The following is a 262891-nucleotide window of genomic DNA, read 5'->3' as shown; positions in this document are numbered from 1 at the left end:
AATGTGAACCTTTGATGATTTTAAGTGCCCCAAGAAAGGTCCTGAGTGACCTATTATCTGGAAGAACTATATAACTTACCAGTTTCCACATTCCTAATATATAGTATATTCTAAATTCTCAACTGTGCTAACTTCGGCAGTACATATACTAAATTCTCAATAAATATTACTAAGTTCTAGGAACTGTTCTATTTGCTTGAGCCATATTAGTGAGCACAACAGACAAAGATCTTTGCCCTAGTAAGCATCTATTATAGTGGAAAAAAAGGCAATGAAAATAATAAATTATATGTTATGCTAATGATAAGTGAAAAAAGAGAAGGTACACAGTAGAATGGGTTATCTGTAATGTTGGGGTGGAGGAGGGGACTCATTGCAGGGTTAAATATTTATTGAATAAATGAATGAATGAATGAACAAGTCATGGGCCTGCTTCTGGGAGAGAGAACTTCAAGTTTTATATACACCGAGAAAAAGTTACTTAGAACATTATTGGACTATATCAAACTTAAAAGCTTCTGCACAGCAAAAGAAACCATCGACAAAATAAAGAGGCAACCAAATGAATGGCAGAAGATTTTTGCAAACAGTGCCTCCAATAAAGGGCTAATATCCAAAATATACAAGGAACTCATGCAGCTCAACAAAAAAAATAAAAACAATCCAATTGAAAAATGGGCAGAGGACCTGAAGAGACATTTCTCAAAAGAGGACATACAAATGGCAAATAGACATACGAAAAAATGCTCAACATCACTAATCATCAGAGAAATGCAAATAAAAACCACAATGAGATATCACCTTACCCCAGTCAGAATGGCTATCATCAACAAGACAAATAGTAACAAGTGTTGGAGAGGCTGTGGAGAAAAAGGAACCCTCATGCATTGTTGGTGGGAATGCAGATTGGTGCAGCCATTATGGAAGGCAGTGTGGAGGTTCCTCAAAAAATTACGAATAGAATTACCATATGACCCAGCAATCCCTCTCCTGGGTACCTACCAAAAAAATCTGAAAACATTTATACATAAAGATACTTGTGCTCCAATGTTCATTGCAGCTTTATTTACCATGGCCAATACATGGAAATAACTAAAATGTCCTTTGATAAATGAATGGATAAAGAAATTGTGGTATATATACACGATGGAATATTATTTGGCGGTAAGAAAAGATGAAATAGGAGCATTTGTGACAACGTGGATGGATCTTGAGAGTATAATGCTAAGCGAAATAAGTCAGACAGAAAAAGCAGAGACCCATATGATTTCACTGATATGTGGTATATAAACCAAAAACAACAAAAGAACAAGACAAACAAATGAGAAACAAAAACTCATAGACACAGACAATAGTTTAGTGGTTACCAGAGGGTAAGGGGGTAGGGGGTGGGAGATGAGGGTAAGGGGGATCAAATATATGGTGATGGAAGGAGAACTGACTCTGGGTGGTGAACACACAATGGGATTTATAGATGATGTAATACAGAATTGTACACCTGAAATCTATGTAATTTTACTAACAATTATCATCCCAGTAAACTTAAAAAAAAAAAAAAAACACTATTGGAAGCAGTAGTTTATAGGACCTGAAACACATATACTCCATGAGTTGCTGGACCGCAGAACACCAATGAGGGTGGCTGTTATCTGGACACAGTAAGAATAGCACAACAGCACACGGTGCAGAACACTGTGTGTGGCAACAAGCAATTATCCAGGGCAGCAGGATCACTGTGAATGAGGCCCAGCCGAGAGAAAGGGAGAGGGACTAGGAAGTGTCTACTACCCGGATGTCTCCAACTTGTAGGCCAGGCATTAACCTTGAAGATACTGTTAGCATCTACATTCACAGAAGAGAAAAACAACTATTCTGAAGCCGAATGGCTTATTAGGCATCTGACTCATTTCATAGACTGTGTGCTTCCCATCATGCATATCTCTTCTTCCAAAATCTTCTTGGGCGTGTGATGGGTAAATAATAGTGTTGGTAAGGGACCTGACTACACAAAGGCATTATTTGTGATTCTAAATGTGGGACTCAGGAAGGGACCTCAAACTTAAAATTTATAAGTGCAATAGGGCCTGCTGTGTCTGTTCTGATCTCCTCTTATCATCTCAAACAAGACTTCTTAAGCTTCACGAAGCACTGACACAGAATCTCCTGTTTCTGTTCTCTACCAATGGCTCTGCAAGTAACAGAACACAGAGATTGCCTTGAGCACTTGGAACTTCAAGAATTCCCTTCATGCATTTGTGGGAAAGGGAGGGTCACACTCCCCAGAGCAGCCTGAATTCAACACGACAGCAGTGGCTAGTGTAACGGAGAAAAAAATGTTTCCTCAACCCTGTCAGCATCCCTGGCTGGGCCTGAAAATTAAACTTACAAAGAAAGATGAACAGGAGAAAAATCATACAAATGTATTTCATGTAAGTTTTACATGACATGGAAACCTTCTTACAGAAACGAAGACCCAAACAAATGATTAAGCCGGAGGGTTTTTAGGCTATGAAGACCAGAAACACACAGGAAAATGTGATAAGACGAAAGGATATGAGCTAAGGGTGGTAAACTGAGGGAAACAGCGATACTGTTCCTTCAGATTCTTCTCCGAGACCCTCTGGAGATAAGGATCCTTACTTCTGGGTAGAGGGAGTGCACCTGCCACATAAAGTTCTTAGGACCTGCTTGGTGGAGAAGAGGTAGGTCAGAGAGTCCTTCCTATACCTGTGGGTTCTCAAATTCCTGTAACTTAACATACTCAAATGCCAAGGTCTACATTTGGGGGTAGCATGTGCAGAATCCCATGACTATGAATTTGGAACAAATAAATGGTTTGTACTTAATCAGCTCTGTTGACAAGTAAGTAGAATAAAATGAGTCCTGATACCCCATTGGAAAGTTTCATATGTGATCATATTCATGATTATTACTTAGTAAAGATGGACTAGGCAATTTATAATTGGGATGTTTGATGCACAAATAGCTTAATGGCTAGAACAGCTGGCTAAACTGGAGAGAGAGATAAGGAGAACATGGATATGTATGTCCAAAGACTTGCAAAAGGCTACTGGTTCTTACATCAATTTTCCACTTGCCAGAGGTAAAGACCACTCTATGTAGCATTAGTAGACAAGAGGGTGAGACAGAGACGACAGCTAAAGCATTCATGCTTTTAGGAACAAAATGAATGGTCTAGAATATCCATCACAATGTGGAGAGGCTGCTCTCATGCCACAGAATTCTTGGCAGACTTCCTGCAGTGTCGGCCGGCAGTGAGCCTCTGCCCTCGTTTCGGGGCTATGTAGGTGTCCTCGCTGCATGGTAATAAATAAGTGTACGTGACATACAAAATGTATGCCAATGGTTTAAAAGTAAAAGAAGTCAGCATTAACTTGACAAATAAATAGAATTTCAACCTCATCTTGCTCTTTGTCAAAAAAAAATCATGTATTCCTACGCATAAATCATAAACCCACTGAGCACAGCCTCATGATTTAACACCAATCTTTTCTCTTGAGAGTCATTACTCAGGTTCTCATCTTTGAAAAAGAACAGCGGCATTTTTGCTAAAAAAGAACTCATTTTAATTTTAACTCTGACCCACCCCGCATTTTAAATCAGGCAGTGTGAGCTGTGAAATGGTTGCCTCTTCCCGACAGGCCCAGAGAAGACAGTCCAGGGGAAGAAGGGAAACAGCTGCCAAGCCCTTGAGAGCTGAGGACACACAGGGAGGGCAAGAGGCCTCACTGACCACCACGAGGTTTCGACAGCTGTTGCATCTCTATTATCATATCACCTTTGCCAGTTTTTAGCTCTGACCATATTCAAGAATTAAATTCTCAACTTTGAGGCAGGGCGGGGGTCAAAGAACAGAGACAATGTTCCCCATACTCTTAGCTCTGGTTTGCCAAGCTGATTTCTGAATACATAAATACTCTGCACATGGAGATGTAAAAGACTGTCTTCTTAGTCTTGTTAAAGATAGGAATTAAGGGACTGATGGCTCAGTTGGTTGGAGCGAGTCCTATCAACCACAAGCTTGCTGGTTGGACTCCCGCAAGGGATGGTGGGCTGCGCCCCTTGCAACTAACAACAGCAACTGGACCAGGAGCTGAGCTGCGCCCTCCACAACTAAGATTGAAAGGTCAACAACTTGACTTGGAAAAGTCCCAGAAGTACACACTGTTCCCCAATAAAGTCCGGTTCCCCTTCCCCAATAAAATCTTTAAAAAAGAAAAAGAAAAAGATAGGAATTAAGCCAGAATGTTCTCAGGGTAGGCTGACACAGAAGCCAGGGCGGTATATTTCCACAAGTGTAGCTATTGAAGTTGGTTTATCTAGAAATCTTGACAAAATAACCAGGTACTTTGTAATAGCTGTTTTTGAAAAACAGGTTTACATAGATGGGGGTGAGGGGATAGGGGCAAATAAAGAGCTTTAAGGAGAAAGAGTGTTCCACAGTTGACAGCCTTTTGTTCCGAGGTACTCACCAGTGAGGCAGGTAGCCTAATGCATTTCTCCCTGAGCAGAGCAGGCGCATTTGCTTAGCAATATCGGGCTTCTGGCGAGACACTAGGGAGTCATTAGGCCTTTGAGGTATTTTAATCTGGCAGTGCTAGAAATCTGTGATATTAGGTGCTTTGAGTTGAGAGCACATCACACTGAGGAAAGAAAAATATCTTCTTACAGTGCAGAGTAAAATGTATGATTAGTACTTTGCACATTTCTTGAAATCAAGCATATCTGTGCACTGAATTTGAAAAAGTGGTTAAGCCGTTTTCAACAGAGACCTTCCAAAAAAGGCTGGACTTTCTGGTACATCGTTTTGCCCTCTAGGCTGCATTTCAGAAGAGACAGAAAGCCCAAAAGGAGACTGAATAACTAAGAAATGTATGACCAGAATATTAGATGGCCAGGATAAATGCATTCCTCCACCACCCCAATGACCTCCTTTCCAAGTCCCAAATATTTATTAAAGGTTAGTGACACGCACAGAAGTAAAATCTGTTAACAACAATTCTGAGGGACAGTTCAGATTTGTTTCTTTGACTTAGAGCTACTATCATATTTACAAATATGCTGAGGGCTATTTCTATTGGAATTGAGTCAGAAAAACAAACACTGGCTAGGTGAAGCTTGGGCCAAATATCTTTTCTCACCACTGTTTCTTAATGAGGTTTACTGAACATTGCATTCATTCCTTCTTTCCTTCATTCCTTCCTTCCTTCATTCATTCAACAAGCATTTATTGAACGCCTACTATGTTCCAGACATTGTTCTAGGGTTCCAGAGATAAAAGGTAAACTAAAATCCCCGCACAGGAACTCACTACCCTGTGGTGCTCCTCTCAAGCTGTTTGGATTCTGCAAATTATAGAGATTAAGTCTGAGAAAAAATGAAACTACTGAAAGAGTTTATGGATAGGGCAGCTGATCCTCCGTAATGGATATTGATACAAAGTAGCAATTCATCGGCTCACTGAAAGTTAAAATATATGAATGTGTAATATTTTCAATTCCCCATGAAATACCAATTGTATGAGAGACAAGTTAGTGTGAAAAAAATGCTTTGTAATAAAAACACCAGCATATATGATATACATTATACATATAGAGAGATTATAGATATAGATATAGAGGTAGAGATATAGATATAGACATAGATACACACACACACATATATATATATATATATATATATATATATATATATATATATATATAATAGGTTGCTGCAAAAGTAATTGAGGTTTTTGCAATTATTTTTAACCTTTTAAACTGCCGTTCCTTTTCACCAACCTATTGCCTTTTTCTATATGAGCTGGGTGGTACAGGAGTACTTGCTTCTGTACAAAGGGGGCTGCAGGAACATCTAAAGGCATCATTCAAACAGTACCCTTAGGTGAGTCTCCTGCTTGGACATTTAAGGCACAGCAGACACAGCATTCTACTGGAAGTCTCCGTACTCACGTTCTAGTCTTCATTTGCCACTAATTCACCATTAACAGAATCTTAACTACTTCAGAGATATGCTTAACTGCATCCTTAACTGCAATGCAAGAGTCGTAAAATATTGATCAGATTTAGCTATGAAATTCTATGATTCTTTGAATCTTGTGTCCCGGGATCAATCAGCAATGGGCATAATCAAAGAGTAATAAAATCTATATAGGCCATTTCCATTCTCCCCTTAAATCCTCAAGGCTCCTGTTCTCACCTCTCTGCTAGCAGCTCAGCCTACACAGTCACTATGTTGAACCTCAGAATTACCAAATCCAATCTGTTTGTTGTTACTGTTCTTTTCCATGACCTCTCCGTAGCCCTTGACTCTGGTGATCAACTGCTCCTTCTTAAAATTAGTACTTTCCTTGGTGCTCTGGAACTATCCTGCTTCTTTTCCATCTCAGACTATTCCTACTGACTCAGCTTCCATTCAGACTAGGCATCTGCACTGATAGCTTTTCGTCAGGGCTTTCCATCACTCACACTGCACGCATACTCCGCTTCAGTAATCTCCTCACTGTTTTTTTCCCCTTCCCCAAAGTCTTTCCAAGAGATTCCATTCCTACTCCTGGTTTATAGCTTCACTTATAGATGTCTCTCATTCATTTGCCTAAAATTCCAGTCGAGTATCTTCAATTTCCTGGAAAACAGTGTCACTTGGATATGAAAAGCCACCTCAAACCCAACATATCTAAAATGAACACTTTGTCCCCTAAGAGTGGCTCTATATTTCTTTTCCATCAACAGTAGTGCAGTTTCATACCCTATATCCTCTATTCCAAACCTTTGAGCTGTATACAATTTGAAATTAAATATTTTCAAATATTAGAAAAATAATATATTTTACATACCATATATATATTTTTAACACTCCCAGGAATATCTCAGTCAGTATCCAAATTTGTTCCTTTGTTTGAGCTAGATAAGAAGATGGGGGCTGCTGTTATATTTACAAATATGCTAAGGAGTTGAGTCAGGGAAACAAGCAAAGCTAGGTCATGAGGTTAAACCAATTCTCTTTCCTCACTCTAAATATATTAATATTTAGGGAGCAAACCATAGTTATTTACAAAATAAATAAAAATTCAAATAACTGCTCAGTTCAGGTAACTTTTTGGTACTAAAAGACCTCAGGTTAGGTTACTAAATATATTATCAAAACATTTTTAAAAAAGGGGTTTTTAGAGAGCTTCCAGGTTGTTGGACACATAGAGATTTAGGGAGAGTGGTGCTCAGAGACAGCACAGAAGCTCCACACCCTTTCCCAATACCTTACCGCATGCATCACCTGAGCTGGGTGCTCCAGGTGTGTCCCTTGTGTGTGTTGTATGTACCCACCTATTGTAGTTGAGCCTTGGTTGCTGTTTGCATGTCAATGGGAGGCATTGACCCTCAGGCTCACTGGTTGTGAGGGCTGGCTGTGACTACAGGGGAGGAGTTGTTTTGCAGGGCCTGATCCTACGGAGCAGAATTTGCTTTAGTGGGTCCCTGGTGCCTGCCTAGTCTGCCTTTTGGGTGTGTCATTTGTGGAGGTGGTTGGGTGGTGCTCTTTTGTGGTCTGAAGCTGGCCACCCAGTGTGTTGGTTCTGGGGCCTCTTGGGAGGGGCTGTGTTCCAGGCCAAGGTCAGCTGCTGCCTGTGCCTAATGCAGAGACATATTTATATGTGCACTTCAAATGAGACTATATTTATGGGAGTTTCCTGGTTCCATAAAACTGGGAAATAAAGGAATCCTTCACTAATAGTATATATGCTTCTAAAATTTTAGATGGTACCATTAGCTTCATTTATTGTCCCCTTACTGTAGGTTAAATACTGTTGTAAGTACTTAAAAGCATTTTCATTTAGCTTTCACAAAAACCTATGTTATATATATATATTATGATGATGATTACTATTATTGTTATTATCATTATTATTATTTTACTGATAAGGAAACTAAGATACAAAGACGTTAAGTAACTTATCTAACACCACAAACTCAGCTGTTTGACTCTGGTGCATATACCCTTGTCCAGTATATCTTCCGCAACATGACTATTTCATTTATAAAGAAGGATAAAGGGAGAATAAAAGCCATGTGGAGAATGGGGTAGGTGAAGCAAGACAAGTAAAGATGTTTGCTGCAATTGATCATAGAATTTAGCTGTTTCTCAGCACCCAAGGCAAAATGAGGAAAAACTAGATTTATATAGGCTTCCTAATCTAAAAACATTTACTGAAATCTAACAGAAACTTATAATTAGGGTCCTTATATGGGGAGAACTTTGAAGGACATAATACACAATGTTATATATAAATTTTTTTTAATGTTTTGAAATTGACTATTACTTAAATCAAGAACAAACTAGTAAATTGAAGTTCTGTGAAGACATGTGGAAATGAATAAACATAGCACAGTTATACCCTTTGACTTAATTTCAGACAGAAGGAAATGGTTGGGTAACAGTGCTTCCAAACTTCAGCTTATAAACCATTAGTGGATCATGAAATCAACTGAGTGAGTCACAACTAGATTTTTAAAAAGTATATAGATATACACATAAATGTAGGGTGGGGTACATTTCAAGTTTAAGGATAAATATTATGTAAAAAAACTGTTGTGTTCCATCGGTTTATATGTGTATCATTTTATAACTTTTTCAAAAGTTTGAAAGCCATCGCCTTAGTCTAGACTATTTATCTTGACGGTTATCCCACCTTGATTATCTCAGCTGGGATCTCGTCAAAGCTCCATAAAAAATAACATTGGATTGGAGTCATTAGAGAGTGTTTGGAGTGTAGCATTTGAGTTGTTGATTAAAAGGAGACCCTCATGCTTCAGGCAGAGAAGTGGAAAGGAAGTCATTTTGTAACTAAAGAGGTTTTTATTTGTGCTGAGATGGAGAAGCATGGCATTTCTGTAGAGAGGCAGGACTGCAAGAAAATGTGCAAGAAGGATAAAAACACTTTTCATGAAGCATGATATCTATTTGATCTATTCAAATGTGTGAGTGCCCACCCTCACACTTAGGGTGACACATGACCTGTATGCCCCATAATAGTCCTAGTTACATTGGTTGTCCTGGTGTAATTAATAGCTTGCCTTTCCACTCTCAAAAATATCCTGATTGGATGATAAATTATATGACCACCCTTCCCCTAAGAAAGGAAAAAAAAAATGTTCCTGGCCTGGAAAAAAAGATTTGTAGGGAAGGGCTCTGTACCAAAAATGTTGTATCTTTGTATTAAAATTATGATTTCACTGTGTTTCTCTTTCTCCTGGCAAACCTGAGACATACTCGTCAGAGGAAACACCACATTTTCTTACTCAGGAGTGTCAATAAAGACCAGAGAAGTGTTTCTCAAACCAAATCTCATGGACTTGGGGATTCTTAGATGATTCTCAGTTTACTGAGCTCCCTATGAGAATTTAGATAATTTTATATTCCATTTGATGCTATTCTAAAAAAAAACAAAAAATGTAGCCATACTCTGCATCATCTAGATGAGTACTAGAATAAGATTCCAGTCCTTAAGATGTTTCTGGTGTTATCTAGTTAAAATCAAACAGTACTATTTTAATATTTGTGACATAATTTAAAAACCTCAAATGTGTACTTAATATATAAATTCTGTATTCATTACAAGTTGGAGACAAAATGGCATGAAAGGACACCAAAAAGACGAAGGTTTTTCTGTAGTCCAAATAGAAAAAATTGGTGAAAGAATTCAGAAATTATGGTATATGGTAACTGAGAGAGGCTGAACTTCAAAGCCCTATGTCTAAATAGTAAGTACCATGCTCAGATTTCAAGTGGCAATCTAGTTTCAACAGAATGGCATTATCTAAAATGTTAAATTAATGCTATTTATGTCAACTTTATTTTTCAATTTTTAAAATATTTATAGGGTTTTTGGACTTTAGAGTTGTATAAAACTATATGTATATAGAACTTTATACGCCAGTCTATTTTTACGTAAATACTTCATGAAACGTGGAGGCCTCGGAGAATGTTTTTGCTCTTTATAAAGGGTACTTATAGTACCAAAATTTGCGATACAAAAGAATGAAAAACATCATACTTGGAAACAAAGACTGTTTTTCTGCAAAAAAAGGAACAGAAGCAACCAGCCTTTCTGGCATGTTGGCTTAACAGGAATGCCAGTTTAGCAAAATGCTAATTGCCAAGCCTGTGAGCTAATATGGGCATTGGACCTCTTCAACTAAGCTCTTCTGCCTGCTTCTGCCTTCTCAGTCCCATTGCCTACTCAGACCTTACTGTTCTATTTATCAACTCTTTTTAGACCTTTTTGGTTGTCCACTACTGTCTATTTTCCTTCTTGACTTTTGTAAACATTATTAGCCCTTCGCCTCAATCTTAGTTATAAGTCAGAAAACTTTTAGAAAGAAAAAAGATTGGATTAAATAAAATAACAAGTATATAAATACTCAGAACAATACCTGCAATATAGTAATGGCTCAAAACATATTCACTTCCCTTATAGATAGTCTATTTTGCCTTAAAAATTAGGCAACCAAGATTTAGAAAGTCTGAGAATAGTTTAGTAGTTACCAGAGGGTAAGGGGGCGGGGGAATAGTAGAAGAGGGTAAACAGAGTCAAATATGTGATGATGGAAGGAGAACTGTCTCTGGGTAGTGAACACACAATGTGATATATAGATGATGTATCACAGAATTGTGTGTTTGAAACCTATATAATTTTACTAACCATTGTCACCCCAATTAATTTAATTTAAAAAAAAAATTTAGAAAGTCTGAGACCTATTTAATGTAACAGATGAAGTTAAAGGTAGAAATAGATCCAAATCACACTAATTTTCTCATTAAAAAAAAAAAAAACACAAGAAAAACTCTGGAGTAACAGATAAATTTATATAGAATAAGATTTTTCTATAATTTCTGCAAGTGCTACTTTAATAATCTATTTTTGACTATCCTTGATGTGCTGAAGTGCAATGTCTTTTTCTATTTTAAGACATTCTCATCTGCTGTTCTGCCTTTTGATATTCCTTGTAGGTTTGAAGTATCCTTCAGAAGACAATTATGGATTTATCCATTGGCATTCCAACCTTTATTATTGAACCCATTTCATTTTGAAATTTTCCCACACTGTATGCATGTCTAAGCATGCCCATAATACAGTGGATTCTCTTTTTAATTTACAACTCAGTCCAATGAACAAGCATTTGAAAATAGTTTGACTGTTCTTTCAATTCACTGTGGAAAAACTAAGTAGTACAGCCTAAAATATACCTAGGTTTTTTTCAAATGAAAGTATAAGAACAAAAAGACTATACTTTTAAATATCTAGAACACATAAAAAAAAAAAAAGAAAGAAACATCAGATCCTCTAGTAGAACTCTAGTTAATTTTAGAGGGGGAAATGTGGCAAATTACTCAGATGGTATCCCAACCAATAAGTTGGGACCCTTTATACATTGTTTCCTCAGTATTCAGTATTCAGTTTCCTCAGTAGGGTTATTCAAATTTTGATTAAGTTAAAGAGGATGAAATTTTGTGTGTGTGTATGTGTGTGTGTGTGTGTGTGTGTTTGTGTGAAACAAAGTGAAAGAGAGAAAGTTACAAATCTTAAAGCAAGAGGACATAGTATGAAATGTTAAGGGTTGGGATTTGACCCTGAAGGTAGGTAACAGGAAGACATTGAATGAAGACTTTTAAGCAGGGTAATAACATGTTGAGATTTTGTAGGAAGAGCCCTTCAGTAACAATACAGAGTGTGGATTGTGAGATGTGAGGCAGTGTCATGCGGGGTGTCATGCAGGGTCTCTAGTCCCGCTCCCCACATAAGAACGCAGGACATGGTGAGGCCAAAAAGGAACACCCACGGAACCATAGATAGGGGAGTCATACCGCTATATTCTCGCTGGCGGCTGGGTTGGAGACACAGGGAGCAGGAGCCACACGATCAGCAATCTGCCGTCCGCTTCTCTGCCAACCAACCCCACTTGCTAACTGCAATCCGCCATTGCTAGCTTAGCCACAGCAGTTATATAAGTGGCTAATGACTAACCGGTAACAGCTGATGGCCATTTACTACCTGAGCTAGCACTTTTCCACATGAGGCCTAGAACCTAGAAACTGCTCTCTGGGAATCTGACCCCACAGGCAAAATGTGGGAAGAAGAATTGGGAAGAAAATTTAATAGCCCAGATGACCTTAACTAAAGAAATGCCAATGGCACTAGGTTAAGCGAGAACAATTTTTGAAAGTTAAAATTTGGTTATTAGTGATAATGAAGAAGAAGATTGAGAAAAACTGAACATGAGGACCCAATCAAGATGGTTGAGTAGGTAAACACTGTACTTACCTTCTCTCATGACCACATCAAAATTACAGCTGAACTACACAATAACCATGTGGGGACAGAGCCCCAGAGAGCAGTTTCCAGGCTCTCGGCCTCACATAGAAAGGTGCTGGCTCAGGAAGTAAATGGCCATCAACTGTGATTGGATGGCCATCAGCTGTGGCTAGTTGGCCGTCAGCTGTAACCAGTGAGCCATTGGGCACTAATATAACTGTCATGGCTACGCTAGCAGAAAATGAGGGCTAGCAAGAAGATGCTGGCTGAGATAGCAAGAACAGATTGCAGTTAGCACGGCAGGTTGCAGATAGTGTGGCTCCTGCTTCCTGTGTCTCCATCCCAGCTGCCAGCAAGACTATAGCAGTATGACTCCCCCACCTATGGCTCCGTGGGTGTTCCTTTTTGGCCTCACCATATCCTGCGTTCTTATGTGGGGAGTGGGACCAGAGACCCCGCAGGCCGTCCCACATGACAAACCATCATTGAGAATTATGTGAAATCTTGCTGAACCGAAGCCCTGCAACTAAGGACATACAGATGAGGCCTCCTTGAGACTGCAATGAGGGGCAGAGATGCCCAATGGGCTGGTCTCACACTTGCATGTGACCATTAAAAATCGGGAGGGATATCTTGGCTGCAGAGGTCCCCCCCAGAGGAGTATGGAGATCCAGCCACCAAAAACCAGACTCCCCAGCCCAAGGTTTCAGTGCCTGGGGAAAAAGTCGCCTTAATTTCTAGTTGTGAAAACCAGCAGAGATTTTCACTGAGATAGACGGGTGGCTACACTTCCAGGTACTTCTCTTAAAGGGACTGTGCACAGACTTACTCGGCTACAGAATCATGAGCTCTGAGCTCCAGCACTGGGGTAGCACCTGGAGAGGCGACAGGGACATATGGAGGTAGGGGATGTAAGTGAGTTGTCTGGCTGCATAATGAGGGCAGGAGGGGCAGCTTTCTACCCAGAGGAGGAGCCAGCAGAAGCCATTGTTTCTTTGGTAAGTCCTCCCTGTTCCGGGCATGTAGAACCAGGTGGGAATGATATCTGAGTCTCCATCAAGCTAGCTGACACCATTCTTTTGCCACGTCCTGGTGATTCTGAGACTCCACCCCATCCAACTTTTGGGCATACCCAAGCTGCTTCCAGTGGCTTTTTCATACAAACCACCTGCCTTGGCTTATGCTGAAGACTTTCCTAGGGTCTCTCAAAGGTTCTCAGAACCTGGACAAGTAGCACCTGGCTTGAGCATCTCCCATACCTCTGGCTGAGCAGCTCTAAGCCCAGCACTAGCAGCAGCCAACCTGGCGGGTTGGCCTCTCAAGGCACCTCCAAGCACAGAATGGATGGCAGCCATCTCCAGATTGCTTTGTGGCTCCTGCTGGGTGGCTCCTGGTGGGGCACGGGCTTCTGTTGAACTTGACTAGCAGCGAGTCCCCTTCCAGGTGACCCTGGGGCTGGCATGCCCAGTGGCCAGCTTGGAAATGAGAGGGAGCATCACCCAGCCACCTCCAAGGATGACACACCCAAAGGACAGATGAGGCAGACATCAGAACCCTGCTGAGCAGATCCTGCTCTGTAGGGTCAACCCCTATACCACAGCCCTCCACAGTAGTCATGACCAGTCCTCACAACCAGTGAGCCTGAGGGCTAATCCCTCTCATTGATATACAAACAGCAACCAAGGTTGAACTATAAGAGGAGGGCACACACAACACACAAAAGACACACCTGGAATACATGGCTGAGGTGACCAGGAAGACTGCACCACTGAGCCCCACATCACACTTACCACCTAAGGCCACCCTACTAAGACTAGGAGACACTTTACTGAGACTAATACATAAAAACAAACACACGGAAGCAGCCAAAATGGGGAGACAAAGAAACATGTCCCAAATGAAAGAACAGAAAAAAAATGTCCAGAAAAAGAACTAAACAAACTGGAGAGAAACAATCTGCCAAATGCAGAGTTCCAAACACTGGTTATAAGGATGCTCAATAATCTCAGGGAGAACTTTCAACGAAGAGACAGGAAACATAAAAATGGAGAGAAAGAACATAAAAAATGACCAGTCAGAAATGAAGACTGCAATAACAGAAATAAAGACTACATTACAGGGAATCAACAGATTAGATAAAATCTAATCAAATCACCAATTTAGATGATAAGGTAGCAGAAAACACCCAAACAGAAGAGCAAAAAGAAAAAATGATTTTAAAAAATGAGAATTTAAGGGGCCTCTGGGACAACATCAAGCATACCAACATTTGCGTTATACGGATACCAGAAGGGGAAGAGAGAGAGCAAGAAATTGAAAATCTATTTGAAGAAATAATGATGGAAAACTTCCTGAACCTGGCAAAGGAAATATACAAGCCAAGAAAGTGCAGAGAGACCCAAAGATGAACCCAAACAGGCCCACTGCGAGACACATCATAATTAAAATGCCAAAAGTTAAAGACAAAGAAAGAATCTTTAAAAGCAGCAGGAGAAAAGCAGTTATCTAGAAAGGAGCTCTCATAAGACTATCAGCTGATTTCTCTATAAACTTTGCAGGCCAGTAGGGATTGGCAGGAAATATTCAAAGTGATAAAAAGTAAAGACCTACAACTAAGATTACACTACCCACAGCCATCATTTAGCATCAAAAGATAAAGAGCTTCCCAGATAAGAAAAAGCTAATAGAGTTTATCACCACCAAACCAGTATTACAAGAAATCTTAGAGGGATATTTTTAAGATGAAAAAGATAAAAAATATGAATAACAAAATGGCAATACTTATCTACATACTTATCAACAATTACTTTCAATGTAAATGGATTAAATGCTCCAATCAAAAGATAGTGGAGTTGAATGGATAAGAAAACAAAACACTTACATATGTTGCCTACAAAAGACCCACTTCAGATTGAAAGACACACACTGACTGAAAGTAAAGGATGGGAAAAGATATTTCATGAAAATAGAAACAAACAAACAAAGAAAAAACTGGGGTAGCAATACTTATACCAGACAAAATAGACTTTAAAACAAAGACTATTACAAGAGACAAAGAATGACCCAGTAATCCCAATTCTGGGTATTTATTTGAAGAAACCCAAAACACTACTTCAAGAGGACAAGCTCATCCATATGTTCATTGAAGCTTTACTTACAATAGAGAAGATATGAAGGCAACCTGGGTGTCCCTGAATGGATGAATGAATAAAGAAGAGGTGGTACATATATACAAAGAATGTTACTCAGCTGTAAAACAACGAAATCTTGCCGTCTGCATCGGCATGGATATATGTACCTAGAGAAAATTATGCTGGGTGGAGTAAGTCAGAGAAAGACAAATGCCATGATTTCATTTATATGTGGAATCTAAAGAAGAAAGCAAACAAATAAAACAAACTCATGGATACAGAGAACATTTTGCTGGTTGACAGATGAGAGTTGATTTGTGGGTGGGTGAAAAAGGGGGAGGGATTAAAAAGTACAAATTTGTTGTTATAAAGTAGTCATGGGGATGTAGGATATAGCATAAGAAATATAGTCAATAATCTTGTGCTAACTGTGTAGTGTCAGATGGGTACTAGATTTGTTGGGGTGATAGATGGGAGGTGGGTTGGGGTCAAGGTGAAAAAGGTGAAGAGATTTGGAAACACAAATTGGTATTTATGAAATAGTCATGGGGATGTAATGTATAGCATAGGGAATATAATCGATAATATGGTAGTAACTATGTATAGTGCCAGGTGGGTATAACTTTTGAATAACTACAATGTACACCTGAAGTAATATAATATTGTATGTCAACTATGTTTTAATAAACATCTTTGAAAAAAAATAAACTGAACATGACTCCCAGGTTTCTAACTTGTGAGGCCAGATGGACAGTGGTGCTTCTAAATAAAATGAGGAATATGTACCAGGAAAGATTTAGGACATTTACTCTTGTGGCCACAGCTTTCTCAAGAAACTAGGAAGCATGGGCATCTTTTGAGAAAAGAGGCACGTGTTTATATAGGAGAGTTGTAGAGAATAGTGGAAGTCTGGAAATGTCACTAAAAGGTATGGAAAAAAGAAACTGGCCAAAGAAGAGCTAAAGTCATGAGCAGTGTAAGTCCCAGGAGAGGTAGGTGAGCATGAATTAGTAGTGCAATCAACATACACATGTGTGTAAATTTGTAGTGACAGCGATCTTCACTGCTGTATGATTTTCTTTTTCTCCAAACAATGCTCATCCACCGAGGTATACAGCTGGAGGCATGGACTGTTGAGCTGACCTAGAGTTGAAAGTTGAAATATCAGATGCAGTGGAATGCAAGATCATAAAAGAGATGAAAACACTATGAAAACAAGTTTTGAGGTGTCAATCACAGGCTTTGGGATCAAGAAGGAAAGGAGACCAGAAGAGGAAAGGATAGTCTTAGGGGATGAAGGTTTAAAAAGATGTCAAGGAAAAGGGACTGTAGATTTAATGAGAATAAGAAATCTGGAAGAACAGAAGGTACTGAAATTTTCCTACGAGGAGAAATTCCAGCTCTTTGCTGTCCAGTATGTTAGTCGCGAGCCATATGAGGCTACTTATATTTAAATTAGTTAAAATTATGTTCGCCAGACACACTAGCCACACTTCAAGGGCTCAACAGCCACACATGGCTACAATATTGTCCATATCGGACAGGGTAGATAAAGCTTTTCCATCATATAGAGAGGTCCATTGTATAGTTCTAGATAATGACAAGTTCTAGGAAACTCCCAGGAGTTTGAGTTGCTGAGGACCTTTGAGGCAAAGGCCTTTGAGGCAGAGGCAGTAAATAAATCAGGAAGGTAGGATACTGGATGGTTTTTCCATAGAGATGTTGAACTCGGCCTGCGACAGAAGTTCCAATGGAGGAGATATGAGCAGATGCTAACGACCTCAGTAAATATAGGGGGTGTGACCCGATAGATGAACATAGTAACATTGTTGTAAGTTACAATGTGCTTCCTGACAATGTATCCCAAACCCTTCAAATTTATCAGTGTCCTTTTCTTCTGTACATGCTTGAATGACTCAATCTGGACCCTACCCCAGAGTGATGTTCCAGCTCCCACTTAAACCTCTCCTGAACCACGCTCCTCCTTCAAAAATCACGTCTTCTGAAACTGTTTCAAGTTGCTTCAGCCAACTCTGTACTGTGGGATGGGAAAGGAACCCGTTAACTCTATATGGTCAAGTTAACTACGTAGTTGAAAATAGTGCACCCATGGGCATTCTTGCAGCTTCATATGGAAGATTTAACATAGATTATCTGTCCTAGGATATATGACAAAAACAATTTGTTTAAACTAAAGAACATAGTTTTTGTATGTTTGTGGTATTTATTGACTCCTCCATAGCAACATGCCGCAGAAAATCCCTTTGACAAGCCATAGCAAGTTTGAGTCATGACGTATTCCACCAAACAGCTTCCAGTAAGGCAAGCAGTCCTCTTCCTAAGGTAGCATATGCTTCCACACATTTTAAACATGACTATATGGTTTCACATAACTAAGGAAATTACTTTCTTCATTTGTAAAAAGGTACAGAAAGGTATGGAGATATTTAATTGAGCTAATTAAATTTTTAAAAGGTATACACTCTACTAGGCTTTCTTCCTCACATTTAGTAAAATCTAGTTCTTATAAAACAGCACTGAATTACAGGTCAATTTTTAATTTTTTTTTCTTTTTTACTCTATTGTTTAAGTATTCCCTAATGAGATTCCCAAATCAATTCTTTTTCATTTTATTCTAAATGTCACACAGTAAGTAATATTAACAAAAACTATTCTGTCAAGATAGTATTTTTTAAAAAATTAATTGAGGTAACATTGGTTAATAACATTATATATGGAAGTTTCTTTAAAAATTAACAGTATAACTACCTTATGATCCAGCGATTCCTCTTCTGGGCATTTACCCAAAAAATGTAACAACATTCATTCATTCATTTATAAAAATAGTATTTCTGATTCACTCTCATTGACTTTGTAGCCTGAAGCCATTTCAAATTACGATATTACTTCTAATGTTACCAGAACAGATGTTGTTAGGGTTTTCAGCACAAGTGGTGGATTATTAGTAGACATTCGTTAACTTATGAAACTTCATCTGAATATCCTTCAGACACCCATGGGACCTGGGAGGTGTTGTAGCTCAAGTCAGCCTGAAGAGTAACATCAGTAACGAGCATCATCCTTACTTCCCTCCCCAATGCAGCAATAAGGCAAGGAAAGGGAGACTATAAACCATTGATTTAAACCATATAAATCGGTTGAAAATAAAATGTGCTGTTATATTTGTCCCCAAAGCCAAATTTACCTAACACATAATACAAGTAGTTCCATTCAACTGCATCAAAGGACTTCCTGGCATCTAATAAAATCATTCCTATTGGTTCCAATTTTCTTTGTATTCCAGATGAGTTGCATTAGCCTATGACGATTATCTGATGTTTATCTCCCAGGATAAATCCTAGTAGGATAAGGGTCTATTGGATTTGTGATTACTTTATTTAGTCACGTAGCAAGTCATCTGGCATCTATTATTTTATGCCTACTCACATTGTATAAAAGGATATTTTTCACAATACTGCTGAGATGGTAACATGCAATCTTGAGTATAAGGTTATACAGACATATGTAATAGGATCAAGGACTGTAGACAGCCTGATTCCAAAGTACAGATATCTGATGCTTTAAAAATTTAGTATAAACCATTTAAATGCATTACATTTATTCACAGTCTATTTCTGGAACCAGTGGCTGCTCATGGTGTTGATGGCAGAGAGAAGTTAATGTGTTGGTAAGCAACCTACATTTTTATAGAGCTATTGTGAAAGTAACTCAATGCCACAGAAAGTAATACCAATTACTCCTTTCCAATTGACATTGCAAGGCTGCTCCAAATTTCTATTCTTCAGTTCAGCATCTGCAAAGAAAAGGAAGGCACAGAATACCTCCTTGGGAGATTTCTGGGTATTACAATCACAAGTATTTCCTTAGAACACACTCTGAAATATTTCAAAGGTTTTTTAGCCCATGTATTGATTAACCCAGTGATGCCCTGGGTATAGGGAATTTTGCACAAGTAGAAAACTGAGCAATGGAGAACAAGGGTAAAGCCAGTTGATAATCTTGAGGGCTCCTATAAGCTGTATCCTGTGAGACAGGATAGCGTAGGGAGAAAGGCCTGGCCTTTGGAGCCAGTTTTAGTCTTGAAGCCGCCCTTTACTTATCAGTGTAAGCTTGGCAAGCTTATAAATAGCACTAAGCTTGGGTTTTCCCATTCACAAAAGATAGTTACAATACTCACTTCTGAAGTTGTTTTACAGATCAAAAAAGATAACATACATAAAAAATTTAATCAAATATTTAATGTTTAATAAATGTCAGCTACTTCATAATTATTTTTAATAAAGTGAGCTATATATCTATAGCTATATATTTATACACATACATATATACATAACCATACACACACTGGAGATGTCAAAAAATGTACACTATTTTTTTAAATTAAAGTTTATTGCAGTGACAATGGTTAGTAAAGTTACATAAATTTCAGGTGTACAATTCTGTAATACACCATCTATATATCACATTGTACACATCTTAAAAGATATTATCTATGTATTACTTTTAGAAGTTGAATTATGGTAGCAATGTGTAGTAGTATGACGTTCGCTCAAAAGACGGTGTTTATCAAATGAATGCTAGCGTCATTCATTGTATTATGATTTTAATCCAGTTTTTTCCTTTCTTAAAATGTGCATACATTTCTTTGGCCATATATATATATATATGTGTGTGTTTATGTATGTATGTATGTTTGTATTCTTCAGTAATGAAGGTCTAACCCAGTGGCACACTGAGTGTTCAGAATAGGCTTCACGGCATGATATTGGGAAAAGAATGCCATTCAACACAGTGCACTGTGTGAAAATTTACTTTGTGATTAACCTACACCAAATAAATGTACTTTTTAAACCTATGGTATCTAAACACAGGATTTCAAATTGAAAACACACACCAATAAGCACACATACAAAAAAACTCACAAAAATTAAAAATCTTTTTCATTATTATTAATCTTCTGTATTAATCCAGTACATTTGATTGAATCTAAGAGATACAGCTTTTCTGCAAACATATTGGTTAGGTATAAAGGAAAAAAAATGATTAATGAAATGAAGGTACAGAAAACACATTCCTCCTAGGACTTCCCCGTTACAGGAACCCAGTTATATATGCTTATAAAACAAACAACAGTTAATAAGCAAATAGTCTCTAGTTTAAGTGCACAGAATGTAATAACCAGTTCATTAGAATTCAACTTCGGCAGAATTTCGCATTTATACAGAGTTGTGTGTTTTTTTTTAAAAAAAGCTTAATTTCCAAACAGAGATAATCTTTTGAAGTATGCTGTCTACTTTTTTCTAATAGTTGGAAAAATATTTTTGGACTCTAAGTGAAGCAATTTCTAGGGAAAACACACGATCCAAACCTGAAGCTGAAACCCTGAGTAGAGATACCGAAATGTGCACAATATTCCCAGGATATACGTAAACAGGGAGAGCCACTTAGTAAATGGTATTGGGTTTTGGTAATAGTATAATCCACTCTCATCAGGCATCTCCCTCTTGTGCATTAATATGTGACATCATACTCTCATATAACATTTCACAACAGAGTGAAATAAAAAGCCCCTCCAGACTGCAACTGTAAGATAATCAGATTCTAGTGTTCATTATGACTGCAATTATGTAACAAAACTCTCTGAATATAGTTCAGTTATTGCAGTTATTAATCATTCTGGTTTTGTTTCAAGTACTTGCTTTATAGCCTGCTGGATAGACTCCATTATTCTACAAGCTGAATGTAGAAAGTCAAACATGTGCATGTGAGTCTGCTGCTCTAATGGCCTTTCGACATAATTTACCCTTTCAATTTGTATTTGTGAATACAAAAACGTGGAGAAATAAAGCTGGTGTCAATAGAGTCACTGACCTTTGCAGTAAACAGAAGATGGTCCTTAACAAAAAACAACTTAGCAAAACTTATTTTGCTAGAACTAGAAATAGTGCTGCTGAAGAAGTTTGTCTCAGAATACTAATCAGTTCTTACTAAAAGGTGGGAAAAACTCTAAAAGAATCTGTATATGTGATAAGGAGAAAAATGATACGAGGGCCAGCAAATGTGCATTTTTAATGGTTCAAAGTACCAACACCATGAATAGAATGTATTTCTAAACATCTTATGTATAAAACCATATAGATTAATTTTAGTACAAAATGCCAAGAAGAAGATTTATTATAAAGAACGAACACCATCTGCACCACCTTAAATCACTGCTATAGATACAGTTCTAAGAAACATACACACGTGGAAAATTCTCAAGCCTAAATTCTGAGATGCTCAAATACTTTATTAACTAAAAAGGATTACAAACAGACCCAATATTTAAACAGACTCCATATTTAAATGTTAACATGTAGAGAGGCCAGAAAAATAAATACTATAATACATTAACACATTTCACAAAATGCGCACCATCAATTTCACATAGTCCGTGATTTTTTCAATTTGGCTACATACATTGGGCCCCAGGCTTTGCCCTTATCAGGAATCACCAAGAGCCCACATTCCTGGCCAGTGGGAACAAATGTGAAGTCTTGGGAGCAAGTCCTTGCCATTTCCTTAATGTTCACAGGCATCATGTTACTGCAGGAGTTTAAAATTTCACTGATCACATCTTGATTTTCTGCCTTGGAAAGTGTGCATGTAGAGTACACAAGTAACCCTCCTGGACGTAAGGCTTTAACTGCAGACCTGTGTGTAATTAGGAAAACAAATTAGATTGGTTAGGAACACTAAAAGCACACACGGGGTCTGAAGGCAAGGAAGCTTATGTATCGACACTAACCTTACTCTGACTCAGACGGGAATGACTTTGGAGGGTTCTAGCTTCATAACTGTTTCTTTCTAAAGTATCCCTGGGTGACTTGGAAAATGATAACCAGATCAATCAACATCAAGACAGAGAGTGTGTTTGACTGGTTCACTGTTCAACCACTGTTTCACAGGTTCACTGTTTTGTTCTTTTAAGAATAGGAGAATGGGGGTAGAACATGGGATAATGAGTTTGTATTTGAATACATTGAGTGGTTCAAATGGGTAGGTGGAAGGAAAATCTGAACTTTAGGAAGGGGTTTGGGGCTCAGTGATACTTGAAGTCATGGGAATAAATAGGATTACCCAGGAAAAGAGTAAGGAAAAATGTAGATGGACTAAAAACAGACCCTCAGAGAATGCCTACATTTAAAGGAAAGGAGAATTTAGGAAATTAGGAAGGCTTCACCGGATGAAAGTGTAGATTCTGGGAAAAGATGGGAAAAAAGGTTTTGTCTTTGTTTTTTTTAAGGGTAAGACTTGCACATATTTATAAATGCAAATCCAGGAGAAGAACAGTTCCAGGCTTCAGACTGCAAACGAAGGAATTAACTTTAAAAGATGGGGTTCAGCTCTTCATCTGAACCAACTTGGGAGCATGAACAGGGAACCAGGATGTTTTAAGGTAAATGCAAGTTCACGATAGATAGCCTTGATAAGAAGAGTGGAGTGGGTGGTAAGTCATCTACTAATACATAAAACCAGAAAAGTTTTAGTCCTGCTGATGTGATAACTCCAGAGCAATTACTAATCAAAAACTTTTTAAAAAGAAAAAGAAATCATGTTCCAGAACCTCTGCTGGATTTCAGAGTACCGTCAGCTCATGCCTCACATCTATATTTAAACAAGTGAGCACATCCCAATAACTGAGGTTTATAATGAAAATCTACCTGGCGAAAGGGTATTTGTGATTAAATTAAGGCTTTTGGATGGGAAGATTATCCTGGATTATACGAGTGGGCCCAACATAATCACAAAGATCCTTATAAATGGAAAAAGGAAGCAGGAGAGCCAGAAAGAGAAAGGTGATGACTGAAGCTGAAACTGGAATAACAGGATTGCTGGCCAAAGGCCACGAGCCAAGGAATGTAGGCTGATTCTGGAAGCTGGAGCAGGTAAGGAAATTATTCTCCCTTTCTTAGTCCTTTCAGGCTTCTATAACAAAAATACCTCAGTCTGAGTGACTTAAATAATAAATGTGTATTTCTCTCAGTTCTGGACGTTGGGAAATCCAGCATTAAGGTTCTAGCAGGTTCGGCATCTGGTGAGGACCTACTTCCTAGTTCACAGATGGCTGTTGTGTCCTCACATGGCAAAAGGGGCAAGGGAGTCCTCTGGAATCTCTCTTCTAAGGGCACTAGTCCCATTCATGAAGGCTCCACCTTCATAACCGAATCACCTCCCAAAGTCCCCACTACCTAATACCTGAGGAGTTCAACATGTGAATTGGATGTGGGAGGGGGCACAAACATTCAGTTTATAGCATTCCCCGAGGGCCTCCAGAGTAATTATAACTCTGCCAGCACCACTCTGATTTTGAACTTATGACCCCCAGGAGTATAAATTTGTGTTATTTTACGCCACTAAGTTTGTGATAATATGTTACAGCAGCAATAAGAAACTCATATGCCCTTGGTGATGGCATTTTATTTTATTTTTTTCATTGACATACTAAGACATTAGATTTTGCTAAAATTGTAAGTTACAATAATAGTCATTTTGGATCATTTTCTACTGACTATAGCAATCGATATAAGATTTTCTTTTAAAAAAGTTAAATTACTGTGTAATGGATATATGTAGATTTGGATGCAGATATCTTTAAACTCCCATTAAAAGGAACTTTTTTTTAATCCACATTCCACAATTAGCAAAGCCAATACCTAATGAAGAAATTCTTTCTCATTACAGTTGTACAAAAGTCCATAGAAACCTCATCATTTACAAACATGTTCCTGGCTTGATGCAAATTTAAATTAATTTCTATAATGTTGCCAATGTTGGCTGATTCTTCTGCTTTATTTTCATTCCAACATTTATAATTTATCTTTCTAAAACGAGGCTGGTATAACTTAACTGGTCATATTTTCTAAACAAGAAAATGGTATATGGTAACACAAAGGCTTTTTTACAACCTGTGTTCATCTCAACACCCCTCGGCAAAATGTTAGAGATGTCTGTGGAATTGTTGTAGCATTTCTTTGTTGATGACTGTCCTTTAAATACCATTTTTTGTCCTTTTGCTTATATTAGTTATGAATTTCAAAAATAACACAATTTTATATTCCAGTATCAAGGAAAATAGGCAATGTGAAAAAAACTCACCCAGGTTTCATATAGCCAAGACTTTTTCACACAGTATTATTTTATGCCACAGAAGGCATTTTCCTCATGAACTGAACCAGTCTGTATTGAGGCCCACCACTGGTTTTGCAGAAAGTACAAATCTATCTCTATAATTAACATTTATCAATACACATAAGAGTTTCTTCACTTTGACACATAAATGGCAATAGGTACTCAATTTTAGTTAAGGCTAGAGTATTTAAAAATTCTATAATCAAATTAGTCCAATGATTTAAAAACCAATGCTTCTGATATTGGTATTCTAATAAAAATTAAAAGGTATTTAGTATGTTTTACAATAAGCTACATGAAAAATTAACATATGCCAAACATATAAGTACCTAAACATGAGGTACTCTGCCCACTACAGTAGTATCTAGAGTAAACCATCTGCGTCCATAACAATTCACACATATTTTGAAAGAGTCCATGAGAACCAAGCTATTATTATGATAAATTTCATCCAAACCACAAAAAGAAGACTATATACGTATTTGGAGGATGGTTAGACAGGAAGGTGTGAGAAGGGTTGTGTTGTTTCAGGAGAGAAATTATAAGAATGGAAGAAAGATACTGCTTAGTAGTTCTTAACAAGCCCAGTAAGAAATTTAAAATTCTGGATGGTGAAAAAATACAAAACATTTAGAAGTTAGAGAGACATGAATAATACTAATAAACTGGCAAAGCTGTGGTAATCACCATTTGAAAAGATAAGTCAGGATTGGAGAAGAAAAACAAAACATGTTGGTCTGGGTTCTAATAGAAGGCAAAAGGGATCTCTATGCTTGTACAAATTTCTGTGCTATGCAACGGTATTTTCTCTCTCTCTCTAATAAGAGGAAGGGAAACCAAACATTAACTAAGCAACATGCATTTGACAAAATGGTATTCTCTGCTAATCTTCTCCAAAAGAGCTGAGCCCCCCTTGGCTTCTCAATGATTTTAAGTTTCATGGCTTAACAAGATCATGAGTAAGGGGTTATTTTTCACCTATTCTATACCACTAACTATATTGCATGAAATTACTAAAAATCAAGTTGTATTATACTTGGCATTATTTACATTGAACTATAAACTGATGGTAGAGAGAGGGTTAGTAGAGCTTTCTAATCATACTTACCAGCAGAAGGCAGAAAAAGATATGACTAACTACAGGAGATGAAGCAAAAGTATTATTTTGATCAGGTTAGGTAGAAGGCAAACCTAATACTTTAAAATGAAATGGAAACTCGCAGACATTATCTTGGGTTTAATGTATTATTCAACATACAATGTCCAATTGTAATGCAGAGTGGGGGAAGTACTTCTAGAGGAAGCAGAATTGCCACATAATACAATCCTTCCATCATTTCCTTGAAACATATAGTATATTCCCTTCAGAAGCCTCCTACATCAGGCTTAACCCTACTTAAGGTACGAAATGAGATTCTACCTCACCACACTGCTATAGGAAATAAAGTTGATTTTGATTATTAACATAGCATAAAATAGAATGGAAAATGCTTTTACCCCAAGTACTCCTAACAGAAAAAGGAGGATGGCTTTCTTGCCACAGAATGTATGCCAGATACCCTGTTGCTTTATAGCAGATACTGGCTGTATAAATTTCTCCAAATCTTTGGTTGTCTTTCAGTGTATTATGGGAAAGGCTGGAATGCATTCTGTGTCCAAACTACCTAGTTAATAAAGCAGCTAAAACTAGAACAAAACATATTCTTAAAAAAGAAACCATTAAACAGAATGTTAAATTAAAATTTCCCCTTTTACAAACAAAACTGTAATTGATTTTTGGCAGTTCACAAAGTAGACCTCAATGGTACATCGGGTCCACTATCTCTTACACACCACTGTGAAACTGAACAAGCTCTGCAACCTACAGTTTTTTCTTAAGTGTGTGGCAAACTCATTTGGCCTCAAAATCTGACCTAAATTGATGTAAAGCTATTTATGGTCAAGACTTAGCCCCTGTGGTGTAACTATTCGTAAGTTTTGCTGAAACCATATTAATATTTGATTACAAGGTGCTGCCCCAGACACTACTGGGGGAAGTGAGTGATGTGATATACCAAATATATACTTTATTACCTTTTAAAATCCACCCCTTCAAAAAAAGTTGAAATTCTGAAATACATCTGGCTTCAAAGATTTTAAATAAGATTTTGGACTTGTATTTTAGATTCAAATGAGTTACAACGCCAAGCTATATAAAGTATCTTCTGTACTACATCTACGTGGTACGAGGTCCGACAATTACGCTTGCGAACTCATTCTAGAAAAAGTGCTGCATACCTCATTGCTGAATATCATTACAGTCACTTTTGAAGCACTCCCCTTGGGAAGCTATGCACCGATGTCAGTGCTTAGTCCACCTTTCAAACCAATTTTGGAACTCTTTTTCTGGAATGGCCATCAGAGCTGTTGTCGTATTACCCTTGATGTTCTGAATGTCACCAAAATGTCTTCAATATTTCCTTTATCTTCAGGTAAAGAAAGAAGTCACTGGGGGCCAGATCAGGCGAGTAGGGAGGGTGTTCCAATACAGTTATTTGTTTACTGGCTAAAAACTCCCTCACAGACAGTGCCCTGTGAGCTGGCATCTTGCTGTGATGCAAAAGCCATGAACTATTGGTGAAAAGTTCAGGTCCTCTAACTTTTTCACGCAGGATTTTCAGCACTTCCAAATAGTAAATTTGGTTAACTGTTTGTCCAGTTGGTACAAATTCATAATGAATAATCCCTCTGATATCAAAAAATGTTAGCAACATCGTTGCAACAAGTTCGCGAACTTAATTGTCAGACCTGGTAAACTAGCCATATCTGATGAAAGCTTAATTTAATTACTTTTTAAAAGTAAACCATTTAAATACTAACTTTAAAAAGTATCAGATAGCCAAATCTGCAGTCTATATGCAGGAGTCCATGAGTGTTTTCTTATTTCAATATAAAGTACACAGGAAAACTGGATTGTTCTGTATTCTCTCAATACATCAAGGCTTTCTCTCCACCTCCCCCCCCAAAAGTATTTTAACTTGTATGTTTGTATTTTTTAAAGAACATTTTGTACAATCAATAATAAAGTGACTTTTTCATGAATTCAGTGCTTTTCATGAATTTTGTTCAGTGCTTTTCACTGAATTTTTCCATCCTTGAAAGATCTGCTAGAAAAAAACAGAATCAAGTCCCAAGAGTCATTTAAGATACTGGCTTAGAAACACGATGAAAAAGTTGCTTTCCCAGCACAAGAAGCGACCACATTTTCATTTTCAGACTAGTCCATTCAGCTTTCCAACTATCAGTAAGTAAAATATAATGACCCAAGAAAAGTAAGAATAATCACCTGACTTTAATACCTTGAAAAAAAAAGTATTACCTTAATGAAAGCATAAATTCAATGACCTTGAAAAACCAAACAAACAGATGAAAAACGAAACCATCCTGGAAACCTGACAGCTATCAAAGTTCCAAAGGGAGTGTATTTCAAACTTGAGGAAACTGGAAACTGAAAACAATGCAGGGTGTCCTGTTGTTCCTGTGGCAAATCTCTGAGTCTCAGAGAATGTTAGTTTTATAAATGGCTGTAAAAACAACCCAACACATTTTAAAAATATAAATTTCACTTTTCTGGTCTATTCTTCTGGCCCTTGATTAGAAAGCTGGCATTCTGTCGGGAGGGTCAGAGTTAATTATATCATTAAATTTAACTGTTTTCTCCAGTTAAAAAGACTGAGCCCAAACTGCAGAAGAAAACAATCAGCACAGCAACAGTGCCATCTTTTGACCAAAGCAGAAAGTGATTTTTCTCCCCTTTTCATTAATTCCTCATGATTTAGCATCAGGAGACATAAAACTTCTTTTTATTTCTTCCATGTTTGAAGTTACATTACTATCTCTCCTACAACAATTTCTGTTGTGGAAGTAGAGCAATCATAGATATCTGTACTCTTGAAAAATTAAGATGTATTCCTCATTTTTCTTCCTGTCCCTTCTTTCACCATTAAAGCATCAAGGCAATAGTTACCATTCTTTCAGATGTAAATATAAGGAAGCAATCTAAAGAAACAGACTTAAAGATTCCTTTATCGCCACAATATTAGCAAGCCCTTTCCCCTCATCTTAGAAACTCAAGCATTAAACATTTTTTTAAACCAAGTTAAGACTGTAGTGATTTCAAAAATGTAAAATGAGCCTTGGAGCATCAATCCTACAATTGTTTCCTTGTAACCATTTAATATTCAATTAATATTTCAGAGATTCTATATAAGGCTCCTTTATAAGGTCACTTGTATGAAACCTACTGGCAGCCTTTGTAACATTCTGCCCAAAAGAGAATTAAACTAAATCCCAAATTGAAACGGTGAAATGCTTCCAGAGGACCTTGCACACACGGCACATATTCCTCCATGAGGAAATGCTTACTTTCTTTAGAGTAGAATAGAATATTCCTGATCAATGGGAATGTGATTTGGTTCAGGAATCAAATAAGATGCTGTTCTTATGCTAAGCGAGTGAAGGACAAGTGATCAGCCTAATTAATAATAATATTACCTTATGTTTATTTGGTGCTTAAAGAGCACTTCACACATGAGTCTTAATAAAACCTTACGAGATATACAGGGTAAATAGTCTGACCCAATTTATCAAACGGAGGGTCAACAAGATTCAGTGATTTGCCTGAAGTTACACAGTTAATTATTGCAGCAAAGACTGCCAGCCTCATCTAATACCAGGAAAAGGACCGTAGCTTTACCAGGGCTATCTACCCTGAAGCAAATATTACCAGGGCTAAAATAAGTATGGAATCTGCGGCAGTAAAACAGAGAATGCAGCATGCATACATTTTATCATCCCAACTATCCCAAATACTCACTGAAGGTAAATAGTAACTGTACTTTTAGGCACTTGTAACATAAAGAACTAAGAATTAATAGGTCTGACACTATGACCTGAGAATCTTGGCTACTGGCTCCTTTTATAGAACATACGACCTTCACCTATTAAAGTGCCATTGCACAGAATTTATGAGGAGGCAAGTGAAAGCAAATAACTCTTGTTAGGACATAATTTGAACCTCTTCATCACAGACTAACATCTAAACCATACTTTTAAAGAATTTTAACAAATTAGACTCAACGGTTAGAAAATCAAAGGTGGTTACTCCATTAAAATTCCAAATAATTTGGTAATTATTCCAAATAAGCTGGTAATTCATTTAACCAAATTTTATTTCCACAACTCTAAAAGGTAGATAAAAATATGATTTTTGATAATGTGAGTACAAAAACAGCTTAAGTTAAAAGGCTTCCTTTCAGCCCTCATCTCACTATACTATTTGATTTTGTCATTCATCCTCAACTTCCCAAAACTTTCTCCCACTGTGGATTCCTGGACATGACTCTTTCTTTGTTCATGTCCGACTTTTCTGAAGTTCCCTTCTGGCCTCCTTATATACCTTTCTTTTCTTTCTATACCTTAAATATCAGTCGTCCCTAGAACTTTATTCTTGGTTTACCTTTATTCCCAAAGTTTAATGTTTTGTATATGTTATTTCATTCAATTTTAAGTTTTAAGATACAAATTATTATTCTCACTTTGCAGATGAGAAAATCAAGGCAAAAGAGTTACGGACCTTGTACAAGTCCACTCAGTTACTAAGTGTCCAAACCAGGATTCAAATACCGGCCCTAGAGCTGTATACCGCGTGGATCCCTGACAACTGGAATCTGGCAATCAGCTGATTGCCAGAACCACCCTGGGAAGCCTATCAGACTTTTACTTAGGTCACTATTGTTTTGAGTCTGTCTTTGTCTCTCTCTATTTCTTTCTTCTCCGTTATGTTAAAAGAAAAAAATGTCTTAACTGATACTCAATTTCGTACCAGATGTGCTGTTTAGCAGAATCTAAAATGCAGAACTGGCTTAATAAGCAGGCAATAGGAGGCAAAGTCAAACAAATACGACAGTCTAGAAAGCCAGGGATTACTATATTTTTGTGTCAACATGGCTGAGCCACGGTGCTGAGATATCTAGGTAAACATTATTCTGGATGTTTCTATGAGGGTATTGTTGGATAAAAATTGACATTGAAATTGGTGGACTTTGAGTAAAAGTAGGCTGCCTTTGATAATGTGGGTGGGCCTCACCCAGTCAGCTAAAGGCCTGAAAAGAACAAAATACTGACCTCCCTTGAACAGGAAGGGATTCTGCCAGCGGACGGCCTTCAGACCTGACCCACACATCAACTCTTCTAGGGATCCTCAGCCTGCTGGCCCACTCTGCAGATTTTGAATGTGCCATCCTCCATAATCATGTGAGCCAATGCCTTAAAAAAAAATAAATCCCTTCATACACACACACACACACACACACACACACACACACACACATCCTTTTGGTTCTGTTTCTCTAGAGAACCCTAATATAGCCAGTAAGCCTTATTAGGCCACGGAATAACATTTAATAAAAACACTGTTTATGATATCTTGGAAGACAGATCGCATGCTAAAACAAAGCTTATATAATGCTGGGGTGACTAGAAAAAAAATCTCACAATGTTAGTGTGTGTTAATGAGAGGATAGATCAGGATAGATCTTGGGAATTGGAAGCAGAGATGCAAGGAAAACAGCTCTGCTAAGGAACCTCTATGCCTGTGGATTACAATCTAAATTGACTAAGAATTCAGTAACTTGGGCCTTGTAGATTGGGAAAAGCCAACAGATACTGTGCCCCAACATGAAGCAGTGGTGAAAGGTATCCCTGAAGAGGCAGCTCCTACAGAGATAAGACCGGGCCTCAAGTCTCCCTCAAGCAATTCTGAATAAACGCTCTTATCTGGGCAATAGGAGTCAGTCCAAATGCAAAGATGTTGCTTTCATACCTCACCTAATAAAATGGAACAAACTTCTGATACACACAATATATGAATAAACTTCAAAAACATTATGCTGAGGGAAAAAAATCCCAGATAAAAAACAGTACATGTTGTTTGATTGCAGTTTTATGTAGTTTGAGAATAGGCAAAGCTAACCTACAGTAAAATAAATCAGAACAATGGTTGCCTTTGTGAGTGAATGGATTCTGAAGGAGCCCTAGGAATCCCTTTGGGGTGATAAAAACATTCTGTATCTTGGCAGGGTTGTGGGTCACACATGCCTGTGTAACTATCAACATTTCTTGAAACAAACATGCAGTTTAGTGTACCTACATGTTGACACAGACCCGCTGGTTCAACTTGTTGGTGGGGTGGGAGCAGCTCCTCCAGCAATCCAGGGAACTTTATACAGCTTCTCTGAATTCTAAACCGAGCTCCACAACAAAATGCACCAGCTCTTCTGCAGATCACTAAAGCTGGATGCCTAGTAGTGGTAAGAGACCTATGCAGGTTCTGGTGACAGAAAGATGGGGTTCCTCTTTCGCCTTCTGGGTTCTAGTGTGCCTTTTTCCCTCCCTCTTCTTGTGCTGGCTACAGACCCGGCTAACTTCACAACCCGTAACAAGCAGGGGCGCGATTATACAGACGGCTTACCCACCTCCTACGATTAAGATCTGATTTCTATAAGAATCCCTTATATCCCTCTGAACAAACTGCAACTGTGATACCTCTGCCCTTGGAGAGTAGGACAAACACTGCTGTGCAATTAACTGTCAAGTCAAGGAGTTCACGTTCATTCTTTGCCTCATCTATCTAGACGCATAGCACGTTGTAAAACTTACAGAATTCTTGTTCAGTTTCCTTTCAATGAGGACAACTTTTATTCATCCTTCTAGACCCTTCAAAACTCACATAATCTCTGAAACCTTCACTAATCCCCCACAGAATTCCTCCCTCTTCTGTTTTTCCCAAGCAATAAATTTTCAGCTCCTTGGAAACAGGGTATTTATTAGATTTGTTTTGTATTTTTATACTGGGGGTGCCAAAAAGTGTATACACATTTTAAGAGATGTTATCTATGCTCAAGCAGTAATTCGCTGTAATCAGAAGTGTTTGGATGTTGATGGTAACCACTTTAAGCACCTCTTTAAATGCAGAAGTCAAACGTGACTTGTATTCATCTTTTGTTATCGGTATATGTTAAGTATTACAAATAATACAGTGTTTTCCTTTCTTAAAACGTGTATACATTTTTGGTACCCTCTGTATATAGCATAACTGGAAAGTATGTTCTCAAAATATATTTATTAAACAAGTGAATGAATGTGTTACCTAAATTAAGTGGTTCAGGCAGATAATTTTTCAGTGTAAAACAAAGGAATATGTATATTAATTGCAACTAACACTCAAAAATTCGGAATAGGGAACAACTCAAACAACCTTCAACTCTTAAGTTATAGAACAGATGAAATTTATAGAGGCCAGAAACTTTATTTGGAAAAAATAATTAAACTTTTGCCAACAATTAATTTATAAAATGAGAAAAAAGGGTTTTTTTTCCCTGTCTTGTCAACAGGGGTCACGGATAAATCACTACAGAAAGTAAAACAATCCTGTTAATGAAGATTGCTATTTAATCATTGTGGTCTCCTTTCTGACTGAGTTGAAAAGTTGGGTACCTTTTAGTAAGTGAACTTGACCCTGGAAAACCTGGCCACTACTTTCAAAATGAGATTATGCGGTTCTGTGGTAGGTACTGTGATTTATAATTAAAAATATATATTTGGTCTTCATCCCCTTTTCTGGCTTAAAGCTCCTAAATCTTGGGATTTCCTAAGTGATGAGAGCAACAAATGTGTCTTTTGTTATGCTAATGAGGCGACACTGGGACTGCACCAAAGGATGGGGGCTGATTGCCAGGGGAACCAGCCCTGTGACTAGAGGTTTGGAACTTTCAGTCCCACCCCTTGACCTCTGGGGAGGGGAGAGGGGCTGGAAGTTGAATCAACTGCCAATGGCCAATGAGTTAATCAATCAAGCCTACGTAATGAAGCTTTCATAAGAAACAAAAAAGGACAGGGTTCTGAGAGCTTCTGGGTTGGTGAACACGTGGAGGTGTTGGGAGAGTGACCTGCCCAAAGAGAGCATGGAAGCTCGGTTCCCTTTCCCATGTACTTTGCCCCATGCATCTCTTCCGTCTGGCTGTTCATCTGTATCCATTATCATATCCTTTAGTAGACTGGTAAATGTAGGTAAACTGTTTTCCTGAGCTCTGTGAATCACTCTAGCAAATCAACCAAACCCAAGAAAGGGGAACTTCTGATTTATAGCTGACTGGCCAGAAGCAAAGGTGACCATCCAGACTTGCAATTGGCATCTGAAGTGGGGTGGCGGCAATCTTGTGGGACTGACCTCTTAACCTATGGGATCTGACACTATCTCAAGGCAGACAGTGTCAGAGTTGAGTTAAACTGTGAGACACCCAGGTGGTGTTGCAGAGAATTGCTTGGTGGTGTGGGGGGAAACTCCCAGCACCACACTGGAGTTGGTACCAAAACCCTTTTGGTACCCAAAATGCTATTAAGTCATATTTAAAAACAAATGTGATCCCTAACACCGCCTTTTTGGAAACAGAAAGGTAATCTAACATAGTAGGTTAGTCTGGCAGGCAGGCAGTCTGCTTTAAAAGAAAGAAAATAAAACTAGTTTTTTAAAAAAAAAAAATTAACCTAATCTGTTGTACCAATAGAAATATTTAATTACTACAAGGTAATGTAACAAACGGTAAAACTACAGCTTTAACCAACTGTTATCAGCTCCACAAAGTTTTTATCTCTAAGTTGTTCCTTTTATGCCTTACCTCACCCTAAATGTTTATTATTCTGAATTTCATGTATTTATTTTCCTCTAAGCATTTCAGAGATTTTTTTTTAACTTTTTCCTTACCATCCATATTTTTGTCTATGTTACATTGCTAGGTTCTAGTATTCCCTTCCAATTTTTCCATTTTTGTTCCTTTTCAGCAGTTCCCATTTTCCCACTGCCTGTTTCTCATCATTTCACTCATTGGGTACATTTGTATTGGTTTACTATTTCTGCTGGTAAACAGGAGTCTGGGCAAGAAAGCAAATAAACAATTCCTACCACTATTGTGTAATACAAACAAAGAAAACATTAAGGTGAAAAGTTGAAGCTCGTATACAATCTATCAAATAAATGCAGATTTAAAATTAAGTTTCACATACTATAAGCATCTGAAGCACAGACATTTCTGGGTTTATAGTTACCCAGTGTTATCCTCAGTTTCAAAAGTATTATTTTACAAGCCTTGAGGGTACGCTTTACTGTGCTCACAGTAAGTAATCAAATTTCTAGATATCAAACTGTTTATTACCAAAGAAGTTCTGTAAATTCAAGATAGAGACGCATGACCCAGTTTGATATTTTCAGAGACGCCATACCCAGCAGCTGCTTTTGTCAACCTAAGAAACAAAAACAACGCTGATGATTATCTTCTGTCCACTGGCAGCAAATTTTTCCCTTAAAGAAAGGATGTTTTTTATATAGTGCTGGTAGAGCAGAGTAATGACAATAAATACTGCTGAAATAGATTACAAATGACAAGTCTTAACATTTATTATCGGTTTCTATACTTGGATCTCAAGTTTAATACATCTTTTCACCAGTTAATTACCTCATTAAGATGGGTATAGGGAATGCTTAGGGATTAAAATTCTGCTGAGATTAAACATAAGGAATCCAGTTTTGGGTTACTTAAATCAGAAAAGAGTGACAATAGACACATTAAGGCCTAACTTTAAGATAGGGTCTTTGATCTACCTAACTATCTAACTATCAAATATAGTTTCTTCACTCACACAAAGAACTAAAAAGCTTTCAAGAAAACCACCAGAGTTCACTTGATTTGGGCCCATAGAAAATGTGCTTATAAATGAATAGCAATTACTAATCACTGCTTTAAATGATTTTTTAAAAGGTTTTTCAAACTTTTTTTTTTAAACAAGAAACTTTCTCCATATGAAATCCGACAAGTGTAACCAGATAAAGTCCTCATGCCTCTCAATGGTTGGATTTGGTGTGGTGAATTAAGAGGCCCTGCTGGTCATCCTCCTCCCGTCCCTCCAGATGGCTCCTGAAACAATGCTACAGAATCCCTATGTCTTTCCAAAGCAAAGCTTAAAAACCACTATCCTACTAAATTCTTTGGAAAAAAACAACAGCTGTCTCCTGTTAAAGAACAAAGTCATTTGATTCCTGCAGTGGCCAGGTTATAAAATAATTAAAAGTCCATAAAATTTACAAAAGGCATTTTAGTGATTCTATTTAGGTCATAGCATGGCAAGTTCAGATACCTGTGGCGAGTGGCAGAATGAGGCCAAGTGCCAAGAAAACCGTTCTGATGGAAGAAGCAAGGTTTTCATTTTGTTTGATATCCACTAGAGGCGTTTCAAGTTATTAAGAAAAAAATAATTTAAACTCTTATTAACATCAATGATATTTTACAAGTTGAATATAACTATGATGAGTTAATGAAATACATATCATCTTATTTTGAATATCTTTGTTTTTTAACTTTAACCTACTGGTAATCATAATTTACCTTGAAAATTTCAGTAACTTCCTAATTAGCTTTCCTTTCTCTATTTGCTCCCTTGTGTCCACCCTCTATGTGAAATAAATTAATCTATCTAAAATAAATGTAATCATGTTACTCTGTTATCAATAATACTTAAGCAGCTCCCCACTAGATGTGAGTGTGTGTGTGTGTGTGTGTGTACAAAACAGTTGTATTGTTATGGAATAACCTACCAAATTAAATATTACCGAAAAGCACAGGCAATTAAAACAAATAGAAGCAGCACTGTCTAGCCCAAGACTACCTAGGGACAGTAGAGCCCCGCCTTTTAACAGCCAAAATAAGGTGACTCTTAAGGGTTCTGGAGATAGCATGAAAACCACTAACAAAATAAAGTTTGTATGTTTCTAATGATATGAGCACAACTTGACAGAACTACAAAGAGCAAAGTACGAATCCAAACCATACTTGGAGATTTTTACACACCTCTTTCAGTAATTAACTGGAGATCAGTTTTTGTTTTTTCAGGTAGTAATACAGATGATTTGAGTAACAGAATTAAAAATGCTACCTAATAAACATATAACGAATTCTGTACTAATAAAACAAATGTAAAATTCACATTCTTCTTAAGCACAAATAAATATTTATAAAAATTGACCTAATAAAAGGCTATGAAGCAAGTCAAAATAAATTTTAGAGTTGATATAGTATAGTTCATGTTCTTTAATCACAACTAAAAAAAGAAAATAATAAGAAAGATAACCAGCAAATCCCTGTATGACTGGAAATAGAAAACAAACCTACAATTTAAAAGATAAACAAAGATAAATGTTGGATCTTGAGAGGATACAAAAATTTGATAAATCTCAGGCAAGACTAATTAACAAAAATAAAAAATAACACATCATTATAAGTTCTGAAGACATTAAAAAAGATAACAAAGAGAAATTGTAAACAACTTTATATCAACATATTTGTAGACTTGAATAAAATGGGAAAATTACTTTAAAAAACACACACACAAAAAAACCTAGAATTTATAGAACTGATTCAAGACAGAAAGAACATTTAAGAGTCCTGTAACCATTAAAGAAACTGAATGAATGGTAAAAAAATTTTCCTACAAAGAAACCTCCAGGCCCACAAGGTTTTAGCAGGTTCTAGCAAATAGTAAAAAAAGAATAAAAATTGTAATGTTACACAAACCGTTTCAGAGAATATAAATAAATGAAAGTCCACTCCTAGATTCATTTTATGAGACTAGTAGAACCTTGATTCCAAATTATAATAAGAATATTTCAAGAATGAAAAATTACAGGCCAGTCTCACAATGGAAAAATCCTAAGTAAAATGTTATACAGAATCCAGAAAAAAATTCACACACACACACACACACACACACACACACACACACACATTTCTAAATATTAAAAAATTATGAAAGTTTTGAAAACAATCTATATAGACAAATTTTGAGACTTAATAAACTTATCAATATTATGAAATACTGGAAAATGTCAAAACTCTCAAAATTAATACATTTAATGTAATTCTAATCAAAATCCCAACAAGTTTTTCATGAAACTTGACAAGCTGATTCTAAAATATACATAGAAATGCAAAGGGGTCAAAAAGAGCCAAGATACTCTTAACAAACAAAACAATCAAACAAAGGAAGATTTGCAACTACATACTATGATATTAATACCATGGTAATTAAGTTTGTGTTTGAGAATCAATAAATTAGCGGTTAAATGGACTAGAAATCAGATCTATGTTAATGTGGACATTTGACTTATAACAGAAGCAGTACTTACAGAGTACTGGAAAAAGGACAGACTTTTCAATAAATGCTATTCCGACAACAATATCAACATGCAAGAAAAAAAGGAGAAAGTTAGGAACGGAGGGAGGGAAAGAAACTAGATTCCTACCCCATGCTAATAAGCAAAAATCAACTTGAGATGGATTTTAGACCTAAATGTGGGTGTTGAAAAATAAAGCCTACAGAAAATAAAACGAGATTACTTGGCTATGGAAAGATTTCTTAAACAGGGCACAGAAAAACATTAATCATAAATGAAAATATAGATATAATAAATTACATAAAAAGTAATAACCTCTCTTTGTAAACCCTTTCTCCAAAAAAAAAAAAAAAAAAAAAAAACCACCAGAGAGTAAAGGGTAAGGCACCAAGCCATCATATGGAAGAAGATATTTGCACCCCAATGTCAAAAACTTTGAAGGGACTGTTATTTTATCCTGCTTGCAAGCTAAAAAGTTATCCTGTCAGCTTCATGGATGTTGGCAGAGAACATGAGACTCCTGAATCAGAAATGATGGACAGTTCATTACACACAACAAAATAGCAGCCAAGTCAAACAAGGTTTGAATCTGCCCTGTTGACTACTGGTGCCTGGAACATAAAAGACACTCAACAGATACTTAAGAAAGAATAAATGGTTGGAGGAGAACCATCACTATCCTTGCCTCACGTTTCTATAAGGGAGATTTCTTCTCTCCTACCCACAAGGCAGAAGGTAGGCATTTTGCTGGAGTGCACAATACAAGACTCTCTCTACCTATTTACTTGAGCCTCTACAAATAAGGACAGAAGGAGAAGTAGCTAATATAGTCAATGAATGGCATCGATTGTTATTGTTTGACTGGTTGATGGCGCCAGAGTGGATAAAGTCATGAGTTAGGAGCACCACAACCTCTCATGTTCTCTTAGACCCGCCTGAGCTTTGGCACAACAGGTCCTATCCCTTCATCCTCTTCGTCATGTTTCCATGCAGAGGATATACGGAGACAGCTCTTACTTTCTATCTAATAGCTGGCTGGACGAGATGATTGAGTTCCAAGATTTAGATATGGGGATGGAATAAGAGGCTTGTACTTGGGACTCAGATCCAAATCATGTTTCTCAATTTAGTTTCAGCAGAGGTGCCTCGCTGGGGTTTAGGGGTGAGTTAACACAAAGGATGGATTGTCAAATCAGATTCTCATGAACCAGAGATCTTAGCAATTCTCGGGCTTTACTAATAATTTTGAGTGGCACCAAGAGAAGCAGGGACATCCAATGTGGCTTTCTAAGTCTTGCTTCTAGCTCAGCATGTTTTCTAGCTCAGAATAACAGATGAGCTCTCTAAGCAAAGTTCACAGGTCACCTCACACAATGGGGAGCATTTAGGTTGTCACATCTCCCCTGTACCTTAGGGAGCTGAACAGCTTCTATGACATCTCTAGGATGTCATACCTCACAAATCTATAGAGTCTAAGTTGTGTTTATCGTAGGCAACTCTAACCAGGGACATTCTCCTCAAAACATGCCATAAGTAAGAGTTCTCCTCTTAGCAAAATTCAGTAGTCTATTTACCAAGGAGGTCAGTTATCACCATGCTTAACTGGGTCACCTGCTTTCATTCTTTCTGTGGGAGTATCTCTCAAGAAATCAAAAGGAAAATGGATCACAGGCCAGCTGCTAACTCTTTCCCCAAAGAGCCATCAAGCTCTTGCCTGGATCATTAAAAAAGCTGATGTTTTAATCTCCATTAAGGTATGTTTTTGTATCTACTTCTCGCATTAATGGGATTCTACCACTAGAAAGAACAGTCTTTGATACTCCTAACTACATGAATGAATGAATGATTTAGTATGTAGCCATTTCATATTTTCAAAGACTAATATTTAATAATTAAAATGTTCATAATAAATTAAGTGGAAAAAGGGTATCAAACTGTATATCACTTATTTCTTTTATTGTAAATACTACATGTAGTCAAAGGAAATAAGTCAGTATAATAACCATTTCTTTCAATAGAGGGCTTAATTTCTTTACATTTCTTTGTATATATACTACTTTCACGATTAGGAAAAATATCTTCCCTTTAAATATTTATCTGATGCTTATTTAGTAAAATGCACTTTATGACACCCGCACCACATCCCCAACCTCGGCAAAGTGAGCCATGCCTCCTCTTGCTCCCTCTACACCCTACCTGTTCCTGCCATTATTACGTTGTCACCGCATTTTTTAGGATAACTGCCTTGAAGTCCTTGAGAGCACAGATCATTTCCTGTATATTTTAGCATCTGCAGTCCTTAGCAGAGTTCCTGATACAAAGTAGATACTTAATACATGTTGGATAAATTCATAAGTGCTTATAAATATCTTATTTTCAACATTGTATTTCACACCATGAATCGACACTTGAGATATAATTTTATGACTCAAAATACAATAGCTACAAACTATAGCTATAGATGTCTCTTCAACCTTTCACAATTTCATTTAATGTGGAATATTTTCATCTGTAAACTCTTACTAAAAAGAAGCATGTAGGGGGCCGGACCGGTGGCTCAGGCGGTTGGAGCTCCGTGCTCCTAACTCTGAAGGCTGCCGGTTCGATTCCCACATGGGCCAGTGGGCTCTCAACCACAAGGTTGCCAGTTGGATTCCTCGAGTCCCACAAGGGATGGTGGGCTCCGCCCCCTGCAACTACCAACGGCAACTGGACCTGGAGCTGAGCTGCACCCTCCACAACTAAGACTGAAAGGACAACAACTTGACTTTGAAAAAAAAAGTCCTGGAAATAAATACACTGTTCCCCAATAAAGTCCTGTTCCCCTTCCCCAATAAAATCTTAGGAAAAAAAAAAAAAGTATGTACTTTGCCCAAATGACAGATTTCCAATCTTAGAACCTCTGACTCCTGCCACCTAACTTAAAAAAGAAGAAAAAGGAGGAGGAAAAGGATTAGCAGTAGTAGTAGCAACAGTAATAGTAGCTGTAATAGTAATAATTGTTGGCTTTAGTCTTCTAGATTCCAAACATAAGACTAAGCATATGATGATAACATGCAAAGTTAACTGAGTTAGTTGAACCTTAAAAAGAAAATAAGTATATAGTTGAATAGTGGTGGAAATACTCCGTTCTAATAGAACCATATGTCCAAAGATTATTTTTCCAATAGGAACACATCAACGTTTTGGTCACTAGGTATCGCTTATTTCAAGAGCATGACAGACAGAGGTGGGTGATTTTTTTTTTTTAATGTTTCTTTTAAAATACAATTTTTACTGTCAGAGTACCACTTTTTAAGAGTTGTTATCTGGATGATTTATACAAATTTCAAAAATGTTACAAAATAATCTAAGCTTCCTTTTTCAATGAGTTCACAAATTGGATTTTACTTGTCAAGTGGCGAGAAAAGAAAACCAGAAGGGGTCAGTATTTTAAACATGATTGATTTCCTCCGAGGAAATGGATGACATGATACATTACTGCAATAAGATACCTATATTTTTGTTATAAATCATACTCTTCAGTTTGTGCTTTCCCACCTAAAAATCATGTAAACTTATCTTGCACAAACATTACAGCCACTTTCTAAAAAGACTACATATATATCATTTCTAGCATATTTTCCCAGTGTTTTTCTTAATATATTTAAATAAAAATGAGGCCAGATAATCTGATGATGTAGTGTGTACATACACAGCATGTAATAGAAATGACTGGTCTCAGAAATTATTTTGAGAAATGGTAAAGCTTTACTTTTAAAAGGCACTCTATTAATAGAATTGGCTTATGTTCAATTATTCCTTATATCTCTCCCTGCATTCTCATCTTCTGAAAATGGTTGGGGGGGACACATGTGTAAGAGAGTTGACTATATCTCCTTTTCATGTTTTATAAATTTAATAAAAGATTCTAACTTTTCCACTTCTATAGGATAAATCAAAGAGTGAGTCCTCAATAAGTGTACAATGAACTCGTATGCTTTGTAGTCTTTCTCCTGTCATTACTGTATCTTCCAGTAAGATTTTCACACTAAAAAAAACCTCAGGTTAGATTACTATTTTCATGAAAATATGTTATATATTTTCTTTATGAACACTAATTTTTTAAAGAATTAGAAAAAGATTATTACATACCTGTTGACTACCCCATATCTACTAACATTACTTCTTTAAAAAAATTTAACATCAAGAAACTTCTATTAGTGGGGGCCGGATCGCTCAGTTGGTTAAAGCGTGAGCTCTTGAACAACAGGGTTGCCAGTTCGATTCCAACATGGGCCAATGAGCAGTGCCCTCCACAACTAGTAGATTGAAAACAACAAGCTGCCGCTGAGCTTCTGGCAGGGCAGATGGATGGCTTAGTTGGTTAGAGCACGAGCTCTCTCAACAACAAGGTTGCCGGTTCAATTCCCGCATGGGATGGTGGGCTGTGCCCCCTGCAACTAAAGATTGAAAACGGAAACTGGACTTGGAGCTGAGCTGCGCCCTCCACAACTAGACTGAAGGACAATGACTTGGAGCTGATGGGCCCTGGAGAAACACACTGTTTCCCAATATTCCCCAATTAAAAAAAAAAGAAAGAAATATCTATTAAATAAAGTATCAATTTTCATAAAAATGTGTATAAGATTAATATTTGGTTGTAGAACATAGTGTTTTAAAAAGCTAAAATTCTGAACAGTTTGCAGGCTGCCTATTTAATGTAAATATGAATAATTCCTGGTAAGGTAAATATACAGCCATGAAAGGCATAAGGCACCTTTAAGCATCTGTCCAGCAAATAAGTGAAGATACAAATCTAGTCTTTGATAAAATAGCACAATTCAAAAAATTCTGCTTATTTGCTCTCAACTATCCTTTCCACTCCCATTTTCCCTTTTGAGTGCCATCTTCTGTCCACAGTATCAGGATAGGCAATGCTTGCTTGCTTTCCGACTGTTCTTTGCAGATGCCAATAAGGATCTACCATCAAGCCTTTACACTTTTGACTAAAGCTCACACACATCAGTGTATTTACTCTCCTACATGTTTGCATTTAAAATCTTTTATTTATTATTGTGGGGAAACAAAGATTGGCTTTTTTTAAAGGAAGGTAACACAATAACTGGGTGAGGAAGATCTAAAGAAAGAGAAACTTCTTTGTTTCTCTTTCTTTTTCTTTTCACAGTGATAGGGCTATCCCTGATGAGAAAATTACTACAGACATTTTTTTCCTTCATTTTTTGGAGTCAGAAGATAGAGCTTACGGCTAGAATTATCATTTTTTTCGTTTATCTTTTTAACCCCCGACTTGTAGATGTTAGAGAGTAGAAGCATTATCTGTGCCTATAGCTTGAGTACCTGCTCTTTCCCCTTTTTCATTATAATTACACAGCTAAGGGACTCAGAGTTTCAGCTGCTTTGAGTGGCTCCAAAACCTCTCACACAGACCAGGCAGCAGAGGTAGAGAATACAGATTAGCTGCTCAAGGAAAAGAATGGAAGATTTCTGGTATGACGGTCTTTCCCAATCCCACGATTACATGAACACCTACACTCATAGTGACTGAGACATCAGGGGTGGGCCCTGTCAATATGCTACTAAAGTGAGGCATTCCTCTTGGTGGAGCAAGATGATGGGAAAGAGGAGGAGCTACTAAAGGAGAGCCTCAGTTGTTAGGGCGTGAGGATATGCCTACGTGAGCTTTACATAGAGGCATGACCTTCATGATGATGACTGGGAAATGTATTACACGGGGGGGAAAACTAAACTAAAACTAAAACCACACTTTGTTTATGCAAAAGCAACACTAATCAAATTATGGGAATTGCTTTATATTTATGCCTAATTACCATGCAGCACAATAACGATCCTATCATTATTTTTGTCAGATTAACTTTGCTATTAATTTAATTACAGATGTAAATTATAAATACTTAGCCCTTACAATTTAGTATTTTTAAGCAATTATTGACTGAAAGCATTCTACACGCCAGACGACAAGTCATATAATGGGAATAAGAACCGTCAGACAGCCCCTGCTCCCACAGGACTTAGAGTCTTGTTGAGGTGAGAGACTGGGCAAATGTCAAGCAGATGAACTGAGAATCATATTTTTAAGTAAAAATAAAGACATGAGGGGAATATCAATCTCAGTCCTAGGGAGTCAGGTAAGGCTTCAACAAGGAGGTATCAGAGCTGATTTCTGAAGAACCAGCAGAGTTAACCAAGAGAAAGGGGAGAATGAGTTAGAAGAACTCTTGAAGCAAAAGGAACAGGAAATGCACTGGCCTCAGAAGTGAGAACACTTGGAAGGAGAGTCTGAGGAGCTGCTCAGATGGAACACAACGCATCCGTTACAAGTAAGACGTAAAGCATGTTGTCAGCAATCACAGAACTGTCACTCATTTTCATGCCACATGTAAGAACTAAGGAGTGATAAGGCATCATTTTAACTGTATTTTAAAGATTCCAGAGGATTTGTGTTCACCATTAAACAACAGGGATTACTTGGGAGCAGGGTGGAAGTAGAAGTATTTTTTGAAACGAGGACAGGACATCCCAAAATGCCTCTGCTATGAAGGAAACCAAGTATCTCTTGGTGGTCGTGCTCTTCTGGAAAATTCTTAGAGGGGAGATAAGTGCTAACAATGAACTACCACTTCGTAGGAGGCTGACTCATCCAAAACAATGTGTCCATCATACACAAAAAAGCATCCTGGTCCGAAGCTACTCTTGGAGGCCTCTCAAATTCTGGTGAAATAATAGGGTGATGAACCCTAGGCTTGGAATGGTCCTCATAAGCAAACAATTTTAAACCACAGTAAAATCGTATGTGCCCTTTAAAAGACAATGCACAGCAATACTGTATTTCATTGACAGGGACAGGGGTGGGGACAGAGGGGACATTACAGCATGAGAGCTGAAAGGGAAGAGGTGAAGAATTTTCTGGGTGCAGCCTTAGGAGGAATAAGTACTGACACGTACACAGGGAAACCACTGGGGGGGCCTTCCCTGTATCATGTTTTGTCAGGGCTATTTAAATTACATTAGAAAGCAAAATAGACATTTGTATTAATAGCCCTCACCTTAAAAGTTCTATCTGTAGTACAGGTAACTTCCTCCTTTGGCTTATCCTACAAGCTGCCTTCTGAGAATCAGAAGAGAACAACCAACTTCGATCATTGGAACACGGAGCATCAACTAACACCTAGAGGGGAAAAAGAGCACATAATGCAAATATGTGCTAAAAATATATCCTCAGACACAAAGTACATGGGAAGCTATGCAAGACATGAGAAAAAAATAGCAAATAAATACATTTCTTTTAAAACCCAAAACACAGCATAGTAAGTTCTTTGTGACATTTCTTTACTAATATGTTTCAGAAAAATTTCCTCTGCACTTTTAGTGTTTGTTTTTTTGGGGGGCTGAGGGGAATGAGAGGACTAAAAGTTTATTAATGCCTACTAACAGTTCATATTCTTGACAACTACACAAAAACTTTTTTGAAAGTTACTCATTTTAAACAGACATTACTGTATTTCTGAATTCTCAGCATTTATTTTTAGGAACTAACATTTCAATTTCAGTTTACTGAAATGTTCTCTTTTTCTTCAACTGCCAGACTCTGATATTAAAGCAATACAGTGCACATCTCTGTGTACTGACCCAAATAATATCTGATCTTCTCCTAAGTATCTTTGAGGTACACGGAAATAAAAAACATTCTATAATCACCGATCCCAATGTTACCGCTTCCTATGAACCATGCTGACCATCAAATGAAAACTGCTTCTATGTTCACTTTATCAAAATTTCCCAGGGCACTGGAAAATTGTATCTGGCTCTGTCTGGAAGAAGATGGAAAACAATAACAAAGCCACATAACGGTGGTATCACGGGGAGCCCATCAGTTAGTCACAATGTAATAAAAGTACCTTGTCAAACGTTTCAGGCTGGACGTCTCCCATTTCTCTGCCATCCAATTCAGACACTTTAATTACATTTATGAAAGGCTGTGGGATGAAAGATTCTAATGTCTGCCTCAGCCACTTCAATCTCAGACTATCGTATTCATTACAATGAAGATAACCTAAAGATAAAGGATTAAAACATTTTAATATGAAAGTTAAATTTCTACTTTTGATCAAATAAATTTCAAAAATAAATCAATTTATCATAATTATGCAGAAATAGGGCTCAGAGGTAAATATTACGATTATCATCCTGAAAAAGCAGAAAAGAAACACACACTATATAAAACATTAATAATTATGCCTACACAGCCTCTCAGAAGTTCTCATCACTTACTCATTCAAATTTAATTTTGGAGGTGAAAACCTTTAGAGAATTATAGATTCCTAAAAATATGCTATACAACTGGTACCTCAGACACAGTTCTCCCCTAAAACTCTTGAGAGCAGAATTCTATGACAGACTCCTGTCCTTCCTTTATTTTGAATAAAGGAAAGTATGTAGTATGTAAAATGCTATTGGCTCTATGGTTAGAAAGACATGGGCTCAAATTATGAGCTGAGAGACTTCGGTGGGTAGCGCATACAGCTTGGATATGCTAAACAAAGGAATGATTCACATCTGGGGCAAGACAGAGCAGAACAGTGCAAGATTTCATCACGCTACTCAGAACGACACACAATTTAGAGCTCATGGTTTATTTCTAGAATTTTCCATTTAATATTTTCAGACCATGGTTAACCATGGGTAACTGAAACCACAGAAACTGTGGATAACGGGAAACTATAGAAGGTAGTTAGCAAATAATTGATCCCTAATGAAACAGTTGTTCTGTTATTTTCTTTATTTAAATATATACGTACATATTTATAAATATTTTGTTTATTATGTAATATAAATTATATGATGTATATATTTAAATACAAGCATCTTTAAAAATTCATAGAAGTATACATGAAAAACATCAAAAATTACCTGAAATTCATAGTCTTCAGATAAATGCCATTTAACATTTTGAAAAATAACCATACCATATCTCTTTATGCATATACCCACATATAAAATTCACATAAATGGAATTATATAATATTTTTGTTGTGTCATTTTTTTCACCTCATCCTTCATCTACGCCCTCCCAACTGCCAAACTCCTCCATCAAAAACAACTTGTGTGTGTGTGTGTGTGTGTGTGTGTGTGTGTGTGTGTGAGTGTACCGAGGGTGCCAAAAAATTGTATACAAGTGGACACTTTGGTCAGCGTTACTCAAGCAGTAGTTCGCCGTAATCAGAAGAGTCTGGACGCTGATGGTAACCACTTTGCGCACCTCTTGTAATTGCAGAAGTCAAATGTGACTTGTATTCATCTTTTGTTATTGGTATATATTGAGTATTACAATTTTAATAGTGTTTTTCCTTTCTTAATGTGTATACCTTTTTTTGGCACTATACATATAGATAGATATATAGATACATAGATATCTTACATAATTATGTACATACTCAGGATTCTATTTACACACTTCTCTGCCCCCTTACTCTCCACATATGCCAATACTTCAAAGGAAATACCACCAAGTCTATTTGTAGAGATAATTTTTAAAGGCTGCTAAGTAGTGCATAGAATAGATGTGTCACCCTTTATTCAACCATTCCCAATTTCTGGACATTCACACTGTTGTCACTAATAACAGCATTCAGTAAACATCTTTATACGACTCTTTTCATAACGTGATTTTACTATTAGAGGACAGTGCCAGAGGAATGGATAGGTGTGGGTAGGGGAAGTTTTAGTTTTATTAAATACTACCATGTCCCAGTACCAAATTCCCTTAAGTATTATTAGTTGTAGTATAATCCTTGATTTCTAACACAGTTCAGCATCTGTTCATTTGTTTATTCACCATTCGGTTTTGCTTTTATGTCAAGTGCCTATTCTTATCTGTTGCCCTTTTTTTCCATTGCTGTATTTATTTTTCTTATTAACAGGTAAGGCATATCTAATATTATAGATATTAACCCTTTATCTGCCATCTGATTTCTCAATATGTTTCCTAAATTGTCCTCTGAATTTGTGGTATCTTTTTAAAAGAAAAGTATATTCTTTTCTTTTTCTTTTTAGAAAAAAAAAGTTTCACAATATTTTATAGCCAGTCATATCACTTTCATAATTTCTAGGTTTTGGGTCTTATTTACAACCACTAGATTTTCATCAGATTCAACTAAACATTCAAGTAGGCCACATTTGTCATCTTCCTACACGGGACAGGAACCTCAGCTTGCGAAAAGAGCTGGGTAAGACAGGCATCTTTCATGGAAGGCCTTGTGGTGGTCCACACAGGTGGTAATTCAGGATCAAGAAGGTAAGGCTCATATTGGGCAGGTGAAGGAGCTGTCCTGTCGAAAAACCTCATGTCCCACAGGTGCCAACACCTCTTCTAATAACTCCACAGACACAGCTTCCAGGATCCCCACCACAGACATGTTCAATTACAAAAATCACTGCACTCAGGGAGGCTCAAAGCATGGCATTCCCATCTTGTTGCTAGTGTTGATTTATTCTTTCTCCCTGTGCACTGTACAGTCGGGGTCATTTTTACCATAAACAATGTTCCCTGGAAATAGTGATGAGCTCTGTCAGGTCCAGGGAAACAGAGAGATCTAACTGAAGGTGAAATTCTAACGTAGAGGCGGAGACATTTTTTGTAAACCCTTTGCTCAAATACATATATGTATATACAACTATATGTGTGTATATATCTATATACCTACGTATGTATACACGTTTTTTTCTGATTGTTACTCCACTGTTAAAAACTTTTAGTAACTTCCCATCATCCACTAAACAAAGTTCAGACACTTAGTCTTTAATTCAAGGTCTATAATACTGAGATCTCAAGACAACCTTTCGATTTTAACCTCCCACTATTTCACAAGCATACTCTGTGCTCCACCAAACCCAACTGACTAGTCCATTTCTAAAACATACTTTTTCCTCTCCTATAGAACTTACCATATTTTATCTCATATGAGAGGTGTTCATGTGTATTATTAACCTTTTCTACTAGCAGGGCTTCAAATTTCTATATGGAAAGAGCTCAGAAGATGGCATCAATTTGTCAGAAATGGGGGAAGCAGTAGAAAATCACCTTAAAGCTGCATTTGCACAGGTAGTACACTTTTTACTATTTAATTACATCTTTATTTTGGGTGGTTTTTGGAGGATTCGCTAATGCAGCTTATGAATAGGTGTCTGAAAGTTCTTGTGTTAGCCAGAGATCACTAGAAAACAGTCTAAGACAAAAGTTTCTAAGACAAAAGTTTATGTTATGGCAGGGGCGGAAACCCAGGGAAGCAAAAGCGAGAGAGAAAAAAAGTAAATCATTCAAGGAGCACAAATATAAGAGAGTTTGTAATCAAGTTGACGGCAGCTTTGCTTAGTCTGTCAGGATAGGTCCAGAGTTTGACATTACTGAGCCTTGGAAGACATTGTGAGATTTAGTGGAATCGGGAGAAAGAACAAATAATCTGGGGGCTTCTTCCCGTCTCCTGTCTCTCATTGGTTCAAGTCCATTCCAAGAGCTGAAAACTCCTACCTGCTTTGGGTTTGTGTTACCTGGCCCCTCCAGGCAAGTGCTAAGGAAGCCAGAGAGTCCCAAGGCCAGGTTCAGCAAGGACCCAGGTGAGATAACCTCTGCTTGTCAGCTGGCACCCATTCGGAGGCTCCTCAATTTGTGGCATTGGTAGGAGGCATTAGCAGCAGAGGCCTGTAGGAATGGCATAAGCCTCTGCCAGGCTTTGTCCAGTCTGGAAACAATTCAAAGCTGCTCAGGCCTTGAGGTGAGGGGTGGGAGGAAAGGTGAAACTAAATGCATCTGTGGTGGTTCGTAAACTGGGGGCAAGGGAGCCCCCCCCAAAGTCACCCCTTGTCTCCACCACTGTTTACCAGATACTAAGAGCCTCAGAGAAAACAAAATGTCTTAATTATCTGTCATTGCATTTCTCCCTTTTTTGGTTTAAATATTTTACATTCTATTTCTATTCTTTTAGTAGTAACCCTAAAGGTTTTAACATGGATATGTAAAAGAAAATCTAAATTAAGTCCATCTTCACCATTTTTCCTAAAAGATAACAAGAAGCTTATAAGACTCCTTCCCAAATTAGATGCCATTTTTATTATACATTTGGGTTTTATTTGGGCTTACATTTTTTAACTGCACAAAACATTATCATCATCTTCTATAGTGAATGACTATTAGATTTTTCCATGTATTTCCCACCTTCTTCGCTCTTCATATTTTTTTGTATCTTCTATCTTCCAACTAGAATGACTTTCCTTTTTCCAGAAGCACATCCTTCAGAATTGTTGGTGACAAGCTCTTACACTCTCTCTGTCTAAAAAAATGTCCATTTCACTTTGGCTCTTCTGAGATACTCAGGTGAATATATTTCGGGATTTGTAGTCATCTTTTCTCAGCACAAGGAAAACATCATTCCTCTGTTACTCTCCAAGGTCAACCCCGTCTAACGCCTGTCCCTCTGCAGGTAAACTGTCTGTCCTCTCAGGCTTCCATAACATCTTCTCTTTATTATCAGTGTTCTGCAATCTTGCTAGAATGGTGGACATTGACTTAACTATGGCTACAGAATTTCAGAGGGTGTTTCCAATCCTCCCCCCTCCCACCAAGATTGAAGACAGTTTTCCTTTCAGTCCCTTGGAAAGGACAATTTCTTCCTAGTTTACCTTCCATGGAAGGAATAGCACTATGGTGTCTCAGCTCTATGTAACTTAGTCTCCTAGTAGATGCACTACTTGGGCAGGCTCAAGCTTTCTTCTGTATTCCCGCATTTTCATGAAATCAACATGCATGTTTTTCAGGGTAAGCAAATGCACTCAAGCCAAAAGCTGGCTTTGATGCTCTATTTACCTTCCAGGTCCCTTCCCTCTGTCTCTTAGATTTTGGCCAGTGAATATTTGGAGATGATTAATACATTTTAAAAAGATTTTGTTTTCCTTAAACATTATATCCTACATTTTCTAGGTTGTTTGCAGCAGGAGTGCTGGTTAGGAGACTGTTATACTGCAGTCGGTCACACTGCCGGCAACAGAAGTCTTAGTCATTTCTACATCCCTCACAGCTCTACACCTACCATCCAATGCCAAGCACATAGTATGTGCTCACTAAATGGGGCTGACTTGATTTGAAACATGCTATTGTAATAAAAAATACTAAAATTGCTACAACTGAAAATCAGGCAGCTTTTCAATAAATTATAGCTTTAGTAAAGATTCTCAATTCAGCATTTTAAAATAGGTTCCAGTTGAAATATAACTTTATGATACACTGTTTTGCTTAGATATGGATTTTATTTGAAATAGTCTTACATTGGTTAAACTTTTTAGCACATGCACTATAAGTCATCCACATTTCACATAGACACTAAGACTTGCCACATTGACATAAAATTAATTTTATGCTTAGACTGTCAAAAATAAAGAAAATCTTGGTATTTTTTTTCATCTAAGTATGAAATGGGGTGAATTTACCAAATTCCTGAATAAATCATTGAGGCTTTATGTGTGGCAGCCTTTGGTCCAAGGAAAGGAACTGAAACTAGACGTTCCATTCATTTATTTATTTTGATATACCTAACTTAGACAACAATTCTGCTTGTTTTCAGTTCTGCTAACTATTCCTTGGAGCATAAGCCATAACACAATTGTTTTATATGTTCCTTTCAATGTAAAAATTGGAATGATACTTTCCATATACTAAAAGTGCTGTAAAGGCTAATAAGATTCTTTGAGCTACTTGGAAAAATGTTAACAAATTCACAAAAAAATTCAAAATGGTAATAATGAACTTGTTAAAACGTGGTAGACGACAGATTAATACACACTTGAGAGTATAACCATTATAGGGTTCTGGTTTATTAAGCACCTGTTATGGACTGGGCAGTGTTAGCTGCTACAGACACAAAAATAAGCCTGAACAAGCTGTGCAATAGAGGATGCTGGATAAGGCAGCAGCTGAGTTCCACTGTCAGAACGCAGAATGCGTCAAGCAGTTATATATTAGTGAAAACTGGAGTTCAGATCCCAGCTCTGCCACTCACCTAGGGCCATTCAGTTCACTTCTCTTTGTCTGTTTTATTTTTAAAATGAAGATAATAATGCCCAAATCATGGGTTGCAGAGTTCAATGAGATCATGTACACCAGTGACAGTCACACTGTGTTCCTCAGAGCCCTACCATGTCAGAGAGATGCAACCTAAGAGGCTGGAAGCAGAGACTACTACAAATGTCTGAACAACAGATTTATGCAATGTGATTAACACAGTCCGCGGCACATGCGGAGTGTTCCAAAATGCTTACTACTTTTCTCATTACCACAAAGAAGGTGCACCTAATGCAGGGAATTCAGGAAAGGCTTTCCAGGAAAGTTGATTCCTGAGCGAAAACCTAAAGAATGAAAAGAAATGGGCAGGAGAGAAGGGCAAGGAAAATGGTACCTACATATACATGTGAGAAAGGCCTGGAGGTAATGAGGTCCCTGGAAGGAGGGCTAAGGAATTCAGTAAAGAAAGGAGTGCTTCTGATCTTCTCTGTCAAAAAGTTATCACTGACAGCAGAGAGATTTCATGCCCAGAGGGATACAGCTCTCAGCAAGAAAGTTAAGCCACTCCACCAAGCTAGGTCATTCTTCGTATATTAATGTTTTCCTCCTTAGAATCTGAATTGTTTGCTCTTTTTCTGTTAAGACCAGGACATATCAAAGGCTGTGCTGACAAAAACCCAAACAAATGAATAAAAACAATGGACAGTCTGCCACTGCTCTAACAGGTAGAAGCAGCTGGACCAACAGAGAAGTGGAATGATTTTTTAAATCATCTTAGAACATGAGGTTTTTAATCATTCAGAGCTGTGAGCCTCCTGGCCCAGAATGAAGGCTAATACTGATCTAAGGAAATCTGGTGTATAAATGCTCATTTACTGTAGCCATCATTTTAAGTTTTGCTTATGAAAGGTTTGATTCGCATTGCTTCGGCATTCCAAATCCTAGCACTGCAGCTAACCTAATTTGGTCTTTGAGCATCAGCATGAAGACATCTATATTTCTTAGTAAACCATTATCATTAGTCCTACTTAGATGAAAAGCTACTTTACTTGGAACACTGCCTGTAGCTCATTGCCCTTGAGTAGGACAGGAAGGTTCTTTCCACTTAAAAATCCTACAATGTATCAGTTTGCCTTTGGATTCCTGATCAAATCACCTTCCCTACCTAAGCATATAAGATATTTATAGTCTACTAATAAGGACAATTTAGATTAAAACGCCCTCTCTTCAAAGCAGTACCAAAAAATTGACATTTCTCTCCCATCTTTCATGATACTAAAAATTCTATTTTCAAAACTGATTTAACAACCAAAAAAATACTGACAAAGAACACAGAAAGAGTGAAAGTAAAGATAAATACTCCTTATGAGTTCATAAAACTTAATTTCAAATTATAAAAATGATAAAATACCTTTTTCAAAACAATCTCTTTTATTGTGATTTCTTACGTAAAAAATACAGCAAGTTTGAATAACAGAGTGTTAACCATAATTCTGAAACACACAGGACGTTTTCTCCTAAATATACAGTTAACTGACACATTTATTTGCACCACTGCTTAGTCCACCTGAATTCACAGTTCTCATAAAACGATTTTGTAATCTCTTTCAACAGGGAGTGCTCTCCAATGGAAATATAAATCAGCAGTCTTCAAACTGGGGTATGCATGCCCTGGGGATACATAACAACTTTCTAAGGAATATGGGGGCGTGGACAGTTTCAAAAGAATCCATTTTCAGATCCACTTCCTACAGGAGGAGAAGCCTTGAGTCAGAGCATCTCCTTTCACAAGGGCCCTTCACCAAATGTACAAATGAGGAGCAAGTTTCTCACCCATCCAGACTCGTACAAGGGCAAACTGTGCCAGGGTGTGGAAACCTCCAAAGCACCAAAGTTCAACACTGGTGCCTTGTGAGAACAGGAATGAGTCTGACAACTAGGGGACAGACACAGCCTTTTGTCATTGAGATGATTCCAATCTTTTGCCTCCGACAAAATAAAAACTGACCTAAAGAGCGCTCACCTAGTAGTAGATCATTAAAATAAGGCTGGATGAAAAGTATGTGATGTGGGGTTAGAATTCAGAAGTTTAAGGAACTAGTGAAACTACTATGACACAACTCCCACCATTTCCGTATTTTCCAGCATTTGCTTTATAAAAACGAAACCATGAAACAAACAAAAACCAGACAAAATTGAAGCTGAATTCTGTCTCATTTAGCCTTAAGTAATATTCATCCAGGGAAACCTGAATTTAAAAAAAAAGCCCCATAGTCTCATTAAGAAAATAATTTAAGATGAATGCTGACTAATTACTTTTAACAAATATTTATGAAAGTGTATATTACATACATGTCATCATTTTTGTACTAATAATAATGGTAATGACACGTCATTTCAAAACAACTTTTAAAATCTTTCAGAATTGCATTGTCCAGTACTACACCCACTTGCCGCATGGGGCTCTGAGCTTGCAGTGTGGCCAGTTAAAAGTGAAATGCACTGGAAGTGTAAAATACACACCCATTGTGAGGACTCTGCAATAAAGTGAGAATGCAAAATATCTCATTAATAATTTTTTATTCTGATTACATGTTGAAACGATATTTGGGATGTACTGGGTTATAATGTATAATATAATACCAATTATTAATTTCATCTGTTTCTTTCTACCTTTCTAAGGAGATGAATGGAACCAAATTTTTGCCACCCTAAAACCGCCTTTGGGGATACTGATTTTAAGCTGGTTATTAAGAAACAGGACCCAGAAAGATCATTTGACCCTCCCCCTTTCCTGCCCAAGAGATCCACATGGAAAGACCTGCTCCAGAAAAGAAATCTTACCCTATGCGCCTTAGCCTAATGTGAATCAAGTATGATAGATAGGAAGGCTCCAAGCGGGGGGCCTGCTCACTAGACCGCCTCCCCGGTCCCGCTGTTTCTGGGTTGTCTAGGAAGAATTTTCCTGCCTTGTGTGTTCTGCTCTCAACTACCTAGCAATCACATATTTCCTTTGAAATCTCAGGCCCCTTTTCTCCTTTGTCCATAACGACATATAAACCTCAACTGCCCAATGCGTTTTGGGGTCTCACATCTTATGACACCCCCTTGCATGTACACACTAATAAACTTTGGACATTTTCTCCTATTAATCTGTCTCTGTTAATTTGATAATTAGCAAGGAAAAAATATTTTTTTTAGCTCCCACAGAGACTACTCTAAATTTTTAAATGATATATAAACATCACATGATATTTCTATTGGACCAAACTACCTTAGAACGTTATGGGCCAATGATTCAAAAAATGATTTTAAATGTATATGTTTCTATTGCATAGAAGTATGACAAGGATATCAATATAAGACTCTCTAGTATAAAAGTAATAAAATTAAAAAATATTTGTCACTAACCTATGAGGATTCATATTATCTGATAGATTTTCAATCCCAAAATGTTATTGTAATTGTGTTCCCAATTACCTGCTAGGATTTAGTACCTGGAAAAAAAAGGTTATTTACACTGATTTCCTTAGCTAAAATTTCCAATCGCTCCACACTGTCCTGGTTTTCAGGTTTTCAAAGTCTGCAAACTAAAGCTTACATTTCTCCCCATATACTTTCAAAGCACTTTACACCAGATGGAGAGTGGCCGATTACTGAAAGCAGTGCACACCTACCTGGATGAGCGCACTGCAGCAGAGCCACTGACTTGCCTCCAGGAGCAGCACACAGATCCAGAACCTTCTCTCCATCCCTTAATTCCAGAGCCAGGACTGGGAGAAGAGAGGCAGCATTCAGGAGATAGTATTTTTTTAGGTTTCCAATTTGGTGTCTTTCTGAAGGCATCCTGCTGGGAATTCTGCTCAGGTAACACTTCATTGATTTAGGATAATATGGTAAAGATCCTTGGAAGAGTGTGTGATAGCCCTTCAAATGTAAATCCTTTTCCAGTTCAAAAGGGTAATTGAATCGGTTAAGGAGGACAGCATGTTGCCAGCATGATGGGGATGTGAGTACATACCTAGAAATAGGAAAACAAGGGAACATTATTATACACACCAATACAATTTCTATTACTTATCAAGCAAATGGGCCCTAGCTTCACACTTTACTTCCCTGAGATTTTCAGAGCCAGGATCAATATTACTGACTTTTTCTTCTGCCTCAGGCTCTGATAGGACTCAACCCAGCACTTATGATCCCATCTTTATTTAAATGTTTGATATTTTGTTCATCATGGATTTTTTTTTTTCTTTTGTGCCAGTGTTGGCTATTAGAATCTTACTTATCTTGATCATCAGGTTTTAGGTACCCCTCAAATGCTGTACCATTGAGGAATGCCCCACTTGCCTCAGCCAAGTCCCTGCCAGCAAAATATCTTGCCAAAAAACATCATGGTCTGCCTTTACATATCTCTACCTCCATCAAAATAGATTTGAGCCTATCACTCTGCACAACAAAGTGTTTTTCTTAGAGACATTTAAAACCTGAGACTATTAATATTGGAAGGAAAAGTTCTATCATTAAAGGGTGTTTGAATTAGGGAGTGCTCAACTTTTCCTAATGAAGATAAAAGTATGAAAAGCTAACTACAGTGAACTCTACAGTGCCAGAGTTAATGAGGGGCTCAGTGGCTCAGATGATACAAAAACTAAGGATGGTTGAAAAATCCCTTATGGATGGATACTGCACGTTCTCCCCCCGTCCCATGCAGATTTACCTTCCTAATTTTTCATTCGGTCCAACAGTTAGATCTCTTGACAATCACAGGATCACATCAACTGACAGATTATACAGCAGGAAATATTTAATTTATTTACGAGCTGACCTTTCTAGCTGAGTTATTTGGGAGCCTCATTAACCATGGTCAATTAAATAAACTGCAGCTGCTGCTCACCCTGGAGTTGCCTATGTTAGGCTCGGCTGGATTGAAATGTAACAAGCCTATGACTTGAAGTGTGCCCTGTGAATTTTAATCAGGGCCTAGTAGTACGTGAAACTGCTTTCTCCTTGTACTGCCTCTTACTATGATGATGCGTCCTATTAGCCCGGTGTATCTGTTTCAGCCATTCTGGAAGATGGCCACCTCTTTCTTTGAAAATGTGCCTCACAAACTTTAGCATGCATCAAGTGTCTGTAAAAGACTGCTGGGCCCTAACCCCAGGGTTTCTGATGCAGTAGGGCTGAGGAGGGCCTGAGAATTTGCATTTATAGCAAGTCTTCAAGTGATACTGATATACTGCTGACCCCCAGGACCACCCTTTTGGAACCACTGCATTAAAATGGACCCCAAAGAAAAACCTGTGAATGCTACTGTTGTAAATCTTATGTCAATCCATCCTAATCTTACCCTCTAAACTGAGTGAAAATCTACCCAGTGTTTTCAGTCCTGTAGCAACAGAAATGATGGTCAGGAACATAATTAACATAAATTGGAGTGACTTGGCTTACCTCATGCGTCCACCCCTTAGCTAACAAAGGGTAGGGCACTTTCAATTGGTTACTATCTGACAGGGCAAATCTCCATTCTTTTTTTTTCTTCAAATTTCTAAAACTATTTTAGAATGCTTATTCTTTCAGGTGAACTTTAGAATTAGTTGGTCAATTAAAATAATTATAAAATATCTGAGTCGAGAGATAGACAGTAACCTGACTAGGATTACAGTACACGTACTAAATTTGGAGAGAATTAACATCTTGATTATATTCAGTCTTTCCAACCCTGACTCTAATATGTTCTCCATTTATCCACCTTTTCTTTCAGATTCCTTAGTAAAGGTTATTATTCTTACATATTTCCTTTTAACCTTATTGTATAAAAGCATTATCATTACTTTAGGAACACTACTGATTTTTGTGCATTATCCACTATCGTGAAGGATGAGTAAGAATTAGCCACAGGATGCCCTGAGAAAGAGGTTCCAGGGTGAAGGCAATAATAGCACATGCGCAGGCATAGAGGTGTGAGGAAGGGCAGTGCGTTTGGGAACTAAAAGTACTGTGGTGTGTCTCGTGGCAGACGATTATAAGGGTCAAGTATAATATGATCAAGTTTTTTAGTTTTATCTTATAAGTGATGAGAAACCATTGAAAGACTCTAGTGGAGAGAGCCTCATTAGATTTAAAAACAAGTACAGTGGTACCTCGGTTTTCAAACGTCTCCATTGATGAACATTGCGGTTTACGAACACCGTGAATTTTATGGGTCTATGGTATCATTAGATAGTAATATTCATGCTAAATGTCCAGTGTTAGGGGTTGATTTTAAAGGTCTGGAACGGATTAATCCATTTTTGCATTACTTTCTATGGCGAAACCGTGCCTTGGTTTTCGAACGTTTCAGAACTCGAATGGTCTTCTGGAAGAACTCAGAAGACCTGTTTATGTTCGAAAACTGAGACACCACTGTACTTACGGCAAAGTGAGGAAGAGTCTTCTGAAATTATTCTATCTCACTCTTTAACAGGAGAAAAATAAGGCCTTATTTAGAACAAATAAATTTTCTGACCCCTCTTAACTTATACCCAGCCCTGCTAACATTCTTGAATTCCCTGGACCAAGTTTTCTTTAGCCTTTACTAGGCTCACCATAAACTGCTCCCTCTCCCCAACCTGTGGCTGACTCTCCTACTCTCTGCTCAGCGGCAGTTTAGGCTTTATCTTCCCAGGGAGGCCTTTCTGTCTAACACCCAATTCTTACCCTGATAACATTAATAAAATTTACTGATCGGATGTTTACAATGTGCATTTTGTATGCTTACCTCTCTTAACCATCACAACAACCGTGAGGGGCAGCTATTACCCAGTTTTAGAGGTTAGGTAACTGAGGCTTTCAGAGATTTAGTACTGTACCCAAGGTCACATCGTTATTAAGCAGAAGTACCTGATTTAAAATCCGGCTGGCTTTGAAGCCTAGCAGGAGTGTGAGACCCTGACACTGGAGCACTAATGGTACAACAGGGAGGAGCAGAGAATTTCTACCCCAACCCTCACATAGTGCCAGTGACCCTGGCCTTCCTGCTATTGTCTATAACAATGTCTCTAACTAAGGGAATAGCTTGACACACTCTGCCCTGAGGACCAGCTTCAGCACGGCAAACTCAGTGAAGGGACAGGCTGGTGCTTCCTAGTCCTGAGAAAGCAAAGAGGTGTATTACTGTGGGGCTTAACTCCCTCTGCATCCACTTTCTAGTGACCTACGTTTCCCCTCAACAGACACACACACCCTCCAGTGCTAGCGTTGGGGGGATGACAACCTGGCGCTGGCAGGCCAGTGGCTACTCAAGTCCAAAGCACTGAGGAGCCCAGCAGCTACCGTTTCCCCGAAAATAAGACCTAGCCGGACAATCAGCTCTAATGCATCTTTTGGAGCAAAAATTGGTATTATCTTATTATATCACATACCGGTCTTATTTTACTATAATAATAAAAATGAATATAAGACCCGGTCTTATTTTACTACTACTTATAGTAAAATTTTACTACTACTTATAGGAAAATAAGACTGAGTCTTAAATTAATTTTTGCTCCAAAAGATGCATTAGAGCTGACTGTCCAGCTAGGTCTTATTTTCGGGAAAACATGCTAGTAGTGAGGTAGACATTAGAAGACTCAAGAAGACACTGACCAGGTACCACACTCCAGGCTTCCTCCCAAAATTCATGAGGAGTCTGAAGCTATTCCACATACTGGTCTCAAAGCCAGAAGTTCAAGTACACTAGGAGCTAGCAGAACTGGGACCCAAAAGGTTAGCAACCTGCAAATGTTTTCCTAGGATATTCACTGATATAATTGAGAAAAAAACTATGTACCCTCTGGCACATTTTCAGTTGACATCAAAGTCTTCACCATATATTTAAGAATGATTTCCAGCATACCGTAAATATTGACATTTTAAAATATAAATTATACCACTTTTTACAATGTATCCAGTGGAACTGAAATGCCAGAGTGATTTTGAAACTCATCATTTGTCCACTTAAAAATTCATGGACTATTCTTGAACAGATGGAAATTTTACACTGTTTCTTTTCTCTTGTATTTACGTTCTATCTTCCTACATAATTTTATCCTATGATATTACTGTGCTTGAAATACTTTTTTATTACCATTATATTGGCCACACATACATGTATTTATTAAATTTGCTTTCACTGTGGCCTTAAATTTCTAAATGTTAACATGGTATTTAATAACTTGTGGATTCAATTATCAATAAAATTATTAGTACAAATTGATCAAAATAAACTATACATTTGATAATTAAACATGTAAAGGAAAAATTGATAAAAAATGGACTTTTAATGAAATTAGTGTGTGTGTGTGTGTGTGTGTGTGTGTGTCTGTGTAGCTCTAGGGAAGAATATTACCTTGTACTATAATGAGTTGGGGTTCAACATTAATTTTATTCCTATTTTGTGTTTTTATAAGCGCTGATAAAAACCTTCACTTACACAAATGGGTGAGAACTAAATACATTTTGTTATAGCAATGTCTCCCTTTTGTTAAAATTCTTACTGAGTTATATTCCCAAGTAACTTAATACCTAACTTCAAAAATATTTTAAATGAGTTGTTAGCTGATAATTCAACTGGGGCTCCTTTACTTTTGTTGAAAGCAACAAAATTCTCTGACCTGTCAAAGAATTTTACTCATTGGTCACTTACTTTCCTAACACTTACCATAACATTCCAAGTCTCTGTCATGTGGAGGTTCTGACACCTGGAGTAACGCAGTGTGGAAGAGTCGGGTTGGTGCAGCGTGCCTTTTTCTGTAAAGTGGGGCAAAGACAACTACCGTGTTTCCCTGAAAATAAGACCTAGCCAGATCATCAGCTCTAAAGTGTCTTTTGGAGCAAAAATTAATATAAGACCCGGCCTTATATTATATTACATTGTATAAGATCCGGTCTTATATTACAGTGAAATAAGACCGGGTCTTATATTAATTTTTTGGCTAGTTCTTATTTTCGGGGAAACACAGCATATAGGACAGGTTGGAAAAGGAGAATGCGCACCCCCTTAGGCACGTAGTGGAGCTGAGTAATTTTCTGAAAGAGCTTATAAGAAGTTGAGAATCTAAAAGTTGATTGCTCTAACTTGCCTGTGCCTATATATCCCTTGAAAAATTGCATAATGTATTGTCTGGACAATGTTATTTAATTATGATTTTCATTCAATTTTTCTGTGATTTTAGTCTTTTCTCTTACTATGCTAATCTCCATCCTACCTTCCTGTATAATCATTTTATCTAGATATTGCTATATTCCTGCTGATTGGTATAAATAACCCTGCTGATTACAAAACCAATTAAATTTTTCATGGTTAAAAAAATAGCCCTTTTGTTTTCTTGCTATTATGGTCCACTAGAGGGCGCTCATTCAATCATTTTTAAAGTCTGTTTTAGAAATGAATAAATCAATTCATGGAAGTGCACCAAAGTATGTTTTCCAGCCATTTTATTTTTATTCTTCGAAAATTCTAATGATGAACCAATTGCTTCCTACTTTTTTTTGGCATTGTTTCCTCCTTGTCTCTCATAGAAGAGCAATCTATGTCCATATTTGTTATTCACAGTACCTCAGATAAGAAGTCATGAGTGAAGGTTGGTGTTTCTGGTGGAGACAACAAAACACTAAAAACACTGCATACAAGGAGTCTCTTATATGAGATGTGTGCAGGCAATCATGAGGCTGGGACTACAGACCTTCACACAGCACACTTGCTAGATGAAAAGGCACGGACTCGCAAGTCACAGGTTTGGACGGGCCACAAATAGACAATTTTTCTAACCTCTGACTTTAAAAGGGCTATAGTTACTATTTTGCAGGGATTTGCACAGATTAAGGTCGAAAATGTGTGTAAAAACAACAGAAGGTCAAAATGAAAACCTAGTTACTAGTTCATTTCTGTTTTCTCCAACTACCTCACACCACCCCCTTCACAGATTCTTGTAATGCAATCTGGTGATATAGTATTTTCCCCTCTATATGTGAACTATGTGAACTCTGGGTCAGTGAAGACAGTGTCCAAATTAAAAAAAAAAAAAAAAAGTATGTACAGACAGGCCAGACTTAACAGGGTTTTTTTTTTCTTTGCTTTCTAGAAAGTGCACACAAAATTTTCAAAGTTCATAAAGATTTCCAATTAGTCCTCCTCTCATATGTATTTGAGGGTAGAATGTACATAATCCATCTTTGTATCCCCAGTGCTTAGCACAATGCCTAACTTGTGAACGAGGAGGTGACTTGCCCAAGTCTTAAGGTGTTAGTTTTTCAAGACCCTTCCTTGGCAGGAAAGAGACAAGTCAGTCACTAAATTATGACAATACAACCTTGAAAGAAATACAATAGCTGTATCAACAAAATGCAATGGAAACACAAAGGGCAGAGCTAATTTTGCCAAGGGTATAAGGACAGCTTGATGGAGATTTGGTAAATAACAGTAACAGTTAATAAAAATAACGCTAACATGTATCAGGGACTTACCATATGTCAAACAGTATTCTAAGCTCTTTACATATATAAAATTCATTTCACCCTCCCAAATAACTATGCTAAATACACACTGTTTTTCCCGTTTCAAAACTAAGAGTAGTGAGGCCCAGAGATGTTAAGATGGTAAGGTATTTAGCATCAAGCACTGTAAGATGCAGAGGTGAAATCTGAATCCATACTTTAACCATTGTGCAGAGGAAGAAGGGAGGGTCATTCCTGGCAGACAGAACAGCATCTCCAGTCCCAAAGGATTGATGGAGCCTGTCTAGTTGTGATGAGATATTTAATCCCAACATAATACTGAAGATGGCAGGGGAGCAAAGGTGGTTTGTACTCCAGAAGTGACACAATGGAATGTGGCAGCATTAAGCAGCCACATGACAGAGTGGATAAAACATACTCCCAAGGCTATTCCAAATGTGAGCTGTATATCACTGGGCAAGTTACTTAACCGCTATATGCCTCACTTTGCCTGTCTGTAAAATGGAAATAATAACTACCCCAGAGGGTAGAACCGAGGATTATAAAGTGATTAGGATTATGTAAAGTGATTAGGACATTGCCTGGCATACAGTGTCATAAAAGTGGTTGCTAAAATAAGCAAACAAATTAATACTAAAGGTAGGAGACTATGGAAAGGGCCTGTTGCAATATGCCAGGGAAGAAGTGATGAGGACTAACTAAAAGTAATAGTGGGGATACAAAGGAGATCCCAATTAAGAAATTTCTCAGGTAGAACAAAATTCGGTGAGCACTTAGATTTTGATGGGGGCAGGTAGTGGTGTGTGGTAGTGCATAGGGAACCCCCGAGACCACCCTCACTTCTGACGCAGACTGTAAGTTCAGGGTCCCCAAGACCACTCTCAGGTTTAGTAATTAGCTAGGAGGACACACAGAACTCACTGTTATACTCATGGCTATGGTTACATTTTATAACAGCAAAAAGATACAGATTAAAAACAGTCAAGGTAAGAGATACATGGCGCAGAGTGCAGGAAAGTTCAAAGCATGAAGCTTCCAGTTGTCTTCTCCAGTGGAATCATGGACAAGGATAACTTTTCCCTGCAGCAATGTGTGACAACACCCACAGGAGTACTGCCAAGCATGAGGCTCACCAGAGCCTTGGTGTCTACATTTTAGTGGGGCTCAGTCACTCAAACGTGATTAACAGCCCATTTGGCTGATATCCAGTCTCCAGCCCCTAGAGGTCATAGGTCAAAGGCCAGAGGCCAAGCTGATATCATTTGCCCTCACCATAAACCATGTTAGAAGACTTTCCCATGTGGCCCAAGCCCCCAGATAAACAAAGACACTCTTAGGTAAGTCATGCCAGGGGCTTAGAGATCACCTCCAAGGACCTAAGGACAAATGCAAGACCCATTTTTGAGTAAGGTTCATTCTTTACTACAAAAGTAGTAAAGGTGTGGAACAGGAGAGGGGAAACTGGATTGGTGGTGATGCCTTCAATTGAGATAAAGTATGCAAGTAGCTAAATGACAATACAGGTTTGGAAGGAAAAAAATGAAAATATGCTTTTGAGTTAGCCTGGTATGAAGCTAAGTGAAATTGCCAGAAAACACTTAGAAGTATGGGACTGAAGCTTGGGAAGGACTGCACAGCTTGAGATAACAGCATATTGAGGGAAGTTTAAAGTCCTGTCAATAATGAGCTCATCTGAAGCACAATATGTAGAGCAAAAACTGAACCAGGGTAAACTCCAACTTTAAAAGGCTGCTCAGAGGGTGACTCAGTAAGAAGGGTTATTACAAAAAAATAGAATTAAAATAAATACTGAATCTTACCCTTTACTATAGGAAACCTAAAATATTGAGTAAATTATTTTCTAGGTAGGACAAAAACACACTCGCCTGTCCCTGGAAGTAGACTCTGCAAACTGGATTGCGAACACAATATTATGTCTTGCAAATAAAGAGTTAAAAAACAAAACTATTTCTGTTCTTAGTTCACTGTGCCATCTTGCATGCTCAGGCTGCTTTCTAAGCTGAGAAAGCCTTTATTTTGCCTGTGGCAAATTTAGCACATGTTTATGCAAAACTTAAATTACCATGAAAACCCAACAAAAAGGTAGATGAAGCAGAAGGCACAGTTAATTAAATGGATATGAGGTTCACTGGTCATTTTGTTTAGGGTCAAATAATAATTTATAAATCTGTCTGAGCACATTAAATAAAAAATAACTCATTACAGGGCATGGGCAGCCAGATTACTATAAAGTCTGAAGACAATATACCTCTTGAAATCTGTTTTTTGTGTTGTTTTAAAAAACAATTCATGTATGTCTAATTACATCACAGGTATGAGAGGCATATAGAATAGGGGTGAGCAAAGGGAGTTCTTGAACCAGAGAGCTTGGGCACAAATCCCAATTCTGCCACTTACTAGCTGAGTGAACTTGGGAAAGTTACTTAAACTCTGCAGTTTCCTCAGGTAAAAAATGGGAAACAAATCTAATAAGTTTGTTCTGATGATCACACAAATTTAGTATTGCTTGGCACATACCATGTTTCCCTGATAAGACCTCGCCGGACAAGCAGCTTTAATGCGTCTTTTGGAGCAAAAATTAATACAAGACCCAGTCTCATTTTACTATAAAACGGGATTATAATATGATAATGTAAGTGTAATATATATAAAATATCATATATCATATCATATCAAGACCAGGTCTTATATACAAACAAATGAGAAACAAAAACTCATAGACACAGACAATAGTTTAGTGGTTATCAGAGGGTAAGGGGGGGTGAGGGGAGGGAGATGAGGGTAAGGGGGATCAAATATATGGTGATAGAAGGAGAACTGACTCTGGGTGGTGAACACACAATGGGATTTATAGATGATGTAATACAGAATTGTACACCTGAAATTATGTAATTTCATTAACAATTGTCACCCCAAAAAATAAATTAAAAATAAAACAGGTCTTATATTAATTTTTGCTCCAAAAGAAGCATTAGAGCTGATTGTTCGGCTAGGTCTTATATTTGGGGAAATGCAGTAACAAGCATGTAATAGGGTATTTTATTTGAGTACCTTTGCACTGAAAAACTCATGAATTTATTGCACACTTTACTACTGATTCTTTACCCTTTCTTCTCTGTGATAGAAGACACTCATTTTAAAATGTAGTTTTGAAATAAAAACCGCAACTATAAACTACACATTTTCATATTACAGTATCTACAAGTACTAAAAAGAGCCTTCATTTTTTCTAAAATTATCTCAGAACTACCTCAGACTTTATTAGTCAAGACTTAATTTCTGTTTTTAAAAAAAATGCTTAAACCTGTGTTTTGTAAAAAAAGAAATTCTTGTGTTGACCCCAAAAAGAGATGAATAAAACAACCATCTGACCAAGTTCCAACTAGTCTATAGCCATGTAACTTTTTGTCCCTGAGCAAAATGTACTGGGTTTTTGCCCCTAACTTCACAACCAAATGCCTGGTACTTTTGCCAAGGTAACTCCCGTAAGTCACCAAGACCTGGCTTCTCTTTGGGCCTTTGCTGGTACCAGCAGGCTTTGTTAGGTAAGATCAGGTACTCCTGCCCAGCCTACTTCTACCAGGATGCTGATGGAATTAGAGCTTTAGATAGTTTTCACCATGCTCCTCCTCTCCCATGAACACCGGACTGAAAGCAAACTGAACATGGATACTGTCGTGCTCTTTGTATCCCACAGGCCACAGTTATGCTGTATCAGGAACTCAAAGGAAAGAATCCAGAGTGACATTCTGATAAAAGGCAAAACTCACTAAACGTTCAAATCAAACTTCTCTCCCTTCTATGGACTGAATGTTCCATATTTCTGTTTTATGTAATATATTTAAAGGATTTGTGTGTGTGTGTGTGTGTGTGTGTGCACATGTGTTCAAAACATGGCCAGCCAGACACAGAGAAGAAATATTGTTACCAAATAAAGTGACTTTAGCTAAGATATAGCAGTGTTGCCTTTAGAGATCTGTTGTAGTATCTTCTGAATTTCAGAAACTAGTGGAATACTCTCAAAAGTGTTAAGATTGTTCTGTTACAGCGTAATTAATTTTGTCAAACTGGTGGGCCTTCTTGTTGGAAAGATCATAGCAATTGTTCAAGGCAAGGTGTGACAATTTTTGCTTGTCATCACTACAGTTTTCCCTCCCGTCAATCTCCCTATGATTAAATCTGCTTCGTCCTAGTTCTTCCCTTCTGTAGTGAGGGCAGGAAATGGAAGCCAGGATTCGATTCCTTTATCTTTTACCCTCACGGCACTCCTCCCCCCAAAGGGTTTATTTCTTATACTATCATAAAGCATCAAGAGATGAGTTATACTAACCTTACTGTATTCCAGGCATCTCCAAGTTCTTTGGAATATTGCTTTTCAAAATGATCCAATACAACTTTGCAAATCTGCTTTGTAAGCTTCCTCTCTGATTGTGCTTTCAGCTATGATGATAAGAAAACATCGCTGACACGCCCTGATATTACACATTTACTGAACTTCAACATTAGCAGTCTTTTTTCTTAAAAACACATTGTTAGATAATTACTAGTCCTTGAAGGGGAGCAGGACCTCACACATAAGCAAACTGCATTTACCATACACTATCTTATGAAAAAACAGGCTTTCTCCAGATGATTCTTGCTCCCACATAAAGCAGTGGCACAGCAGAATCTAGTGGTGTTAACACACAAAGCTGTGTCAAAGTATCAACATTAATTTAAGTAAGTCACTCTAGACCCTAACAGTAGGGGGAACTAGGGGAAAATCACAGGGGGAGTTCGTGTTATCTTGGTAACTTTTGTTGTAAATGCAGAATTATTCCAAAATAAAGTTCATTGAGAAGAAAACTCACTCTCGTGTCCTTGGAAACTCCCTTGCCATTCTATTTACTCGTCCAAGAGCAGCTTATGGAGGGCCACCGACGGACGCCACAGGCGTCTTCTAAGCGCCCAGGATGGGGCAGTGACAGTCCCAGCCCTGAGGAGCTGGCATTTCTGCTCCAAGCTGAAGGGAACAGGTTACAGCCTTCACTACACTGCAAAGCTGAAGTCTGCGGGCTGGCCTGCAGCTATCTTGGAAGGAGGTGGCAGAGCAAGCTCACGAGCTCGGGCGGAGGTCCGTGAGACCAGACAACCCCCGAGATGCCCAAGGTCCCACGTCCCAGCCCCCGCCCTCGCCACCTCGACCCTTAAAGAATTATGTGTCTGGTTCAGTCAGAGACGCCCGGCTGGGACCCAACCCTCACCCGGGTCAACATCATCCCGCCAGGAGATGCCAAACAAGAGGTCGACATCGCCCGACAGCCAAAGCCGCCGGGGAACCAGGACAACAGCCTGACTTCAGAATCTCGTTGGAATTCGCTTCCTTCCAGCACTTTTCCGGTTCAACTTCTCGCGAGATACTGCTTTGCTTCAGTTACCGAAGTCTCGTCAAGGAGGACTAGATCTCGCGAGAGGCACTCGCGAAGTTACTTCTGCTCTGGGCTGGAGGAGGTGGTGCCTGCTTCTGGGGGCGTGGCCGGGGACCTCAGACGGAACCTGGGGCGGGGCGGCCATAGAAAGCCCCGCCCTCGTGCAGAACACGCTCCGACGCGGCGTGCCTGGGGCCAGTGAGAGGATGCCTTTGTCACTGTTAGGTTTTGACCATTGTTTTAAAGTGTTCTCAGAGGTGAAGCTAGTTACTGAATTAATCTACCAAATCTGATGACCTCCGTTAGCCCAGATATTCAGAACTCAGGATAAAATGATGGATATGATAAAAAAGAAATTAAATCATACGTTTCATAGAGATAGCCCATTGGGATAATCTCTCTCTTTTACTGGGGAGGGTTAAATGATTAAACTGAAATACTCAAGTAAAGCGCTTAGTTTAGGTCAGACTAGGAAACAGTAAACGCCCAAATGTTAGCTGCAGCTGTATTTTCACTGTCGTGATCTTCCTGATTATCAAGTTCTGATACCAAATCCCTGAAGTCCAGAATTACCCCATTCACTAACTCACCCACCTTTACTAGTGGCGGTATTACTGGTTCTCAGGAAGATGAGAGTATTAACACCCATTCTGATATTAAGAGCAGTTTATTTGCTCTCTTAGTGTTAATCTTTTGTTGCTCCTTTGTAACGGCAATTAGCAATTTATCAGAGAAAATCAGTGCTTAACGTGATCCTTAATATTTAATAAGCATCATCATTTGAGACCCACGATGTTCAAAATATCGGTATAGGTGTATACTATGGGTGCAAAACTTAGGGTCATGTAAAAAGATACATATCATTACCATTAATGTGATTTGAACTTTAATATATTTATTTTTCAAACAAGTTCCCTAGTAATCTAAAAACTTAGCCCAAAAGAAAATAGAGTATTAAGGAATGAAATGGTTAAACGCATAGTTTGTTGGATGTTTAGGAAATATTAGTCTACCTTTCAGCCTCTATATGTAGAGGTTTTATATAATTTATTTTTTCTGCGGTTATTACATATGCATAATGTTGCATTTAATGAATTAACATGGTAGATATTTGCAATATAGACATATAAAAGACTTTTAAGGAGGTGTTAGAAATCATATATTTCTACTAGGGAAAGGAGATGTGCTATGCTTGGAAAGAGGTGATATTAGTTCTATTATATTGTATGACTTTTAAAGCATATTTCTATTTTCTGATTTTAAATAATGTTCATTGAAGAAAAGTATTTCTAAAGCCCATGAGGATGAAAATTAGTCATAATACCACTAGAGATAATAATTAACATTTCAGTATATTTCTCTAGTATTATGCATTTTCAAGGTTAATCAAACAGTATGTATAATATATCCCGTTTTTATAAGCATTTTCTTAAAAAATTCTTCATATACGTTATTTCTAGAAGTTGCATAGTATTTGAAGGTATGGAGGTTATACTTACCAGCTGTCTCCTTATTCATAAACACTTTGGCTCATGAATTTTTGCACATCTGATAATCTTGTAATTTTTGATTATGTCCTTAGTTTGTTAGGTTTTCAAATCTTAGTTATTATATCTTTTGTAAATTATTTACCTTCTCGTGTCCACTCATCAATAGATCTTAGTGCTATTTTTATTTACATTAGAGATGTTAACTATATCATATTTTTCAAGTAGTTTCCCAATATTTCCTAGACCTACTTTAAGTGTGAAAATATTTTAAATTTGTATGCAATCAAGTTTTTAATTGATTCCACTGCTGTCAGACTTGAAAATTTCTTCGCACAAAGGGGAGCTACTTGTTTCTTCCCCCCCTTTTACATTTTAATCTTTAATTCATTAATCTATCTAGAATTAATACTAATGTATCATGAGAAGGTTAATATATTTCCCCTATCCCATACCAAATAACTACTGAAGAATAAACACAATTCCCCATTGAGTTTTAAGAATAAAAACTGTTAAAAGCAGATTTGTTTAAATCACTGCAGACATGAAAAATTGAGCTGACACAAAAGCCAGAAATTGTTTTTTTTCATAGTGTTAAAGAAAAAAGGGATGAAGAATTAAGAAAGAAGCAGCATGATAAGGACTTAGTGTTAAATGGGAATTTTTACATATCTAAGCATTTTTATTGTGAAGTCATTTGATCTAAGAAATGTTTCAGACTACATACACTTTTATAGACTATCTCTTATACAGTTTTATGCATTTTCATATTTACATAAAACATCTTTCAAAAACCTTCATGAGGTTTATGTGTCAAAAGGTAAAGATAGGCTTTGTAGTAAAACAATCTGTCTGACATTAAGAGGGAATGTTTAGTGGTGGCCAGTTGCTTAAGTGGTTAGAGCGCAATGCTCATAGTAACACCAAGGTTGCCGGTTTCATTCCCACATGGGCCAGTGAGCTGCGCCCTCCACAACTAGAGTGAAACAAAACAAAACAAAACAAAAAAACCAACTTGACATGGAGCTGATGGGTCCTGGAAAAACACACTGTTCCCAATAAAAAATTGAAAAAATAAAGAGAGAACGTTAGTGCCTTAAAATGGATGTCAGAAAAACACAAGAAACCTGCCATCAAAGCAAGAGAACAAAGCATAGCTAGTTACAGGCAGTCTTGGACTTTGACTTCAGTTTAGTAACTAGTTAGCTGGGGCTCTCATTTTATTATTTTAGGCCTCCATAGTGGTGTGTACAAACTCAAGCCTACAATCCACTGAGACTGGGAAGTAAACATAATAACTTGCATTTTAATTTAATTGTACCTAATCCTTTAAAAATGTTTAGGGGGACATGTGTACAAAGTGCAACAGAACATGTATATAAAAGGCTGAAAGTTGTCCCATCAAAATTCCTTGTATTGTAGCCCTAATCCCCCCAGTACCTCTGAATGTTACATACGTGTTTGGAAATAAGGTATTTACAGAGGTGATTAAATTAAAAGGATGGCTTCAGGGTCGATCCTAATCCAATCTGATTGGTATCCTTATAAAAAGAGGAAATTTGAACACACTGAGACACTAGGAGAGAACATACACACAGAAAAGACCATGTGAGGACACAGAGAAGGAGGCCATCTGTAGGCCAAGGAAAAGAGGTTTCAGAGGAAACCACCCCTTACCAACACCTTGATCTGGATTTTCAGACTACAGAACCATGAGAAAATAAATTTCTGTCATTTAAAGCTACAGTCTGTGGTAATTTGTTGTGGCAGCCCTAGCAAACTAATACAACAACTTAAATGTATATTAAAAATGTTTACTGAAAAGGATGTATTATAAAAATTTGAAAACCATGGATTCATTTTCCTAGGTCATAGTCTGTTTCTAATCAGTACTCAGAAAAGAATTTACAAGTCAAACTTTAAACAAATGATTTTTCTTCCTGTTTTTCCTTTAATTATAAGCTGATCCGCTCATTAAAGGAAATTCATCTCTGATTTTCTTTCTCTCAAAAAAACAGGTTTCTGTAATTCTGTTTCCACAAGTCTAATGGATTATTGCTACTTTGATAATTTATACCACACTTTAATATGTTTTGAAATATCTGAATTTGGTATTTGGATCAGCTGGAATATATTCCTGATAAATTAAACAGTATTAGCAGCATCTAAGTCGCAACGTATACTCCACTTAGAGAAAACTTCGATATTAAAGCCAAGGATAATAAACTTTGTAAGTTATAGCTTTATTTGTGTAAGCGGTTTCTTGTTTGATAATCTTTTGCCATTTGGAAGAATTGGATGGGAGAAACTGAACATAAATCGGTATAGCATATAGAACTGAGTAACAAATAAAATAGTCATAGTAAAAGAACACTTAGTAGGAGATCAGCTGCAAATATACCGGCATATTCTACAGTTGAATATCTCTGGGCTATTCACAGGAAGTTTTACATATTAAGTGAATTATAGTCCTTCATATGGCACTTAAAAGAGCTCTTAATTTCAAACTTGCAGAAAACATGGCACTTACAAAATTACAAATCTGCTTCCCTCATTATAAAAGTCAAATTACAAAAATTAGTTTGAAAAATTGAGAGAAACATACAAACAATAACCCTAAAAAACTCACTATTAGCATTTTACAACACTTCTTTCTAGTGTTGCTTCCATGCAGTTTTATATTTAAATTCAATTATGTACAATGTTGTATATATGTTATATGTGCATTTGACACATAACGGCATATAGAATTATCTTTTAAATAAGTAAAAATACGTATTTTGATAAGTAGCTTTAACTTAAGACAGATAATGAATCACCTAGAATCATAAGATGATATGATCTTATTTTTAACTGCCTTTAAAATGACAACATTCTTTCCCATATATATGAAAACTTGTGCAAAGAAAAACCTTTCTCATGGGAAAATAACAAAAATTATTATTTTAATCTATCGACTTAAAATGTCATTTAACAATCATATTTTAAAAACCGTTTCCTATTTTATTACCCCCAAAATCATTTAAATTTATCAAATGAATAGAAAACAGCACGATATAAATTATTTTTATTGTGTGAAAATGTCATAATTCACGATGATTAAGAATAAAAATGCAGCATATAACAAAATAGGCATTTAATTGTTAAAAGCCACCAGGATTTACAAAACTTGTAAAATATTGTTAGAATGCTTTAAGAATACAAATTAACTTTTGAAATATATAAAACATTAATTCCACTTTATAATATATTTAATTTCAAAAACCACCTTTATTTTCTTAAATGGACTCAGTAATTATTGTACAGTACAGTAATCACTGGTACGAAACAAAAATTTAAAAAACATACATATTCTCAAACTAGATGAATATTAAAAAGATGGCAAAATATGACTTTAGTGTTTTTAAAAATAAATAAATGTAAAGGTTTTGGTTTCTTCACAAAAGAAACCAAAAATATGTGCAAACACGTTTGTTTTTTCCCTCTAAAATCCAGTTCAAAATCTACATCTGTTTCCTTGTGTTGATTTTTCTTACATTTCAGCCACCTATCAAATTAGGTTGTTATGAATTTATATCTGAAGTAAAATGCTTTTTATTCAGTGTGCTAAGTAGGTCCCCGTACAAAACTCAAAAAAACTACATATGATTCTGACTAGAATAAGTGACCTGATTAATGAAAGTTCAGTGAATTAAAAAATGTGAATAAAATGTGATGCACTGAAGAAAAAAATTAAAAGTAAACAAGCATATTAAACGGCCTCAGACATACTTAATCATGTTATTGTCAGATATCAGTATATGTCTGTTGTCAGTACAAGTTACCAAACTGATCAACTTCAACAAGGTGATATAGGAATCATACCGTTTATAGTATTTCCAACTTGACATAAATGTATGCTTTCAAATAAATGCAACATTCTGAATGCATTACTCAAAATATACCTCTATTACTCAAAATAGACAAATATAAAAGTTTGTCTAAATGCCAGATGATTAGAGACTCTTACAAATGCCTGCCATTCTGCAGTGCAAGAGAAATGCTATTATTTTAAATTGAGAAGTTATTTTGGAATTATTTTGTTATAAAAGTAATTTTAAACCTCCATTTTTGTTCTTATTGCTTTAGTACTCAAACATTTCCCTGTTATAAAACATAAGTCTCTGGACCTACAGTAGCTTTTCCAGTCTTCTTGCCTTTAGTATCCAGGCACTAAAGAATTACAATAACCTAAGAGTCCCTGCAGCTGCTGGTAGAACCAGGGAATGATAAGGAGCACCATGATCTCTGAACGGGTTTAAACTTTAAAAGAGGTGTTTATTAGGACTTTTAATAATATCTCACCTAACATTTTTATGAGTTTAGAAAGCATTTTGGTCAAGAAGGTATTCCAAGTATCATTCATTTACTAGGATCATCACCAAAGAAATCAAACAGCAGAAAAAAGTTGAACTCTCTCCTTGGGTAGTGCTGTCAAATAATGTCATTTGTTAGAATTAAGATGTTAAATCTATTTTTTAAAAGTATTATTTTATAATTAGATCAAATTAGGATGTACACTTCATGAACAATAGTATTACAAAACATACCTCAAGCCATATAAATATATCCTGTTTGTATAGTTTAAAATTAGGTCAAATTAGGATACACATTTCAAGAACAATACTATTATAAAATATACCTCAAACCATATAAATATGTCCTATTTGTACAGTTAATGTTTGTCCAGTAAATCAACTCCATTTTCCAGACACAATTAAAACAAAGCATCTATAGAAAAGTATAGAGTCAATATCATAGTAATCAAAATTCTTAAACAAAAGCTTTAGAAAAATATAAAATGTTAAAAATTTAAGTTATAAATTCCCAAGAGTTCCCCTTCCATGCATATGTATCTTACAAAAAACTGTTTAAGATACAGAAATAAAGACTATTAAATAGTAATGAAAGTGTGCAGAGTCCATTGGCTCTTTTTCTGAAAGGTTTTCCTTCTGGAGTATGCCCATAAGTGAGGATGTATAAACCAGAGCCAATACTAACTCTTACTAACTTGGTTCAAATGCTCATCCCATCTTCTGGTAGTTTTGCTCCCTTTTTAAAAAAACAAAAACAAAAACAAAACAAAAAAAAAACACACACACAAGAAGAACATGGATAAGTAATCAGTCAGATTAATTTTTGGCTATTAATTTTTTTCACTGAAATCCCTATGGTTATCTTGCCCCAGTTATCAAAGGTCAGGGTTTTAGTTCTTTGCGAAAGATGGTCCTCCCTCCAGTTCATCTTGCCATTAAGAGAGCTCATCCACGTGATTTGGTTATGAGATCATGTCATGAACATCACTGTTAGGTCTCTGTTGCACAGCCAGGGGAGGCAGCGGCTTCCCATAGAAATCTACATAAAGAAGGGATGCCAAAAATACAAAACAGTTATGGTAAATAGAGATTTTTGACACAATTCATCATTTGCCAACCAATACTTTAAATAAATAAAAAACAAAAAAGCAACAAAAAAAGCTCTGACTTGACAGATGAAGCAATGGATGGGAAGAATAGGAAAAAAATCATAATCCAAGTAAACTTGAATAGATTCAAAACACAACCAGTCGGGTAAATTCCTAGCCCTAGATTATGCATTAATCTCTACTTGATTTGATAAAAAGATGGACCTAATATATAGATGTTTATATTATAGATGATTATAGATGTATTATATATATATAATATATAATAAAGATGGACCTATATATTATTATTATTTTTGTTGCCAATTACACATTCACATAAGAAGAGAACAAAATAACAAATACTCAAAATCTATGGAACCTCTTGTCAAAGCCCTGATAAGTCAGTATTTGTACAATCTAGGTTCTTATCCAATGGCTATTACTTCTAGGTATTTTGGGAGAAGAATTAATTAATTACCTTAGAGTTCTAGTAAGTAGGAATCTTTTATAATGAAGCTTCAAAACAGTTCAGTGATTTAGGGCATATTTGATACAAAAAATTGAATTTTGTATTTCATATTAAGTTCTCATCCCTTCATTACCATAAGTTGGCTAATAAATTTAATAGCATATGTGAACTTTCAGTAAGTAATTATTTCCTGGCCTATTCCCTTAAAATTGTTCTAGAAGCACAGGTGTTCAGAATCACTTGAAATAAATATATTGAAAATGTATTAGGGGCTCATTTCCAGTTCCGCATGTATGCAGAGTTTAGCTAAGCTACTCCATGATATTGTTGCCTCAACATCCATTTTGTTTGGCCAAGTGGCCTGTGAGGGCCTTAAATAGATACAATATCCCTCATGAAAGCACGTGCCCTACATAGTAACATGCCTACAGACTCATAAGTAAATGTAAATTTTTGATATGACTTCCCCAGTGGCCCTTGGGATCAACAGTCTCCCTTACCTTCCAGAGCCTCCTTAGATAAGACTCAATGGAACTTACCAAAACTCCACTCCTTTTGGTTTGAATTGACCAATCTGGCCTTAGTCTGAGAACATTAAAGCACTCCATGCACAGACCTTAATAAAGGCATGTGCCCCAGGTCCTATAGCTCTCTCTGCCTGCAGCCTGCTTTGAGCACCCCTTGTGGAACTCTCAAGACATACCATGTACTTCCTCCAAGACATGTGAGTAATAAATTTCTCTATTTCAATTTCTCTTTTGGTCTTTTAGAACCCAATCTTACCATCCAGTACCCAGGGGTCTACATAACAATTGTTGATTTAACAAAATCATAATAGCACTCAAGGTGCTTGGAAGTCGCCACTCCATCCTAACAAGAAGTAAAAAGCTGTAACAGACTGAAAAATCAATAGCTCATCTCGGATCCCTAAGAGAGAGGAGGTCACAGGACAAACCACTGCCCCCAGTATTGGAGGCACAGACAGGCAAACACAAGAAGTCTCCATTTAGTAGAGCAGACAGTCACGAACAGAAACTACCCAGGGAACCAGTGCCCGGGTAGGAAAACCTGGCAAGAAGTATCTTTTTCCCTCCCAATAAATTATTTTATTTTTGCAGTTGATTTTGTATTATTTCTTTGCCAGAAAATTAAATCATTATATACAGAGTAGGTTTCTTGCTGCCTTAACTGTAGGGGATATAAGTTGATCTTGGTGCCCAACTGATATGACCAACTTAATTAAACCCATTTTTATAAAGGGCTTCAAATATTTTAACATGAAAATTGGACAGTAGAATACTACATATTAAATTTTATCTTTGTTCACATCTTAAGATTTGAAAATATTCTTTACTGTGTGCATTTGGTGTTTTTATCTAAGAGAATCTTTTATTTGTTTTTCAAAATGTATACTACATTACATGTCAATGAAGTACAGATTGAGAGTGTTTACAAAATGAAAACAGATTCTCTTTTTCACTCTCTTTTCTGAACGCATCTGTCTTACCTGTTACACTGAGCGAGCTTTACAGACGATAAAAGCAATTAGAAAAGTAGAATCAAATTGCTATCATGGTAAATGTCTATAATCAAATAATTAAGAATCTGCCTTAAAAATTCCCAATCTGACTATAATAAATTGTTTTACATTTCAGTAAATTTTAAGTGCCAAAACAATTCCAATTAACTTTTAATTATCTACTCTAGTTCATCACGTATCTGTTGTCTACTTGCCATCAACCAAACGCAAAGAAATGTATACAAAGTTAGGGAAAAAAAGATGTAATTATAATATTGGCATCTATCAGCATCTCAGATGAAGATCTCATTATAAGCCCTGAAAGTTAATTTATTAAATTATTTTTTATTAAAATTTTTGTTAAAGTTTTTAATTTATCATACCTGCTTCTTTCCCCATTAATATAAGCAGATGATCATACACTAGTTTTTAACCCAGCTTAGGTATACTTTGACTTAAAATTTATGGGCAAAAAAATAATAAAAATATTTCAAAAACTTGTGAAGCTATAGTGTTTTCTTCTCTGCTATGGAAAGCTAAATTTATTGATACAAACTGAAAATTAACTGAAATACAGAAATACGGTGGTCTTAAATTAATTTATTATAATTCTTTCCCAGGAGTTCTAATTTAAAAACAAACACAAGAAAGTGAGGAAAAACAAAACAAAACAAAAACAACCTTCTCAGCTCATTTTCAACTCGCCCTTAATTGTAATGTTCCCCTTTGATGCTACCATTAGTTATTGTCTCCTCATTCTATATACTTTCCCTCAGGAACAGGAAACTATGATTCCCTCAACGCATTCATTCAGTAAACAATTACAGAACATCCATTATAGCTAAATCACTCACATTGTGTGATAACAACTGAAACAAAAAATCTTCCTACATACCATTACATCCACCCAGGTCCCTTCTTTTCTCCTGAGCTCCAAAATCTTATTTATACTGGACTACAGACATTTCCAAATAGATGAGCGTACAGATACCCACTTCTTCCTCATGTATTTTTCTTTTCCTTCTCATGTATTTTCAAGCTTAGAGATAGCACCAACCTTCCAGTCCCTTGAGCCAAATAATCTATTCCTCTCTCCCTCAGCCCACACATCCATTCATCAAATATTACTTACCATCATTGTTAAAATATTCCATGCATACATTTTTTATTCTCCATTTCAATTTCCATTCCTCATTTCTCACTTTGACTACTCCAATAGCCTTCTAACTGGGACCCTTCCTTACCTCAGGTGTGGCCACATCAAGTCTGTACTTCACACAGTGTCAAAAATTGTTTTCCTAAACAAGTCTAGTAACACTACTTCCTTGCTAAAAATGTATAGTGTCTCTTGTAAAATTATAGCAAATCCAGCCATCTTAACATATACTCCTATGTGAGACCCTTCCCAACCCGGCCCTAAACCATAACTCCAGTTTCAATGCTTCCTATACAACTTTAAATCTCCTCTTTCTTACCCACATGAACATAAGCTCCAGTCACAAGTAACTTCACACTATTTTCCAAATATGCAATGTCCTTTTCCATCTCTCTACCTTTGTATAGTCTGTTTCTCCTGCTTATTGACTTTACTCATTCTTCGGAGGCCCAGTTCTAATACCATTTGCACTAACTGTCCCTGCAATTTGTGCACAGTACTCCAATTCTGCACCATATAATGTTTAACTGTATATTGTGAATTGTCACATATAATATGGTAAGCTGAAGTATTGTCTTCTCTATTAGACTAGCATCCCCAGAAAGGCAGAATTTCTGTTTTATTCATCTGGGTATCACCAATATTTTCGGTGTTCTCAAATTCAAAATAGTTATTTGTTGGATGCCTGATTCAGTAAGAGAAAAAATATCTGTCATAGGAAAAATTAACATTTTCTCTATATACGTATACATACATAAACACATATTAACATTATCTAATTTTTCTAACAACACAATAAATATTTAAACTGACAATGTATTCTAACCTATACAATTTCAGAGTATAATAAAACAGGAACTAACCTATCACAGTCAATAAAAATATTGTGATGTAAAACAGTCAACCAAGCATAGATGTGCTTTCAGTGCAATTCTGGTATAGTCTAAGGACAAAGTTTTCTGTCTTTAGAAATGAAAGCAAATCCTTTAATTTTTACTAAGGATTATGAGAAAATATTTCATTACTGACCTATGGTATTCTGAAAAAGAAAGCAAATAGCACATTTATATTTATATACTTTTTGAATGAAAACATTTTATACAGTTTGATATAATTTCAAATTATATGGTAAAGCTTTTCTAAAGATTAAACTTCTGATTTTTTTTTCTAATACATGGGAAAACAAGTTCTAGATTAGGTGAACAGGGTCATCAAAAAGAGAACTGGATTTTCTTGATGGAGAAGTTTATTGAGCTCTGTATATATAAGTATCATTTTGCATTCTGGAAATATTTATTGAAAGAATCTAGGCTGATGGTCTGAAATCAGAACTTCTGCCTGTTGCATAAGGCGGTCCCCTCCTCCCAATAGTCCTTTCTCTAGTTTGCTAGCGGTGGAGTTCTACTGCCATGTTCTGGCTGGACTACCCCTTAGGTTAATTTCATCCAAAAAAATTATCTTCTTGAGGCAATAAAGTTTTCAGTAACTTTCTATTTAGGTGAACTTTACTGGGTATACTTGATTGATCTCTGATTCTGCAATTGTGTTGGTCTTCATTTGAATATTCAGCAGCTGGGTGTCTTATTAGAATCAGAGAAAGAACAATTACGTGGCATCATTGAGTACATTGAGCATATATAGGACTATGCCGTTTTTTTTAGCTCTAAAATTGTAATGTCTATTTAATTTAAATTGCTTTAACACCTTTCCCTTTCCATCACTATTTACATAAATATATAATGGATACACAAAAGGTATGATTATTTTTTACCTCTGTATTCTAAGGTAAACATCAAATCAAATTATATAGAGCCAAAGGGACTTAAGAATAAAAATAAATAAGTTAAATGAAAAAAGCAAAGTATAATGAATGAAAAAATATGGCTGTGGATTTGAAAGGATTCCAAAAATAAACGTTTGTTGAAGTGCTGAGGTAAAGAAAAGTGAATGTGATGTACAGATATTTGAAAACTGATCCTTTTTGCATTACCATTATGACGTGTTTCACCAAGAAGCTCAAGTTTTGGAAGTCTAGTGACTTTGGGGGTTCCCCAGCCAACTAAAGAAAAAGAAAAACATTTAAAACACTGTTAAACAATGTCTCTTTGGATCTGTTGGGAGGATCCCTCCCTCGACAAGAATGTATATAACATATGACGTCGGTTCATATGTAAGAGTGACACAATACTGAACAGCCATAAATCCATTTAAAATCGCTTCTATTTAAAAATGTAATTGTAGGTGGATAACTTTTGTTTTAAAATTTTATTTACCTGTAGTTAAAAATATAAGCATCTTCACCACTATCATAAATAACCTTAGGCTATTGTCACTCCTAGCAGAGGCTAAAAGAAATGTTTACTTATCAAATGGAATACTAGAAATGAGTCTTCAAATAATTCTCAAAGAAAATGTTATCATTTAAAGCCTTCTAGCAGAACTAAAAGGACACTAAAAACATACACATTTAGATATTTATTTACCACTTACACTATAAGTGGTATTATGCCTCATGCTAAAAAATTACAATTATTACGCAGTTAGTATATCCCAGTGCTTTACATGCAGTATTCCATTTAATCCTCATAACAACTTAGAAGGTCGGTATGTATGTTGGAAATATAATGGAAAAATCCACACATTTTGGTTTCAAATGTTAACTTTCAGGATGAAAGACACAAATTTTTTTAAAGCTCCTATTAGCCATCCATTCATTAAACTTAAATTCCTTTCAGCAATCTGGGTCCTGATAGTTCAAATAGGAATTGAAATTGAATCCATTCTAGGAAGTACCTGGGTAATGTTTTCTTTTTAATGTTTACTTTTTTTAAAACTTTAATATAATATTTTTTCTGGTTATAAAAAGCAATAGATATTCATGTTGACAAATTTTGAACAAAGCAGACAGAGCAAAGAATTTTACCTTTTTTCACAAATTCGCAAGTTAATGAATCTACTGAATAAAAACTGCACAATTTCTTTTTCTTCATTGCTTAAAGAAGCATTTCTAAATTCATTATCAATATCAAAAAAAAAAATAAATAAATTCATTATCAATATCAATTTACTCACCAGGAGGAGGAGGTGGGGGTGGTGTTGGGCTCTTAGGAGCAGGGTCATCTGTATTGACAGGTTCTACACGGTGACTCCTTTTTATTCTTAATTTCTTAGTTTTCTTTTTACTGTTATCTACAAGAACATAAATATGGAAATTTATTTATGCCTTTGGGGAAAGGTAAACTTCTATAATAAAAATTAAGACTAGAACTAGAATGTTGATGTTATAATTACCACAGAAATACATCTTCAATTCAACTTTGCAATTATTACCAATAACAAAATGTGAACTTGCTTTTACTACGAATGAATTTTTTGAAATGATTGCTTATTGAATGAGTTAACAAATACGATACAAACAACAAAAAGGTTATTTTCTAAATTCGATGATTATACAGAATACAAAAAAAGTTCACATTTCCAAAAGTAACTTATATTTTTCCAAATACATATTAAATAAATTGTGTAATTGCAGAGATTTCCATAAAACTCAAAATGGCCCAGGGAAATAGGAGAGGTGTTAATTTATCTCAGTAGGATATATATAATGATTCTAGGTATAAGTAGTCCAAAAATAATTATTTAAAATGTGAAAAAAAATCCCAATCAAATCTAAGCACATTACCCATTAAAATAACCCCCAAACAAGGTATACCCAATATAAATATATACAACCAAAATCACATTATTAGACCCTGCAGAATTGAATTTTTGTTCTTCCTAATGATAACTTTTTACAGATTCTCACTTAAGCACATATAAACATTTTAAAGACATCTATGTTGTTAACATGTAAACTTAAACAATGTAAAGCAGGATATCATGTAGATAAAATAACCAAATGTCATAGTTACTGAAATATTTTCACTAACAATTCCAAACTGCTAAATTTTTAGATATATAATGTAGTTTTGAAAATGGGTATTCTGTTACACAAGAAATGTTCAATCCATGAAACCTACAAAGCAATGAGAAATATAAACATACATATTTAGAAACATGTTATTTTTCTAAATAGATTAGTATCATTTGAGACATTTTACTCCAAATAGAAACAAAGACATTATTTTACAATTAAAGCTGGGAGCTTTACAGCTGGAGAAAGGAAAGACAGCCTCCTGAACGATCTGGTACTTTATAGCCTGGGCAAGTAGCTCAAGGTCTTGGAAGAGCATAAGATAGAGAACACCTGACCTGAAGTGGGGTCTCAGCTCAGTCACAGATGAGACATGATCTTAAATAAGGTACTCAGTCTCTCCAAATCCCTGGTTTCTTATTCTATATAATGGGAATAATATGCCCTAGGATTTCTTTGTTAAATAATATATATGTATATATATGGCATCTGAAACCATGTTCTAAATTATAAAATGCTAATTATAATAATACTAATCATTATAGTTATATGATTCACTATCTCAGATCTTTTTACGCTTTATTTTCAAGTCATCTGCCAAATCATTTTGCTCTTTAACAATGTATTAGTGTAAAAAAGAGTTCTTTCAATATATTGAGAGGTCACTTTAGGTTTACTTTCTGTTAACTCCACTGTATAGCTACCCAAATTTCCCAACTTACAAAAAGTATAACTTTCAAATTTAATTATTTTTATATAGCAAAACATTCAAGTTAGCTAATCTCCACTTCAGGGATTGAGATCTTATTTTCACCAACTCTTTGATACTGTACAAAAATTCTTATATACTGTACAACAGAACCATATTGCTAACTAGGAATGGCAAGGAAGTCATGGTTATTGGGTATCTCCCACGTGTCAGGCCCTGTGCTAAGAACATAGGGTTATAAGAAACCCTAAAAGTCCTGTGATAAAAGATGATGCTTATTTCCCTTTTGGACATGAAAAAAAAAAAAAAAAGACTAAAGAACGTTATATAACGTAAGATATATCTAGTAGATGGAAAAGTCAGGATTCTATGTCAGGTTGTCTGATTCCAAACACAGGCTGTCTCTCTGAGACCTTCCTGTTAAATAACATAGCCACTTAGAAAAAGAAAAGTAATTATGATTTGAACATATTATAAGAGGAAAATGGCTGTTTGATAAGACTTTTAAAATGTTCAAGTAATTATGTCTGCATGCTACAGAAATAGCAAGTTAATAAAGGAAATGATGTTGATTGTTGCATCATGAGGCTTGAAGAGAAACACACAAACAAAAAACACAAATAGGCCTTAAAGGTATTAAATACACTCCAAGGATTCCTGGGGCTATGCTATTAGGTTGGTGCAAAAGTAACTGCGGTTTTTACAATTATTTTTAACCTTTTAAACCACAATTACTTTTGTACCAACCTAATATACGCCAAATTTATGAAACTAAAATTAAAATTTCTGTTGAAATTCTTTTAAGTTACAAAAGACTACATTTTAAAGCATAGTGAATAAAAACACAATTTAGCAAATTGACTAATGATAACTAAAAACCATGATAAATACTGCACTTGGAGACCAAAAATATGACAGTACATTTTTTTGTGAAAATAATCATGACAAATGAAAGAAGCATAATTAATATGTATATCTTTTTATTTAATAACTAGTTTTATCACCTGATTCTGATGATGGCTGGTCTGTCTCATCTTCATTCTCCAACTGCTGTGTTAATGCCTCCTTATAATTTTCTACTATTCCAAACTCATTGTTTTTTTGGCTACTGTCACTGATCTGGCTCTTGGTCTCTATGTGCTCATGCTCCATTTTATGTTTCAGGGGGTAGTCATCACTGTCTTTCTCCATATTTTGCCTCTTTTTCTCTTTTTCAAGTTTTTTTTCATTCTAACAAAAATGAAACATATCATCTTTAGTATAACAGTTGCATCTAAGATAGTTTTAAGGGAGAAATCAAATAATCCAAGAGCATTCTGTAGTTTCGGGGAACTGTGATATTACTATTAAAAAATTATTTGTTGAAGATATCATTAAAACATGCTAATTGGCAAACATTCAGAAACCAGATTGCATAAAGAAAGAACATAAATATTACTGGTAATTCCACAATCTAGAGATGAGCACTATTTGGAATATAATCAAGAGGTGCTTTTCTTTACCACACATACAGACACGCATCACCCACAAACATACATAAATGTGCTGGATTATTCTTCTCTACATAACCATATTTGCATTTGTTTTTTAAACAAAAAAGAATTGAAGTTTTTATTTAAGAATATATATTTCTTTCCTTGTCAATGAATATATGAAGCGCTCAGAATAGTGACTGATTGGGGCGGCCGGATGGCTCAGATGGTTAGAGCACGAGCTCTGAACAACGGGGTTGCTGGTTCGATTCCCACATGGGCTGGTAGGCTACACCCTCCACAACTAGACTGAAGGACAATGATTTGGAGCTGATGGGCCCTGGAGAAACACACTATTCCCCAATAAAATGTATATATATATATATAAAAAAAGAATAGTGCATGACACCTAGTAAAGTGTTACATAATGAATGCTGTATGTGGCAGCTATTATTACTTTCTTCAATTACATTATCATTTTGAATGGTTATATCATAGGTAATTTATTTTACCAATTCCCAATCAATGGACAAAGAAATTACTTTCAATTTTTTGCTACTAAAAGAAATACTAAGATTGAATTAGTTCTTTAGAATAAATTCCTAACAACAGAATTGTTGGATCAATGGGTAAGCACATTTTCAAATGTGACACACTACCAACTTCCATTCAGAAAAACTAAAGTCAATTTATACCCCAGGTAAAAGGTCAGGAGAGTAATATTTCCCCATATATTTTTCAATGCTGTGTCTCATTATCAGTCTTTTATATCTGTCAAAGTAATAAATAAATGTTTTACCTCAGTTTTGGTTTGATTTAGCTTATTGTTTTTATTACTAGTGAAGATGAATTATTAAATACCCTATGGCCATTTTTATTTTTTTGTTAGGGAACTACCATGGTAACCCAATATCTACTTTTCTATTAGATTCTCATTATTTTCATAGTAATTTTTAAGGGTTCTTTTTTTGGCCTATGTGTCTCAAATATTTTTAATTAGGGTTTGCTTGGGTTTTTTTGCCTTAAACTTTGTAGAACAGCTCTTAAAAATTTGACTGTAATAAGATCTATCTATTTTTACTTTGTGATTTGTGGTTTAATTACCTTGTTTTGAAAGTTTTTCCTCCTCCATACATATACAAATGTTTATAATATGTGCTAGTATTTTTAAGGCTTCTTTTTTTATACATTTAAGTCTTCTGGAATTTAATTTGTTATTAGTGTTTAATAATTTTACTTTTTTCCAAATAATTGTTCAGTTGTTCCAACCTCCTTTTCTCCCACATTTGAAATGTCACCTTTAACTTTCACAAAATGCTCATGCATAATTAGATACATTCAGTGTTTATCAGTGTTCCATTGTTCTGTCTGTCTGTTCTGGAACCAACACCTCACCATTTTTATTATCTGTGGTAAAAAATCAAAGGAATGTAGGTGCTTCTCTAAACTGCAAACATTTTAAAGGAGGAGTTTTCTGGGGGATAAAAAAGGAAACCTGCTTGGTATAAAAGAGACTATAAGTAATTAGCTTTTATTTGTTTCATTTCTTTAATGATCATCTTCTTAAAATTACTGTAGCTTAAAAAGCACAATGACTACTTTCCCCATGCCATTGATTAATTCAGAGACTTTCAATAGAAGGTACACTATTCTGTATTGTGCACATCTTTATGCTGTGAAAAATATATTGGTGGTAGAAGCGCTAAGATCTTCTAAGTAACCATGGTACTACAAAATAATTGGTCATTATTTACAAGGTAAGCTTTATTATACATGTAGAGAATATAACGTTTGAAAGTAAAAAAATCAAACTTGATTTACCTCTTCTCTATCAACGTGTTTAAAGAGCATAAAATAAAACTTGACAAACATAGTTATTTTGTAGGATGGAGACAAAACAATCACTCAAGTTATTACGATGGCATTACTGTACTTAGAAAAGCACCTGCTTAAGCTAAATACCAACGGGGCTAATAAAATTATTAAATACAATTAACCTTCTGGTGCCTAAACAACTTGAGACCAACTATTTCACATTACCATTATTTTGCAAAATAAAACAATACCAATCGTCTTCAATAAAAAATAAAAAAACAATACCAATCCAATCGTCTTACCTGCGGAGCTGCCTCCCTCAGCAGCAGCCCCAAGGAGAAACAAGCATCCACCTTTCCAGATGAGCACCTGTGTGGAAGGAGGCAGTGACAGGGGAAGAGGAATGGAGAACCACAGGCAGTGGGACCAGTGAGCCAGCTGCCACTTTGCGCTCCCAATAAATGGTTTAGGAAGCTCTGCCTCTGGGAAGGTATGGCTGCTGAGGGCCAAATATGGACACCAGTAGAAAACGGAAACAAAGACACAGGTACACAGACACGTACACACGCACACACACAACCCCTCAACTTTGTTATGATTAAAAATGTACAAATGAATTTTGGTAAAACTTCTGACAATTAAAATAAATAATATTTACAGAGAGAATAATTTATTATAGTTTCAAACATTCTTAAGTGTCCCGGGTAAATAATTAGGAAATCGTTTGTATACTCTAATACATCATAAGCATCTAAACATGATTGTAAAGAAACAGTAACAGCAATACAGGGACAAAGACAATGTAAATATATTACTACCATATGAAATAAATGACAAAAAAAAACCCAGATATACTAGAACAGTAACTATTATAGTTGCTACATTCAATCTTAATTTTCATTCTCAGTTAATTCTGAAGTCCTTTCCTTTTTATACTAGTTCAGAAAGAAAATTTGAAAAGGAAGCAAAAGCAGCAGAATTTTAACCCATTTAATTCTTTTAAAAACAATCAGCTTCCAGTGAACATTTCTTTCTATCTCCCTGCCTCCTTTCTCAACTCCCCACTTTTCTTAACTTCCATCTTTATAACTTAAGAGATAAAAGTTACATTTGCCACTATCCATACCTCGAGGATTACAGTTGCTATCGGCTGGAAAGGATTAACAATAATTGGTTCTGGGTCCACTTCAGCCAGACCACTGGTTCCATCGAGTTCAGCCTGCTCTCGCTCTCTTTGTTCTCTATTATTTGAGGAAAAAAATTTGGAATTCCTGAGAAAATGCTAAACCATGTTTAAGAACACTTACAATAGGTTTAAGGGTTATTAAATGCAGTAATTTAAACAGCAAGACATGGCTTTGAATTACTGAGAGATTTTTCAGAAATCCCTATGCAGGTAGCAGGTCTCTGCCCCCATGTAAAGATCAATCATTTGAATTTTAAAATAAAGAAATGTTGACAAAAATGACATTCCCTATGACTGATGCCTTAATGTCAATTGTGCATATTAATTATTTTTCTATGTGTCAAGCGTTTATATTTATCAATTTATTAATTACCCTCCTAAACCAATGCTGTCCTCTTCACTGATGTTCACAGATAACTAAGTCCTCTTGTTAACCCTCTTCTTAAGGGCTGTGTCAAGTTTCATATGTGAACAAAATAACAACTGTTGTTTTACATAATAGAAGAGGCTATAAAAATAAGCTGTACTTATCACTCATATTAAATAAGTATTTCCATATTCGTTAGTACTGGAACATTTACTATCTCTGATTTATAATTAATGTTGCCCCATATATGAAGGGTAATAAGTTATAAAACAAGTAGCTGAAGACAGAACAATGAGTAGTATAGATCTGAAGTAGGCTGTAAGTATAGTATAGCAATTTTTTTGTTTGTTTGTTTTCTTAATGGAGGAAAAGCAAAGGGGTCGTCTGGAAAGTGTGCCTATGTATTTTATTTTTATAAATATATAAAAGGTACACTTACATGAGTGATTGGTTGTACTGAGCTTTATGTCATGAAAATATACAGTAAGATAGAAACCACAAGATTCTCCCAGGAATTAAAACTTCTTATCTATGTTAAGAGAGATCTAGATGAATGACCTTCTCACAATATTGAGCACTTGGTGATGGAGTGTTATCTCTAGAAACACTTCTCTCCTTTAAGTCCTATCTCTGAGTTAAATGAAAGATACCGTGTTTCCCCGAAAATAAGACCTAGCTGGATCATCAGCTCTAAAATGTCTTTTGGAGCAAAAATTAATATAAGACTTGGTATTATTTTACTGTAATATAAGACTGGGTCTTATATAATATATATAGTATATATATATGGTATAGTACACTGTAATATAATATAATATAATATGATATAATATAATATAGAAAACATAATATCTCATATTATCTCATATTATATAATACAAGACCAGGTCTTATATTAATTTTTGCTCCAAAAGACGCATTAGAGTTGATTGTCCAGCTAGGTCTTATTTTTGAGGAAACACGGTACCAGTAATCAGAGGATTTCCTGGACAGTGTAAGAGAACTCCTCACAAAGTCATCACCAACGGTAGTTTAGTAGGTTCATGTCTTCCGGGCTGCAACTCTATTAAAGCGTATGGAAGCCAAGTTATTACTTAGATGGAAGACAACTTTGGATCTTATAGGAGCTCACTTAAACATCTTTTCAATTCTCCCCTCCCCTACGGTGTAACAATCCAGAGGAGAAAAGAAAGAAAAATTTTTGGATTAAGCACTAAATTCAACTTCTAATCAAATCTGAGTACTTTCTTGCAGCATTAAAATTATTACAAGTGATTCTGTAATAGAATTTATACAATCATTTTTTATTATTATTTTTAAAATTCAGAGCTTGCTAAGTTTAGTTTAAAAGTTTCCTTTGAGGGAATATAGTTTTTAAATTATTGAAAAACAGATTTAAAGAAACTGAGATGGTACAATTTAGCCTGTTTTCTGACAAAACTAGTGTTGAAGATCAGGTTTTGCTTCAGTTGATTGATCCACTAACAGCTTACCTTCTATATTTGTTGAGTTAGGTACCCATAAGAAATAGGAGGTGCTTTTTTCCAACTCTGAGAGATAATGAATACCGAAGGAATAAATTTAACTACCATAACACTACCAGGAAATTAGAACTCTATCTCCCAAACTGGTATAGCAAAAGATCCTTAGAAATAGCTGTCTTCCTTCACACAGAAAGAGGAAATTGAACAGATAAAACTGAAAAATTATTTATAAGGCTTTGGTATTTTTGACTTTTCAAATGCACTGTAGCACAAAATTAATCTACTTACCTTTCTTCCCGTAATTTTCGCACTCGTTCAGCCCTTTCTCGTTTCTCTTGTTCCTCAAGAGCACGTTGTTCTGTTGTGTCTTTTTGGATGCGTTCATTTAAGGCATCAAAGTCTCTTGCAATGATATGTAGCAGCCAATAAAGGCCTTTTTTAATGGATTTGTCTATTTTCTTTCCAGATCCCAAGATTGCTGAACAAGGTTCCTAAAAAACAGCAATTAATTTGACTTAAAGATTAAGTTTTCCACAAAAAAAACTATTCATAAACCATAATTATCAGTAAATCAAAATTAACCCACTAAATTAATGATATGAAGCACCTGCTTATTTAACTTACAAAACACACCTCTGCAATGATCACTAACATTAGTACATAGGAGTTGGAATATTTTATGTATAATATCTATAAGCTATAAGAGATATTATGATATAAGAAGTCGACTGTGTCAGTTATAAAAGTTTTATATATATAGTTATATGTATAATGTAATATATAATGATATACACACACATATATATTATATATATCTATATACATATATAAAACAAACTCATTAAAAGAACAAAATATCACTATTTATAAAAAATAGCACAGAGTTTTAATTCCTTATATCAGGTAGTTTATAGAAGTAAATATCTTTTAAGATTGACAGTCTAATGACCATCTTCTGAAATCAGAATAAATTATTAAAATATCTGTCCAACTTTTTAAAGATTATATGATAGCTCTCCTGATGTGATTTTTGAAAAATGTAAACCTCTCCTATGTTCAAAGTTTGTATTTACATGTTTTCTTTACTGTTTACAAAATTTATAGCATGATGTGTTTGTATAGCTTATGGGTCCTGTCAGTAATATCTTAAACAAAAAGCAAATCTAGAGTCTTTGAAATCACAAAACACTGTTTATGAAAGAGAGTAACAACTAAATAGAAAACCAATATTACTGTATTAAGTAATATCAACAGAACAGTGGGTAAAAATAATTCTTTCAACCGCCGATAAGGGTCTAATATCCAAAATATACAAGAAACTCATGAAACTCAACAACAAAAAAACAAACAACCCAATTGAAAAATGGGCAGAGGACCTGAAGAGACATTTCTCCAAAGAGGACTTACAAATGGCAAAAGACATATGAAAAAATGCTCAACATCACTAATCATCAGAGAAATGCAAATAAAAACCACAATAAGATATAACCTCACCCCAGTCAGAATGGCTATCATCAACAAGACAAATAGCAACAAGTGTTGAAGAGGCTGTGGAGAAAAAGGAACCCTCATACACTGTTGGTGGAAATGCAGACTGGTGCAGCCGCTATGGAAGGCAGTGTGGAGGTTCCTCAAAAAATTACAAATAGAATTACCATATGACCCAGCAATCCCTCTCCTGGGTATCTACCCAAAGAATTTGAAATCATTTATACATAAAGACATGTGTGCTCCAATGTTCATTGCAGCTTTGTTTAAGGTGGCCAAGACATGGAAACAACCAAAATGTCCTTCGACAGATGAATGGATAAAGAAGTTGTGGTATATATACACAATGGAATGCTATTCGGCGTTAAGGAAAGATGATATAGGAACATTTTGTGACAACATGGATGGATCTTGAGAGTATAATGCTAAGCGAAATAAGTCAGACAGAAATAGCAGAGAACCCTATGATTTCACTGATATGTGGTATATAAACCAAAAACAACAAAAGAACAAGACAAACAAATGAGAAAGAAAAACTCATAGACATAGACAATAGTTTAGTGGTTACCAGAGGGTAAGGGGGTGGGGGGAGGGAGATGAGGGTAAGGGGGATCAAATATATGGTGATGAAAGGAGAACTGACTCTGGGTGGTGAACACACAATGGGATTTATAGATGATGTAATACAGAATTGTACACCTGAAATTATGTAATTTCATTAACAATTGTCACCCCAATAAATAAATTTAAAAAATAATAATAATAATAATTCTTTCAAAACACTAATGAATTATTGTTAGCTGCCTACCACCTAATTGCCTATCACCTTTACAAAAAACTGAGTTCTATTCAACATATTTTATAGGGAGTAAAAACAAAACAAAAACTTACTATTTGACACAGGCACTTGTGCTCATTGACCAATCTTTCCAGAGATAGACATTCAATCACATCAGCTTCTCCTAATGCCCCTTCCTTGTCTTGTTTATTTGCCAACCTAGAGAGGTATAAATGAAGTCATTTTATAGGAAATATATACACAGACAACCACTTAAATATTTTGACCACATTCTCAGTCCAAAATTTTAAACCTACTGATTCTAGAACACACTGGTTTTAGACAGCATTAGAGTATCTATTTCACCATTTTTATTTTACTGCTAAAATAAGTTTATAAGAATTGGCATAAAAAAGGAGAAATCAGGTAAAGTATCAAGAAAACAAGCAATAGACTAACAGGCCAACCAAAAAGCTGCAAGTAGAAAAAGAAGTAGACTAGTTTCTACAGCCCACAGCCATCAATTCCAATGTTCACATTAATTATGTCTTTATCTTCTTAAAAAACATTGCATCATGATGTAAATGCCTTATCTCAAGTCCTCATCTTCTTAAAATACAAACTGTATCATGATTTAAATACCCAAATATTCATTCTGAGCTTGTAATATTTGCAATCATGTGTATTTCCAGTATGTGAATGTGTCCACATAAACGTGCAATTTACCGGAAAGGTGGGGCCACTTCTATCTAGTTTACTTTGCATAGCACTAGACATAAAAAAAAAACACCCCACATTATATTCAATTAGCAACAAATTAGGGAAAAACAAATGAAAAACCAAAATAAGTTCTAAAAAAAGAGGAATTACGACAAAATATCACGATTTGCCTATCAGATGGCAGAGGTCAGAAGTTTAATAAAACACTATCTTGGTCGGGGTTTGGTAGACATTTTAGACAAATATACTGGGAGTGCCAAATAAATTGTATGCACATTTTAAAAGATGTTATCTATATATCACTTTTAGAAGCTGGATTGAATTATAGTAGCGATGTGTAGTATGACATTCGCTCAAAAGATGGCGTTAATCAAATGAATGGTAGTGTCACCATGTGACAGGCAGGACAGTCAAAGAAAATAGCAGACGCACAGTTGTCGTTCAAGGAGTGCAAGACCATTTTGAAGTGGTATTTGCAATTCGAGAACGTTCTCCAGACTTCACACCCCTTGACTTCTACCTATGGGGGCCTTAAAGGATGTGGTGTACCATAGAAAACCAGCTACACTGGCGGTACTTCAGGAAGAAACTGAAGCAGTATGCGCAATGATACAAGTGGACACTTTGGTCAACGTTGCAAGCAGTAATTCACTGTAATCAGAAGTGTCTGGACAATGATGGTAACCCTTTGAGCACTTCTTGTAATTGCAGAGGTCAAACGTGACTTGTATTCATCTTTTGTTATCAGTATATATTGAGTATTACAATTTTAATAGCTTTTTCCTTTCTTAAAATGTGTCTACATTGTTTTGGCACCCTTTGTATATTACTTAATAAATACACAGAACAAATCTAATGAACCCTTATCACCTGTCTTTAAAATTATCAACATTGTGCCATTCTTGCTCATTTACATATCTTCCACATTTACCCTAGTCATGTCACTTCACCCCAAAATTTAAAAATTAAAAACATTACCACAATACCATTACAACAAAGAATATTAATATTCCTCAATATCTTTTTACAAGTGTTACGTCTAAATTCAGATCCAAACTAAATATACATTACAATTTATTCTTTTAAATCGTTTTGAATCAATATCGCCTCCAGCCACAAAATCCCCAAACCCTGGAACACCACTACCACCTCCTCCTTTCCTCCGATAACATGTACTTGTAAAACAAGTCATTTTTCCCCCTGTATTTTTGTTCTGTTTGTTCGTTTATTAGGGAGACCACTTCATAGACTTTGTAGATGCCTGACCACTGCACCATACATACACCTGATGCTGAAGCTGAATATTGAATGTCAACTATAATTAAACATATATATTTAATTATGTATTAATTAAATGTGGAGTACAGCACAGGGAATATAGTCAACGGCATTGTAACAGCTATATGTGATGTCAGAGGGGTAGTATAATAGATTGGGGGGGTATCACTTTGTGAGGGGCATAAATGTCTAACTATTACATTGTTTTGTACACCTGAAACTAATTTAAAAAAAAATGTCGTATTTCTTTAGAATTTCTTGTGTTTAGCATTTGGTTGATTTGACACCTTCCGTATGAGGTCATTTAACATGCATACTCTGTATTTCGTATATCTGGTAGTTAGATGTACAGTCTGGATGAGTTTCAAGCTGAAATCTTTTGGCAAACATATTTCATAGATGGTGCTGGTACTTGGGAGGATTATAACACCATTTTTAGTGATGTTAAAATGGGTCAGTGAATTCTGCTGGAGTCAGCCTGATTCATCCAAAATAAAGCTCCCGTTAAACTTTATCTAACAATTTTAGCAACCAATGATGACCTTTGTTAAAATTCCATTATTTTATAAGAGCTTAGAAAATCATGACTTTTCTAGTTCTATATTCCTTCTGAATTTACTAGCTGGATTTTGCTAAAAAGCTTTCATCAATTACTTGCTTAATCTTACTTAAATACAATTCAGAGAAAAGTCAAGATAAATCTTTGATCCTTTGCCTTCATTTCCTAATTTTTACAACAATAAATTGATGCCCTGTCAGCCTCCAAAGGTGATCAAGTTGCTTTCTTTGGTTTGTGGGGGATATCATGAGGACTCGTGGATTTTTAAAATATACTTGATATGTTTCAATTTACTGTAGTTACTGTTCTTTTTGTGGCTCAAAGTTACCCATTTTTGGTCAGTGTGAGTCCCTTTTGTGTTGGCTCCTCCGTTCTTTTGGTACAACTCCAATGGTCTTTGATATCTTCTTGCTTTTTTGTTGAGATAATATTCCAGACCTCGGATCATCCATTTTCCTAAGGAGTCCTGGATCCTTTCAGTAGGAACTGGTATTTTAAAGACCACAATCTGGGTACTATGGACATTTACTGCAATTGACTTGCTATTGTTTTCTAGACTCTTTCAGTGGATAAAGCTAGGGGAAATGTAGTTTTTTTAAGAAAGAAAAATTAAATTATGAGCTTACATTGATTTTTTTTCCATTTTAAATCAAATATTACCCAGTTTTTACTTAGCTTCTTAAGTAAGACACTACACTAAGAAGGATAAAATCTCTTTGTGGTTATTCTTGTCTCTAAGATTTATCCCACAAGAGATGCATAGTCAAAATATTGGGTTTTAAAATTACTTGAAATAATCCTTCTCTGTGTGGTTATGCCACCATCTAGATATACAGAGAAGTTCATTTGTTTCAGGCTGTTTTTGCTTTTTAGAAATAGTTTTATTTTTAAGATTTAATTTTTAAAACATTCATGTGGTTCCAAATTCAAAGTTATAAAAACAAAGTACAATCAGAAAGAACTGTTTTCCATCTCCATCCCTTCTCCTCTCTCTATTCCATCCATTTTCCTACAAAGTAACCATTTTCATTAGTTTTTCTTCCCATTATTTCTTTTTGAAAATATAATTATTTATATGGATGAAATGGTATTTTAAAGACCCCAATTTGGGCACTATGGATATTCACTGCTATTGCCTGGGGGTGGGGGGTTCTTCTTCAAAAACTAGCTATACACACTCTAGTCCAATTTTTTTTTTTAACAGTAAATCCTAAAATTACCCTGAAGCCGTGTAAAGAAATCGCCTTTATTACTATATTCTCTATTAATGAGCAAAATGCTCTTTGTACGGATGTTTCATCATTTATTCAGCCAGGCCCACACTGCCCACTTCAGTGGTTGTTCCCAGTGTTTTGTTTTTACAAAGAGTGCTGTGAAGAGGAAGTGTGTAAAGGAGTTACTTCTTATTTTGGGAACACATTTCAGGAAGTGGGACTGCTAAATCAAAGAATAAATGCAAATGTTATTTTGATAGATATGCTAGCAGCAGCCCTCCTCTAACCTTTAAATCATAAAAATCAGGCAGACAAAAAGGGAGAGTAAGGAAATTTAGTGTTGTGAGAGACATTTCATGTCTAATTTTTCCCCAAAATAATTTATCTTTGGTAAAATTAATTTTGAATTATTATATTGATATAGTAAACAGCATAAGATATATTGCTGTACGACTTTAGTTTTTTTATATTGAAAACTATGGAAGAAACTTATTTTAAATAAAAAAAAATAGATATAGTAAAAAGAAAAGTGGTGTGAAAGGTTTAAAGACAGGAGCTCTTTCCTGGCGGTTGTAGTTCTGAAATTCAATGATTTTATGAGTTAAGCTCTTGGAATTTCCTAAAATAGCATAGAATTCAATCATAATAAAGTAAATGGAACAAATAGCCTTTACACCAAGTTTCTTTCCATTCCTATTTATTCCAAGTTCTGTATATTTAGCAAGTTTTGATACCTAAAGAAAACGAATGTCTATTTAAATACAAACCCTCCTTTTATATATATAATACAGGATCAGAATTACAGAGCCTGTGCCAAACACTCTATGTAGGCAGTTTAACAAGGACTTCCTGTTACCAGCTAGCTCCAATGAAAAGGAGCTTCCTTTAATCTAAAGAAAGGGCAGTTAACAGGCAGAACCGGATTCTCCAGGTGTGAAGTAAGCAATTTGTTCTTCTCATTTGATATTAACAGCAAAAGGACAACTTTATCTCTAACTTATTTGGCTTCATTATTTGGCTTTCAATTACATTAACTACATGAAAACCTTACAGAAATTGCCTGCGAAGTGTAAGAGACTTAAACAATTTGATCAAAACGTTAACAGATGAAACTCAGTTTTTCTCTCAAAGGCAGGACTCCAACACCGCAGGTGGAAAAGCAACAAAAGGAACAAGACAAAGGTAAATAAACCACATGCCTTTTTGTATTTTTAATGTGAGAGACATCAACAGCCTGAAATCCAGGATATTTAAAAATAGCTCAACAGAAAATTAAAATTGTTTTACTCAGATTTGAACCAGGCTACAGGCAGCTGATCCGCTCATCTATAGTACTGATAAGCTGACTGGGATTTGGGTTTAGAACACTATAATAAATATTAACTTTCTTTTAAGTCCTTTAAAAAATAGCTTCTCGTTTTGAAAATACTAGAAAGATCCTTTGAAAAGAACAACTTAAAATTCTTTCTTTTATAGACTGACTATAAATTAGTCATATCGTGCTTGCTTTAAAGAACACTTTAATATTTAATTCTGAAAAGAAGTTTATGCCCAAATTTGACACATACAACCTTTAAAAACTTAAGATAATTTTCTAGGAAGTCTTAATTTCTTCACTGTTGTTTCCCAGAATCATTTAAAATTAATTTGAGAAAATAAGAAAATAATCTTCTTGTAAAAGGACTACTGTAAAATATCAAAGTACTCACTTTTTCAATGTTTTAGCTAGTGTATTAAAAGTACATAATTATAAAATTTAATATATTTGACTTGATAGTTTTAAAAATTTAAGTCAGCATCATTTAAATGCAACATATGAGTAAACAGGTAGGTCTGATACTTTCAAAATTGAGCAATATATAGAGGCTTAACCAAAACATGTTTATTTTCTAATATTTCTTCAAAGTTATTTTATAATTGTTACCATGTTAGAATTTAATAAATAACCCATTTCAAATCGAAATAATAATAGCTTTCAATAAGTGTTTTAAGAGTGGACTTGAAAGAGTTAAGGGTGGACTTGAAAGTGAGCTATGTAATACCTATAACTCATTATCTTCATGGCTATGCAGTTGTAAATTTAATACAAAATTATGTATGTACAGTGTACTTTCATCAGGTGTGAGTTCAAAATGACAGCAGTCTTAATATTGAAAAAAAAATGATCTTATTGTTACATTAAACAAGTCAGTACACAATTAATTTATTTAAATTAAATACAACGTAGAAAAAAAAAGGTCCTGAAAGACTGCATTACAAAATCAGATAATTTAAACTTAGAAAAAATATATGCAACCTGCAGTATTTTTTTGTTTGTTTTCCTTAGTTAAGAGGTGACTATTCCAATAACAGCTCCTTTCACCTTGAACTAGGGAAATGTTGCAAGCTGTCGTCACACATAAAAGCAAAAGAATACTCCATTTTAAGTTGGATAAAAACTGGTTATATTTCTTGAAATATTTTAATCAGCATGTAACTATAGAAAGAATATACCTAACTTAAAAAAATTGAAAAAAAAAAACTTTAAATCTATAAAGTATTTATCACGGTGTATTTCTCAGAGCATAGGTGATTTTTATTCATGTTTCTGTTCCTGGGAATGTCCCGTTTGTAATAGGGTGGAGAAACTTTATTTGAGTCATACAAGTTTATTTTTCTATTTCCCAGAACAAATTGTCAAAGTCAGTTACTATATTTAAAAATCAGTGTTCTTTTTGTTTGCAAATATCATGTTCAACCTCAAAGATATAGTCAGTTATTGACAGTAGAATTCAAAACTGTATAGCAATGCAGTAAATTAAACTTGCTGAAAGATGATTCATATTTGAATAGAATTATTCCAAGATTAAGAAAATAAATTTAAGGCACAGAAAAGATTATGTAAAATGGTAGTCTCATCAATTTCATCTAGCCTAAGCAATTAAATGATTTAACAACTATGAACTTAATAACTTATGCCTTCATGAACTTCGTCTCTTACAACTTTTAAATTCTAATATGCTTACATGTCTCACTTTGCCTAATATTCTATTTATGAAGATATATGATTAAGCAAATAAATTGGAAAGAGTTATAACGTTATGAGTATGCAACTACTAGAAAATGCAATTCATATACAGCATGTAACTGCACCTGAGTACCTATATTAAGTCAATTTCTGCAGAGATGAACAAGAATTTGGGGAACACTATGAATAATGTTAACTCTGTAAAGATAAGCACCTATGACCTTCAGTCAAGATGCACAGAAGAGAAATTCCTCCCTGTTTTACATACAGAAAGAAGTGTTTGCTATAATCTTAAGAAAAAAGACAAATTCTAAAAACACATCATACATTTAAAGAAAGGGAAATTTCCCAGTGCCAGAAATGAAGAGAGAACACACTCATAGCCCAAGTAGAGAGTAGGAATGAAAACAACTCCATGAGCCACTAGAAGCTGGGGTTTAGGGTTTGTGCATAATAGGGAACTAAAACTGAGTTTCCTAGATGAAGAAGTGAACTAGAAAAAAACTGAACGTAGTCTGTACACAGAGACAGGAACATCTCTGTTGGCTTGACCAGGATTACAACAAGGAGTGAGGTATCCACTAAGACAATAAAAATCACTCCAGAAAAATCAGGCCCATGTTTATACTCCCTGGGCTACAATGGGCAAACTCCATGGGACCCTAGTAGTGACAACCACAAAGGTGGGGTAAGAATGTATCCGCAACACAGGACACGGCAGGCATTCTTGTATAATTTCCCATTGAAGATAAACTACTTTCAAAGTTCATGAAATCCACTTACTCACCACCAAGCAAAACAGCTGGTGGCTACAACCAGCACATACATTTATTTCTCAGAATCCAGAAATAACCTAATAATGTAAATGATCTTTAACATAAACATACTTTAAATATTCAAAAGAAATAAATGAATAGGATCCATAAACCAAGATGGACACAGTATAATATTTACAGTTGATGTTATATAAACACCATGCATGCCATGATGTATATAGCACTGAAAGGAAATCTGACTCTGTTTCCCCTGTAATATCAGTAACATACAAAAAAGATTCAGAATATTCATTTTTATTTCTAGTAAATTTATTAAGATTAATGAATGCAAAATATGTATCAATGTATTTTGAAATTCCTTAAAGTACCTTTTATTCAAATAGGAAAGTATGGTACTCCTTCAGGAAAGTGTTCTTCCACGGACAGGAACCCAGGAAAAGACAAACTTTACAAGGGTCAGAGTCAAATATCTTAGTTTCCAAAATCAGGGACAGTAAAATTCACCTTCCAGAAGCATTTTGCAAAGGTTTACCGTGCCACAGTATCAATTTGAAATATTCTATGTCTTAAAAGAAAAGAAAATTAAACTATGATGCTTCAGAAAAAAAAAAAAAAGGCTTTTGATGCTTTTGATAGAATTGATCATTTATTTATAATTTAAAAAAAAAAAAAAACCTATCCAGTCAAAAAACTGTTAGAGGGGATCGTTTCAGGATTTGTTCTAAGTCATGCTACCAAAGAGAAATTTGGAGACACTGCAGTTCTCGAAACCTGTGAGACTTAAAGTTTATTAAGCGTTTCTAACCATTATATATGAAGTGTGATCAAAACATAAGGTGAATGTTTAAATAAAAAAAAAATATTACAGTACAGGACACATTGTCATTAATCGCCCTTAAAATACTCCCCCTTACTTCAAACACTCTTATCCCATCATTCCTGCCACTTTCTGAAGCAGTTCTGGAAGTCCTCTTTCATGAGTGTCTTTAGTTGTGCTGTCATGGCTACCTCGATGTCCTAAATCATTCTGACTTTGGGGAAGAGCCAGAAGTCGCAAGGTGCCAGCTCCGGTAAATAAGGTGGATGAAGACACACCGTAATGTTTTTCTTTGACAGAAATTGCCATATACCAAAAGCAATGTGTGACATGGAGCCTTGTCATGATGGAGGATGATTTACTACACACTTTAACACACATATTTTCCAACCGTAGCTCACACCCAACTGACGGCACTGAACAAGTTGAAATTTGTCATTCATTTACTACGATTCAATACTCTGCTTCTGGTATTGAAGATCCCTCCTTTCCCTTGGATGGCACTCGGCAGCAGCATTCACAGTATTTATTGATCACAATGAAAAGGCTCCATGTCACACATTCCTTCTGGTACAGCAATTTCTGTCCAATAAAAACATTACGGTGTGCCCTCATTTACCTTATTCATCAGATCTGGCACCGTGCAACTTCTGGCTCTTTCCCAAAGTCAAAATGACCATGAAAAGTAAACGTTTTGAATTGATTCAGGACATCAAGGCAGCCATGACAGCACAACTAAAGACACCCAGGAAAGAGGACTTCCAGAACTGCTTCAGAATTGGCAAGAACAATGGGATGAGTGTGTCAGAAGCAAGGGGAATTATTTTGAGGGGGATTAATGGCAACGTGTTTTTTACTGTATTTTTTTTTATTATTTAAACATTCATCGTATTGTTTAATCACACCTCACAAATATTAGAAAAGACTTAATTCTCATGAATTAAAAAAAAATAAAAGTTTTGTTTTGATCCCTCCCATTTCTCATCTGAATCTCCAATACTATTGCTCTTTTCCTTCTCCCAAATTATCAGGAACGCAAATCAGTTAAAATAAAATAGTGCAACAGCCTATCTGTTATATATACTTTGTAGCTATAAGAATTCATAGTAACATGTTAGTACAAGAATGGGAAACAAATCTTTGTACATAAATAGGAATAAAGTATACCTCACTTTATCTTACCTCAGCCTATGACTATGAGCTAAGGCGGAAGAAAATATAAGAATCCCAATCTTTACATGGTGCCAAGGATAGGATTCAAAATTTCTTAGAGACTTTCTGTGACATGGGTCTATGAGATCAGAACTAATTCCTTTTTTTCTTCTCGACTGTAAAGTGCTCAATTTGGTCTGATTATATTAAAGATCCTAATATAGCTGCAAACAACATAATCATTTTAGATCTGATATGCTATATTACTTCCTGTAGGAATTTTTTTCTTTTAAACATAGTATTTATAATAATAACATAATACAATATTTGATACAGATCAACTTCTTTGGTAGTCTGTTTCACTAGGATAGTCTCCTTTAATCACTATGGAATAGAGAAAAATGAATAATTCTACATCAGATAGATTTATAGCTGAATGTAGGCTCTGCCACTTTTTAGTTGTGTGGTCTCTGACAAGTCACTTTATCTTTCAGACACTAGGAAAATTAGGGAGTAATTAAGAAAGTCACCATCCCAATAAGGGGAATTTCAAAAAAAATGGAGATGAAGTTCTTTAAAAAATTAGACTCCTCTACCCTCACGCCGCCGAAAAAATCCTAAATAGATGAATTTTCAGATTGAAAAGAGCTACTAAATGTTTAGCAAATAATGCAAAAAGACTTACCCCAAGTATATAAGTGTGAGATTTCAGAACACCAGGAATAAACAGAAAACACCAAGAGTTTCATGAAATAAAATTAAAAAAAAAAATCTTACACAAAACATCAGGAATTAGATGGCAGTTTTCTCAAGGACAACAAAGACAGTTAGAAGCAAATACAGCAAAATTTTCAAAATTCTAAGGGAATATATAATAATGTTAAAGTAAGAATTAAATCCACAGAAAATACATCATTTAGATGTAAGGATAGAATAGACACATTTTCAGAAATGAACGTTTTTACCACATTTATATTTTGAAAGGAAGCTATGGTATGCCCCCAAATCAAGGAGCTAAACCAGGAATAGATATGAGGCACCAGGACTCAGGAGAAGATAATACACAAGAAAGGAGAAAAAAAATCCCAACAGCTATTTGGTAAATCAGATCACACACTAAAGGTTCTAGGAAAGAAGCCTCAAAAGATAAATAAAATGAAATAGAAGAAACAGAGTACCTATTATATTTAAATATATTAAGATGATATTTTCAGTTACGTTTAAGAATTTAGAATGAATTAGTGATGCACATGTATAAAATGAAGCAACTAAAAAACTTAGGTAATTAATAATTTCAAGAAAAATTAAAAAGTTAAATGATTCTTCATGTTTGGTAATTATACGGGTGTGCTCACTTGTGAAAGATCATCAAATTATACACTTATGTTTTGGGTACTTTCTCTATATGTGTAAATACATCAATGAAAAGCTTTCTTAGGGGCCGTCCCGGTGGCTCAGGTGGATAGAGCTCCATGCTCCTAAATCCGAAGGCTGAGTTCGATTCCCACATGGGCCAGTGGGCTCTCAACCACAAGGTTGCTGGTTCAACTCCTCAAGTCCCACAAGGGATGATGGGTTCCACCTCCTGCAACCAAGATTGAACACGGCACCTTGAGCTGAGCTGCCTCACGGATGGCTCAGTTGGTTGGAGCGCATCCTCTCAACCACAAGGTTGCCAGTTCAATTCCTTGAGTCCCACAAGGGATGGTGGGCAGTGGCCTCTGCAACTAAGAGTGAACAGGGCACATTGAGCTGAGCTGCCGCTGAACTCCCAGATGGCTCAGTTGGTTGGAATGCGTCCTCTCAACCACAAGGTTGCCGGTTCGGTTCGACTCCCGCAAGGGAAGGTGGGCTCTGCCTCCTGCAACTAGCAACAGCAACTTGGACCTGGAGCTGAGCTGCGCCCTCCACAACTAAGATTGAAAGGACAACAACTTGACTTGGAAAAAAGGCCTGGAAGTACACACTGTTCCCCAATAAAGTCCTGTTCCCCTTCCCCAATAAAATCTTTAAAAAAACACAACACTTTTAAAAAAAAAGCTTTCTTAAAATAAAAATATTAAAAAAAAATAAAAGTATATATTTCCTAGCTTTATCCACTGAACTGGCTTAGAAACACTGAAAAAACTTATTTGAGGAAGGAAATATAACCATATTACCTTACGTGACTCTGGTATATATAATATTTGGGTAGTCATACTAATATAAACACAGAATATTGATTAACCAAAAATTATGATGTAACTACATGTATGTTGAGAGGTAAAAATTAAGGGAAGGATGATGGTGTAAGAAAAAGTTAAAGCCACATCTTTCATAGCAGAGATTCAATATATTTTTTAAAACTAAAAAAGCAAAAATAACTACATAAGCAAATTACCTAGAAATATAGAGTTTAAAAGCAACATATATATCTGAGGAACTGAAAATGACTCCCTTTGGGAAATGGACACTGAAAATGGTGTGTGATGGGGCAGGCAGGGGTTGGTTATCTTCATAAGCCTTGAAATGATATGACTTCTTAAATTGTGTAGATTATTAATTTGAGGAAAATAAAAAAAACAGTTAAAAAGAGCCAGTTGAAAAAAGAAAAAGCTTATGGCGATATCAAAAGTGACATGACACCTTAAACAGTTTTTGAAGAATTTTCAGCATCAATATAGTAATACCAGGGAGAGCATACAGGTAAGGAAGTGATAAATAACACTAAACCAAACAAAGAACAGTAGGGAGCTATTCAAGATAAATCATTAAGCTAACCTGACTAGCATCACCTCCCTCTACACTGGAAAAAAGGTGAGTCTTTATCAGAGGTATATAACAAATCATGGGTGGTAATTCTGCTTTCACAAAGTTGTCACATGAGAAAAAGTTGCTACGATCACTTCCCAACGATTTCAGGTGTCTCTAAATATGTCATCAGCATAATCATCAAATATGTAATAAAATAATAAATGCAAAAGAGCATATAGATGATTACAACTTTATGTAATACATATGTTCTAAGAAATTTATATATTTTACAGTGGAAAAATTACTGGTCTAGAAACCAGGAAGCTTGCATTATTATACCGGTACTACTACTAACAAGTTCTGAGTAAGACATTTAACCTTTCTGATTCTCAACTTCCCAATAAGAATGAGGAAATTGATTAGTTAACCTCTAAAGATTCTTTCTGGAATCAAATTAAAATATCCAATGGATGTGGAAGAAACCATGTTCACCTTTCCTTTGGGGAACAAGGGAGGACTACGTATTACTGCCACCCTCCTCCAGTTGGCCGTGGAGTTGTAAGGGGGAAAAAAAACAAACACAAAACTGCATCATTTCAGGGCTGCAGAATTTTAATGTCTATGAGAGACTCTCTAGTACTTCCAGGACCTTGGAGACTTACTGCATTCAGAAAGGTGGAGCTTAGGTCTCTGAGTGACCGAAACAGAACCCTTGCCAAACCAACATGGACATGAAGTGTGACCAAGAAATACATCTTTGTTGTTTTAATGCACCAAGCTTTTATGACTGGATATTACATAAATATTATGCTTGTGGCACAATCAAGCATATCTTGAGTGATAAAATGTGATCAGGCAGAATTTGTCATAAACTGAGTTATTTAAAACTCACAAAAAATTCAAAATTAAATTATTTTATAAAGCTAAAAATCTTTCCAACTTATCTCTTAAAATCTGGATTTTTATATTAAGGCTTATATTAGGTTAATTACAATTAACTGTAATTATAAATAACTTCATATGCACAATTATTTTTACTTATAAATTAACTTGTTTATTATAGTTTTAAAAAAGGGAAAAGGATATACAAAATAAGAATATCAAACTTTCCACACATTTATTTGATTGCTCTAGTACCGAAAACTTTCTCAATTAAAATCACTTTTTAGTGATTTAGTGGTAGTTTGCTCACATGCCCTTATACATATTTCCTCTATTTTGCTTATTTACTACTTGTAAATACACTCCTAGAAGTGTATTTACTTGTAAAAATTTACTTGTAAATACACTCCAAGAAGAAAATACACTCCTAGAAGACATGTCCAATATATTGATCAATAACTACTCTTTTATATTCATCTACTTTGCTATCTACATTGCCTGCTTATATTCCTCCTTAACTAAACTTCCCTTCATAAATTTTCTAGGCTTAATATTGTAACTTATTTTCCCCACAGATCTTAGTAAACCAGCAGCTTTGGTCAGTTCTATTCCTAAAGTACAGAAATTATTCCTTGCAAGTAAGGTGGAATACAGAAAATAAAATGGTGGGGAGAGATAGGTGATGTAATCCCTCCCAAACTTAGAAGTCTCTTATTTGAATAAATAGCACAGGCTGCGACTTTTTTAAAAAAACTTTTAATATAGCAAATCAATGGTGAAATAAAACAATTTAAGCTATTTAAATTAAGGTTTTTTAAAATATTTAAAATAAAGAACAGATAACTATAAGAGCATTATAGGCAACAAAAACTTGCTCTGAAATGTTTCCAGTCAGTACTTAAAATGCTCAGTAATACAGGTGCACAGGAAATGTTTCTGAATAAACTGATAATAGCTTTATAAAAACTTTTTCCATTAAAAACAGATTTCATGGTCTTACTCCTTGTGATCTGGCTTCTTTCCCAACTACTTCACTTACCTAATTGCCCCTTCTCACAACGCATCTGAGTGATCGCTACAGAGCACCTGACACCACTGAAAAAGGCTTTATTGCAGAGTCCTTCTAACTAGATTGCCTGGATTTGAATCCCAACTCTATCATGAGCTATGTCTTAGCTATATAAGATCAAGTCTTAATATCATTATTACAAAATAGAGATAATAACACTAATTCTGAGTTCTTAAAAGAACATACTTGTATAACACACTTAGAACAGTTCCTGGCACATACTAAATGCTCAAGAAATCATGAGATATCAAGAGTTCAGTATCAGAACTTGAATAAATATCAGACTCATCAAAGTGCTGGTAATCCCAGAATGAATAAATATTCTTGCCCTTATGGAGCTTATTTGTGGGCGGGGAGAAACAGCAGACAACAAATGGTTTAACATTCATGCAATGCAGACATTTTCTACAATATCCTTCACTGGGTCATCATTCAAGAACATCTCTAGTGATAGCAAGCTTATTACCTCCTGAAATACCTAGTTCATTCCATCTTGGGATAGTTCTACTTGTTTGAAGAGTCTTCTTTATACTAAATTAAACCTCTCTCCTTATAATTTCCACCCACTGCCCTTTGGAGTTAATTCCAAGTAAATCTAATTCCTTTCACATACCCAGACCTACACATCTTAGAAAACAGTTGTAGATATTCCCTACATCTTCTCTTTTGCAGGACAAATATTTCCACTTTTTTCAATAATTCTCCATATACTAATGGTCTCCTAATCTCATCCTTTCCATAAGTTTGGAAATTCCTAATTTATAAATTTTCATTCTCAAAATAGCACGCTTAGAATTTAACATAATCCCTTTCCCATTTGCTTTGACTGGCATAGAGTCCGTGGAACAAATACCTTTCTTATTCAATCTAGACATTACACTATTATTCATGAAAGCATGACTATTCTGATAGAAAGCTTGTGATTAACTAGAAACTCTCGTAATTTTCATAAGCATGGCTATGAATGCAACGGCCTTCCATTTTGTGGATGTGAAGGTGTTTTCTAAACAACTTGGTACAATATTTTACATCTACCCTGGTAAAACATATTTTTGTTACTTTTGTACAGTGTTCCATGTTATTTTAGTATTTGAATCCCAACTCTGTACTTTAACAAAATAAAGACCTCTCCAAATTTTGTGCCACCAACATATTTAATAAGCATGCCTTCTATGACAACATCCAAATCAGTGACAAGAATAGTTGCATAAAGTTATCAAACACTGGGTCCCATATATAACATTAGAGACATTTTTCTTTTATCGATACTGATATTATGTGTCAATGAGCTACTCGTAACTCCCTTAACAGCTTCTTCTTAGCTGCAAAAATTTCATGAAAAACATTAAATACCTTTCTAGAGTCAAGATGCTCTGTCAAAAATTATTTTATTAACAAAGATTTTTAGCCATTTCATCTTAGATTTAGATGCATATCATTATATATATATACACATCACTACATACAAATGATGTACATCGATTTGATTCTATGGCTAACTACCAACACAAGATGTGAAAATGTCAGTATTATCAGCATTCCCAAAATATGATTTTATATAAATATATTCTCATGTTTGTAAAAAATATCACTTAATATGAATTTTGTTCTAGTACAATCAAAATGTCTTGGCAGAGAAATGTTAAGAATCAGAAATTGGTATAATCAGATCAAGAATATGTTTTCATGTGTATGCAATAGATAAGAAAACAAAGCTACATCAAATAATGTGTTAATCTGGAAGACTCAGACATTTTAAGATAAATTCAACATTGTTGCTTAAAGCTCTCATGTGAAATCTGCCCTGTCACTATACAGGTTTTAACTAAATTTTGCACATTGCAAATAGCAATCATATAGCAAAATGAGTTTGTTTTTAACATTACATAGACCCAACTGACTGGGAACAGTATATTTGGTAACGGGATACTTTCGGAGTACCTTTTCTTTTGTTTTAAAGGAGGGCGCAGCTCACAGTGACCCATGCCGGAACCGAACTGGCAACCATGCTGCCACTAGCTCTACGCTCTAACCAACTGAGCTAACCGGATACCCCCTGAGTACCCTTTTAATTGTGAAAGTTAAAGATATGGGCAAGTCAAATCTTTCATTCTAAGATATATCTGTCTATACCAAGACAACTCTGTTGTTAGGCGGCAGTATCATGACACAAATATGTATTTGCGGGCAACTGTCTATCTACGTATCACTGCTTTCTCAGCTACTTCACTCAACCGAATGGGACTCAAAGTAGCCCTGCATTATGCACAGTGATTTACAAATTATTGTACATTACTTTCCCTATTTTCACCATCTTTATGAGGAAATCTTAATGATTTTTCTAATTTTTGTAACATCTTTACAGAAAACTAAGAGGATTTTTCCTGGGAGATAAATATATCTATATGAAGCCAACTGCTCTTGGGGGGAAATACCAAACTCTTCTTTGTTCAACACAATCATTTTTGCTTCTTAGGAGGAAAGGGAAGATGAAAGACCGACTTCAAGAACTAAAGCAACGAACAAAGGAAATCGAACTCTCTAGAAACAGGCATGTGTCAACTACAGAAGCAGAGGAAAAAGGAATGATTCTGCAGCAAGCCGTTATTTATGAAAGAGAGCCGGTAGCTGAGAGACACCTCCATGAGATCCAAAAACTACAGGAGAGCATTAATGATTTGACGGATGCTGTTCAAAAATTTGGGCAGCAACAGAAGAGTTTGGCGGCTTCAATGAGAAGGTTTAGTCTACTTAAGAGAGAATCCAGCATTACAAAGGAGATAAAAGCCCAAGCAGAACACATTAATAGAGGTTTGGATAATTTAGGAAAAGACATTACAAAATCAGAGGCTGAAAATGGTCCGTCATCAGTGGTTACCAGGATACTGAAGTCTCAGCATGCTGCGATGTTTCACCATTTCCAGCAAACCATGTTTGCGTACAATGACACAATAGCAGCAAAGCAAGAGAAGTGCAAGACATTCATTTTCCGTCAGCTTGAAGTTGCGGGAAAAGAAGTGCCTGAAGAAGAAGTGAATGATATGCTTCATCAAGGGAAATGGGAAGTTTTTAATGAAAGCTTGCTTATAGAAAGCAGTATTACTAAAGCACAACTCTCAGAGATAGAACAGAGGCACAAGGAACTTGTTAATTTGGAGAACCAAATCAACGATTTAAGGGTGCTTTTCGTTCAGATATCTCTTTTAGTAGAGGAACAAGGAGAAAGCATCAACAATATTGAAATGATAGTGAATGGTACAAAAGAATATGTTAACACTACTAAGGAAAAATTTGGACTAGCTGTAAAATACAAAAAAAGAAATCCTTGCAGGGTCCTGTGTTGTTGGTGTTGTCCATGCTGTGGCTCAAAATAAAGACGCTATTTTGGAAATTTTTCCAGCTTTAGAATGAAAGGTATCCTGTATTTCAGTATCTTGTTTTTCTTCATTTCACAGATCCATTCACATACCTTTTATCACTATTAAGTTATAATTTTACCAGTTAGCCCTTATCTGCTGGAATTACAGAAACTTCTGAAGCCAGTGACATAAAACAAGTCTTCATTTGCTAAACTAAAAAAATATATTTAGCTTTAAGCTCACAGGTTAACTACTAAAAATGAGATGAATGATCCTACATTTCTGATTAGGTATCAAGCTCTATTGTGATTTTGTAATTTCTTATGCCTTTATAAGATGAATGTCAATAAGTGACAAGTACTTAAACAATACTTTTGGCTCATTTGAAAGTATTTTCATAGTTAAGAATTGCATAAAACAAGACTTCAAAGGGTGCTATATTCAAGCAAAATTAAACCGGAAGCCATATCAAATCCTTTATGCGCATGCAGGTCAGGTAAGTCAGTGGTCAACAAATCCTGATAAAATTCAACTATGTACTTGATGAAGAGTCTGGTTGGTAACTGGGAGCTGAATCTAGTTTAAGACTTAAGAAGGCAAACTAAGGCACTGTTTTCCTGAACTTGGGTCCATTCAGGTCACAGTATTGCAGACCAGGAGGGTTGGCAAAAAAAGCAAAAGTAAAGGCAATATTGTATTCTCGAAAGTCTCTTCATCACTCTGTTATGAAGCCAGGTACTGAACTAACGATGGGCTAGGGACATAGTTTGAACACACAAAAACATAGAGATTTGTAACTCACATCTAGTGGAGAAAACAGATAACCAATACAAATATTAGGTCATGTTAAGTTCTTGGCAGAGACTTAAAAATCAGGGTCTGATGAGATAGAGACCATCAGCGTGGCTACTTTGGTTGGGTGGTCAGTGAAGGCCTCTCTGAAAGGTAATATTAAGTAAAGACCTGAATGCTGACACAGGAGGGTACATTCCAGGCACAGGATACAAATGGGAGGAAGATCCTGAAGAGGGTATAATTTACTCCATTCAAAGAAAAATGACCAGTATAGCTGTATCATAGTGATAAGAGCAATAAAGTAAGAGATGAAGTTAAGAAAGGTCAGCAGGGGTAGAGTTAAGGTTTTGTAAGCCATGTAAGTCTGAAGTTTACTGCAAATAACATCAATGCAAAGCCCTCAGACTGTTTTTGGTCTGGGGTTAATGTATACTTTATATTTGAGAAAAATCATTCTGTCTCCCGTATGGAAAGTGGATTAGAATGGATTGGAAGCAGCTGAGTACAGGATAAGGAAACAAGTATAGAAAACAATTAAAGGTTAATGCAGTAGTCTCAGTAGGAAATAATGGAGGCTTGGGCGAGGATGGTCATGAAGGTGGTAGCAGCAGTACTAATATCCAAATTAATAAAGTACTTGCTTTGTCCCAGCATTGTTCTAATGATTTTACAAATTTACCAAGAACACTAAGATACAGCAAGGTTAAGTAACCTGTCCCAGGTCACGGAAACTGTATATAAAGAATCAGGATTTGAATCCAGGCAGTAAGATTCCAGACCCAACTCTTAACTACTATATACTAAAGAGGGGTGATGAAAAAAAAAAAAAAGGGGACTAACTTGTGATAGATTTACGAGCTAGAAACTACTGGCTACTGATTGGGATATATTGCCATTTACCGAGATGGGAAAAGACAGAAAGGTCACCTGAAAAGTATGTAGATATAGTGAAACACTGGAAGACCAGAACAGAGCCTGGAGCATTCCAAAATTTAGACTTAAAGCAGTAGAGGAGTCAACAAAGGAGGCTGAGAAGGAACCATCAGTGACGTAGGAGGAAAACAAAAAAACGTGCTGCAATGTACAAGAAGTGTTTCAGAAGAACAAAGCTGAGAAAACTGTCAATTTAAGGTCGAATAAGAACGGCCAAGTGACAGTGGATTTGGCAACATGGAGATGATTTGTTGATTTCAACAAGAAGAGTTTCAAGGAATCGTATGTAGAGATGGAAGCCCAAGTGGAGTACACTGGGCAATGATGTGACAGGAAGAATTACAATAGCCACTAGAGATGATTCTTTCCAGTAGTCTGAATAGAGGACGATAAAAAGGAGTCAAAAGCTGGAGAGTTAATGCAGAGTCCAAGGATTCTGTAATATTTAAAGTTAAGAAACACAATAGCACAGTCTGCTGACGGAAATGATCCAGAGAGAGAGAAAGCCTTGATAGAGAAAAGGGATAACACGAAAAAGTAGAAAGGGGTGGGATCTGGAGTCCAAGTGGAGAAGCTGACCTTGGATAGAAGCAGAAATAATTCTTCCATATATAGGAAGGCAGGCAAGGTTTAGGGATAAAAGCAGATAGTTGAGCAAATTTGGTAGTGGGAAAATGAGAGAGTTGTTATGTGACAGTTTCTGTTTCCTCAAACTGAGGCAAAATTATTAACTGAAAGCACAGTGGGACTAAGAGAGAACAAAAATATACATACATATACCTCCTAACACTATAAAATAATTTTTAATGTATACAATATAAGGAAATTGAAAGCCTTCTACTGTGTCAGTTATCAAGCATTACTGAAAAACAAGATATTTCACATGTCGGCTTCAACTGTCTAAGAAACATTATAAAAAAAGATAAATTTAAAGCTGATGATAAACTCCCCAGCTAAACAGGTGGTGACATATTTCTTCTGTTCCTTCTAAAGTTGTGCTATATCTTTTTATCTATTACCTTACCAACACTTGTTTAAAATTGTTCCTAAATTGCTTATCATGAAAATTAAGAATATTAAGTAATATATTATACTCATTACCATAATTACATCCAGATGGATTTATAAAATAATAATTTTCTATTAGCATTTATATCTGTACATACGGCTTTTAAAGGAAGTCTTCAGCAAAGGAATTTTCAAAGCACTGTATCCCATACAATTTTCAGTTTTATATCTTAAAATCATAGCATCACCCAAAACTAAGCAACAAGAATATGATATATAACTAATTAGTTGCTGAACATTCTGTATATTTTATTCACACACTTAGTAGACACTAAAAGTAGTAATTTTTTCCTCAAAATTACCTCAATGTAAAAAAATGCATAAGCATTGGAAGCACAATATTAGTCATCTACTGGTTCTGAAAGTATGCAATATTAAAAATAATATAAAGTAATATGAGCACTTGGGCACATATTCTTACCCACTAAACAATCTTATTTTCTGCAACCAAAAACTCCATGTAGCCTGAATTCATATGAGACACTTTAAAACTGGATCTCCGAGTTCATCTCCATCTGGACACAACATATCATCAATAACCATTTACCCATTACCCACCATTGCATTTATATAACACTAGTAAAATACTGCACGAGATGCTTTAAACACATTATTTGGAATTTGCTTGCATTACAACATAGGCATTAAAATCCGTACGTACAAGTAGAGACATAGCAGCTCAGAAAGATTACGTGAGCTACCCACGGCCCGACTAAATGCCCACACTTTCCCCTATCAGCTCTCAAGTTTTTCTGTGCATCAGAATGATCGGGAACACCTGCGACTGAAGCCAGAGGCATCCCTGGCTCTACCCTCTCACAGTCAGGAGGCCTGGGGAGTCTAGATGACACCGTGCTAGCAACCAACAAGTTTTTGTCATTTTGTCTTTAAATAGAGTGTGTTGGGGTGGGAAGGGAAAGATGGGGACCCCTGCAGGCTCCTTGTGCATAAATTACCTAGGAAGCCAACCAGCTGCAAAGCTTTACTGTGAACTACAGCTGCTCTGAGTGATGCTGCATGCGCTGGAGACAAAAGGAAGCCCCTCAGCAGGAAGTTAGGAGGTGAGTCAATATGACTAAGTAAGGTTTATGAAGATGACAACTTGGCCAATTTCCATTGAAAGAAGAGGAATCTGAAGTCAACAAACGCTATAAATACAGTGAGTAGGGGATTCAGATGGTAAAAATAGTAAATTAAAGGACTCACCAATATGCCGAAGAATCAAGTGATTCAGTGACAGAGGTCATCCATACTTCCATATTTACGGGTTTCCAGCATTCTAAAAAGGACCCAGGTTCTCCTATTTATTATTTAAAGGTCTAACGTAGTAAAAATACATTTTACTCAAATTCTAATGAAAGTATTAGGAAAATCCATAATCTAGTTAACTTCTTCTGGGCACTTATACTAAAGAATATGATTTTAAAAAAGCTTGCAAACTAAATTTTCCTGTAATGTTGTGTAGATGGTGAGTCAAGTAAGCATATAAAGGTCAGCGACAAATATCCCATATTGAAAAAGTAATAAAAGCTTGGTTGTTGTTTCTCCTAATATGGAAACTCAGTGTCATGGTGTTTAACCTTTTTGGCCATGAAATGCTTTCAGAATTTGACGAGAGCTAGGATGTGGTCCCAAGAAAAATGCACATGCACTCAGAATTGTATGTGTGATTTCAGAGGGTTCTGGGAGGCCCCCCATAGTGCAGAGAACTCCAGGTCAAATCACTCTTTTATTGAAATGTTCATAACACCTAGTAAGGTCATATCAGAGATTGTTTTCTTCCTTGAGTGAAACTCCTCTATATTTACCAGTTTTGTTGTGAAGCATCCAATTTGTAAGGTTCAGCCAAAAGTTTAGTTAGGTCATATAACTCCACAAAAAAGCAGGCAGTCCGTAATGAGAAAGTGGCACCATTCCAAGAGTTCAAGTGTGCTAACACAAGCAGAATTGTTATTATTCTGGGAGGACATTTTAGCCTGTGGGTCTCCAGAATTATTCCAATGATACATATTAGGAGATTCAACCACAAAAAAAGGAGGGTAATATACTATTTCTCTAAGGCTAACTTTCAAGACAATACTGGAGAGAGGAGACGTAGAAAAAGCATGCGCCTTCTTACAGCAGTGTAACCTTGCGCTGCTGAAAATTTCAGTAGGTTCAAATGTTTAAAATACCTCCCAACTCAGTTCTTCCCGTAGGTAATCTGCTGATAGTGCCTAGTGTTATTAATAGAACATTTCTATGTGGATGTTGAGCTTTAAATTTGGGGTTACTGCTGATTTCAGTGCTATAAGTAACTGTGAAAGTTGTTACTTTTTCTCTTGGAAAGGCCTGTATCTGTCAACAGTATCTAGTTTTAGGTTTTACATTAAGCTATAAATGGTTAAAACAAGAGGGAGGGGCGCGTGAGGGTAGAAAACATAATTCATACCCTAGCTAATCAGAGTAAAGGTAATCTCTATAGCAGATATGAGAGAAAAAAAGACTTTCTAGGTAAATAAACAGGTGAACATGATTACAGATGGAGCAGAATGTTTGCATGGCATCTATTTTGCTCTTTAGAAGGAATACAAATCACTTCTACCTTTTTACCGAAATGGATTTGGGATAGCTACAGTATAGTTCACATTATTATATACAGCTGAAGACAAATACAGAATTCCAGTATCTGACAGCTACTTTTATTATAGCAGAGGCATTCAGTCACTAAGTCCAAAGAAGTAAACTGACTTGCCAAGATCATAAACAAATTCACACTAGCTTTTAGAATCTAGGTTCCAGAATCTTCGTCTTCTGTCTAAAGGCACAGTTTTTCAACTTTTCACCACTTATTTCAGAGATTTTAATTAAAATATTACACTGATTAAATGGTAAATGCTATAAAACTGCCAAATAGAGCTTCTGAGCTAATAAAACACAGAAAGCTAGTGATGTTCTACGACTCTGATCTTTCAAGAGAACACTAAAGTCTATGATATCAAGTGACATTTGGCTGGGGCTTCATTTGCAGTGACATACACTGTCAGGCTGGGGTGCTAGTATGCAGAAGCAAGTGAGGCAGGGGCAATGATGGTCCGGGGCCTGCTCCTGCGGCCATCCCCTCTGCTTCCCATAGCATGAATGACTCTGGCTCGACCGATCTGTGATTCTGTGATTATACACAAGGTTCTAATTCTTCAGGTTTATTTCCTCCTGTTGAATGACTGAATTTTCTCAGAGTTCTCTATTTGCTTATTAGAGAGTGGGCAAAGAAACTTATCTAGGTATTTAAGTGAATTCTGAGAGGCTTAGTAGGAGCTAAACCAATTAATTAGGCTCAGACAAGATGGGAATTGGATTTTGCAGTTGAGAAGTCCACGTCTGTGGGCAGGAAACAAGCAGCTGTGTGCAACAAGGAGGACTGCAGACTGTCTCTTGCTTCACGGACCCTCCCTGTACGTCACAACCCACCCGCCCCCAGTGCCAAGCTTAGTAGGGTTTTCCTGGAAGCGCTTCCCACTTACTGTACAGTGGACTTTTCCACGCCATATCTAATTAGGTGCTAGAGTTATGTCAGTTAAAATACAGAAATTCCCAGCTGCATGGAGCTATAAAGGCAACCTGAAGGACTTTAAGCAGAGAAGGAGTAAAATGATGCAATTTGCAGTTTAGAAAGAACGCTCATATTCTTTATATAGTCTTGCACTATTTCACTTGTTAAAGCATATATCTGCTTTGTAATTTGAAAACCATCAAAAAAAGAAAAAAGCTCCTGGTAGGAATGTAGAGGAGAGCTTGGGGGATAGGCAAGATGCTGGCAGGGAGGAAGACTCTTAGGAGACGTGTTTTCCCAAAAATAAGACCTAGCCAGAAAATCAGCTCTAACGCGTCTTTTGGAGCAAAAATTAATACTATAAGACCCGGTCTTATTTTACTATAAGACCAGGTATAATATATATATATATATATATATATATATATATATATATATATATATATATATATATATATAATATCATTAATGTAACTAAATATAATACTGGGTCTTACATTAATTTTTTGCTCCAAAAGACGCATTAGAGCAGATTGTCCGGGTAGGTCTTATTTTCGGGGGAACAGGGTATCAGTAAGACAGAGGGAGTTAAAAGGGGATGAAAGGAGGTAACACCAAAGGAAATAGAGAGTTGTAAAGAGATTCAAATGATATTCAGACAGTAACATCAATAAAAATTAATTGTAGGTCAGAAAGGAAAAGGTAAACAGGAGAACTTCCAAATATGGGACTTGGGTATATGTTCAAGAGGAATTTATAAACATAAAAAGGGTGGGCTACAAAGTCTTATGTATCATACGATCAATTCATGCATTACATGTTTTACAAAAATACGCACAGGAAATTCATCAAACTGTTAGAAGTGGTTTGCTCAGCATGGTAGGTCGATCAGTTTTTTAAAACTCATTCTTTGGTATATCTTCTTAATTTAATAAAAATATATTTTTTGTACATTTTGTATATTCTTGAAGCACATTCATTTCAAAAGGCAGTTTACCTTTATTAATAAAAATTCTATGCTGTAAAACTCCAACTCCCTTGAGAAAAACTGATCACATGGCAAACCTTTCTATACTTCATAAACATATACCATCCATAATTAATTCTCATGTCTTTGTGAGATCTGACTATGAAATTGTAATGGTGAAGCAATCACCCTAGTTGTGGGATTTTTGTTTTGTTTTGTTCTATTCTGGAAATTTACTAGCTGAAAAAGGCAAAAGAACTGAAAGCATCAGATAATCTTGCAGAAGTCATTTGATTACTCAGTAATCACTGGAGTCACTTATGAATTGCATGCCCTGGCCTTGCAATGTATGTGGAGGCTTTTCCACATACATCTGCATGACTAACTCACCCCCAGTATCATCTTCTCCATAACAACTACTATGTTTATCCTTATTGTAAAAGTAACATACATGCCCCTTTCACCACCATCATCATGGGATTCCCAATCTTCTTTTACCTGCTTTGTTTTTCAACATGCTTATCACCTAATGTCTGACATAATGTATTCATTACATTTATTGTGTGTCTCACCCCCTAGAATATGGGTTTCTGAGGTCATATGTGGATTTTTATTGTTTTTGTTCCTAAATGGATCCCCATCACCAGAACGATTCTTGGCACATAGTGGATGTTCAATAAATATTTGCTGAATTCACACATGCATAAATAAATTCATGAAATAAATTAAATGAATGACTATTAGGTTTAAAAGAAGCATACATAATTACTTTACAAAAGAATATCAGTCATTAACAGTTTTTACTTTAGAAGTCACTGGTTTTCTGTTTAAACATTTGTAGAGACTAATTTAGCCTATGGGCTTCAACAAAGTTCACTCTTTATATATGTCTATTAAATTTTCCTTCAGATTCAAAAAGGTGAGATTGATTATATAAATCAAGTAACTTCTCAACTGGTTATGTGTAAAAATTAAACAGTATAAGCTTTACCAATAAATGATGCAATGAAGTTTTACATTTTGTAATCAGAACTTCCAAACTTCCTCATTTTAAAATGTTTGTTTACTATTGTGGACCACTGAGAAACTGCTTACAATTTCTCATTTAACCACATTTGTTTGTTTTAATCCTTAGTAATGAATCACAAGAATGAGAGCAAATGGACAAGACGACAAGGACACACATTCAACTTACTCCGATTTTAACAGCAAAGTACTTTCACTTTACTATGTCACAGTTATAGCACCATCTGGTGTTTACTATGCAGAAATACAATGAGGGCTGGTAATGCAACAGTCCTTTGCCACTTGGTTTTCAAAAAAAGGTTTAGGCAGCTAGACAACATGATGTAAACACGTGACTAAGTAACAGATCACATGTTTAATTTGGAACTATAGAAGTAAATATCGAGAAATCAATATGGTATTAGAAGAATAAACCATTTAAATAACTTTTAAACAAGAATACTCTTCTAGCAAAAAAGGACAATGGCAAAACAAATTAGTTATTAAAGGAGGAAACATTTGAAAAACATTCTAGAACATTGTTTACAAACCATTTAAAATGCAAAATTTGATAAAAGATAAATTATCCAATAAAAAGTTTATATTTGAATACCCAGGAGATCTAGTTACAAGGCTTCCTCGTACCACAGCCCCAACCCTTAATCCCCATGGATAGCGTTATAACAGGCCTCAGTGTACTGACAACTCCTAGTTAATTACATACATTTTATTACACTAGAGTATGACTATTTTAGCTTAGTCAGTATTTTGTAACTTAGGTAAATTTCTTCACTGGCTAATGCCACTGCCTCTACGTTTACAATAACCCCAATGGTACTTACACCAATATAGGCTTCCCTGATATCCTAGGATGTCTTAGCACTTCTGACATTGTCTCTTTTGTCTCTTCCATTCTCTCTTCATCACTGGAATCCACAACAAATATTACCCCATAGGACTCAGCATAGTAATTCTTCCAGATTCCCCGAATTCTTTTTCCACCTCCCAAGTCAAAGATGGTGATTTCAAACTTTCCTTGTCTGAGGTCAATTTTGGAAAATCCAACAGTAGGAGCTACGTCTTCAGGATACTCTGTTTCAAATGATATAAAAGAAACAATGTTTAGACTCTAAATGAGTAATAATTTAACTTCACAATTTAAATGACATAAAAAGTATCAGACATTAATACTAAATGGAATATTTATTCTGTTCTTATACAATAAACATTACATCTAAGCAGAATGGATACTATAAAATATCAAACCACAATTTACACTCCATGCAGATAGGAATTTCTCTGTTTTTATTGCTATAACCCCAGCTCCTAGAATAATGCCTACCATATAACAACTTACTTAATAAGTGTCTGCAGAATGAATAAATAAATGAACTTTTGCCTTTAAGGCTATTGACTCACCAAGTTACAAACAAAAATTTCAACCCTTCAACAACACCACAGACATCCCTAGGGACCATTACATCCTCTGCAGAGTCATAAAGACAATCTGAATATCTAGAGAACAGCTTAAAAGAGCTGATGAATGGGAGAAGCTACAAAGAGTAGGACCACTGTTTTTTAATTAACTGAATTCAAGCTATAATTGGAATAAAGAGACGTGTGAGAGCAACTTACAAATATAAAGAGTAGATTTCATTACTTCCACAGGAACATGTTTTGGAAGTTCTTTTAAATTTATAATTGATTTTTTTGTTTGTTTTTACTTCTGTATATGACAACACAAATAAGGTACAGGGTATATCAGTATATGATTGTAACTGCCAAAAAGTGGTAATGACAATCAGAAATTAAAAAGATCACTAAGGTTCAAGAAAGACTTGAACTTGTCTAAAGCTAAACTGGCTTTAGACAGAAGAGTGATCTAAATAACATAAATTGCACAGGCAAGAAGTACACACAAGTTCAACACTGGTTGGAGCAAACCCTTGAGACTGTGAAAGCAAACTGAAGAGGGTTCTGAAAATACAGAATTGGGAGCCAGTCCTTTATGAAGGACTTCATAAAGGAGACTACACAACAAAAACATCTTTACAGATAAGATATTCTATCTTTAATGGTAAGTAGATATTCTCTCTAGAAAAACAAATGGGAACAGCATAAACAAAAATACAAACACATAAAAAGGCTCAGCTTGGAAAATTTCAAGTAGCTGTATATAACTAGAATCTTTAAAAAAAGAAAAAAGGTAAGAAAACAGTCACTAGAGTAAGCTAAAGAGTAAACAGGAGATGAAGAATAGCAACAACAACAACAAAATCAGAGCCAGAGAGAGGGGAGTACAAAGCACAAAGTTGAAGGCAGCTTTGACTATTTGTTCATGATGTGACACCTTGAGCATTTTCTAAACTCAGGTAAAGAAACATGGATAACTGGAGTGGCATTCAGAAGAGGAAGAGCCTAATGGAAAGAGGATATTCTAAATACACAATCTTATTAACAGATTCTTAGATTTCTGCTCCCTTGAATATAAGGCTCTGAAGTAATGGAAGAAGGGAAGGAGTCATGGCCTGCAGGCCAAATCTGGCTTGCCACCTGTTTTTATATAGCCCTAAGGCTAATAATAATGTGTTTTACATTATTATTATATTATTACATTATATTACTATATTATATTATATTATTATATTAAAATACTATAAAAATAAAAGAATAATATTTCATAACACATCAAATTTTAATGTCCATTAATAACGTTTCATTGAAACACGATCATGATCCTTTGTTTACACACTGTCTATGGTTGACCAGTATGTCAGAGTTATAGAGCTGGGAAAGAGAGCATATGGCCCTCAAAGAATTAAGTACTTAGAATGTGACTCTGTACAGAAGTTTGCCAACACTGGTTTAGATGAGGACAGTGAGTGCTCTGCAAGGATATAACCGAGGAGCATGACAGGTACCAAAAGGCTTTAGATGAATCCATAGACAATAATACATCATTTATATCTAATGTTACATAGTAAAATTTGGAGCGACAAAATGTTGTTTTCCAACAGAAAGTTTTGCAAGGTGTTAATTTTCTTTTATAAATTAAAGCCCCCTAACTATCTCTATGCATGGTATCTTGTTGCAAAATCCATTATTTAGAAACAAATATGTTAGGTTCCTTCCCTATTCTTACCTTAAGATGCTTGGCTGGTGCTAAATCTTCGAGGTATACAAAAAAGTCACTATCACAATTACTTCTATATTGTAATACAAAGCATTAAATTACAACTAAATAAAATCATCCAATGAGTTGTAAAACACATAACATAAAACCTTTTAATGTCACAGAGGCCCGATCCTTATTCCAAAAATTACTTATATTGAAAAAAAATCAAGACATACAAAGACAGCTGTGCCGGCTAACTGTATTTCGACCCCCCTTTCATTTAGGTATAGTCTTGTGACTATAATTGTATGTGTGAAGAAAATGTAGGTAGAAAATGGGTATCCTTAAAAGCAGAGGCATGTCCTCTTTTTTCACTTTTTCCTTCCTATGGGCTAGAAGACAGATGTGATCCCTATTAACCGATAAAAGACCTCAAGGAGCCTCTCCATCTTCGCATTTATTCACACCTCAAACATAGTAACAGGCTGGTATTTGTAAGCCAAAGTCTATTCACCACGTTTGCCACAAGCATGACAAAAATAAAAGCAATGGAGGTATGCACTGTCTGCACTCAATGAATATGTAATAAAGCAATGTAAATAAAATACTAATTGGGAATAATTTCATAACATATTTTCAGCTTACCTCCTTGGATTCCCTTTGCCGTTGCCGTTTTACCAGCATTATCAAGTCCCACCATCACAATAGTCACCTTTCTTAAAAAAATAAAAAATTAAAAATCACTTTCTGAGTTATTTCAATATTGGGAAAAAATAAAAGTAAATTCACTCATTCAAACAACACTGAAGAAGCACGTACAAAGCAATCTGTTAGATGCTCGGGGTAAAATGATGAATAAAATATAGATCAAAAAAGCAAAATTTATGAAGAATACCTTTAAAGTGTTATCCTTTTGTTCTCTAAGCAAAAAAAGGGAAATTGTACAACAGATAACCTTCCCCCCCCCAAAAAAAAAAAAAGCAGAGAAGAAACAAGGAAAGGGAAAAAAAGAGAAATGTAGGGAGGGAGGTGGAGACTAACATGAATTATTTATCATGGCTAAAGACTCAACTAATTTGCTAGTTCATTAAATTCTAAGGATCATCACAAATCTATTTTTTCTTGTGAAATTACAAAAGAAGAATTCTAAGAACCACTTGTGTGCTCAACTCTGTTTTTCTAAATATAGACACCACCTTACCGAGTAGAAATCTGAAACATGGTATAGTAACATAATTGTTAACTTGAGTGCTAACGTTTTGAAAGAGGACTACAGTTAAATGCATAAAATGTTTCTGATGAAATAAACTTCAGAGTCACAAAACAAAATACAGTCTAGTTCAACTTTACAACGGAAGAAACGTAAGCCCAAAGTCATAAACATAAGACAATGAGAACAAAGTCAGAACCAGAACCTAATTCACCTAAATCCTAGGGACTTCTTAAACCTGGGACAGGTATAAAGGAACAAACCTATTATACTGGTTCTAATAACTTGATGATTCCATCTGCTACTAAAGCTCATTTCTGTTCTAGGCTAAACCACTGCACAATATAAGAGGTGAAAACGTGCATTAAAACCATGGATTTGGGACTACAGAGAGAAAGCCACGGCATACCATGGCTGCCTTGTTAAAACCGCAGGGCCACACTCCTACCGGGTAGAATCAGGGTTTCTGCCAAGCACAGTCATTCATCACCGGCAATCATTCCAAGATGGGTTAAAAAACACAACTGAGAATGTAAGAAAGGGCTTTTCTTTTATTCCTTTATCTTTCTGAGCCTGGCTCTCTTGGATCTGGACATTTTTTTTAATTCCAGATGTGTTCTAACGGTCCATGTAACAAAGAGAAAGGACAGAGATGAGGGTGTGAGGCAGTCCAGTTACAGGTCGCAAGATGAGGAAGAAAAAACTCAGTCCTATAAAAACCAAATTGATCATTTATTTATTAAGCTAATAGTTACTGACCATCTTTTCTATACCAGGCACAAGTGTTTTAGGTGCTTGAGATACACCTGTTTAGTAAAATGACCAAAACAAAGAAAAACAAACAAAAACAGATTAAAAAACTCTTCCTTTATTAAACTTCCATTTTAGTGGCAGGAGACAAACAACAATAATAACTATGAAAAATATGTAAATTATAAGTTGGATAGTATATGTTGCAAGGGGATTAAGTACTATAGAAATAATAGAGCCCGGGTAGGGGAGCAGGAGCTGGGACAGGAGGGGGTTGCAGCTTCATGGAGAGGTGTCAGGGACGCCTCAGGAGCAGGTGAAGTCTGAGCAAGGCCCTGAAGGAGGGAGTCAGTCATGCAAACATCTCGGGCAAGAGAGAACACTGGGGCAAAGGCACGAAGGTGGGCGCATGCCGGAATGTTCCAGCAAGGAAGCCAGTGTGGTAAAACCCAGTGAGAAAGGGGCAGGGAAGAAGAACAAGAGATCAGATGCACTTCCTGTAGGAAGGCAATATCCTGTAGGGCCTTTAGTCCATGGTGAGGGCTTTGGCTTTTGTGAATGAAATTAATTTACTGCCCATGTTAATTTCCTTTGTTACCCAAGAGCCTAAGTCTTTTCTAAATGTTTCAAGCATCCCCCCCCCCCGCACCATGGGCAATAAATGGAAGTATGTCTACACTTGAGTCAGTGCAAGAATAAAGTAAGTCGCAATTAGCAGCACCCCCAGACCCCATCCCCAGTCAGCCAGTGGTGGGGTCAGTGAGAAAGCCAAAGAGATCAACAGGGTTATGAATTGAAGGAGCTGAGGTCGTATGTGAGGTCTAGGTACCTCTCTATCCCTGTGGAAATATTACCTGCATTATCAACTTTGAAAAATATGACCTTACTTCTTAAGGGAGCTGTTGAGATAATTAGAGTATACATTTATTATTTTGTTTGAAGAATTGAAATATCAAAGAACAAGATTAAAGTACAAAGTAATTTCCTAAACAAAATATAGTAAATGTCTACCCAAAATAAAGATGAAGGATGTAGCATTTTAAACACTATTTCAGAAAATTCAATATACTAGATAGACAATGAATTCGACTAAAATTATATTAAAGCTAAGTCAATTGCTCTTTAATAATTGACAATGCATTTCAGGATCTACAGTGCTTCAAACATCACCATGAACGAAAACAATTCCTTTTAGGAGCAAATCACCATTTTATGCTTGTTTGCATCATTTATTCTATGAATATTGATTAAGCACCTATTATACAGCAGCAAACAAACATCCACAATTCCTGGCCCTCGTAAACCTTAGAGCTGAACAAAAAAACAGGCATTGGGGAGGTAATTATGTACGCTGAGTGTTGTAGCACACAGGCAGCCACAGGCAGCCACAGCAGGCAGCTGTGCCTATTCTAGAAGCCACGGAAGACCACGCTACAAACATACAGCAACTGTGTCAGCAGTTCCTGGAAATATCATAAAACCTTTCCTATCCCTTATGAGCCAAAGTAAAAAATCTCAAACACACCTTTTCAAGGAAAATGGCCCCTTATCCTCTATTACACAGGCAGCGTCTTATATTTTCCCCTATTCTTGTCAAAATTTCACTTAATAAACAAACAAACAAAAAACTATCAAATTATTACTATTTCACATTGTTTTTAAAGCTAGTTAGCTACCAAGGAAAACACTGGTAAAAGATTTTTTAATAGGATATTAGGTTCACATAAAAGAGCCCTTCAAACACGATAATCACTTTGGAAAATGGTAATCATGCTGAGACTGGCACAAAAGAAGCCTCTCTGGATTTCTATTTTTACTTTGACTAACCTTGTAGTAGTTAATTTTTAAGATCATTAAGCCATATACTTGAAAACATGGCTTTAATTAAATTTTGAGGTAATTAAAGTCTTAATGAATAAATATAACATTAGCAAATAAAAATCACAGCATGATTACTGCAATGCCTAATAACATTACATTTACATGTTCATGATACAATGGGTTTAAAAGGTTAACATTTACCTAACACTCAAAATTCTACATAACTCTTTAAACAATGAAGAGGTGCAATCTACCGCGTTTCCCCGAAAATAAGACCTAACCGGAAAATAAGCCCTAGCATGATTTTTCAGGATGACATCCCCTGAACATAAGCCCTAATGCGTCTTTTGGAGCAAAAATTAATATAAGATCCATTCTTATTTTTAGGGAAACATGGCAACACATGCTAAAATGTACATGCCATTATAGCTTTTTAAAATATGGTATTATCACTGATTGGAAAGTCTGGCTATGGTACTGTATGACAACACTAAGATGAAAGATTGTCTATGTCTTTTACTTTTATGATTATTGATCAAATACATTAGCCCTTCGATTGAAAAAAAGAATATGCAGTGTTCTTAGGTTTATAGTGTCTAGAAAAGCTGACGCTAGTAATAAAATCAATCATTTAATTATTTGGTCAGACAGTAATTCAATAAAAGTACATTACGTATTAGGTATTACATATGATGGGAAAATGCCTGAGACATGTTTTCTATCCCAGAGTGCTCATCCTCTAATGAGAATGACTAAAACATAAACAAATATCAGTACACTGTGACACGATGGCAGTTTAAAATGCTCATCTATATACACTAGATGCTATAGGAAAACAGACCAAGGGGACTTTATCCAACCTAGAGATACAAAAGAAGGTCAGGGAAGCTTCTTACACAAGGTAATGCCTCAGCTAAGTTCTTAAAGTGGAGAAGTTTGCCAAGCAAGTGGAAGGTGAAAACAGAAAAAGGAAGAAGAGATTCCAGACTGAGAACTTGGCCTAAAAAGACACGACACCAACAAGGCAAGAACGGGCAGGGTGCTGAATTGCTAAACCGAGGGGTTAGGAGCACAGTTCAGTAGAGAAACCTTAAACAGAAGGAGAACATGCTTATTAGACTCAGACATAATCACAAGTCAATACAACTATTCATTGAATCTAAGGGTAACTCGACATAAACCTACCTAAGGAACCAGTATCATCACGTAGTTAATAATGTGACCTTTCCAGAAGTTGAAAGCGATCACTGTACTCTCATTACAGTTACCCCAGAGTCTTTAATTATATCCCAAACTAGAAAGGCTAAGATGGAAAGGACTGGTATTGTAAGATGTATAGTATGTTAGACTAGTAAGTAACATAATCGGGATTGTTGGCACTCACTGATATAAAGCCACAAACCTGGTGTTCGAGAGACCTGTGTTCAAGTCCCAGATTTGCCATGTCCAACTTATATGACCGGGACACGTTTCATTTCTCAGAATTTCATCAGGAAAATGGGATCAGAACAATATCCACTCCACAGGGATGAGGTGAAATTAAATGAGATAGTGAGACTAAGGTACACAACGTCTGTGGCACACAGTAAATGCTCGGCCAAGAGCTATTCTTGTTACAGCATAAACTCAAGACAGGGAGTCCACGAGATGGAACCAGAAAGATGCGCAGGGACCACATAATGGAGGAGAAATGGGTTCAGTTTTACACACGTCTCAAGCTGGGAGAGATGACTGGATTAGGAGACACATAGGCTAGGCGTATGTGGCAGTTAAAACCACGTGGACATCTGAAAGAATCCAGGGAGAGGCAGGAGGGACAGGAGCAGGGGACAGGGAGCACAGAACCCTGAGAACCTTGGAACAAACCCTTAAAATTAGGGTTAGAAAGAAATGTGGTGGACAGAGAAATCACAGCACTAGGACCAGTTTCCAGAAAGGTTAAGAAATGAACAACATCAAATACTGCAAAGTTTTGTAAAAATAAAAGTATCTTTTTGGTAATTGCCCCACATTAAGTGCCTCAGAAATAAATGCTCTCAGTTTTTCCAAACCCTGCATAATCAGTGCTTTGAAATTATACAGCATGTCTTGACAGCTCAAACCTATTTTACCCTGTCATCATTTATCCTCGTAGTGTCCCCACAAGTTACCCAAGGTTACAGGGCTAGCAAGAAGTTAGTTTGTAAAAACCATAATTATCATTTGAAAGGGTAACTTGAACCATTTTGTTCACTCTAAAATTTAATCACGTTTTTATAGCCAGGTAGTCTGGCTCGTTTTCCCCGAGATATCTTGCACTACTTCTGCCAGATTGAGGCCTCTCACAATGCTAACCTAGTGCCTGGACCTAATAGAAGGAAGATTACCTAGTAATAAACAGGTAGGTTAACTAATGTCATGAATTGCATTCTGTTAATAAAAGCCACCCATGATTTTGATGAAAATCAAACCATGACTTTTTTCTGCTTAAAACCCTTAAACAGAATCAAGTCCGAACTCTGCAGCCTCCTCTTCTGCCACTCCCCGCGGCCTCAAGGCCAGAGGTTCCCGTCCTTGCTGACCATCTGCGCGGACACAGTGAGCAGACCCTAACTTTCTCATGCAGCTTGTCATACAGTCTCCTCTACTATTCCAACTATCACAACTACTGTTACAATATGACAACTACGACAACTTCTCAGGATCAAATGGGCTATGCATTTATTAGGCATTTTTACTGAATGAAATGACATAAACATAATTTCTGAACCCCCATCTGCTGAGTAAACACTAATTAAAATATGTAACTTTAAATTGAGAAAGTACTATAATGAATTTAATTGGTAAAAACCTTTACATCAAGGTAAGAGTTCATATTAAAGAATGTAATTAAAGTCACCTATCTTCTAACATCAAACTGGCAAAAATTTTCTCAAAAAGTTTACATGCTCATGGTTTCAGGGTAACGATTAACAGTGTTAATTTCAATTAACAGAGAGATTTTTAAAACTGAAATAATTCTAAGTAAATAAATAAATAAATAAATAAATAAATAAATAAATAAATAAAAGTGGGGATTAAGAGACCAATGTCCTTTTATATATTTTTCTCAGTGCTCATTTTTATATTAAAAATATATGCAAATTAACATATCAGCAATATAAGCAACATAATATTGGAGTTTTGAACTGAGACTCAGAAAACATTTGAAATGTGAACCTTTTCTGAATCACATCACTGCAAACATGTGAACAGCTACAACTCTACACCTCTTCATCCGTCAACCCAGGAAGACAATACTTCAAATGAGGTAATTACATAAAAGCTATTTCTAAGGAAAATATTATGCAAGTCAAAATATTTCACTAAAAAAACAAAATTTGACACATCAAAACTGATATTTATTACCTGAAATATTTAAAACTACATTTAACTTCAAAAAGTAACATGAACACATATATGAAAGTGGACTTGGAAACAGTGTTTTATGACATATAGGTGAGAGAATGAAAAAAACCTACTACCAAAAAATTGATACAATAAAAAAAATTACCAAAAACAAATATGGTGTGGTTTTATTGTACAAGTGGATGATTTTCTGATATTTTAATTCAGATTGTACAGCTCAGAATATTATATCAAAATCACTAGTAAATTTATAGAGCACTGATAAATAGTGAGACGACCAAAAAACACAGGGTCATATGCTAGCTTTGAAGTCTTGATAAAGTCAAATTCTTAGTGTCAATTTGTTCGTTTCTAAAATATAAAGGAGTAGAATCAGGATATCTCTAGGTCTCTATCAATCCTAAAATCCCTACTATGAATAAACAAGAAGCTATAGGGTGATATAAAGAAATGTAAGACATTCCTGTTCTGCACACAGCACATCAAGTAATCTTTGCTAATCTGTAGGCACAGGTTAATTAAGAAATTAAGAACTCAGCGATTTCTATAAATGATCTAGATTTACAGATATATGTATTTAGACCAAGAAAGATGGCTATTAGGGTGCTGTCCTCCCCCTGAAAAACTTCACAGCAGAGATGACAGACCACATCACAGTATGCTTTACCAGACACCACGCTGGTGCACAGAAACCATCAATCCACATTGCTCACTGTGACATCTGAGGCTCTTCCTTTAGACTTGGCCACAATGAATAACAATTTATTAATAAATTTGAAGTCAAACTTTGATAGTCTAAAATAAGGTATCAAAAAACACAGATGGGCAAGGAAGTAGTTCCAGCTAGTAAGTGCTTCTAGGGAGGAACAGTAGATGAACAGGGTACAGTGAACTTCAAGGAATTTCTGTCTATTTCTTTAGGAAAAAAACTAAAATGTGATGAGCAAAGGTTAATATTTGTAAGACCTGGGTGGTGAGTACGTGAGTATTTATTATATATTTTTGTTTAAATAATAGTAAAAAACACTTTTTATTATTTTAAATTATAATAGTCTATAATTCTTGTTGCCAAAATTCTTTCATTTAATGTTAATTTTCTGCTTCTATTAAGTGGGCCATTTCTGAAATCGGGCTCATAAGCTTTGGGAGCACAAATTCTTCAAACCCAGGTAAAGTTAACCCCCTTCCAAAATCCTGCTTCCAAGTTTTGCTAAATATCTTGGAAACCATCTTTCAGCTCTTGCATATTCTATCATATATTATATGCACTATTTCATCAACTAGATGCTACTTGGTATAAGTAATAGGGGTTCAGATAATATGTAAGATAATATGTAAGGGAGAAGCCCTGCTTACAGATATTTACTGATCCAGATATTTACCGAGCACTACAACTTAACAGACCTTGTGTTGAGCCCAGGATGAAGGCTGCTCCCTATACACAAAATAAATCTCAATAGAGATTTAAATGTTAAAAATTAAAACATGAATATACTTTTAAAAAGTATAAGCGGATAGAATCTTGGAGAAGTATTTCCTAAATATTACACTGAAAGAGTGATATATTTGAATATTTTTAAACTGTTTATGCTTCAAAAACCACCAAAAAATTAAAAAACATAATTAAAAAAAATCTTCGATACATACTGCAGAGACAGAGTTACTACTATAAACACTTAAAATCTCTTTTAGAAAATTCAATAAGAAAATGTGGCTGCCCCAACAGAAAACCATCAAAGAAAATCGTTGGGAAATTCCCCAAAGAAGGAACATAAATATCAGAGAAAAAACTTTTAATCTTACCAGTAATCAAGAAAATAAAAACTAAAAGTAAAACCAAGGGTCCTTATGATTTTGATTAAATTTAGTTTTAAATCCTAGCTCTAAAATCATATCCCCCCCTCTCGCTACACCCCTCAGAGACCTAGCCTTTCTCTCTCTTCCCATTATCAGCAACCCCCTATCACCCCCAAGACAGCAGAAGACAGTAGCCAGGACCTGACTAACAGTCACAAGGGAGGCTAAAGGTAACATCTTGGTCTAAGTTATGTTTCAGCTCCTGAGCCCTAAGGTGGAATGCCCCCCCCCCAGCTACTTTTCCCTTTCCCCTGAGACTGGACACCACAAAAGACCTCAGAACTGTTCTCAAGACCTGAAGAAATAATTTATTACCCTCACCTCACTTCTGACCAATAAGCGCCCAACACAACCCTCAATCTCTAATCCATGGTGTCTTGACTGCTGGTAGGAGTAAAAACTGGTTAAAAATAAAAGCCTTTTGAAGAACTATTTGACAATATATATCAAATGCCTTAAACTTTTTCATATCATTTGATCTAGAATTTCATTTCCAAAGATATTTATATCTTTGCTTCCCAAAGTATTGTTGGTAAACAGTGAAAAATTTTAAACATTCTAAATATATAATAATGGGAATGATTAAACAAACTGGTGAATATATGCAACACAACACTGTTATTAAAAAGATGAAGAAAAATACATATAGATGCAAAAAAGATGTGTTATACATTAAAGCCAAAAATAGTATATAAAAAGCTGTGAAACAGCACTCTATTATCTCATTATTGTTTAAAAATTTACATGAATGTGAGAGATTCTACACCAAAATACTAAAGGGTAAACTCTGGGGGATGAGATTATGGGTAATTGAAATTTGCCACTTTTTGCTTACCTGTGCCTTCAATGTTCTACAATAAACAAGCATTACCTTTAAACAACAATAGTATACTCTATTTTAAAATGTTTTTAAATAACAAGCTTGTCTATAAAACATCTTGTAAGACTAATGAAAAGAGTTGAGTAAACATTTCATTCCATTACATAGGTAAGTAGAGACAAATACAAGGTACTAGACAAATACAATGAAAGGGTCAAGAATCTAGTAGCTGGATTTCAAAGACAGTTTCCTCAAGGAGAGAATCTCCCAGCTGAAATTGAACTATGATTAGGGATAGCTAAAGAAAAAAAGGGCACTTGGGAGGAAAGGAGAAGCTAGAGAAGTCAAGTATCCCAAATTTGGCATGATAGGAAGAGAAAGAATGGCTTACGAAGAGTCCATATAGCACGGCTCAGGTCAAATCATGAGTAACTCATAAGTGAGAAATTTAGATGGTATCCTGAAGGCAAGTAGGAAAGACTGAGGATTCAAAATATCTTGTATACTAAAGACCACTGACAGCAGTGGAGGATTGATCAGAAGGGAATAGTGTGGAAAGTCTGTCAAAGAAATCTGGGAGAGAATGGAATAATGGAAACAGAGCAGTAGGTATGGAAAGGCTGAAAGAGTGCAAGATGTTTAAGTGGTAATGAGCAGGCAGAAACCAAAGGACTTGATGATTTGAGATAACAAACCACAAAGGGGTGTCCAGGATTACTCTCGGCTTCCAGTTGGGATAACAGGAAGGTAGAAGCAATTTGGCATGGAAATGAGGGAGGATGTAAGTTCAATTTTGGATGTGCTGGGATTGATGATTCTGTGGCAACTGGATATGCATGTCTTCAACTTTGTGCTGGAAACAGACTTGGGACTAAATGTTGAGGTGGTAGCTGAAGTCCCAATATAAGGTGAGATTGACCACAACGGGAGACTATATAGAAGAAAAGAGAGTTGAAGACAGATCCTGGGACAAAGTTGGGAGTCAGATGAAGACAGGCTAACTGGCAAAAACAGATAGAAAAGGAAACAGGCAGAAAGGTAAAGATTTAAAAATCCAGGAAAAAGAAATCAGAGAATTTCAAAAAGGAAGTAGTCTTAAGTGTCAAATGATGCCAAGAGACTGAAAAGAATCCATTGGATTCAATAACCGGCAGCATCTGATAGAGTAAGAACAAATGAATTGAAGAGTCTGGGAAGAAGTCTTGTAATGAAGGAAGTTAAGGAATGCATGGGAAGGAAGGAAGTTGAGAAAGGGCCCGGAATCCATTGCCAATTGTTATGGATCGAAAGGTAGGGAAAGAGGGTTGTTCAGTAAGGCAGACACAGAATAATGGCATCCCAAAGATGTCCACATCCTAATTCCTGGAACCTGTGAATATGTTACCTTACGAGGCAAAAGGAATTTTGCTGACATGATTAAGTGAAGGAGCTTGGATGGAGAGTGTATCTGAGTATCCAGGCAATCACAAGATTCCTTTCAAGAGAGACGCAGATCAGAGGAGAAGATGCTATGCTGTTGGTTTTGAAAACAGAGGAAGGGGGCCATGGGCCAAAGAATGCAGGCAGCTTCTTTCTTTGCTGGAAAAGGCAAAGAAAAAGAGACTCTCCCCTAAACCCTCCAGAAAGTATACAACTCTGCTGACCCATTTTAGACTTCTGAGGTCAAAACAGTAGGACAAGAGATTTGTGCTGCTTGAAATCACTAATTTAATAGTAATGTGTTAGAGCAGCAACAGGAACCACTTAGTTTGGTTTGTTTTTTAGATAAGAAAGGCTTAAAGAAAAAATAGAAGCGAAGCTCTGAGAAATATTTTTTTTCTTTTTAATAATAAAATTGAACGATAAATTTGGGATAAAAGTTTAGATTTATTCTCATATCCTAGAAGTTCTCTCTGATCTGTGGTCAAATGCTGAACTACTGAAGTTCACCAGAAAGTGGAAAGAAATGGAATAAAGAGCACAGGCAAAAGAATTTGCCTTGGAAAAGAAAATGGACCCTTCTTCCGCTAACATAGAAAGGGAGTAAGGAAAGGGCATCTATATTGGTAAGTATAAAATGAATAGATGAGGGTAATTTACTAATCACCACTTATATCCTAGGATTAGAAGTGTTATTTAGCAAGTACTGCAAGTACTTACATAAATTTTACTTCTCAAAATGCTGCAAGCTAGTAATAACCCATATTTGACAGGGGGATAAATTGCCCAATCTCCTAGCATCCACACAGATGTGTTTGACTCAGAACACTATATTGAGAAATCTGGCAGACACCACCATAACCAAGTGATCAAGGTTAACACCACCACTAATAAGAAATCCACATCACACACCCCTTGATGTGATGTACCAAGAAGGGACACCTCACCTCTGTGGCATCCCTCTGCCCAATAATATGACAACACCTTTATCAAATCACAATAAACCAAATTGAAGTGTGTTCTACAAAAAAACTGACAAGTATTTTTCAAAGTCTCAAGGTTAGGAAAGACAAGGAAAGATTACTGCAGATTGAGGAAGATCAAAGATCAAGGCAGTGTGGAATCCTGCATTAGGTCTCGGAGAGAAAGAAAAAGGGCATTAGGTGTTAAAAATTAGGTGAACTCAGAATAAAGACTGTAATTTAGTTAATAGTATCGTACAGAAGTTAATTTCTTAGCTTTGATCATTATACTATGGTTTCAAAATAAAACGTTGAAAAAAAAAACCCACTATACTGCGCTGCGTCTACAGGAGCAAGACACTTAACTATGGGTCTAACTATTGGTCTGTTCATGACTAATTTACACAGCTTGAAAGAGTAGGTTCAGCGTCTGACAATACCATGCATTTTGTCCCTGAATTGCCAGGCATCCTGGTCCTGACTCCTGACATTGAGGCTTTAACTCTTTTTTTTTCTAACTTTAAATAGCTTTATTTAAAACATCACATTTACCACTTTACAATACAGCGCTTACAAAGTGCATCGTTATTTTCTTTCCCTGTGCACATATTCCATATTCAAGTATCAAGAATGCCCAGTATTTTTACAAGATAGCAGCTCAACTTTAAAACTGCCGTGGAATTTGTTACAAATTTGGGTCCTTCCGTATTTTGTGTGGAACAATGCTAATTCCATGCTCAAGGTTGGCTTAATCAACCTCTTCGATGGTGGGCCCAAAAGTAGCACCACCAGGAGGAGGGGCTCCACCACTGGGGAACGCCCAGGCATCCCTCCTGGCATGCCCCCCATGCTCTGGTACAGCTTGTTAATGATGGGATTACAGATTTTTCCCAGCTCTTTCTGCTGATGTTCAAATTCTTCCTCTCTGAAAGTCTGCTTCTCATGAAGCCAGTTGATGATTTCATTGCATTTGTCAATCTTCTGTTTGTCCCCATCATTGATCTTGCCTTGGAGTTATTTCATCTTCAACAGTTGCTTTCATGTTGAATGCACAGAATTCAAGTGAATTCTTGGAAGACACCTTGTCCGCCTACTTCTCATCTTCAGCTCTGTACCTCTCAGCTTCCTGGTCCATGTGCTCAATGTCTTCCTTCCTCAGAGGACACTGTCATTAGTGACGGTAATCTTGTTCTCTTTTCCTGTACTCTTACCCACAGCGGAGACAGTGAGGATGCCACTGGCATCAATATCAAAAGTGACTTCAATCTGAGGAACATCTCGAGGTGCAGGAGGTGCCTGTGAGGTCAAACTTGCCAAGCTGGTTGTTATTCTTGGTCGTGGCCCACTCACCTTCATAAACCTGAATGAGCAACCAGGCTGGTGGTCAGAGCAGGTAGTAAAGGCCTGTATCTGCTGGGTCGGGATGACAGCATTGTGCTCGATGAGGACTGTCATGACTCCACAGCAGTCTCAATGTTAAGGGATAGAGGACTGACATCCAACAGCCACAAATCTTGAACTTTCAGATTTGTCTCCGGATAGGCTGGCTGCCTGGGAATCTGCACCGTAAACAACAGCCTCATCAGGGTTCATGCTTTTATTGAACTCTTTTCCACTGAAGAAGTCCCGTTGGACTTTCTGAATCTTGCGGATAAGGGTAGAACCACCCACCAGGACAATATCATGGATCTGGAACTTGTCGAGCATGGCATCCCGAAGGGCTTTCTCTACAGGGCCAAGGGTGCCACAGAAAAGCTCAGCCCTCAATTCTTCAAATCAGGCACGAAGGATAGAGTTATAGAAGTCGATTCCTTCATAGAGCGAATCAATCTCAACACTGGCCTGGGTGCTGTTAGAGAGCACGCTTAGCACGTTCACAAGCAGTACGGAGGTGACTAACAGCCCTCTTGTTCTCACCGATGTCCTTCTTATGCTTGCACTTGAACTCTGCATTAATGGTTGTCAAAGTCCTCTCCACCTAAATGGGTATCCCTAGCTATAAATTTGACCTCAAAGAATCCTTATTCAGTTGTGAGAATGGACACATCAAAAGTGCCACCTCCCGAGTCAAAGACCAGCACATTTCTTCCAGCTCCAACCTTTTGTCTAAGCCAGTGAGACGCAGCAGCAGCAACTGGCTCACTGAGGATACTAAGTACATTGAGACCAGCAATAGTTCCAGCATCTTTGGTAGCCTGACGCTGAGAATCACTGAGGTAAGCAGGTACTGTGACAACAGCATTGGTAACAGTCTTCCCAAGGTAGGCTTCTGACATTTCCTTCATCTTTGTCAAAACCATAGATGACACTTCTTCTGATAGAAACTCTTTGTCTCTCCCTTGTATTCTACTTGGACCTTGGGCCTGTCAGCGCCATTCACCACCATGAAGGGCCAATGCTTCCTATCAGATTGGACAACAGCATCATCAAATCTATGTCCAATCAGGCATTTAACATCAACAACCGTGTTGGTGGGGTTCTTTGCAACTTGGTTCTTTGCGGCATTATCGATTGATCGTTAGGTATTAGTAAAGGTGACATAACTTGGGGAGGTTTGGTTTCCCTGGTCATTAGCAATTATTTTCATATAATCATGCTGGAAGACACCAACAGAGAGTAGGTGGTGCCAAGATCAATGCCAACTGCAAGTAGGTCCCTTAGACATGGTTGCTTCAGTGTAAGCGTGGCTTGCTAAGAAGATAGATCCCAACAGCTGTCCCGTGTTCAATGAGCTGGTGCCTTAACTCTTGATCTCTGACTCCAATCTTATTCTTATCACATATTGTGAAAACTGTATCTAATCCCAGATCCCAGTCTCTAGAATAATAGGCTCACTGGAAGAGCATTAAAGTGAGGACAGGTGGGCAAACCCAAAGAGTGCAAGATATATTAGATAAATTATCAAAGTCACCTAAGAACACAGAGCATTAATAAACATCATGTGCACTCTTACACTCTCGTCTCACATTTGCAAACGTATCTTCATAAAATACAAACATGAAGAAGAAACTCAATAAGGAGCAGCATAGCCGAAAACGTAAAAAATATACAATAGATCATAGAAGCACAACATTTTATATGTACTTTAAATCAGCTTGCTCACCGCTCATTCATTCCAGTAAATGGAACTACTTGCTAATAGTATTTACTTTCGGATGATTACTGCTAAGGAGTGATTAAACTACACACAATATTTTGCAAATATTGATTCAGCCACTAGTACACACTAGGCATTGAACAAGGATGCATAAAACATGGGTGCAACCCGACTTGGTTTTAAGTCCTTTAGGAGTTAAGTATCCAACGCTGAGAGATGTTTACCTATGCCCTCTATATTAAGGCATGATCTAGATCAGGGAGGGTCAACAGAAATTAACTATAGACCATAGATGTTTAAATTATCCCGTTTACATTTTCTAGTAAGTGTATTTTTTTAAAAAGTGAAAATAAAAGGTGAAAATAATTTTAATATTATATTTTATTTAAACCTATATTATATACACAAGTTATTTCCACATGTAATCACGTTAAAACATACTTATAAGATAGTTATTTATTTTTTGTAAATAATAAATCTCCTAACCCCATTTTGTATTATATGCTTACAGCATCTCAGTTCAGACTAGCCACATTTCAAATGCTCGATAGCCACAGGCGGCTGGTCACTACTGGACAGCACAGGTCTAGATGCTATTCGGACAGCAATACACTCTTCTTTTTTTCTGAACTCTGTCCTTTCTTCAAACACTCATAGTAGAGATTACCAGATTTTGCTGTGTATAATGCACACTTTTTTGTCCAGATTTGTGAGGGAAAAATAAGAATGAGCATTATACATGGGTAGTACTAATTCGCTGTCTATATAAATGTTTTTAATTCTTTTATTTATGCTTATGAGTTAAAAGTGTAATTCTAGAAATCAATAACGATATCCACATGCAAAATAATACCCTGGAATATGATAATTGGTTTTGTTGAACTTACAACAAACTTGCAATGACGAAGAGTTCTTGGCCTTCTATGATGCATAAATATCATAAATTTGTTACCAGTACATAACATTTCTTGTACCTCATATCTGTTCTTGTGTTTTATAATTATTTGCTACAAAATTTCTTGTACCATAATATGTTAAAAAAAATGCAAAAATTCCTTTATAATACAAAAAAACAAGCACATAAATGTAAACAAGTAAAAATTTGAATGAAAAAATTATAACGAAAGATTTTTTTTTCCCCTGAAAGTTTGGGCCAAAAACATGAGTGCGCGCATTATATATGGGAGCACATATACACAGCAAAACACGGTATATTATGTCCGCTAAGAGAAGCAAACATAAGGAATGATTAATTAAATTGAAAACCCCTTTGGAGTGTGAGCTTTTGGGGTGTTTTTAGTTAAAAGGACACATGGTATTGTGCCCTCTTCCAAAAACAAAACACATTTTTTAAACAGCAGACATCAGAAAAAACCATAATGAGCCATTTATTATGAATGACCCTCAAGTCTCAGTAGAGACTCTGCAATCAGAAGAGACTATAATTAAGACAAATAAATCAGAATCTATACACACAAACCTCTTTGACTCTAACAATCATATCACTTATATTTAAAACATTCAAATCTAGTTAGGAGATAACAAAGGGGAAAGAATTACAAAAATTTCATTTAGAGCAAATTTCTTTTCTAAATGTAGGCATTTTTTCCTTATACTTATAAGTATAATATAATATACTTACAATATAATATACTTATCATAATACTTATAGTATATATACTTATAATATAAGTAACATACTTATAATATAGGTATATAATATAATATACTTATATAATACTTATATACTTATAAGTATATATGTAATATACTTATAAGGAAAAATATTTTTCCTTATAATATAATTGATTCCTTATAAGCATAGCTTTACAGATTTATTCTTTAAAGGACAGTTCATCCTTACCACAAATATTAATACTATGTTTAAAATGTTAATGATTTAAAAACAAAAAACAAAAACTTTGCTACAATTTACCCTTGGCCTAATTCTAAAGTAGAAGTATACCACATTGGTATTATTTATAAAGAGTAACAACTTAAGCTTTCTTTATAGGTTGAGCCTCTCAATTTAAAACATTATTTTCCCTGATTCCTTCCAATGCCTGAAACATGATATTTTCTCAACAAGTGTTTGTTGAGAAATGAACGAATACCTAGTCACAGGCACTGCATATTAATATATCTAGCATTTTAAAATAAAAAGTTAAGCATTGGATTCTTTCAATTAAAAGGATTAACTAGATTTCGTAAGAAAACTGACGCTACATTACAGTTACCCAGGAAAACACTTTCCATCAATTATTCTCAACAATCCGAAGGCACAGATATTATCACCCTCGTTTAAAATGAGGAAGGTGGGGCCAAAAGTGTTTAAGTCAGACACTGTAATTATTAAGTGGAGCCAGAATCCAAGCCCAAGTAAAGTCCTCAAACAAAACGTGCGCGCGCCGCGTGGAACAGAGGTGTGATGTTATGAAAACTATACCCCATGCTTCTCTACTTTAAAAAAAAAAAAAAAAAAAAACTGTCCTTACAAAAGCTTCACAGGAAAAATGCACAACGGACAGTTTCCAATCCCACACACACACACAAAATCCACAACTTTTTAAGAACTTCGAACCCATTTGTAGGATAACAATAGGCATTGTTGATGAGAACTTGAATGCAACTGGCATAAAAGGCTGCCTCCTCTGAGCTCTCCCCCCCAAGGACAAGTCACACCGGGAGCGAAAGCATCCCCCGCGGCCTGGGAGAGGCTGCAGCAGGCTCAGCGCGGTGAGGCGGCTCCCCTCCGGCTGGCTCCTCGGGGCGCAGCTGTCCCCATCTCCTAGAAGGGCGCCGCACCGGCCGGCGCCCGCCTACCTGACAGGCTCCTGCCGCCGCTTGAACCAGCTGCAGCAACTGGCCATCAGACTGAACATCCCAGGCCGCTCCTCCCTCCGCCTCCCATCCGAGCCTGGAGCGGGGGTGGGCCCCTAGTTGCCACGGGCCAAGTCCCGAAGCCGCCGCCGCTCGGAGGAGCCTCGAAGGCGGTTAGCCCCAAAGGAGAGACCGGGAGATGAAGGCGGTCGGTCCCAGCACAAAGCAGGGACGATCGCGTCAGCGCGGGAGCGGAAAACGACCGCCCTCCTCGCCCAGCGACAGCCGACCCAACGCGCGGATTCACAGAACCCAGCAGCGTTACGGGGCCCGACGGAGAAAACCCCCGCGTCGACGTGCTGACGTTTCTCCTAAGCGCGGAAGGCCCTCCCCAAGGACCGCCCATGCACTTCTCCAATCATCGTTCGAGGACCTGCGCTGGCGGCCCCTGAATGGCTGAAGGGGTCCAGGGGGTGGTCTAGAAGAAGGAGGTGGAGCTCCGGAAAAGTGGTTCTCGTTACTAGGCAACGGAAGCGTCCAGAGATGAGCGGAGGGATCCTCAACGAATCTCGGTCAAAGTTTACCCGTGCGCCCATCCAAAAGTGTGTTGGCAGCCGCGGGTGCTGTTCCTCGTCTGTCTCCAACCACAGCTGAGATCCAAGGATCTCAGATCTTCTGCGTGCTTTGTTTTGTTTTGTGTTGGGCACAAGGGATGGAGATCCTCTGAGATTTCGGCTGACTCTGGATACACAACTATAGAAACAATACACAAAACAATTATTATAAAGACATGGAAAAAAAAACCTCATTTGCTAGTTATATCAATAGTTCAGACGAGTTTTAATCTATATGTCATTGCTGTTTGTTACGTAAAATGTGAAACAAAATTGTATGATATTTATTGTGTGTGTGTGTTGGGCGGGGGGGTAATGATCACTGAAGAAATATATGTCCGTTGTAGAAAATGTGAAAACACCAAAAAAGGAATAAGATAAAGAAAATAAGATCTCACATTCACTGCCCAAAGATAAACAGTGTTAACATTTTGATACATATTCTTTCCAGGATTTTTAGATATATAGATTATTAGCTATTTGGTTTCTGCAAGATGGAGCTGGTGATCTACTAGCCGTTTTGTAACATGTTTTATTTAAAGAGATATGTAATATCTTCATTTCTTTTTATATTCTTTGGAATATAAGTATATTCAAGTATATTCCTATTGAAAAAATGTATGCATAATACATTGGGACCTGTATGTCCATTCAGTTTCTACTAATATATTTTCAAATCCTGATAAAAGGAGAGAAGGCCCTGGGAAAAATAGTGGTTTGGAACTATGATAGATCTAGGTTTAAAATCATTTTTTTTTTACTTAAAATTATTACTAATTCATGTAATCCTAATTCAAACTCATATACGCATACATCTCTAGCAGCTTACTGTTTTGTAAATCAAAGAACCCCATCTGTAAAATAAGAATAATACCTACTTTGCAAGTTTATTAAGATGACAAAATGAGAGAAATAAAGCTCAAGCACAATTTCTAATAACAGACAACATATTTTGAAGTTGGTTTTGCTTTTCCCATAAACATTTATGGCACATATACTTGTAATTCTCTCCAGACTGGTAGGAATCTTGTTCACAATTCTCACTGTCCTCCCTTCATAACTTCAAGTTTTTTTCCAATTGCTCAAGGCTATGTGACCTCTACCAATTTTCCTAACAGAACTTGCCCTTCTTCAACAATGCTGGATGCTGCCTCTGCCCAGACTGTCCTATCAATATATTAATATACCTCTATTACTAATAGTACTAATACCTCTAGTACTAATGACGAAAGTTAAATGATACGTTCTTGAATCTTTTTCCCTCCATGCTATCCCTATTTCTTCTTATTTTCCAATATCTCAAGACATTCTCTTACCTCTTTTCCAAGACTAACCACTTTCCTGGGACTTGGACAAACATCATTTTTTCAACTTCTCTGAAATCCTTTTTCTTCAATTATTTCTTCTTGATCCAACATCTTAAATGTATCCCTCTCCATTTCTTTCCTAGGACTCAGCCTAGAGTCTCCAGAGTGGGTTGAGGGAAAGAGAGAAGTGTAGGATAAGGGAGCAATTCCTCCTTAAGTGTGAGCCAGGTAAATACTGTTCTGTTGACTCTTTAATTTCTCAACCCAACTTATTAAACCCTAAAGCATTATTTTTGCTGTTCAATTCACCATAATTGGTCCCGTCAAACTACTCAAAACACATTCTCTTCGATATAATTCATGTCTTCCTAATTACCAAATCAGTTCTCATTTTCTTTTTCATCATTTAGTAAATTTAATACAGTTCACTCCTTTAAAGCTCTTTCCTCCCTTGGCTTTTCACAATTATGCACTATTCTGGCTCTCTTCTGATCTTACTGGTCATTCCTCCTGTAGCTTCTTGTATATGTGTTCTCCCATATCTACCATTATCCTCTGCTTTCCTTTTTAAGAACAAGTTCTCTTAGATAATCCATTTATCACTTCTGTGCCCGAGGGCCTTACTATGGGGATGTTTCTTGAGCATTTCTGGAACCATACTCAGCACCCTTTCTTTCAAAAAATATACTGAACCCAGTCATGGCTTCCCTAGTTCTGCTAGTGATACATTACCCAACATGTCTGATGCAAACAGGCAGTCAGTCAGTTAGCTAACCAAATGGACTATTAGTTTTCAATATATTAAGTGATTGGTAAACATAAGTGTTGCTCACTCTTTGTAGCTCTCTTTTCCTTACAAGCACATGAAATAGTCATTCCCAGCCTCTTGAAGTCATTGGACTCGCTTTGTCCAGTGACAAGTGCGTGGTAGTGGTTGTGTCACTTCTTGGAGAAATCATTTAAAAGTTGGTACCCAATTCTCTATGTTCTCTCTTCCTTTGAAATGTTGATTCGGGAGCCCATGTTAACTTTGAAGTAATATAATATCAAAACAGCATGGAATGCTGAGCATGGAGGACAGCTGCTTGGACAGTCGTACAGTGAACTTCCTATGAGCAAGAGATAAGCCACTGTAATTTTGTGGCTGTTTATACATTATAATCTAGTTTAAACTGATGAAGAAAACAGTCTTGCTGCTATAATTTCCAGTCGAGTCTTATTTTATCTCCCAGGGATTGTTGAAATAGCATCCTAAATGTTACCTGGCTTTTTTCTTTCTTTCAGCTTTATTGAAGTACAATTGGCAAATAAAATTGTAATGTATGTGTACAATAGAATGATTTGATATAAATGCACATGGAGAAATGATTCCCACAATTGAGTTAATTAATACATTTATCACCTCACATACATTTTTTCTGGGAGGTGAGAACATCTGAGATCTGTCTTAGCAAATTTCAATATTCAATGCAGTATAAATAACTATAGTCATCATTCTGTACATCAGATCCTCAGAATTTATTAATCTTATAACAGAAAGTTTGTACCTTTTACCAACTTCTCCCCTTTCCCCCCCACCTCCTAGCCTCTGGCAACCACCACTCTACTTTCTGTTTCTACGATTTTGCCTCTTTTTTTTCAATTTTACATATAACATAAATTATACCATATAGTATTTGTATTTCTCTGTCTGGCTTATTTCACTAGCTTATTACACTCCAGGTTCATCCACATGTCGCAAACAGCAGGATTTTCTTTTCTTTCTTTCTTTTTTTGCGTGTAATGCTTAGTAATACTCTATGATATATATGTGACATATATACAAAATATGTGTAGTATATATGAGGTTGGACAATTAAGATCACAACTCATCCTAGAAAAAGTGCTACACACCTCATTGCTGAATATCAATCACTACAGTCACCTTCGAAGTACTCCCTTTGGGAAGCTATGCACTGACAACAGTGCCTAGTCCACCCTTCAAAGCAATTTTGGAACTCTTTTTCTGGAATGGCCATCAGAGCCGTTGTCGTATTACCCTTCAAGTCCTCAATGTCATCAAAATTTCTTCCTTTCAGTATTTCTTTCATCTTCGGGTAAAGAAAGAAGTCATTAGGGGCCAGATCAGGTGAGTAGGGAGGGTGTTCCAATACAGTTATTTGTTTGCTGGCTAAAAGCTCCCTCACAGACAGTGCCCTGTGAGCTGGTGAATTGTCGTGATGCAAGAGCCATGAATTGTTGGCTAAACTTCAGGTTGTCTAACTTTTCATGCAGCCTTTTCAGCACTTCCAAACAGTAAACTTGATTAACCATTTGTCCATTTGGTACAAATTTGTAATGAATAATTCCTCTGACATCAAAAAATGGTTAGCAACATTGTTGCAATAAGTTCGAGAACTTAATTGTCAGACCTTGTGCGTGATACATATAACATATATAAATATATAATATATTTCTATTAACAGTTGCTTTATTCATTCATCCATATGTGGACACTTAGGTCATCTCCATATCTTGGCCATTGTGAATAGTGCTGCAATGAACATGAGAGTACAGATATCTCTTCGAGCTGGTGATTTTGTCTTCTTTAGTTATATACTGAGAAGTGGGATTGTTGGATCATATAGCACTTCTGTATGTACTATAAATATAGTGTATATATATATTTCTATTTTTAGTAGAATTAAATATATAGTATATTTCTATTTTTACTAGTACTAAAATATATGTTTTCCATATGGCTGCACCAATTTACATTTCCACCAACAGTGTACAAAGGTTCCCTTTTCTCCACATCCTTGACAACATTTATTTGTTGTCTAAATGTTACTTGGTTTCTAACCTTTCCCAGCTCTGATCCATTTTGAAAACATTTCATAAGGTAACATTCTTAAATTACAACCACAAAAATCATTATCCTTTTTAAAACAAACATATAGAAAACAAACAAATAAAACAAGCTAGTCCTCCCTGCCTATAGTTTAAAAATTTTAGCCTGATTATTTGTTTTCACCAAGGACATGTTAAAAGTTTATTGTAGGAAAATAAAATGTATAGATAGGCAAGAGGAAAATGACCCATAATCCAAGTACTGTAAATGATCACTATGGATATTTTGGCATAAATATTCCCAGGCTTGCACCCTTCAATTGAATTTAGTTGAATGTTCCACTCACTGTTCTAGGCACTGGGAATATAGTTGGAAATAAAACAAAAAATTCCTACCCTCCAGGATCTTACTTTCTAGTGGTGGGAAGAATGAGGACGTAGATAATGATATAATTAAGAAGTGAATTAGATAATATATTAGAAGATCATATGAAGAAATGTAAAACTGGGTAAGGAAATGGAGCTAGGATTAGGACTGGGCCTGGGATTAGATTGGGAGTCAAATTTTGGATGAGATTTGGTTGCATAGTTAGAACTGTTCCGAAAACAAATTTTGGCCAAATAAAACTGGCCAAGTGTTATTTGATTTTCAACTAAAGCCAGATATCACCATTACAGAGTGAAGTTCTGAGATAAATTTAAATCCCAAGATTTTATCTGAAGATATATTATTGAATTTTCATGTTAAAAATTTCTATATATAATTTTTCAAAGTTTGACATTACAATATAGGTAGGATAAAAAAAAATTCAGCACTGACTACTCATGTTGGCATTGTGACACACTTTGCTTTACTAAAAAGACATTTACTTTCAGCTGAAGTCTTTGGGACTTCAAGAGGGACTTACAGTCCCTTTGGGAGTGTAAGATTTTTCTTTTAGGTACTCTCCTGTTTCTCTAACATTCCTTTCTTCATATTCATTTTTTATGTCTGTATTGGAGATGATTTGTTATGAATGTTATTGATTCACAATTTTGGAAGCTTTCCCTCCTTGTAAAATTTTGATATTTAAAAGTTGATATTCTACTCTTAATTCTCCCTCAAGATGAAGAGATTCTCAAATCGAGCTTTTGCTTGAAAGATTCATGGCCTAACTACATTTAACAACTAAATATAGTACTTAAAATTTATTTTGTCTAATGTTATGATTGCTAGCATACCTAATAAACCTACAGAGATTAGGATTACATTTATAATTAAATCATTTGGGGCTGGATATAAAGTGGTGAATAGATTGACATGGTAGAGTCCGACAGTAAAAAGGAAGACAACTGGAAAGAGAGAAAAAAACAAAAAATTCAATAATTCCGTTGCAAATATTCTTATCAAAAAAAATGACTAACATCAACTTCCATCCAGCTGAATCACAAAACCATAGAAAGCTACAAGTAGAGCTGGAAGAGACTCTTGAAAGATGATCAGCCTGTGGAATTTTGCTCACATACAAAGGAAATCAATTGATATGTTCATTTGGGCAGAAATACTAGAAGTGATAATAGTAAATATGCCAAAGTACTATTTAACACACACTAATTGCTTTACATGTGTTATCTCTTTGAATCCTTACATTATGAAACTCTATGAAAACATACGCTTACCCGATTTTACAGATGATACAACTGAGGCTTAGAGAGATTAATTGATTTCCTTAAAATTACATAACTAGTAAGTTGCAGAGTATTGCAATTTGAATCCAGGCAGCTTAACTGCACAGCAGCCTTAAACATTAGATAACATATTGTTACAGGGAACGATGTTTTCCTCCATTCTTGTCTTCTTAAAGGAAAGAATTCAGTCAAGAGAAAGAGTTTGTGCAGCATAGAACATCCAAAAGTCTGTTAGTAAAAGCAAGCACACTCCGAGATAATGTAGTGGGATGACCCATGAGAGGGAAGCAGCCTCTTCTCACACTGTGTGAGGGTTTTTATCTCTATGGGTGGAATGGTCTCCCCCTCTAGGTCTTGTTATCTCTCTCTTTCTTTGCTGAGGTGTACCGTCCTCCCTCTGGTTCTCAAGGTTGTTTTCTCAGGGCGTAAGCATGAACCTGTTAATTTTCCATGATTTATTTGAGAAGCTCATTAAAAGTGGTCCTGAGAAGCAGGGTGTATACCGTATCCTGATAAGAGGGAGGGCTTCTCTCCCTCTCTAGCATTTTTCTTTCTTCTAAGGACATTATCTTGTTCTCAATATCTTGCTGAGCAAGCAAGGTGTTTGTACCCCAAGTAGGAGCAGCTGCAAGGGGCCTGCTAACCGGGGCTAGCTGCCTCCTCCTGCTCATTTCTACCTTCCCTATCACTATTTCACTATGTATGTCCACTCACAAAAAAGCAGAGGGAATAGGTGAAAAAACCAAACCGAGATGCTCCAAGGGGATGGAATTTGATACATTCACTTTTTTTCTCGCTACAGTTTTTTATACACCGTACGTGCAAGTCCAAAATAAAAATGTTGACGATCAAAACTATTCCATTTGCTTCCGTTATCTCCGTTCTTTGCAGTCTTCCTAGAGTCCTCCCTCGCTTCTAGGTTTCGGTTACCGTTCTCGTCCCCAACGTCGATCTCTCACGAATTTTCCTTCTCAGTAGGGATACCCCTGACCTCTGTGTCCTCAAAGTGCTCTTGGCCACTCAGCCCCCCACCCTCGCTCGCTGGGGCTTTTTTTTTTTTTTTTTTACTGCAGTCGTTTCCCCTTCCCGCTGGGAAACTTCACATTCCGGAGACTTGGGACGAAACGCTGGAGTTCGGGAAGGGGCGCGGAAGGGTGTCTCCAGTGTGTACTAGGCCTCCGACACTCTCCCTGGGCCCTGCCCCCAGCTCCGAAAAGCTTCCTGGAAATGTCCTCTCTACCGCTTCCCCTCACGGGCTGGGGGCTGGGAGCGGGCGGTCCCCTCCGCCCCCGGCTCCCGCGGTGGCCCGGAGCGCTGGCTGGCTGGCGCCCTGCGCCGCAGACCGCACAGAGCCGCGCGGGGGCGCACAGCTGCACCGCACGCCGAGCGCTCGAGTCCCCCGCACCACGCGCCACGGTCCCCGCCCCGCGCCTTTGCCGACCTGGCCATGAGGGTCCTGGGTGGGCGCTGCGGGGCGCTGCTGGCGTGCCTCGCCCTAGTGCTGCTCTCCGTCTCAGAGGCAAACTGTGAGTAATCAGTAGCGTCGTCCTCTCCCAGCAATGCCCACTGAGCTACCAGCCTTGTGGATAGGATTTCCTTTTCTGGGGCTGCAGCCTCCTAGAAAGTTTCCGGCAAGTCTGGACAATCGGCCGGCTGATGGAAGCCGCCGTGGATCTAGCGGGCAGTGGAATGGTGGGGCAGGGGCGGGATTTGTGCCCTGTCTGGGAATCATGTGTTGCCTACAGGACAGAATCAAGAACCTGGGTAACACTAAATATCAGGGAAGGAATTAGATCGCCTATTCATTCGAGAACTTCCCAGTTAGAAGACGTCGATGAACACTTGCCAATGCAAAAGTAGGGAGGAAAAGGCAACCCGCTTTGCCTTCCCTTTGTACAGGCGCCTGTCCAACCAGCACCCCCTGCTGCAACCTACCACCGTTTTGCAATTGCTGAACTTTGAGCTCGGTTTACTTATCCCAACATTGACAAACGAATTGTTTTAGGATGATTACAGATTTGCCTACCAGTAAGCAGATGTCATTTTCTGACCTTGAAATCAAAAGGACTGTTTAATATGGTATTTCCCAGATCATTTTGTCCTGAGGCTTTTTGACACTGAGTGCCACTGATCTGTGGTTGGGGCACGAGCTTTTTGTCTTTATCTTTGTATTTCCAGTTCTTTATGTTCCTACGCAGGTCTGGATTCAAGAAACGATATTGAGTTTTCTCTGAAAAACATGAGGAGTGTCAAGACATTTAGAAGATTTTAGTTGTCAGTTAATACGTTTGTTTTCTGAAGCTTAAGTATGTTCATTGATTAAAAATGCTGACTTGTGCTATGTTTTATTCTCAGGAAATGGCCTGGGAGAGATAAACTCTGAATTACAAATAACTTTTAGGCTTTCTAAAGCTCCAACGTAAATTTTTTCAAAGAAGGTAATTTAAGGAGAATTAAATAGAAATTTACTAACATTCCATTAGTTCCTATTCATTACTGATCCAGATGAATGAGGTATTTTAAAATTCTAATTTAAAAGCTAAACTATTATTTGTTGATTTTAAAGAGCTACAATAGCAGAACGTCAACATTCAAAATCTTTCATTAAGCCTATGTGTAGACCATAAGCACTGCATCGTTATCTATGCAGGTCATTAGGACAATCACATATTTGCTTGTTAACCAGTGTTTTGGAGAGGAGAAACAGTCAGGCGAAAGTGGCTTGTCACATTTACAGCTTGTCATCACAGGAATTTGCTAGGCCCTTTGTTTTCATAGAGATTGTTACATTTTCATTGAATCTAGGCAGAGTTAAAAATTGTGTGTGTGTGTGTGTGTGTGTGTGTGTGTATTATATGCAGGAGGGAGGGAAGGAGAGAGAGAGAAAGAGAGACAGACAGAGACGAGAGAGAGAGAGAGAGAGAGAGAGAGAGAGAGAGAGAGAGAGAGAGAGAGAGAGAAGGAAGAAAGGCCATAAGATGCTGAGTGGATTTATTGGAAGGCTACTGAACCCTATGCTGAATAACCAGGCCTAGAGAAGCCAGAGACTTGGATGTTTAGGTGATCTATACAGTGGAAACTCATGTGCTCACTATATTAGAAGTTGCCACCAAATGACGCAGTTCTAACTGTCTTCTAGTCCTGTGTGTCTCTATTCATGATTGAAATTCCTAGAAAAGAGAGCCAGGTCATTTTGGCTTAGTTTGTTTCTGGAGTCCAGTGATTGACAGCTCACTAGAATCAGGTAGAGCACAGGACAACTCCCACAAAGGAATGGATGCTGGGAAGGAAGCAGAAACAAGAGAAGTCTACACATTCTAATTATTGGTTGTACCACATACACACATTCCCTTCTTTCCATAAATACCATTTGAAAATATTTCAAATATGTGCAGATATTTCTAACATAATGTAAATAAGGGAAGTACAACAGAAACAGCACCGACCCTAATTCTAACCTCCTCAGTAGGTTTTGTCACCACACCCAGAGAGGAAGGCTCAAGCCTATCATTTCCTAGTTCAGTGTCATCAGGTAATGTCCATGCCTCCTCTTGTTCTGTCATAATCCCATGTCAGTGGGCTATGCTTTAGGGATGAAATTACACATTTTAGTGTACCAACACATCCTATATGCCTAATAATAATAAAAATAATAATGAAAAGCAAGCCAAGAAATAAAGGTACTTGCTTTAAGGTTTGCCTATCTCTCTTGATTATAAGCTGGAGCTGGTTTTATGGAAGGCCTTCGTCTTTCACAACCTCATTTCATATTTCTCTGGCAGTTTCTGTGTTGGGTTTTTGTCTGCTCAATGAGATGAACCTACACTGTTATCCTGGAAGAATCGGAGCCCTATTGTTCTGACCTGTGGATGGTTGTATCCTTCTTTTACAATTTCAACTGTATACAGTAGTTACACTGGAGGAGAATAACCCTGATTTTTACGTGACAACAACACTATTTTGCCTTATCATTCCAGTATAACCTCTCTTATTATTATTATTTTTAAAAACCAAGAGTAAAGTACTTTAAATGGCTTTCAAGCAGCTTCAACTTCTGTTTCAGGGGAGAATATATTAGGTCCCCTAGTGAATCTATTCCCCCCCTGGTTTTCCAATTTCTAGATAAGCAGAACCCAGTGGTAAGGAAAGAAAGCTAAAAAATTGAGAATGAGTCTTTGAATTAGGTTCTTAGGGCTGCTGTAACAAAGTACTATAAACTGGGTGGCTTAAACAGTAGAATTTAGTCTCTCACGGTTCTGGAGGCTAGAAATCTGAGGTCAAGGTGTCAGCAGGATTGGTTGCTTTTGAGGGCTGTGAAGGGAGAATCTGTTCCAGGCTCCTCTCCCACCTTCTGGTTGCCTAAGACATTCCTTGGCTTTTAGAGGCATTCTTCCTATGTCTTCACATCATCTTTGCTCTGTACATGTATGTTTCTGTTCCAAATTTCCCTTTGATAAGGACACCAGACATATTGGATTAGGACCAACCCGTATGACCTTGTCTTAACTTGATAATCTCCAAAGTCCCTATTTACAAATAGATCATATTCACCAGTACTGGGAAATTAGGACGTCACTATCTCTATAGGAGACGCAGTTCAACCTGTAACAATCACTAAGCATCAAATCATGACAAGTACTTCTTCTCTTTCTACCTTCATTCCTGATGTGTGTATTTTGGCTTTAGGAAGAAGAGCACCATATATCGGACTTAGCCTTCAATAATTGGTCAGTCCATCGTTTTCTAAAGCTAAGTCCTTCCAGGCATTAGAGGATACGAAAAGACCAAGAAAACCATAATCATCCCATTGATTTATTTCCTTAATTGTAGACTTAATTCCTTAGATGTTATGTTCTGCGGCTTAGCTTAAAGCTAAGTCTACCTACCAACTGGTGCTGACATAAAAATTAAATCCTAATACAGAATAAATCTCTCTCTCTCTCTGAGTACAAATTTCTATTCCTCCATGATAGAAAAGCCCTAACTAATCAACCATCCACTATGTATCTGATTGAATTTTGCAATATGTACAATTTCAACAGCTGGAGGAATACCAATTCTGACAATTTTTTTTTTTTTTTTAGTAGTGAAAGCCTAGTGGACCTTAGTGAGGGAAAGTCAGTGTAGCTCAGTTGACCTGTAGTCTCCATCCTTGCCATCATGGCTGCTTTTTTATTTTATGAATATTGAATAAACATTAGACTGAATCACACAAAATAACAACCTGAGGGCCATATATACTCACAGAATTGTGTGTCCGGCCCTCATGGCATTTTAAGAAATTAGAAAATTTCATCTAAAATTTTGCTAGATTTTAACAAATCTAGGAAGATCTGGCAACACTGGGCCCACATTCCAACATGGTAAGATTCAGCTACAGCTGATTCAGAGCTGCCTTCTCTAGATAGAAATACTCTTTCCAGTTGGCCACAGTTCCAAGCATCTTCAATTGTCTTTTAATACATTCTCTTCCCTTGTTTATGGTACCATTCTGACAGTTAGAGGTTTTTGAGTCTGTGGCACTTGTCCTAGAGCCTTGGGAAGAAACATAACTAACCATCCTTAAGTTGGTCATTCTGCCCCCTTTTATTAAGAACTTCGCTGGCATGGGGCTATATTGTGAACATTACCTGGAACACAATATTCCCAGCTCTAGGCCAGTTCTTGCCCAGACTTCCTTGTCCCGAGACCTGAAATATAGCTCTTTACAGGTCGCTGAACATTGGACAGACCACTTGCAACAATTCAGAAAGTAATATAGAGTCTCATTTCAAATAATTTCTCATTCTAGGCAAAGTGGACAATGAAAAATACTGCTTAAATGTCTGCCCATTGTGAAGGTTTTGTTTCTCTGCTGCCTCTTAGGACTACCCTTGAGAGAGGCTGTCGTGTGTGTGGTTGTTTGTTTCCAGCTGTAGCAGGTTGGCTTCTGGCTGTAGCAGATTGGTACATCACAATATCTAATAATCACTAAAGTTTTTTAAATCTCTTTCCTTAGTGTACTTATCCAGTGCAGTTATTTTGCTTTGGAGAAAACTAGGAGAATGATTACAGTACTATATAAAGCTTTACAGTATTACTGATATATATATATATATATATATATATATATATATATATACACCCACACACACACATACATATACATACATACATACATACATACATACATACATACATATATATATATATATATATATATATATATATATGATTCTTTAAGGGCATCTCTCCTCTCCGTTTAAGAGGTTCTGGATCCATCAACTTATTCAAGTTTGGTAATTAAGGAGAAATGGTGATTTCTTTGTTTTGTAACTAAAATACAGTCTCTATTTGCTAACACCAGGGACATTTGGGGTGAAAAACTTCAGCGAAGAATTCTGTGAGTTGTCTTCCTATCCCATTCTTTGTTGTTGTTGTTAATCCTTTCTCCAAGATTTGATCAATATACTCAACCTGACTTTCATTCAGGTGAGTCCTGGCTGCTACCTAACCTCATCACACCCAGATTTCTCCCATTCCACCTGAGATCTGCAAGTCCATTTCAACTGCAGCCCCTCCACCAGCATTTCCAATATAGGGAGGATAGTCAGTAAAATGCTTTTTAAAAACTTCAGTGATTTCCTCAATAAGCTATTTCTATGATAATCATGGAAACATATCCTTTTCTTCTATATTGGGAGGTGGGATGAATGAGTGAAGAGGTGAATAAGTAAGAATCGCATGAACAATTCAAGCCAGAATTTCTGTCTCCTAGTCTTGTGTTATGCCAAGGAATGTCTGGCTTTTCAGTGTTAGTTTAGTGTGTTTATAGCTTTCATCTAGGATGGCATTAGCCATCCAAGTCAACTGTAAGAACTGAAACTGGTGACCCTAGCTAGCCCATGAAATGAAATTGGCAATATTAATACGTTTGGCTGGATTCAAAATTATATATGTCTTTTTGTATTAGTTTTTTATTGCTGAGTAACAATGAACACAAACTTAGCATCTTAAAACAAAACAATTTATTATCTCATGGTTTTGTACGTCAGAAGTCCAGGCGCAAGTCCAGGGACGTGCTCAGGGTCTCCCACGGCTAAATAAAATCAAGGGGTCCACCACGGCTGAGGTCTAATCTGAAGCTCTTCCAAGCTCATTGACTGTTGGCAGAATTCAGTTTCTGTTCCTGAGGCCTTCCACTAATCCCACCTTGTGGCTGTCTCCACAACATGGCAGTTTGCTTCTAAAAGGTCAACAAGAGGCACCTGTTGGCTGCTTCTTGTCTCTTCTATTTCTGATATCTGAACCTGGCTGCCCGAGTAGGTTGAGTCCCAAGGACAAGGTGTCTGAGCCTCGGGAAGCTGGAAGAAGATGCATGGAGCATCTTCTTTACAGGCTTCCTGGGATACAGCCAGAGTTTCTCACTATTGCTTCATACAGCTAGACGTTCTCAGGTTACAACCTGCAGCCAGCTGCAGCCTTATAACTCACAGCAGTACGTTTCTCAGTAGCCCACAGCTTCCACCCTTGGGCATGGGCCCCACAGCCCCGTGTCTCAGCAGCCCTCACACTCTGGGCATGGCCCACATAGCCAGTCCCGTATAGCACAGCCCACGGTCTCCACATGTCTCCACTCCAGCCGTGTTTCCACGTCAGCTGCCTCAACCCATCTCCGTCCTGTCCCCTAAAATGGCCGGACCCCTTTATACCATTCAGAGACAAAAGAGGCATACAGCCAAGGTGCTTACACAAGCATATATACAAACAGCATCTTCAGGATGGCTGGTGCTTGCATGACATTCCATCTTATCGGACCGGTGGACTGGTCAGGGTCAGCAGCTAACCAGGGGAGAGAGGCTGACCAATTTTATTGTCCCTACACTCCACCCCTTCAGGGTTCCTCACTGGCCAGTCTGTCTGGTTAGGCTGGGGCCTGCATCTCAGGCCTCTTGGACAGCGGGGCACTACTCTCCTTTGTGGTAGCTACTTGGCCACCCCCTCTGACATCACTGTAACTCATGGGTTAAACCAGCCCCCCCATGGGGCTACCAGGCCTAATCTAGGGATCCAATAAGATCCAGTTGCCTTTGAGTGGGGGTCACCCTCCCTCACATAACCTGTTGTATCTGCTAGGGAGCTTCCTCCTGAACTCAGATGGCAGAGTCGTGGCAGGTATCTGCAACCTCATGTCATTTCAAGGGCAGCTCCCTATTTTTGTTCACTTGTCACATGGTCCTGTTTTCAGTGTGCTGTAATTTTTTATGTAGCCAATGGGACACATCAGTGGCGGGCGCCTGTTCCAACCACCAGACCCGTACTAAGGTGTCTTCTTTAGCATTGTCTGGGGATGTTAAAGGGGAGTGAACTGACATGCATTAGGGTTACCTCTTTTTTCTGTCTTAGGTCCCAGAGATCTTGTCACATGGTTTGACCCCACGCAGTGTCCTATCAACCACACATGTGGGGAGCCACAACGTTAGGCTCTGGAACACCACCCAACTGTCTGTAAAAATAACCAGAGGTCTGGGCTCATGGCCGATTATCATCCCACTGGCTATTCTGGCCCACCCCAGTATCAAACCAAATGGTATCTGGTTTGAACTGTACACCAATAGCTGTCCAAATGGCAGCGGCTCCCTGGCTGGAGCCATCAGCATACCGGGCATCTTTAGGTACTGGGGGGGGCTGTCCCTCCCCAGAGGTTGAGAACTCCAAGTTCTCCCCACTAGGTAGAGCACTCGGCACAGCATGGGCTACAAGCTCCACAGGCCCTAGGACCTGTTGTAGCTTTGTGCTCAAAGGGCTTGAAGCTACGTTGAAGAGGATGGTGGTCTGTGCCACCCCCACTCTGGGTCTTTGGGTCCAAGCATGGACCCACCCCTGGATTGGATTGGGTGCATAAACCAACTCTCATGCCATCCCCGTGATGGCTTTTGTGGCCACTAAAGCTGCGTGTACAGCCAACTGTTTTTCTATCAAGGAGTAGCAGACTTGCGCCCCCTCCCACAATTGGGATCAAAACCCCACTGGCAGCCTGAGATGCTCTTGCCGTTGCCAGAGGCCCCAACTGTACCCCTCTCGGGTTATGTGAACATCAAGTTCAAACAGGCGACCAGGGTCTACTACTTGCCAAGCCTGTGCCTGCTGCAACTGTCCGTTTTGCGGCAACAAAGTCTTGTTCTATAGTCTCTGTCCAATCCCATGAGACACCTTTTGTTTTTACCGTGGAATACAAGAGCCTTGTTATCTGTGGTAGATGGGGTATAAACACCCGCCAATGCCCCAGCAGACCTAAATCTGTCTGCAGTTGGGAGACCTTGGTTGGCCGGGGAAATGTCTGTATCTTATCAATAACAGCTTTAGGTATGACCTTTGTTTTACCTGACCACACAACACCCAAAAACTTGATGGATAAGCCAGGGCCTTGGACCTTTTCCTTGTTCACTGCCCAGCTACATGACTTCAGGTGGCGGAGAAGAGAGGGAGCTGCTTGCTCTAAATCTGAAAGAGAATCAGATGTTAGTAAAACATCATTAACGCAGTGAAACAGGGCAACAGATCCGTTTGTACCAATTCCTGGGCTATAAGCCCATGGCAAACATCATCAGATCTACTGTATAGTAGTACAGTCCCAGGTGAACAGTCAAGCAGTCCATACATCATGGATTGCAGGCATGGCAGTGTATAAAGTCCACAGTCATTTGCCAGGTTCCATCTTGCTTCTTGACAGGCCATACCGGGGAATTAAAGGGCTGTGCGTTGGCCTCACAATATGTGCCTTCTCTAGTTCCAAAATCGTATGGCCAATCTCCTCCTGTCCCCCCGGCAGGCGGTACTGTTGCACTATAACCATGTACCAGGGCTGTGGCAACACTTGAGGAGGTCGATGAGCATGCCCACGTATCACCTCTTTTACCACCCAGATCCAGAGGCAGAACTCTCTGACCGATGTCCATAAGCTGAGACCCTGTAGCATGTCTACTCCTAGAATGTATTTCAGGATGGGGAAGACATATACCACATAGGTACAAGGTGGGGGGGAAGAGGGGTTGGGGGAAGCCTTCCTATACCCAGTGGTAAGAAAACAGCTTTTACCGTCACAGTCTTTTCCCCGTAGCCCCACCAAGGTAGATTGTTGGTCTGGGGAACAGTTTTGTGTTTTTATGAATAAGACTATAGTCTGTGTTGGTGTCTGTCAACTAGGGACAAAACCCTCTGTACATTAGAAGGGGACCAATGTATGGACAGTTTCATGTGGGTCCTCCAGTCCCCACTCGTCCCCTCCGACCAGGTACCTTGATCCCTGCCCCAGTCAAATTGGAAGGAGCCGGCCTCAGGGACAGATGTATTGTCACAGAGGCTAGCTTTTCCATTTCATGTGCCAGCTGCCTCAGCCCGTCTCTGTCCTGTCCCCTAAAATGGCTGGACCCCTTCATACCCTACAAAGACAAAAGAAGCACACAGCCAAGGTGCTTACATAAGCATATACACAAACATTTTCAGGATGGATGGTGCTTGCGTGACATTCCATCTTATGGGACTGGTGGGCTGGTCAGGGTTAGCAGCTGGCCGAGGGAGGGAGCCCGACCAATTGTATTGTCCCTACACTGGCATACCAGGCTCATGATCCGGAGGCTTCCAGATCTTTTCCTTTCCTTCTCAAAGAGTGTCATTCTCTGTCCTCTCTACCCTGTGGTCTTTTCACATGTGAGTCCTGATGTTTGGAAGACTCTTCCTTTGATTGTCGCCACCCCCCACAACCACCCTAGGTGATCTGACTCAAGGTTCCTCGAACTTTAGGATATTTTATGAGATTTTGTTTCTCTTTTTTAAAGAGTCATGGATTGGTGTGTGATAAAGTGTTCTAGGATCTTTTTTTCCCCCATTTATATTAAAGGATGATTTAGCACATTATTTTCTCAATTGTTATTTTCTAATATTTTAAATACATTTGGGGATTCTTTGTTTTTTGTTTTTGTTTTTTTACTCTTCTGCTTTATTGGTTAGTTTGTTCAAGGAATAAACTGAAATACCTTTTCTTATCCAGGCATACTTTTGCTTTCAATCAAGTCCTCTGGTTTTTAGAATGAGTGAAGGAGCAAATTAGCGGCACATAATTGAATGACCTGTTACAGGCATTGGTTTAAACTCTTCACAATCTCCTAATAGTTAGGATAAGTATGCTATCGAGTAATAAAACTTTAAGACACAAATCTTCAAATTAATCTCCAAATTACCAAATCTTCGTGGTTTAGCAAAATAAGAGTTTATTTCTCAATCATGTAAAGTCCAGTGTGGTTTGTGTAAATCTCTTTCATCTTTAGTTATACTACCTGGTACACATAGCTGCCAATGTCCCTGCAAGAAGAGAGAACAATAGAGGACATGTACTTGTTATTAACTGTCTTGACATGGAAGTGACCAGATTCATTTCTTTTTTTTTATTTTATTTTTACATCCCTCACACCGTGAACCCCCCTCCCCCCATCCACCACCACCCCGACCTCACACCGAGCCATCACATTATACACATAAAATTATAGTTGTCATTCATTAATGTCCAGCCTCTGGTATACAATACCATGACCAGGCATCCACAGCATCCCTGAGGTGGTCTCCCAAACAGGACATATGTCCATCGGACACCCAACAAAATCCCCAAACACTATTGAATAAGTTCCCCAAAGTAATTCTCAAAAAACCCTGAGGCCATCTTGTGGTCACCAGCCGCCCCCCAATCCCTTCACCCTTCCCCCCATCCCCAACCCCCTCCCCCCCGCCCATCTAACAACTCTCGGTTTTTTGTGTCCCCAAAACTGTTTCTGATTAGTTCATACACATATTCTTTTCTTTAGATTCCGCATATAAGTGAGATCATATGGTACTTGTCTTTCTCTTTCTGACTTATTTCACTTAACATAATGTTCTCTAGATCCATCCATGTTGTTGCAAATGATAAGATTTCTTTTTTCTTTATGGCTGCGTAATACTCCATTGTATAAATGTACCACAGCTTCTTAATCCAGTCATCGACCGATGGGCATTTCGGTTCATTTCTGCTTATAGTTCAAATAGCCTCATCTCAAGGAAGCACATGAATATTTGGTCAGCATTGTCTCTGTTACAAACATTTTTCTTCTAAGGTTAAGATTACAGTTTCTTCCTCTAAGAGAAGTGCAAATACTTATTGCCTACCATGTTTCCCCGAAAATAAAACCTAGCTGGACAATCAGCTCTAATGCGTCTTTTGGAGCAAAAAGTAATATAAGATCTGGTCTTATTTTACTATAAGACCATGTCTAATAAAACATGACATAACGTAACGTAACATAACATAACATAACATAACATAACATAACATAACATAATATAATAATACCGGGTCTTATATTAATTTTTGTTCCAAAAGATGCATTAGAGTTGATGGTCCGGCTAGGTCTTATTTTCGGGGAAACATGATATTTAAACGTTGGTAATATATATTACAAAGTGTGAGATTGTTAGCTACATGAATAAAATTTGTGATAGAGAGAGGGCATAATTAACTATGCCTATTAACATATCAGCTGGTGACGTAGTAGAATGCCATTGACTTGGCTGTTATTGTAGCAGGGTGAAAAAAATATGGTAATAGCTGGTACTGAAATTATTTCTATGGTAAGAACTGCTATTATTGTAGAAATTACCTTGAAAAATGGCTTTAGATTTAGAAAGTTAAGTTCTGAAAACGTGTTCTATAACTTTGCTATTCAAGTGTAGTGCATGGACCAGCTGCAGTAGTACCTGGGAGCTTACTAGAAATGAAGTATCTCTGGCCCCACCCCATGTATTTTAATAAGACTCTCAGGTAACTCCTGTGCACACTTGACGTTTGAATCATTGTGGTCTATAAGGAGATAGCAGGGAAGATAGATAAATGGTTCTAAGAAGTGAACAGATTGCATAGAAGGCAATAGGGGACAACCAGGCAGAGAGAAGAGGAAAGGATGTCAGAGAAGGGAGAAAGGAAGTGAACCACATGGCAGAGAACATAACTTGTGAGGAAGGTCTCCAAATAGAAATTATTAGATAAGAGATGGACAAAAGATTTTTAGGAGCTGGCATTTCTAGGATTCAACCTGCAATTTTAGAAGTTGCTTTAATATAAAGTGAAGCCATTCCAACCTTCTCCCCGCCGCTTGCCCCTAGTGTTTCTTCAGAAGGGGTTGATTTCCACATTTAAGTTGATTAAGAACAGAGAGAAGAGGATTGTGAGATGAAGAGTTCAGTGAAAGCTAACAGAGGAAGCCCATAGTGACCACAAAAACCACAGCTCCAAACGAACGCGGATTTGTCTTAAAATTTTATCAGATGTGGGTTTGGCATTTCAGGTCACCATTCAGTGACTCAAAAAGGCAGGATGACAACTGACATTAGCAAAACTATATTATCTTTAAATTGTTAAGTTTTGGTTGAGGGTGATGCTTTGCTAAGCTAAAAGAAAAAAACACCTTGGTGCAGCAAAAAAAAAAAAAAAATACATCTTAACTCTTGTCCTAGGGTGATACAAATTTTTTAATCAAAATATTTCTGTTTTATTTTACAATTGCTGGGAAATACATATAATTATAATAATTTGGGAGACTGGGCAATAATTCATTTTTATTAAATTGAAATTGAAATATATTGGTTATATAACTCTAAATTTAAGTTGTACATTAGTTAATTTGATACATTTATGTGTTGTAACATGGTTTCCATTAAGAATTCAATAATTTTAAATAAAAATATACTCTGTATAAAAGGTATAAGCTTTCAATTATAAAATAAATAAGTCCTGGAGATGCAATGTACAGCATGGTAACCATAGTTCATAATAATGGATTGTATATTTGAATGTTAAGAATGTAGAACTTAAAAGTTCTCATTCATTACACACAAAAATTTGTAACTATATGGGAGATGGATGTGAACTAGAATTATTGTGGTGGTCATTTCACGATATGTACATATAACAAATCATGTTGTACACCTGAAACAAATATAATGTTAAATGTCAATTATATCTCAGTAAAAAAAAAAAAATCCTTGCATAACAAAAAGGAGTCAAAGGAAATAAAATAACCTTTTAATAGCGTCTTTAGAAAGTAGAGTTATGATGCATTTTATTACTTGTTTACTTTTTTGGTTTTAAAAAAAATGTAATAAGTTTTTATTAACTCTAGTGTGGAGAAAACTTCTTCATTTAAGAGGTTTATTTATATATTACATTGTTCTAAATATTGAAATTTAGTCCTCCAAGCTTATTGGGAAGTAAAATACGTATAATTTATCTAAATAGATTCTGAGTATTTCTACAAATGAGTAAATGAATAGGAACCAGTTCTCACTAGTTCTAGGCCATCAGTATAAATGTTTATAGTCCTCGTCCATTTTTTTGGAATGAATTTTAAAAAGACGTGTTCAATAACAATGGCTTTTAACTTTTCATGAAAGTGGTAAAATTGTAACTTCCTTCATTTATATGATATTTTCCATCTTTCAAAATGGCACATTTGGCATTTTTCCATTGGGTTTCACAGCTATTCTGTGGTGTATCTTCCCAAGTTTAGGAAAATGTTATCTTGACTCTGCCTCCACCTAAAGTTATTACCCCCTCTTTTTCTTCCTTGTCTCAACTGAGCTTCTTGAAGAAATAGTTTATTCTGGAGGTCTCTATTTCCTCTCACTGGTATTGGTGACAGAATATGTATGGTCATCCTATTGTTAAACCAGCAGTGCAGATTTTAACTCTCATCCTACATACTAGTAATTATTATTAATAAATTATTTCCAACATTTGACACAGTTGAAATTTATCTTTTTGAAATATAATAAGCATTATAGTCTTTAATTTTTTTTTCTCTCTCTACGTATGTGTTACTGATTCTGCTTCTGTTGTTTTGATGACCTCTGCTTTTTCTTAAATATTAATGTTTCCTGAGTTTCCTTTTTGACATTCTATCTACATTGGTCAGCAGTTTAAACTACTAGCCACATTCTACTCATTCTCTAACATTTTTAAACCATTCAGGTAATCTGTGCTTAATATAATCTAATTTGGGAATACAGTCATACACTAAGAAGAAGAAAAAAAGGAAAGAAAAGGCATCTGAAGTCCCACTAGCCAGAGACCAATATAACATTTTGCTTTATATTCTTCTAAGCTCCTTTGTCTTCATATATACATTCTTAGAAATTAAAATATATAAATGAAAGAATGGAATTGTGCTCTATATTTTATTTTTAGCTTGTTATTTCACCCCAAAATATGATTGTTTTCATATCAATAAATTAAAATCTATGTCACACTTTAAAATACATTCATAATTTTCTTTATGTTCATCATAATATATGTCCAAACCATATTTTTGTACATTTAGATTATTTCTAGTGTTTTGCATATATTCATATATATTCCTTTGCATATATTCATGTTCATTTCCTCAGGCTAATTTCCTAGAAATAGGATTATTAGGTGAATGTCTAAATAGTGTGCCTATTTGGAAGCTTTAGATACATATTGTTAGATTTCTCCCTGAAGTCTGCTTTTAAAAGTAGATTTTAAGAGTGCCTAATTCTTCTCATCTTTGCCAACATTGGACATTAACTTCTTTTTAAATTTTTGTCAATGCAATGGGGGGGAAGGGTAACATTTTTGGAGTGGGGAGGATAATTCATTCTGTTTTTCAGTTCACCCATTAACTTTTTATTTCAAAATCATATTTTAGTTCTCTACTTTTCCTTTATCATAGCAGCCTGCTTTTGTTTTATGGATGCCAGATCCCCTTAATTTATTTAGGATATTAGTTATACATTTTTAAAAGTTATCTTCTATGTCTTCAATTACGTACCTTGATTACCTTTGGAGTCATGTTCTGTTTCTCTTGTTCTTTTCTTTCATGCTGTTAATTTTATGCAAATATCTGTTCATCTTTGGCTGTTAGCTCATATTTTTTAAATATAGCCCTAAGCTGATTAGATAGACTAGGTAGCTAGCTAGCATGTGGTTCTTCTGTGGTTGTTTAGGTTAGTTTCCCTAACAGGACGTTTTTTGGATTGGGAAACCTGCTATCAGTCCTACTTGAATGGGCAGGTGTGCCAGTAGCCAGGCTTCTCTTTAGGAGCTTATGTGGGAATTGGGCGGGATCAATTACCAAAGTAAGGAGGGCATTACTCTTTGATAATACTCTTTTGAGTTGCTCTACCAGCTCTCTCCCACACTGTACTGAGATGAGGCTTGGGGTGACTGGAAGTTCTGCTCTTCTTTGTCATCCCAAGTCCACACATGGATCCTTCCCAAGCAATATCTCTCCGATCTATAGGGAGCAGATTTCAGGTTTTATTTTAATGTCTAAACTCATGGTCTTTATCTTCTGTAAATGAATGGAGTTGTATAAATTAACCTGATACATATTCTTACTATTAGTTGATTCTGGAGCTTCTTTGGTGCTAGTTTTTTAAAAATTGCATCATACTATGTCTAAATTGGCTTTCTTTTCACTCATTTGGTTTGTCACTCAGTAGATCCTCTTTACGTGAAAACTGGTATTTCTCATCAGTTCTGGAAAATTGTCTGCCTTTACTTATATGATAATTCCGTCCTTCCATATGCTCTATTCTCTTTATAGAAATCTTCTGGAATTGATCCTTTATGACTTTGACTCTCATGTTTTCTGTCACTTTGAAATTTTGCTCTTGGTTCCAGGAAATGTCTTTAGCTTGGTTTCTTTCTTTCTTTCTTTCTTTCTTTCTTTCTTTCTTTCTTTCTTTCTTTCTTTCTTTCTTTCTTTCTTTCTTTCTTCCTTTCTTTCCTTTCTTTCCTTTCTTTCCTTTCTTTCCTTTCTTTCCTTTCTTTCCTTTCTTTCCTTTCTTTCCTTTCTTTCCTTTCTTTCCTTTCTTTCCTTTCTTTCCTTTCTTTCCTTTCTTTCCTTTCTTTCCTTTCTTTCCTTTCTTTCCTTTCTTTCCTTTCTTTCCTTTCTTTCCTTTCTTTCCTTTCTTTCCTTTCTTTCCTTTCTTTCCTTTCTTTCCTTTCTTTCCTTTCTTTCCTTTCTTTCCTTTCTTTCCTTTCTCTCTCTCTCTCTCTCTCTCTCTCTCTCTCTCTCTCTCTCTTTCTTTCTTTCTTTCTTCCTCTCTCTCTCTCTCTCTCTCACTCTCTCTCTCTCTCTCTTTCTTTTTTGCAACCCTTCTATTTTGACAATCATATTGTAAATTTCTCAAAGTATTTTTTCTTTGATTTTACTTTGTTTCACGGGTGCATTGTCCTCTTGAGTAGCTATTAGGATATTCATTAGATTTTTTAAAGTTTTGAAATTCTTTTCTGTGAATTACCTCTTTTATCATGTCAGTTTTCTTTGTCATGCTGCTGGTAGCTGTTAATTTTGTCTTCCATATTTCTGGTGATTCTTGGTTATCTCTTTTTATGTAAGCAATAACACCGGATTGATTTTAGGTGACTTGTGAGGGTTTCTTCTGCTGTTTTACATATTGAGCTGGATTCCTACTAGTCTTCTAAATGGGAGAGTTAGCAGGTAGCTCTGTGTGTACACATTGTTTGATTCATTTATACAATTAATGTTTATTGGACTCATTCTGAGTATACTGCCTCATGCACATTGGGATGCATTGGGAAAGCAGTGCTGTGTGTGTTTGCTGGACTTTCAAATTAATCCCCCTGCTTCTAATTGCCTTTCTCCCACTCTCCCACTAGCTGTATTACAACCTTTCTGAGGCTAATTTCCAAAAGGCACAAAAGTTCTCACTTTCATTGCATCTCTGTGTGTATATTTTGGATCAAGGCTTCCTCTCCTTTGTTTTATTCATCAACAGGTTTTTCACTAGCTTTTCAGCTTGGAGAATTGGCTGAAATCACTTATCTAACAAAAGTTTGCTTTCACTGATAGAACAAAATACCACAGACTACATGGATTAAAGAACATAAATTTATTTTCTCACAGTTCTGGAGGCTGGAAAGTCCAAGATCAAGGTTCTGGCAGATTCAGTTTCTAGTGAGGGTTCTCTTCCTAGCTTGTAGATGCTGCCTGTAGTCCTCTCGTCGCCTTTCCTGGGATTGTGCATGCATGTGTAGAGAGGGGTAGTCAGAGAGAGAGGGAGAACTCTCTGTCTTCTTATAAGAACACTAACCCAGTGGGATCGGGGCCTCACCCTTAATTATTTACTTAGAGTCCCATCTCCAAAATACAGTCACCCTGGGGTGACTTATAGCTTCCACTTATGAATTTGGGGGAGATACACACATTTAGCCCATAATGACTTGTCATGTAAAACACAAATGTTTATTTTATTATTTTCATTACTATGAAAGAGGACAAGTTGGTTTTATACTTTGTCTGTGGTTACTTCTTTTTTTCAAGTGGGCCTGAGTTTCTCTATGTTAAATGCACCATTCCTTATTACTTGTTTTATTTTCCTTCTTTTCCCTGACTCCTTATCCCAGTCATTTTCTTTCCTTTCCTTAATAAGTTATAATTTTTTTTCCATTGCTACTAAGATTGTGTCTTACAGAGTTTTGGAATGTCAACAGGGAGTTCTGAGAGGCTAGCAGAAATTGTATGGAATTAGAAACACCTACTCGATGATATACCAGTGTTCTACGTAATTTCATTTCCACATCAAAACTTAAAAAAAAAAAATAATATCCTAAAGTCAAAAGGGAAGCCACTGAGATCTAGAGTCTTTGTAAACCTCTAAGCACACTTCAGACTTGCTTATTGGGGAGATTTGGGAGATAATGCAGGAAATGGGATATTGCAGAATTAGGCCAGCCAGCTCTTTCATTGTTGCCTTTAAAAATGTCCAGGAACAGTTTGCCTGTTGCTTTTCCAAACATAAATACAGACACAGGCCAGTGAACTAATAATATTAATTGATGCCATCCTAAAAAAATAGGTCAAATAGAACAAAAAACAAAACATTTCCTGTGCTGTAACCTCTTGGTACTTGACGTCAAAATCAGATGGTATTTTGGTATCCTAGTGTGTAGGAGATAAAAAAAACACAAGGAAAGCTGTGTGTGAATATCTTCCTCACGTCACAAAAGAGACCACCCACTATAGTCTCAGGAAGTATAGCCAGTTGGCAATGTAGTAGTCCAGAGAAGAAAAGAGAGGACTATAGAAAATTCTTCATACCTCACCAAAACCTGAACTCTGATGAAGTATAGTATTTTATCAGTCACTGACAGCAAACAAGTGAAATACAAGAAGTGGTCAATTTTTTTTTTCTGGGTAATAAGCTTCCTGTTCTATCTTTTGGGTAGAAATATTTGTTGTTTTGGAAGGAATAAGTAAAATGGGCTGCTTTCTCTGTCTACGGTTAAATCAAAGTTTTAATCTTGCAGAGACAATGGCAGAGTCTTTGATTTCTTCTACTTTTTTTTTTCCCTAGAGGCTGTAAATTAGAGTTATAATTATATCTTGGAGTAAGAAGAGGCCCATTTCACTTCTGTTGTGGCTAAACACTTCGGGCATTGTTTACCTATTCATTCATTGATCTATTCCGGATCGGAGATCAATGGTCAGGGATTTTTTAATGTCACCAATAACTTTCCTATTTCTAAATCAACATGAGCCATCGGCCCTTCTAAGCCAAATGTTTTAGAACTCACTTTAATATGTGCAGTATATAATTCCCAGATGATTTCCTCTTTTTCTTTCCTGGATTTTAGTCCTTATGCAGACAGATCTCTTATGATCTTTGACTCTCTTAAAGTCAGCCTATTTATTGCTCACTCCTGAAGGACAGGCATAGTTCACCTTTAGAGAATACTTTTAACATTTTTGTAATCCTTAACATAATAATAAGAGACAAATCAGTTGTTTAGCAATGTAGTCATCAATATGAAACAAAATGTGAAATTTAGAGAAAAGCAAGGGTAATAGCTTTCTTTAAAAAAATCAACAACTTAAAAAATAATTTAAGGATAGCATACATACAGACAGCATTTCTTTCTGAAGGCTAATACAAACTTTTCTGAAAGTTCATAATAATTCTATAGGATGATGAATGCCTAATTAAAAATTAGTCTTTAGGTTTTTCTTAATCTTTGCAACCTTCACGGTTTTTAATATCCCTCCTCAACTGGAAATCTTCTATAATAGAAATAGTTATGAAAAAACTGAAAGATATTATAGTTAATGTGATAATTTAAAATAAAATTTGTAATATCTGGCCACATGTTTTCCTAGCATTATTAACTGAATTCGACTTTTTTTTCAGGCTTTGATTAAGGAGAACATACTGTTCAACAGTTGAGACATGAGACACAGTTATATCTCTAAGTATTATCTAATTGTTGTATTTGTATTTTGAAAGCCATTCTCCCTGACCTGGTCCCACACTGAAGCAGAAACAAAAATTCTAACTGTCGTGCGGGGTGTCTGGCGGGGCGGCCTGCGGGGTCTCTGCTCCCGCTCCCCACATAAGAACGCAGGACATGTTGAGGCCAAAAAGGAACACCCACGGAGCCATAAGTAGGGAAGTCATACCACTATGGTCTCACTGGAGGCTGGGTTTACACGACGTGCGACCTGCTGTCCGCTTTGCTGCCAACCGACAAACTCTCCTCGACTCTCCTTACTCTCCTTCAGTCTCCTCCTTCACTCTCCTCGGCTCCCCTCCGTAGCCAAGGCAGTTATATCAGTGGCCAATGGCTCAATGGCTACAGCTGATGGCCAACCAGCCACAGATGACGGCCATCCACTACCTGAGCCAGCACCTCTCCACATGAGGCCGAGAGCCTGGAAACTGCTTTCTGGGGCTCTGTCCCCACACTAACGCTCTGCCAACCCAAATGCTAGCCACAGATTCTCTCCTTAGACACATTTCTTTAGGGGCAGTGTTTCATTCTTGGGCTGCATCAGACGAGAAGGGCCTGGGGAAAGGAGAGACAGAAAACAAAATTTAAAAAGGCATGAGCTTTTGGAGGGAGGATTTTTTGAATCATCTTTGCAAAGGACAAGAGAGCAGAATGGAAGAGATTCAGAGGATGAGCTGTCCTAAAGCTTGGGCCTCCTCCATGTGCTACCTCATCGTCATCTGACTGATCAGTTTTGGGCAACCTGTAGATCAGTGGTTCTGACCTGCCAGAACAAAGCAAGACAACTAAGTGGGAAAGGGGCCTGAAGAAAGGATCTTGACTAAGGTTGAACTGAAGTGAACAGTGGAGGAATTTTCCTGTGAGTAGAAGCAATACTAACTCCACTATCCTTATTACAGGTGCTTAAGTGAAGTACCAATAATAATAAATTTCTTTTTTGGAGATAAGGCAATGGAATGTATGCTGAAAAATAACTCTTTGTCCCCACTGAAAATCTTGAAGGGGACACATGAAGGCTGTGAAGACTGCAAAAGAGAATTTCAGTTAGAATAATTGTTACGTGATTGACATAACTGTTCAACCTGCTGTGGTCACTGTTTTGAAGCGGGGATGACTGAGATGAATTAAAAAAACAAGCAGATTCAGTCATACTTCTAATCTTGAATGACTCATAACTAAACATTATAACCTAAAATTTTGAATCTGAATGTAACACTTTTCAAGCAACATAGTTGGGTTTTCACAAAGACTTTCTTGAAAAAGTTCTTAATCTAAAGAAGTGAAACAAATGACTAGAGACAGTGTGGTAATGCAAAAATAGAACAGGTTTTGGAGGCAGGCTTGGTCGGCTCTGTTCTCAGCTGTGTGAACTTGGTAAAATTGAGCTCAACTTCCCTGAGTTTTAGTTCATGTGTAAAATGGGAAAATTACTCTCTACTTAGAACAGCTGTCATTAGAATTAAAGGAGCTCATGCAAAAATAGCATTTACCTGCTAATGTGCCGTGGCTACTATTGTGATAAATAACGGAACTTATTAGACATTCCTGCAGGCCCATTAAGTGAATGTTTTGGGGCAGATAGATTTTGAGCCAGCTGTTCAAAGCACTTCTAACCACATATTCGTCTCATCCTACATTTCCTTAGTTCTTCCTAGTTTGGATCTGTGATGTTTTGTTTATATCTGTTTGACAAGGAATAGTAGACTCCTGCAAAAGCACACTCTGTTAAATGGATTGGTTTATTTTAAAAAGGACAGTGAATGTCTTATTTAAGATATCAAAGGTGTCCACTTCACAACTACATATATATATATATATATATATATATATATATATATATATATGTATGTATGTATGTATGTATGTATGTATGTATGTATATATATATATTTATTTAAATTAAGTACATTGTGAGCATTTGAGTGACAGACTACACAGAAGAAAGAGCAGAGGGCTAGGAGGATAGATACATGTAAATTCCTGTTGCATTAGCACTACTTTATAGCTCTATGACTTTGGGCAAATCATGTAACATCTTTCCACTCCAATTTCTTCAATAAGAAAATGGGGATGATAATTCTATGCTGTAATTTATTTCATTATTTATCTGAGAATCAAATGAAATAACTAACATACACTTTGAAAACTATGAAATACCATGCCAATTTGAAGCCTTATTGGGTTGAACCCAGAGGAAATAAAACATAAACATTCAAATTTAGACAAAATTAGTTTTTTTGTGTCGTTAGCTGCATGATCCGTTAGGTCAGAGGTGTAACAATTTTCCTTTTTAACATTCCTCACATCAGTCGACTCAGAAGCTTCTGCCTGTTTTCTGAGAAACATCAAATAGTAATAGATGGTGCAGGTCTGAACATTGGAATGTCTGTGATCTAAGTCATACTTTTGCTATTTTTAGCATTATAACATAGGGCAAATATCTTTCATGTTCTTTACCTGAGTTGCATCATCTCTGAAATAATGGAGGTTATTGTGTTTCCTTCTAGTTTTGTAAACTTATGTGGGCATTCCTTTAAACCACAACCATGGTTCTCCCTGTACATTTGAAAACTTCCTCTTTCACAAACACAAATATAATATGTGTTATTATACCTGGTCTGTGTCCTGCAGTGGGGTTGAGGGGGTCCTTGTAGGAAAAGAGATATTCTTTTTTTTAACTTTAAAAAAAATTAATATTACATTTAATAACTATCATTGATTAAAAGCTAATTCTGTGCCAGACTTCAGTTATATATATTTATGTATCTCACAGAATGAATATACATACATACATTTATTTATTTATTTATTTATTTATTTATTTATTTTTTATTAGTTTCAGTTATACAGAACAACATAGTGATCGATAATTACAGAACTTAGAAAGTGAGAACCCCAGTAAGTCAACTACCCTACCTGACACTGTACAGTTTGTTATTAGATTATTGACTACATTTCCCATGCTGCACTACACATCCCCGTGACCATTTATTAAAAAATATAGTTGACATTCAATGTTTTATATTAGTTTCAGATGCACAGCATAGTAGTTAGACTTTTATGTAATTTATGAGGTGATCCCCCAATAAATCTAGTACCCATCTGTAACTATACATAGTTCTTACAATACTACTGACTATATTCCTCAGACTGTACTTTACATCTCTGTGACTCTCCTGTAACTACGAATTTGTACTTCTTAATCCCTTCATCTTTCTCACCTAGCCCCCACCCTCCTTCCCATCTAGTAACCATCATTTTGTTCTGTGTATCTATGGGTCTGTTTCTGTTTTGTTTGTTTGTTTATTTTGTTCTTTAGATTCCATATGAAAGTAAGATCATACGATATTTTTCTTTCTCAGTCTGATTTATTTCAATAAGCATAATACCCTCTAGGTATATCCATGTTGTCGCAAATGGTAATATTTTTCTTTTTTATGGCAGAGTAGTATTCCATTGTTTATATGTACCACAATGTGTTTATCTAACTGCCTCCTGATGGGCATTTTAGTTGTTTCCATATCTTGGCTATTGTAAATAGCACTGCAGTGAACATAGGGCTGCATTATCTTTTTGAATTAGTGTTTTGGATTTCTTTGGATAAATACCCAGGAGTGTAATTCCTGGGTCATAAGGTAGCTCTATTTGTAATTTTTTGAGGAACCTCCATACTGTTTTCCATAGTGGCTTCACCAATTTGCAATCCCACCAACAGTGCACAAGGGTTCCCTTTTCTCCACATCCTTGCCAGCACTTGTTGTTTGTTGATTTATTGATGATGACCATCCTGACAGGTGTGAGATGATATCTCATTGTGGTTTTAATTTGCATTTCTCTGATGATTAGTAATGTTGAACATTTTTCATATGTTTATTAGCCATCTGTATGTCCTGGGAAATAGATATTCTTAAATGTCAATATTCTGTCAGGAAGAAATGCCAGAATTATGTTTATGGTTTGTTTCCTAAGTGCATTTGACCTTGATATTTTTTTTATTATTGAATTAGTGTATTCATCTTCAAAGAAAGTGTTATTGTTTTCCCCAGAAAGACTCATGTATTTGCTTTGAACCTCAGAAAGGCCGAGTTTTTGCTATATTTATTATAAAGTAGCATGCTTAAAACTACTTCAAATAAATGAGATAATTGCAAATGTCAAACTCTTTCATTGTTGATGGGGCTACCATTTATCAGTGAGTAATACACTTGGTAGGTAGCATGCTCATAGAAAGGCATCTTTAGATACACACAGCCTTGATTTAATCTTTATCTTAATGAGCATTGATAAAGGTGATAAAAAATAGAGTTAAAAATATAATCCAAGACTACTTATTTAGTTAGTTATCACTTTTAAACTTCTATTTGGCAACTAAGAGAGGTAAAGTAACATTACTTAGTTAACTCTTGAAAGATGTTTAATTATTCAACTAATAACTTTGGTGATTGTTGATTAAATAATCCTTTGCTTTTTTCTTCTTTCTATTGTAAACTTTCAGTATTTATTTCATATTAACAGTTAATAAGAGAAATAAAAGAAAAATAAATTTAGCTATTTATATTACTTTCTCATCTCAGTGAAAGAAGTCTTTGTGTTTAAAATCAGGATTTAAAAAGTTTTTTATAAATTTTCTTTGTGCTTTGAAAATTTTTCATTCAAAATTATGTTCTGTTCATATACTAAAATAAATACCTAAAACAAAACTTTATACTCTGTTTTTTTTTTTCCCCAAATATAATTGCAATTAGCAGTTTGAGTGTGTTTTCATTCTTTTCTGTATATTTGTCCACATAACATTTACATCTCTACAAATTTGGCTGATATGTATTGGATTATACTTTAGGTGTGGCAGTCCACAATTTCCATTTTTAAACTTAATATATCTTGGAGATCTTCAGTGCAAAAATTATCTTCCTTCTTTGTAATAGCTGCTTATCATTCTCTGGTACAGATATATTTTATAGCTTATGTTTCCATTCTCTTCTTGATATTTAGGTTGTTTTTAATTTTTTTTGATATTGCAATCTTTCAATAAACATTTTATGCATTGCATTTTCCAGCAGAAGTGTGTAACTGTAGCACATACTTAGGGGCAAAATTGTTAAGTTGAAGAGTGTATGCACATGATGTAAATTTTCAGGTACTACCAATATACCTTCCCATAATGTTTACCAGTTTATATTCCCACCACCGATGTACAAGAATACTTGTTTCCTTTTATCTTCACCAATACTTGACATTATTAGTCTTTCAAATTTTTGCAAATTGAATAGGTAAAAATAGAATTATTTTCTTAAATTTTTATTGAACTTCTTTTCATATGTTTATTGCCCATGTAATTTTTCTCTGTAGTGATGTGTATATGATTGTATTTATATTGTTTTGTTTATATTTTATTTATACTAGTTAAATTATTTTGTATTTAATCTTGTACATATTCTTGTACTGGTTGGCTTTTGTTGTTTTATTTTTTTTTAATTTGCAAATTTGCTTATAACTTCTGGATGTAATTTTTTCTATTCTATATGATACAGATATTTTCCTCCAACCTGTTGCTTTATGTTGAATTTTGTTATATAATTTTGTTATTGTTCAACTATTTAAAAATTGTTATATAGTTGAAGTTACCAATTTTTTAATTTGCCTTGTTTTTTCTTAGATATTCTATATAATGATTCCATTAAATATTTTTAAATAAGATAATAAAATAAATGTTATAGTAACAAAATCTGAAAAAGTAATGTATTAATCATTTTAAATTATATTAATAAATTTTTTGAGAAAAGTTGGCAAACTTATACATCCGTATTGATCTGTTACAATAATGAATAACATTAGTTAATTAGTTAAGTTTCACAAATTAACAATAATTTTGTCAAAACTGATCTTCTTCACATATTCAAATGCCATAGATAGTATTGCCTGATTTTTTAATCTTGGCTCATAGTTGGTGAAAGAACATGTTTTATTAATTTTAATTATGGAAGTTTTTAAATGAAAACAGATATACCAAAAATAACAGTTGAGGTGGTGAGAAGTGGTCATATTTTCTATAAATGTTGAAGAGAAAGCTGAGAGAATTTACGATGATGTAGAATTGGAATATGAAGGTGAAGAAGGAGGAATGGAGGATTATTTCAAGATTTTTTGCATACCTAGAAGTTATCATCAGCTGGGAGCCTTCAAATGGACCCATTCAGATGGAGTGGGGAAATTAAACGTTCCAACATGTGCGCCATGTTTGAGATTTTTATTGGTCATCCAGGTACAGTTGTCCAGTAGCCAATTGGACATACCATCTGAAGTGAGGAGGGAGGCTAGAGCTGGATGTATAATGTATTTTTACGATACGACCGTGAAAGAGGATGAGATCATCAAAGGAATGAATGTTGGTATAGAATAAGACCAAGAAATAAATAGCCAATATCCAGAGGTCAGCAAAAGGAGGAGATGAGTAGGGCTTGGCCCATGAGATGTAAAAATAATGAAAAAAGTCTGATGACTTGTAAATATTTAAACCAGGTTAAAATACTGTATCCAGGTTAAAATACTGTATCCAGGAAGCAATAATCAACACTGTCAAGTGTTATTGGTAGGTCATGTAAGATGAGGACTGATAATTAACCATTAGAATTAGTATTGTGACCTTGGTAAGAATAACATGATGGAGTCATGGATTGGTGTGAGTGTATGAAAGAGTGGGAGGAGAGGATGTGGGGACATAAATATAGACAACTGTACCATGGGGAGCAAAGAATTGGGTGCATTTCTGGTAGGATTGAAATGCCCTTCATCAGAGGATGAAGAAGGTCACAGAGGGCATGATAGGATAAGTCCCCTTGGATCCAAGAGCCTTCTCTATGGTCTTCCTTTTGCCATGAATTTTTATTTTACTGTTTGTATGAATAATTAAGTGTGTTAGCCTATCAAGTATCTTTTAAATAGATGATTGGACTATACTCCTGCATGTCTGTATGTCCTCAGAGATCATGTAAGTTTTCCATTAAAATTGAGAAAGTTTATTACTCTAGCTTTAAAGATGGTATGACTATGACTTTTGACATAGTTGTTTCAGCATGATGCTATTTCCAAACTAGTTATAAAGTAAACAGTAAATATTGTCTGGTATGTTTGACCTCAAGCAGGAACTTGATTAATTTGTGTAGATCATTATACAAGTGCTGTAGCTGCACACCAAACCTACTTTTTGAGTTGTTAACTAAAGTGCTGTTATCTACATTTTCTTCTCAGTTCAACCATACTGATTTCAAATGCCGTACAATTTACAAGCAGCAAATAGTTTTAATTCTCATTGCTTAACAAAATAATATATTGTAGGTGGAGATATGAAAGATTTATTCATATACACTTATATTTTTCTTCAGTTTTGTCAAAGCAACATGCTTCACAAGTCCTGGTTAGGAAACGTCGGGCAAACAGTCTGTTTGAAGAAACCAAAAAGGGCAATCTTGAAAGAGAATGCATCGAAGAACTGTGCAGTAAAGAAGAAGCTAGGGAGGTCTTTGAAAATAACCCTGAAACGGTAAGAATTCATGAAAATTCATGTTAGCACACCTAGACATACAGTTACAGATGGAACATTTCCAGCTTCAATCTTTGTTCCCTTGTGTTCCTTTTTAAAGTTAGTGATTGTGTATATCACGTTGCATATGGAACCACTGAAGCATTTCAGGAGGTAGTACCTTCAAAGGAAGGTGTGCTTGTTAGGAAGACACTATTGCCAAAAGCAATGTGCTTTGACCAAACTGTAATTCAATTATACCTCAGTATTATCAAGTAGCATAGACCTCATGGTTTGTAAATTGTTTCTCCCAACCAGAATTTGGTAGTATTGGGTGAGGGGGAAAGCCTTCTCACGTATAGAATGCTTGTGTGTGAGCATGCACACACCCACATGATTGCATTGTTATCACTGTACTTCATTAAATCTCTCCACTGGCATTTTTAAAGCTTTAATCCAGAGTTCGCACATAATGGTTAGTCAGGGAATGCTTACTGAAGAATTCATTCGTACTGTGTTCCCCAAGTATACTTTAATTTATTCCATACACCCTTGGGAAGTTTTCTGAGCCATTTTATATCTTCAGTCATCCCTGGGGTTAGAATTTATATATTTAGTGTATAAATGTTTCCAAGTTAATTTTAAAATTAAAATAAAGACCCCAAAATATCATAAAGACCCCAAAATATCATACAGAAATATGGGGCCTTAGACCTTATCTTTAGTCTTCTTATTTCCTAGGGGAGGATATTCTCTGACATGCTCTACAGGTAGCAGGAGAATAAACAATGCCTCTAAGAATTAGGGTTAGGGTGACATTGAGAAGTGAGGTTTGATAACCTTCGCTGTTACCTCAGATATTTTTTTCCTGAGATGAACAATATAACCAAAAGTTAAAAAGGGAGAAAACATATAAAAAGTATCTCCTTTACCACTGCTATGGCTTTAAGACCATGACACTAGGTAAGAGATAATGAGAAAACCATTTCTCTAGTTAGAGCACTTGTCGAAGACAGTAATAACTTGAGTTCCCTTGTGTTACCGCCACCAACTCTAATAGGTTCAAAGGGAATTTTTTCCAAGGTAACCTAAAGATTCATTTTTAATACTCTCTGGAATTGAATCAAAATATTTCTCTCAGTGTTGTTGCTTTTGTGGATAAGCAATAATTAGCAAGACTAGAATATTTTATTCCACGCAATATAGCAGAGTGTTCTTATTTTGTAGGAAATAGATACACACACACACACACACACACACACACACACATTTATTTTTATCATGGAAATTTAAATATATAATAGAGTAGAGAGAATAATATTATAAACTCTACTATACCTTCTTCCCACTTTGACAATGATCAACAATCTGCCATACTTCTTTTACCTATTCTTTACCTCACCCACTCTTTTTTTTTTTTTTTTTTTTTTTGCTGGAACATTTTAAAGCAGGTCTGCGTGCCTGAGGTATAATATTACTATGTCACCCATAAATACTTGACTATATATTTCTAACACTGTAGATACGTTCTTATAGCTTAGCCTCTGAGTAGCAAATTGAGAATGAGTTAGAAGACAATAAGGAAGAGAAAGGAAGATAGTGGAGAAGGAAAGTTCACTAATGTGCTTCCTCTCCTCTACTCATTCTGACATTGGTCATACTGGCATAAGAGAAAGACCTGATAGAGAGGGAAAGGAAGAAATGGGAGAAATGAAAGGAAAAAAACAACATTTAGTTCTTCTCACTTCTCTCCTTTCCCAACCACTCTCTATCCACATCCCTAACACCCTAGACCACATTCCCAATCTCTATTGTTTACCTCCCCATTGTCCTTAATATATTCCTTTCACCATCCCGTCATCTCTGTTTGAACCCATTCATTGTTGCTTATCCTCCTGGCTTTTGGTCTGTTGAAGACAACACTACTGTGTGAAATATTTGGTGGGAGATCCCATCCTTATAAATTAGTAGGTAAGTGTTGTGTAGGTTTATATTGAGAGGAGGAAGCGGTGAGGACTTTGACTCTGTACTGGATGAAGTTATGTTTTGTATAGGAATACCTTTTCCTGTAGAATACTGGTTATTCATGAGGTGTTTTTGTGCTGTTAATATTATACAGATATATTATGGCTTACGAGGGCATTTATGAACTAGCCTGGGAACCAACTGTACCATTAGAAATCATTTTTGACATTTCATTCCTTAGTCCAAATTCTGATTTACAGACTAGCTTTCGGTATATAACCAATTACCACATTTTGTCGTGTATAATATGCACTTTCTTGCCCAAATTTATGAGAGAAAAATAAGGATGTGCATAGGTAGTACTAATTCTGTATCTATATAAATATTTTTAATTCTTTTATTTATGCTTATGAGTTAAAAGTGTAGCTCTAGAAATCAATAATGATATTCGTATGCAAAATAATACACTGGAATTTGATAATCGGTTTTGTTGAACTAACAATGAACTTGCAATGACGAAGAGTTCTTGGCATTCTATTATGCGTAAATATCATAAATTTGTTACAAGTACACAAAATTTTTTGTACCTTGTATCTGTTCTTGTGTTTTGTAGTTTTTTGTTACATAAAATTTCTTGTACCATAAATGTTAAAAAATAAATGCAAAATTCCTTTATAATACAAAAAACAAGTACCGTAAGGTAAACAGATAAAATTTTGAATTAAAAAAATAAAACAAACGATTTTTTTCCCCTGAAAGTTTAGGCCCAAAATGTGGGTTCACATTATACACAGGAACACATTATACATGGCAAATTGCAGTAATAAGTAAGGTATTACGTGTACCTATGATGCTGAAAGATAGATGTCTACTTCAATTCATTTTATATGATGTCACTGTTATTCAACATTGAACCTGGTGTGTGTAATTAGCATGACATGAAATGTGTCAAATGGGTATGTAATCATTATGGAAAAATCAATGCATTTACAAAAAAGTGGCACATATTATTACATTGAATAGCTTCGATAGAACCTGTTTTTAGGTTGGAAGCTTTTGAAGCATGATTTAATTGATCAATTTAATTGACTTAAGCCTAAGCATCTTATTAATGTAACATTATTACTTATCGACTTCTGGTATATTTTATTATACCATGTTTCCCTGAAAATAAGACCTAGTTGGACCATCGGCTTTAATGTGTTTTTTGGAGCAAAAATTAATATAAGCCCCAGTCTTATTTTAATATAATATTAGACTGGGTATAATATAATATAATATAATATAATATAATATAATAATTAATATGATTAATATAATATAATATAACATAATATAATGTAAGACCAGGTCTTATATTAATTTTTGCTCCAAAAGATGCATCAGAACTGATGCTCCGGCTAGGTCTTATTTTCAGGGAAACAGGGTAGAAAAAAAGGTTATACTATAGAAATTACAGTTACATGGAATTTATTTGCATCTTTAAAAAAAATTAAAAATTGTTGTAACTCTATAGTGAAATATGGAATACTAAGATATTTTTTCTTTTCTTTCTTTCTAGGAATATTTTTATCCAAAATATTTAGGTAAGTTCAAAATATTTCAGTCATATAATCTTAGAAATGGAAGAAAGCATAGATATGATAAAGTGCAACGCTTCACCCATGTATTTCATCCAATAGAATTTCATTAGCCTTCAGAGTAAGATCTCATTCTAAATGCAGTATTGCTGGGGCTTTGGGGGGGCTTTTGTGTGTATGTGTTTTTTGTTTTTTTAAAGTTATGTAGAAAAATTTGGAATGGTTCTTTAATTACCATGTGGCATTCTAACATTTAGTCTTTTCATTTTTGTGTCTTTCTCATAGAGAGTCATTGCACTAACGCTTAAGTTAGATTTAAGTCATGGGTTATCTTTTTTAAATGTATTGGGGTGACAATTATTAGTAAAAATTACATAGATTTCAGGTGTACAATTCAGTATTACATCATCTATAAATCCCATTATGTGTTCACCACTCAGAGTCAGTTCTCCTCCCATCACCATATATTTGATCCCCCTTACCCTTATCTCCCACCCTCTTCCCTCCTTACCCTCTAATAACCACTAAACTATTATCTGTGTCTATGAGTCTTTGTTTCTCATTTGTTTGTCTTGTTCTTTTGTTGTTTTTGGTTTATATACCACATATCAGTGAAATCATATGATTCTCTGCCTTTTCTGTCTGACTTATTTTGCTTAGCATTATATTCTCAAGATCCATCCACGTTGTCACAAATGTTCCTATATCATCTTTTCTTACCGCAGGATAGTATTCCATTGTGTATATATACCACAACTTCTTTACCCATTCATCTATCGAAGGACATTTTGGTTGTTTCCGTGTCTTGGCCACCGTAAACAAAGCTGCAGTGAACATTGGAGCACACGTGTCTTTATGTATAAATGTTTTCAGATTTTTTGGGTAGAAACCCAGGAGAGGGATTGCTGGGTCATATGGTAATTCTATTTGTAATTTTTTGAGGAACCTCCACACTGCCTTCCATAGCGGCTGCACCAGTCTGCATTCCCACCAACAGTGTATGAGGGTTCCTTTTTCTCCACAGACTCTCCAACACTTGTTACTATTTGTCTTGTTGATGAAAGCCATTCTGACTGGGGTGAGGTGATATCTCATTGTGGTTTTTATTTGCATTTCTCTGATGATTAGTGATGTTGAGCATTTTTTCATATGTCTATTTGCCATTTGCATGTCCTCTTTGGAGAAATGTGTCTTCAGGTCCTCTGTCCATTTTTCAATTGGGTTGTTTGCTTTTTTGTTCTTGAGTTTCATGAGTTCCTTGTATATTTTGGAGATTAGCCCCTTATCAGAGGCACTGTTTGCAAAAATCTTCTCCCATTCAGTTGGTTGCCTCATTATTTTGTCAATAGTTTCTTTTGCTGTGCATAAGCTTTTAAGTTTCATATAGTCCCATTAATTTATTTTAGCTTTGACTTCCATTGCCTTTGGAGTCAAATTCATAAAATGCTCTTTGAACCCAAGGTCCATAAGTTTAGTACCTATGTTTTCTTCTATTCAGTTTATTGTGTCAGGTCTTATGCTTAAGTCTTTGATCCATTTTGAATTAATTTTGGTACATGGTGACAGATAGCAGTCCAGTTTCCTTCTTTTGCACATGGCTATCCAATTCTGCCAGCACCATTTATTGAAGAGGCTGTCTTTCCTCCATTGTATGTTTTTAGCTTCTTTGTCAAAAATTATCTGTCCATATTTATGTGGTTTTATTTCTAGGTTCTCAATTCTATTCCATGGGTCTATGTGTCTGTTTTTCTGCCAATACCATACTGTTTTTATTATTGTAGCCCTGTAGTATAAGCTAAAGTCAGGGAATGTGATACCTCCAGTATATATTTTTTTTTTTTCTTCTTCAGATTGCTTTTGCTATTTGGGGTCTTTTGTGGTTCCAAACAAATCTGATGATTTTTTTGTTCTATTTCTTTAAAAAATGCCTTTGGAATTTTGATGGGGATTGCATTAAATCTGTATATTGCTTTGGGTAATATGGCCAATTTATCTATGTTGATTCTTCCAATCCATGAACACGAAATGTCTTTCCATTTCTTTGTGTCTTCTTCAATTTCTTTCAAAAATGTCTTATAGTTTTCAGCATATAGGTCCTTCACATCCTTGGTTAAGTTTATTGCTAGGTATTTTATTCTTTTTGCTGCAATTGCAAACTGTTCTCTATTTAGTTCTGCTGTGACTTTTATTTTTTTTCTTCTACTGACCTTGGGTTTCACTTGTTCTTCTTTTTCTAGTTCTTTAAGGTGTAACATGATGTTATTTGTTTGGAATTTTTCTTGTTTCTTGAGATACGTCTGTAATGATATAAATTTCCCTCTTAAAACTGTTTTCGCTGCATCCCAAAAATTTTGGTAGGATGTATTTTCATTGTCATTTGTTTCTATGTATCTTTTGATCTCTCCTCTAATTTCTTCTTTGACCTAATCGTTCTTTTTGTTTTAATTTAATTGATCAATTCAATCATGCTTCTTTGACCTAGTCGTATGTTGTTTAATCTCCATGTATTTGTGTTTTTTCCTGCTTTCTTTTTGCAGTTGATATCCAATTTCAAATCCTTGTGATCAGAGAATATGCTTCGTATGATTTCAATCTTCTTAAATTTGCTGAGGCTGATCTTATGTCCTAATATATGGTCTATCCTTAAGAATGTTCCATGTACACTAGAAAAGAATGTAGAGTCTGATGTTTTAGGATGAAGTGCTCTACATATGTCAATTATGTCCATTTCATCGAATGTGTCATTTAGGACTGCTATTTTGTTATTATTTTGTTTGGATGATCTATCCATAGCTGTCAATGATGTATTTAAGTCCCCTAGTATAATTGTGTTTTGGTCAATTGGGAGTAATATGAGAATGGACTCATGAGCCAAGGAATGTAGGTGGTCTCTAGAAGCTGAAAAAAAACAAGGAAGTATATTTTCCCTTGAAGTCTCCAGAAGAAACACAACCCCGGTGACACCTTAATTTTAGGCTTCTAATCCCTACAACTGTAAGAGAATAAACTTGTGTTGTTTTAAGCCACTAAGATGGTGATAATTTATCACAGCAGCAATTGGAAACTAATACCCACACTGACTTCAAATGAGCCTTTGAATGCATCTGTGATAAATTTTATTTTTCAAAGATGGCTACAAAGATATCTCCCATCTCACGTACTTTTCCACAATTTCATCTTGCTGCTTCCCATTCAGTACATGGAGTCTGTGCTCACCACGTCTTCCTTGAATCTCGGTGGAACCTGGGACCACTTTGGTCAACAGAACATGGTGCAAGTGACAAAATGCCTCCTAACTGGCCTGGCAGCTTTTGCTTTCTTCCCCTTGGAAGCTAGCTGCCATGAAAGAAGTTCCACTTCAGTACCAGAATGCTAAGAGAAACTCAGCCACAGGGAGAAGCCCTGTAGCATGACTTACCAAGTGGGCAGAGAGATGCCAAGGAGCCCGAGCTGTTAGACATGTGAATGAAAAGCCACCTTGGAAGAGGGTCCTCCAGTATGTACAGCAGAGACTAACCACCCAACCCAACCCTTTCCAAATATTTGACCCACAAATCGTGAGCAAAATAGAATGAGTATTTTAAGCTATTAATTTTGGGGTTTGTTTGTTACTCAGCAAAAGGTAATCAAATCCACCTTTTTACTAAGTCAGTGACTCTCTGCACAGTGAAGTGATATATATAATGTTGTCTTCCGTGGCTATTAAAAAATGTTATGTTGTTGGCACTAAGTGACCCCTAGTTACTTTAAAGTCTATAAGTATTTTATTTCTATTATTTCAGCTGTTATTTCTGCCTGATTGCTATATCTAGTTTCGTAGCGTTGTATGTAGTGAGGAATAAAACAAATACGGTAAATATTTTTTGCTTTGTAATATTGAGGCATTATGCAAATATTATTATATTAGTCTCTATGCAACATTGGAAGAATTGGACGTTGTCTGCAGTAACCAGAAACATTAACTCATTCTGTTGACTTAATTATAGACACTTTTTAAAGCAGGTTCTTGTGTACAGATTAGAGGGTAACTTTAGGTCTCTGCTAAAGCACTAAGAACATAGACTTATGTGACAATAAATGCCTCTGCTAATCCAAGATCTTTTTCACTTCCGGCTTTAAAGTTCATTCTTCTCCAAAGAGAAGGTTCCATAAACCTGTTTTTCATGATTCTGTATTTTTATAATCTTGCTTTGAATGCTGAATCCTGTAAATCCACAGGAGCATAAATACTGTACCTCTCTGGATAATTTCTACCTTGATTTCAGATCAAGTAAGCATATCTATTCTAAAAAGATGACATTTGTTTGTATTTACAGGTTGTCTTAGCTCTTTCCGAATTGGCTTATTCACTCCTGCACGTCAGTCAACTGATGCTAGCCAAGACCTAAGGAGCTGCGTCAATGGTAAACACCTCTACAATTAGTTTAAAAACAAAAGAAAATGAAAACATGCAAGTAAAGTACACCCATGTAAATATAACTATTGTTTAAAAATCAACATATGAACCCTGGAAGGGTATGCCCAGCAATGGGGTATTCTCAAAACGCATTTGAAAGAATGTATTTCAGATGTAAATGCTGCTGTTTTACTCAAAATGAATTTTCCACCGAATGTTAAAATTGAACGTGTGCCTTGTTTGCTAAGCTTTAGGTCATTGACTTCAGCATTTTATTCTCCACAGCTTTATTTTGGCTGTGGTTGCATAATCATGTAGTATGACCAAATGTTACAGTTGATTAATAGGTCAAAGTGGAGACATGTTTATTCTTTTAACTTTTGTCATCAAAAGCTTAAATGCAGAAAATGTTATGATATCAAATTAGCCTTCTCCCTCTGAAGTTCATATAGGGTCTGGTAGATTTTGGGTCTCTGATTTACCAGTTTCCCAACTGAGAGTCAGAGAGAAGGTGAAATTGCAAGATATAAATTGGGATGTTGGTCCAGTGACTACTTTACATGCAGCATTGGTAGTATCTAGATATTTGTCTGGATTTTTCTAAAGTTGGTTATAATTACATAAGTTTGTCTGATCACGTATATTTAATTCATGCTTCATCTTTTTTAAAATTTATCAAAGAACAGAGAAATAATTTGATAAAAATTTCCTGATTAATCTTTCTATCACTTTAAGTAATACCTAATTTATTACTACTTTTCAAAAAAAACTTGACGCTTTTTTTTTTGAAAACTTGAGGACAATTTTTTTTTTTGAGAATTTTGGTTCTTAAGTTTCAGTTAGGTTTTAAAGTTTTGTTTTGTTTTGTTTTGTTTTCAAGTGACAGAAATTTTCTCTGGCTAACTTAAGCAGAGGAGAATGTAATGGAAAGATGAAAGGAACTTGCAGAGTTGACTAAAAAAACTTGAAAAGCAGGTGTGGAAATGTGTAGGAACTGCAGTGTCTAATGAAGAGGAAGAAACCACAAATGAGTGAAGAAACAAATGGGCGTATCATTTAAGATAGTGATAAAGAGCTGTGACGTTTTATGAAGAAAATGTTCCTCCCTTAAGAATCATAGTACTCTGCTACCTGTTGTCCAATGTCTGAAAACCATTGTTTCATGTATGTTGACAAGAGTTCTATGTCTTTAAGGCAGGAGGATAAATCTGGTCCCAGTTACTCCATATTAGCCCAAATTGGAAGACCCCAATTTTTTTCTGTTTTGATATTGAGAGTAGTTTTATTTGTTCTGCATATCTCATGGAATTGTTTTAAGGGTAAAATAAGGTAATATATATGAAAAAATATCTAAATTAGAGTATAAAATACTGTATATAGTTGCAGATATAAAAGTAGTTTCCTTTTGCAAAGTAATTGCAACGGTTTGTTTAATGGACTCACTTCTTCATGGAAAAATATTATTTCAAGGAAGGAGTTACAGTTTTTTAATTATAGGCTTCCTGCACTGGATTTCTATTAAAGGACATATAATTTTATTTTACCATGACATGTGGTAAAAATTAAATAGATGTCTATTTCCTTCAGCCATTCCAGACCAGTGTAATCCTCTGCCATGCAATGAAGATGGATATAGGACTTGCAAAGATGGCCAAGCTTCTTTCACATGCATTTGTAAATCAGGTTGGCGAGGAAACAAGTGTGAATTTGGTATGTATAATAAACCCACCTGGCTTATTTGGATTGACCTGAAAAGTTTTCTGAAGGCTTTATCACTTTTAAAAATAATTTATTTCCTCCTGTTTTAGATATAAATGAATGTGAAAATCCCTCAAATATCAATGGAGCTTGCAGTCAGATTTGTGTCAATACACTTGGAAGTTACCAATGTTCCTGTAAAAGTGGTTATGTTATGCTTTCAAATAAAAAGGACTGCAAAGGTAAGAGAGCAAGAAGGTAGAATAAAAACATATTTGCTGTGTGAGACCAAATTTAGTTAGAGAAATTTCCTTAGGAAATTCTTGGAAAACTCTTTGGTTGTAAGATGTTTTAATGAACATACATTATTATCCACTTTAAAGCCTTCTGATATTATGGGACTACCTTTTAGTTTATTGTTTATAGGGCATTTTATTATTTATAGAGTATTTCATTGTTTCTTATTGTGTGTATGTGTGTGTACACACATGAGCATGTTTTAATGAAGAATTTCATTATATGGTGATAAAGTAACGTTTCACTGCAAGTCCTTGTATACTACACTTCTTTTCAGACAGTATAATATAATTTCCTTTATTCCAATAATATAAACAATTATACAAAGAATGCCAGCACAATCCTGAATAATTTCTTTCATTTTACTTTATATTTCTTTGTCAGAAATACCTCTAATTTCCAATGTAAACCCTTCATCTTGCACCTTATTTCCTTTTGTGGTTTTGGGAAAATTGAAAATCTAGTTTTCTTTCTTTTTGTACATCTAAGATCACATCATTGGTCATAACTCTTTTTCTTTAAATTTCAGACCTAAATAATTCCTGTCAATTTAGCTTTCTAACAGTCACTTTACTAGTGTACTTCTTTTATTTTTCTTTCCCCTGAATTTTGACTTCTTTCTCTCTGCATAATGTTTTTTTTCATTAAATTGCTTTAACTACCATAACTGTATCTTTAAATATAAGTGCTAGGTTTGTGGATCACTAAAAATGAAATTTTCCAGCCAGTAGTTAAATTTTGCCTTTAGAAACTGGGAGTGAGTTTTTCTTTCTTCCCCTTCCTTCCTTTTTGATCCTTCCTTCTTCATTTCATTTTCTTCTTTACTTTGTCCTTTCCTCCTTCCTTCCCTCTATCTCTTTCTTTTTCTCCTCTTCCTCCTCCTCCTCACTTTCTTCTTGCTACAAGGTAAAAAAAAAAATTAGTAAGTTATAATGTAAACGTTTCTCATTCAACTCAATTCATATCTGCTTTGGTAAATCCCCAAATTCAATTCATAGTCAAGAAATGGTCTGCCCCTCACTGCTTTGTAGTGTTTTGTTAGTATAGCTTATTATTTAAAATGCAGCTAAATGACTAACGTGAACTATATTAACTAACAGTTTCTTCTAAACACATATCTAACACCCATTTGTACTTCTGCATTTAAATACTTGAATAGTCTGTCCGTCTAAAGAATTTATGACTTATACTTTTAATTAATATGTATTTAATACTTATCCATTGAATTTATACATATGTATATAAACTATTTTACAAAAAGTACTTTTATAAATAGGAACGTCCCAGATGACAGAAAACATGGTCTTGTATATTTCATTTACATAGCTTTTTATCCATGATACCTAAGTACAGAGTACAAAACTATTAGAAGAATATATATATATATAAAACTATTACAGCAGAGCTTTTGCCAAGATGAGGATATGCTTGGGATCAAGTTGCCAGTAAATGTCTAAAAATGCAAGAATAAAACTTTCCATCAGTCATTAGATGTCAGTATAGAGTCATAAATTCAAAAACAATGTGCTCTATAACCTGAGCTCATATGATTTAAATACTTCCTTGCCTCAGACCAGATAATTTAAGGCATATGTTTTTACTTTCGTTTAAAGGATTTTATAGCTCTTTTAAAAATATTGAATATTTTATTTTGAAGTAATTGTAGATTCACATGCTGTTTTAAGAAGTAATAAAAAGAGATCCCATGTACCCTTTACCGAATTTTCCCCATTGAGTAACATTTTACACAACTATAGTACATTATCACACCCAGGATACTGACACTGACACAATTAAGATACAGAAAAATTCCTTTACCACAGGGATTGATTCTGTTACTTTTGTCCATGTCATTTTAAATAAAACCATGTCTGAAATTTTGGCTATTAGTCTGGAAAAATTAAACTCTTAACTTTTTAGAGTAGAAAATATATTTTCCATTTTGAACTTGCCTTTCTCCAGAGAGTACAGATGAGAAACATCCACTAATAATTAAATCTCCATTGAACTATTTCTGTCGCTTGTTATGTTTTTTTCCACAAGTGCTTATCTAGTAACTAATAGCAATCAATACTTTGTCTCTTGCTCTACCATGCAATATAATAAATATATATCAAATTTCAGGAATATTAATTTAGCACTAAAATTTGTATAGTATTGCCTGCAATTTTATAAATACTTTGAGACCTTGCTCAATCTCATTTACATTTGAATCACTCCTGAACACTTTAGGCAACAATAGTGGTATGTAGTTTTAGCTATTGTCCATTTCCAAGGGAAAAATGTAAGACTGATGAGCCATCTCATTTTTATTTTTCATATTTGTGATAGTACAAAGTGAATATACTTTTAAGACTATAAATCAGAAACATGTATTTAGGAATACATAATAAGAATATGTTGAATCTCTTATCCCATTTATTTTCATGCTATAACCTGGTAGATAAAAAAACAGAACAAAACCTGAAGCTTTCTCTTTCTTTTACATAACTACAAAGGAACATGGTAAACATCAATCAAATTCTCTTTGTGTTTGTATAAAGAAATCATATTGAAGTGAATTAAAATATGATGATAGATTTAATATTTTGTTATTCCCAGGTATTCTGCTGTTTTATTTCATATATTAAATGAGATCCAGGAAACATAGGTTAAGTTTTCTTTGCTAGCATCTTCTGGTATGGGAAAAATGTTTTTTGTTTTGTTTTGTTTTTTGTTTTGTTTTTTTGTTGTTGTTGTTTTAACCACACTAGGAACAGGAAACTACTTTAATAAGTGAACTTTTGGAACTGTACATACACAGGGCTAACAATGTTAGGTAATACAGATTCTATGTTCTCATGATACACATAAAAGTTTCTCAATTATTGGATAATCTATTTCATATTATGGAAGCATATCTTTCTGTAAGACTCACTGATATATATTATACTGATGCAAATATTAACTAGGGCATAAAAATAAAATTTATCAAAGATAGATTTTTATGTACTCATATTTAGTCCTTTCGTAGACTCTCTTGTTTAGCAAAGAAAATGACAAAGCACGTAAGCCTTGTTTTTTAATATATTGGTTTCATTTATAGATGTGGATGAATGCTCTGTGATGCCAGACATTTGCGGCACAGCAGTGTGCAAGAACATCCCAGGAGACTTTGAATGTGAATGCCCTGAAGGCTACACATACAATCCCTCATCAAAGTCTTGTGAAGGTAGAGTTGTGTTGGTGTCGTTGCTAATGGTGGAGAAGGGTGGGTTTGAACTCTGATTTGATATTAGAAGCATTGGTTCTGTTTGACATCAACATTCAGATTTTCTAAGGTGGTAAAATCCATGATACAGTTTGGTCAATTGGGTAGTCATTGGCTTCCTTGGAGAACAAAAGTATAGAAGACACATGGTCTTTAGGTTTAGTATTATGCGCTATGATTGGCCGTCTAAGCTACATATAGATTGGAGATCTCACATGTCTGATAAAAACAAAATAAATTCATTTTCACACCATTTAGATAATATTCAAAGATAAAAGAATTTCAAGCTGGAAGGAAAAACACACACGTCACAAAAAGGAAGACGAGTTTAAAAACCACATGGGTGTTACAAGGGTGGTTAGAAACTGATTTTATACCAAGTTTATCAATGATTTTCTGGGCATGTATCAGTAATGTCATTTGTTGTAAAATATAAATGACATAGTTCTGTTATAATTAAATACATATAAAAGAAAAATTTCATCATAACCAAATGATAAGTAAGCTCCAGAAATTAGAGAAGTACTGATTAGTAATGTTAGTGCCTGTGGATTAGGGTGAGCTCTTGGACTTGTTTTTACTTCATTTGGATGCAGTAGTGTTGCCTTGTTTGCCTCAGGTAGCTTAGATGGATTAGGGGACTTTTTTTTAATCATGAATATACACAGATTATCTCACATTCCCCTGTAAAATTTTTTAAATTTCAAAATGAATTTCATATCATGACTAAAACTAGTCTAATCAATAGTAACTTTTGTATCATGGCAAACTATATATAAGCTACAATGTGCTCTTTTAACCATTTTTAAGTGTACAATTCAGTGGCATTAATTACATTTCATATAGTTGCTCCAGCCATTACCACTATCTGTTCCAAAACTTTTTCATTACCCCACACAAAACTCTGTAACCATTAGCAATAAATTGCCCTTCTTCCCTCTCCCCACCCCTGGTAACCTCTAATCTACTTTCTGTCTCTATGAATTTGCCTAAATCAATAATAATTTTAGAATAGGGTTTTTTTTTCAATTATATATACTCCTCTTGAGATTTTGATGCCTTACCTCCTTATTCACTCACCAAACCCCTCCCACACACATACCGTATCTACTTTCCCCCCACTCCAGATAGAAATTACTGTGGTAAGCCCTAAGTGTTTGTAGATTTATCACTAGCCAGACAACTTCATCATCTATATTGTAGTTTTATACAATGAATGACATATTTTTTTAAAAAAGATTTACATGACATATGTAATATTGTATTACTTTAATCATATAGCATTCAATTATAATGGTATTGAGGCATCACTAATTTGGGGGTTCTATTTCAAAGAATTTTTTTTTTTACAAATTAGGTGTGTGTGTGTGTGTGTGTGTGTGTGTGTGTGTGTGTGTGTTTAAGATTTATTGGAGAATATTGGAGAACAGCGTGTTTCTCCAGGGCCCATCAGCTCCAAGTTGTTGTCCTTCAATCTAGATGTGGAGGGCGCAGCTCAGCTCCAAGTCCACTTGCCATTTTCAATCTTTAGTCGCAGGGGGCGCAGCCCACCATCCCTTGTGGGAGTTGAGGAATCGAACTGGCAATCTTGTGGTTGAGAGGATGCACTCCAACCAACTGAGCCATTTGGGAGCTCAGCTTCAGCTCAGCTCAAGGTGCTGTGTTCAATTTTAGTTGCAGGGGGCGTTGCCCACCATCCTTTGTGGGACTCAAGGAATTGAACTGGCAACCTTGTGGTTGAGCCCACTGGCCCATGTGGGAATTGAACCGGCAGCCTTCAGAGTTAGGAGCATGGAGCTCTAACCACCTGAGCCACTGTGCCGGCCGTATTTTAAAGAATTTTAAATATTAAGGAATTTTTATGCTATAATAGCCCTTAGGACTTTGGGAATTTTCAAGTATCATGGTACATTCATTGAAAAGGTCAAGGATCTTAGTAGCTCTGAAGTGGACTTCAGCTGAAGTATATTATTACAGCTTTTAAAGAATGATATTCTCAAAATATGGAGTGGGGACAGACGATTTTACAATATGGGATATAATATAGCATAGTGAGGTTTTTGTTTGTTTGTTTTCTAAAGGTATGTCCAGAAAAAATAAAGATATATCCTTAAATTTATTGCCACCATTAATCATTGCATGATGAAAAGTCAGATGTTTTTGATATTGTCATTTAATCCTCAATTATATTGACCTTCAGTTAAAAGGGATCTTCCTTATCTTCCTATCCTCATCCCCACCCTTCCACTCCCGTCTCCTTTCCCTTCCCTTCCATTTCTTTTCTTCAAAGAATTGGGAGGTAGTCTCGATGGAAATATATAATCAGAAATGACTACGAACTTGAGACTCTCAGTTTGTTTTTCCTTCAAATTCAAAATCAGAAAATTAGCATACTTGTTATATTTTTATTAATTATAATTAATGAATTTATACATTAAATTTGTTGTTTCAGGTTTGTAAATAAATAGAAATTACACTGGTAAGTCATTTAAATTTTCATGCCAAGTGTTTAAATGTAAATTGATATCATAGAGATTTCTTTCACTAATGGTCTATTATCATTGGTGTCTCAAACTAAAATCAGAATACTCCTATTGGATTGAACATTTAAGAGATACTAAGATTTATCTTCTCTTTTACTCCAGATGTGGATGAATGCTCTGAGCACATGTGTGCTCAACTTTGTGTCAATTACCCTGGAGGATATTCTTGTTACTGTGATGGGAAGAAAGGATTCAAACTTTCCCAAGATCAGAAGAGTTGTGAGGTAACATTTTGCAATGTTAAACTTCCCATCTCTTTTCTAAAAAAGGAGATCTGGGTACTTATTTCCATATAGCTGAGATAAGTCAGGGAAATACAGATGTTCTACAATAATTGCTGTAGTTCTACCTAGGGTATGAGTCACCTTCTATTTACTAATTATGGTCATGGAAGTCATAAACATTGGGAGTGGCTGGGTAAAAAAGGCTGCAGGGTTACAGATCAGAGAGTGCTCACCTGTGTAGCATGTACATTTGCAAAATGTATATTTATTTAAGAAACTTAAGGAAAGCTGAGGTTTATACTCCCCTGTGAGAAAATAATCTTCCATAGAAACTTTAGTGAAAACATTTCAATAGTGTCTACTTTTTTTTATTGACCTTTCTGACAAGTTTGATCACGTCTTAAGCATGTCAGTACTTGCAAGAATGCTCATAAAATCTTATCAGAATAGAAGATGTAGTGGTGTTTAAACATATCAAATTTCAGAGAGTTTGGTTTTGTTCTTCTGTATCTCTCAACCTTGCTTTTAGTTACTACGAATTAACACATAATTAGCCCAGAAATTGAATGTTGGGGGTAGGTTCTAGTTTTTCCTTTATTGAAATAAATAGGTCAACCTCTGAAGCTATTTGTTTCCTAAATAAGCATCATGTGTTAGTGATTATTAGTGCAATTCTTGAATCTCTTTTATTTTTTACGAGTAAAGGTAAAATTTTATATGGTTATGAGTAAAAAGAAAAAAAAATCCTAAATAATAATGATTTAATCATGTGTATACATATACCTCTTTATTATTAAGACAAAGCTGTTAGATGGCCAAAAAAATGTAGCATTCAATATTATGCTACCTACGAGGTAAAGGGAGGTAAGGTAAGTTAGTTGGCATATGTAGTAACTTTGGTAGTAATTAACTGAAATGCCATGCTGTGTGAATACCTATTTTGTAATTGTCTCTTACTATTTCAGTATTTGTTGCAGTTACACATCACTATCTACCTTGCAATAGATTTATTAAAGTTCTAAGAGAAATGAGCTGTTATTTCCGGACCTTGATTTAACACAGATTTAACACGATTCCTTCCAAAATATCTATATATCTATCTACCATGTTTCCCTGAAAATAAGACCTAGCCGGATAATCAGCTCTCATGAGTCTTTTGGAGCAAAAATTAATATAAGACCTGGTATTATATTATATTATGTTATATTATGTTATGTTATGTTATGTTATGTTATGTTATGTTATGTTATGTTATGTTATATTATATTATATTATAAAGACCTGGTCTTATATTATAGTAAAATAAGACCTGGTCTTATATTAATTTTTGCTCCAAAAGTCGCATGAGAGCTGATTGTCCGGCTAGGTCTTATTTTCGGGGAAACACGGTATATATCTATATATCTATATCTATATCTATTTATGACCAAGAACTTATCCCTAACAGGATTTCCATTTTAAAGTTTATTTTTATTCTTAGGAAAAAGTGCTTGATATCAGATTTAATGACTCAAAAATCACTTTTTTGTAGCTTCCTTGGAAACAAAGATATCTTATTTATATTTATCCCATGTATGTTTTTCAATATTTCCTTTGCTATCTAGATAGCACAATTTTTGCTCAGAAAAATTTTGCTTAATAATGAATGAGTAAAATGAAAGAGGCACTGTTTATTGGTACATTAACTTTTCCACCTATTTCTGACTCCAAATGAAAATAATTTTCAGATACAATTTATAGAAAGTAACTACCCATACCAGTTAGTGAAGGGGATATATGTTGTTACTAGAAGACGAAGTTTGTATTTCGTACTGGGATTTACAAAGGAAACATTAAGGACAAAAATCTGAAGCCACACACATTGAACAAGATTTTAAAACACACATATTCTTGGAAGTTATATTGATAGATTATATACAAGGAAGTAAAAGATATTGCTTTATTATTACCAAGGTGGACTTAATTTATTTTAGTGTATCACAGAGGGTACATTTGACACTAAGAAGGAACCAAAGAAAGGATGCATAATCTGCCAAAAACTCCAAGCAGTAAACTGTGCAGTTTGTTTGTTTTCTTTTCTTTTCTCCAGGTTGTTCCAGTGTGCCTTCCCTTGAACCTTGACAAAAATTATGAACTACTTTACTTGGCAGAGCAATTTGTAGGGGTTGTCTTATTTCTAAAGTTTCGCCTGCCAGATGTCACCAGGTGAGATGACAATGTCAGAGATAATTTCTAGAAGTAAGCATGTTAGGACGGAAGAAGGAAGTGACTGAAAAGGTCTGAAATGTATGAACTTGCATTATAAATCAGATAAATTTGGTATATGATCAATCAGATGACATCGGGAACCCTAAAGTGAATTTGCTCCTTCACATGTGTACTTTTCATGTTAGAACCAATTTGGGTCACTCCAGGCTGACCTTTCCCAATGATCGTTTTGCCTTATCCCCTCATTCTTCCTTTTCTAGCGAGTACATATTTGTTAAGAAGCTGGGAAAGTAGATTTAATGTTTATGTGTAAAATGTTCATTCTTCTTTATACGTGTTTTAAAAACTAAGTAATGAGAACATACTCTAAGTGTTACTTTTAAATATGATTATATTCATAGTTATTAATCAAAATTCATAAGATTGCTTACATGCATTTAAAGAAATGTATCACGATTTTAGTAGACTATCTGAGTACATTCTCTGCTATTTTTGTAGTTAAGTTGACTTTCGGGAGGAAGTAGTTACTTATGTTTTTGAATCATGATTCTACTTTAATTATCAAATTTTCTCAGAGTCATACACTCTTTGAAAAAAGAAATTGGAGTTTTGTTGGAATAATGGAAAGGAAACATGTTTGAGAGTGATTCTAGACTGCAATTTTAAAATATATTAATTAAATAAACATGCATATTTAGAATTTCATTCATTAGATGTACTATTCGTTATTCATTAAATATAAATTCATAGAAATCTTAGCATTAAGGAACATTGAAATTTATACTAAGATTCAATGGTATAATTATGCTCCTTTAACATTCCATTCTCCACTAAGACCTGGTTTTCCCCTTTAACATCTCAGAGTAAATAATAGTAATTGGAGATAATGGTTCCTTGCAATGAGAATAAGAATGAGAGAGAAAAAAATAATTATTGCATACCTTTGGGTATGTTCAGACAATTCACAATAGCTTGGGTTCTAATGATGGCTCAAATATTTATTCTTCCCAGTGTTTATTTATTTAGATAGGTACTTAATTTAAGCTTTTTATTGAAGCGTAATACATACAGAAATTACACATCTTAAATGCACAGCTTGATGAATTTTTGTAAACTTCCACCTGTGTAACCAACACAAAGAACAGCTAGTGCTTTTTTGATTTTTTTCTTTTTCCTTTTTGCAAATTCCTTCAGCTCTGTTTCCCATGATCAAATACTTACCCTACCCAAAAGTTAACAATTCAATCTTTTTTTTTTCACTCTACAATTCTTCTGAAAAGAATGAATTGTTCCCCAGTATAATGAATCAGTATGTTGATGTATTCCAGAAAGAAAGTATGCAGAACACAATTCTTTGAATTACTGGTTTAGCATGATTTTACAAAGAGAAGGAAATTATCTCCATAATAAGATCAACTTCTGTGAGATTCTGAGCATACACAGCTTTGGATCTTGGCAAGATAACACGTTTCACAGGAGCAAAATGTGATGATTATGAAAGAGTGTATTATAAGACTGTATTCTAAGGAAATTTTTTTAAATAAAATAAGATGAGTACAGTAAGTTTCTACTACATTATTATCCATCCAATATACTTAACTCCAGATTTACCTCTTTAGAATATTTCCTTGGAATTCCAAGATTAAAAATTTATCCTATCACCTTTTCTTTGTTCCATTTGAGGTAGATCCATGCCCCATTGTAAATGGAACCTCTCTATTGCTATTTAAACTACTATATGTGTGGAAAAGGGTGTGGAATTCTTTGCCTTATTTAGCTATTATCCAAAGTTCTGACTTTTTAACTTAAATTATCTTTATTTTAACTCTGATGACTAATAGTTATACAACTACTTTTCCTATCGCTTGTTTGTCTTTTTTCAATCATTTTGACATTTTGGTCCCTTGGAAACTTTCAAGTGTCCTAAAGTCACTGAATCAATACATATTATCTAAAAATAACATCCCCAAGATTTTTCCTCCCTTGTAATATATATATATATGTATATATATATTTCCAGAATCTTAATAGCAATAGGCATTGCCAGAGCTCAGGTGCCTCCAAACACATGGCTAGTCTATGTCTTTTTTTTTTGGTATATAACATTATATAAGTTTCAGGTGTACACCATTATAATTCAACATAAGTATACACTACAAAGCGATCACCATCAAAAGTCTCGTTGCCATCATTCACCACACAATTGACCCTCTTCACTCCTTTCATTCAATCCCCAACCTCTTCCCTCTGGTACCACCCTGTTCTCTGTATTTATGAGTTTGTTTTGCATTCCACATATGATTGAAATCACGCAGTATTTGTCTTTCTCCGTCAGATTTATTTCACTTAACATAAGACCCTCGAGGTCCATCCATGGAAATAGAAAGATTTAGTTCTCTTTTTATGGCTGAGTAGAATTCCGTTGTGTATTTGTGTGCGAGTGCCACATCTTTATCCATTCATCTATCAATGAACACTGAAGTTGTTTTTATATTGTGGCTATTTTAAATAATGCTGCAGCGAACATTGGGGTGCATTTATCTTTTCAAATTAATGCTTTTGTATTCTCCTTATAAAATTTTTAATCAGTTTGTTTGTTTTTATTGTTGTTGAGTTCTATGAGTTCTTTGTGTATTTTGGATATTTATTCCTTGTCCGATTGTGGTTTGCAAATATTATCTCCCATTTAGTAAGTTGCCTTTTCATTTTAATGATGGTTTCCTTTGCTGTGTAGAAGCTTTTTAGTTTGATGTAGTCCCATTTGTTTATTTTGGCTTTCATTTCCTTTGCCTTTGGAGTCAGATCCACAAATACATTGCTAAGACCTGTATCAAGGAGTTTACCTCCTATGTTTTCTTTTATGTATTTTATAGTTTCAGGTCTTACATTCAAGTCTTTAATCACTTTTGAGTTAATTTTTGTGTATGGTGTGAGATAGTGCTGTAGTTTAATTCTTTTGCATGGGCTGTTCACTTTTTCCAACACTATTTTTTGGAGAGATTGTCTTTTTTCCATTGTTTGTCCTTGACTCCTTTTGTTATAAATTAGTTATCCCTATGTGTGGATTTATTTCTGGACTTTAAATTCTGTTCCATTGATCTATACATCTGTTTTTATGCTAATATACCATTTCGATTACTATAGCTTTGTAGTATAGTTTGAAATCAGACAGCATGATACCTTTAGCTTTGTTCTTCTTTCTCAAGATTGCTTTGGCTATTCGGGATCTTCTGTGGTTCCATACAAATTTTGGAATTGTTTGTTCTAGCTCTATGAAAAATGCTACTGGAATTTTGATAGGGATTGCTCTGAGTCTGTAGATTGTTTTGGGTAATATGGACATTTTAACAATATTAATTCTTCCAATCCACGCACCTCAAATTTTTTCCATTTATTAGCTTCTTCAATGTCTTATATCAGTGTCTTATAGTTTTCAATGTACAGATCTTTTCACCTCCTTGGTTAAATTTATTCTAGGTATTTTATTCTTTTTGATGCAATTGTACATAGGATTGTTTCTTAATTTCTCTTTCTGATTGTTTGTTATTAGTGTATAGAAACGCTACAGGTATGTGTATATTGATTTTGTATCCTGCAACTTTGCTGAATTTATTTATTAGTTCTAAAAGTTTTTTGGCGAAGTTTTGATAGTTTTCTCTATATATTATCATGTTATGTGCAAATAGTGAGAGTTTTACTTCTTCCTTTCCAATTTGGATGCCTTTTATATTTTTCTCTAGCCTAATTTATGTGGCTAGGGCTTCTAATACTTGATTGAATGAAAGTGGCGAAAGTGTACATCCTTGTATCGTTGCTGATCATAGAGGAAAAGCTTTCACATTTTCCCCATTGAATATGTTAGCTGTTGGTTTGTTATATATGGCCTTTATTACATTGAGGATGTTGAATTTTGTCAGATTTTTTTGCATTTATTGAGATGATCATATGATTTTTATCCTTCATTTTGTTAATGTGGTATATCACATTGATTTGTAGATGTTGGACCATCCTTGCTTTTTTGGAATAAATCCCACTTGATCATGGTGTATGATCCTTTCAACATAGTGCTGAATTTGGTTTGCTAATATTAGACTATATCTTTTAAGCTTTCCTACCATGTATTCTAGTATGGTGATTTATGTAGTTAGAGTTTGGAGAGCTTTTGAAATCAAACTAATGGAATACACTTTTAAGTTTTTGATTTTACCTTCCTTACCACACATGGAGACTTAATTATGTTTGCAATCATCCAGATGCTATCTTGTATATCCCTATGAGTGATTCCTTCCTGACATATATGAAATCATGGGGAAAATATGTTTTTTGATGGATAAACCAATTGTGAAATTGTAATATCTTTTACTAATCACTTACAGATACAGAAAAAACAATCTTAACGTCAGATTATATAGTGTATAAAAGGCTCCAGGAGAGATACAATATGCCTCATATTTGTACATGTGTATTAATTCCAACATTTGAAAGCATAGCTTCAAAACAAAGGCCAGAAAAAGATGAAAAATTACCAAAGCATCTGTTCACTGAGAAAAAGACTCCAAGAATAAGCAAGAAAATATAGTAAATTGATTTTAAACACACATGGAGCCAGAGATAATAAACACAGTCTAATTCTGTCCTTCTCTTTTATTAGTTCCAGGGACAGAAATAGTTGACTTTTTAAAACATATTCCTGTTTGCCAGTACAGATAAAAAAAAAGAATTATACATTGAGCCTTCCATATTCCTCAGTATTAAGGCTCTCTCTTTGTCCATTGTTTAGATTTTCAGCCAAATTTGATTTCCGGACATATGATTCAGAAGGTGTTATCCTGTATGCAGAATCTCTTGATCACTCAGCTTGGTTCCTGATTGCACTTCGTGATGGAAAGATTGAAATTCAGTTTAAGAATGAATATACAACCCAAATCACAACTGGAGGCAAAGTTATTAATAATGGTCTATGGAATATGGTATGTTGTGCAGATTTCATAAATAATTTTTCCACTTTGGTGCAGTTTGTGTAAAATCATTAGCAATTTATTTTTATAGAGATGCCAAACCTAAATGGGGTTTAATCTGATGTTATATGAAACATATTTTACATACCATAAATCCTTGAAACAGCCTGAGAAAGGATGACCTCACTTAATATATTTAGGATTTCTCCAAAGTTGTTTTCAGTTATTCATTTGAACTATTCTGTCTATAATTTCTAATACCCTTTTTAGTGGCAGTCTATGGGTGAACACTGGTTCTCTCCTATAGGTCAGGGATTATTACCTAATATAACAGTTTATGCAATGACACCATTGATGAAGGACGACTGTACTGAATAACTAATATATTTTAAAATGAAAGTAAAATACATATAGAAACAAAATTAAAGTTAATTCAATTTCAAATATTAGCATATAATCAATTTATATGAACAGTATATATTAGCCAGTAGCAATTTGAGTGCCTAGAAACAAACATTTTCAGATAATCCCTAAAAGTGAACCTTTATTGTAATAATCAAGAACAGCATTTTAATCAGTTGGATTAAAATGGAACTTTTCTTGGAGAAGGGATGACTGCCAGTCTACAGTGGAGAAAATTCTTTTCTGCAGTAGAGTCATTGCTACTTGCAGCAGAGGATAGCTGAGAGAAGATCAGTTTCACCTTAGAATGTGGTACTCAAAGGAGAAACTTTCTATGCCTGTGGGAGCTGATGAGAAGTCCGTGTGGAGAAGCCATGTGAAGTCATCACTGAATATTTCATTCCTTTATTTACCCACTCATGCACTCATATATTCAAGAAGCTTTTAGTAAGCACTTTAAAGTGCTAAGTTCTCAAGTTCAACTATAGACGAGGTTTTCCTTGCCCTTGAGTTTAGTACCTCACAGTTTAATAGCTGAGGCTGCCTTATGAACTAATACAATGTCATGTGAAATATGTTACAGTCAAGGTAGTACTAAAGAACAGTTGAGCACAGATGTGGTTCACCAAAAAGGGGGCTATCTGTCCTTTGGACTCCTAATTCTGAATGGATGATGTCTGCAGAAGATCAGATGCACCTGTCAGAGAAATCTCTGAAATTGTCTGGCTTCTGCTGATGCTCTCATTAGATGCTTTGCTACTATGTCTTTCCTAATACATCTATGTCTAGAATATTTGATGCATTCACCTGAAGAATGAATTTTACTGCCTAATGTCCCCAAATAATCTATCTAAAATCACTTTTTCAGGAAAAGAGAGTAAACAATCCCCCCACCCCAATAAGTCTATACAATTTGAACATCTCAGCTGTTTGAGGGAGAATTTAGATAAATGTCTTGGTAGTCTATAATGTGTATAATGAAGAGGGTAATGTTTACCTGTGAGGTTAATATCATGACTTGCAGATCATGTTTATTAAAGAATTGTTTCATATTAAAGAATTGTTTCATGAATGATGCTGTTAAAGGCAGGATTCTGGGCTGGATGGAAGACAGCTATTCAGTTCCATATTGTTTTATTCCCCTATGTTTAGCGTCCTTGTTAAGAAAAAACTATTATTTAATGATATGTCCATGTTTTAATTAAAATACTTTAATTAAGGTCTCCTTTTATAAGCCAAATGCAATTTTACATAAAAAACAAAATTTAAGAATGATAAACGAGTCAGAGTAAAACTTTAATCTAGTAATACATGTAGTGCTGGTGGTTTTTCTTAATTCTTAATTCAAATCTTAACAATTATGAATTTTTACCCTCTTCATGTAAGTAGGATTTCTTTTCTCACTTTTGTTTCAAAAATATTACCACATGATATTTACCAGTTTATAACGTTGATAGTTTATTAATAAATTATACTATTTCAAACAAATTTATGCAGCACAGAAATTAGTTCAAGTACATAAATATCTTAAGTAAGCATTTTAATCAACAAAGTTGTTAAGTGAAATTAATCTATGAACTGGACTATTTACTTGATAGTAATTGTTTCACTAATTTTAAATTATTTCAAAATTTCAAATGAAACACTTTAAAGATAAGAAATTAAAAATAAAATGTATACCTTAGAATTTGTTTTATAATGCAGATAAATTAAATAAAATGTGTTATTAAGTACTTAGAATGGCTATAACCCATAGAAATAAATATTGCTCCTTGATTATATCGCATTTGGGTTTAATACTAATATTGGGGGAAATCTGTAATTTATATCACAATTTCATTCATTCAAAATATATTTATTGAGCACTTTATGTGGTATTCCTTCTTCTAGGTGGTGAGGATACAGCAGTGAGTAAAATAAAGTCACTGCTCTTATGGAGCTTGCATTCTAGTGGTGAGATGAAAACCACAAATGAATGAACAAATAGATATATCAGATAGTGATCAATGCTATGAGGAATAAGAAAAGCAAGGCCAGGCAATAGAGAATTATGATGGTGAGTGTGCATATAGAATCAGGAAAGCCATTTCTGATGAATATCTGACCAAAGACTTGAGGCCACAAGTCATGAGAAATATGTGCGGGAAGATGATTCTGTGCCACATGAACAGCAAGTAAAGTCTTCGGCAAGAGGATATGTCTGCTGTTTTTGAGGAACGACACAAAGGTCAATGTAGGTGCAGTGGAGTGAGAGAGGGAGAGAGTAGTAGAAAATGAGTTCAGAAATGTGATCTGGAATAACCTAATGTAGGGCCTTCAGGAACATAGGATTTTATGCCAAATACAAAGATCTTGGATGATTTGGACATGTGACATTGTCTAATTTGCATTTTTACAGATAATTCTGTTCAGACTTCATGGCTATGTGAAAACTAGGTAGTAGTGAATAGCAACTTATGTTGGACTGTTGATGCTGGGAGTGGTGAGAAGTGATCAGATTCTAGATATATTTTTAAGGTCAACCCAACAAGGTAGATATACACTTTTGAATATTCAGCATAAAGAGATCTAAAGGCTGTAAGATTGGGTATGTCAACCTGTGGTTCTAAACTCTGTGTCATCCAATGCCCAAATATTTATAATGTTCCTTTACTGTCCTATAATGAAATACATCAATAAGGTAAACTACGTTCACATATCACTAATAGAAACCAATAAAATGCTCTAATTGTTATATAAATGAAGGAAGGTAACTTATAATAAAATAACACATATTTCAAAATGTAAATATTCAAGTGCAATACTTGTCAAATCTTTCTTCTGTACATATAATAACTACAAATGAAGATACGTGCTGGGTGTTATATTGGCAACTCAAATACCCTACATGCACGAAGGATGTTGTCATCAGTAATAGTAATTTTCCAAAATGGTGGGAAACTCTTGGTAAAGATCCAAACAAAACAAGCATCAATCTATCCTTGGTTTACAAGACTTAAATTCTTGAAAAATTCAATGAATACTAAAATGGTACAACAAATATTTTGTGTTTATGTATACACAAACTCAGATAATTATAAGCATGAGTATTCCTTACATGAATATCCAGTAGGGATGTTTAGAAGGTTGCAGGATATTGAGTATTTTATTATTTGTTTTGCAAATAATAAAATAATAAATAATTAATTAAATAAATAATAAATAAATAATAAAATAATAAATAATTTGTTTTGCACGACTATCCTGCATATTTCAGAGTGTCTAGCATCTTGCAATGTCAGCATACCCCCTACTCATGTGACAACTATAAGTGTCCCCCAAAGCCCATTTTCCAAATGCCTTAGAGTAGAACAATAGCATGCCCATTTAGAAATACTTGCGTGGCTAAAGGGAAAAGGTCTGGAGGCTAAGCTCTGGGGCATATTATAGAAATTAGGAAGAGGAGGATCGATCAAGAAGACTGAGAAAGAATGGTAAGAAAGTAGGAGAACCAAGGCAGACTGAGATCCTGGAGGCTATTAGGAACATCTTCCAAGGAAGGAATAGTCATTAGGGTAAAATGATGTGACTGGCTATATTAACGACAGAGTGTACACTGATTAAATCTATAAATGTTAACACATTTATTTTACTTTAGAGCATAATTTTTCTCTTCCTGCTATGGTGTTTAAATGTGCCTATTGTTTGCCTTCCATTAGGGGTTAGTTAATGAAGAGATTGCATTTTGAGTGCTACAGCTTTACATGGGGATTGCAACAATAGTTCTACGAATTGCCTCTATAGAAGGATTTTTTTTTTGTCGTTTGCCATTACTACCTACCTTTTTTAAAGAACCGAAACTACTTTTTGAAAAACAATAGCTTAATTTAATGTATTGTGCTTCCTCATGACCTCAATTACTTTTGAATTTTGAAGTAAAACATAATTTGTGTGTAATGAACAGAATACTGAATATACTGATTTCTCTTAATTTATATTAAGAATTTATTTACATTATTGATTCTATATGTGTACTATTAGATAATTGCCAAATAAGAATACTTAAAAGCTTTCTAAAATTTTTATAGAGTGACTCACTTTAAAAAAAAAATTGTTCGTTTTATGGCATACTGGATTGAAAGACCTATATTATAATTGGATGTTTAAATTTAACAGAATAACATTGATTTTTTTGACTTTAAAATATGGTCATTTGATTTTTCAGTCCTTTTGATCCCTTTAAAACACATTTTTATCACCTTTATAATCATTTGATATTTCAAATGGATTGGAACAAATTAATAATTACATTAAAATAATTACTTTGGAAATTATTTACTGGAAAACTAATAGGATTTTTCCAATCTTAGTGTTTCAGATGACATGTAATGATGCTTGGTTGTTTGATAATTTTTGTCTCTTTAATTATAGGTCTCTGTGGAAGAATTAGAACAGAGTATTAGTGTGAAAATAGCTAAAGAAGCAGTAATGAATATAAATAAACCCCAAAGCATTTTTAAGCCTACAAATGGATTTCTAGAAACCAAAGTATACTTTGCAGCATTACCTCGGAAAATGGAGAATGCACTCATTAGACCGGTAATGATCCAAGCTAATATTATTCATCATGGATGAATTCCTTTTGTCTGTAATAGAGTTGAAGATGTATTTTTCTGAGAGTCAAAAGAAGTTATTTTATTAACTTCTATGACAACCGATTGTGACATACCAACTGTGACAACTTGACAATTGAACATGTGAAAATAACATTAGCGACCCTCAATACTATATTAAGGAAATAAGAAAATGTGTGTAGCATTTTTGAGCTCATTTAAATCCCCAGGATTTCTCATGGAGAAGTAGATTTTTAAAAATACTCAATCACCAATTTAGTGTTGACATAATAGGCCATACTTAACCATTAAGCATATAAAAATACCTATATTTGAATCCAAAAATACATTATTTTGTAGAAGTCAGTCAAAGAACTTTCTTAGGTCTATTTTAGAACTTAAATTGGGCGATAAGAATAGTACATGAGGTGGAACTTTTTTTTTTTTTTTAAGAAATTTTTGCTGGGAATATAACAGTAGCCTGTCATAAATTGAAGTTAGATATAATAGATGATCTTCTAAATATGGTGTTTGTCCAATAACTTGGAATAGGTGTCATGAAGGAGACTCATCATTTTCCTTGAATAGTTTAAAAATTTTATCTGAAGTCATAGACCTGCCAATTATATTCATCTTTCACTAAGGACAATTCAGTTACCTTCACTGAAATGATTTCTGCAATGTAATATAAAACCTGAATTAGTTAACCCATGTCAGAGTGAATATACCTGTCCTTTGAAATTGATAAATCAAAACATTTTAACAGTAAAATAAATTATTCAAAAAGTATTTATGAAATGACTACTCCGTGTCTTCAGTCTGGCTGGATGCTTTCATCAGGCTCAAGAATATAAGCTCTTTAGTCGCTGAAGAGGCTTTGAGTCTGATGGTGAGACAAACCTATGTGGTAAATTTAACTAAGGGAAAAAAATGGAAAGCCATGTAGAGCCCAGGGTCACAGCTAGAAGCATATATAGAACTTGAGAGCAGAAAAGTTATCCCTGAATGACATAAAAGAGATAGGTAGGGCCTGAGGTGTTAAAAATTATTAGGATCTTAGGGGAGGCCTGTGATGGCATAAACTCAGTTTTACTGAAAAAGACTGTCTACCTGAAGGACACTTTGAAAAGAAAAATTTATATAAAATTCAAAATATTTTAAATATTTTAAAATGTCATAAAAATGCTTCTCCTCTAAACAAAAACATATATTAAGCCACTGTCAGTCTGACTTGTTTAAGTTAAAAATGCACTCTTGACCTATATTTTATTTTGTTAGATTAATCCTCGTCTAGATGGATGTATACGAGGCTGGAATTTGATGAACCAAGGAGCTTCAGGAGTAGAGGAAATAATTCAAGAGAAACAAAATAAGCATTGTTTTGTCTCTGTGGAGAAGGGTTCCTACTATCCTGGTTCTGGAGTGGCTCAATTTAGCATAGATTATAGTAAGTGATTTCCCATTTTATCTCTTCTCATTAATGACTAAATTTATTCATTGACAAACAGCAACAATTCCTATGTGTACCTACTTCGTGCCATGCATAGTTTTAGGCTTATTCATACTGTTATATGTTTTTTATAAAAATTTCCTCATATAGTGGAGGGAAAAAGTACTTGAATATACTTATGTTATTATTTAAAGATTATTGACATATAGCCTGATTAATTTGGGGTAAATTCTATTGACCTATTATAAGGTTCAACAATTTCTCAGTTGTATTGAGTCTACTGATTAAGCATCAAAAGAATTCATCGTCGTTTCTATCATTTCCATTTGATCCTTTCTTAAAATTTTCACCCCTTGAAATCTGTCATCTATTCATACGTGTTGTCCACCTTTTTTCCAACTAAGACTTCAACATATTACTCATAATTATTTTAAATCCCCTGATACTGTGTTTCCCCGAAAATAAGACGTAGCCAGACAGTCAGCTCTAATGCATCTTTTGGAGAAAAAATTAATATAAGACCCGGTCTTATTTTACTATAAGACCTCTTATGATATAATGTAATATGATATGATATGATATGATATGATATGATATAATATAACATAATATAATGCAATGTAATGTAGTATAGTACAATAAATATATAATATAATAATATAATGTAATGTAATACAATATAATATAATGTAATACGGGGTCTTATATTAATTTTTGCTCCAAAAAACGCATTAGAGCTGATTGTCCGGCTAGGTAGGTCTTATTTTTGGGGAAACATGGTAGTTCCAACAAGCCTGGTCATGTTGATTATTTGTCTCTTGACTATGCGTTTTTTTTCCTTTCTTCCTTCTGTATCACATAATTTTTGTTTTAAAGGTGGGCATCTTATGTAGAATAGTAAAGACTGAGATAAACAATATTTATTTTTAATTTTTTTTGATGTTACATCTTCTTTAATACTTCTAAGAATAAAATATTAAAGTCCCACTTATTTTATTTTATTTTATTTAAAAAATTTTTTTATTAGTTTCAGGTGCACAAGACAAGGTAATACTTAGACGTTCATCATTTATATCCCTCACACTGCAGACCCCCCTCCCCTCATCCCCCCATCCACTATCCCTCCGACATTGCACCGAGCCATCACATTATATATATAAAATTATAGTTAGCATTCATTATTGTTCAGGTTCAGGTGTACAGTACATTGACCAAGCATCTACATCTTCCCTGAGGTAGTCTCCCAAATGGGACACATGTCCATCAGATACCCTACAAAGTCTTTATAACATTATTGATTACATTCCCCAAATTATTTTTCAAAAACCCTGAGGCCATTTTGTGGTTACCCACTGTTTTCTAATCCCCTCACCTTTCCCCTTATCCCCACCCCCCTGCCCATCTAACAACCCTCAGTTTTTCCTCTTACCATTTGCAACAACATGGATGGATCTAGAGAACATTATGTTAAGCGAAATAAGTCAGAAAGAGAAAGACAAGTACCATATGATCTCACTTATATGCGGAATCTAAAGAAAAGAATAAGTGAATGAACTAATTAGAAACAGTTTTGGGGACAAAGATGAGATAAATAATATTTAGATCTGGAAACGAGCATACCTCTGCTTCTGCTGGGCCCTTAATGAGGGGGTATTGAATAAATCTTGTCAAGAACTGAGCAGCTTAGGTTTTGTTGTTTCTATAACTACTCTTTAAATTCCTTTAATATTACCTCATGCTTAGTTAGGGTAGCAGCTGGTTTGCCTGAGGGGTTTTTTATAGCTGATCCATCCTCAACTTTAGGTATTCCCTTTATGATATGCATTAAGAAAGTATTTCTCCATGGACTTGTCTCACCCAGCAGAGTGTTTTTACTTGTTCCTTAACATTTGCTAGCACATTAGAGGGGTCTGGGGGTTGACTGCAGGGGCAGGAGAGCATTGTCTATTGTTCTTGTATAGGTTCAGTCTTAGGTGAGTGTTATATTCCTGGGTCTCAGGATGTGAACTTTATATTGTCTCTCTTCCCCCGACACCAGTAGAGGAGATATCTAATGGTTAGGACTCAAGATGGGTCTTCACATGCATTCTAATGGTGACAGGTTTGCTACCTTTTCCACAAGGCTTTAAGTCTTTTGTTGCTAGAGGAGACAGAGAAGCGTCTGGATGAGACTTGGTCCCTTTCTTACATGTTGCTTCTCCTCTCCTCAGACCTGCACTAGGAAAGAGGTTTTCTCTAATCTCTTTCTCTGCCCCAGTTTTTCTCTTGAGTAGCCATAAGGTCCGAGAAGAAAAGCCTGTGAATAGGTATGAATTTCTCATGTGTCTTCAGTTCCCAGGAGTTCTATACTCTCACACCAGCTCCCACTGGGACTTTAGAAAGTTGTTCAAATTTTTACCTAAATTCTTCTTACCAAATTATATAGTGTCTGGTGGCTGCCTTGGGTAAGAGAGTACTGTCATCCTGTCTCTCCTTGGAAGCACCTGTTCTTTAGGTTTTTAGTTAGTTGCTCTGAAATCTCAGTTCTTGGATAGTCCAAGAAAAGTTGTGATTATGTAGATAATTGGGCTCTTGATGTTGTAAGGGTGGGAGCAGTGGTCTTTCTAGTTTTCTACAGCCTAAGTGGACTTACAAAACTGATCCCAGGTTTTTATCTTTACCAATAATATTTCCATGATATCCTTGGACATACATCCCTGTACCTTTATGTAATTGATTCTGTAGGACAGAATCTTAGATGATTTCTCTCAGAATTTATGCATGTATATAATTCTTAACTGTTTTCTCAGATTCTCTTCCAAAGATGTTTTATTAATTTATACTACCAACAGAATAAGTAAGTTAATGCTTGTGACTTGTTTCCAATCAGTTGAAAAAGTAAATCTTATATATAGTTTTAAATATTATTATTCCAGTTTCTACTGAAGTTGAATGTCTCTTCATATGGTATATCTTTCTTATTTTATTGGGTTCTTTGTCTTTTTTTTTCTTTCAGAAGTGGTTTTTGAACTATTAAAGGTTTGCCTTATAAATTTAGTGTGAATCTAATATCTCTGCTTTAAGAAAAAAATTACACTTTAAATGTGTGTATTTTCAGTCTAAAAAGGTATTACTACAGTTTTAAGAAAGAAACTTACACTAATACTTTCTGTTTTTCTAACATAAATTAACATAATATCTTTAACTTTAGCTCTGTTCTGTATATGAAGACTTTTTAAAAAATGTTTAAAATGGGTTGATGATGAAATACAGGCAAATAATTGACCCATGCTAATTTACTGAAAGGAAAAAAATCTCAGAAAAAAATAAAAGTAAGAATTATATTGTGTCTGAAAAATTAGTTTCATTAGTAATAGTTTTTCATGGATAATTTGAAAGGATCTGCTTTTAAATTTGTATTTAATATTACATTATAATTCCTGTTTATTTGCATATTTTTTAGCTTGACTTTGTTAATATATTGTAGTAAATTTACTTATTTCGAAATAATTATATGTAACATGTATTTTTATCTTGAGTGTGAATTAGAGAATTTTAATGGAAAATGCAGTAGCATTAGATATGGCTAAATGGGAGAACATCTTGCCAAAGGAAAATTATTTTCTCTGTTGACACCCTTTCAAAGCTTTTAAGTGGTATTTGAGCTATTGTTATATATTATTTTATATTAACTGAGGGAGACTTAATTGAGATTGTGAACTAATATTTTAAGGAATCAAACTATTTTTAGAAACATTAATTCAACAAATATTTGTTGAATGACTACTGTGGAAAAGTAATGGTAGAGAACAGTAGCTATGATAGATAGTAAACCTAGTGATTAAGAAAAAGAATGTTAGGAATTGTGACAAGAGAATCACAAAGAAGAGTTTCTATTCAAATGTCAGAGTTAACTGCTGACTTCAGAGTTTTTCTCTACTATCAAACTACCCAACTCCCTTATTATATAAATCATATTTTTCTTTCTCACTGCTCTAACCTGACCCCTTTGTGGATGAGGAGTGGTGGGGTGGTGGTGGCAGCTATACTCAAATTTTCCCTCAGAAATATTACAGTGAATTTGTTGAACTTCCTTCTAAATGTGTACTATAAAATATGACTACTCTGAGAGTTGATGAAAGGCAGAAGGAAAAGCTGTTAAAGAGCAAACATGGAAAACTTGTAATAATCCTAAGGAAGGACCACAATCCAGAATTCTATGCTAGGAAGAACGGAAGGACAGGGCTCCATTTAAGTGTTTCTCATGTTAAATTTTTTTCTTTTATTTTGTTTTGCCTAGGTTATATAGATCATTGAGAAAGGACAACTAAAATCTCTAGTATTACACGTATTACACAAAAATGGTTTAGAGTATTAATAAGAATGTAATAATTCCTTCGAGTACATTGATCTTGCTTCTGTTTATTGCTTAAACAGATAATATATCTAATCCTGAGGCTTGGCAAGTAAATGTGATCTTGAATATTCGCCCATCCACGGGCACTGGTGTTATATTTGCCTTGATTTCTAATAACACAGTGCCCTTTGCCTTGTCTTTGGTGGATTCCACTTCTGAAAAGCTTCAGGTAACTTTATTCTAAATCTTTATGATCCTCGGTTGTTGTTGTTGTATCTGTAAAATGGATATAATGTATTTACCTCAAAGTGCTATTTTGAAGATTGAATGAGATAACTGATGTAAAGTGTTTGACACAATCTCTAGTGTATCACTGAGGACTTAATAAATGTCTATTATTTTTACTTTTTTGCTGGCTTATTTCCATGGTCTGAACCAAGAGGTAAAGGGAGAAATTGAACAAACCTATTGCGCCTAGAACTAAAATGAAGCACTCACACACAGGCTGCTTGGCGCCTTCCCAGAGCACATAGGGATCCTTCCTTGTTCACAGTCCTTAAGGTATCATGGGAACTAGTCTGTATTAACACAATAGAAGTGAGTCTGTCTACAATCCATTCTCAGATATTCAGTGCTGAATTATAATATTGTATGCTTTCTGGCACACTGATTCTTTTCTCCCATTAGTAAATTAGGTAAGACGATAGAAAACGAAAACCAGTCCACTTGGCTTCTTGCTGGCAATTCTGATTTGAAATTAGGAGGAAGAACAGGGAAATAAACAAAACCCAAAAATACCTCTTGGATAAATGAAAACATGAGCTTTATCAGAAGATCTGTGTTTTTCAGGCTTCCATTAGAGACAGATAGTTCTGCCCATGTGTCATCAGCAGTGGATTCCAAGTTACAGCAAGAAACTTCTTTGTGCCAGGGCTGGCTTAGATGCTCTCTGCAGCTTTGGGAAAGAGATATATAATTGAATAATGCCTGTAGTAATAAAAAGGGGTGCTGTTTGCAACTTAAAGGGTGATTTGGAGGAGTTTTTGGTGGTTAATCATAAGCAACCTAAAAGATTCTGCTGAGTTTTTATTTCCAGTCTATACCACAGCAGGTTACTTCATTTGGATGTCAGCTTTTGGTTTGTTTGTTTTGTTTTCTAAAACAAAATGGTATTCCTATCTTTAACACTATGTTCATGGAGTGGAGATTAACACATGCCATGTCTTTGATATTTATTTTATCTTATTGTGTTCGTCTCCATGGCTCCCTTTTATTTGCATGTCAGATTGCTTTCTCCAGATTTGTATCCACTGTTGTGTAACATTATCCCACATACTACTGACCATTATGGAACATTTTCTCAGCGGACCATCTTTAAGTCTTAATGAGTTCAAGAATATGGAATATATAACAGAATAGCAGATTTCCTCAAATAGCCTGTATTTGTGAAGTACAGACTTTAATTAACGTAAATTTCTTAGTTATGATTTTATTTTCTCTCTTATGTTAAACACTTTCTCCACACACATACAGGTTGTATTCATAGATCATTCTCAAAAATTGAATAATTTTGTGTATCAGCTGTTTGAAAAGTTCACCCAAATGAATACATTTTATTTTTTGCTAATCTTCTCATAAATATTCTGTAATTCACTGCTGGTGATCCTTGTTTTTTCTCTCTCGGAGCTTCTTCATTCACTTTGTCTCAACTCTGTAGGATTGCGTGGGTGGCACAAAAGTCCTTTCAGTCTTGCTGGAATGTGCTTACTAAAGCACTTCAAAGTTTTTAAGTCTTTTCCCCAACAAAGAGTAATTCAACTCCTTCCTTTTTCATATACATATTTTGAAGTTAAGAAGGCTTATAAACAGAAAAATATTGTTTAAGACACTATTTTAGGTTGCCATTGTTGGTACAACTCTGTTGGTTATTGAATTTTCAGAAGCCACTCACCATACATTTATATCTTAGCTAAACCTGAAGCTTGTTAAACTAATGCATATCTTAAAATAATGATTATGATAATAATTAGTTTTTCTTTTTTTCATTTAAACTTGGAGGCTCTGTCATACATTATTCCCCTCATTGAAATTTAGTTTTTGAATTTGAAATACTCAAAGTCACTCCTACGTGGCATTATTAGTACCTGCTTGTATTGAGTCTTCGCTTAATCTTCAGGATATCCTGGTGTCTGTTCAAAGTACGGTGATATCTCGGATAGAGGCCGTAAACCTGTGTCTCGGTGAAAAATACCATGTGGAATTCAGAGTCAACAGAAAATACTTGGAGCTGTCAACTCCATTTAAAGAAGATACCATCTACTCTGAAGACCATCAAAGACAATTTGCCATCTTAGAGAAAGCAATGGAAGGAACAGTGGTCACTTACCTGGGTGGCCTTCCAGGTATCTTTATTTTTTTCTTCAATTTTAAAAAGTATATTTTTAGTAGAATTGATGTTATTTTAAATATGTAAGTTTAGTAAAAGGGCATCAGAGGGAAGATAACATTTCAGTATTCATTACTCTTTTCTCGAGGGCTTGTATTGACATTTTATTGGTTTATTTTTATTTTTAATTTTTTATGGTGAACTGAAACCAAATTTTGCTTCATTTGACTATCCTAACCAGAAAAAATGTACTATTTCATTTTATCCTTTTAGTAATTTTATGAATACAATATTGATTCTTCAATTCATCTATCAAACACCCAATATTTCTTATGAACCTACGTCCAGGCACTAGGGAAATAGTAATTAACAAGCAGAGGAGAGATCCCTGCTGTTATGGCTTTTACAATCTAGTGGCAGGGACAGACATTAAACAAAGGATTAGGAAAATATAAAAAAAATAATTGAAATTGTCATAACTTCTATGAAGGAAAAGTATGAGTTGCTTTTAAAGCCTGAAATTGGGGACTTGTTCCTGTCTAGTTATAGGGGCCAGAAGTAAGCTCTCTGAAGAAGAGGCTAGTTATAAATCTGATATTGGAAGGATTAAATGAATTTAACCCATCGGTGAGGGTGGGTATTGGCATTAGTATTCAAGTAAAATGGTTCGTGTGTGGGGAGAATGAGAAGGGGTTGACATACTTGAGGAATATACAGAAATCAGTGTGGTGAAAGCATATTGAGCAGCGGGGATGGCTGTTCAGGATGAGGCTGTGAACTGGGTGGGGTTGGGAGTAGGAGGTTTGCAGACCTGGTTCAGGGTCCTTTGTCTTATTTGAAGAGCCATGAAAATCATTTTAAAAGTTTTAGGCAAGGAAGTCGTGTATCAGTATTGCAGTTTAAAAAATCCATTGTGTATAATGGATGGAGATGGACCAGTGGGCGGAAAAAGTGGATGAGATGAGTTGGGGACTCCTGAAGTGGTCCAGATGGAGAAGCAGCATTAATAACAGCAGCAACACCTATAGTACCATCAATTGGTGCATAATAAATAGTCTGGGAAGTGTTCAGAGTGCTTCAAATATATCAACTCATTGAATTTTCAAAATAGTCCAGTGAAGTGGATGCTATTAGTGTCCCTATTTTACAGATGAGGGAGCTGCTGGCCTCACGTGATGGCAGTGGATTTGGTATATAGTAAACAGATTGGAAATGTATATGAGAAACAAAATTAATAGGATTTAACGATTAAAACGCAGGTATAGGATATCTTAAGGAATCTGTCATGGGCATTAGCATGGTGGAGATTTCATTTACCAAGATGGGGAAAACTGGAGGAAAAGCAGATTTATCTTTAACTTAATATTGGAAAATATGAAATTGGCATAAACATTTTACTTTAAATGACAGAAAATTGAGGGAGACATTTCTTTAAAAGAATTTTCCGGTTATTCACATGGGGAGAATTCTGAGTTTGATGTCTGAATTTGTTGTAACCTTCATTGTATCACTTTAACTGATCAGAGACTTCATTTCCTTTATACGGAATTTTTATCTGGGTTTTTGCGGAATAGTACTAAATAGGCTACAAAAATTTAGATAGGTAGATAGATAGGTAGACACACAAACATAGATAAGTTAGTATGATTTATTATTAGGGAGTTAGTTAAGTTAGCGTGAATTCATTAACTTAAATATTAGGAATTATAATTTTGTTTGAATGCAATTTTATGCAATCAAACAATGAAAGCGTTCAAAGAAGTGAAACTATGAAAATGTCAGTGGTTCCAGGACTTTGACCACCACACTAAGGACTGACTTCAGGTAAGATGTTTTTAGAAAAAGGGTGAGGAAAAAATAAGGGGAACTGAAAATTGAGACATTAAAACTATAAACTATGAGATGAATAAATTATAATTGACATGTAAAATAGGCATGCTATAAATGAAAAATCAGGGGAAATTGATGATTCTGAGGTTTTTAAATAATAGGGGCATAATGTATGATGCTCAGGCAGACTTGAAAGGGCTTCTTAAAAAATGCTGTCAGCCCACAGAAAAGTATGGACTTTATTCACTGTATTGTCAACTTGGAGAAAATTTAAAGTCTGTATAATTTTGCATAAGATACTGAGGAAGAATAAGGGCTGAAAAATATCCATTGGGAATTAAAATTCATGGAGAAGAGGTGACAAAAAAAGAGAAAGCAATAGAGAGATGGATGTTCTTAAGATGAACCATAGTTCTTAGGAATCTAAGGGTTTACCTAAGTATTAGCTTTGATAAAGAGAATCAAAGTGTAGAAAGGTCCAAAGGCCATGAACTATTCGCTGAAGCATTATTAAAATTGTTATTTTTAGAAACATTACATAAAAGTGAATTCCCCATCATGACCTGTCATTGTATGCTCAGCGGGAAACTATTTCTTTGGAAACATATAGAAATTCAATTTTATTCCAGTAATAATAAAAGTGATATTTATTATGGCATTTAAAAAAGATTTCCAAGTAGCTACAATTTAGAGTTGAAAAAAATTATTTAACAATGCTTTAACTGTTGGTTAAATTTAAAGAGACGATAATGAAGTAGAACACAATAAGTAAGAATATGCTTTTTTCTACTCTTCTTTACATGTGTTTACCTTAAGTTTGGATAGAAATGATTGTGTTTATGAAATCAGAGGAACTCATGGATGCTGAATTCAGTGCCAAGCACAATACCTTATATACATAGGCATATCTTAATATAAATTTATTAAATAGAATTCCATTATTAACTTTTCCTTTAGGACTAGAATTTGATTGGAACTGGGAGGTCTGAATAATTCCTCTAACTGTAAGCAAATGCAATGCTAAAAGTCTTGGGCTAATATTTTAATATTCTGTTTTTACAGATGTTCCATTCAGTGCAACACCAGTGAATGCCTTTTATAATGGCTGCATGGAAGTGAGCGTTAACGGCATAGACTTGGATCTGGATGAAGCTGTTTCTAAACATAATGACATTAGAGCTCACTCATGTCCATCAGTTTTGAAAAGCAACATGAATACTTAAGACATCTTTTCTTTGCTGATAACATTTTTTTTTCCTGGGTGTAATTATACTTGTGTTTCAATAATAGTTGAAGGGTTTTACTTACGATGTGCAGATCTTGATTATTTTATGGTACTTTGACCTAGGAATTTTAAAAAGGTCCTTTTTCAAGAAAACAAGATTCTCTGGTGATATAAATTTCATTAAAACATTTTTACTTCTGTTGCTGTTTAGAAATTAAATAATGAAACACAGAGAAAATTTTAATTTGAATTTTTTGCTACGAATGATATTTCTTCATTTTTATGTTTGTAAAAGTCAAATTCAATTTTATCATCATAAACTAGTGTTTAAATATCTGTTTTTCTCAGAAGGCAAGGCAGTAAACCCAAACAAAAGTTCATGTGACTAAGTACTATTGATCATAACAGGTACTATTTTATCTGTTTTTGTTTCTTTCTAACGAAGGCCGAAGAAGACAGTGGCTTATTAATTTGAATTAAGCAGAAGGCCTTAAAGCTTTATTCCAAAACAATTCCTCAGGGGCACCAGCGTTGGCTTCATCTTTTTTTCACATGGCTTCACATTTGAAATAGTAGTTGTACTGAATTAAGAAAAATAAGTGGTACACATTTTTATGACAGTAGCACAAGAAATCTTGTCGATTAGTAATTGGACTCCAAGAGGATGAGATACTAGATTGTGTTGGGTTGTGTGTGGAAAGTTGGGAAGGGGACATTCCTTAAATTTGGCTGTGTGGCTCACACAAGCTCTAGATTAGAAAAGGAGGAACCTAATGATGGAAAGAATGAATAAGGTGGAAGTTCATAATTTTCCCTGAACTCAAGTTTAATTTCCAGAGTAAGTTGTCAGAATGTGATTGTTGAAGGACAAAAGGAAGTATGAAAACTAGAACAGACTTTAATCAAAGGAGAACTACAGAGGGACATAGTTAATATTGTGTCTTTGTAATATTGTGTCTTTGATGTAGGAGGTAAGATTGCCACATACTTGCTGGTCATACATTTCAAGTGGCAGTTTTATCACTCTTCAGCCTACTGTTCACATTAGGCATGTATAAGATGCTTCACTGAGTTTTAGAAAATAATTTCTTTCCACTATAGATATTTTACATTATGTAAAACATAATAAATTGGTTTATATTTTAAAAATGTATATGACTAATGTCTATATTCTATCAAATCTTTTCATAGAACATAAAATTGCATAACATACATGTAACTCTACATGAAGCACGGTTGTTCTTTAGTTAAATATTTGATGAATTATTATGGCTGTTACACCCCAGCTCATAAAGAGAAGAAAAGCAAAAGTAACATGTATTGAGTATTTGACTCGTGCCAGAAATTGTGCTAGATCATGTTACTGGATGTAATTTATCTCCCAATCACCACTATGTACTGTGGGTGATGAATTTCAGCAAGAAACTACTGATAATTATGTGGATGTAAAAAAGCAAGGAAGTAGAAAAACTGGACATATATAAAGAGGAAAAATAAATAAATGAAGGATGGAAGGAAGGAAGGAAGGATATTTTAAGGAAATATCCTTAAGGATATTTTAAGGAAGGAAAGAAGGAAGGAAGGAAAAAATGAAGTTTTGATGGAGAGAAGCTCTCTGATTCTTATTTAGTAATATCCAAATAAACTCAGCTGTAGGGATCAATTCCTCATTTCTCATCAGAAATAAAATACCTTCCAACATGCAGTAGTCTTCATAGAGGCTCCGGCGACTCATTTATAAATTTCATCTATCTTCGAGATAAGCTCACATGCAGCTTAGAGGTGGTGGGGGTGGGGGAGGTGTCTAAACCTGAGGCTAAGAATCTTTCATTTGATCTTTGATCTTGATCTTTGCCAAGAAATATAGATTCCTACTTTTAAAGGGTTGTTAGAAAACAGTGATTTCTTGAAGGCCAAGAAACATATTTGGTGCTATTTGAGCTTTGTGTCATGAGAAAATCCAAGTGACAGTTTCATTACAGAGTCCCTTACAACTTACTGTTTTCAGAGATAGGTTATGGATCAGTAGAAATAATGGTTAATTTGTGAGAACAGTTATTTACCTCAGTTCCCCCGTCTGATATTGTAATTATAGTCTCAGTTCCCATGAATCTATAATTATAAAGTATTTCCAATTTTCTTCTCATTCTGGAACTGGCATTATTGCTGGAGACAGGACTATTTTTGTATATTTGTTTAACTATTGCCTTATTTCTTTTGGAAATCTCTTATGCCTTCAGTCTCTGTAGTTAGTACAGAAGACTGTGATATTTGAAATAATTTTATTTCAGATTTCTTGATATTGCTATTGATATAGTGTTGGGAGAAGACAGTGTCACTTAGATCCTCTAAGGACAAGTGTGAGAAATTTCTAATTCATTCATTCCACAACAGGTATTATGGAGAATCTCCTCTGTGTCTGTAGAGGCTCGTGTAGTAGAATGTCTGAAGAGCGAAGCCTCACTGAATAGGAAATGACACTAACGTCAGCCTATGGGAGGCCTCTGACTCCTGTCCTTGGAGTTACAAAGCAGGTGCTTTCAGGTTGTACTAAAAAATTAAAGCAATCCAACTTTTGATCATTGCTCCTGTAATAGCTTGTTCCCTGAAGACGGGACTGATTTGATAGTAATCTTACCCATGGGTTACTTGCTTACCAGGCTTCAAGCTTTCACGGAGAATTTATATTTGAAAAGTGGATCTTCTCCAAAGGAAAAGGCATTGGTCAGAGGTTCATCCAGTGATGCACTTGGGTCCAGTCCCAGCCCGTGGCTGTCTTGTGTTCATGTGTACAGAGTGTGAAGGTGAAGGGCAGTGACATAGATCAGCATCTATAAGGATTTTTGGGGGGTACATATTAATATAAACACCACAAGCCAGATTCCTAAATCAGATTAACACTGTCAAAAGACTGAACCAAGATATGTGAAGGTAAGAAAGTCAGAATTAGAGGGGAACTGAGCATGGGGAAGTTTGGAACAAGCAGGACACCATGAGGCTAAGAGGCATATTCTGAGCCACAATTACTTCTGCAATGCTTTGGATCTGCGTGGAATAGCATTTACGTTGTGCATAAGAATAGCCACCAGTGAACTCATTTCTGCCTCCTACAACTACTTCCCACAACAAGCCTGCTCCCAAGAAAACCCTAATTTAATGAGAGAAACAGTACAACAAAATCTGCAGTTTACTAGTGACAAATCCTCTTTCCTGCTAAAGTTTCAAATGGTGGAATCTGAAATCTCATTCCATAACTAGTCTCCAGATGGAAAAACAACTTGGTACATTTGATCCTTCTTCAAATATATTTGAAGAGAAGGACATTGGGCCAATATTTAACCGACATGGGAAGAATCTAACATTATTATCCGAAGTTCCCAAATAATAGCAAAATAAATATAAAATACTTTATTAATAATAATTTAATAATAAAGTATATAGATATAAATAATTCATATAAAATAATAAAACATGTACATAGAATAAATATCAAAGTGTAATTAAACAAAGCCATATTGAAACCTGGGGCTGAGGCTGGAGCCTCAAGGATGAGTATCTTCCTGAGCTAATGGCATGTACAAGGTAGCCCAGAGGACTAACAGTGGGCTGTTCTGGAAAATTGGCAGTCTTAGACTTCTTTGTATGTGCTGCTAGAAAGTTGCCAAGCTGGATTCCATCCCAGGACATCTGCCACAAGAGTTCATGCCCAAATTTGAAACTGTACCACCCCTATATTCTTACTAGTTATCCCACCACTTAGTAAATGCTATATTGGAGTGAACAAATTCTGTCTCCAGCTCTACCTACAACCTGCTGTGTTACTCTGTCTCGATTATCAGTGTAATGGTTTTGAAGACAAATGTGATATTATTTAATTCAATTAAGCAATTGCTGATAATGACTCTTACACAATGCTGATAATGAAACTTATACAATTAGAACTCTGGTACAGTCCTTGGAAAACAATGGAGAAAATTCCCTCGTCCTGCCATCAACAAATTTACAGTCTAGGGGATAGCAGACAAATGGACAAGTAATTGCAATATGAGCTCGAGTTTGGCAATGGAAGCAACAGAGACATAAACTTTTGCAGGGGGCTATGAGGAAGAATAAATGGATTTGAAATGGAAGCTTAGTGAGGTGCTGTTTGAATTAGGCCCAGTAAGATGGATAGGAATTTCCATTAGTTTCTCTGCTTCCAAGTCCTGTTGCCCACAGTGTTTTCAGATGATGTCTCACACAGGGATCGTATTTCACTATAATCCTCAAAACTTCCTTTGCTTATCTATTGTTTATTGCATGAAGTACATATGACTAATCCTGGTTTTCAAGGGCTTTCATCATTAAATTAGTGGATCTCAACCCAAGATGCTTATTAGATTCACTGGCCCCATCCCAGACAACTAAGTCAGAGATTACCACAGGTTACCAGAGGAACAAGCCACAGATCCAGCTTTTGGGTGTCTCTTGCTTTGTGCACTCCCCCACCCGTTTTGTTTCCTGTGTGCATGTGAGTGTACACACACACACACACACACACACACACACGCAACAGGAGAGACATAAAGCAAAAGAGTGAAAAATACAAATAAAAGTGTAGTGAGGAACGAGTGTGTGTGTGTGTGTGTATGTGTGTGTGTGTACAAAACTAGGAGAAAAAGACAATGAAGAAAAGAAAAAAACAGGGTATAAAAATAGATTCGGTGAAAGATTTTGGTGGGAGGTTGATGCTGGAATCAGAACTGTGAGAGCTTTTAAACCTACTGCCATACAAGGATCCCAAGCATCATTGGCTATTGTTGGCATATCAATAGCCATCTAGAAATATCAATGTGCAACTCCTGGGAGTGCAGGAGAGCACCCCCGGCAGCACATCAAATTCACTAGCTTATGAAAACTACTGAGTTAGAGAGAGTGCCGTTTCTCTCAGATTCCATAAAAAAAGGATCTTGCTTGAATTGCACCCTTTGGTAGACTCAATCATTGTGGTGCTGCTTTCGTGACCTTCCTGAATAAGAGCTCCTCTGAAGGGCTTCTCTCTATTTCAAACACTCTTCTGACTTTGACATAGCCCAAGAAATATGTAGAACGATTAGTCTGGAAAAATCAAATATTGTTTTTTATTCCCTGCAAGCACCAAAAAATTCCAGCATCTCCCCAAAGCTCAGAACTCGTTGCTGAACTTTCTCTTGAAAGGTTTTGTCAAGTGCCTACACAAAGAAAAGTAGTAGCTTTCAAAGAAATTTTTCTCTCATGCCAGGCCACTTTGAGCTGAACCCTCACACTCCCTGGTAACTGTACTTTCCCCTCTGTTGTGTAAAATACTCTCTGGAAATGTCTGAAAAGACAAAGGATCTGAAGATTCAAGCACTAACTGTTCTTTCACTCATCAGTTTGTCTAGCCTCACGAGTGCTGTGCATGGAGCATGACATCCAATCCTGTCTTCCTGCTTAGAAAGCAAGGATGTCTCCTTCCCTCCCACGTTTCCTCCTTCCCTGCCTCCCTTCCTTCCTCCCTTCCTCCTTTTTCTTTCCCTTCCTTCCTTCCTTTCTTCCTTCCTTCCTTCCTTCCTTCCTTCCTTCCTTCCTTCCTTCTTTCCTTCCTTCCTTCCTTTTTTCCTTGTTTCCTTCTTTTCTTCCTTCCTCTAATGAGGAAGACTGAGCTTTAATGGCCCTCATTAATGGAAAGCTACTGGTATAATAATGTAGACTCTTCCCAATGGTCAAATTGTCCAGCCCAGTGAAGAACTACCTGTGGTAGCCAAGGAAGGCTGCAATTGCACATCAATGTGGGAAGACTTCTGAGAAGACTCCTCATTACCTTCTATCTTCCAAGCAGAACTTTCTAGGATATGCAATAAAGGGGAAAAAATCGGCACACACACACGCGCACGCGCACACACACACACACACACACACACACACACACTGTTTTCAGATCTCCTGTTTGCTTCATAATCGTCACAATCTTCCAATTTACTTCCTAACACACAGAACCCAAGCACCTATTGTGTCCAGCAACTGTGGAGGTGTTGGGAGGGCAACAATAAATTCACTTGTTCAACAACTATTTGTGGAACATACAGTATATCAGACACTGTTCCAGGTACCTGGGTTACATAAGTGAGTAAAACAGACAAATATCTTTGTACTGATGTACTTGGGTCTGAAATTCAAATAGAAACCTAATCAGTCGGGCCAGATAATACCACTGAAATGTGATCTCTAAGGCTTTGTATGAATACCTCCACTGTTGCAGAGCTCACTGTTTGCCTGTCAGTCTGTTTTCTCTTTGTTCAGCAAATCAGTTTAGAAGCTAAGTTAAGTGGGGTCATAGGTGTAGGACTCTAACTCACTATGACTGGTGTCCTTGTGGGATGGCAGGGATGCATACACACAAAGGAATGGCCACGTGACACCATACTGAGAAGGCATTCATTGGCAAACCAAGGAGGGAGGCCTTAGGAAAAAACCAAACCTGCTGACGCCTTGGTCTTAGTCTTCCAGCCTCCTGAACTGTGAGAAAACAAATATCTATTGTTCAAGTCATCCATTCTGTATTATTTTATTATGGCAGCCCTAGCAGACTAATACAGCAGACAGTAGATTTATTGGGAGTAACACCCGTGAAGGGAAAAGGGGGAGAGAGCAGGAATGGGTAGAGGGAATCTTCAGATAGCCAGGTAAGGCTGACACCACTGAAAGGAGAAAAGGAAATAGGTTGAGAGAAGAATGACATAGCTCAGTGCATAGCTCAGTTTTAAGCTAGGTCGATGTGGATTTCTTCAAAAAGGTTGCCCATCAGAATAGTCCTTCATGAGACAGGAGTGGCCTGGCATAAGTACCCTCATCATGCTTAGTGTCTGGGAAGCAGCCCAGATGGATCCAGAAGGGGAACAACTGGGGCTGTCAATCAACTACACCTCCTGCAGCAATTTCTCTTGAAGGTGGTCTAAACAGCAACTTCCATGTCTCCCATAGTCAGCTCTATTGAAAAGGTCATCATATTAAACAAAACTAGGACTCTGCACACTGAACAGTAAATACTTCCCTATTGCTGACACAAATGAATTAGAACTCCATTAGTTGAAATAGCAGACATGCAGTTGAAACTAGCTCAAACAAAAGAAGAACTTTTGGAAAGGTATTTGGTTGAGGTATGGATTTCCAGGGCTTAACTGATGTATGGATTCCTGAGGCTTGGATTGCAGTGGTGAACTAAGGAAATTCCCTCACATTGTTTCTCATGGCTGTTTCTCTCTGAGCAACTGCAGTGTGGTCTAAAAATACATGCTGGTTTCCTTAATTCTTCAGCTGGAACATTATGGAACATGGCGGCCAACCATTTCTGAATTTACATGTTCATGTCATATACAGCTCGTACATAGCAGAGTAATAATCATGTTTATCTTTCAGTGCCAGTTCCAGAATTCCAAGGGAAAGATCTGATTGGCCCTCAATATTGAATCAATCAACAATAGTGTGAAGGTAAAGTGGTTAGACCAGTGGTTCTCAAACTTGGCTGCACAGTGAGCTCACCTGTGGCCATTTAAAAGTACTGACCATCACCTTCTTTCCATAAGAAAAATAACTTATTCTAGTAATAGATCTTTTATACCTTATACAAAATAATGGTTGTATAAATAAATGAGCTAAATATACTTTTCATACAGAAAATGAAAGTCTGAAAATTTGTATGCTTCTAAAATAAACCACATTTTTAGCATAAAACACTGACAGTGTGGGGACAGAGTCAGGAGTGCAGTTTCCAAGCTCTCCGCCTCACATGGAAAGGTGCTGACTCAGGTAGTAAATAGCCATCAACTGTGATTGGATGGCCATCAGCTGTGGCTAGTTTGCCGTCACCTGTAACCAGTGAGCTATTGGCCACTAATATAACTGCTCTGGCTACGCTAGCAGCAAATGGGGACTAGCAAGAAGTTGGTGGCTGGCAAGCACGTGGTGTGGAGGAGTGTGGATTGTGGATCCTGGGGCTCCTGCCTCCTGTGTCTCCAACCCAGCTGCCAGTGAGACTATAGTGGTATGACTCCCCTATCTATGGCTCCATGGGTGTTCTTTTTTGCTCTCACTATATCCTGCGTTCTTATGTTGGGAGTGGGAGCTGAGACCCAGCGTGATACCCTGCATGACAAAGGGCCCTGCAGGCTCCGGCTGAGCGATTGCTGGAGGAGGAGAAGGCTATAGCTGGCTGCGTGGGCTGGATGTTCCTCACTACCTTGAGTCTCAACAAGGACAGTACGCTTAATGAAATAGCCCAGATGCCGGACCAGGTGTCCCAGTTGGAAGCGCTGGAAGCCTGGGTCCACTTTTTAGAAGAGGGGCCCCACAGTGGAGACTCTGAGGCAGAGGCGGAGAAAGCGAGTGGAGACAATGTAGCTCCCAACCCCCAAGCCAGGCCAAACTTGAAGCAAAGGGTAAAACATGAGCAACCTTTGGGCCCCGGGGGCGTTGCTGCCGGAAACCCAGCTATGACTGAGTTCACAACCTATACCCCTTACACTCCCACTGAGTTGCAGGAGCTGGGGAGGCGGTACCCACAGCGCCCTGGAGAGCCAGTCTCGGCTTGGCTGCTACGTTTATGGAATGAGGGAGCAGACAACATTCTCTGCTCCCCAGGCGAGATGAAAAAGCTAGCCTTCGTGATAGTGCATCCGTCCCTGCGACAAAGGTTACAGAACTGCCATAGGTTGGCCCAAGACCAGGGCAACCACTATCTAATGGAGTGGCTCACTGCTGCGGTATGCACAGTATGGGGACAGGCTGGCGAGCTGCCAGACACTGTGAGTCAATGGCAGTCATATACGGAACTTACTCAAATCATCCTCAATATTGAAATGGGTATGAGACATGCTATTTTCAACCGTGGGTGTTAAAGGGGCGGAGGCAGGGGCCGGATGACGAGCTTTTTACAGCTAGCATGAGAGATCTGGTTTTGGATACTGCACCTGCGAGTGCTTTTGGATCCTTGGTTGCCATTCTTACGCCCTATGTGGGGCGACAGACCCATGAAGTTACAACTGCCATGGCCACCCTAGGGGATTTTGAAAGCCAGAGGCAGGAAGTCCACACAGTTGAGACCTGGAAGCCCAAATCAAAAGTAAAGGGGCGAGGTCGCGGGCCTCAGAGAGTAACACGCGCACAGATGTGGCGTGATCTCGTGGCAGCAGGGGTCGATCTGGAAAAAATAGACCGACAACCCAATGCACTGTTGTTGGAACTTTGGAAACAGTTGTGTCCAGAACAGAAATTCCAGAGAAGCATAAAGGAGAAGTCTGGGAAATTGCGACCCGTGTCCCTCCAGGACTTCACGTAGCCGCTTGAGGCCAACTCCTTTCAGCTGAATTAAGGGTGGGGCCAAGGTACCCGGTCAGAGGGGCCAAGCAGGGACCAGAGGCCCCACATGGAACTGTCCATACATTGGTCCCCTTCTAATGTGCAGAGGGTTTTAGCCCTAGTGGACAGTAGTGCAGACTGCAGTCTTGTTTATGGGAACCCAGAACTGTTCCCTGGACCAGCAATCTGCATTGATGGCTATGGGGGAAAGACTGTGACTATAGAAGCTGTTTCCTTACCACAGGGTATAGGAAGGCTTCCCCCTCTACCTACAAGGTTTATGTCTCCCCCTTTCCAGAGTATATTCTAGGGGTGGATGTGCTACATGGCCTCAGTTTACAGACGTCGGTAGGAGAGTTCTGTCTCCGGATCCAGGTGGTGAAAGCAGTGACACGTGGGCATGCTCACCACCCTCCTCAAGTGTTGCCACAGCCCCAGCACGTGGTTACAGTGTGACAGTACCACCTGCCAGGAGGGCAGGAGGAGATTGGTTGTACAATATTGGAATTGGAGAAGGCACATATTGTGAGGCCAACACACAGTCCCTTTAACTCCCCAGTATGGCCTGTCAAGAAGCCAGATGGGACCTGGCGAATGACTGTGGACTATAGGGAGTTGAATAAGGTGACACCACCTTTGCATGCTGCAGTGCCTTCAATTCATGATTTGATAGATCGTCTGACTGTCCGCCTGGGAATGTATCACTATGTAGTGGACTTGGCCAATGCTTTTATTCTCCATTGACATTGCACCCGAGTGTCAAGAGCAGTTTACTTTTACTTGGGATGGGCGGCAGTGGACTTTTCAAGTCCTTCTGCAAGGATACTTGAACAGCCCCACTATCTTTCACGGACTAGTGGCCCAGGATTTGGCACAGTGGGATCACCCGTCCTCTGTGGCCTTGTTTCATTATGTCGATGATATTCTATTAACATCAGATTCTCTTTCAGATTTAGAGCAAGGAGCTCCCTCTATTCTCCGCCACCTGAAGTCATGCGGCTGGGCGGTGAATGAGGAAAAGGTCCAAGGCCCTGGCTTATCCATCAAGTGTTTGGGTGTTGTGTGGTCAGGTGCCTGTAGGCTAATATGGCACAAGGACCCTCGCGGAAGACGCTTGTCGCGTAGATTGTGAGGCGAGACCCTGTACGGGTGGAGTATGGGGACAAAGCCCCCGAGAGCAGTTTCCAGGCTCTCAGCCTCACGTGGAAAGGTGCTGGCTCAGGTAGTAAATGGCCATCAACTGTGATTGGATGGCCATCAGCTGTGGCTAGTTGGCCGTCACCTATAACCAGTGAGCTATTCGCTACTAATAAAACTGCTGTGGCTACGCTAACAGAAAATGGGGGCTAGCAAGGGGATGGTGGCTGACAAGCACGTAGTGTGGCGCAGTGTGGATTGCAGATCCTGTGGCTCCTGCTTCCTGTGTCTCCAAGCCAGCTGCCAGTGAGACTACAGTGGTATGACTCCCCTATCTATGGCTCTGTGGGTGTTCCTTTTTGGCCTCACTATATCCTGCGTTCTTATGTGGGGAGCTGAGACCCCGCGTGACACCCTGCAAGACAGAGTAACACTTTTTCTAAAGAATTTTGCTCCATTTTAAAGAAAATACTATTTTGGCAGTGGGAGCTGCTGAGGCAGACACTTCTACAAGTTCATGCTGTGCCTGTTAAAGCTCTTAAAAAATGTTAAAAAAAAAAAAATCCCAACCCCTGTTGGACTAAAATATCACATTTTCTCTTGAATTTATCTTTATGTAGGTTTAGAGAGTCTTTGTAAAACTTGTTTAAATGATTGGTTCTTTGAGAATTATCACACTTTGTGATTTTTATTGCTCTATTTGGTCATATTAGAAGTTTGGAATATAAACAAGTGCTCTTTGTAATATTGCGTAGACATAGCTACATGGATTTCTAGACAGACAGGGCTATGTTGCTATTAAAATTGCCATGATTCTTTTTTAGCTTACTAGGAACTCAACAATGGGATTTTAAAGATTTTGGTATGTAGAAATAAACAAATAGCTCAAATCTCCTGTTGACAAAAGCTGCAACTAGAAAGAAATTACTTTAAATATTCTCCTAAAGACTAATGTTCTAAAATTAGAAAAAAAATATTAACAAATATCTGTATTTCTCCTACAAATTCTAAATACAATGTATGGTGACTTATGTGCTTTATACTAGCAGTAAGATTCCATTCTTATACTGTCTTGAATCTTATGATTTTTGTACTTTCAGACTGATAGATCTATGAGCCTTAGGTAAATGATTTATAAAGTGGGCACCAAAATATTTCAGAACTCACCAATTTTACTGAGCTAGAAACCTCGCATTTCAGACATTACTTAAAAAAATACCTTTGTTTTGCTTAAAATTGTAAATATTATACATGTTTTATGTAAAATAATTTAAAATATGTACATGTATAAATAAATAAGCATCGTTAACTGTATGGTGCTTTTCAGTTGAAATTGCAGGGTGAAAATAAATGTTAATTTAAAAATTTGAGAGAGATTGCAAATCCCCTCCAAATTTCTATACTAATTTCTATTTTCTCAAAATCCATATGAGTATCCTGTCCCCATTGCCTCACCAATAGTTGATATTGTTAATATTTTTAATGTTTTGTTAATCTGGCAAGAAAAAACTGGTAGCTTATTGTATTTATTTGCATTTTATAGATAACTAATAACATTGAGCAACTTTATATATATTTATTGGAATTTTATATTGTTTTGTTTTCGGAAAGAGATTTTCTTGTTTATTGCATATTTTGCTATTGGATGAATTGTCTTTCTCAATGAAGTCTAGGAGAATTTTATATATCATACATATTAAGTATCATCTGTCATCTATCTTACATGCCATCAACTCACTGAATGTTCTATTTGATTGGAATATCTTTCAGTGGATTTCTTTGTTGTTTTTTGTTTGTTTGTTTGTTTGTTTGTTTTACTGTTTTTACTATTACTAAAATAATAGTTTTCCTTCTCTGTATACTATACTTAATTCTTTTTTTTCTATTATATTAGCTAGGACTTCCCGAATATTATTATAAGGTTGGTGCAAAAGTAATTGCAGTTTAAAATATTTAAAATAATTGCAAAAACCAAGTTACTTTTGCACCAACCTAATATTTACAGTCACTTTTGTATTGTTCTTGATTTTAATGGGGTTACTTTTGGTATTTCACCATTATGTTGAAATTTACTTTTGATTTCTAAATATATTACTCATCAATTTACTTATTAATTACCAATAATACTTTATATTTTTCTAGTTTTTAAAAAAATTTTGCAGATTGCTTATTGAAGCTTATACATTTTGTCAGTGTCTATTGCCAGGATTATTTTTCTCCTTTAATATACTCTAGATAGTTACATCAACAGATTTCCTAATATTGAACTATCCTTGTATTCCTCCAATAAAATGTTCTTATTTATAGTGTAAGAGGTTGGACAATTAAGTTTGCAAACTCATCCTAGAAAAAGGGCTACATACTTCAATGCTGAATATCACTATGGTCACCTTCGAAGCACTCCCCTTGGGAAGCTATGCACTGATGTCCACCAGTGCCTAGTCCACCCTTCAATGCAATTTTGGAACTCTTTTTCTGGAATGGCCATCAGAGCTTTCATCGTATTACCCTGCATTTCCTGAATGTCATCAAAATGTCTTCCTTTCAATATTTCCTTTACCTTTGCATAAAGAAAGAAGTCACTGGGGGCCAGATCAGGTGAGTAGGGAGGGTGTTCCAATACAGTTATTTGTTTCCTGGCTAAAAACTCCCTCACAGACAGTGCCTTGTGAGCTGGTGCATTGTCATGATGCAAGAGCTATTAATTTTTGGTAAAAAGTTCAGGTCGTTTTTGTCTATTTCACGCAGCCTTTGCAGCACTTCCAAATAGTAAACTTGGTTAACTGTTTGTCCAGTTGGTACAAATTCATAATGAATAATGCCTCTGATATAAAAAAAAAAAAGGTTAGAAACATCATTGTAACAAGTTTGCAAACTTCATTGTCAGACTTTCTATTGTGACATTTCTATATTCAAAAGTAAAATAAGTATAGATCTTTTGTCTTGTTCTTTAGGTTATGCTAGTTTGAAGAATGGATCCAAATTCTTTAAGTATAAAGGCCTGGGAAGATGAAGAGACTAAGGACCATGATGAAAAAGATAGGGAGATGATCATATGTGTTTGTAAGGATTATGTATTAGTTTGCTTGGGATGCTAAACAGAATAGCAAATGCTTGCTGGTTTAAAAAAGAATGTATTGTCTCATAGATCTGGAGGCTACCTTCTCAGGGCTGTGGCGGAGGATCTGTTCCAGGAAAAGGGGAAAATTTGAAAACCTTGAAAAATGTATTTGTTCTATGTTTTCACCATTGCAATTTTCACCAACACCACTAGTACATACATTCAGATTTATTATGATGCAAAAACAGAAATGCTGTTCAACTAAGTACTCATGTCAATGTTCATTTAACAAAAGAAATAGATTCTCTGACTCTCATAAGTTATGTATAGCGAGGAACCTAGGATATTATCAACTAGCGTGATTCATTTAGATGCGCTTCCTCTGAAAGCATTAAAATATCTTAGTTGCTTCCTGCAGAAATTACTTCAAAGCATTGATATATTGTGATTCTCCTGTATAATTTTCAGATAGCTGATTGTGTGGTTTAGGAAGTTAAAAACACAAAACAAAACTAAAATTCCATATTCAACTTGAATCTCATTTGTTAACCATAAACTCATTCAAGTAAAAATTATTTTCCATAGTCTGGTCAATTATATAGGCAGTTATTATTTAATGCTTTGTTCTTCTGTTTTTTTTATTTTTAAAATCCATTTTATTAAAAACAAATATAATACTTCTTTGGGTGGGCAGAATGGGAGATACAAAATAACTCAAATATTAAGGAAAAATCAGTTTTAATTAATAAAGCTATGTTTCTGAAAGTAGTCTTATCTACTTTATTATTACTTACATTTAACATGCTTGAGTATAAACTGGAAAATGTTAGGCTATTAGATCTAGAAAAGCAGTCTTCATGACCATGTTGAGGTAAAGTCAGGAAAAGAACACATATTTCAAAATTATTCTAGGTATTCTCTATTACTCTGCATTCATAGAACTACTCAACAGTACTTCGAATATAAGAACTATTTAGCTCAATTAATTGCATAATAAAAAGTATACCATAATCAAGTATATCTTAGGCCTGAGGAAAGCAGCTCAAAATATTTATTATGAGTTGTTTCAAATTCAATAATATGATTAGATGGTTTTTATTTTTGGTGTTAACTTAGATTTTAAAGTAGCAATTTGCTTCCACTTTCTCTCTACTGTGCTTTCAGTTTAGTACATAAAACCCATGGTAACTAGGGACAAATGTGACAAATTGCTGTATGTCCTCAGTTCCTTTCCCTGACTCGTTTTTCATCACCTGCAAAATTCTACAGGCATAGTATGAAGAGTAAATCCTCACTATAGACAAAAGAGATGAGTCCTATTGCTAAATGCATTGTAAAAACAGACTACTTCCCTAGCCACTAATTGCTTTGTTTTACATTCAAGTTCTCTAGAGGGTTTCCAAGGTCCTTCATAATCTTTCGCCCTCCTACTGTCCCCAGATGTCATTTCCATCTCATTAAGTCAGTTACTTAGTGGAACTTCATAGGGGCCATGTAATCCATGTGTTTCCACCATTTTGCTTTGGTCTATGATGTTTTTCATTCCACTATCAGAGCCCTCCCCACCTTAATTCCCACTTTCCCAAATCAATGTATCCATTCTCCCTTGCAGCACTTAACCACATTTGTATATATTTGCATGTATCCTGTTTATTTACAATAAACAATTAATTACAACTTCCATAGACTGTAATTTTTATGAAGGGAGGGGCATTACCTGTACCCCAGTACCTGGCATTTGGTAAGCTGTACATATTTGTTGAATAAATAAATAAATTCTATTGTTTATATTGACTTGCTTTACTTCCTCTCCAACTAGATTGCAAACATTTTATGTACAGGGAAAATGCCAATTATTCTTTTTATCCACAGTTGTTTCCAGGTAACTTCACTGCCTTCGAAAATACCAATGATACTAAAATACCAAGTATCATGGGTACTTGAAAAATCCAGCTTCACTAAAATCATGAGGCATCACTGAAGGTCAAAGGGAGCACAGGGATAAGGTAAAAAAGAATGAGGCGTATGGGGGTTATCACTTTATGAAGGGTGTAAATGTCTAAATGTTGTTTTGTACACCTGAAACTAATATAAAAAAATAAAATTTTAAAAAAGAATGAGACGTGTAAATTTTAGTAAGCTTTTTTTTCTTTCTTTTTTTTCAGCATGCTCAGATGAGTATATTGGGCCTCACCATTATCTCGTCCAGAAGAGAGAATAACTCCACAGTGAAGTATTTTGGAGCTGAGTGTTTATAGCCGAACATTTGCAGAAGACAAAGGAATCATCGAAGCCTTCTGTGTTTGTATTCTGTCTGTAATGAAGCAAGAAAGAGCTGTCCCAACTTCAGTCCACAACAGGATGATTTAGGGGAAAAGGCCTTGCACTTTAAAGAGATATTACCATCTAAGGAAGACATTGACATGCAAAGATGCATCCTATTTTCCTCCTCATTCTTGGAATTTCATGTCCCAGGCAACACAGATGACTCTTATTACTACAGAGCAGCCCACTCCACAAATCTTGACAGAACTGTCTCAAAGGAAATCCTCAACTTTTATATCAACCTGGACACGTCATTTTCTGTTTCAGATACTTGTACAAAGAAGTGTTTCATCATGATTTTGACATCCTTGGGAATAATTCAAATGAATTCTACTCAGTCACAAAGAGAAAACCCCCCAGTTATTTACATTTAGCAGACCTGCTTTTCCCCTTCTGACTTAAAAGCCCAATACCCAACGATATTTTTCCCTTTTGTACATTTCATATTTTTGCCTGCAGTAGTGCTTTTTTTTCTCTGTCTGTTTTTGAAGATACACTCATGTTGCAGTCTTCATTTGTTTCATGTCAGTAAGGTCAAAATAAAACTGTAACACATCTGCCAAAACATGTCATAGTCTTCGAGCCTTCTATTCTCTTCCTTCTTATTGTCTCATACTAACCTTGATTACTTGCTTTCCAGGCTCTCACTTTTTTTTTTTTTAATTGAAGTAAAGTCAACATAACATATAATTAGCCATTTTAAACTTCATCTCTACTCAGCACATTTTTTTCCCCTTCATTAGGGGCTTACTAGGTCAATTTTTTTTTTGTTTGTTTCCTTTTCTCTCATTTACAGATACCCTTCTTTTCTACTAAAAGTCATCAGCACAAACTTATTTTATGTAAAACTGTCATAAACTTATGAACATATTGTAGAAAGTCACTATATTTAATAGAAGGAAGTTATAGAAGTGATGACAGCATAAGATCCAAAATTTAGATTTATAGTTATGTTCTTTCTGATTTTATATCTGTTGATAATTTTATATCTTTTTAATCCAATGAGCAACTTGTTGGTGTTCAATTGAGAAGAGAAAATAGAAAAGTAAATTAGAATTTTGTCCCACAAAGTTGATTTGTGTATTTAAAATTTATAATCCGAGATAATACGTTTGTAAGCACTTGGAATTTCTTAAAGCAGTATATGAAACAATAGAATTTAAATGATCACATTTCTCTCTATATCCTCAATTAAAGGCAAAAATCTCATCAGTTCATTTAATGCTTTCTAAAGTAAGAGAGGTCACTAACCAAATTGCAGTTCTCTGTAGTTTTTACTATATTTAAATTTTAGTAATGATTTATTTCTGGGGAAAAAAAACTAACATGGCTTTATAAGAAAAAACTTTTCATATTTAAATCCTGGATCAGTGCTTTACCAACTTGTGTTTTTGATTTTCATATTCTGAACTTGAAAAAAAAATTTTAACTGATAAAATAGAAATTCATTAAAATAATCTCTTTTTCACCATGATTTGAATGATTGTACCCATCCTGCAGTATGAGATGATATTGAAAATTAAGTAGAAAAGAGGTGGAACGTAAGTTTGATTTTGTACTTTTGAAAATAGATGCAAATCATCTAAGTGAGAAAGTACAGTGTCATGCTATGTGTTTAATATTTCCGATTTAAATTTCTCTGATTCACCCCACGTGTGTTCTTAAACTTGTCTACTCATGTACACAGCTTTTTTGAGTCGGATAAAAAAGGCACTATGTTTATAAAATATCATTTTGACTGTAACTTGTGATTTTGGAAATAATTATATAAGTAACACAACTTTGAACCGTTGATAGGCCTTTCATATAAGATATCCAGAATATTCAACAGATTAAACAGTTCTGAAATGGGAAATGTTATTTGCTGCCTGAGGTCTTCTCAGCTATGCTGACTTGGTTCTCACTCTATCTGGGCGCTGCCTGGCATAGATCTATAGCGTGAGATTACTACAGCTAACTCTTTCTAGGCTCTTCTTGATATGACGAAGGTTCTCAGCATAAACTAAACCCACCAAATTTCACATCCTTTCTCTTTTGAGACTTCATACTATTTCAAATAAACTGATATGTGCTTAGTTTACCACATGATGGCGCTACATGAATGTCTTATAATGAAAGCTTGTTTCAAGCTGTATAATGTTAACAACCCAAAACATGAACGTGACCTAATTTGGTTCTCCTATTCCACAAAACATTCTTCACATTAAAAATATTGTCAATTTATGCTCTTTATATTGAGGTTTGCCCCTCCTCCACCAGAGACTAATAGAATTTTTAGTAATCAGTGATAAATGTTAAAAGCATTGTTGTCTTGGTTTTATTTTTAATGAAAAGAATGATTAGAAATTTCATTTCTATTAAGTGTTTTTTTTTTTTTGTACTATTAATTCTCAGGACATCCTTTAGAGGTATGAAAGTAATAAAGTAATTATCATTTTAAAAATGAAAAATACATTACCTATATTTTTAAATTTCAGGATAGTTGAGGAGGAATGAAAGTTACCATTTAGAAAGGGATAATTTTGAGAATGATAGAAATTTTGTCCACCAAATTTTTCCACTGGGAAAAAGTACACATATTTTAAAAAGATAAATGAGACAACAGAAAGTGAGATGAATTTTATTATTTGCATTAGAGTTAAACCTCATATTTTGTTTTCTCATAAAATGTAAGGTTAATAAAAGAAAGCAACATTCCTATTCATTCATTTATCAGTCACATTTCATGTGACATCTTATTTCATTTTATTGTATTTTCAAGCACCTTATTAATTTGAGGTTTTAAAAATGCTTTAGTCAATTCATCCTGCAGCAGATCATCTCACTGTTCCTGAGTTTATTATATAAGGAAAATGATCCTACTTGTCCATTTAGGTTGCCCTTTGATTAACAAAAATTCCAAACTTCTATATAATCTCTGTATACCATCTTGTTCTTCTTCATTATTTTTACTTATCTAAACACACTTGAACAGAGTCCCATATCCTGCTTTATTCATTATTTGACCTCACTTGACTTTATGTGTTTCCTCAGCCTCCTTGGATAATGGAAGTCAAGTACTGATATGAATTCCTCAAAATTTCTCTTAAATCTTCCCACAGTGGAAATTAAGCACAGAACTCCTAGTTGTCGTTGATGCTTCTGAGAATGGACATCTATCGACCTGTTTCCCTTACTAATTTATTTGGATGTGTAAACTCTACCATGTGCCCAATCACAGAGGTCTATTAAAAGAAAATCTTGTCTATTCTGATTTCAACTTTTTCAAGTCCATTCTCTGTTTAGCTTACTGCCTTAAATAACTTTTGGGTGCAGAACATCAAAGCTACAGAGAAAGAACTCATGTAACAAATTGTATCTTTTCTCTCAACTTTTCCTCCTCACCCACTCTTCCCTTCCTCATTCTTCCTTTCCTCTCCCTGTCTCTCCTCCTTTATTTTTAAATTTAGAGTTCTAGGTTCTCAAAACCTGCCAAGAAGAACACAAGAACAGGGGTGGAGGAACAAACAGTTGTCATATTACAACCTCAAGGAACACAGTAATAAACATCAACCTGAGTCACTTTGGACTAGATTGCCTAGTTATTATAGGTACATGCAAACTGAATGTAAATAAACTTATGACCCACTTACATATTGATCTTGGAAGTCATAACTACCTTCTTTAATGCTGCTCAATCTATCATGAAATTTCTCTGTCCTCAGTATGAAAGATTATCCTTATTAAAAATAACATCAATATTTTCATTTCTATAGCTTTAAATACGGAGCCAAAATAAGCCTTTGTGAACTGTTGCTTCATCCTGTCATCCTCATCTATTTGGCCACGATAATTATACTACTGTAACCAGCTTGAATTCTCTTTTAGTTCTAATTCTAAAATGATCCATGTTTCTATGATGAATACGTGTTTTTATGGAACTGGCTTCATTTCCTTATCCTCAGGATTGGGTGATTGTGTTTCCTCTCTGGATGAATTAGAGTGGTATATTCGAGATTATATTTCATTAGTTTTATTGCTGCTTGTTAAAATTTTATTATCCTCTCTGTTTTATATTTCAGGCTTGCAACACTTGCCAGCAGTGCTAAGTGACTTGATATACATGAATCATAACTTTGTGACCTAAGAATATGCTCTCTGCAAATATAATGGTGTCTTAGAAGTGATACTTTACAATGCTTTTAAATGTATGCATTCATGGAATAGCTATCTAAAATTAAGGAACCTTATTTCAAATTTTCTTCCATCCAAGTTAAACTATTCAGCATGTCTCTTAAAAGGTAAGTGGTACATCATATGCTTTAAATAGGAATTCATTCATACTGTATGATTTTTGTTTATTTCATCTAATTGTTATCTACTACACAATTATAATTCAACAATATCTTTAAAGAAATCTAGCACTTAGGTAAAATCTGAAACTACTTGGTGCTACTTACTTCCATGTCTCTTTACTCAGCTGAATAAATAGTTGAGTAGATATAATGGATACCCATCACATAATTGTAGTATACTAGACGGGTTGAGGGTTGAGTAGGGGGTTAGTAGGGAATATTCTAACATGTTCTACCATAATTATAACCCCTATTCCTCTGAACTCACTGTACTGTGTTTTCTTGTTCTGTTAATGAAGATTAAGAACGTAGCACTTCTTGATACATTTATAGTAATTATTAAAATGCGTGCAATTATTATCATAGAGAACATGATTCAAATAAACTATCCAAAATTGGACTCCTTAAAGCAAATTTGCTTAAAGAATTTTTTTGTTTTTTTTTAGAAAAAAAGTAATGTTTTAGTTTTCTAATAAAGAGAATTTTATCTGCAATCACCATTAACCACCATTAACAATTTACTGTCTTGAAGGAGAATGATTCATTTATAAATGTTTGTCAAGGTCCCACAATGTGCCAAAGGATACTTTATTTATTCATTTATTTTTATTAAATTTTTTTGGGGTGATGTTGGTTAGTAAAATTATATTGGTTTCAAGTGCCCATTTATATAAAACATCATCTGTATATTTCATTGTCTGTTCGCCACCCAGAGTCAGTCCTCCTTCCATCACCATGTACTTGACCCACTTTTCCCTCTTCTAGGAACCCCCGTCCCCTTACCTTCTGGTAATCACTAAACAAAGAACACTTTAAATTGCGTTTAACACATTGTTATTTTTTATCATTACACTTTGTGTAATTAAACTAGTGATTCACATAAAAATCTCTAGTTAGCTTGATATTTACTACCAATAATCTAAAATTCCTTGGACATTTTAGAAATACAAAAAAGAGTGTATTCTTCATTTTTGTAGGGTTTTTCTTTCTTAGTAGTACTCTAACATTTAAAAAATTAAATATTTTTGATTAATCATGAAATCGAACTTTTTCTTACTCATTCAAATCAAAATAGGACAGAAATAAAGTCCGTGGGAGAAAAAGAGGCAATGTGGAAAAGTCAGCTTATTAGTTCTTGGAGCTGACAGAAATTCCCTGCCTGCTTTCTGGTGAGCAGCAATGCGGAGAGCCACAGATCCATGCGCACCTGGCACTGAACTGTGTCGTGGCATTTCGTCTTAGGTGCTGGGGAAGCCCTGAAGACATTCGGCACCTCCAAGGTTAGAGAACTCTTGAGGTCTCTGTGGTTTGACATATGATTTCTAGTCAGTTTCCCACTGATTCCAAAAGCCCAAGGGATCCTAAAAGAGAATGATCAGGAGACCTCCTGAGAATTCTGATTGTCTTCTGAAGAGCCTGGATTTTGAGAACAAAATAAAACATAATTACAGTAAATTATTTGAAACTAAGTGTTTACATATGATGAGAAGAAAAAAATGTTAATGTGTGCATGTTTACCCCTCTCCACATTTGCCCCCTTGTTTTCTCCCTGCTCCCGACTTCCAAGAAGAATTCTTTCAGTTCCAATGTTACTTAGATGCCGCTTTGAGTCAATAAAAAAAAAAAAAAAAAAAAAAAAAAAAAAAGAAATAAGATAAAGGGAGGATGGGGTATTTACTTTGGGAAGAGATCAAAGAATAGTGATAGAAGGAAAGTGAGAAGAAAGATAAAAACCCTCATGGGATGTTGGAGCTGAGGAGAGTGCTTGGTTGGGAGTTGAGAATATCAGAGAGGACAATTTTTAGGAGTTGCTGCTAACCATGTGGGGAATGTTAAGAGTGACACAGATGGGGAGAATGAATATTTAAGATGATTTGTGGTTTTTAAAGTATGCTTCCATACTCTTGCAATTTTTAAAAGGACATCTTTAAATAATTTGAATGTCTTTTAATTTCTTCTGGTTACTCTATTGTGCTCTTTTGACCACAAGTCTCAGCTGAGCCTGGATCACGCGGGCCTGGTTGTTACTTGGGTTGCCCTGTATTTCTAGAAGACATCAGGTTGCCTGATGTAAGAATCTCTTGTGGTCATTTTGCTTATTTTCTGGTGGGGAGCTGCACCAGGCCATCTTTCCAGGAGTACACGGATGGAAGTGTGATTATGATAGTTGCTCTTCACCTTGATATTCTAGAACCCTTCACCAGACACAGTTTCCTAGTGTCCTTGGCATAAAGTTCAAGTTAATGAATTAGGACCCAGGCAAGAGGCAGACAATCATGGTACATGTGGGAAAGTTAGCCTATAAGAAAAGCTATGGGAAGAGGATTGAATCCATGTCCCTGAGCTGAACTTTATTCTTTAGAGATGCTGAAAACTGAGGAGTTCTAGGGATTTTACTGAAACATTCACTGAGAATATCCATTGCTCTGTGTTTCTGTGTTGAAAGGAGAGGCCATGGTCAAAATAATTAAACATTTCAGTGATTGTGCTTTTCCCAGTAGCAGAAATGGTAGCAGCCATCTTTTCCTGTCATCACTTCTCATGTTGGTCAGGCGTTAATACCACTTTTCATTTTCTTCTGGCTGTCCCCAAAATGACAGAAAATTCAACATATTCAAACTCAAATGCAAGTTTTCTCTCATGAAATTTCCTCTCAGACTTACCGTGGCATAGTTTCCTAGGTTTGGAAATTAGAAATACTCTTTTATTTTTATCTTCATTCTTGTCCAGTCTTTCATGACCAATATTGTCTCCCTTTTTAATGTTTTTCAAACTCTGATTATTGCCAATTATATTATTTTACTCAAGCTGTTCCTCCAAATGGGGAAGCCTGCTCCCTTCCTCTCTATTCAAGTCTTTTAAAAACAAAACTAGTAAGTCTCCTTTCTTAAGTATGTCTGCTACTCTCCCATATGAGCATAGCAATTATTTTATTATTTGTGGAAACTATTGTGAGGTTTATTAAAATGTGTTATTTCATGTGCATCTATCATATATGATTATTGAGTCTGTAAGACGTAAACATTATTATGCTTTCTTTCCTCAATTACTACTCCTATGTCTAATCCTTGAGTATCCCTTCGAATGTATATAAAATGCTGGGTTCATAGTAATTTCTCATTACCTGTTGAATTTAATCAAAGAAACAAAGTTTTGCTTGTATAATGCAGGGTAAGAGATGCAGTTGACAGCTCAGTGAACAACGGGCAAAGAATACAGGCATACTTCTCAAACATTTTCTCAGAAGTTCTGGAAGCAGAGCAGAGTGGTGAGTGCCCCAGGTGGCTGAAGTGTAGCCTGAAGCAGTTGTGTCAAATATGTTTGCTATCTGCTATTTAATCCTAAAAAAAATTATGTAATTATTCTTATTTCCATGTTATCAGTATTTATTTTAATATAAAAACAATGTTTTAAATTATATATACTAGTTTAACAATTTCTCTTCTGACTCTGTGCCTCCAAAGCTCATCCTTTCAAAGATGTCTTACTTTGAGAGATTTTAGAAACTTGCTGATAATGAAGCCACACTATGTAGAAAATGAATGGCATATTAATGACTGTAATACAACTGTGGGGACAGAGCCAGGAGAGGAGTTTCCAGGCTCTCAGCCTCATGTGGAAAGGTGCTGGCTCAGGTAGTAGATGGCCATCAGCTGTAACCAGTTAACCATTAGCCACTGATATAACTGCAGTGGCTACGTTGGAGGGTTGGTTGGTTGGCAGAGAAGCAGACTGCGGATTGCAGATTGTAGATTGTGTGGATCCTGCTTCCTGTGTCTCCAACCCAGTCATAGTGGTATGACTCCCCTACCTATGGCTCCGTGGGTGTTCCTTTTTGGCCTCACCATATCCTGCGTTCTTGTGCGGGGAGCAGGACCAGAGTCCCTGCATAACAACAGCAGTGGGGGAATTCTCACTTAGGGAGGTTTGCATATATTTTCACTTACTGAAATTGTAAATATAGTAACAGAGATTTAAAATTAAAAACATTTGTTTGGCTCGTAATAATTCATGTTTTATTTATTTACCATGTGTTCAAATCCAATTACTATTTCGGTATGTATCTCTAAAATATAAAATCTAATTTTAAAAAGTTTTCTATGAGAGTTTACTTTTACTTCTATAGAGATCTATATGAACCTAATGTTTAAATGTAACATTTCATAATTATTTTTATAATAAAACAAAAAACCTTGTATTGCAAAGTTAAGATAAAAGTAACATTAAAATATTAATATCAAAACATATTTGTACAAATAACACACACACATAATCTGGTCAAATGCTTTAATTTTATTCATTCAAAATATCAAATACTTACATTTTAATTATGCATACCATTAATATAATATTAGTTATAATTGTATAAATAATGGAATAAAATTATAAGATTATAAAATAATTACATATAATAATTAGTATGCAAAATCATCAAAGTTAACTATCAATATTAGGTTTACAACCTCATCTGTTCTTTTTCTATTTGCAAATATAGTTGCAATTAACTTAGTTATGGTACAATTGCAAACAATGAAAATTTACTGAAAAGTTAAATTAAAATGAATGCAACAAAATGCAACATTAAAAGTATCACCAGTATTAGCCACTTGGGAATTACATATTAATGATCTGTGTTATATTAAAGTGTATTGAAATAATGTAAATGTGATATTCATGTTTATTGTAGACTATTCCCCGGCTTTCTGATAGTCATTGTAAATTTTATTTTTGCTGTTAACAGGTTAATTACCCTGATGTCTTCCCTCAAACTCTTGAATACACTGTCTTGTCAAACAATTTTTCTACTTAAATATTTAAAGGTATGTGAAAAATAGATTTTCAAATTTTTCAGCTATAAATATTATGTTCAAATATGTCTAATTGTAAGTGGTTACAACTTTCCAGGGCTCTACTGTGTTATTTGCATCTTTTCAGACGGAGAGACTGATCCTGAGAAGGTATGAGTATCGTAATTTCAATTTCTGAAGAGTAGACAAAGCTGGACTTTGATGATGTCTGGAAGCTCCTAATTCCATTCTTCATATCAAGTGCTTTCAGGCCATAGCCTGATAAAGTTACTTTAATTCAATGGGACTACTAGTTTTCTCAGGAGTATTTGCTGCAAGTGATCAGTGCTTAACGCTATGCTTAACACTGCTGGCCTGTCAGTCATAATTGATGGGATTTTGTGGGGAAGTATGGTGTCATAGCAGTCACCTTTATAATCTGACCATGGGTATAATTGTCTACTCCACTTACAATTTTACACTTACATTATATTGTTGGTCTGTAGGTGGCTTCCTTTGAATAAGGATTTGTACTAGCTATAATTTTTTTCAGATACCTAACATATTTTTGAATCTAAAATCTGAACTCTTTGTGAATAACAGTTCCCCGATATTTCTTATTCTGTGTATACATTAACTCTTCGAGCGTTCTCAAAGTTGTCTCTTTGAGACTGACAAATTGTTTTGCAGTATAAAAGTTTTTTGAAGGTTTATGTCGCTTTTCTAAAAATCAAAGTATTTAAATATACATCTTATTTAAGTATATGTATTAAGATATATGCATTTAAAACACCTTAGAAAGTAAAATAAATAGGTTAAAACAATTCATCCTCCATCAGCCAATCAATAATACTTACCGAACTTGTGTCTGGGCTGGAACTGTGGAGATTCCTCAGTTGATTTAAAACAGAACTTCTACTCTACTTGATCCAATGTTACAAGAACACTGCAGATGGTTGCAGGGTATTTGTCTTTCAAGCTCATCAGATAAGCAAACAAAAAGCCCAATTAAAGAAGAAAAGAACTCTATTTATAATCATTATTTTATTTTAAAAATTATTGTGATGCCTAAGAACCTGGTATATTGCATACTCATAGTGGAATGTTTCAATAAATGAAACTTTGTAAATAAGAAATGTTCAATAAATCAAAATTATAAAGCTGAGAGAATGGGAAGTTATAAGGTGCTGAAGATCTCTATTTGTTTTTTTTCCAAAGCTTCACCCCACGCTAAGCTGATCCTAACTTCCTTTGGCTATAAGTATAAAGTTTGTAACTAAACATGTGAAACTAATACTGTAAAGGTTTTATTTATTTTATGATAAATAGTAGTGTCTGTTTTCCTTACAAACTCAGTGATCTCATGTTTTACAGTTTCTTTTTAATGTGAGGCAGTGGTGCTCAACCTTGACTGCATATTAGAATCACCTGGGAACTTTTAAAATACAGCGATTCCCCAGCCATCATAGATGTTTTGTTTTAATTGGATTAGGGAGGAGCTCTAGCATCTGTATATCATAAAAGCTCAGAAAGCGATTTAATACACAATTAGAATTGAGAACCACTGATGGGGGTGGGAGGAAGGTTTTATTTGAATTATCTGGAACAATCCCATTACTGGGCATATTAATATATCCTGGGTGGATAGTTATATAGCATATGTTTTGAAAAAGCTCTCCCACTAATTCTAATCTTGCAATAGACCCCAGAGTGAAAAATAAGTTCTTCTTGTGCTTTGTTCTGCTGTCCGTTGCAGCTCTTTGGAAAAATAATGTTGGCAGGAGTTTGATTTATTCGGCCACATAAAAATCAGTCAATGTCAGCAAGTCCTCTCTGTACTTTATGGCATATTAACACTCTAGTTTGGTTTATTGCTATATTTACAGCTAAAATTAGAAATCATTGGCATTAGAACATAGGACAGATATGTTTCTATGGAGAGAACAGGACAACCTTCAGGGTTTAAACCAGTGCTGAAGTGCTGTCACCAATGTGGAGGAGTTACTGGGAAGAAGAGTCCGGTTCAGAATTGTACCTAAAGTGAGTCTTTTAGTCTTTTGTCTATCTTTCATAAGCATCTCAAAATTTTATTTAGAAAACTGTTCCTGTTGGGTGACATTTTGAACTTTGTCACTGATTCTGACTAAACTTAGTTACTTTGGATCATTCAGATTTTCTCATTGTTTCTAACATCTAATTAATCTGATATTTTTAGTTGTAACTTGTAATAGTAAAGAGATTTGGAGAAGTTAGTTTATTTCCTTTTCATATTGGATTCAGCACTTGTGTACAGATGAGAACATGTGTACTTAATTTTGTGTGTAAGTTTCACTGGGCAATGGTGCCAAGATATTTGGTCAAACATTATTCTGGATATTTCTGTGAAGGTGTTTTTTCAGATATTAACATTTGTTATTTATTCATTTATTCTTTTATTAAAAATATAGCTAACATACGATATTATATTAGTTTCAGGTATGCACCACAGTTCTTGGATTTATATTTATACACCTAACATGTATATACTTAAAGAAGTGATCACCATGATAAATCCAGCAACCGTCTTACACCATACCACTCTATTACAGTATTATTGACTATATTCCCTATGCTGTACATTACATCCCCATGACTTATTTGTTTTATATCTGGAAATTTGGACCTCTTATTCCTCTTTACCTTCCCCCCCTTTTCAGTTTTTCAATTAAAGTTGACATTTAATATTTATAACAATTTCAGGTGTACAGCATAGCGGTTAGAGATCCCCCTGACTAGTCTGGTACCACCTGGCACTATACAGTTATTATCATATTTTTTACTATATTCCCTATGCTTTACTTTACATCCCCATGACTATTTTGTAACTACCAATTTGTACTTATTAATTCCTTCACCTTTTTCACCCTGCCCCCAAACCCACCTCCCAACTGCCAACCATGTATCTATGAGTTTGTTTCTGTTTTGTTTGTCTATTTTGTTCTTTAGATTCCACATATAAGTGAAATCACATTACATCTGTCCTTCTCTGTCTGACATACTCCACTCAGCACAATTCCCTCCTGGTACATCCATGCCACTGCAAATGGCAAGAACCCATTCTCTTCCATGGCCGAGCAATATTCCATTGTATACATGTACCACCTCCTCTTTATCCATTCTTCCATTGATGAACACCCAGGCTGCCTCCTCATCTTGGCCATTGTAAACAAGGCTGCCATGAACATATGCATGCACATGTCCCCTCAAAGTATCATTTTGGGTTTCTTCAGATAAACATCCAGCAGTGGGATGGCTGGTTCCTTCTTTGTCTCTTATTATAGCCTTTATTTTAAAGATTATTTTGTCTGGTATAAGTATTGCTATCTCAGCTTTGTTTGTTTTTTCCATTTTCATGAAGTAACTTTTTCCATCCTTTTATCATGTGTGTGTATCTTTCAATCTGAAGTGAGTCTGTTATAGGCAGCATATGTAAGGGTACTTTTTTATTTTGTTTTGTTTTTTCATATTCTCAATGAATGTTTCAGTAAAATCCCTAGGATTTTTGCAGAGAAAATGGGACTTTCCTCAGTTTTTGCAGAGAAAATGGGACTTTCCTCCATCTGGCCTCGAAACCACACACCTCAGTCTCCTCCCCATGTGCCTCTGCTGTCCCCTGAGTCAACGTCCCTCTGCCAGAGCCCAAGGTGTGTGTGTGTGTGTGCCTTGAGTGTGTGCGTCTGTACATGGGCTTTTTAAGCGGATGTCTGTTTCCCACAGCCTCTGTCTCAATGGGATGGTCAAAATCCCCACTGTTTTTTCACAGGTAGGTACTGTGGGGGGTTCCTCTTCCCGGTACCAGTAGTCCTGACTAGGGAGCCTGGTGTGGGGCTGAGGTCCCTCGCTCCTCTCGGGGGGAACCTGTGCGGCTGAGATATACCTTCTTGTTCTCAACCACCACACATAGGTTTGAAGCCAGCCCGTTCACATCTCTGCTCCTCCTATCAGTCTCAATGTGACTTCTTATTTATATCCTTAACTATAAAACTTCTGTTCAGCTAGACTTCAGATGCTTTTCCAAGTAGATTATTCAATAATTTAGTTATACTTTTAATGTGTTCATGAAGGAGAAGAGCACAGCATTTATCAACTCTGCCATTTTGGTTCTCTGGATATCAACATTTAAATTGGTGGATTTTGAGTAAAGCAGATTACCCTCCAGAGTGTGGGTGGGTTTCATCCAGTCAGCTGAAGGTCTTTATGGAACAGAGACTGACCTACCCCCAAGCAATAAGGAATTCTGCTAGCAGTCTGCCTTTGGACTCAAATTGCAAGACTCTAGGGCACCAGGCTGCTGGCCTACACTGAATATTTTGGGTTCAACAAGCATTCACAATCATATCAGCTAATTCCTTAAAAAACAAAACAAAAAACTGCCCCAAACCCAATATCTCATTAGCTAGCTGGATAGCTGTCTAGCTAGCTAGCCATCCATCCATCCATCCCCCTGTCTAATCTGTATATGTGGTTGGCTCTGTTTTTCTGGAGAACGTTGACTGACACCGGCCATACATAAGCTTTGCACAGGCTTACCTACCCCAACTCCTGATCACTGTACCAGCAGCATGGGTATTCCATGGAAACCTAACAGAACTGCAAACCCTTGGGCTTTATCTCAGACCTACTGATTCAGAAACTTTGTGGCATAGTTAGCAATCTTTATTTTAACAAGTCTTCTCAGTAATTCTTATCCATACTAAAAATTAAGGACAACTGTCATAGGCCACAGGAACTTCAAGAATTAGCATCATTTACGTCCAACCTCACTCTGACTATATTTTCTAGAGCTGGCCCACCTAGGTAAGAAGGAACGTAGTAGATTGGTGGTTCTTAAAGTTGGTTGCACATTAGAACAACCTGGGAAGCCTTTAAAAATTCTAATGTAAGCTGTAGCCTACACCAATTAGGAGTTCTAAAAATTGTCCAAGTGATGCCAATGTGCAGCTAAGTTTGAAAACCAGTGGCATAGCTGAAGAAGCTACACTTTCCACTTGGAATAAAGAAAATATTTGTAGTGTCATACAATGAAAATGTCCCCTGAGGAACTGTACATTATGAAATAATATAATTAGCATATATGTTAGTGTTTCACATATACATATTCACTAATTTAATCCTCATAACAACTTTATAATTATCTTCCTTTTGCAATTGAGGCAATTGAAGGCTGGTTAAGTAACTTGGCAGAAGGCACAGAAAGGGTTGGAACAGGAACTTGAACTCAAGCACTCAGGCTCCAGAGATTTTGGTTTTTATTATTACCCAACACTACCTTGCAAATATTAGCTGATGCCCCTGAACACATACTTTTGGTGTAGCTGGCTCCTCACTTGAGGAATGTTGGCTTTTGACTCCCTTGTTAATTTGCTCTCAGTGATCCACACAAGCATTAGAAGACATTGCCAACCAAAGGCCAGAACATAAGTCACCAACCCTCCAGCACTTGAACAAAAATAGACTCCTGGAAAATATCTCAAACTAGAAAAAAACCTGAATGACATGAAAAGTTTTATGTGTTAAACCCAGAAGACCAAAAAAAAGAGCAGGTTCTGGTTGGTGACAAGGAATTGTCCTCTCTATTCATGTTATTAGCCTGGCATTGGCTTGGTCTCTTCATTAATGGAGCTGTGTAATATCATCAATGACGTATTTGTGTGAAGGGAAACACACCACAGTTTCAGGAAGGGTTTTAATCAATTATTGCCTGCTTTCATTCATGACTAGTGTTGTTTGTGATGCAAAGAAAAATACTGCATTTGCATTATATGCCTGTTCAATGTTGGGGCTTTCTAAATATAATATCCATTGAATCTATTTAATCTCCACTATGTTAATTAAGTCTGGAACTTTTTCTGTTTTGTCATCTTATACATAATTACATTTGGAGTCTGGCTATGGCCTTTGGTTACAGTATCATTTACAGATGTCTCTATGACAGGATTTTAGTTCAACTTCCCAGTATTGGGGTCTAATTTTTGGAAAGGAAGCAAAAAAATAAATCAAAGGAATAGTTGAAGAACAGCTACAGTGACTTCTTTGTGGAATGCAAATATCAATCTGATTGATTTTGTGAGTTAACACGATCTTTGTGTTGTCTGAGAATTTTAATACAGCAGTGATTGTTTGATTCCACAATATGGGTTTGTCTTAAACATAATCGCAGGCTATCTGGGTTGCTGGGTGGTAAAAATGTGCTGAGTAATTCCCTTCCTGTGAACGGAAAACTCACACACATGAAGCTTGGCATAGATGCTATACAGTGACTTAGTCTTAAATTCAGAGAGAATAGTAACTCTTTTTTTCAGTTTAGAAATACACTTGGTGCTTATTTATTTTATGGGTATAAAATTTATACTTTGAAACATTCTAACTACTTTAGAACCTTTGATTATATGTTGTGTTTTGTTTTGCTTTGATAATATTGATGTAAGAGAGCTTCTAAAGAAACTGATTGGTTTACTTTGAAAATGTATCATTTCTTTAGTGACCATTAAGCAGATGTAGAAATCGATTCTTGGCAATCACATCACAAAAATCCCTATGAAAAAGTCTATAGTGGAGAAACAACGGGCTTATTTTCTGTTAATTCTAAAATTGTTGGTTGCAGAATAAAGAAGCACTGGTGATGTTTTCCTTAATGAAGCTCTTAACTTCATCTACTGTTATTTGATGACCAGTAAAAATCTTTAAGTTACTGTTTTTTGTTGTTTTTGTTGTAAACTCAGTGGAACAGTACCTTTAAAAGTATGAAATATAAAAACAGTATAAAAAGTATAAATTCCACTCCCCAAATAACAAGAATTCAAGGGGCTACAATGTGTACAAAGTAAATTCACTCCAGTAATTAATTTAGCTACAAGTGTTTGTTAAACCTGACATTTTTTTCCTGAAATAGGAGTAAATAAAAATTAGCTGTTATTTTTTAAATCATAAAGACATTTTATACATTAATATAGTAATAAAATGATGATTCTTTTATAGTGTGTGTGTGTGTGTGTGTGTGTGAGAGAGAGAGAGAGAGAGAGAGAGAGAGAGAGAGAGAGAGAGAGAGAGAGAGAGAGAGTTTTAGTTTTTAATTTGTAGTGACTTAGCTATCTTTCCGTAAAAAGTTAGAGCATGGTTAAGATAGAATAGTACGTGACTTATCACTGTAGGGGAACGGATACTGGCTCTCAAACCATTCTCATTTCTTTGTTTTGATAACTATTTAGTAGAAACTGACACACACACACAAGTGATGCTTCTGCAATGGTAGCATAAATATTATCAGTTAAGACATATTTAGTTCTTAGGAAAGGAAAGGTGTACGTATATCACGAGGAACTGCTTTCACTTGCTAAAAATAAAGGTTGTCCCAAGAAATTCATTGTCATATTTATGTCACTTTTAGTTACTCCATGTCAGGAGAAAGGAGAAGATCATTGCTGATATACAAATAATGCATGCAAAAGCACACTTTAAGCAGCAACACAATTTTAAAATTTGGGTTATATTTTAGTTTCCCCCTTCCAAAATAAAAAGGCCACAACAACCTCTGACAAAGCAAGTAATCCATTTGAAGGGGCTTGAATATTAATATAATATTTCAACAGTGGTTTGAGGCACTAGACAACTTTAAAAGGACATGATGAATTTCCTAAAGAAAATCTAAGCAAATACATAATTTATACAACTTCATCATATTTATCTCATTTCTTCTTTGTCTTTTTCCTTATGTTTTAGCATTTTGTGTGGCACTGCCCAAGTCAGTCAGGCCCCAAATGTATCATCTAATGATTAATAAAAATTAAAAAAATCAAATATAGTTTGAATTAGACTACATTGTCCTTGTAACAATAGAGTTTTTAGTATACTAGAACAAATACACAGATGTATAAACTTTAAAAATATAAATAAAAGGACAGACATTGAACATAAAGGAGCAGATCAGAGTACTGGGTAAGAGCATGAACTCTGGAGCCATAAGGCCTCTGTTCCAATCCCTGCTCTTCTACTTACTAATGTGTGTCACTTGGCAATTAACCTCTATGTGCCTCAGTTTCTTCCCCTGTAAAATGGGACCAATGTACTTACCTCATTGGTTGTGAAGATTAAATTAGATGACACATGTAAAATGTGCAAACCTTCGCTCTATTAAAAAAATAAACTAGAGAAGCACTTAAAATTGATGATGTACAAAAGGCTACGTAGTACTACATAGTACTACATAGTCTGGGGAAATTGATTGGTTTAGTTTGAAAACCAGAAGGGAAATCATGGGTATTTTATGTTGTAGTTCAGGGGAAAAGGAATGTTCCAGCTTCCTTCTGTTAACTATGGAAATCTTCAAGGAGGAAGGAGGAAGACTGGGAGATTGATAAGTGGGCTGCTGAAGAGAATTTGTGGTGAAGAGAGTGGAACAAGAAAGTTGGACATTGAAAACTAGAGAGAGATCAATGTGAATTCAAATGAGACATGAGAAAAGGTTTTAGTTTTAATAAGAAATGTTATTGGAAACCATTTTAATTGCATGAAATAAGTCATGCTGCAAACAAGAGAGAGGATTAACTGTAGCTTTGGCAGTGAGAGGAAGTTTTGTATATAGAAGTTACTGAGGCAGAGTGTGTGTATAAAAATAATAGCATTTATTTATAATAGATATTATAATTTTATACAGAATAATAGAAATAACATAATTTGTCATGTATTCATACATGCCAAAAAAAGTATACACATTTTAAGGAAGGAAAACTGTATTAAAATTGTAATACTCAATATATACCGATAACAAAGATGAATACAAGTCACGTTTGACTTCTGCAATTACAAGAGGTGCTCAAAATGGTTACCATCAGCGTCCAGACACATATGATTACGGCGAACTACTGCTTGAGCCACGTTGACCAAAATGTCCACTTGTATACATTTTTTGGCACTCCTATTATATATATATAGAGAGAGAGAGATTTGGATAAACAGATAAGGACAATTATTTATCAAACTTTAACATTAATTTATTTGGAAGTGACTTTTTGATAACTCTCATTTGTTAGACTTCAAAGGAGAAAAAAAAAGCAATAGATTAAGTTTAGGCATGAGGTGACTAAATAAAAACTCATACTCCATGGTGCAGATGGGCCTCTATCCATATTTTTGTTGTTGGTGGTGAGTGAGGATACCCGAAAACAAGTTGTAATACCTAATAAGTGTGACATAATTTGATAAATTAAAAAAATCTCTCTAGTTTTACTAGGGCTATGTACTAAGTAAATCATAATTTATTGTGTATTAAATGCCAATTGATATTACACATGGCCAGGCCATAAAAATGTCAAAAATTAACTAAATCATAAATTTGAGGCTACTTTTTAAGGCTGATACATAGATCCAACTGTACTCCTGGATTACTCATTTGATTGATATTGTATGCTAGTTACAGAAGTTTGAAGGCAAGTGTAAGTGAAATATAACTTTATTTTCATTTTTCTAAGTTTCTTAGGATAAATACAAAGGAAAGCCTTACCAAATTGGACAAAGGATTTTAATAGGTGAGAAACAATAGTATCCCCATTGTAAAGACAGGTTAGCACTTTGAGGAAGAGTTATTTCATAACCACTATCTATACCTCAAATCATAATTGCATAATATATGGGGAACTACTATAACCACACATGAACTTCATTTCTTTAGCATGCACTCTGTTTTAATCCAAGCTGGTTTTGTTTATCCTGATAGAACTCTGACTCACTTGCATTCTTTCCCCAGGCCCTCCTACCTGTGCGTATATTGTATGTCTGCTCCTTTTAATCATGAAGCCCTTAGGACATTAGGTTCTGGTCAGTGTCAAACTCATTTAAGAATAAAGCTTCAGCTCTATCCACCCTGACCAACATACAATAACCAAACTTCAAATTAGAATAAGGTTTTAGTCAAACAAAGATAACACCTTGGCCTCAGTTATGTTTCAGCTCTGGACTCCTGAAAGCAGAACGGCCCCACAGACCACGGCCCCTGGAAACAGGACAGAGCAATGCCACGACTGACACCAGGACCTGCAGCCATGATCAATTACTCCCCAAGCAATTAGCCCTGACCAATCAGTAGAGCCCATGGACCTAACTCCCATAGGAACCATGATTAATGATTTTTCCTTTACATAACCTAGTCACTAGAGACCATGAGGAGCCAGGTTTTTGAGAACATTTAGCTCACCTGTGTCTCCGGGCTTGGCACCAATTCCTTAAATAAACCTTTACTTTCTTTGCTTCAATCTCCTATTCGTATCTTATCTGGCTTGGATTCCTGCAGACCAGTGGACCTCTTGAATCTACGGTAACACTATTGTGTGTGGTGGGGCAGGAAGGAAATGAGCAAAAGGGAAAGGTGTGAGCTGTACAGATAAAGCCTAGAGAATTCAGCTCACAGGAGAATGTAAACAGTGACGTTCCAACAGAAATGGGGTCAAATTATACCTGATTTTGATGAGCGTAACTATTCAAGGTGAGTCTCGTTCAAGGTCTTAGGATGGTTTGCCCATCAGGTGAAGGTAAGATGGGCAGCAATCAGAAATCCCAGACTGGATTCTTACTGGGTCTTGCCTAGGGCTATGGATGCCATCCTCCTATTCATCTTCCCCTCTCCCTCCCATTCACCCATGAACTCTGGGACCTTGGGACCTAGATGTAACATTGGTAGCACATTGCTGGTAGTGCTAGGAGATAGATGGAAATGCTGCTGGGTAACAGTGCTGAGTAGTAGGGCTCTTTCACCTTCAAGCATAGGGCAGGACCTGCATGAACAGAATCAACTATCTCCAGATTTTGTTTGCCACCATTGAGTAGACTGATAAACTCCCATTAGGCTTGGCTTACAAGAAATCTTAAACTGATCTGGGTTGAACGGCTCAGGTACATATTCATCCTGATAGACAGTGTTGTGCGGCGTGGCCTGCAGGGTCTCAGCTTCCGCTCCCCACATAAGAACACAGGATGTGGCTAAGCCAAAAAGGAACACCCACGGAGCCATAGGTAGGGGAGTCATACCACGATAGTCTCATTGATGGCACTATAGTCCCACTGGAAGCTGGAGTCACGCGACCTGCAACCTGCTGTTCGTTTTTCTGCCTGCCAACCGACCGACTTCCCTCCCCAATGCAGCTGCGGCAGTTATATCAGTGGTCAATTGGCTAACCAGCTACAGCTGACTGTCAACCAGCCACAGCCGACAGCTACACCCCTCCACGTGAGGCCGAGAGCCTGGAAACTGCTCTCTGGGGCTCTGTCCCCACAACAGTGACCAGGAAGAAGGAAAGGTTAAAGATAAATCAAGGCATATTTAAAATTTTAAGAGTTTCTTTGAGCAAAAATTGATTTGAATTGGACAGTGCCAAACCAGAAGTGGTTAGAAGCATGCCACCAACAGGGGCTCTTATAAGAGAAGAGGTGGAAGCACAACAAGAAAATTATTGATTGGCTATCACTTAAAGCCTAGTTGGCTGTTTATGATTGGTTGTGCTTAGGTTTAATTTTGTAAACTTGAGACGTTCACAGACTTAGATTTTGGTTTGCTTATGTAGGTTCCCATGGCATTAGAGCCAAGCTCAGTCTAATGGGCTCCTTTTTAAATTAATTTAACAGAAATAATATTATAGATGATAAGTGTCAAAGTGTCTTTTGTATTTTGAGTGGCTTTACTATCCACATGAAATGGAAGGATTAGAATTATAAAACCCAAATTGTGTCCTACTTCCACCTTTGAAAGGTTTGTCTTCCTAGGCAGAGGAAGAGAAAATTCTGAACCTATTCCTATATGTGTTTTTTCTTTTCAGAGGTCAGCATTATTATTCACAAATCAAAATAATTAAAGTTTTACTGATAGACATTTTTTAAAGATGCGAAACAATTAGGTAGGGGAGGAGTAAACTTCATAATAGCTACAAAATAGAGAAATGGGTAAACAATACAAAATAATCAAAGAAAAACATGTTTTCTCATTACTGGTAAGTAAATACAGTATTGCTTAGATAAAGAAGTTGTATGTTTCACATACATCAGTTGGAGATTTCTATTTTTATCTCAGTAAATTTATACTTGCAGTTATAAAAATGATCCTGAAAACCTCTAGTTTCATTTTGGTTCTAAAATTCAATGGGTTTCTTGTTTGTTTTGAAATATCTGTCTTCCCCACTAGGTGGTAATGTCATTTCCTCCCTGTGTCTAGCATAGGTCTCTTCACTTTGGCTAAATGATGTCAGTTGAACTTGATTCTTCTCAGTGCCTCACTCTTTAATAGAAGTTGAGTAATTAAATCCTGTATTAAAAGTCCTTAAGCCTCAGTTTGAGCTTTTTTTTTTTCCTTAAAGTTGTAAAGAAATTAGATCATTTTGTAGACCTGTCTATGCTGTTCTGTTAATGATTTTCACCTACAGTGTATTCAGTACATTTCTGCAGGAATCTTCTTCACTGAGTATTATGGATTTAGACTCCTTAACCATGGGGAATACATTGTACTTTTTACTTTGTAAAAGAATTTATCCATTATTTGAGGTTTGTCCTTTTTTATAGATTCTCTTGACCTCTACCATATTTACTAAAGGTAAATTGTCAGATGATTAATCCTGTTTTTTATTTTAGAAGAATATAAAAAGGATTCGATGATCATATTTTCTCCAATTAATTTTTTTAGCCTTAGGATTAAATCAAGAGTGATATACATAAAAGACTCACAATAGTGCAAATAAAGAGTTTTGGTATGAGTATCCAAAAGGTTATTTCCTTCTTTAACATACTCTATTTAGGTTATCTTAATCTGGGGAAAATATTTTATAGGATGCTAAAACTTCCACTGATTTTCTAGACAATATTTACTACTGATTCAAAGAATATAGAAAAGTAAGATCTTACATGCTCATGATCCCATTATTTCTCTATCATTTTTTCTCTCCTTTGTTTCAGTCTCTCCATGCCTGCCATGCTCCTCCTTGCTTTTGCTCAAACAGCCAAACACATTCCTGACTCACGGACTTGGCCCTTGCTGCTTTTTTTTACTCGTTTAGATATTGGTAGAATTAGCTTTTTTGTGCTTTCAAATTTTTCATCAAAATTCACCTTCACAGTGGGCCACTCGAGTCACTTCAAATTTTTCCTCCCTACTTTATTTTTTTCTCCTTAGCACTGAATACAATCTAACACATCATATAGATTATTTATTTGTTTATTTGATATCTTCCACATCATAATTTAAGCCCCCTAAGGGCAAGGCATTTTTTTCACTATCAAATGCTCAGTGCTTAGCAGAGTGGTGGCACATCTAAGTGTTCTATAAATGGTTGTTAATTTAATGATTGAAAAAAGAATGATTTGATGATGTTTGGACACATAACTAGGGTTTTCTTTATTCATGTGTAGCCTGTGCTTAATGTAAATCTCTCCTTCTGCGTGTAAGTCCAAAATAAGGATTATTAGAAGGCATAGAATTAGTTTAGAATCTCGATGGTACAGTATTTGAAATCATCATTGCACATAGAGGATCACTGTATTAAAGATGTAAATACCTTTTGTAAGACCCTTGGATAAGTAAATTATATTTTTTGTCATGCAGCTTTCTTTACTTTTATTCTAAAGAATAAATAAGTAAATTAGCAGAAAAGAAATATTTAGATAGGTGGTATGCTATGCCACTAGAGGTAAATGTATTTGATGGCTTAAAATAAACTATGTTCCAAACAAATTATAATTGCTGTCCAGAAGAGAAAAGCAAAAACCAAGAAATTCTTTTCTGCCTTTATTTGGTGGGAGCTGTGTGCACATAATACACTTGACAAAAAACAATGACAAGGGAAAGGTAGAATTATTCACAGCAAAATGTTTTTCATTTCACAATTGGGTACAAGTCAAATGAGTCTGCCTAAAATGGAGGGAAGTCATAATTTTTTTCAAAAGCAGTTCCTAGAAAAAAAATAAGAGCTGATCTATTTTTAAAGGGCCTGGTCTTAGTGCCTGGCACTGTGCTAAAAACTGCATACACTGAAATGCTAAGTTCTTCAGAAACACTGTGAAGTGGGTGCAATTTTCTCCATTTTGCAGACGAGAAAATTGAATCTCAGAGATGTATGCACCTTGCCTAGTAACTGCCTGCTGCTAAAGAGTAAGACAGAGATTCTGCCTGAGTGGGCTTCTTAACTACACAATGTACTGCTGTACATGGAGGCCATAACTCAGATGAAAGCCTAATGGCCATTTTTGGCTGTTTAAGCTCAATTCCAAGGAGCTAGAGATCTTTAGGGTATCTCTTAAGGTTAAATTACCCAACTAAATAGGAATAATGAACGTACTTCATAGCAACTTTTTCACATCTAGTTTTTCACAGACATCAGAAGCAGGAAATGCGAAGTCATGGGGAATGTAAGGTCCTGGGTTTATATCAATTCTTTAACTACTTTACCTAAGTCCTGAAGTCAAAGTTTTGAGTAGATTCAATATTGGAAAGAGTCAGCCTTACAGAGTTGACAATTGAAAAGATAAAGGAAATCAGAAGAGAGAGCACTAATTAACCCTGATGATTCAAAGATGGAAAATCCCCTTGTCTTCTGGAGATTAGCTTTTCTGCCCCTTGACAGTGAGATGTGGCATCCTAGAGACAGAAACAAAGAGGGCAGTAAAGCAATAAAGCAAATGCCAAGCTAAAAAAAAGAAAGATTTGTATCTGGGTGTAGTAAACATCTGGAAATAGGACAGAGATGATGGACATTTGTAAATGTACAGACAGCAGGAAAGGTCTTGGAGAAAGCCACCTTTCCATCATTCGCCAATCTTTCTATTGTGACTAGCCATTCCTTTTGTTGGAGGGAAATGCTTTCAGGCTCTGTTTTTCCAGATTGTTCTTTACTTCCATCCTTATTAGTCCTGACCCAGGGCTGCCTACAAGATGTTTTCAAACAGATTTGATCATGGTCACAAGTTCTGCTGACTCAAATGCTGTTAAACAACCCATGATTTCTTTTATAAATTCTGGAGAATATATATAAAATAAACTAATAACTTTTTCTTTTCTCTCCTTTCTTTGCTTAAGTTTCCCTGTGTACTCTTAAAATGATACCTACTTTTCCCTAGCTGTAAAATTCTTCCTATATTGTTGTATTAAATTGGTCATAATCCATTGTGGATTTTATATTTTGTGATGGTAATTTAATCTGTTATAGCATAAGCAGGTTCAATTTGTTTACTTCAGTGACCTACTAGGCTGGAGTGGTTAAAAGAAAAAAAAAGCCAAGTTCCCTTATGAGAGTTTTAAGCCAAATTCCCTCTGTCCAGATGGCTCCTTCTACCAAGCCAGGAAAATGTAGAGCCTCTCTATTTCCTGCTGATTTGTTTATAGTGGCCCTTGATTGCTATTAATGATCCCCAGCTGTACCAGCTACCTAGCCCTGTCTCCCTTCTGTCTCTTCCACCCTCATTAACCCCTTGGGGTTGGTTCCTGCTTCTCTGCTGTCTGATCCTTCCTCACTTTGCAAAAGAAACAAAACTTGAATTTTAAGAATTTTCTAGGAAACTGGAAAAACAAAAATAATTAATTCTATCCATAAAGGGGTAATTGGCAATGTGAAACTTGAACTATTCTAGAGAGGGCCTCTTTGACTTCCATTTTTCTTAATTGGTACTCATGCAACCATATACATGCTCATTTTCATCTAAAAAAATATATATATATATTTACTGTCATGTGGGGTCTCTGGTCCCGCTCCCCACATAAGAACACAGGACATGGTGAGGCCAAAAAGGAACACCCATGGAGCCATAGATAGGGGAGTCATACCACTATAGTCTCGCTGGCGGCTGGGCTGGAGACACAGGAAGCAGGAGCCACATGATCCGCAACCCACCGACCACTTGTCTCTGCCAACCAACCTCACTTGCCAGCTGAAATCTGCCGTGCTAATAGCAATCTGCACTTGCTAGCTCAGCCACCATCTTCTTGCTAGCCCCCGTCTTCTGTTAGCATAGTCACGGCAGTTATATTAGTGGCCAATGGCTCACTGGTTACAGCTGATTGCCAACTAGTCACAGCTGATGACCATTTACTACCTGAACCAGCACCTTTCCATGTGAGGCCGAGAACCAGGAAACTGCACTCCTGTCTATGTCCCCATATACACACACACACACACATATACATAAATGGGTGCCAAAAAATGTATACACATTTTAAGAAAGGAAAAAAAACTGTATTAAAATTATAATAATATATAATTTATACCTATAACAAAAGATGAATACAAGTCGTGTGTATATGTTTTTATGGCACCCCTGACATATATATGTGTATATGTATATGGAGAGAGAGAGAGAGAGAGAGAGAGAAAGAGAGAGGGAGATCCATTCCATTTCAGACTGGTTTTTGGAGAAATTTTAGTACAGCTTTGTCTATATTACTTAAAGCCCACTCTTGACTACCCCCTTTTGTTTCCTTTTTTGCAGGTGTTATTTATTTTAGGTGCCCAAGACATAAACAAGTACAAATATCATAGTGTAAACCAATTTCCAATATGTTCAAAAATGGAATATTTCTATAACTTCTGTTTGAAATAGAAAGGGAAAAAAAGGAATGAAATGGAGAATGAACTGAACTTTTATCCTTTATCATCTAGGAGGAGCACATATGGTTCCATGAATTAAGCTGAAGTAAAGTGAATGAAAGTGTCTTGTGTTTGGTATTTTTCTTTCTTTTTCACTGTTCTTTTTCTCTCTTTCTGCCTTAACTATTAAACTACAAATTCCCTTTTAGAATGTCTGTAATGCCTCTGTGTCTTTATAGGAGGGCGTTTGATAATAAGATCTAACATCCACAGAACATGTTCTAATTTTGGGGTGTTGTACCATATACTTTCCATGAAACTGCTCTTGTATTTATCACAAAACTGTTTGAGATAGATTTTTAAATCATTCTCATTAACAGAAGGAGAGACTGAGTCATAGAGAGACGGGGTATAAATATCAAGAGATTGAGCAGTTCTTCCTATAAGTAATTGAGCAACTGTAGCATCTAAGTCTTTTTCTTCAAGCAAAAGCTCTGAAGCTGAAGTGACTAAGGAAGAAGAATCTGTAACTACTGTTTGAGGGGGAAGAAACTGAGAACTGGGACCAGGGGGCTATCCGTTAAATAGCACCAGCAGAAAAGCCTTGAAACCTCCTTGGGAGCAGGTAACAAGGGCTGCAAGGATTAAATCAATTCAATAATCTCACCTCTTTCTGAGGGAAGAAGAACATATTGCTTTCGTTTTCCTTACTGGATGATAGAAAGAAATCACCACACAATAGGAATCAAGAGTATATATTATTAAAATGAAAAGACTTAAAAGCTCTCTGATAAACTTAAAATGCCATAAATTAACATTTATTAGTATCAAGTCTCATAATCTGGCCTACTAAATTATTTTACAATCTTTGGGCAAATTTTCTAGTATTTTGTGACCCAGTTCTTTGAGGGAGTTGCTTTTTAACTGGACTAAAATTCAGGCAACTTTGATAGATCATATATTGGATCATAAGTCATTTGGAGATTATTTTTGCCACCTTGCCTGTTTTTTCTTTTTTTAAATTTAACTTTTTGATTTTTTCAAATTCTAATCTTAATAGTTTCTCTGTTTAAAAATAACCATTATCAAATAGTTTGTATTTAGAGCTGTGACTACTGAAACCAGAATGCCTACCACTGTCTCTCCAGGAGGGAAGTTTGGTTTGTGGGAACACAGGTTTGCTGAACTAATTCCCCTGGTACAAATACACTGTCCGAGGCAGCACATTACGGTGTGCTTTAAGTGAACAGATACATTCCAAAATCAAATGAGGACTTGGGGAATTGCCCACATTTAACCAAATAACCAGCTATGCGAATGTTAAAATGCAATTGATCTACTACAGTATTTGAGAATCATGGAGGGTCATTTAGTTCAATGCTCAGATGGTTATCCAGCAAGGCTGGAAGCTTTGCAGGTCCAGCCATGACTGATACTAATCACTACTGGAAATGATCAAAAAGGCTGACTGGGCCTCTTTTAATCCAGCTACCATTCCATTTATGCATTCTTTCCCTCAATTCCCAGATCCTGTATATTTCTTCCCTAAAGTTTGGCTAAGGAGAAGTTTTCTTGAGTATTTTTTTCCCCTCCTCAGTTGACTTCTTACTCTTACATATAAATGACAAAACTAAACAGACATACAGTGGAGGATCATGGTTTGTATCAAGGGGAATATAAGAATCTTAGTAAAAATATTTTTGTTTTCTGAGATCTCTTTCTAGTATATCCCTCATGCTTTAACCAAACTTCCTTTGATGATTTTTGGGCTCTGAAGTCTGTTTTCACTTTTTTTTCTTCTGTATGGATGTTCTGAGGAAAACGCTTATACAAAGCTTAGACTTCACATTGTTCTGTTTCCTTTATTTTTCTTGTGTTGGCTCTCAGTTTTTTCACTCAGCTCTATTTTAATGAGTTTTTCCCGTGACTAAAATGTTGTCTTGATTTATATAGTTTGCTTTATTGCCAGTACATAAAATAATCAATTAAAATATTAAGAATGCATTCTACTTAAAATTATAGCAGCATATTTTCATACTATTTAGGATAGGGTTGGTATAAAATGTTGTTGAATTGGTAGTCAAAGCCTTTGCTCTTTCGATAAGGGCTCTTACAGCAAAAAGAGAATTATTTCCTTTTGGCTACACATTGCATTTTGAGTTTCTAAAGTGTTTTGGAATGATGATTTGGAGCATGCTTAAGAAGTGTAATTTTGATTAAAATAAAAATCAAGTATTTATTTTTTGAAAGTATAGCTTGAGGCTGAAACATCACATTTTTATTTTTTTGGGAGGATGAAATGAAAGCCAAAAAGTCAATTAAAATTATTCTTTTGTTTATATTGCAGCAGAAAATGGTGAAAAAAATCATAGCTCAACATAGTCTAGAATTTCATGGAAATCAGTGTTAGTGTCTAAGAAACAAAAGATAGAAGGAAAATGAAACTATCAAGTAGACGTAAGTTTTTGTCTCTGTGTTTGCCTTTAGTGGAGTAGAACCCTGCTCCAAGAGGCAGAAAAATTGGGTTTAGGGCTCTCTCCCTTAACTAGTCATGGGATTGAGTTTCCCATCACTAAGACAGGTAATTTCTGTGGTCACTTTTCACTCTAAGGGTCTATGAATTCTAGGACTATTGACCTAAAGATTGTTTCGTAAGTCATGGTACAAACCAATCAGTCCAATCACAGATACCGGACCCAGGAGTGACCTTCCAGAGTTTAATCACCATAGCCCGAGATCCTTAGCCAAAAAAAGAATTTCATTGGATGCTACTGAAAGGTCACTTTTAAATAATAAAATTTCAGTGCGTCTTGAACTTCAGGGGCAAATTCTTTAAGTTTAGGTTTATCTTGTTTCATGGCCTTAGAGTTTCAAAAGATGGCCTCTTTTTTAAATGATTTGTGTGGAGAACAAGTACTAACAGATACCTCCATTGTACTCTAAATACTTCGAGGTTAGACTTCTATTTGTATCTCTCATCATTAAGAAGTATCACCCTGCATCACCCTGCATACTCAGAGCAACTTTCATTACGTAGATTTAAAATCCAAGGTCTGCCTCTTCATGAGAGGATAGTTTAATTTAAATGTGCAAAGTCACTGGACTACTTAGTATCTAGGGTTAATTACAGGCCTTCCTTTGTCACATTTTGTGCAGGGAGGAATGCTTTTTATACTGTAATTATTATCCTGTCTTTCACAATATCTGGCATGGATAGCCAGCACTTTTACAACACTAGTAAATGTTTGATGAGTCTGATAGAATTAAATCACCCTCTGATAAAAAGTGGTGGATAGATGAAGAATAATTATGCTCACCAGCCAAGCTACATTTGTTCGTTCATTTTGGTAAGAGGTGTGCCAACTTTTCTATATACTAGCTTTTGGATTTACAATCTAATACTAGGTCAGATTCTAGGTTGGTGTCTTCAAGTAGTATAATTCATGTTATTAACCGAGGTTAAAACTGATAGCTATTTGAATATGATATTCTTTCCGTAAACCAGGATTTTTGACTCTTGCTTTCTCCTACCCAGCTCTCTTCTGATAAATCTGGTTCCTCTTTGACACCTATGACTAATTAATTCAGTTAATTATTTAAATAGACCATCTTCACAATACAAATTTAACCCTTTCAATCCAAAACGTAACAAACATGTACACAAAAGTTCTTGGTTAGAATTAGAATAAGATGAAATAAAAAAGAGGACAAAGCTGGGCAATGATTGGAGATAGTGAAGGAACTTGTCAAAAAAGAAGGTAGGATGTTAATAAAATGTATGGTTTGGAGTTACTATGCAAAAAAGGTGGGAGGAAGACGTATCATAAAACATTTCAAGACTAGGTTTATAGAAAGTGGAATATAATGGATGGAGTAGTGAAGCACATTAACGTCTTCAAATTATTGCAAGAAAATTAGTGCTAAAATAAAAAAATGCAAGACTAAAACACTGAAAGTATTTAATTTCACTGACAGCTGGAATGTATGGAGCCAAATGCCCTTAACAGAAACTGAGTGATAACAAGGCTTGTTGTTGCTAAAACCAATTATAAGGAGCAAAATATTGTTAATCTTTTTGTGACTAAATATAATTAGATTTGCATAATAAATATGGTAACATATATCATAGAAAACTTAAGACATTTGTACAAATTGCATCAGGGCTTACATTACTGAGATAGCAAAATTATGGGAGAAATAATGATCAGCCATGCTAAAATAAAAACTCCTCCATATTTGATTACTACCTACTTTAGATATTGATATAATTCACACTATACTCTACACTGCATTCTGCAAAACATGTATGTGTGTAAAACATTTGACTATAACTTGGTATTTTTCTTAATTTTTGGCTGGGTAACGTTTGTGTTTATCTTACCTCAGTTTATCTGTTTTTGTTAGTGGTAAGTCATTAATGATTCAAACTGGTTTGTGGTCTGCATTGAGGAAAGTTTTCATTTATTCTTGGTATTTGCCAACCTTTTAAAACAAAAGCTCTACTTTTAATGTAGTCACAGTCTGAAGAAAACAGGAGTTTAGTACAATGAAGTAGGACATTTATTTATTTGTAACTGTATTCTTCTCTCAATTATGCAATTTTCACAGTCAACTGCTTTGCTAAATTAATTCTTTTGTTCCTTCAAATTGTATTCTTTTTAAACATGTTTCCGGTGGTAAGGAAAGCTGCAAGTGAGAAATATGATGTATGATGTCAGTGATAAGGCTTTATTTTATGGTATTATGCTATTATACACATAATAATAAATATTTTATTCCCAGCACTGGTATTATATTAGTGAGATTCTTTAATACTGCCAGAAAGAGGCACACAGGAATTACCTTTGACAAAGGAAGTTGATTCAGTTTATAAGGAAATACTGGGTTGAAAGTTCTTCTAAGATTGGCATGTACAACACCTTTAGCAGAACTGAACCCATAACTCAGTATTATCAAGGATCTAAGAGGAATAGGAGACATCTTTTCATTTACCCTTTATATTTCTAAAAACAAAAGGATTTGATTGACTTGGTGTATCATCTTTCAATATGGGACAACTTTATTGGGTAGATTTTCATACTGAAGCCCTTCAGAGATGTTTAGTTCACTTTTGACTTGTTCCAATGTGTGTGCCTCTCATTAACACACTGATTAATTCTGCAATCAGCTATGGACAAAGGACTGAGCTTGGTTTCACTCAACATACATTTGAAAGCATCATATACAGTTCTGGCTACTTTCCTTAGGAGGATACCGTGGGCTTGGCAATCATTTGAGGTTATGTGGGTCTCCCTCCTGCATGTCCAGTAAAAATACCGTTTTTCGTTAGGATCATCTTTCTTAATTAGTTAGTTGACTTAAACTAGTTATTTTATTTAAGTTAGTTAGAAAATGTAGTGGGAACAAAAGGATTCAGGAAAAACTGTTCTATATTAAAGTACTAAAATCTCAGTGTTTTCTTACCAAGAGACTAGCTTCCAATTTCATACTTTTCTTCCTTGAAATCACACACATTAAATATGAGTGTATTGCATATACAAAAGAATTGTCAGGTATTGTTTCATCAAAGTTAAAATTTCAGGGCTTATTATATCTGTGTTCTGTAAGCTTAGCTGTGAAATGCCTGAAGTATGGAAATCAGGACTTATCAGAGATTTGTGAATTTCCAGTGATAGCTCAGAGGTGGAGAGTCTAGAGAAATCTTCCCTAAGTTTAGAGTTCAATTTTATTACTATAAATAAAAACAGTGCCTATTCTTTTTTTTTTTTTTTAAACAACCTGTTCATAGAGAACAGAACAAATAAAAACTGCTGGCTTTCCTCCACTAGTTTTTGCTTTTTTTAATGGGCTATCTTATGAGGTGGTTAGCAGGAAACAACTGACACACTACATGTTTGGGTGAGGAGGCCAGTAAAACAGCAGTGGCAGGGGAGAAGCTCCTTAGATAATTCAGCGGTCTCATAAAACTGAATTCTACAAGGAGCTGTCAGATTTAGTTGTCACATCCTGAAAGAGTTTCAGTGTGCTCTGGGAGGAAGTTTCTAGTGGGTTTAAAAGAGGGTTTTAACACACACGCCACAAAAGGTGTGGAGCTTAACACTTCCACTTAGCCAGTCACACCAAATTAAAAACAGAGGACTGGGGAGAGGTAACTTGGCGACTCCAAATTATGCAAGAACAAGAGGTTAATTATGGAACCTCTCTTACCATCTGCACACATGTTTAAAGGTTGGAAGAAACAGTAGGCTGTATTATTTTGACAACTGAAGGAGAAATGCACTCACATTGAGTATAGGATGTGGGAATGAAGCTATTATTATTATTTTTTGAAGCTATTATTTATGGTAAGTTTATTCTATGTGTCATCCTATGTGATAGTACTTTTTCTATGTCACTTAAAATCCTCACCACTTTTTGTGTTAGGTCATATCATCATCATTTACATCAATGAAAAATCAGACCAAACAAGTTAACTAATTTACTTAAGGCCCTGCAGGTAATAGGAAGCCCATTTGGAACTGAGATCCAAAACTGACTAATTTAAAGGCCCAAGGTGCCTTCACGGACTTGGAACATTCTATGTACTATTGTTCTAAGAGCAATAATCAGCTTCTTCCTGGAGTTATTGTAGAGAACTGTTTGGTTCTAGTTAAAAGGATATTAAACAACTTGTAAATAAAAACTTAGTACCTCTTTCATTCATTTATTTGTTCAACAACACCTGACTTGAGACAGGGCCATGGATATTCTGTGTGTGGAAGAATAAAACAGAAAAAAATAAGTCACGGTATCCACCCTCAATAAGGAGGACAGGTGGATATGTGAATGAAAATCACAATATCATATAAAAAAGAGGTAGAACATGAGAACGTCAGATAAAAGTGTCAGTTCCACCTATTATTCGTTTAAATGATTTTTTTTTTATTGAGGCAAACTTTATACACAGTGAAATATACAGATCTCAAATGTACCATTTAATTATTTTTGATAAATGTATGCACCTCAGTAAACAACACCCAAAACCAGACATAGGACATGTTCATCATTCTAGAAAGTCCTCTTGTGCCCTCTTTCAGTCGCTTCCCATCCCTTAGCAACAATTGTTCTAATTTCTATCACCATAGAATTTCAACTTGAACTTCATACAAATAAAATCAGTTAGTATGGTCTCTTTTTTTCTTTTTTGTCTACCTTCTTACTCTTAGCATTCTGTTTTGGAGATTTGTCCATGTTGTTAATTGTAGTATCCATACTTCCTTCTTTTTTATTGCAGAGTAATATTCCAGTATATCAATATACTACAATTTGCTCATCCATTCTCTGGCTGATATCATTTGTGTTGTCTCCAGTTTTGGGTCCATCTATTATTATAGGGTATATAGCTCCTTAAATAGAACACTGGTTTCCAAATATATTTGGTTATGCTAGTCATTTATTTATTTATTTATTCATTCATTTTATATATATAAATACCATTATCATTAACCAATTTTTCAGTGTACAATACCAATGATTCTCACATTCTGCTGGGGTAATGTCCCGATAAACCTATTATAAGTTGAAAATACCTTCAGTCAAAAGGCATGTAATACATCTAACTTACTGAACATCGTAGCTTACCCTAGCCTACCTTAAAGGTGCTCAGAACACTGATGTTAGCCTACAGTTGGGCAAAATCATCTAACACAATGAATACACTATAGAGTGTCTGCTGTTCACACTCGTGATTGCGTGGCTGGTTGGGAGCTGTGGCTGCCCAGCATCACAAGAGAGTATGTACTGCATATCACTAACCTGGGAAAAACTCAAAATTTGATATTTTGCAGTGTAGTTTCTACTGAATGTGTATCACATTCACAACATTGTAAAGTCGAAAAATCATAAATTGAACCATCATAAGCTGGGGACTGTCTGTATACGTTTTTGTTATTGGCAGTGGCTATATGTTCATATTTGTAATAGTTTTCTTGGTAATTGTAAGTTTGTTTGTTGATATCTTATCAGATATGATTAAACTTTCATTGATTTTACTTTGTAGTGTGGCCAGTGAGGCTCTCACACTAGAATTAGCAATAATGTAATCCTAGCCACTTGTCCATTTTATGTAGGTTTAATTTAGTTGAAACTGGATGATAAAATTTGTAAATTCACTTGTTGGTTAAAATTGAGCAATGTAACCTATAAGTCCACTTTCTGGTGCAAATGTAGACTATAGCATATGCATCTATAAGATGAAATCAAATGCATACGTGAAGGAACCTCAGTCCCATTTGTCTTAATTGTAGGTGTCCCACTCTTTCCTCGGGATAGCTGAATATTGTCGGTGACGTGAACATCTAACATATATATCACCCTAATGAGGGGACTAAGTCAAACTGTATATTAAAAATCTTGTAAAGCTTAATTCCTTGTTTTTTTCTCTTCTGAATATGAAAAGTAAACATGATTAGAAATGCTAACATTTTCTATACTCAGTACATTGGCTTTGTTTATGTACATGCTGGGGTATGTGTACTCTACTTTGCAGGCCTGAGCTAGAGCACGCATTGTGGACCAGCTAGCAGTCAGAAGACTCATTTTCTAATTATATCATACTCCCTGACTCAGGGTAGAATACTATAGCATTCCACATTTTTGGACCCTGTTTGTAAGATAAGGTGCTTGGACTAAATAACTTCTAAGATCTCCCAGATCTAACATCACATGATGTTGAATTCCTTATGTCTGTGTGTCCTTTTCACCTTCTCAGGAAACCCATCTTTTCTTAATGTGATCTCCTTCTTATTAAAGTGATGCCCTCTAATAACGTTCAAGGCAATATTGTGGGCTAGGTTAGTCTCTCACATATCTTTTTTCCCCTTAGAGTTTAGCTGTATGTCACATTCCGAAAAGATTCCTAGTAGATGTTCTGCCAAGTACAGTTTGTAGGATTCTACAATGGGCAAACCCAGGGGCTCCCAACTGGTAAAATCCTGAAGCAAATGTCCCAAAGTCAAGAATGAAAAAAAGAAGACAAATTCCTATAGCATATACTCGGTGTCCTAGAAAGAATTGGCAATAATCGTAGAGCACTTAGAAGCAGGTATCAGCATAGCAGGAAGTTTTATATCATTGTTTCCTAGACCAAGACTTAGTTCTCTTTCTGGTGCTAACTAGAATACTAATCTTAAACAGAAAATTCAGCATAGTTTGGAATATCATTATTATAGCTGGAAACTTAGAGTATTTTGAATATCTGAATTATTAACTTCAGCAAAATAAGGGTAACCACTTAGTTCATTCAATAACTATTTAAAAAACCGGAATAGAAGCGTGAAGTAAGGTTTGAGATGGAAACTGGGTTGGATTTTGATTGGATTGAATGTCAGGCTGCTTCATTCAATGTCAG

General features: G+C 36.0%; 4 protein-coding genes and 1 pseudogene across 7 annotated transcripts; 2 read left to right on the top strand and 3 right to left on the bottom strand.

Moving 5' to 3' along the window:
- Positions 1–19699: 19699 nt before the first annotated feature.
- NSUN3 (NOP2/Sun RNA methyltransferase 3) lies at positions 19700–67873 on the bottom strand. Of its 3 annotated transcripts, none has more exons than XM_081074868.1 (7): positions 67724–67871; positions 66811–66920; positions 60664–60752; positions 55661–56004; positions 45832–45986; positions 44980–45101; positions 19707–22173 (listed from the first exon to the last, which is right to left on the bottom strand). In XM_081074868.1, the coding sequence occupies exons 3-7, from the start codon at positions 60669–60671 to the stop codon at positions 21903–21905; spliced, it is 900 nt and encodes a 299-aa protein (XP_080930994.1). In that variant the 5' UTR covers positions 60672–60752; positions 66811–66920; positions 67724–67871; the 3' UTR covers positions 19707–21902. The 3 variants fall into 3 exon arrangements, with proteins under 3 accessions (XP_080930992.1, XP_080930994.1, XP_080930993.1); XM_081074867.1 differs by having other exon boundaries at positions 67331–67852; XM_081074866.1 differs by lacking the exon at positions 60664–60752 and having other exon boundaries at positions 19700–22173; positions 67724–67873.
- A 4552-nt stretch (positions 67874–72425) lies between these two features.
- On the bottom strand, positions 72426–138472 carry ARL13B (ARF like GTPase 13B). Its single transcript, XM_081064801.1, has 10 exons — positions 138305–138472; positions 120804–120870; positions 117886–118135; positions 91291–91396; positions 89200–89402; positions 87001–87115; positions 83592–83817; positions 81038–81154; positions 79956–80024; positions 72426–74769 (listed from the first exon to the last, which is right to left on the bottom strand). The coding sequence occupies exons 2-10, from the start codon at positions 120856–120858 to the stop codon at positions 74693–74695; spliced, it is 1218 nt and encodes a 405-aa protein (XP_080920927.1). The 5' UTR covers positions 120859–120870; positions 138305–138472; the 3' UTR covers positions 72426–74692.
- On the top strand, positions 95869–109431 carry STX19 (syntaxin 19). The gene is made up of 2 exons (XM_081075143.1): positions 95869–96130; positions 107861–109431. Exon 2 carries the CDS (start codon positions 107874–107876, stop codon positions 108756–108758), a length of 885 nt encoding a protein of 294 aa, XP_080931269.1. The 5' UTR covers positions 95869–96130; positions 107861–107873; the 3' UTR covers positions 108759–109431.
- On the bottom strand, positions 133133–135383 carry LOC308506235 (heat shock cognate 71 kDa protein-like; annotated as a pseudogene). The gene is made up of 2 exons: positions 135338–135383; positions 133133–135075 (listed from the first exon to the last, which is right to left on the bottom strand). The product of its transcript is annotated as a heat shock cognate 71 kDa protein-like (transcript).
- A 7518-nt stretch (positions 138473–145990) lies between the features above and the next one.
- Positions 145991–214061, top strand: PROS1 (protein S). The gene is made up of 15 exons (XM_081064786.1): positions 145991–146245; positions 172440–172597; positions 176103–176127; positions 180438–180524; positions 182105–182227; positions 182326–182457; positions 185598–185723; positions 188408–188529; positions 190619–190734; positions 195518–195707; positions 200508–200675; positions 201968–202136; positions 206556–206704; positions 208652–208877; positions 211754–214061. The coding sequence occupies exons 1-15, from the start codon at positions 146167–146169 to the stop codon at positions 211912–211914; spliced, it is 2031 nt and encodes a 676-aa protein (XP_080920912.1). The 5' UTR covers positions 145991–146166; the 3' UTR covers positions 211915–214061.
- Positions 214062–262891: the final 48830 nt, after the last annotated feature.

The sequence above is a fragment of the Rhinolophus hipposideros genome (assembly GCF_964194185.1).
Source record: "Rhinolophus hipposideros genome assembly, chromosome: 2".
Taxonomy (NCBI): domain Eukaryota; kingdom Metazoa; phylum Chordata; class Mammalia; order Chiroptera; family Rhinolophidae; genus Rhinolophus; species Rhinolophus hipposideros.
Note: the sequence above shows the minus strand (reverse complement) of the source record. Positions and strands in the feature narration are given on the sequence as shown.

Excerpts from the sequence above, each read along its gene's own strand:
- STX19 (XM_081075143.1), top strand. The coding sequence starts at position 107,874 with ATGAAAGACCGACTTCAAGAACTAAAGCAACGAACAAAGGAAATCGAA.
- PROS1 (XM_081064786.1), top strand. The coding sequence starts at position 146,167 with ATGAGGGTCCTGGGTGGGCGCTGCGGGGCGCTGCTGGCGTGCCTCGCC. Across the intron at positions 190,735-195,517 it reads CGCCTGCCAGATGTCACCAG|ATTTTCAGCCAAATTTGATT; the intron begins GTGAGATGACAA and ends TCCATTGTTTAG. Across the intron at positions 202,137-206,555 it reads TCAATTTAGCATAGATTATA|ATAATATATCTAATCCTGAG; the intron begins GTAAGTGATTTC and ends TTGCTTAAACAG.
- NSUN3 (XM_081074866.1), bottom strand. The coding sequence starts at position 67,771 with ATGTCGACCTCTTGTTTGGCATCTCCTGGCGGGATGATGTTGACCCGG. Across the intron at positions 45,987-55,660 it reads GCTGCAGTGCGCTCATCCAG|GTTATCTTCATTGTAATGAA; the intron begins GTAGGTGTGCAC and ends CTTTATCTTTAG. Across the intron at positions 45,102-45,831 it reads AGCCTGAAACGTTTGACAAG|GTGTTAGTTGATGCTCCGTG; the intron begins GTACTTTTATTA and ends TTTCCCCTCTAG.
- ARL13B (XM_081064801.1), bottom strand. The coding sequence starts at position 120,858 with ATGGTGGGACTTGATAATGCTGGTAAAACGGCAACGGCAAAGGGAATC. Across the intron at positions 83,818-87,000 it reads TAGCAACTGTAATCCTCGAG|AATGAAAAAAAACTTGAAAA; the intron begins GTATGGATAGTG and ends CATTTTTGTTAG. Across the intron at positions 74,770-79,955 it reads TGGTGAAACACGTCATAATG|ATTTCTATGGGAAGCCGCTG; the intron begins GTAATGCAAAAA and ends TTCTTTATGTAG.